We start from the raw sequence: 215,893 nt of genomic DNA on the forward strand, positions 1-215,893 counted from the left end.
GGGGCTTGATGAGCGCGCCGCGGGTTTTCTGCTCTCGCCCTCTCGCATGCACCAACCTCATTAGCAGGGAGCGTGGCACGCTCAGGAGCCCCATTTGGGCGCCGTCCCCACGCGTTTCGTCGTCCTTCCCGACTCACTGCCCTGCCACCTCCAGTGCCACCAGCACAGCACGCAGAGCCCTGCTGTGATTGTGGGGATTTGGGACCCAGCATCCCCCCCCAAGCACTGCAGAGGGGTCTCGGGGACCCCAAGACGTTTGGCCCCAAGGCAACACGACAGTGTTTGCATCACGTCTCTCCCACTGGCCTGCACTGGTGGTACTGGTTGAGAGCCAGCTCCGTGCACAGGGAGATGTCTCCGTGAAGCCCCCCCAGCCTGGCGTTCCCGGGGCCCTCTCCTGCTTCTCGCCCGCCTCACGGGTGTGGGTTTGTTGCCTCCCCACCTCCCCCAGCCCTGCTTCACAGTCAGCATTCCCTATTTACATGGTGACCCCGCTGGTCTCCCATTCATTTTGATGCATTCAGGATCGTAAGAGGCTGTTATTTTATGATGGATTAACGATGCTGTATTTGCTTTTAGCCTGTTTTACGGTGCCCCAAGTGCCTCGGCTATAACTCTTCTGTTTACTTGTTTTATTATCCTAACAGGCTGCTCCTGGAGGTTTCTGCGAAGACACCCGCTGTCCCCACCATGAGCCCCTCCGGAGAGGCTGGGGCAGGGATCCCACCCCAGGAGAGGTGCAGGCTGTGGTGTGTGGGGTCCAGCTGGGTGCCCTGATGCTCTGCAGGCAGGGGGGAGGCAGCTGGGGATGTGTGTGTGGGGGGAAATTGTGACTGCTTTTGTCTGGCATCCCTCTCGATGCGTCCTCCTGCCCGTGTGCAAGGAGCCAAGCGCTTAGGAGAGGAGGTGTGGAGCCGGCACCGCTGCAGGAGGTCACATCCATCCCCTCTGTCCTCGCTGCTGGGGCTCTCCTCCAGCCTCCCCTGGGCACGTGTGCTGCTGGACACCCCTTTGCTGCCCAGACAAGGCGTAGGTGAGGTTTGGCTGGAAGGCAAGCCCAGCTTCGTGGCTCTCCCACCTTCAAGGTGACCTTGGTGGCAGCCCTGGACCGGCTCCTCCACCACCTCCCCTCCATGGGCTGCTCCGCTCCATCCTCGCGTGGTCCCCAGGGGCTGGTATAGTTGTGGTGAAGAACCTGAGCACTAATAACTCCCATTAGCACCTTTGGCTGATGGACGTCAGCGCCGAGGGCTGGATTCAATTTCGGCTGCAAGCCCGACTGCTCATTTCCAGTTGCAAAGATCAACCGGGAGCTTCGGGGATTAGAGCGGTGGGTGGAGGGGGAAACGAGAAATGAAAGAGGAAGATAAACATAAAAGTCACACAAAACAAATAGCTGGCAGTAACTCCATTAAATCAGGCATTTTAAAAGGAAATATTAAAATATTAACTATGTAATTAAGTATTTATTAATTAAAAAGGAAGCCAGCCGAATTAAGCTGAGCACAGCCCTAATCATGAGCAAATTCTTGTTTAGCTCAGCTGCCCGTTCAGCAGAGCTGGGACCCAGACCTCGACCTGGCTCCCTGAGACCTTGGGACTGGGAAGCAGATTCCCAGTGAACGTAGAAGGGGAAAAATCCCCTTAACGGCCCCATTTTTTGCCATTTGGGGTGTCCAGCAGCACACCATCCCTGCTCAGCGGTGGGGCAGCAAGAAGGGACAGGGCTGTCAGCTCCGGTGCTTGGCCTCACAGGCTCTGCTGGGGACGGTTCCTACTTATTTTGTGCCATCTCCTGAAGGTCTTTCCCAACCTGGATGATTCAATCATTGTATATTGCACCGGGGGATGAACAGATTAAATATTTGGAAGAAATTTTGTGGAGAGGGTGGTCAGACGTTGGAACGGGCTGCCCAGGGTGGTTGGTGGAGCCCATTCCTGAAGGTATTTAAGAACGGTGTGGACGTGGCACTAAGGGACGTGGCTTAGTGATGGCACTTGGTGATCCTGAAGGTCTTTTCCAGCCTGGGTGGTTTTGTGATCCAAGACCGCTGGGGCCAGCGCCCTGCAGGCTTTGGCACCCTGAACCCCAGGAGGTGAATCTTTACATCAGGGACTGCGACGTCTTAGAAAATGGCCCAGGGGAGAGCTCAGCACCCAAGCAAACGTCCAAAGGGAGACCTCAGCACCCAGCCAGCCACCGCTCAGGTGGGCTGCACCTTTTGGGTGGTGGGATCCCATCCCAGCACCGTTCCTGGCTGACGTTTGGCAGGAACCCCTCTCCCTGCTGGACATTCCCGGGTGTCCCGTGGCCACCCCGTCCCCACGTGAGGACCTGGTGCCACCAGCCCCGGAGCTGTCACTCGTGCCGGGGTCACATTGAGCCCTCCCAGCCCCGCAGCGGGCAGCGGGAGCTGTCTGCTGCCTCTGACAACTCATCCGTCACGGAGCAGGGCCAGCGGCTGCGAGATGCCGCGGAAGGGAGAGAATTAAAAGAGGGAGAGAGAAAGAGCAATCAATACATTATTTAACAGCGGGAATGCAAATGACAAAAAATTAATGAGGCCTCTCCCCCCCTCCCGCCCCTTCCCCCAGCCCTCCTTTGCAGTGAGATTGCTGACAAATTCTCTGGAAAATATCAAAACAGCCGGAGGGTGTAACCTGCCAGAGTGATGCACCATTATCTATTATTGATGGAAACCTTGACAAGTTCCCTTTAAAAAAAGGAGAGAGAAAGGGAGGGAGAGAGGGAAAAAAAATGCATCTAATCTTTGTTTTAAAGCTACAGTTGCTCGTTTTCTCTACCCCGAGGGTGGACGAGCTGCAGAAGTCCTCCCGGCACGGCTCTGCCCAGCGATGCTCCCAGCCTGCAGGCTGGGATTGATGGGGATGTGAGGCAGGGTGGTTGTTGCTCCCTCCTTCCTCAGCCCCACAAAGAGCCTTTTAAGCCTCATTTAAAGATGCAAGGGGGCTGAGCTGGTGGAGATGGCACTCGGGATTGTGTTTGGGGAGAATTTGGGGTGCCTGGAGCGGGGGGAGCAGAGGATCAAAGGAAGCCCACAGGGGAGGCTGGTCATGGGATAGGGGCTGAATTCCTTCTAGGAAAAGAGAGTAGGGGAAAAAATAGCCAGCAAGTCCCCAAAGTGAGTCAGAACCACTGCTGAGTGCCAGAGAGGCAAGAGACCCCAGGAGCCAGCAAGCAGCAGCTATCGAGCATGCTGGCGAGCGACACACTGCAGGGATTAATACTTTATAAATGTCACTGGCCTCCTGACAGGCTCCTCTATAATCCTTTTCTTCAGCCTCTTACAGCAAAACCCTCCAAACAACCCGCGTCCCTCCTCCCACCTGTTCCACCGTCCCCATGCCAGCATCCCTGCGTCGCCTCGCCCTGAGTTGGTGGCCTGGCTCCCTTTTCACTCGGGCTCCTCTTTCCAGAGCTCGCCACCAGGAAAGCAGCGCCCTTCACCGTGCCTCAGTTTCTCAGGGCACACATGGAGACAGCCACGGGCACTCTCGGTGAGGGCCAGAGCTGAAGGGCACGATGCTGGTGCCAACTATTTTTATTCACTGCTGCTTTTTTTACGGCTTCTCGGGTGCCTTTCTCTCATCTCACAGCCGAGTCCCTCAAGGACGCCGAGGGATCTGTTCCAGGCAGATGCTGAAATCCAGCCCCGACATCCTAACCCGCTGGCTGGGAGCTGCAGGAATTTCCCCCGGAGGTTTGTTTCCCTGCCTTGATGTCCCATTTCCAGCAGAGCCCACCTCAGAAACCCCAACAAAGGTACACGCTCCTGGGCAGGACAGCCTGTACCCCCTCAGCGGATGCCAGTGTTGCTCTGATTTAAGTCCCAGCAGTGCAGGCCCTCCTAAAGCTATATGGCCTCGTGGCCACAAGTCCTGTGGCTCTGCCCGTTGGGGTTCCCTGTTCCCGGTTTGGGAGGTGTTGTCCCCTCACCACGTTGACATCTCTCGTCTCGGTGCCACAAGGGCACAGCTGCTCCCCTCTCCACACCAGCCGTTGCTTTGTATGCCTCTGCCGTGCCCTCCTTATCGTCACCTCCATCCCATCCCCTCTTAAACTAAATAGTCCTAAATCTTTTTAATCTCTTCTCATGGATTATTGATACTATTTGTTGCACTCCTTTGGATCTTTTCCATTCCTGCTGTAGCTGTGCTGAGGCAGGGTGATGAGAGCTGACTCCTGCTGAAGGTGAAGTTGACAGAGTCACAGAGTCACGGCGGCATTTTCAGCTTTGCTGCCTCTTCCTCACTGCCAAATCCCGCTGGCTTTGGGGAAGGGGCAGTTTCTGCTTGTTGTGTTGTGTCCCTGAACCCATCGGCAGCGATCCCAAACTCTTCCCTGCGAGCTTGCTGCGAGCTTAGACCCCATCCATGAGCAGCAGGAGCTCGGTTTTATTCCCTGGGTGCTTGTATTGGAGTTAGGTGATATCCGCGGTCACGGTGGGGCTGGGTTTGGGCTGGCTTGGGTGCTGAGGCAGCGTCCCCTGGGCAGGGGGTGGCAGGCAGCACACAGGCACCAGCTCGGCCAGGAGGTGGCCAAATTCACACCCAGCTCATCTGGGGCCCTTGCAGATGGTGCCACCTGCCTGTTCGTCATGCTTGTGGGGTGTCCCTGCTCTTCGTGCTCACCTGGGTGCTTCGTTAGTTAAATCAGTTAATTTTCTTGGTACAGGGAGGTCTGTGATGCCCTGATTTACCCCCTGGGTCTCCGTTAGGGTGGGGTTTGGCTTGTGCCACCTTTCCAGCCTGCTGGAAGAGCTGCTGAGAAGTTTTGTTTTCCTCCTGTGCCAGCTGCAAGGAGCTGAGCCTCGATGTCCACCCAAAGTGCTGCGTCTGGTCCCATCTCCCCATGCAGGCTGAAGCACTGAGGACCAGAAGAAGAAAAATATGAGAACAAAGACAGTAACACAACTGGAGAGGTGGGTGCTGAGATGCTCCAGATCCTGCAGGGGGGCTCTTTGACACACCTTGGGCAAGGAAAGCAGCTCTTGGTGGAGCTGAGGGTCACCCCCGGCCAGGGGACAGAAAGCAGCCAGCATGGTCACTGGGGGGCTGCAAGCGCTGCATCCAGCCAGAGCATTGTTTTTGCTTGTCCGCTGTCTGTCTGCTAAATAAAGCTTTGTCTTTAAGTGGACTTAACAGAAAGTTTCTTTCTCTGCTTCTAACTTCATGCAAAAAAAAAAAAAATAATAATAAGAAGAAGAATATTCCAACATAAAGTCTCAGACAGAATCAGAGGTCAAGTTTAAAAAAAAATGAAAAGGAGGAGGGGAAGTGACACTAAACAAACCCTTGGTGCTGGCTTGACGACAAAGAGAAGCGCTCTGGGCTGAGAAATAATGGTTTGAAGTTCGCATCATTATCAGGGCTACGTGCCCCACATTTGCAATGCTGTCTGAAATGTATGCAAGCTGGGATTTGTGGTGTCACTGCACCAGCGTGGGGGCTGGCCAGTCCCTGCTTTGGGGACAGGACAACCAAAATCGAGACTGGCTCGAGCCATTTCAGCTCACTATCCCGTGCATTGCTGTGAGGACCTCAGAGGGGCTGGGGGAGGCTCGTTGGATAAGCGTGGTGTTGGCTGCCCAGCGGCTGCTTTCTCATAACTGAGGTCCAAGGGAGTCTGTGCCTTTCTCTTCTAGCTGTGGAGGTGACAGAGCCCTTTTACAAACGGGGAAACTGAGGCACGGCGAGGCTGCTTGCACTTCCAGTGTTGCTCCTCCAGAAACAAGCGCGGTTCCTGGCTCCTCTGCTCGCCCCAGTGCCTCTCACCCCAGAGAGCTGCATTTCCTGAGCTCTGAACCTTCTTCCCCTGGCTGCCTGCAGGGCTCAGCACATCTCCCCGTCACCTGCCACAGCCCCTTCTGTTCGGTCCCAGGCAGGTTTGCTGATCTCGCTTGCTCCTGCCCTGCGAGACCTCCGTTACCTCACACCATGACCCTCCGCATCTCCCCCAGTCCCTCTCCCCCATCCCCGTGTGTCTGCTGTCGGTGCAGGAACCTCGTGGTGCTGCTGCCACCAGGCAGGGGACACCAGGGCTTGGGAGCAAGGTCTGCCCACCCGGGGCTGGCAGAGAGAGGGAGGCAGAAGCTGGGCTGTCACCTCCGATTACGTTTCTCTCTGGGTGACCTCTGCTTCCATAACGCGATTTTTATTATTTGACTTTGGAATATTGATTTTGATTTCCTTTTTTTTGATTCGTTTTGGTTTCACTCTTTCCTGCAGGGAGGGATTTGGGTCACCTTCAGCTTCTGTAGCCAGAGGCAGGTGGGGTCATTTGTCCAAGGGAAACAGCCTGGCAGAAAAGCCAGGGTTTTGAGAGCGCTTGCGTATGGAGCAGTCATGGGACCTAGGGCTGTGTTTGTGTCTGAGGCCCTGCATCAGGCCCCTCCACGCACTCCCCGGAGAGCTGCTGAGCCCCCTGAATCTCCCTGAGTCCCCCAGGCCACCCAGCCACTCGTCTCCCCCTCCAGGAGCTCCTTCATGAGGCGATCATGAATCTTAGAACAACGGAGTAGAGCTGGACGTGGAGTGCCCCATCTCCATGCACAGCAGCACCAGCGTTGTCATTCGGACCCATCGCTTCTCCAAACCAGCTCCTGGCTGAAAGGGTTTGCCATGGAGTCGTGTCCAGCTTCCTTGTGTCCCTCCCATCTCCAGCAGCGCCCCATAACGATGCTTCAGAAGGAAAAACTCAGTCCTGCCAGGCAGGGACTAAGGTAGCACCCAGCAGCACCCCATAGGGTCGGGCAGCGTGTTGGCCTTTCCCTTTGCTCTTACCCAATTTACCTGTGGTTCGTGGTGATTCACATGCTTCCTTCCACCAGGAAGTATAAACCCCAGCAGAGGGCTAAGGTTAATCCAAAGAACCTTTATAGCCTCTCCCTTTCCCCCCTCACCTTCCTAATTACTTTAAATATACAAGAGAGCTGACAAAAATTTGTAATCTCCTTCTTTTTTGGTTTTTCTTTTTAAGAATCCTGGGGCATAGAGTTTTTCTCAGCCTTCCCCTGCGGTTCTGGTGGCTCATTCCTTTGGGAGATTTTTTTTTTTTTTGGGTGGGGGACAGGCAGGGACGAGCCCAATGCCCCGGCCCCCGGCTCTGTGCTCCCAGGGGCTGCGCTGCCCATCCGCCGGCATCTGCCGCCCTCTAGAGCCCGCACCCTAATGGCATTTTTTTAAAATTTATTTTTTTATTTTTCTAAAAAAAAAGCCGGCAGGAAAAGCAAGTCCTGTCAGTGATGGGGCAGGATGGGGCACATCTGCCTGGGCCAGAGAGAAGTCCCAGCGGGTGCAGGATGAGATCCACAAGCTCCCAGCTGGGGAACCTACTCCTCGCCCAGCCCTGGCCACCAGCTTTCCACCAGCAGCTCGTGTCTTGCTCCAGTGCATCAGGCTCTGGGGTCACAGTGGTGTGTCTGTCACTTGGGGTTCATCACGTATATTGAATAAGGCCTTTACAGGGAGCTGCTCATGTCCCACCCAAATTATTTAGCAAGGCCAGCGCTGGTCCAGAAGCACCGTGCAAGACAGCTGTTGGCTGAACTGCTTTTCCCTGCGCATTCCCAGTTATTCCTGCTACTGAGGCCCATTTAGCAGGGTTTGGGGGTGACCAGCTGCTATCTCCTGGCATTTCTGAGGGAAAGACCCTGCATCAGCCCAACCCTAACCCTGCAAGTGGAGAGGAGCAGACCCAGGTGAGGGATTGGGGTGGGAGGAAGCAGCTCGGGAGAAGGGAATGGCACTAGAGGGCAGGAGTGCTCTTCTCTAATTGCAGCAATGGTGTTGGCACTTCTTGCTCAACTTCCCCTGCTCAGTGGGTCAGCTGCAAAGTTCAGGGCCTCCAGTGACCCTGTGGGGTGCAGTCTGCCTGCGGGCCAGGGCAGAAGCAGAATGCCTCGGAGAGGTTTGGGCTCCGAGGCCAACTGCCCGCCCAAGTGCTGCTGGCACTTCTGCTGCCGGGTAATTTCCCTCAGCAAAGAAAAGTCACGGAAAGGAGACTGAGGTTGGTAGCTCCCCTTGCATGCCTCGTGCTGCTGGGTGAGCATCAGTACCAGTACCAAGGCCTGATACCTTCTGCCTGACGTGGCAGTGGCACCTGAAAAATTGGTTCTTTGCAGGACACCTCAGTGTTGCTTTCTCTTAAAGGCGACCAGAAGCCATCATCCCCTTTCCTCTCTCCTGAGCCTTCATCAAGAAACATCCTCACAGGAGCTTGCACCACTCTGTACCGCTGTGAAAAGCCTCGCCTTGCCTCCCAGCCCTCCTCCCGCTGCCCCAGCCCAGCTCTGCCCACACCAGCACATTCACACCCACACAATCAAATCCAGGGTGTTTTTCCCCAGCCTGCTCACTGGGATATTTAGAAGCATGGGGTTCTCCCAGCATTGCAAGTTGCATCTTAATGCAGAAGGCAAGGGAAGCTTCAGCTTCCCCCACCGGCAATACAACACAGGAGGAGCAGGGCTTTTTATATCAGCGGCTATGAAAAGCCCTTCCAATTCAGTAGCTGTTCTGTTTGTATCACACGTTATCGCACACGCTCGCCTTCTTCCTTGCACAAGTCTGACAACAGAGCGTGTAAGAATAGCAGCTTCTTACTTCATCTGGCTGTTTCCTGTGTGTGCTCGCGCTCGGCTCTGCTCACATTAGCATCACCTGCCACGGCTCCTACTTTCTCTCACTGGCACAAGCGAGTCAAAACAGCTCAGCACAGCCACGCCAGCTGCCTCTTACACCCGTGTAAGTGAGAGAAGAATCTGTCCTTAATCTATTTTTCTTCAAGTCTGTTTAAAAAAAAAAAAAAAGGCGCAGTCAGGAACTCTGCTCAGGAATGGAGTTGTGTTGGAGCAGGCACAAGTCTCAAAAAAATTAATGGGTGAAGAATGTGCGCTCTCCTTCCCAGAGGTGTTCTCCTATAGCCTGTGCCAGCCCCACGTGTGTGAGATGTTTAAAAAAAGCTGATGAAGTCACTTCAAACATCATGTGTAAAGCTTATGAAAATACCAGCCTCGTGAATGATTATTTTGATAGAGGGGGAAGTAAACAGCCTCTGCTGCCTCAACAAGCACCGGAGATTTATTGGCCTGTAGCACAGCACACCACCTGCAAGTCAAGGTACTGCTGTGATGTTTATCCCTAATTAAGTCATAGAAACGAGTTCATTTTCAAATAGGCCCATAATCCTTTTATTGTGGCCTAGGGCCATCGCCACCAACTGCTGTCGTTTTCCACTAGGCAGAACCCACTTCTCTCCTGCACATCGCCACGCTCGTGTCCTGCCACCAAGAGCTCTCAGTGCTTCCTGAGCACAATTTGCAGCCAGCGCAGATGTGAGGACAGCAAACACGGAGCTATGGGGTTTATGGAAGCCGAGAGCTGGAGCATGTTGCTGTCTACAGCCTCTGTGGGGCTGCTGGTGGTGGTGATGAGTGCCCCTGGGTTTGTTTGCAGTGAGCTGCGTGTGTAGAAGTCGAGGTGCCTGTGTGATGCCACGAGGATGCTGAGCACTGGTGTCCAACTGGCTAAAAACTAGGGTGAGGTTTGTGCAAATCTCACCCTCGCTCCCTGTTCATTAACTTCGCTGCCAACACCTCTAAAAGCAAGATTCTGCCCCAATTTGTGAAAAAGGCAGAGCGCTTGGTAGGCCCACTGAGCTTTTGAAGGACTTCAGGATTCGTGGTTGGACGTGGTGCTTGGGGACATGGTGCTTAGGGACATGGCTTAGTGGCTGACATTGCTGGGTGATGGTTGGATTAGGTATTGTGGTGGCTTCTTCCAATCCTAATGCCTTTATGATTCTGCGATTGTGTTACGATTCTAAGACTGTGTTCAAGACGAAGCTCCCGGAGAGCCCCAGGACCCTGAGGCACATCTCCACACTCCACCATCCCCCGGTGCCCCCACAGCCCTCCTCAGATCCCCACACCTCCCCGGCCCCACTGACACCCCAAGAAGACCCCTCGGGGCCCCCCCACACCCAAGAAGACCCCCTCGGGGCCCCCCCACACCCACCTCCCCCAACCCCCAGCCCCCCGAGGCTCCCCCCCCCCATTGCAGCCCAGCCCCTGAGGGGCCCTCCCTGAGGCGCCTCCCGCCAGGCCGGGCCCGGCCCCGCCCGGTGCCGGCGCTTCCCCGGCGGTGCCGGCAGGCGGAGCTGCGGCCCGGCCCGGCCCGGCTCGGCCCCGGCGCGTGTGTGTGCGTGTGCGGCGGGAGCCCCCGGGCCGCCTCTTCCCCTCAGCGGCCCGGCGGAGCTGGGCTTAACGGGGAAGAGGGTGGGTAGGTGGGGGGTGGGGGGGGGGTAAGGCAGGCTGGGCGGTGCGGGCGGGCGGGCAGCGCTGCCCTGCTCCGCCGCCGCAGCAGCAGCGCCTCTCTCCCGGATCGCAGCCGGCAGCAAGCAGCAGCAGGAGGAGGAGAAGGAGGAGAAGGAGGAGGAGGAGGTGGCTCCTCCTGCACGGCCGGGCCTGAGCGCCGGAGCCCGGCTGCGACATGTCCGGCAAGCTGGAGAAAGCAGGTGAGGCGGCCGGGGAGGCTCCCGGGGGGGAGCCCGGCGGGGAGGCGGCGCTCGCCGGCCTCTCCTCACGGTGCGGCCCGGAGGAGCCGCTCGCCAAGGGCCTGGCGAGGCCCGGCTCGGCCCGGAGGGGGGGGAAAGCGGGCAGGGCCCGGCACCCTGCGGCTCCCCGGGCCGCCCCGAGGCTCCTGTCACGGCGGCCGGGGCCGGGGGAGCGGCGGGGATGCGCTGCCCCCGCTGCCGCCCTCAGCCCCCCGCCGCGCTGCCCGGCTCGCACGCTGGTTTTTGTCAGGCTTTGTGTCTTCTTCTGGTCCGTTTTTGTCCTTTTTGTTTCCCTTTTCCCTTTGTATTTCTGTCCTCTTTTTTTTTTTTTTTTTAAATTTTTATTTTTTCTCTCCTCCTTCTTCTTTCTTCCCCTACCGTCCTTTCAATGTAGCAAAGCATCAGCAAAGCCGGGGCGCTGCAACGCTTTGGGGCCTACCCGCAGCGATTCATCGCAACTTCTCCAACTTTTCCTCTTCTGGGGGTTTGTGCGAGATCAGAAAAGGACGAGTCCGTGGGCAGAGGGCAGAGGCAACTTGCTCATTTTTTCCTCTTTTCTTGCAAGGCTCTCCCTCAGCCTGGGGCGCTTGCCTTCCAGCGGGGGCCGGGGGGAGGCTGCTGAGCTCTCTCCTGCTGGCCCAGGGAGCGCTGAGCCTGGCCGTGTTGTCCCGCTGTGCTTCTGGAGTCGTGTCTGGTTCTCAGCTGGCACTTGGGGTGGCTGAAAGCCCCTGTTTCTTCCGTGTAGCGGGAGCAGGACGCTTAAAGATTCAATTAGCGTTTCGCAAACCAAGCGCTGAGGTTATTTAGTCTAATTACATTGCATTTAATTAGTGGAGAAGAAAAAAAACAATGCTGTTTTGTATTTATTTTTTTTTATTGTAAGGAACAGCTAGACACTTTCCTACTGGGGACCGCGCGGTAGCAGCGTGAGTCAGGATGTGTGAAGTACAGCGTTCAGGCTTCCCAGGACAGCAGCCGCTGATTTAGGAAGATTCCTATTTCAAAGGAGTAGAGTTGGGAGCAGCCCTTCTCTGGTTTTGATCATTCGATCCCGGTTTGTTCTGGCTTCCGTGCTGCGCTCTACGAGAATACGTTCTCTTGTGCTACGGTTCTGGAGCAGCCTCAAGGGCTGAGCAGACTGGCTGCCTGGCAGCCGGCTTTGAAGCGCAGCACATAGGCACGTTTCCAGCCCTCAGCACTAAGTCTCTGTCTCACAAGTGTGCATCGCATCACGGGACAAATGTTACTCCAGAAATATCACAGGTTAATCCGATGCACCAGCCTTGACGCAGTATCGCAATGTCATGCTTTGCTTTGGGGTTCTGGCTCTCTCTTTCCGATGCTTACTGGTATATCGCTGCCGCTTTTTCTCCTGGAAGCAGGTAACTGCTTAAGGAAGGGGCTAGCGGCCTTTAGAGACCCGGGGCCAGCTCTAAAACAATTGCCACCTGTTAACGTTAGAGGCGAATTTGGCTTGGGGTTTTAGTAAATGCTGATAGCGCTATAGACAGTAATTGCAGATGTATAAATAAGTGATCACGTTTTGTTTATTCGCGTGCAGTAAATAACCCTGTGAGAATAGTAAATATAACTCCACACCAGCGAAGCAGCGTGAAGAGTTCAAACACGGGAAGATGACTCTGTAGACACACACAAATGCAGCGCGGTTCCATAAACAATAGAACAGAAAGGCCAAAAATACCATACAAAAATCATACGCTGCGCAACCTAGAGACCCGACCTTGCAACACACTGAACTCCCATTGAAGAACTCAAGACATCATGCAGGATCCGTCCCCAGGTCAGTGCTGTAAATGTACAGTTTGAAGATGCAATGGGTGAAGGCTTGATGCGGAGGCGTTCTTTCTAGTGGGTGTGTATCGTGGTGATGATTTGCTGAATGAGAGAAACTGTAAATTTGGGAAACTGTCCTCTTCGAGCTGCTTTAATTTCTTTAAGATGGGTGTTATTTAAAAAAAAAAAAAATCCAGTCCAAACATAAACTGGAGGAGAAGAGACGGGGAAGGGGAGGGAAGGAGGGCTGGAAGCCAGCTGTTTCTGTACAGGATGCTCTTGATCACTGTTCCTGAGTGTTTGAACTTGTGATTGACACAAACAGTTCAGATAATAACGTCACCGAATAAACAGAGTCTGTAATACTGCAGCAATACTGGAATAATATTTGTTGAAATGTATACAGTAGCAGAACAAAGGATACAGAGTCATGAAACCAATGCTGCGAGGTCTAAGGTCTGCCTATTTGTGTACATTTGTATTTGTTTTTTCCTTATGGGAACGGAAATGCATGCAAGGCTCATTATGTTGTAAATAGAATAGAAAGTTGCCTGATAATGAGTTATCGTGAATAGCTTCAAAATTGTTTTGGGCTTTGGTTTGACTCTGCATGAAGGAGAAAATGTTCATCGGGGCAGGCTGTGGGATTAGAAAGCATGTTTTAGGGGTGAGATCCCTAGAGATCTTACATGTATCTCTACTCCCTGGTTCTTTAAAACAAAACACATTGTCAACACTTAATAATAGAAAAAAATAAATAAATGCTAGTAGATAATAGCTACCATCTTGTCCACCAAGGAAGGGAGGACGAGGCTCCCTCTGGAGCCTCTCGGTACTGCTATTTAATCACCAGAAGGGCTACTGTAGAGTGATTCACAGCGCTGCTTTGGAGCGAAGGGGAGCCATCTGGTAATGTCAAGCAGGACGGGACATTTCGTTTTTACTTCTTGTAGAATCCCCGTTTCTTTAGGCTCCAGCCAGGAAGAGCTCCGAGTGTTTTCTGAAAGCAGATCCCCCTTTGACTTGAGGAGCAAGAACAGCACCCAGCCTTGGTTTTTCTTTACTCTAGAAGTGATGTGTTTGTACTTCTTGTCTCTACTCACAGAAGATACTCGCTCTCACCCTGCTTAGTTATGTAGTTTTGATATAAAATCCAAAGCAGGGATGCCAGGAAAGCAGAGAAGGCCGCAGATTCTGCTTGGTTTTCCTGTTACCTTGGCAATACATGAATTCCTGTATTTATTTACCTGATGGATTACACGCTCCAGGGAGTTGAACTATTCTGCATCATTCAGGGAGAATAAGGGAGCAGTAAGACACCATCAGGTCTAAAAATACAAGCTTTTCGGTGAGGAAGGTCCATTCAATAATGCCCTTTATTAAAGCCAAGGAACGTATGGATGGTGTACTTTGAAGGTTTATTCCACTTGAAGTTTTCAGTCTTAATCTTGTACTTTCCTGCAGGGTTTTCATATCCCTTGTAAGCTTGCCTTTTCAATAGCTGTCTGCTGAAGGTTGTTGGAGAGCACTGTTTCGAGAGTTTAGCTGCATGGAGCGCAGTCAGTTATCTCTGTTCAGCTCAGGACTCAACTGGAGGTGTTTATTCCCCGCAGACTGAAAATGCTGTTGTCTTCACCTTTTTCTGATAAGCATTTGCCTGATAAGCAAATTCATCTCTGAAGTTTCCTCCTTTAGTATTGGTGATATCAGCGTGGAGTGGTAATCCTAGGAGAGAGACCTCTGTTCTTAAAGCACATGGCAAAACAGAACAGTTCCGGGCGCCAGATCGTTCCTGTGTTGAGAGGAACTTTATTGTGTGTCCAGAGTCCTCCGTGCTGATTTACATCACTCTGAACTGTGCATCGGTCTGTGTTTTTGTTCTGAGATGAAGTTTGCTGGGTTCTTCTTTCTGGAAAACGTATATATTTGAACTGTAGTCTTCTCTTTTTTTTTTTTTTTTTAATTTTTATTTTTTTTACACCTGTGCAGTTTCTCTTTTTCCAACTTAAGTACAGGTGAGTTAGCAGGCACGGCTCTCTTGGTTCAGCTGTGGCCATACCTCTACACCATGTGCTTAAGTGAAGGCGTTCACGTCAGTCACTTAGAAGTGTTGCAGCTGACCGGTATAAGTGGTTTTTCTACCGAGGTTTTTTAAACCAAGTAATAGTTTTCTGTGAAATGCTTTACACGCTTTTATCATCTACTGCATTTCCTATTACAGGCCCCTCAGACAGTGGCATCACAGCTGAATTTTCCTGTAACTTGTTTCAAAAGCATCAATAATGCTGTGTAGTTTTGTGTAGAGGCCAGTGCAAGATGATCGTTACTTACTGCTTCCAAGAAAATGGCACAAAGAGTGTAATTTTACGTTTTGATAAGTCATCACGGCTTGACAGGTGTTGTGTTGTGTTGCACAGCTTCAGCGCTGGCGTGTTCAGAAATGTCGCCTGCAGGACGGCTGGTGCAAGGCCGAGAGGGTCGTAGCAGTTCTAAGAGGGAAGTGGACGACCAGTGTGGAAAAAAAGACAGCTGAAGGCTCCTGGAATGCAAAGCAGCTGGGTTGTGCCTTAGTCAATGAAAAAGCAGAAACTGGAAACAATTGCTAAATTTATTTTCAGCGCAAGCAGTCGTTTTCCTTGAACCGCAATGACTAAATATATCTGTTTGTGTGATTTTCTGCGGTGGTAACTCTTACTGGCTCTTGCTGACCTCCTGGCAAGAGCAGAGAGATGAGTGGAAGGTTGCTTCAGCCAGAACGTCACACAAATGTCCCTCGCCTGGGTCCTCGTTTCGCTTGCAGAGAATATTTTGTTTTAGTCAGGGACCTGTGATCTGTCAGCATGGCTTCAGTTGTTGCTCTGCACAGCATGAGTGGAAGAAACAGGGTATTTCTTTGGGAGATTGTACTTTGGTGTGACGCCTGTCTTCTTTTCTTTATTACCATTAGCAGATTGGAGCATTCAGCCATTGTGATAGCAGCGTGGAAGCGGTGTGAAATTCACCCAGCTATTGCAGGAATATTAGCTTTGTTTGTTGCTTCTGTCTAAGTAACTGAAGCTTGGATTTCATGTTGTACAGTTGAGAAATACTGGAGAAGATACTAGATTGGCAGGATGGTAAGAGAGAACAGAGTGTCATTCGCAGAGCTTTAATAGGGATTAGATGGAAAGGGAGAGCTGGTTGGAGGAAACCGAGGTTTATTCACCTTTGCAAGTTGTAATCTGCAGCCCTAGGACTCTGTGCTGCGATAAAAGGAGACTAGAGAAGGAAAAAAGGGCATCACAAGTGGAGCTGCTGATGGAAGGGTAGGAAAGACCCCAAAAAAAGAAATGAGAGGAAACCCAGTCCCCAAATGTTGGAAGAGGGAGGGGATGGTGGGCTAAGCAGAGCAGAAAGGGAAAGTCAGAGGGATGACAGGAAGGGAGAGCTGGCAAGGAGGAGGCAACTGGCGGCTTTCATGGCACCTTGTTCCAAGGCAGAGACAGGAGATGAATTGCAGCCATCCGGAAAAGCTGCAGGAATCCTGCAGGTTGGGACGTGCTGCTGCAGGAACGTGCTGCATTTCTGCTATTCCCGTTCCTGCAGCATGACAAAGTTCCTGCTATAGTACCTGACCCATAGCATCCATTCTTAAAAACACATTGCTGAGCTCTTCTGGTGGCACCGGTGCTCCTAGAGGAAACAATTTCATCTATGTGAGAAAGAGACCAGGTCCCCACATACTTGGGGATGCTTATGTGGCTTGAGGCATCCCAAGGAAGTTGCTGGGTAAGGTTCTTGGTCCACTTCTGTTTGTGTTGCATATTTCACTGAAAGATCTTCAGCTTTGAAACACGCTCTTGATGTCAAATCTGTTTGCTGTTACGGCTGGTGCTATAGTTCATCTTCTCTGGAGTTTGTGAGGTAATGTTCTTGTGCTGAGGGCAAGGCAGGGGTGGATGCACACAGCAGCATAAGATGGCCTGTGTCACAGCATCCACTTACTGCATGGGGGGGTGCCACACTGACCGGTTCCCCCTCGTACCACAAAGGATTGATTGAGCACAGGTGGCACCTGAAGAGGTTTCTTAAAGACAGGGCTGAGGCTCTGTGGGTCAAGCAGATGGATGTTTTCCATGATCCTACTTTATCTGGTCTCTGCTGCTTTGCATAGAGCTTTTTGGGTGTCATGAAAATACTGTGCAATTGGTGAGTCAAGTTAACATCGCGGTGTTGCTGTCAGTGTCTCTTAAGTATTTAATAATTTTTCTGTGGATGGTGAAAGGTTAAAGCTTGCTTCTACTCTGATGCTCTCGCTCTCTGAAAGCTTCATGTGGGGGTGCTCTTTGTTGCGTACCTAACATACGCACTTAGAATAAGTAAGAGCTTTAATTTCATCCCTTTTACGTACAAAAATATTGGGTAATTCTGTATTGAAAGAGAACAGATGAGATTTTCCTTCTTAGGCTTCTGGAAAGAAAGGAATTAAAAAAAAAAACAGTAGAGGTTTAAAGTCAAGGAATAGTTGCCGACAGCTGGTAAATGTTGGTGGAAAAAGGTTCTGCAACTTGGTTGGATGATTAAACCTTGACAGAATTTTCCCAATAGACCAAGTACACAGTTCTAGAGCTGTTAAATCGGAGTTTGCAGGTAGGCTGTAATTGGTGGCACAGGAATGTGTTCGCAGTGTACAGCGTGCGTTGTTCCATCCCCTACCTTTTGATATTATTTTTTTTAATTGTGTTTCTCAGTCTACCAGCTTGTCCTGTCCTTACAGCCCAAGAGGAGGTAAAATAGCCGCAGGAATTAATTCCATATTTAGAAAGTTTCCTTTACGAACCAAATGGCATGTAATAAAGGGCACCCAGGGAAATCAATATTTTAATTCTGGTTGCGTAGTGCGTTCCAACATAGCTGTGTTCAGTGAGTCCTTCTGATGGCAGAAAGCAGGCAATACTGCTTAAAACACAGCTTTCACTGGGTGATATATTATGTTTTTATTTGTGTTCTAACTTTATTAACATAAGTTGGTCAATTTGAGTACGGGGAAGGGCAGGTGGTTCCCAGCCACTCTTTGCTTAACTTCCAATGCAACTTCAGCAGTAATGAGTGCTGCAACTCTATAAATAAGGAAATTAAATATTCCTTTTTGGATATGTTTTTATCACTTAAATGACTTTTTTCGTGTGTGGATTCTGTTTTTCTAATTCGAAGATGCTTTAAACTAAATTATGAACACACAAGAGTAGTTGATTTGAGGAATTAGGAAGGCCTACCACCAGGTTTGGTTAAAGCTCAGCTGTGAATTTACAGGGACCTACAGAAAATCTGGAGCATTGGAGCAGGAGGTGGCTTGTCCATATAAATGTTCTTGGAAAGAGCACATATGTTATATGTTAGGTTTGATGCCAGCTTTTTGCTGGAGCATACCTGCTGTGGTGATGGTTTGAGTTGACTCTTACAGCTTGGGATTGCTCCTCCAAGGCTCCTACAGGGGAGAAGCTTGCTGCACCCAAAAAGCACTGTGTGTCTGAAAGTCCTCTGACACTGAAACCTCTTCTTCAAGCTTTGTGAGCGATACCTAAGAGAACATAACTGGCAGAATTGGGGTTTCTCTGTTTTTGGCTTGATTTTGTGTGTGCTCTGTGGATAGCTGTTTGCTCTTCACCCCTCAGACCAGCGGCACTTCAGTCTCCTGCTCTGTCAGCCTGGTCTGTTGCAGTTTCCAGGAGAGACACTTAGGAAAGTTGGGGAAGCTCCCTGTTCAGATGTCTTCAATTAATTTACGAAATGCTGTTTAGAGTATGTTGTTTACAACGAGGTGGCTCTCTTGAACATGGCCAATGTTGTGAGACTCAGCTGGACTGTGTCCTTTTAAAGAACCACCGAGTTTTGACTCAGAACTTGCTGAGTCTGCTCAAAGGTGAGCTTCCTTCTTACCTGTGTACCCTTCTTAAATGATAGCCTCTTTTCCTATGGAAATGTGGTTGCTCATCCATCATTGTGCCTTTATTACAGCAAAAGGGGAAACGCAGCTGTCCTATGGCCAGTTTGGCCATCCAGCATCAGTCGGCAAGCGTCTCATTTCGGAATTGCTACCATGTGGTGCTTGTTCAGAGGAATGCTAAGGGAGATGCAAGGAAGTTGGGTTTCTTGTCTTGGAAGAAGAATAGACAGTTTGCTAGCTTTGCTGCTCATATTTAAAAAAAAAAAAAGTCTTTTTTAAGGCCTAGATGGTGCAGTTTGCTGTTTGATGATTTAACTAAGGTTGTGATTTTATGCTCGGTTGCCCAGGCATTCTGTCAATCTAAACACGTCTCAGTTGATCTTGCATTTAAAATTCACAAGCACAAGACAGATCTGACTGTCCTCAGAAAATGAGGGAATTGTGCAGTTACTCTGTTTAACCTCTGAGTTAGTTGATGCAGCCTTTGTTTATAAGCAGGGTCTGAGCACGGTAGGGTATAGGTTCTCTACAGCGTAGGAACTTCTCCTTTTTTCCTGACTTCTGGTACCAGCACACCTGTGTTAGTGAGTAAGCTTTTGCTTCTAAATGTATGAAAGTCTGATAAAATCATAAAAGAGAGATTTATGGTGATTCAGGAATTCAGAATTGCAGTTTTTGCGAAGCTGGCTTAAAGTCACACCTATGCTGAAATGCTGAAATACTGTTTGGCTTAGATCAAGTGTAAAACATTAAAAAAATAATTTATTAAATAATTTATTTATTTAATTTATTTATTTATTTATTATTTAATTTATTAAAATAATTTATTTTGAATATAACTTTTGTTCCCATAGCTTCTAGTCCCTCAAGGATTCCTGCAATTGTCAAAACGTTTTAATGCTGATTACATTGTTTTGCCACAAGCTATAGGAAGAGCCCATGAGACTGTGAGTACTGCAGACCATAACGCTGAACATTCCCAGCTCATTTTGGGGGGGGATGAGTGCCATCCTCAGGCAGGCTTCTGTCCCATTGGGAAGTTGTTCTGCACCTTCCTTGGTCCTACAGTTACACAAAGCAAGGCGAACTGTGTGCTGCGTGTGTGGCCAGGCTGCCAAACCTTGCCCCCAAAGACAAGAAGACCCCTTGCCCCTAGAAAATCCTGTCCTGTGCAAACTGAGAGAGCTAAGAGCAAACCCGTGCACCACAAGGGGAGGCCTGCAGGAGCTCCCTTAGTCTTCCCCCTGCTGCTGGTGGCAGATCTGTGAGCTAGCGAAGTTTTTATCTAATTTGCTGCAGCTTCCTGAAGGTGAAACAGATGCTAGACCCTTAAATTTCTTTGGATTCCCTTGTGCTGCTCAGCCTAGGGAGGTGCGGAGTATCACGTTCCTTCAGCTGAGATGATTTGGCATCAGGCTGAAAGGTAAAAACACTGATAAACATGGTTTCTGTTGCTGCTAGAACAAAGACTGCTCGAATTGTGAACTGGTTGGCCTGGAGTGGGGAATGCCAAGGAAAAGCAAAATCCTTTGGAACAAAGGAAACGTGTGTCTGTGTGCCTCTTCTGGGGATGGGTCGGAGGAGGCGATCAAGGACACTGGGTTGCTGTTCAAAGCTGAATATCACAGTAAAAATGGCAGGGCAAGAACAGAGAGACTTAAGGTCTTGTGACTGCCTGTGTATTTCCATGTAGACTTCAAACAAAGATGGTTTTGCTCCTGTCTGTCTCAGGTGAAAGCGTTTACACAAATTCTTTCAATATGCATTGGCAGCTCTTACTCCTAGGTTCTCTCCTGAATTGCAGCCTTGTTCGGGAGACCTCAAATCTTTGGTGTACATTTCACTGCAATACGTCCAGGGCTCCTTGGAGACATCAGGGAGACCGCAAGTGATAGACGTGAAACTTTCCCTGAGCTTTCTCTTGGCCGGCAGCCTGGGAAGTGCCAAGGTGGAAGGGATCAAAACCATCCCCCTGACCAGGCGCTGGCGCAACGTGCGTCATTGCCCGGGGCCGTCTGGGTTGTGGGTTTTTCCCATGTGCAGCCACGTAAAGAATAAAAACACAGACCTGGCAGTCACTCCTTGTTGGCTGTGTCCAGACTTCCCACCTGAAAGGGTGTTTTACACCTCGTGTTCGGGCTGAAGGTGACGTGATGCGGGAGGAGAAGCCGAGGGAGCATCCGAGGGATTATTCCTGGCAGCGGGGCAGGTGGGTTTGCCTGCACGGCGCTGGCAGCAAGGTGTGGGATCGTGTTAGCAGCAACCACAGCCACGTCTGAAGGGTGTTGATCGCTGATGTCATTGTTTTGATACCTCTCGAGTTCTCTGCGTACTCACGGCTGCTGTAAATAATAACGTGTAAGCTTGCTGCCGTGGGTCACTCGGTCTACTGGCAATAGCCAAAGAATTCCCACATCAAGCGAAAGCGTAACCGATCCCCAAATCGCTCTCAGCGCGATTGTTGTGTGAACACGGCTGTTGATTGAGGCCCGGATCTGAATCTGGTATCCAAAGTTGATGACTTATGCAAAACAGCATTCGCTGCGAGGTTACCGGCGTTGTGGCTTGCCCTGTGGGGAGAGCTAACAGGCTGTGGGTTTTTTATTATTATTTTCGTTTGTTTTTATCTTTTAACTCTTCTCAGATGAGGTGCTTCACATCTACAAGCTTTGGCAACCCGGTGTAATGTTTCACGTGTTATCACAACGGGGAAACAAAATCACAGGTGAAATATCACGGCTCAGCAGCGCCCGTTTGGGGAAGTTGTTGCTGGGTGGTGTGCCCAGAGCTGTAACTCTCCTGTGGTGCTGCTGCACACTGAGATCTTGGGTCTGGGGATGATAACAAAGCACAGACACTGGCTCCTCCTTCTGTCCTCCTGTGCCCTTGAAGGAGTCATTTGGTTAAATTCCTTAATATTTTTGCAGCTGTGGTTGTGGTTTATTAACTGATGCTGCCTTGAAGAAAAGCCTGTGTCTGCAGCAGGGTTTTCATTACTCATCTGTCAATACTTGCGGAGTGAAACAAATGGGTCTAGGTAGAGAGGCTTCTGCTTTTCTGGGTAAATGCTCCAGTTTATTTTTCTCCCTCCATCTCTGTTACTGAGGGAGACCATACAGACAGTTCTTGGTGCAGCGCATGGTAGTGCTGTGCTGGATAGGAAGGTCTGGCCTGCTTAGTCTGTCGGGATTATTTTAAGCAATGATGTTTAGATTTTAGTAAATGAACCAGAAGGAATTGAAAACATCTCTCTTTCCCAAAATATTCTAACTCGTACAGCTGTAAATGCCCTTTATCCTGATTCAGACCAGCTGAAGAACTGCCAGTTTCTCTTTTGCAATGGGCAAAATGGGATTTCTGGCCAGTGGTTTGACATTGTGCTTGTCAGGAGAAGTCCAGTTGAGATTATTATTTTTTCTTACATATTCCATAAAACTGAAAATGGAATAAACCACAATGATTGCTTTGTCTACTGAAGCAAGCTGCAGGTTTTGCAATAATTGTCTCGGCTTCTGGGCGAAACGTAGGAGGCAATTTATCTGCCTGGATCTCTTTTTTTTTGCATGCTGATTGGAAACGAAGGACGTCTTACTTCGAAACCCCTCCAGAAGAGGGATACCTGCTCCGAGATACAGAAATGCAGCTGGTTTTCGTGTTGGTATGTAGTGTGGGAGAGCACAGGGCACTGACATTTTCTGCAGCAGGCACGTGGTCGCTGCGCTGCACCTTGCCGGCACGGGGCAAAGCTGCAGCAGGAGGATGAGGGAGTGGACTCGAGGATCTGAGGGCACTGACTCACTTTCCACATGCTGCTCTCGAGTCTCACACTTGACTGTGACAAATGTTTAACAGAGGAGCAGCCGGGCTAGCGAACACGCGGACTTGGGAGCCCAAATTTAGTGCTGATCACCTTCTGTGTGTGTGTGCATTTTGGGGGAAGTACTGGAGTCCTTGCCCCCTTTCCCTGGTGTGCCACCTGGTTTTGCTTTGTTTTCATCCAACTTTGCAAAACACGGGGGGGAAAAAAGCGTGCACAGCAGTTCCCTGTGCAAGAAGACCCAGACAGAGCTGAGGCGCAGCCTGGTGAAGGAAGCTGATAAGTGGAAACCTTGCTGTGTGCCTTTGTACCTTGACCACATGAGGTGTTTGCAGGTAAATGGGTGCCAATTTCCGTAGTGCAGAGCTGTCTTCTGCGCTGGAGTTGCCGAAGTGTTTGAAAGCCTCTCCTGTGCGAGGCTGTGCTGTGTTACCCCAGCCTGCAGCGGGAGCGGAGGGAACCAAAATCGCTGCCAGGCTGAGCTCTTGATCAGCTGCAAGCGTGTGAGGACCTAGTTTGGAGATAAAAACTGGCCAGCGGGTATTTCCGTGGGCTTCCCCCAGAATGAGCAATCTCAGCGTTAAGTGGATACATTGCAGATTGATTCGAATGAGAGAGATAAGGACTTGGACTTGATGATCCTTGTGAGTCCTTTCCAACTTGGGATATTCTGTGAGTCTATGAATTTCGAAATCCCACTCTTTCAGTAGCCTTAATCTGCTGACCTGATGTGAAACAGTGGAAAATAGTTCAATTGAGGGAGAAAGGAAGAAAAGATCTGCACAGCACAGTGGTAAGCGTGTTGGTCTGATCCCCACCCGATACTGTGTTCTCCTGATTTGAAAGGTTTTTTGCTCTGCAAGGACAAAGATAGCTTCCAAAATGGGAAGCAGAGCCATTGTAAACTCCCCAAGTGAGAAGAGTTGGTATCTAACACGACTTTTTAAACTATTTTCAGCTTGCTTATGCATCTTCACACATCTTTAAGCTGTGCACAGGTGTCAGTGTGTGTGTTTAGCCAGCTTTGACTGTGAAGTTTGAAAAAAAAAAAGAAATGGTTAAAAAAGGCAAGCTATGGAGTGTATGAGCAAGCATCGTCTATAAATTCCATTGTTTTGTGTAGCTGTGCAGCCTATCAAATTCCAGCAGTGAGACTCTCTTTACAAACGCTTTTGTATTTTTTCTGTTGACTCATCCATCCAGCACTTGTAGTAGCACTTCAGTACTGCATTATAAAGCCGAAGGTTGAAACAAGGCTGTTCTTGAGCCGGTTTAATCAACAGATGCAATTAATACAATAATGTTTGTGCTGCCACCCAGTCTCGCTGGGACTGCATTGTGGGCAGCGTTGCCAGACAAGGAGATCTCTGTGACCGGGGCCTGACTGTACGAGCAGAGCACGAAACGTTTGTGTTGAGCAGAAGATGAACAGTGAAAGAGTTTCAGACCGATCCATAGCTGGCAAGGGGCCTCCCTGGTGCTACAGGCAGCGTTAATGAGAGGTTGAAACGCAATCTGCAGCGCTTCTGATTTGGTGGATGGTTTTCTGAAACGCTGGGATTTCTGCGTTACAGAGCAGCAGAAGCGTAAAAGGAAGGCTCAGATTGGTTTTGTTCGGTGTGAATAGATGCGGGGTGGTGGCGAAGGAAATACAGTTTGGACTCCGAGCTTTATTCTCACATGAGAACAATGCCAGTCCCAAACCAGTGCTTCTCAGATGCATTTTACCCTGGGAACTTGCATAAAACGTCTTCCCTTTCAGCCGTTTCATTTTTAGCTGCATACAGGGTGTAACCATTGTTTAAGGGAGTGTCGGTGGCACGGAGCCAGTTGATACGCAAACCCTATCATGAATTGTTTTAAAGAGAGCGCGATTTTCTGTGCTGAGATGTATCGATGGCTTTTCTCAGGGCAGTAAGTACACACTGACTCCAGCAGTTGCTGCAGCAGCTGTTCATTATGGGTAAGCCATATGAAAAATCTTGTGAAAGCCTCAATATCAGTAGGAAGCAGCGCGAGCTTAAATGATCGCCACTCGAGTGTGGAGGAGCCGTGGCAGTAGCTGCTTTCGTATTTTCTCTTGCTTGGAATTTTACATTGGAAAAAGTTTCTGGTTCTTACGGTGGCAAAGTCTGTAGGGTAGTTTACAGGGAGGTTTCTAACTTCAGGCTCGTTAATGGTTGTAAAGGCTTGCCTGGACACTCCCCGTATCTTGCTCCAGGGTATGAATTTATTTGATTTAACCCACGGTGAGTTGATGGAGCAGCTTCTGTCTCCGTAAGGGTATCTCTCCTGGCTCTGTGGCTTCTAGGATTTCCTAACATCGTAGCACTGGTGTTACTTACACTGGGTTTCTGCCAAGTTCTGTATTAGGACTTGTGTTAGGACAGGGCACGTGCTTGTAATGCAGTTTCCTCTGTGTCCTGAGCTTCCTAATCAATAAGCTAGGGTTTTTTTGGTATGGCCTGTCACTGTTCTTAATCACGGAGCTGACTTTGGTTGATGCTGACAGCTTTCCACCAGCAAGTCCGTTTTGAATTAATGAACATTTTGGATAATTTCTGTAACTACCATTTTCAGGAAAACAATTGTGATTTTGGTCTGAAATCTTTGCCCCGTGCCAGCCGTGAGCAGTGGGCCCCCTCTGGGTACGGGTGGCTGCAGCATCGCCCCTGACCTTCAGCTTGTGAAAAAAAAAAACATGCAAGAAATGCTGTGCTGCAGGGATGAACCCTCCAGAGGCCGAGCATGCAGCGCTGGTGGGAAACCCTTCCGCCTGCAGCCACCCTAGTGCACAAACAGACCCAACGTAACGCCTTCCTAGCTCAGCTTCTGCGGGATTTCCAGCCCGTGGTTGGGTTACTTCCTTCATCCTACACTTGAACTCTGCATTTGATTGCTTTTTATTTCGTATTGTTCCTCGTTGTCTGTGACACCAGGATGTGATTTCTTCTTTGTCACCTCTTCCCGCCTGTAGTTTCTCCCCGTGTGTAATTTTTTGACGCGTGTATTGTTTTTTGTACTGCATCCTGGCAGAGAGCTTGGGTCATGAAGTTTTGGTTCAGCAGGGTTGTCCTGGAGATGCAGAGGGATGTGCCCCAAATAGCGGGACGTGTCACAGCCACAGACACTACACACACATCTTGCACAAGCAATAGGGCCGCTCTTGGTGCTGAGTGTGATGTGTCAGGGGATGGTTCACGGGGGTGGTAACAGGGGGTGTTCTGGTTCATTTGGAAAACAAGCTTCAGTTTCCTTTGATGTAATAATTTCATGAATCAAAAAGGGAAATGAGTAATGAACATTAAGGATTATTTAGAGCTTTATATTTTCAGAGCATCGTGCAATCGTTTATTCTGTCCCTTTGACCCCGTGCTGTCTGTAGCGAGGTGAGAACAGTAAGTACAGCTTCTGCCCCTGCCTCATTTACTGCTAGGGTTTAAGCTGTTGCTCTGGTCAGACGATGTCTACTTCTCCGTAAGCTTCTGCTGGCTGTTCAGTTCATCGCTAGAGCTGTGTGCCCTCCCAGCGGGTTGGTAAGTCGTGTTTTAACGCATTTCAGATCTCACCAGGCAGGGAGAGCAGCAGAAGGTGCTGTGTAGGGGTGGCACGGCTTCTTTGTAGGAAGTGCAGGTGTGCACAGAGCATGCCACCTAGAGGAATGGAGCTGGCAAGGCTGGAGAGAGCCACGCTTTGCTGGCAAAACGTAGGTGGCTGTGAGAGTGGCTGTGTCGAGACCTTCGAGACCACAGCCAGCTTTCCATCAGCTCCTCAAAAAAAAGCTTCACAACTTTTTACCTGAGGCTCCTGTTGATGATTTAGCATTCTACTTACGTTGATCCTCATCTTTCACTGAGCCTCGAGAATCTGAAATTAAGTGGAGGATCTCACCTCAGATATTTTCTGGGAATTAGGGTGAGGAATCTAGCACAAGGTGTGAGCTGATGGGATAATGCTCTCTAAGCTCTGTGCTTTTTTTGGCTTGTATGTTGCAATTTCTTTTGCAGGAGACTAATAAATTTCCCAGAAGATTATCCTAATTTCCAAAGTCTCAAAGTCTGAGTTGTAATTAAGCACTTAATTTGATGAGGTTTTTTAAATGTGTTGCTGGTCTGCTGGCAGCTTGGGGAAATGGTTCCATCTGCAGCCCAGCTTCCCTCGTGTGGGTTCAAGCTCACAAAGCCGATGTATATTTAGAAGTGCCAGAACTTCAGCCTACCAGACAGGCCTCAGAAAATTGCTCCAAATTCATGCTTTCTGGATGGGTTAAAGCCAGATTTGAAAGAAGTCCACCTTCTTTGAAGAAGCTCAAGTGATCGTTAGGGAGATGGCAGATTTCCATTAACGCCTGGGCAGTGAGCAATTTTAATAATGCATCTGATTGCTTACAAATTACACTGAGCTCCCCCATTTCCACAAATTGCAGCAATCATTCCATCCAAGAGGGAAGCTATTATTTTATTTCTTTGAAATGAAAACGCGTTTCTTTTTTAGTTCGTGTTTACCGTCCTCTGTTCTTTGTGAGCTGAGCCTGCATCTTGCCTCTACTAGCGAGGTAGTTTCCCCGAGAGCCAGAAGCACAGAGCCAGCTGCTCTAACTGGGCTGTCGTCGTCGGAGGAAAGGTTTCATGGTGTTGTGCTGGTAAGCTCTGCTCTTTGTGGGACTCCCATGCAGTGGTTTCTGTGGTCAGTGAACTGCTGAAAGCCAGAAAGGGACAGTAGCTTGTGCTGATCCTGCAGCATGAGGGGCGGTGGTGGAGGTTTGGGAGGAGTGGTCCAGGTCCAGCTTTGATGTACCTCATGTGCAGCATGAGCAGTGCTTCGGCAGCCCAGAAAGGCACCCTTCAAACTCTGCTCACGTGCCCTGCTGAACTTCAGGTGCTGGAATACGGTGGGGAGGTTTTCCTGCGTGGGCTGAGCTAATTTTCCTTGCAGTTGGGGATGAGGAGCTTGTATATAGTCAGGAACAGTAACTCTACAGTGCAGTAACTTGATGATTTCCACCGTGTGTTCCTTCGTGTGGTCTCCTAGCCCAAGCCAGGCCACCATCCAACGTTGTGATCATCCAGCGAGACAGGGAATTGTCAGGTAACCACATGGCAGGCTTGACCAGACAGTATTTCCTCTTTAGGACAGAAGTCTGGTTTTGATCCACGTTGGAGTAACATGTGTCACAAGAAGGTCGTAACCAGTGACTTAGGCTCATGGGAATCTGATACAGAAATGATAACGACCAGGCAGAGGTTTTCTGTTTCATGCTATTTGAGGTCATAGCTTCCAGTTGACTCTGATAAAATTTGTGTCTTCTGCTAAGATTTCTCTCTGTTAATTTAGAAATCCTGCCCTTTTCAACCCTCCCCAGAGTTAAAACTTTTGTGCTCAAAACCTCAGAAGCAGGCTTGAAGACTTCATTATGCTGTGCCTCTGCGGTGACCCCCACATATTTCCATCGAGACATTAGGATGGCCTTCCCATTTCCTCCTATTCTCAGTTTAACTTTTCCTGTTATGGGAATACCAAAAAAAAAGAAAAAAGAAGAAAAATGCAATTAGTCATATGTTAAAACAACCAGACTAAAGCCAGTAAACCAGACTAAAGCCAGTAGGAAGAGAATCCTCTCGGTGATGCTTTATGGGGCTGCGACCAGAGTTGTTTGGTATGTTGTCCACTCACACGTTTAACAGGCCTGCTCCGTGGCTCCCTCCTTACCACACATCCCTTTTTGCTGATAACTTTCTGTCCTCCAGGCTACTGACAGCTGTTGTCCACTCGCTGCTAATTAAGAAAGCAGCATGAGCGATGGCAATGTGGTCTGGAGAGATTGAGCCCCCCTGGCTGCAGCAAAGCGTTTCAGCCTGATTAAAAAGTCTGAGTGACAGCTGAGCGGCCTTTTTTTCCTCCCCTGTCTGTTGAGCTTCTCTGTAGATAGCCTGTTTGCTATCGAAACTCTCATGTCGGGCACCCTCTGTATCTCAGTGGTTTTTAGATCCTGTAACAATAAGCAATGTCAGAACAGATTTACTATTGAAAAAGGGGGCACGTGTGAAATTTAAGCGGCTATAAAGCCATGTATTTAACATGCAAAGTGTCGTGTACATCTGTGCTGTTACATAGAAATTCAAATGTAGGTCATTTTTTAAACGAAATGATGCTTACTTTGTTGAAAATGTAAAACTAGATAGAAAATCGAGATTATCATGAATGAACAGCACTTAAGTAGACGGATTGAGTGGATTTCAAAGATGCTCCCTGTTTGCTTAAGGATTTTCCTCGTCTGTTTTGTTTCCTTCTTTGGTTTCCTTGTTTTGTTTTCCCTTGTTTTTCATCGGGTCTCAATGGGTGATCTTTTGCATACTGGTTGTGCTGTGATTTTCAAGATGCAGCAGGAGCATGGGCTTGAACTCTGGAATTCCCTTTCTGGGTTTTGCTTCTATGGAGATAAAATGGGAAGACTGATAATAAAAGATTGTTGTTTTAATAGACATTGAATTAAGGTGATGGTGATTTGGTGGAAGCCGCTTCCTCCTGAACCAGTGATGCTCTCTGGAGCTGCTTACCCCCAGGAATATTGTGACTCTCTGTATTTCTGACTAGACCTGCAAAATTCAATCTGAAATCTTGTTTGCAGGAAGGGGGGTCTGTGTACCCCCTAGCATGCTCTGCAGGCACTGCCCTTTCCTCTCATATCTGGACCATAATTCCTTCCTGTTGTGATTTTTCTCATGCTTGGCTGTTACCTTTTATCTTGGAGGTGATTGTTTCATGATACAGAACCGCAGCACAAGCAGATCTTCTCTTTAAAAGCACTGTGTGTATAGGAGTAAAATGGTTATGTTACAAATCACTGCCAGACTCAGCTCCTTAGGTGTGTGCAAATCCTTTAACTAATGATGTCTGCCACAGTATGATTGAATAGAAGAAGCAAGTCTAGCGGGAGGAAGGTGTGCCTTTGACTCTACTTGCTCCTCTTCACCTTGCGTGCCCATCACTTTGCCTCGTGATCACCTTCTGAAGGAAATCCTGGAGCATTTGACTTCAGCTTTTCCAATAAAGAAGGGTTTTACGTGTGTTGAACAAGAGCTGCTCCGCCAGTCAGCGCTGAAGATATTCAGCTGAATATTTTCAATACTAAAACGATAGGAAGTGCTGCAAAATGTGTTGTATTTATAACTAACCAAACCAGGCAGATTTTGGGGGATATGGGTGGTGCAGTGAAAGTGCTGTGATGTCCTTGGGAAGCTTTTTGTTTTCACTTGAAGAGAGCAGATGCTGATATGATGCAAATAGAAGAGAAATCCTATCACCAGACCGGCCCCGAGTCCCCAAGCTGTAATCTGTAAATAAAGTGATTTATGGGTATTATAATGAAAATGGTGTTTTTTTTCTCCAGACAAAATACTGTTTCCAGATAGCTCTCTCATTATTACACTCTGGTTTGGCTACTAATTTTATGAAATAAGCCTGGTAAATGTAAGGTTGGAAAACTAATGTTTCTTTATCCTCTGCCAGTAAGAATTTATGGAGACACCAAATCCCAATCCGTCTTGCTGTGGGAGCTAATTAAGACTATAAGGGAATGGTTTCTTGGTTCAAAATGTTGAAAACGACTGTAAGCATTCATTCTGTTACATCTGGAGAGCTTGTTACGGATGGCGAGATTGATTGTGCAGGCTCATTTGCTGTGAGCATCGGTTGTTTCTTTCCAGTAACCTGATTATTGCTTGGCCAGCTTTGCCAAACTGTTTACTACCTGCTGCTGGTGACTGGCAGTGCACGCTTCCAGCAGATTATAGGAATATTACGCTGCTTCGGGATCGTGGTTAGTCCTTTTGTCCTTTGTTGTCAGTCAGGGTGACATCAGGAATGGAGCTGCCATCCTCCAGGTAGGTCTCCCACCAACAGCGACATGTTTTTACATCTGTTCTGCATTAGCTCTTCGTGTGACTGATGGCAAGCGTCAGTTGCTCTGGCTACCCACAGCTTATCCTTTTATGCCATGAATTTATGGCCGCCTAAAATGAAAAACCATCACGCGGTCATTTCAGAGGCACAGAGGTGGCGGATTTGACATTAAAGGGGTGACAGAAACATTCTGCAAATTCCTGTGTAAATTCCTAGGTGCCTGTTTGGTGGCAGGTTAGGCTTAGTTCAGCCTGAAGTCCTAATGAAAGCCTAGAGCTCTGCTGCTAGCTCTGCAGTTGGTTTGCCTTCCACTGGGTGTGTGAATGGGCAAAGTATTTCAGGAGAGCTGGCGCTTCTTGGTTGGATGGTTTTGCAAATTTAGACATGGTTCTTAAGGGAGAGCAAATTTTCAGTGCAAAAATTTTGTGAACGGGCCACTGGGTGTTAGGGAGAGTGCCTGCAAGAAAATCTCCTTGGAGGTTTCTCAGCTACTTTTGTTCGGCAGAGCTGGACTTTATCTTTTAATCTTTAAGAAACAGCTTCCCATCAATGTGAGAATTATCCCAAATATTTCCTTTTATTGCCAATTTGGATCCTAATTAGCTTAATCCACTTTGCAAGTGTACAGTGTTTACAGGAAGTTGATTGGGAATATGATGGTTGTGTTCCCAACCTTCACCTCGATTTGAATCGACTTACCTGGGTGGAAAAGCCCTTTTATTTGGAAGTCTAAATTGTGAGGTTCTTGTGGCTTTGAGCATTATTACATTTTATCATGATAAATTACTGGTGTATTATGGTTTCAAGTGATCTCCCTTAAAGTATAGATTCTTACAGCTGCCAGAAAAACAGCTCAGCTCTTCTCCTGCTTCATTCTCTGCCAGCGAATAGCAAATTATCCTCACTGTGCTTGAAGTATTGAAGTCAAGGAAGCATTTTCTATAGATTTTTAATTCTCTTTTATAAGTGATTGAAGCCCTGTTGAAAACATCTTCTTTGAGGGGCTTCTTTCAAGGTTTCCGTGTGAATGGGTTCAGCTTCACAATTTAATGTTGTGACTGCTATGTACAGTGTTTTGTTTAGGTTTTTAAATAAAATAGCAATCAGGCAGTTTTGTTGAGAGCTTTTTGGATCTATGGCTTGTGTATAATACAATGCTCAGGATGGATGGGGAAATGCTCTGTGTTGTTCAGACTCACAGAGGCTGGAGGAGTCTTCTCTGGAGGAACTCGGGGCTCCTGATGTATTTTTATGAAGCAGGTCTTCCCAAGTCAATGTGCTTCTTTCAGATTTTTTTTGAGGCATTTTCGTGTTTTGCAATGCTGCGTAAGATACATCGCTGGTTTTCAGGTTAATGAAGAATGATGGCACATTGAGTGCTTTCAAAGACTTTCCTGAGTGCAGAGTTGCCAGAAATGGAGTGGGAAAGATACCTTCCATCTGTCATTCTTCTACAGGAATCGGCAGTTCAGAAGTGGATGCAGCTGAGCGTTACTTGCTGAGCATCAGAGCAAGGTTAATGAGTACACGGAGAGCGACAGGGGGACACTTATCTCCTAAATGGGGAGGGAGACAAGTTGATTTTGTAGGGTAAGTCCTTAAACAGGGCAGAGAGGAAAGGGGAGCTTCCCCAAAATGTATACTAAAATAAATGAGGTCTGAGCTCAGATCTGAAATCTTGCTGTGTGTCCGTGCAGGGCGTAGCAGGAGAGTGCTCCTTGCGGGGTGCAGGTGTTTGCTGAGGCCCCATAGTCGCTGGTTGCAGTGTTTGGCTGCTTACACCCCTCTCCCACGGTACAGGACTACTGCTGAGCAGCACCCCATCTCCTCCTCTTCCTCCTCCTTTATTCCTCTTCATGTACACACCGTGAATCGTCAGATAAGAACAGAGAAAATGTCAAGGTCTGTGGGCTAGCACTGCCCGCCCCCCTTTTCCCTTATTGCAGTGTCCTAGAGAGATACTATCCCAGGCATAAGTACTTTTTAATTCATCTGATATTAGGTAGCCATTATAAAGCTATAATATTTAGCGAGGCTGCCACAAAGCTTAGTTCTAGATGCTTCATACACTGCAAAATGGAATTATTTAACGTGGATCCTACCAAGTCAGTTCTTGCAGCGTTACAGGTGGTGGTTGGCGTGTGGTTTACAGGGTTTCTTGTTGCCACGCTGCAGCATGATTTTTGATACTTATTTTTTTTTTGGCTTGTTGGCTGGACCCAGTCGAAGGCTGCTGGTTTCTGACAGGGGAAGTACAGCTTCCCTTGGGACAGAGCTGCAGCTTGAGCGGGGTGGTCGTGCGTTATCAGATGGTGAGGTTAAACGCAGAAGCTCTGGGAGGTATTTACCCCAGTAAGAACGGCACCAGGGATGTTTTTATAAACACGCCTTTGTGTCTTTTGGAGCCCAGCTGCCACGAAACGCTAAATCCGCTGCAGAAGTCAGTATGTCACTGAATGGGTTTGACACCGAAAGAGCATGAAGTTAATCAGGCTAAAGCTCTGACAAAGCACCAGGCTTACCCCGACGGAAAGGCAAACGCTCTCTGGACGCGCTGGAGCGTAGCCTGGCCTGACCCGGGGCTGCCAGACCCTGCGCACGTCCTGAGGCCTCGTGGGCTGAAGTTTCTCCTGGCAGACTGCTCCTCGCTTGCCAAATGGACCGAGTGAGCTCCCAAAATATTGCTTATTGTGCCACCAGCTGCAATCAGTATCGATTCACGTTTCGGCTCTGGTCAGCAGGATCGCCAGACGATCGCCCGTTTGTTTTGCAGAGACGTAAATAGCTTTGGCAGTTGTGGTTTTGCTGCTTTGTCAAAACCAACATTAAATCTAAGTACCGTAGAAAGTTATTTCTTATTTATAGATTCCTAAAGTCTCCCTGCCCCATAATGTGGGCAGGGGGCTTTGAAACGTGCTTTTTCACTGGATCGTGGCCTTTGAACGTGTTTGCCCTGTGTCCCCACAACAGGTACGTCCCGCGGGCAGGAGCTCGCTTCTGAAACGTGATGCCCTGCTCTGCATGGGATGTGATAGCCGAGCTGGGAATTCAAGATTTATTCAGTGATAAATGAATTGTTTCAGCATGGAGTGTGAAGAGATGCTGAGATAAGGTTCAACTTTGTCTCTGATAAAATACGGGTCTTGTTTTAGCTCCCTTTACCTATCACCCTCTTTGCTGTATGTTAGCATTAAAGGCGTTTCTTCTCGAAATGCAAGCTGACTTCCTGTATCGGTAAATTGGAAGCTCATTAAAAATTAGAAACTGGTTCTTAGTAGGGCCCACTTTTGGTAATTTCCAGGAACTGCTTAAATACAGCCAGGGTGATTACAAGAAATAAGGTTGCACTGGAGCAAAGAGTTAAGCTCAGCTGTCCCCTTCTTAAGTGGGTTTTCAGACTCATCACCGCATTAGGCAACGTAATACTCGGAAATAGCTGGGAAATAGCTGCTTTTTCTTCAGCACTGAATTAACAAGTAAAATTCTAGCGAGTGTTTCCATGCTAGTGAGGCCTCAAGGCTTCAAAAGGCTTGATTGCGTGGTAGTCAGCATGTATTTCTTCAGATTCCTGCAGTGCTGCTGCTGGCACTTGTACGGATCTGTAAGGGTTTGCCTCTGCACAAGCTCGTTGTTCTCTTATCTTTTAAAAAAAATATATTTTTCTTGTTTTAAAGTCTGGATTTGCTGAGAAGACTGAGGAGAGCTGCAGGTATTTGTAGCCTTCGCTTTGAAACCTGTTATCTGTGGGAGTGATGTGAGCAGGCAGTTTAATTCAGGCAGGGGAGGTAGGACGAAATGGAATTGCCACCAAGAATTGTTTACTGCTGAAGAGCCTTTTAATGTTTATGTGCAGTGGTGTGAAAGATGGACACCTTGCTTAGGCTGCTTAAGCTCCCTGATGTTTCCTGCCACCACGGCCTAGGTATGTGCTAATCCTGCAGCTGACAAAGACGAGGGTTTAGTATTTCCTCTTCCTCCTGGGCTGCTCAGTTCAATTAACATCTCGGTTTCCCTTTGCTGGAGGCGCTGATGTTTCAAATTGTGCTTATAGAAGACTAAAATTTCCTACTGCCTGTAGGCAGGCAATAAAAGCCGTGTTTGTTTGCAGATCCTATCAGGTGCAGAACCGAGGCTGTGGCCTGCAGCTCCTTAACCCTTTGTGGCAGCAGCACTGCAACAGTGCGAGAGACAACGATGACCACATTATGAACAACAGAGCAGAAATGTTGTGGTTATCATGGCTCTCTATCAGCTAGAACAAAACAGCAAAAGTATCATGAAAAGGATCTGCTTTACTCTGGATTCTTCACCTGTAGGCTATTTTTTCCATCACTGAAAATAAGACAGGTAAATGTTTTGCAGAATGGCTTTGCAACTGTTGTTGATTCTCAGGAGCGTTTCAGCCTCACTTGCCAAAAAGGCAGCCTGCGTATGCAAAGCTGTGCTCATTCAGACATTGCAGTCCTAACTTTTGACAACAACCCCTGATGTATTTCTGCTGTACTCGGTTATAAAAGTAATTTGTCTATTTCAGCATCTGAGCCCCGGGGACACGGCGCCAGTCAGGACAGGGAGAAATGAGGAGTTAGCTCATCTCCTAGCGTTCATGGAAAAGAGCTTACATCACATTCTCACCTGGACTGCTGCCCTTAATCTATGGCACTCGCTAAAGAAGGAAATAAAATCGAGCGTGTTTAAGCACATATTTTCCATGTTTTGATCTTACTTCTTGAGCGCAGCCCAGAGGAGCGTGGGGAGTGCCTTTTGGGCAGTGGATAAGGTTACTCCCAAACCTACTAGAAAACAAGGGTTAGCTTTGCAGTTCAGACTGAATGTGTAAAGAGTGTGTAATCAGAGGTCAAAAATAAAATGTCTATAATTAGCAGTGTCCAAAGCAACTGGAAATTGTGTCAGGCAGATCCGAGCCAGCTTTTCTTTTCCATCGCCTAATGAATGGGAGCTGAGGTTTCTCTCCAAGGATGAAAGAAGGCTGAGTAGTTTCCCATTCAAAACTGGTGCTGTGGGACCGATGCGAACTCAGGACTCATTTACTACCTTGTTTTTCAGCTTTTGAACCTGCGGGCAGGTTGTGAGCAATTAGGCTTTTCCCTAAAGCATCTAAAATACCACGGTGGTGCTCGCTGTCCTGGAGAGCGCGGGTGACGACATTTTGTCACCTTGGAGATGGATAAACAGCTCCAGCAACACGGCCTTACAGCTTTTCAGGTCTGAGTTTCAAAGCTAGCAGCCGCCCGGCTGTAACACAAGTCTAGCGAAGATTTTTTCAATGTGGGGAAGAGTCTTAAATATAAAACAAGAAGAGGGGAGGCAGAGTTGAAGCTGGGATGGGCTGCAGGGCTTTTTGCTGGGCCGTGGCAGCAGCTGAATGGAAGGATGTAGCTGTGGCTCACACGCTCCCTGCAGCATGGAGTGACTCAGGTACTGCACACATACTTGAGCCTGCAGGGCTTTATTTTTAGCTGGCTGAATCACTGTCATGACTACAGCCTCATAAAGCCGTGAGACGAGTGGGGATGCCCACGGCCCCCATATTAAGGCATGTTTGGTGAACACAGACTCCCTTGCAACCGTTGTGATTTCTGCGTTCAGAGCTGCTTGCTGAAGTAATGCAGAATCTATGCCCTGTAGCTGGATTCTTTTTTTTTTTTTTTTCCAATTTAAATGTTTAGTTAGCAGCCTCAGTGGTTTTTCTGCACAGACCAGGGTGAGCGTGGACCCCAGCGGTCCTGTTGATGTTGGAGGCCGCTTGACTCTGGTGTTGTTTCAGTGTTGCTGGCACAGGGGAGCCACGAGTCGTGTTACCAGTGCTGTAATCCCATTAGCTCTCTCGGGCTCGCAGGGCTGTGCAAAATCAGTACTTAAATGGGAAATTACCAGCGACTCGCCAGATGCTGCACAAAGGTTTGCTAGTGATTCGGTAACCGGCAGCGTTTCTGCTTGTGAGCTGATAGGGAACCCGTCTGCTGCAGCGACTCTTTCAGATAAAGCAGAGCAGAAGCCCCGACTGCCGCTTATCAATGCATTACAGCATCTTTCAGAAAGAAGTCTTGAAGCTTTGGCGTGCTGGAGGAAACTGAACTAGAGCAGCAAAGTTCCGTTCCCATAAATTCCTTCCTTGTTCAATTCATCGTCGCTTTGTCCTTTTTTTTCCTTTTCTTTTTTTCCTGCAAACCAGTTGGGTAGCTGCAACATTTTCAGCAGCTGACGGATTCCTAGTTTGTGCATCCGCATGCAAGGTGATTCCTCTGCTCTGAAATATTTCAGACTAACAGAGCTAAAAGAGGACGAGGAGGTAACCCCACGAGCTGCTCCAAACTCCCTGCTCAGTGTCTTGCACCCTCTCTTCCTCACTGAAGATTTGCCTCCAAACATGCAGCTGGAAGGAAGAAGAGCCGTACCACTAGCACACCATAAAATTCCTGTCGTTGACTGATCCAATCCTTTCTGCTGCAGTCGGGAAACGTGGCTGAATTGATAAGCTGCCCTGCGAGCCTCCCAATTCCCTTGCAAACACTGCGAGCTCTTTCCACATGAGGTTGCTGCAGCTGGAGATGTCTCATTCATGGTTGCTTAGAAAGAAAAAAAAAAAATCAAAATAAAAATGTGCTCTCTGACAAATAAAAATGTTTTGCTTCCTCTGGAGGCCCCAGAGGGCGGCATAAAAAATAATGAAGGCTGTGAGTCACTGAGCAGAGCCTGGCCAGCTGAGAGGGAACTGAGCCTCCCTTTTCCATAGAAGTTTGTGTGCTGTCATTGCACATCATTAATGCTCGTTGGTTTATGCTCATTCACTGTAATATTGCCAAAAAAGAAAAAAGGGCAGTCGGTCTTTCCGCTTCCAAACGCTGGCTGCTTCAAAGGTGACGTGATGTTAAAGGAAAAGTTTCTCCAGCACTCGAGGGCCATTGTTTGATTCTCAGGCTGCCCCTCCTCTGCCGTTTTCCTCCAAAACCTGGCTGCTCTCCTAGCAAACAAATTCCCTGGAGGGGGCCTTGGAGCAGCTCACGGCCAGCTCCACCTAGGGTACAAAGGTTAGGGTGGGCACGCTTCCTGATTGACACAGGACCCTCCCTTTTTTTTTTCTTTTTTTTCTTTTTGAATCCATTACCACGTCTTTTTTTTGTCTCTGGATAAATTCTCTAACAGAATATTGAAATTCTCTTCTGTCTTCTCTGTGTTCAGGATCTCAGCTCATCCTTTTGAGAGCACGCAGCATTACGCAAGTGCTGCGTATCAGCATCTTTAGGCTTCTAACCCATCCCTAGGACTTCTGAGAAAGGGGGCGTGAAATGAGGCAGAAAGCTGCTGATGGAGAACTGAGCTGTGCGGGGCAGGTGCGAAAGCCAAGAGCGTGCTTGGGGTTCCCCTCCTTTTCTGCTCCTTTCACCCTTGGAGGCCTCGTGCTTCCTCTCCGTCATTGTACACACACGGTGACAGGCTGGGACTTCTTGCCTCAAGAAAGACAGAGATGCCTCCACCACAAAAGGACTGGAAAAGGGCCCCTGCCGTAGCCCTGCCTTGTCCCCACAGCACGCCGATGAGCTTCGGGTCCATCCTTCTGCCAGTTCCTCTGCAGAGGGGCTCAGCTGCTGGAGGATGCTCGAGGAGTTTCTGGTTAGAGCAACATTTCTGCACAGCTCAGAGGCTTTGGGTTTCCTTTATTTGTTCTTATTTTAGTGTTTGCGTTACTGGAGAGCCTTCAGTTAGGGCAAAGGCCCCACAGCTCTGTGTACTTACAAGTGCCCATTAGATAAGCCCTTTGCTTAGAGGGAAGGTGGAAGGAAGGTGGCTGGGAAATCCAGTGATACTCATCTAAGATCTTTACAGATCCATGCTTTGCAGTATATTTTGCATTTACAGTCAGTAACTCGTATCTGTCTGTTGTGAACTGGTTGTCCTCTCGTTTTCCTGGCAGCAAAATTGGGTCCGGAGGGGCAGGAACCCGTTCCCATCGCTGCTGCCTCGTTCGGAGCGCCGCAGCACCAAGTGGGCAGGCTCAGCAGTAAGGTCGTTTTCAACTCGCTCTCATTATTTTTCCCTTTTGCTTCTGAACCCTTAAAGTCCCTGTCAGCGAAGGTTTAGTTGAAGCCTTGCAACTTGCCTTTTGTCTTCCACAAATGATCGAGCTGTGCCCAGGGGAACAAATGCCATTTTAATGGGCATTGTTGTGTAATTCATTACGTAAGTCACCTCTGTGTTCAAAGGACTCGTGGCACAAATGGCAGGAGCGCTTGATTAAAAATGTGCACAATAGCTTCGTTACGACACTGGGAGAGATGTTCTCTGTTATTTTTAATCTGATAGCTTTTAAATATGTGCATCCAGCAGAGACCCAAATGGCCTTTTAGAAGGGAACCATTTGTGGGATAAGATTTTAGACTACTTCGTTCTTTCCAACGAGCCTGGAGAATCAGTGCAAGCTGGGAAATGAACTTTAACCCTTTTTTAAGGTTTTATGTCCTCTAAAGCCTCACGATTTCTGTATGTGAGCAAATAGAGAGAGAAGGTGGAGGGTTTTGTTTTTCAGGTGAGGGATAGCAATGATCCTGTATTCTGTAGTTTAAGAAAAACACTGCATTTTCTGTATATTCAATGCAATGCCAACACCACCCAAGTTGAGCTGTTAAATGGCACATCCATGCAGCTGCAGCCTGCCTGTCATCGAGCAGTGCCGTAGTAACACAAACCTTACCAAGAAGCCCAGAAGCAGACGAGGGGCTTCGCTCGTCCACCTCTGCAAGCTCCCATCAGATGGGGCAGCGCTCGCAGCTCGGGCAGGAGGTGGCCGGGAAAGTCTGCAGTGCCTGAGCTCTGCACGGCGCTGAACTTTCACTTTGACTTCAAAGTAAGTAATACCCTGCCAGGCCAGGCTGGTGGAATTCACCATGAGTGTTTTTGTCTTCATTTTGGTGTTCTTTCAAACCCAAGTGGGAAACAACCACTTTGCCATGGCCACGGTGGTGTAGCCGTTGGGCTTTGACCTGCCAGCCTTCCCCTAAGCACTCCGGTTTCTTCACACGTAAGCTGGTTCATCCCCCTTCCCTCGTGCCCCTTAACCCCATACTGCTTGAAATCTCTGGTTATTCATCCTCAGGCCAAGCTCTCAGCAAACCAACAGGCAGCAGGGCTGCATTGTGGCGGATGGAGCTGCACATCCCTGCCTTCACTTGGTGGGAAGGCCACGTCGAGTTGAGGCATGGAGCAAGGCTTCTCGTGTCTGGTGTGTGTGCCCACCTCGGGGACACGAGCTTTGAGCCCAGCGAGGCCGTGACTCAACAGCTGGAGTGCGTTCAAACCCAGCGGAGCAGGAGCCTCATTAACAGGGAGATGGAATTAGCCGTGAAATGGCTGACGTATGAAAACTCCCGGTCAGAAATAAGACACTCAAATCCGTAGTAAAGTGATTTTGAAGGGATTTTTATTCTCTGGTGTGTGGCAGCAAAGCGTCCAGACATGACATACGAGGGGATGAGAAGTCAGCGGTTCCTTTGAGACAGAAAGGCTTTGATACAGCGTTTTCTTCTTTTTCCCCTATTCCAGTTGAAATCACCACATCCAGCTTATTACCCTGTCTCTTCCCATTCATCTTACCAGTGTTTGGACTTTTCGTAGAAGTACAGGTACCCTACTTCTGCAGCCCAGAAAGGAGAAGGAGGAGCTCAGAAGGTGGTGCTGGAATTCAGTGAAACGCTGCTGGGTATCCATCAACAGGAGAAGGGAGTAGTACAACAGTGATTTTTGATGGGCAGGCTGCCGAGCTCAGGAGCAACCTCAAGGCTGCATTGACAGCCTGCTTCTTGCAGGCTGGCATCAATGTGCAGAGGGACAGGACAAGCATTTTGAGCACTGCTATAGCTCTGACTTCTTCTTCTCTGTGTACGTTATCACGTTATTGGATCAGTGAAGGCAGGCTGTGCTGCTTGGACTTTTCACTGGGCAGACGTAGGACATGTTACATACTTAAATGGGACGTGGTGCACATAAAGTGAGCTTCTCAGAGCAAACCAGTGCAATGGTAACCAGTCTAAGAAGTCTTGCACAGCTGTGTTTTTTGCTTTTTTTCATCTGTAAAAGCTTCGGTCACTTTCACCTTTAATCTAGAATTCATTCTTATTTCAGTGCGACTTCTCTTTTATACCGCTTCATCCAATTTCATTAAAATGCAAATTCTGTTCATAGTGCTTGAATGATGTATCTGCTTGAAAGCCTTAAAGCCCATCACGCTGAATGTCTGTTGGCATTCGGTGAATATCATCACAGGAGCTCCGCAGCTTGGCTCATGAATATCGGAAGAGGGACCAGGGACTGCGGCGTGATTTTGATGTTTGGAAATGGAGAGATTCTGCGCCAGAGTCACTGACTCACTCTGTGCTCTGTTTAGACAAGTTGCTTCACCTTTGCGCCTGCTTCCCATCTGCAGAATAAGGTTAAGACCCAACTGTTTGAGGGTGAAATAGATACGCTTGCAATGTGCTTGGAACACGGAGAGCGCTATTTTAAGTGCTATGTGCAATTGAGTGTAAGAGCATATTGGTTGTGACTCATTTGTTTAACTACAAGTGCATCAGAAACTTATGAGCAGATGAGATCTGGAAAATGCCTATTGTAGATGGAAAGACGGTAGTAAAAAGCTGTGTGAACGTGTGATCGTCGAAGCAGGTCTTCATAGGGCTGTTCACACAATAACCTTTATTATTTCACAAACGTCAGCTGTTTTACTTCATTAGGACTATTTTAGGAAGTTCCCATTCTGCCCCAGCCACTTGTTCCTGTCCTTGCTCTGTTTAGATCTGTGTCCCCTCGGAGCACAGCCATGCAAATGATTCAGCACTGGATGTGGCAGAAAAGTAAAGAGGGCTAAGGGCAGTGGTCAGGCTGCTGTCAGCAGAAGAGAAACTTTCTTCACTGACAGGACGTTGCCTTTTTGAGGTGCCTCACCACGCACTCTTACTGCTTCAACTGCTCGTGTGCTGCCAAAGTTGGGGAGAGGTGTCTGGTGGGAAAGAGAAATGGAAATTGCAGCCTTCTGAAATCTTCCTCCCTTCCTAATTTCTTGTCTCCCCAAGGCTAAATCATCACCGTAAGCAACCGAGGGTTTTGTAGGTACTGAGCATTGTCTTACTCAGACAGTTTGGAGCTCACTGCTGTCCGTGGAGGAGCCAGACACAATTTGTTGTCTTTTCCCTGTAGATTAATTATTGTAATTGCCAGTCCTTTTAAAAATAAAGTCTGAGCCATGACTTCTTTTGGCAAGCACGCATACCTGCACGTGTATAGCAATTCTCACACGACGTACCAAATAAATCCTTTTGTGTTTTTTTTGTGGAGCACGAGAGCATTATCGCAGCAGCCAGGGGCTGTTTTCAGTGGTGACCTTCAACACTGTGGAGCCAGAGAGGTTTTAAAGGTTTGGAGATCCCCTTGAGGATGTAAAGCAATGACGTAAATTGTTGCTAAGTTAGGGTGCCAGCTGCTGCCCGTGATTCTTCAGAGGCCAATTGATACGTCTGGGTTTATCTGCAGTGACCAAGGTTTTTAGTGCCTCCCTCCCCGGTGCATTAAACGGGACTTTATGGTACAAAGAAAACTTGGAGAACCCTGTAAATGGAGAGCAGGTCTGCAGCCAGGCTGGGTTATAAATGGTGCTGATGCAGCTTTCCATTAATAGCACGGCTGAAAAAGTTTGATGCAGAGGAGCCGACTAGCTGGAGTTTTGGCTGCAGTGAAGGTGTTAATAGTAGGGTCTTAACACCCTATCGGGAAAACACGTTTAAAGGGAGACAAGCGCAGGTTCCTTCCCTCAAGCTGTGGTTAGGTAAATTCTGAGTATTAGGAGTGGTGCTCGCGCTGGTGTGGTATTTAGCTGCTGGGTGCTAGGTTTGACTCAGCAGCCTTCTCTGCTTGCAGGCTGCATGCTAACGAGGTGGTGCAGTGCTGCGTCCAGCGGCTCTGCTGCTTTGACTCAGTACGGGCAGCACAGTCAATTCCCAAATAATGCAAAAGAAAAATGAAACGTGCAGCAAAACTGCTTACTTTTCTCGATAATGTAGTTAAAGATAAGTTCAGTTCTGTTGAATTATCTGGGTCACTAGAGAGCAATTTAAACCTTCATTTATTAAAGTGCTGTTTGCTTAAAATACATTTGCAATTGCTCTGTACAAGGCAGCATGGTTTTATTTAGCTTGCTGGCTGAACAGATAAAAATACATTGCAACAGTAAGCCTGCATGTGGCATGACTGCGAACCTTTGAGACTTCTGCTTTCAGATGATCAGAAACCCTTGAAAATTCGATTTACAGAAGCTTTGAGCAGTTCTGTAATTAAGCTTCTTCGGGGATGCACCAGCGCCAAAGTGCTTCCTTCTGTTCTTGTGGTTTGTGCTGGTACTTCTGGTGCGAAATCCACCATGAGTGACAGGGGCTGGTGTTTTTGCTCAGATATTTCATCGAGCCCCAACCAAACAGTGCTACCAAGCGGGTGGAGCTAGGGACCAGCAGCCTGGGAAGGGTGTGAGGTCGGACGGTGCTTTCCTTTCCTGAAGCTGCCTGTGTGGCCGGGGTGGTTCCTGACCCCGCGAGCAGGAGCTCAGGCAGCCCAGGTTCTTCCCCTGCTGTGTCAACAAGCCACTTCATCCCCTTGACTTAGCATCCTCATCTGCGAAAGGACAGTGATTACCTCCTTTGTGAAGTACTCTGGGACCTGCTGGAGATAAGTGCTTTTCAGAGAGGAGTTTTTCCTTCTCTCTCCAAGGCGCAGAGCAATAGCAAGCCTGCTGTTCCTGCCTTGGCACTTCAGCCTTGCTGCCTCCGAGGGGAAGCAGGAAATGGTGGTGATATTGTGGTTGGAAACATAATAAAGAGCCACAATTATTTTTTTTATCCTGTTCCACTCAATAAATTTACATGGTTGCAATGTTTTTCGTAGGCTGGTTTCCCAGATAATGCTGTAGCACAATTTCCCTGTTTTCAGCAACTTCACCCTAATCCAGTAACGCATTTCTGTGTCTTTCTAGATTCTGAGCGTTCCCATCTCTCCTCGTTCACTATGAAGTTGAAGGGCAAGTTTCATTCACCAAAGATAAAGAGGACCCCTTCAAAGAAAGGAAAGCAAGCTGACCTGACAGTGAAAACACCAGAGAAGTCAGCGAACAAAGTAAGCAGATGAAGGACATGTTCTGTTAGCCTTGCTGGTTTCTTGCTTGCTGGTACTCAGTTTATCAAAATCTGCAGCCCTGCTTTCAGCGTGTGACTGTCCCACGCAGAATTCCGCATATGTGTCAGGGAACTTCAGGGTTACTTTACAGTTAGTTACAAACTATGCAATAAGAGATGTATTTTCCTTTTTTGAGATGCTGACGAGACCTCCTTCCATCATTATTGAAACATCTCCTTATGGAATGCAGCTTAATGCCTGACATCCTCCCAGCATGCACACCCTATGATTATTCTTACAGCTTCCAAATGACTGCCTGGTTTTGGGGCGTGATCCTTTAAAAAACCCCAAACCTAGGTGAGCAAATCCTTGAAGCTCGTCCAGAGACGTGCGCAATCTCTGATGACGTTAGCAGGGAGAGTCAACCAGGCGCATTGAAGGAGCAGCTGATTCCAGCACGCTGGTCCTCACGTCCAACATACTTCACGCCCTGTAGGAGCTGAGGGCTGAGCACTCCTTCCCAGCACAAACCTATCAGCGTTATCTCCTCTGCCATTGTGACCTGATTGCGTAGACTGGAGGCTCTCTCCGTAACAGTACTGTTGCAGTCAGTCTTCAAGCATAAATCTAAGCCAAAAGTTAAGAACAGCTGAGGTTATTTATGATAATTCAGGATCTTTCCCAGTTGTTGTTGAAAGCCTCATCCAATGTGCAGCGCCAGACGTGCAAACTTTTCTAGTTTATCTCTGCTGAGGATTGTTGTAGTGCTGTTGCGAGCAGTCAGCGAGATACAGTTATCTTACACTGTGCGATGTGCTTAACACCCAGCGGAATGGCTGCAGGGCTTCCCAGCCCTATTCTGCGCCATCCTAGGGGAGATGATGAGGCTTTGATTTTCCACGCTGTAGTTTGTCCCCCAGGAGGCAACAGATATGCTTTCCAGGGAGCCGAGCACCTTGCTTTGCCCCACTGAACTCCTGCCAAGAAACATAAAAAAAATCTGAGTTCTGTTCGAAGGCTTTTAAGTCCAACAATATTTCAGGACAGTATGTTGAGATCAGTTCAGAGGCATACCATGTAGAACATATTTCTGTTCTGCCAACGTGTTGTATGGTTTTACTGGGAAGTTTTCTCCCAGTGTTCTTTTTATTGATTGATTCACTGAAATGCATGTAGAGGATGCATTGTGTTTTTCCTCTAAATTGATGTTTGATCAAAAATGAAATAAATTTGAATTAAATGCTGTTTTCAAAATGCGATTCTATAGCAAATATGTAGTGGCATGTTAATTAAAAGCAAAGCTTTTGCTTTTCTTTCTTTCCTATAATAAACAGTGTAAGATGGATGACTAATAAAGCATGCTGAATATGTAAAACCTTTTTTTAATGTACAGAATGGGATTTTTTAATTGGAAAATAAAACACTTGAAATAATGTTTATTATTGCAGACAATTATTTAAGCTATATACACTTTGCACTGTGAAATATTGTTGATTCCTGGCTTATTACATATCTATTTTAATAGCCACTGTCCAGCTAATCAGTTAGCTGGAAATAGTCAGCTCATTAGCTTTGTATGGAGGGAGTAGGGAAGAGGATATGCCTGGATTGTCACCAGGGTCTCTCACTTGTGTACAAAGATTGGTTGATAAATAGGAGATTTTGTGTCAGAAGACACTCTTGGTACGCTAAATAATCATCCTTTCCTCCCTCTTGAGTGCTAGGTGCTATTTTTATACTCCTGAAGTAGCTAATCACTCTAGAAATAGCAATACTAAAAATTAATGTAAAATCACTACGTGTAACCTGAAGATTATGCTCAGTGCGCACACACCTCTTCTCCTCTTCCCCTTTGTACCTCTACGTGGGGAAAATAAAGGGATTTTTTTCCAGACCCTCCTTTTTTGGGCCATGTCTTTGATTCTTATCTGAGGGCATACTGGAGGAACAGTAGTGTCCTTCAACACTACATACAAAGTTATAATAGGATTTTCACTGCCAAACTGCAGGGAAAAAAATGGACTTTTCCTGCTTTTATAAGCAGTTGCATTCCATACGGCTCACTGTAACCCTTCTGTATGTCATCCCCGATGCATTTGTAATGTTTTTTTTAAGGGAAACCTTTCAAAATCAGGCAGAAATACCTAACCGTGTCAAACAGGCAGGGAAGTGGGGAGGAGATGCTGCTTTGCCTGAACATTACATTTATCTCATTTAATTCCCCAAAGGCTCATTGCTGAATCCCACATGGCTCCCACAGTTACTGCTCTGTCGTGGCGATAAGTTAGCTACTGAGGCAAGTTCATCTCTGCTGGGGAATTAAACAAGAGATCATCCCGGGTTTTCTCACCGACCCAGAAGGATTCCCTCCCACGTTTACTTTGGCTTTAGGGGCACACTGCAATGTTTGGTGGAAGATCTTGGTATCATTACCCTTGTGAGATACTCCCATCCCGCTGGATTACTGTTCCCGTTTCTAGGGTTATTGCTGTTATTCTCAGGCCTTGGTGAGCCTGAACAGCGCTGAACACCAGAAACTTCAGCCTCAAACATAAATACACGTTGATTTTGCTGAGCTCTGGAACAGAAGCTGCAGTTCTGAGTGGGGTATGCCGGCTTTTTGTATGATTACATGTGTGTGTGTATTCACGCATACCTATGAGGCCTTTGGACCTCAGAAGGGGATTCATAAAAAGCACTCCTCTAGGCTTGCTAACAAAAAAGCTAGCAGGAAAGTCATGAAAAATGGGCTGTCCCCCGAGCAGCGTCCGGTGGCTGGAGTTGCACTCCTTGATGCGCTCAGCAGAAAGCTTTGTGTTTCCACTTGTCGTTCGCAGCCATGAGCTATCAAGAGCCAGGCCCATCCCTGCTATGCTCTAGGAGAGTGTTTAAGCTATTAAGTCGCAAGCCTTTCTGCAGGAAACAGTTGTTGAATGAATGCATAAACATTAATCAGAGCAGGAACTGCAATCCCCATTTTTTCACTTCTGGTTGAGAGCTCTGACCACTGGCCCACAGTCAGGCAGCTCATGGACCATACAGGCTCTCCCATCCCTCAAGTCTGCAGTCATTTCACACGGAGTGCCTCGCCATATCCTGGAATGGGCTGTGCAGTGGTGAGGGCACACACCTGAAGAATGGGAGATGGGCTTTTTGACATCAGCAGCTTGCCAGGATGCTCCTCAGCAGTGGAGTTCAGGCGACTTGGAGCAGGGATTGAGGTGCCTGGTGAGCATCATCATCAGAAGCTGAGGCATCAGCAGAGTTTGGGCACTTCCCAGAAGAGATGGAACATGACAGAGTGGCTTGCAGGTCTTGGATTTGGACTTGGGCTTCTAAAATCAGAGCTAGATGGGACTTAACGATTAATGCTTTTATGGAACTGGCCCCAAATTACTGACCAATGCTGCCTATAAATTGTTCTTCCTTAAACCTTTCAGGCTGCTGGCCTGATTTTGGAGAAAAGCAGCATTTTAACAGCTGACAAGAGTATGGGGAGCACACAATGCCCATAAGTCATTAATTCTTGAGGCTGAATTTACTGAAGAGATAATGGATGAAACCTGACTCTGCTAAGCTCTCGGCTCCTTTCCTAGCAGTGTTCAGTAGTTAATTTAAATCTCACTTAGGAACTACTTGTGGCACTAGAAGTCCTCCAGGCACACTCTGTTAAACTTTTAAAATATATATCCCTGTCCAGATTGCCATTAGGATATCATATATCATTTATGAATTTCTTTTTTTAGTGTTGGCAATGGCACGGAGGTTGGTGACCACAGCTCAGCTTTATTCCAATGAATTTTTGTCTTCTTTAGCATTCCCTCACCGATGCCAAAACTTGGCTTTCACAGTCTGTCCTGTGGAAAGTGTGCGAGTTCCCTTGTTACAGCAGCAGCACAAAATGAATTAGACTGGAGATTGGAAAGGAGGTTTTTATTTGGAAATGGAGAGACAAGACTGTAGCCTTGTTTCAAACGAGTAGGCAGATAGCAATCAGCTGAACTACTCAGGATGATAAAGGTGAACACCATACGTGTCACTGTCAGGGTTGGAGGCATCTTGTCGGGATTGTTTTGGAGTTTGAGATTTGTACAGGTTCTTTTCAGGAGGACAGCTTTATTAAAACAGGTAGTCGCTGCCTCTTGTCTTTCATTATCATTACTTATCGGCACTTAGTATAGTTTTTTCTTTCACTCTCCCAGTTCGGTGCGTTGGTTTCAAAGTAATGCCCTAGAAGTCATCAGTAGTGTGAATCTTAGCCAAAAACTGATCTCGATTAGCCTTCAATTTGGAACGTGCATCTTGTAATTCAGAAAGTCAAAATGTTGGTTCAATTTTGCACTTACTATTTTCTTGAAAGAGTAAGAATTAAATTGGAAGTGTTTGTGGTGGAAGGGGTTTTCTCCAGTCTTCTGAAGCAGAGTATTTCTCTTGAGTTTTCTCTGGTAAGTTAAAGTAACTTTGCCCTTCAAAATGCTGAGGTTTTATTATTTCTCTGCCTTTCTTCTCTAGAACGTATCATGGCTAGAGGAAAAGGAGAAGGAGGTTGTCAGTGCATTGCGCTACTTTAAGACTATTGTGGACAAAATGGCAATTGATAAGAAAGTTCTAGAGATGCTGCCAGGTTCAGCAAGCAAAGTGCTGGAAGCCATCCTACCCTTGGTGCAGACTGATCCACGCATCCAACAAAGGTAAGTTCCCTTCTTTGGTTTTGGAAATATGACAAATCTGCAAGCTTCTTTGTTTCTTAAGTCTGAAGAATTATATCACACAGGAGACAGAAAAAATGCTGTAGTAGCTAATAAATTGACTACAATTTTTATTAATTATGCAGTAGTTTTCAAACACAATTTAAAAGCAAACTCCCTGCTGTGAAGAAGCCCATGCTATGGAAAGGTAAAACGAGTTAGAATGGATTCAGAGAGGAGAAAAGACTGATTCTTACTAGCTATCTTATTCTCCTCTAAATTCTGTACGGTTTCTGAAGTCCATGTAGTATGCTAAAAGCTAGCAAAGTCCAATAGCTTCTACCTGAAAAACAGCTTATCTTCAGGGTAATCCCTTTCTGAGTTCACTTTATCCGTCCCAATATTAGAGAAGTCAGCCTGTACTGTTTGCTGCTTTGGTTTTGAATTTACTGGACCAGATACAGAACAGAAGTAAACAGATGTACTTCAGCAGATTAGCCAGTTCAAGTTCATTCCTGTGTGCTCTCAACAGATTATTTATAGGTTTGCTCTGATGCCTACTGTATTATGTTTTAACCAGTTAGGCAATGAGTTTGAAGCCAGAAAAGATGTAGAAATTTGCCAAAACAAAGCTCAGCGTGCATTATAAGAATCTGTGGAGTCATCAAGCCACGGAGATACAGCTGCTGTTCATAGATGCTGGAGCAATTGATTTAAACAAAGCAAGCAAACATCGCTGAATAATAAAGAATGAGCAGAACTAGCACACGCACACAAAAGCACAAAATTAAGCAAGAAATGCACAGATTTTTGGTTTCTGAATCCTGCCAGTTTTTGCGCTGTTCCCGTTTGTTTTCCCAGTAAGCATCTCCAAATTTCTTGTTCGAGATGTTTATTTCAGTTCTGATGCGGGAAGGGTTTATGGTATGGCTAAGACAGCTAGCTGGAGGGTGCTGATATTTCATAAACAGATGCTTAGTGCTTTTTGGTCCTAATGTAGAGGGCCTGGTTTTCTGTGACAGTACAAATGGAAGGACACAATGGGTGGCTAAGAGCTGTGGCTGGGACAGGAGATGTGCAATTTAGGTTAGGTTTGTAGAAGTACAAAGAGCAATAGCTGTTAGAATTGGAGCATTCACCAGGCTTCTGGGTTCAGGCACAGAAGTTTCTTCCCTTGCTATCAGGTTTCCCGCAGTCATTAAATTTCTGACAAGCACCTGCTTTCACTTAATAAAAAAAAGAACAAACTTTCCCCTTACATCAGGAGAACATGTAAAATGTCAGCAAATATTTTTAGGATAGATAGAAAATGTCATCTTTGTAGTCACTCGCTTTGATTTGTGTATCTTCTGGGTGTTTGCTGGGCGATCTTTTCTTCCAATAATATATTTGGAAATAAATACCAACTACATGGTCTTTAGCAGCAGCAGCAGCAATATTGCAGATGGTTCTGTTCTTCAAATCCCTTACAACCTCTCTCTTAGTAGTGTAGCCTCGACAGTTGGATATCCTCAGTTAGCCCATGAGCAAAACTTTTGTAGCTAGTTGTCAGTGGAGCAGTCTGTACTCTCTGGAAATGACATGCATTACAGCACGGATCCTGTGTGTACGTTCTGCCTTGTTTGACTTCACAGATTAAAAGAGGATTTGACATTCTCAAAAAGCCATGTCCTTTCATGCCTACCTGTACACTTTATTTTGAGTCGTGGCAGGACATAAAGGGGTGGTTTCGATGGTAAATCCCCCTCAAGAAAAGCGAGCAAGGCTTGTGTCAGTGTGGAAGAAAGCCCTACAATTACTGTTGGACTTCTTTTTGCTTGAGGGGAAGCATTTGCATCAAGGAAAAAAGTAATTAAATCTAGCACAGAATGGGCTTTCAATTACTGCCTCTTTAGGAGGAAGCAGGCTGAAGATTAATGGCAAAGAAATCAAAGCCATAGAAAGAGATGGGGGAGGGCCCTATTTGGGAAATATCTCCTACGAAGATAATTCCGTTTAAAATTAGAACAACTGGCAAGCACCATGCTTTTAAAACAAACAAACAGAAAAGCACTTGCCATTGTTTGTATCCCTCTGGTTGTAACTTGACAATAGTTTTATCCCTGGTTCTGCAAACCTGGTTCACCTCAATAATCTCATTGAAGTTTGTGGGCTTGATTCTCTTCTCACAGATAATGAAATTACTGGAGTTAAGCCAGTGTAAAATGGATACCAGACAGAAACGGGAAGGTTCAGAACACTCTTATCAGTAATGATGGCAAGATTGCACCTTCTCTTATCTCTTTATGGTTTTGATGCAGTTTGAAATTGATTTAACTTTACAAAGAATTGTTGAAGCATTGCCATCAGCAGTCCTGTTAGCACACCTTGTTTAGCAATGAAGTAAGTGTTTTCAGAATGGCCAGGAAAATGCCTGCAAGCACTGTTGTTACAGTTAACTTTTATTTGGAGTTGTCATCCTTCCAAAATTCTTTTTTTTTTTTTCCTTCAGAACAATAGCTTCAGTTCTGTTTCTCATTAAAAGCAAAACAAAGCAACACCCTTCCTCTTCCAGACCTGAAATTCATTCAGTTCAATTTCTGTTAAGAAGCAAGTTTTAATTACATGTTTTCAGGCGTTATAAACAGTGAGAAAATGATTTGTAAAAGAATGAATAGTCATCTCTCAATTATCTAAGACATTTTTGGGAGAGTTAATAAGGAGGAAGAAAAGCATAGTTAATGCTGAAATAATATCAATTAGGCTTAACTACAGGATACAGTAGTTACCTTTGAAGTTAAGGCATAGGATGGAGGTGTAAATTAAAAGGGGAAGAGCATTTTTCTGAGCATTGCTGTGTTGACTTGCAGCCCAGATAATGGGTTGGTTGTACTTTCATGCTGTTGTTCCATTTGGTACTGGTGAACAGGAGAGCAACAGCAACGGAGTCGAAACCCTGGCTTTGTCACCTGCTAAACACAAATGATGAATGTCAGAGTTAAAAAGAGAACAACAGAGGACACAATCAAAATTGTAACAGTATGAAATACACTTTAAATCAAGCACTTTGTAGAAACTTCTGGTATTATCTCCACAATTTCATTTTATTTATTTTTCTTGTCTATTTCCTTCCATGCTGTCCAGTTCTGCCATCTCGTCCTGCTACAGCCGTGTGTACCAGAGTCTGGCCAATCTCATTCGCTGGTCTGATCAAGTGATGCTGGAGGGTGTGAATTCGGAAGACAAGGAGATGGTGACAACAGTTAAGGATGTCATAAAAGCTGTTCTGGATGGAGTTAAGGTACGTGAGACAAGTACTGTACATTATAGAAAGTATACAGTATCTGTGTTTTAGAAAAGATCTAGGTGAAAATCTGAAGTTTTTAAGTGCAGGTAAGATCTACTCTTGGCTTCAGTAAACTTACTTCAGATCAACAGCTCAGTAAGTGAAATGATCCTGCTTGGTGTGCTGTTTAAAGACTAGCATAAATGGTTTCACCATTAGTGTGCACTTCTAAAATGTTTACCCTGGCATTTGGATGGCTTGCAAGAAGCCCTAATTCTTTATTGAGCATTGTATTAATTTTTCAGCAAGCCATTCTCCCCATCTCCCATGCAGATTACAGGTCAGAGTTTGTATATTTTATGTCTAGACAAAATTTAACGGAAATGCTTCCTGTCAGTGCCTACAGAGAATCAAAGATTCCAACTTCATCTTTTAACGTAAGGTTCAAGGTATTTGTCAGTGATACGTCACCGCTTTCAGCAGTTGGATTAGGGTGTGGGACCGGTGATGAGCTAAGCTCAGTTTTCTGGAGATTAATTTTGCATAACTAATGGAAACGTTTAACGGAAACCTTTGTATCCTTTGTGAGACCTGCTTACAGTATTCCCTCCCTGCCCTACCCAGGAAAATCTGTTGGCTTCCCTTCTACCTCCCAGTAAGTTTTTGGTACCCATTATTTCTTACTGTTCCTTACTGTTTTCCCTCTGCTGATCGCCACAGAAGTTGTGCGTTCAGCTGTCCTGGCACTGCAGTTAAAAGTTTGCTTGACACGGGCTCAGGACACTGTGGAGAGACCATCATATCTCCTAGAAATCTTATTCTGAAAACTGTAGAGAAGGTTAAGCAGGGCTGAATTGAAAGAGGAATGTTTAAAGGAAGCACAGTAGGACATTTGGGGTAGATTTTTAAGAACTGCAGCAGGTTTTTCATTTGGATTGGTATATCAGGAGCAATTATCTTTCACTGGACTCAAACTCAGGTTAGTTTTTATTACCCAGAGTTAAATGTAAAAATCAAATGGATCTCCCAGGCTTTGCCTGTCGTGTTTTCAGGAGTCTTGGTGTGTTGTTTGCGTGCTCTGAGTATCTCTGTAACGTTACTTAAGCACAGCTACTAAACCCTAGTATGACTTGCTGAGCCATTAAAACAAACATCTTTCAAACAAAACATTTCCATCACCAAAAGATGACAGATTTTCCAGGATTATTTTGCACAATATGCCCTTCAACTTTAAGCTCCAGATTTGGAAGGTAAAGCCAGTATTAAATTTGCACAGCAGGGTGGAGAAGGAGAGTTGAGCGTCACGTCCCAGCTTCTGTTAGCGTTGGAATTCAGCAGCAATTTGTAGTACGTCAAAATCTGCACCGTGGTAGCTGAACTGCAGGACCCCAGTACATAGTGAGACAATTCACCCTGCTATCACTTCATGAACCTGTACGGTCCCGTGTTAGCACAGGATCCAGGCTACAGTGGTGAGGTCTCGTTGCATCAGACTCGGACACCGGCTGTCCTTTCACTTCAAGCAAGATTTAAGCACCTGGTTCCTGTGGCTTCCCAGCCAAAGCACCGTGCCTGTCGGAGGGGGAAGCTCTGGGGCGTCTGCTGGAGGTGATGCAGGGAGGTCCGTGCACCGCTACGCCTGAGCTGTTAAGCCCTGCTGAGCAGCGTGGCTGTAGCAGTCTCCTCTTGCCATTGGACTGAAAGTTATTTTGGCCGTCCACTTGGAGCTGGCTCGTGTCTGGTCAGCTTGGAGCGTGATTAGAGCAGATGTGAGGCCGTCTGGGCAGATGTGGATGTGTCTGCCCATCCTCAGGTCAGCGTTTGGAAGTGGCTCGAGCTCATCTCCTGCTGCCTAGCAAGGAGCGAGGCTTATTTTAGAAGGGCCAGGGCAGCCTTCGTATCTGGAAGCAGAACTGAGAAGTTGGACACTTCTCTGCTGTGGGGAGCTTTTCTTGTTTTTCTGGCAGCTCACACCAGCTCCACTTCCACATTTCAGTGCTTACTTCCCCCTTTACTTTCAGAACTGAGCATGAACGAGGCTCTGCTTCACTTGTGTTATTTGCTGTTTTCATCTCAGGTCTTAGCGCCTTGCTAGCTGTGTATAACAGGAAAAAAAAAAAATCCTTGTTTTGATTACATAACTTCTTTAAAAAGCGCCTCATTTGGAAGTTCCAGTTTGCTGAAGTAGCGTAAGTTTGTGGAGAGGCTTTAATTAGCTCTAATTACTGCTGCAGGTATCTCTGCTTGCTGATAACCAACAGCGCAACGTGCATCTGGTTCAGGCACATGCTGATTACCTCGGTGTGCACGCTGAAGGTCCTGGCTTGGTTTCCAAACACCAGTTCTTCTTCTGGGGCTAGGGGAGAGGAGAAAAAGCCGGGGTCTGGGCAATCTGGTGGTATTTGTCTGAGTTTAGAGGAAGAAGTGGTCCCCTCAGGTGTTGTCAGTCATTTGTTGTCTCAGTGTCTCTGGTGTGTGGTTTTATTATTTGTTCGTCTCCACAGCAGCCATGTGCTGATAATTCTACAGACACTTTAGAGCCAAACGTGCCTGTTTCACGTTGTAACACACGCTCCCATGTGGCAGGCAGGCGTGCAGCCACAGCAGCCGGTGTAACCGGGAAGCTTCCCGAGCCCTTCGGCCCTGGGTGTCAGTAACGATGACAAATGATGGTGGCATTTTTCCTTCCATAGCCCTTTCTGTGGCCAGGAACATCTACAGAGCGTTTTGGCTTTAGGTCTGAACGCCCATGTGTTTTATTTCCCTTATCACGCACTGTGTGGCTGCTCTTGCTCGGGAGCACCTGGTGGTCCTGCAGGGTCGGTTTGAGCCCAGGAAAGTCTCCAGAAACCTCTTCAGCAGTGGGGGTTTGTCCCAAAGGCAGGAGGTGGCAATCCCCTGGGTCACCGCTCACTCCTGACACTGACTCAGAGCCGGAGGCATCGAGCGGTGTCACTCGGGTTTCCAAATTGCACAATTCACAGAAAAGCCTTGTTTGGGGATCGTAGGCTCCCATTCCTGTGATGCTCCGTAAGCTTTATAGGGGAATTTGGAAGTCTAAAAGGAACAGCAAGTTTTTGATTAAAGATCATTCTGAAAGAAAGAATGAAACAGTGGAAAGTCCATCTTCAAAAATCAGTTTCTCCTATGAGAGCTGGAGACCTGGGGACATTCATCAGAGGAATCTGAGGTCCATTCAGTGTCCGCTTTGCTTGTGTGGTTCTTCTGTGATAAAAGAGCCTTAATGACTTTTCTTTTCTATATAGTGTGTGAGGTACCTTACCACAGGGACATTTATAGGTTATCAGAAGCCCTGATGGTGTTGCGACCCTCTTGCATGGTATTTACCTGTTGGCAGATGTGGCCCAGTTCGGAGGTGGTGTTGGCGAGGTGCTCGGCTGTGGTCAGCTTGGTGCTGGGCTTTTTCTTATCGAGGCTTCTCAGAAAATGCTGTTCCTGGCCAGGGCTCTTCTCTGTCTGCCCCAGACGGGAACAGCTTCATAGCCTTAGCCCAAACGGACATTTGGGTGCTCTCTTCCTCCCCAGTGTGTGGGGGATTTTCCAAGACAGCTTCTTTACAGCTGAGCGTTTTGTTGTGTGCTGGGGGGACACGGTGTAAATTATTTCTGTGCCCCAAGCTCCCACCAAGATTGTGAGTGTGATGTCTAAACCCAAATCAGTTGGGGTGTACACTTGATATGGCCTCTGTTTTCCATCCCTCGCACATCCAGGGCAGTGCTTTGTTCCTGTTGTTGTACATCTGCTGTCTTGTTCAGCTTTAAATAGAGCCTTAAACAGAAATACGTGGGCTAGAATATTCTCATTCCTCAGAAGGAAGAGGCAGTGACAGTTTCTGATCTCAACAGGCGTGGATGTGACGATGATAACGGAATGATGACACTGTACTTCAGGCTGCTTTAAAAAATATATAGAATAAAAAATCACCCCATATAATTTCCTTTGCATAATATGCTGGGAAGCCAGTACTGTCAGGAGGCGCTGCCAGTTACCCAGCCTAGCTGTAAGAGGGCATGTGTTTGTATCTGTGAGCAGCAGATCTCTTTGTTGGCCTCAGACACCTGTAAAATGCTCTCTCCATCCTTCTGCTGTGAGTGATTGTGGTTTTGACTGCTGACAGACCGGTAGCTCAGGATTATCAGCCCTTATCTCTTTATCCGCAGCCTTATCTGTCTATAGCAGATACACTGTGATAGTTCCCTGAATTACTGAGACTTCCACTGCTAGCATGTTAAAAGTTGGCTTTGGGGGAAGCTGGCCTTTTAGTAAAGGTGTTCACTATTTAATTTGTTGTTGGGCATCTTACAGAAAACCTTTTTTTTTTTTTTTTTAATGAATGCATGAAAGACTTGTTTATAAAATATAAAGCAATTAGTTAACTCTTTAACTGGGTAAATGAAATATTTAACTGCAGAAGGTATTTCTGTGCTTTATGTAAAGTCAGCTTGCCATTGTCTAGAGTATTGTGGGAAACACGCTTGTGATGACAGAGGAAAGAGGAAGCACAGCAAAAAGACACGTATGTGGCTTTGTGCAGAATCCCCAAAAGGCCACAATTTGTGGCTAAAATGCTTAAATATGGCTAAACTGCTGCTGGGTGCAGGCTGTTCCCTGCACCACCTCATTTGTGGTATCAGATTTACACCCAGCTCACAGCTCTCTTGGTGTCCATGCCAATGTTAATCCATACCTGGGTAACCAAGAGTGCATTGCAGTGGCACCTTTTTGTCCTAGAAGGTTTGAGTGCAGCGTTACATGTGTAGTAATTCTTGCCTTTTTCTTCTCTCCCCTCCACCCACCAGGAGCTGGTCAGACTCACGATTGAAAAGCAGGAGCATCCCTCTCCCACCAGCCCAGTTAAACCCAGTTTACCAGCATGTAAATCTGACAGGTGGGTCACTGACAAACGTGTTTCATGCATGCAATCTAATGCAGTAGCTGGGATTATTTCTGGCTACTGATAATTGGATTAAAGCACTCAAATATTTTTCACAATGGATAGCATAGTGCTTTTTACATAGTCTTATGCATTACAGTGGGACAACTTGAAAGAACAATATGCCATAATAGGGAAGTTACCAAAACCTGGCAATGAACTTGGCCATGGTGTGCACATTGTATTCTGTACATACATCTAATTCTACTTGCAGATGCGAATTCTGCCTTCTGCTGTAGGTTTCTCTCATTGCATATGATTTAAAGTACGTATTAATCTGTCAGCATGCTGCATTCCAGCGGTGTTTTATGATCTACAATCTGTATTTTGCTTGTTACAGCCCATCAGAACTTCCCCTTACAGACCGAGAAATGGAGATCCTAAACAAAACAACCAATATGACTCAGTCAAATGAGCTACTGACTGACTCCATGGATGAAGAGGTTGCACCTCCTAAACCCCCTCTGCCTTGCATTCGTGTGGCAGAAAACAGGTAATGCTGGCCAACTAGCAGTACCTCTTACCAGCCTCTTGTTTTTTTTTTAAGGTTCTTGTCAAAATGTGTATGAGAGGTCATTGTGAGTGTTAGTAATGCCTCTGCATTTCCAGTCCTCCATGGTAATTCTTCCCAGCTCCTGCAGTCTGTTCATGACTTTATGTTCTTTGTCTTGTTTTGAGCAGTACCCTTCATTGTGTTTTCCTTGCTTTCTTTCCTTTTTTTTTTTTTATGTGAGGATAGTAATGCTTGAGCCTCTCAGATGAGAGGCATTGCCTAAATGCATCAAATCTTTTATTTAAAGCCATGTAAATACACACCGTGTTCTGCACAGCACTGCGCAGCAGTTTCCTGTGCAGTTTTAGTTGTGGTGTGTGCTTTTATATCCAGTGGGAAATGTTCTCTTAACCTCGGCTGGAAATTACCAGCCTGTCCTGCACATCCAGGGGGTTCTGCGTTGGTTATCAGCCTAAGAGTGAAAGGAGTCACTACTGTGTGAAAAAAATCTTTTACTCTGCTGTTCTTACCCTGTTCTGCGAGTAACCACATGAAAGTTTCTACGTTCTATTTTGGGACGGAAAAGAAAACCCCCAATTTACAGCTTTTTGGTGTGTGTGTGTATGATGTTTTTCTTCTCTAGTACTGGTGCTAATGGATGGTGTGAAAATGCATGTTGTGTGCTAATTTGAAAATGCAGCATTGAGGGCTGTGGTTAGCAGAAAAAAAAAAATCCCATTTCAATGCGTTATGAATTCTCATGGGTTATATTATAAAAATTTCCCGTTATGATCCAGGAACAGAATATGTGTGCTCTTGGGAACCTCATAGGTTTGCTAACTGCCAGAATTATTTGTCATTAGAAGCAAAACCTAAATGTACAGTGGTTGAAATCTCACTGGTTACTACTAGTGGGTGTTTAATAATGTGTGTATCCACACCGATTAATGCCAAAACGTGGGCACATGCCGCATATATGCATGGCAGTACTGACTGACCTGTTGCCTCAAGTTCACCAGGAGTGGAAAAAGGCAGACAGGGAATTTTCCTGACCTGTAAATTTTTGCAACTTTGAACCCCTTTCAAACCTGGAAGGTTTGAGGAGGAGGAAGAAGAGACTTGTGTGAAATGAAAGCTTGTTCAGGTCAACCAAAACATTTCATTTGGACTTCCACCGCTTTCATTTAAAAATAATTGCTGTGCTAATTAGCTTCATTAAAAATAATTTTTCAAACGGCAATTATTTTTGTTTTTGAAATGCTAACTCTTTTCCAAGCTTAAAAAAATAAATCACTGCACAGGACCTTCCCTGTGAGAGTGTTCTTAAATCGGTGTTTGTCACCACTTCGTTGAATAGCTTCTGGCCAGCTTTGGACAAGAAACTGTGAGGTTTGAGCCTAGCAAGGCAAAGGCTTTCTGCAAAGCCAGCTCCTGAAGCCTCTGAAAGTCTTTCTGATGGTTGAGTAATGGAAGCATCAATGCCTCTTGTGTCTTGCAGCCCTCCTCCAGCCTTGCCCCCTAAAAAGCGGCAATCAGCACCTTCCCCAACCAGAGTGGCAGTTGTGGCCCCCATGAGTCGAGCCACCAGTGGGTCCAGTTTACCCGTTGGAATCAACAGACAGGTAAAGGCATCACCCCTTTGTGAAAGCCAAGGGGGACGTGCTGCGGAGCGGAGCAGAAGCTCAGAGAAATGCTGGGTCCTGCAGCCGTGCGGTTCCCAACACGCCCCTGCTCGTCCCAGGCAGCCCCATACTGAGGAGTGCTGCAACGGGAGCTTTAGTGGCAGGAACGTCGATGTAGGAAATCATGGGAAGGAGCTGAGTTTTTTTTTTACATTGCTGATGTACTTGAATAATGAATTTCTACAAACTTCGTTGCCTTGAGGTGTAGCAGAATGTGAAAATCAGAAAGGTAGAGTGGTGCTCTGTCAAATAGACCAGAGTGTAGGGCGGTTGGCTGAACCAACCTGATATCTTTACAATATCTTGTAAAGATATTACCAAGGCTTACTTACAGGCTAGGGATCCTGTAGCAGATTGACATCAGAGGTCTGTATCCATCCAGTCTCAATTTAAGACATCTTTTAACCTAAGCAGTAGTGTAAGCATCTGCTCTGACGGCTACAGGTGCTTTGGGGAGATTTGCAAATTTTCTGGTAGAAGCATGGAAAACTTGGGGCTGTGTGTGTTAGTCATAGCCTGTCGCTTATGCTAATGTGGGGTTTACAGGATTGTAAATGAATCATTTTGCTTCACACCTTCAGAAACTGATTGACTCAGCAGTGAGGGCTTGAATCATGTTAAAAGTGCAGCAAAATCAAATCTTGTCCTCCTCAGCTCTGGCTTAGGGAGGGAGCCTCTGCTGCCAGCTGGCTGACCCAGCTAAAGCCGTGGCAGTGCCTCAGTTACTGGTACGATCACACTTACACTGGTTTGCAGGGGTGGGAATACCTGAGAGGCTGGCCTGAGGTAATTTCTGAAATAGAAATGTAGTCACAGGCACAGAGAGCTGACATTAGCTGCATCCCACTATCTCTTATTTACCCTTTGCATACACAAAAACTAACCAAATATTTGATGAATCTCGTTATTTAATGAGAATTCTTGCCATCCAGTTACCTCGTATCGGTGCCTTGATGAACAGCCGTCAGCTGTGTGTGGTGGTGAGGAACTCACTCACCTCAGCAGCTGGTGATGTCCTCTGTGGATCACAGCACACCCTACAAATGCACACAGAGCTCCCTACACAGGCTTGCTCTGCCACGTGCCCTTCAATCAGAGTTTTTCTGGGGTTCTGGTGTCTAACGAGGGAGGGCGAGCAGCACTGATCCTCTCCCACCCTGGTTTTCTGTCAGGTGTTTGTTCCTTGGGTTGGTCCTTAACCTAGCAAGCCGCCAGGAATGCTGATGATTTGTTGTTTTGGTTTTTTTTTGCTCTGCCTCAGGATTTTGATGTTGACTGCTATGCCCAGAGAAGGTTGTCAGGTGGCAGCCACTCCTACGGGGGGGAATCTCCTCGCCTCTCACCGTGCAGCAGCATCGGCAAACTCAGCAAGTCAGACGAGCAGCTCTCCTCTCTGGACCGTGACAGCGGTCAGTGCTCTCGCAACACAAGCTGTGAAACGTTAGGTAAGCAGGGACATGGCCAGGGCTGCCGAAGGAGCCCCCATCACTCCCGTTTGGGAGCTGTCATAGCCATGACGCAGTAAATAGATTGTGCTTGTAACTGTCAGCCTGCAGTTACTGCAGGCGGTTCTATGCAGAATTACATCCCGTTGGATAGGAAAAAGCCCAGGGGAATGTGTTCCCTAGCTATAGATGATTGTGTTCAAACTCAATTCAGCTCTCAAGGGGAATGTTTGGTTGATTTCAACCTTGCCTGCAGACATCAGGAGGAAGTAGCAGCCCTGCTAGACTTCTAGGAAATAAAACAAAAATGTAAATATGAAATATAGTAATGTCTGCAGTGACCTACCTATTGAATTCATGTTGTTTGTTTGCTAGCATGAAGAAATAAGGTAAGAATTTTATTTAGTCTGGACTTTACTGAAGCTGTCCCCGTTGCAAGGAGATGAAGTGAATAGTGCGCTCTGATTAAGTGAACAGCTTAATTAACTGATGGAATGGGATGGGCTGAACGGTAACAGAGAGAAACTAATGGATGATTCTCCTTTCCTCCCTGTTTAACCAGATCAATCCGATCACTATGACCCGGACTATGAATTCCTGCAGCAGGACCTCTCGAATGCTGATCAGATACCTCAGCAGGTGCCAGGTATCCTCAGCCCCTTGCCAGAGTCCCTGGGCGAGTCTGGCTCCCCTTTCCATGGACATACTTTCCAGCTCCCACAGGGCAGCTCTCCTCCGCTGGAATTTTACAGCCTCTCGGGAGCTGCGCAGCCAACAGAGACTCCTCCAGCTTTACCAGAAAAGAAGAGGAGGAGCGCAGCCTCTCAGACTTCAGATAACTCAGGCTGCAGGATCTCGTATGAAAGACACCCTTCACAATATGATAACATCTCAGAGGACGACATGCAGAACGCAGGGTCTGTCGCATCAATACCCTTCACACCACTTGCTGCTGTTTTGCCCTTCCAGCAAGGAAACTCTTCAGCACCGGTCGAATTAATGGCTGACTTTTCTAACAGTGACCCAGAGAAGCCACCACCTCTGCCGGAGAAGAAAAACAAACACAGTAAGCAAGTCCTTGTGTTTGGGTATTACTTTTATTTTTACCTTTCCCTTTTCTTGCAGTTGCCATATTTCTGATGACCACTAAGTAATGGTGACCCCAAGCCCTTGCTTACATGAGGATAAGTGTCAAAATCGCTCGTGGTCAGTGTCACAGGCATGGCAGGGAAGTGCCAGTCTTTGGTGGACAGGGAATGACTGAGCCTGGAATGGTCCAGGCCCAGAGGAGATGGCAACACACAGCATCTTCATTACTTCTGCTTTGAAGTAATGAAGATTGTCTTCATTACTTATGTGTGAAGCTCTGAGACACTCTGTCTTCCAAATCTTCCTGGTTTGTCTTCCCTTTTTATGTCCATTCCTTCCCCCATTTTATAAATGTTTTCCCAGTGCAGAAAAGAATTGGGTACCCTCCAAGAGCTCAGAGAAAGGGCTGCTTTTCTGTCCAAAACTGAGCACTGCCAGTGCAGTTATTTGGCAATAAGAACATAGTCACCCACATAGCTGTGCAAGACAACCCTGTTAACCTCGTGTCCAACACTGCTGTTCTGCTACAGGATTTCATTTCCTTTGGACGCCTAAGAGTTTCCCACATCATTAAAATGAGCAGCCTCTAAACGCAAAGACTTGCCATCCCCAGCCAGGCTCCTGGCACACCAGTGCCGACTGCAGCTCAAGCTCGTGACCTTATTCTAATTTTGTTAGTTCATGGCTGCAAAAATGTGAAACCTCTTGCCAGAAAAGCAGCCATACTGATCTGACAAGGAAGCGGTGGACTATACAGGGAGATCCAGTGGATGTTATTTTACTGGTCAGTGGCTAGCTGTGCAGTTGTACACTGCATCAGAAGGTTGGGTGTGCAACTTCTGGATCAGCAGTGTTAAGCTGTATGGTTTGCAGCCCAAGTGAAGAGCTGATGGAAAAGCGCTGAACTCGCCTTCTGGCTCATTTCTGCAGTTAATAGCGTTTTCACTGGGAATAAGGTGGAAGCGAGATTGCTGTGCTGTGCTACAGCATCCGTGGTTTGTCCATTCCTTTGTAGTTTACTGTGAGAGGCACTTTTTTAAAAGAAAAAATAAAAAAGAAATGAAAAAGTGCATTGTCTTAAAGCATCTACAGGATGTTTAAGTGACTGCTCCATGTACAAACCTGGGATCTTAATCAGATCACAAGGCCCGATCCACCTGAAAGCGATGGTCAGGTTGTAGTAGTCTGGTTGTAGTTGAGTGTCCCCATATACAGAGAAGCTCTTCTGTCTCTCTCTGGTAAGCAAACAGTTAAAAGATACACAAAGCAAGTAAAAAGGAGCAGAGATGCTGGTTTGCAAACGACAGAAAGGAAATAAATGCTGGCACGGTGCACAGCCAGGGCTGCTTGTTACGGTTCCTGCTGCTCTAAATACTTGCATGCGGCATCAGCTGCAAGGGGATGGGTACAGAACCTCCTCGCCGTAGGGTCAGGCTGTGCGGGCTCTGCATATGAATAACAAGACCAGGATGGTTTGACATCAGGCAGGCAGGGATGGACGCAGGGCCACGCGCCTCTGTACACGTAGACAGCTTTAGTGGGGAGAGGCGCCGGGATGGGCCGTGGCTAAAAGGCAGTTTGACAGTTGAAAGAGAGACCTGGGCTGTTTGCTTTTCTCTCTAAGCCCCATGTCTTTGTTTTCTCTTATCATATAAGATGTCAAGGGGTTACTTTAAAACCGATTTTAAAAGCTCTCTTCTCCTTTATTGCCCGCGCACACTTTTAACCTCAATAGCAAGGCCTCGTACGTGAATTTTCTTTGATGTTAGAACAGAGCTAACTGTCATCTGGCACTATCAGGAGCTCGGGGGATTGATCAGATTGCATTGTTAGGAAAAGCAGAAGCTGTTATCTAATGTGTTGACAGCTCTGCTGGCCTGATAAAGCCTCCTTGGTGCAGAGCTTGTAGTGGTGCCTGGGTGATACCTGCCTGCTGCAGGTTTTTAGCTGCATTCATGTGACACTAAACTTGTTTTACATTGCCTTTCCTTCGCCGATTATCACACCACAGATCTGTGGTTGTTAGTTTTACTTTTATTTTCAACATAAAAAGGGCGAGGAAACATTACTCAGGCCGTATAGTAGCACCCAGGGTTGGGGGCCCAGAGGCTGATTTCTGTAGATTTGTGTAATCACACAGATGAGGCGGTGCTGCTTCCACAGCCCCAACAAACTCCTGGAATCCTGAAGAGATGCATGAATTTATTAAAGATCTAGAGCTGTCACAAATGCGACTTGGTTTTAGTCCCTTTGTTGTGGGTCATCCTTTGGTGGTTGGCAGGAAATGTTGCAGCAGAGACTTTGATGGTCTATTAATAATGAACAGCAAATCCAGCTCGAGTCCACCATGTGTACTGCTGGGAGCTATGCTCAGAGGGACCTCCAAGAGTTGACTTCTCTATAATTTAAACAGGGGAGTGGTAAGCCTTTTAGACTGGCATGAATTGTGCTTTTACTGTGCTGTACATGCTACTGTGCTAAGGGCAAATGACTCCAGCCTTCTGCTTGAGCACTTCTCGCGCTCCTGCTGTACAAGGCACAGACAGGGAACAGCTTCTGCCTCGAAGAGCCTGGAGTCAGAAATAGCAAGATCCTCCCCCCAGCCAGCTTGCAGACTGGTGGCGAGGCACTTATTCATGTTTCCTTCCCTGTCACTGGGAACAAAATGCAGCCTGGTGCCCCGCAAGCAGCTGGTACTTAACTGCAGGAGCCGTGCTGGGGGCATTCTGGGCTGAGCCAGCGTGTAATGGGAGCTCTGAAAAACAGCTCTCCTCCCAGAGGTGACAAAGACTGGCTTCTTTGACCTTGACTTCTGCACTGACGTGTGATGTAACTTTAAAATTTCCATTATTTTGGCTCTTGCCTATGCACGTGGCTCTGTCGCTGCTGCGCGGGGCTGGTTGTAGCGCAGCCTGCTGACAGCACCACAACCCTGGGGGGTTCTTTTCATCAGACACTGCTGTGCCTTATCTCTATTGCAGATGCACCTTATTGCTCACAATCTTCTAGGAATTCCTTGCAGACCCCAGGAACCACAGGTCCACGGGTGTTCTCGTGACACCAAATGGTTTGCTGCCTATTTTCTCCCTGCTTCCTGGACCAGCAGCTGCTCCTGCCGGCTGCGGAGCTCCCCCAGCACCGTTAGCAGCCACCTGGCACAGCATGAGCAGTACCCGTGAGTTTTAACCATGTGGGCAGAGCTGGTGTACACCACCGATCCCCGAGCAGCTTTAGCTCCTCCAGAAACAACAGCCGAGGCACTGCAGGGAAGGTGTTCCTAGCCGCAGTAGCCACAGTCAGTCGTTGGTTGTTTTTATTATTTTTTTTCTTTCTCCCCTTTCGAATAGTTTCTGCCTTGGTTCAGAACTGACATAAGCTGGGCATGGTGCTGTGGTGGGAGAGGTTCTCTGTGTCTCACTCCTCCCTTCTCTCCCGGGTGCTGCTTTCAGACCGTGTCACTCCACCCGGCTGCTGAGGGGTGAGGTTGCAGCCCCCATCCCCTCCCTCTTCACAGAGCCGCTGCAGGGCGTGCGGCCGATCTGAGCCGGTGATGTAATTTCCCATCTGCTTTTTAAATTTCTGCCTTGTTAAAAACCACACCAGGGAGGGGAGGGGAGAGAGAAGACCCTTGGCAAACAGCAGCCTCAGGAGTGGTCCTGCTGCCGTAGTACCCTGCTGAAGATGGGCAGCGGTTTAATGATGCCTATTTTCATTTATGCTCTGCAGTCCCTACTTCTGAGCCAGGTTTGTATTTCACCATCCCAACTGTTTTTTGCTTCACCTAAAAACGGAGATGAAGACAAAGCAGAGGCAGAGACATGCTCGCCTGCCTCAGACGAGTAGTAACAAGCAGGGCACGGGAGCTGCCCTGGCAATGGGATGCATTAGCCTAATAAAGAGCCGAGATAAAAGAGCTCTTCATTATTCCCTTACAGATTGAGTTAAGGCTCTCAGCAGCATTCAGGCTTCCTACCTTGAATTACAGTAATTCAATTTTACGCAAGTATCTAATGTGTTACCCTTTTCACCAACACTTCCCAAGTCCCTACTGCCAAACAGGCTGCTGAGCCCAGGAACTCAGCTCTTGATCCCGGTCTTCGGATCTGAGCACCAAGTGTAGCGCTGGTTTTGTAGGTAACTGCATGAAGGCTTGGTCTCAATTGAGCAATTTCAGCTGCATTGTACCAGGACTGCCAAGCCCAAGTTCTTGGCTTTTGTCCTAATCAGTTGATGAGCTCTCAGAATGTGGCCTTTTCCCTGAAGCTCTTGTCCTCCACCCTTCTCCAAGGAGTCTGGATCCTTAGTTCACTTTTGCTGCTATAGAAATATCTCGGAACTTACCCTCTGAAGTTGTTGAAATATCTAAATGCATTTTTGGGGTGCAGGTATTAATGGGAATACCCGAGTCAACAGAATTGCAGGTACTCCAAAACACTTATTATTTCAGCAATTCTGTATTTTCTGTACCAAGACCCCATTCCAAGAGGAATGGTTTAAACCAGCAAGGATGGTGACTGTCATCTTGGTGCAGTGCTGGGAAGCCAGGAAGGTGGCCGGGGGAGGAAGAGGAGCAAGGAGCACACAGCAGGGGTGCCGAAGGTCAGGATTGCAGCAGCCTTGGCAGAGCTCTGCGGGAGCTGGCGGAGCTGTGGGACACGGACAGGTTGTCTGCTGGCAGCCCCGTGTGGGGTCACAGGACAGGGACAGCAGGTGTTGCCGGTTGGGATTGAAATGTACCAGCTGAGCTTTCCTGCACTCTGTTGGTTTGTTTTTTTTTTTCTTCTTTATTCTATTTTCTGGAGGAGGGATGTCATTCTGTGGGAAGGGGCAGCTGCGTCAGCTCCATTTCTAAGCAAAATTTAAAATACTGGAGGAAATCTGAAAAAAGGAGCAAAAGACAGGTGCAAAGCGACTCCTTCCTGCCGACACATTCGCACGGCTGCATCCTGTTTGAAGCAGGCTGGTCTGTGTCTCTGCATTTACAGGTGAACAGGGGGTTTGCCTTGGAGCTAGCATGGGAACCAGCTTCGTGATGTGCAAATACTGCGCTGGGATCACTGCATTTATAGCTCCCACTGAAGCCATCCGTGCAGTTCAGCTGTACAAGGAAAATGCTAGCAGAAGCTGAATGATTGCCTCCTAATGACCAAACTTACAGAAAATGACAAGTGCACAGTTATCGGGGTGGGGATGAATGATCAGAGGGTGTTGTGCTTGACAGCATATTTGCAAGAAGGCCCTAGTTAGTTCTTCCTGTGACACTTAACTACAACTGTTGCTCCAGTTTGCAGGTACGTAGATTAAAGTTACTTGATTTCCATTTATTATGTACATGATAATTCTGGGGTTTTGCAGTAGTCTTCCTGTGCTCCTGGGTGTCTTTCTCCCTCTTCCACACTAAAATATTGCAGCAGGAGCTAATCTTTTGTCAGAGCTATGCAGGCAGACCTGTGTGCTTTTTCACAGATTTTTGAAGGATATTTTACAGATGCAAATGTGCCCCGAATGAGATCTGATCCTATTTAAAACTTCCATCAAACAGCATCTCAGAAATGCTTTAGAATCAGCCGGATTCAGTTGCAAATTTAGAGATGCGAGGATGCTTCAGAGAGGGATGGGAGCGAAGGATGTTGGATTTGAGCTCCTGGAGGAGGAAGGCGAGGTCAGTGGCACTTCTAAAAGGCTAAGCTCTTGTGCCAGCAGTGGCACATGAACAGCTGAGGGACAGGTCTTGCAGGCAGGTGTTTTCCAGTAAGTTCGATCAGCTGCTAGGTTGGGGAAGCACTGCGAGCCCTCTCATTCTAGAAGTCATGCTAACTACAGATAGGAAAATTATTACAGGCACAGGAATTATTACAGCTTTACTGGCAAGGTTGCATCTGTGCGAGGTGATTTGTGTCTCCTACAAAGCAGCCTGAAGTCGTTCTCTTTCTTTTGGTGACCTGGGGCATCAGTTGTTGAGGAATATTCCCCAGGTTACACGAGGAAGGGGTTCAGTCTGAGACTTGGTGAGTTGAACTCCTCAGGTAGCTATTTGGAGACATCACTGGTTTAAGCAAAACCGGTGCCAAATTTGTTTGTGGCCTGCGACAATTTTCATTGTGTGCTGGCTTGCAGGATGGGAAGCTCACAGATTCTTTCCTCCAAGGTGATCGGCGACCTGCTGTGCGAGGCACCGCAGATGCCTTGCTGCTGCCGCCCTGAAGCAATGCCCAGCTGCAAGAGCAGCGTGGCATCACTCCTGTTTATTCCCAGGGTGGGCACCGTGCCTGCTTGGGGCAGGACAGGCTGCAGCACGCAGACCAGAAGCAGTGAGCGTGACCTTTTTGTGTTGCAGTGCTGGCCTACATGCAGTTCGTGGAAGACTACTCGGAGCCGCAGCCATCCATGTTCTACCAGACCCCGCAGAACGAGCACATCTACCAGCAGAAGAACAAGCACCTCAGGGAAGTCTATGGCATCAACGACTCCTTCATCAGCTTAGAACCCTCTCAAGACCTGGCACCTCCACCCGCTCTCCCCCCGAAGCAGCGGCAGCTGGTGAGTGACACCCACGGTGCCCTCCCCAGCAGGGCGCAGCAGCCTGGTGGGAGCAGCTCTGGGTTTGCTGCTCCTCCTCCTGACAGGCTGTGGTCGTGGGAGGATGGATGTCTCATTGGTGTTACCCACCCCGTGTTCCTTGCCATCTTGTTAACACGTTTTCAGGCGTTTTGCATCATCTGCTTTGAGCTCCTGTGCTCCTTTCTTAACCCCGCGTTCAGACTATTCCCCGTCAGCTCTCAAAGTCCTGAAATGCCCTGAAAATGAGATGTTAGCCTTCCACATGGCACGGCTGAATCTGTGCCAGACTGGAGGCTTTTTTAATGATGAGTGCTTTGAAGATTTTGACACGCTGGGCAACACAATTTTCGAGAGATTGCTGCACTGTTGTTCCCAATGTTGTTTTGAATTTGTTGTCAAGGATGCCACTAATAATAACCATTTAAACATAATCACTGCTTTTATGGCTCAAACTTTGCCAGAGCCACAGAACATTGGTCCAGCCATTATTTAACTCGTGCTTGTTTTCCCCACATCAGCCCCCTTCTGAGATTCAGGATTTTACCTGTTTTCTGCAGTTCTGTGGCCGTAGGAGCCAGTGGCACCCCTGCCTTTGTGTGCCCCAGGGCTTTGGTGGTGCTTTTTTAGCTTGGTTTGGTTTGGCTTGTTTGGTGAAATTGTTTCATTTATTGGCATTTAACGAGAATGTTAATTGCCTTCTGAAAAATGGAATTTCACAGTGATCTTTTGGCCATTTCAGCCTACTGGCACATAAAGGCACGTCCACAAGTGTATGTGCATGGAGTTGAACACTGCGTGAGCCCCACTTTCCACATGGGGGATGAAGTCCTGGCCTCAGCGATGGCAGCAGCAGCAGCTTTATTTCCAGCCTCAGTGGCTGAAATAAAACAGATTTTGTCCTATTTCTTTTTAAGGACCTTTTTTTCCTTTCTCATTTTTGACTCCAACCTCAGAGGGCTTGTTTATATTTTTCTTTATATTACCTTTTTTAAAGAACAGCTAAAATGTTTTTAAAATGCATCGTTTTTGTCGATGCTATCTGACTGACATTGGCCATGGCTTTAATAAAACAGGAGGAGATGCTGGAACAGAGCCATGCTCTTACCATCATCAGGGCAACTGTTGCAATATGTGCTGCCCTTATCTGTGCTAAAGTTGGACTGTCCCAGAGAGCTACTTTTTAACGAATTGGGAAAAGCTACACAGAGTCCTAGTGCGGGAATTCACATAACTACATTCCTCTGACACAGATAGGAGTCCTAAAAAATGAACATTCCTGGCCAAATGTTAAGTAAACTGAGTATTACGCATTATTATTTTGTGGGGGTGAGACCTTAAACGTCCCGACCCATCCAATTTTTAGGAATACAGAAGGCTCTTCAGGACTCCTCTCTGAAGGATCAGGCACTTCCCCAGGGGCTCTGGTCCCCTTGTCAGAGAGATCCTTGCACAGTCCCTGGTAGTCCCTCGCCCTACCTCCTCTTAGAGGTGACCATGCCCTAGTGACAGTTCCTAATGATGGCATGGTCTCTGCATGGTCCTGTAGGGTAAGTAGCAACGCACAGATTTCAAGCTGGGTCCTAATAATTGTTTATTACTGTGCTCATTATTGTGCAGAAGGGAAATCCAGCTCCTTTTTAGAGTGTGTCAGCTGAAGCAAAGCATTTCTGTGCTGCCCTTTAATCATTACCTGGGCAGCCAAAATGTCACTGTTTTGCCTTGCAGGCATTCTTGTAGTCTTGCAGGCTTGATATGATCAAGGTGATGCTCTGCCTGAAGCAGAAGTTTCTTAAAATGCAACCTTGTGCCCCTGCCTTCATATCTCAGCTGGGAAAGTGGTGTGAGCAGACAATGGCTCATTCAGCAATCCCTGTAAAAGCCATCAGATTCCATTGTTCCTCTGGTCCTGCTGCCCAGGGAGATCCTGAAACAGCAGATCATGTGGACATCAGCTGCTCCAACAGCAGGGAAGGTTTGCTGGACGGACTTCTCCCTAAAATAATAATTAGGAAGTCCTTTCTTGCAAGTTTCATATCTTGTATATGAAATATTTGCATGTTATATTTGACAAGGCAGGGCTGAGAAAGCCTAGGTCCAGCTGAGCCTCCCCCAGCCCCTTACAGCAGTGAATTCAGGTGAAATTCCTGATAGTATTTATTATTTACTGCGTAATATCTCCCTCTTGTGCAAACAATGTATAATATGGGCTGGACTGAAAACTCAGTGGGCATTATTTTTATCCAGTATCCCTGCAGCATCCGTGAAGGCCCGTAGACCACCGGAGAGTGCTGAGTTTCCAGCCCACAGATTGCCAAAAAAACTAGTAGTCTGCAAGGGATGGCTGCTTAACAGCCAGGAGGAAGAGCCAGGTCCCTGCTGGGCAGCAGCTCGTGCCCATAAATGCTCCTTTGGGCATCTGTCCCCAGCGTTATGGGGAGAAAAGGGCGCGTGGAGCAGCCTGACTGCCAGCAGCTGCCCACAGGTGAACTGGGAGGGGGAGGTGGTGTGTCTGGTGCTGATGAGCTGTACGAATAGCTGTTTGCTCAGCAGGCCGTTGTATGCATTGTTTTACAGTTAGCAATTTCTTAGCCTTTATTCATCGCTTTTTCTGTGCTTTCTTTCTTTGTTTCTTCTGTCTCTCGCTTTCTTCCCCCTCTTCAGCAGGCCTCCTATGCTGCCTCTTCTTTCCCTTCTGTCTCCTACTGTGTCCAGCAAACTAAAGTGCCCTTCACCCCCGAGGACACCGGTGCCACTCAGGGCCTCACTATGTCAGTCTCTAACTCCTTTCTCAACCGGCACAGCTCCTTTCCTGTGCACTCGGTGAGTTGCTTTCTGCACTTCTCTAATGCGTGTGTATTTGTGCCTGTGGTTAAATGCTCGTGTGCCAACCTGTGCTGATGTTCTGGGTAAAGAGAAAAGCTCTTGGGGGGCTACGGGACTCAGTAGCAAGCAGCCAGGTGATAAAACTGGTGTGTAAATCTCGTTAAATTAAATGTGGGGCAGATGCAGCTTTCATTGCTGTCCATCCACATCTGGAGTGACATCTGTGGAGAGGGCCTGGCAGAGGAGATCAGGCCTGTGTGCAAAGGCACACTCCCATGACCTACATGTTCCCCAGGCTGCACGCTGAAACTGCCAAGTCTTTTTGTTCTGCTGCAGAACGGCAGCGATGTGGATGAGTCGATTAAATGCTGCTGTGTGAATCTGGCCCTTGGAGAAATAATGAGCTGCCATCCCTGAAGTACACGGATTTAGGCAAATGCATGGAACAGTGGCTGCAGCTCCTTAATTTTTTTTTTCTCTAGATGGCCTCTCCCACATCTTTCATCTCGTATTTGCTTGTCCGCTTCCCTTCACATCCCCTGGTCCCAAACAATCCCAGTAAGCTTGGATGGTTTGCTGGCGAACGAGCAGGGTTTCTTCTCCTACAGCTCTGGTCTGAAAAGAGAACCACAGGAGGAGCTGAAAATGACTGAAATTGAAATAATAATCTGAAAGTACCGCTTAAATCTGTGATCAGCTGCTTAAATTAAATGGTAGCAATAACAAAGTGTTAATGTAATGAAATTAAATCGAACCATGGGATTCCAGCAGCTCAACAGCGTGAGGAGCGCTTGCACGTAGGGCTGTGTGGTTATGTGCTGATTGTCTGCCTCATGACAACTGAGAATGGATTATTTTTTAACAGTAACTTGGATGTTTAGTAAATTAGATTTATTCTGGAGAAATTATCAGGCAAGAGTTAAGAAAATCCAAGAGTGTCTCAATTAGTTTAATGCTAACTGTTTGAAAGCCGTGTCCTCACACTGTCACTGCCGTCTCTGCATTTCAACGCTTGCTCGTTCTCTAAAAATGAATGGCAATGATGTTATTAGCTGGGTCTGAAGAAGAAAGTATTCAAGTAGAGTTAACTTCACAAGCCATAAACTAAAACTTTCAGCTTCCACTTGTAGGAGAGAGAGCAGTATCATCATTTGGCTGCATAGCTAAAGGCTGAGGTCTGGTAAGGTTACTGCTTGCATGAGTCCGTGGAAAACAGTTCTAAAATTTGAAATAATGCAAAAGTTCTGAATTGCACAGCTTTCTGTTTGATAGCAGTCCTTGAAAATATAACAGAACTGTAAGACCAGGTAAAAGCACTTCACTATTTTTGATGTAATTGAGAGCCTATAAATATGATGCTATAGCATTCTAAAAATGTGTGGGCACGGTCACTTTAAAAAGTGTCCTGGTTAGATGTAAATGGCTACTGCATACTTAATTATTTTGACCTGTTCTAATCTTGCTTTGGACTACGTTATTCTGAATAGATTATTTTATGAAATGTTAAAACTTCATTAAAAAATCCTCACTCGTTTTTGCAAGGATTTGGTAAAGGGAAAATGAATGAAGCATGAGGAACAATGAGAACAGTTGGGCAATGCACTGTCAAATGCGCAAAGGAAATAACTGAATTAAAAGTGGTGACTTTTCCATTAATGCCTTTAATTTATGGTAATCTCGTGGTCGCTCATGACTCTAGCTGGTTTATTTCTTCACAGGCAAAAATGAGATTTTCACCTCTGACAGTGACTCTTTGTCTCTGAGCTGCAAAATACCAATGTCCTTACATGCTTCGGAGCTGACCCATATAATATCACAGCCACGGTTTATCCCATTTTCCCTCTCCCTAATGAGACAGAGAAGTGAAACAGCTGTCAAGGTTTGGATGGCTCCCAGGGTGACACCCTGCATTCCAGCACTCAGAAGGACCTCGGAGCCCTTCTTGCAGTCTGCTCCTGAGCATTGCCTGGCAAAACTGCCTTTCACGTGGGGGATGCTCCAAGCTGCACCAGGAGCACTTCGTGTGCATTGCTCTGCTCTCCTGTCATTCTCATGTCCTCATTTTCTCCACTCTTTCACTCAGATGAGCACTGTGGTGAGCAATAAACCTGTTAAGAGCTAAGCATTAGCAATCCACCGGGCCCAGCAGGGGAGTTAATGCGAGGAAGAGCACACCTTTCGTGCACCAGCCAGCTGAGGGGTTGGCCTCCTACGTACCCAAAGAATCAGTGGAGATCATCAAAACGATACGTCTCCTGCGTTAATCTTTATCCCTTCTGTACAAGAAGCAAAACCCTCCTTAGGTCAATACCAGGAAGTCGGAGCTAATAAACCAAATGGCTGTGCATTACCACAACGTGAGCAGTGCTCTGCAGATTTCCAAGCATAGCCAAGTGCCAGAAAGTGCCCCGTGCTTTTTTTTTTTCCCATGAGACTGGCCTGGGATGGACAAGAGTCAGTCCCAGGAGAACACCTAGCCCCGTACCAATCTGTTCATGTGAAGGCAGCAGGAAAGCCAAGCCTATACCATGTTTTGCATGGAGCTTCCTATGCCTGTGCACAAAGGAGTAAGGACTACATCCTTACTACTAATTTATAGGGCTTCAAAAAGTTCTTTTCAGATGGTGCTTTGAAGAAAGGAGAAAAAAAAAAAAAGTGAAGTAGTTCAGACCATCTTTACTCTCTTAATTTGTGATTCGTGAATTTCTTTTCCAGAATCCTGACTCTTTTTTTCTTTCCCCTCAGAGCTGCAGACGCTGCTGCAGTCCAGAAGCCACCAGCGCTCTGCGAACCCACTAATCGCACTTTTCCCTTCTTTGCAGGAAATTGTGTCAGAAGTAATAGCTTTTACTGGATAGAGGCAGATCTTAAGCAACTGGATCAAACCTCATAGGTTTGGCAAGTTGGGTCTGTTTTTCACCGAGTCTGATTCGTGTCTAGCCTCTGTGCCAGCAAGGGTCATGTTTGTAGCGTGGGCCGATGCTGCAAGGAAACACAGCATCACCGTCCCCGCTGTTACGCCGTGAAATCTCACATTGCCGGGACAACTGGATCATAATGTCAAGAGTCATTTTAGGGATTCCCCTCTCTTTTGAAAGCAACTCTCTGTTGCTAGACAGTGGGGAAGGAGGTATGCAGTAAGAATGCATCCTCCTTCCTATCCTAGACTTGGTTTGCAGAAGTTTTTCCCCAGCAGGTCTCCTCCCTCCCTTCCCATCGTGAGACAGAGATGCTGCCTTTTCCATCTCGTTGTGCTGTTGACTGGAAATGGGTGAGCAGGTTTCCAAATGGCAGGAATCAAATCTCACGGCTTCCTGGCAGTGGGGGGAACTCTGCACTGATAGAAGAAATCATTGAGGAGACAAGATACACTGCTCTCTGTCTACAGATTTTCCACCAAAGACCGCAGAGAGACTTGCATTCACTCACAGCTAGGAAGTTTTCTTTGTTGAAACAAGGGATGCAGTTGTTTTCTCTGAGTCCTGCAAATAGCACTAGTGGAAATTTGGCTGTGTTCTCCACTATGGAGAAATGTCTTACCTTTCTCTAAATGCTGTTTTGCCTTGTGTTCTCTTTTTAATTAAAAACCATTTCCAGTAACTGCCAAGGAACCAAATTGGCCGCCTGCTTCCACCAGAAAGCATAAGTGATTTCCTTATGAAAACTCTCGTTCAGCGCTTCTGTTTTCACTTGTTCCCGCAGTTCTTTTGCAAATTGAGAAAATGCTCAGAAAATTCACAGCAACTGTTTCTCTTTCTTGTGTGCGTGTTAATGTATGTTCAGGAAAAGGAGGGTCAGATAAGCGTTTAAAGGCGCACGCAATGCCGACATGTGCTTTGCATGTTTTCCCCACCTTGCTCCTATTTGTGTAGCTCAGTTCCAGTCTGCAACCCAGACTTCAGCTCCGATCCTTGGCAGAGACTGAGTTTTTTGGATGCATATGGTGCTCTGATGGTGGGAGCCACTACGAAACCAGGACCGTGAGATCCCTGTGTTAGTTCCTTTCTGTCCTAAGCAGGATTTGGCTCCTTAGTTTGGAGCAGAGGGAAAGGGGAAACAAGGTTTGCGTCCATTTAAGCAGCTGTTGAGTGCTAAGTATTGTTTTGCCTTTCCTGTTTCATGTTCCTTTTGCATTTCTGTTCATTTCCACTGCCCGCAGCAAGCCTGCATGGCAGTATTAAGAGTGCTGTTGTGTGCCAGCATCGCTGAATCCTGCTTCAGAAAGGCACTTCCTCCGGTTGCTTACATTCATCTTGCACTCTCTGTCTCTGCATAGGTCTCTGAACAGTCAGCCTGCTGCTTTCACAGGCCACATGCCACGTTTTTATGTGGCTGGCTTTGGGAGTCTCCATCTCCACGCTCTGCCTTTGCAAGATCTGTCTGCCAGATGTGGTGGTATTGTTCACAGGACAGCCAGGAGCTGATGCTGTATTTGTGATCAGATTGAGTTCTCCTGATAGTTTCAAGAGAGATACACGATAGCGTGGTTACTGAGCCTTGCAAACCTTCTCATCCCCCCAGCCATTCTCACTGCAAGGTTGTACAAGAAACCTTCCCTTAAGAAATTCTCCCTTAAGGAGGGTTCGGATGTTGTGCTTTTGATGCAGAAGCCAGGAGACCCTTTCCCAAGGGAACCGAAACCCCGTCCATCCATCTGCTGTGCTGACCACTACTTAAAAATAGCGAGGTCAGCCGTGCAGCCGGGTCAGAGGCTTCGCCACGAAACATTCAGGCACGAGGGGTTCCTGCCTTTCCTGCGGCAGTGCTTGAAGCCGGTCTGTTGGCAGCCTGTGTTTCCAGCCATTCATTGTAGGAGCATTTCCTTCCTCATTAGCAAAAGTACCTGGAAGTCCAGCATTGTGTCATGAGATAGGAAGTGTTTTCCAATAGTTGTCTGTGTAATTATATTTTTCGGCTTTGTGCAACGCCCAGGGTTTTGCGAACACAGCTCTCTGCTGTTAGAATCTGGGCATCCAGTTCTGGCGCGGTGCCCACGTTTCTCTCTTAATAGCCTTAGCAGAGGAGATCTAAAAGATTGATCCTTTCCTCTGATAGCGGCGTGTTTTGGAATTCCGATGCTCTATCTGATCTGGGAGTGTCTGGCAAGATTGCAGATTAATTTGGCAGAAGTCGGTAGGGCGACTGAGAAGGCTTTGCTTAAAAGGTAAAGACGGGGGCTGCTGATGCTGCAGATGCTCTGACAGCCATTTAATTGAATTCAGCTCCGAATTTAGGATGGAGATTGCTGTTGCTGGCAGTCAGTGACTGCCATAAACACCCTTCCTCCCTGTTACTTGGTCAGCCGTGCCTAGGGGGTGTTGAGAAGCATCACTCTTGAAATAAGAAGTTTTCTGTTAGTGTTTATCTCCTGCCAGCTAATCCAAATAAACGTCTCTAATGTCACTGACCTTTGGGACATCCTGTGACGCCCCTGTTAACGATGGAAAGCTGTTCTAAAACTACAAATCAAAGGCAGCAACTTGGGGATGTTGAAAGGTGCCATCCCTGGCAGCCCCGTGTGCCGCGCTGGTGTCAGTGTGTGTAAACTGTCAGGTCTGGGCAAGTCGGCTCCCGGTGCTCGCAGGAGATTGCTTCGTGGGAATGCTTCCCAAGTGACAGAGAGCTTTTTATAAATATACTTTACTGGTAAGGGGAGAAGGATCTCTCTTTCTTTTCTCCATTTGCTGTCACAGGTCAGAATCCCCCGCAGCGGGAGACCGTCCTCTGGTCCCTTGCTGGGAGCCCGGCAGCATGCTCTGCGTTTGGAAAGAGGAAAATATAGGTTCTCAAAGGATCTGGTTGCTTTCTAGCTTCCCCAAAAATATTTCAAATTATTTCACCTAAAGCAAAGCCTCACCAAGAAGCAGAATGAAAAAAAAAAAACAGCACTGATAAGTTTCCAAGATAAACCGCTGCCTGTGATTTTGTGGGGCCAGGGGAGGACGAATTTGCTTATGACAGTTGTCTTGAATGGCCTCACCCCTCCCAAAATAAGCGTGGATTTTACAGGGTGACGGCTTCCCAGAGCCGAACACCGCCCAAACCCTGCGGAAACCATCGCAGCAATTCCTGCTGCAGCTGCCGGCTGGGCTGGGCCGGGCTGGCCAAGGGGCGCAGCAGGAATGGGTGCCATATGGACATCATCTCCACCGCAGGGTGTTTTTCCACTTTCAAAGTATGCTGCATTCTTGGCTCTTGTCCCAGCATGGCTGCATAGCTGGAATTCCCGAGCTGCTTGCCGGGGAGGAAGGAGGGGAGGAAGGAGGGGAGGAAAGAGAGCTCTTCCTGGCTGCCTGCTCCGAGCTGCAGCCGTACAGGACCAGGAGCTGAGAGCAGCCTGGTTAATGAATGCCAGCTCACCAAAGGCTTCCCTGGGCTGTTCCCTTTGTTAACAGCATGCTGAGAGCGTGTCTGCGCCGTGAAGTGATGGATCACGGGTCCCATCATGAAGATGAATGCGTTTTCCCGGCTACCTGGGCCTTAAGCTGGTACTTTCTACGCACCTCGTGCCAAGAAATTGTTTTGAAAGGCGCACTGGCGAGGCCAAGGGGAGATGAATGTGTACAGATTGCCACTAGTAACGTATCCACGTTCAGAGTTTTAAAATTGATGCAAAGCCGTGCTATATTTAGGCCTAAATTGCCTTCGAATTGGCATTAATGTCTCCGAAATTCTGCAAGTCAGAAGCTGTGCAGATTTTCCTTCCCTAGCAGCAGTAATTCATCTCCCTGAGCTGCGAGCTGAGCCTGCAGGCTGCACACCACGCAGCCCACCAGCTGCTGAGCCTCCGGCCCCTGTTTGGCCTGAACTAACCCTGCTGCTGCCCTGGCACGGCGTGAGCCCTTCAAGGGCGCCTGCCTGTCCCCAGGCGATGCAGTTGAGGCCAGGAGTTCCCCTTGCTCATGGCCTGAAGGAGCTCCGCTGCTTCCCTGCAAAACCTTGACTTTTTCTTCAGGTTCAGCAAGTTGGAGACGGTAACTTTTGGGGGAACCTCGGTGGAAGATGCCCGTCAGCTGCAAAGTAAAGGACAGCAGGGTGCCTGCTAGGGTGCAGCAAGCCCAGCAGCGGAGGCACTGGGACGCAACCCGTGTTGGAGAAGATCATTTCCCTTATGGCAGTGTTGCATCTCACCGCTGGGGCAGCAGTTTGCCTTCTCGAGCCATCACAGGAGTGGTGGGAGGTCCATGTTCTTTGTGCTCTGCTCCAATTCTCTCTGTGGGGACTGGCCCGGGACTCGGGGCATTAGTTGGCGCGTTAGCAGCGGTGAGATCATGGAATAGCGGGGGGACGGGGCAGGCACAATGAATCTGCTGAGCCAAGGTGATGTCATGAGCCTGGAGTCTTACGAGGGATTTAGCGTTTTGTGCCATGCAAGTGAAAATGAATAAATGTAGAGCATTTATCCGGGCAGAAAGCAAACAGAGAGATTAGACTTGGCATTGTTACGAGGCAGCACCACGAGCGGACGGTGGCCCTGGAGCCGGGGCTGCTCACCCGTAAAGAGACGAGCAGGAAGGGAGAGGAGCCTGTCCTAGAGCTGGGCTCCTTTCAGCCACGGGCATGTGGTAGGGATTTGCATTTTGATTATTCTTTGGTAGTCTTTTAAGCTCTCTTTCCAAAGCATCTCCCTCTGCTCCTCTGTATTATGGCCCGCAATTCGTTTGGGGCCCCTAGACAGCACCCAGAGCACAGCCGGACTCGAAGTACGGTGGAGGGCAGCCGCTGGAGGATTGGGGTGGTGGAAGGTAAATTCTAGCCGTGGACCTTTGTTTCCTTTCCAGCTTGTAGTGGAAAAACTTCTTTGCCCGGGCTTCGAGCCTGAGGCAGTTCTCCGTTCAGATTTTTAAGCTATTACCTATTTCAGGGGTAGGAAAAGGAAACCAACAAACACCACTGAGGTGTACTCAGGTGATGGATGGGGCTTTGATTTCATCACTTGCTTAATTCCCCTGAAAAAACGTAGCCTGAATTTTCCAACTCATGCCTTTGTTTCCTTTTTTTTTCCTTTTACCATCACAGCAGTGTGTGCGAGTGCTTCCTGAGAGCTCTGCAGCGCGCTGTCCTGCAGCAGGTTGCTTGAGCAGGCAACCACCTCAGCTTTGTTTCAGCATGGTGTTTTTGGGTGACGTGATGCTTCCTAAAGCTCCTCTCCAGCAGGTTTAGCATTGGTGCCTTTTTTTTCTTTCCTTTTTTTTTTCTCTCTCTCTCTCTGGTGGGTGTCGGCTTTGCTCTCTTCTTGTTTTGGAGATGCCCTGGTGGTGAATCTTACTAGCACCAGATGTTAAAAGACAGAGGATTGCTCGTGTTTTTCTTGGCACAACGTACTCCCACTGCACCCTGCTTAATATTATCTGAACAGTAATCTGATGATTAGGAGAGATAGTGGAATAAAGCTTTCTGTAGATGATCTCTTTTCATCTCTTCAACTGACTTTTAGAGCCACTGCATTAAAGGATTGGTTTGATGAGGAATTCATTGCTCCGGAGGGCAATTATCGGTTTTGCTCCCAATGTTTCTCAGATGGGAAGGAGTAAAAGCATCTCCTGTTGTAATCTCCTTTATCCTTCAGCGTAGCTTAGAAGACGGGATCCAGTCACCTCTCCCTGGGAGCTGTGTGTTCTGGAACAGACTTGACACAGGAGCTGTTAAATTACAGGGCTGGAGCAAGCGGCATCTTAATTTTGGATCCTGTGGAAAATCCCAGAAAAGCAACCATCCCCTGCGTACTTCTCTCTGTTGAGACGCTTCCAGTGTGCTCGCAGTCCTGGTTTCTGTATGGCTTCACATCCTTTCAGCCACCCAAGCGCCTTCCAGGTGCACGGTGTCACTAAGTGCTAAACCCAGGCTTTCCCCGCTGCCCAGCAGAAGCTGGGTTCCTGCAGACAAACACCACTGCCCACCTCCCCTGCCCGGCTGCTGCTGGTGTCAGGACTCTCCTCGCTGTGAAAAAGCCGCCTGCCAGCCCAGGCAGCAGGTTCTGCAGGAATGGGGGGATGATAAATTAACGCTCCCTCTTCTGGGGTTCGCCTCTCGCCCGTTGTTGGAATTGCCTTGTGCTGTCACTGCTGAGCTGCTGCTGATCTAATTTCTTTTTCTTTTGTCTGTCTCCTTCCTTTTCCCATCCTCCTTGTTTGTGTGTCGTCCATCTCCGCGTCCTGTAGTACAAGTCCGTGTTTAGGTCCTACTCCCAGGACTTTGTGCCTCACAACCAAGTCTCCATCCCTCCTTTCCTGTCTTCTACCTCCTCGTCCTGCTCCACCCCGCCTTTCCCCCCCGTCCACCCGTCTCAGAGCTCTGACCTAGCGGTGCCAGCCACGGCCAGCCAGTCTCCCAGCGCTGGGGATGTGCCAAACTCCTCTTCGCAGGAGAGCAGCTTTAACGGGAATGCTCCTGTCTGCCTTCCTTCTGAAACCTCTTTCACTGATTCTCTCCAGACGGCTTCGGTGAGACTATCCAAAGGGATTGTAATGCACCTTAATGCAAGGCTGGGGGTTGTTTTTGTTTGAAAGAAATGTCGCTTGTATTAATACGTGCTTAAGCTCAATGTGATCTGGCCTGGCTTCCAAACTCGTGTGGGAATGCAGAGAGGTAATTTCATACAGAGATTGCTACAAAAAAAAAACCTGAACAACCTCATGGGTTTGAGAAAATGTTAATGCCTGTGTTGGAAACATAAAATGTCAAATGCTGGTGAAGGGGAGAGGAAGAGAAGTTGCTCTAGCTTCCTGCAATTGTGATACAAGCCAGAGGAAGGTAAAGGGGTGGTGTGAGGTTGGTAGTTTCTGAACACAGGCTCCCAGCCGTGGTTCTGTCCTGCAGCTGCAGGAATTGGTGAGTGCTGTCCTGCTCCCTTCCCCCTGGGGAGCCCCTGGGGCTGTGGGTTTGGTTCAGCTCCTGCTCTCCTGCAGCTTGCTCCAGGCTCCTGCTCTTCCAGCAGCACCGGCTGTGCACGTGGTGGGTGCAAAGCATCGCTGTCGGTCGAGTGGGACTAAAGCAGTTCCCTGGCTGCCGGGCGCTGCCGTGAGCTCCAAGTCCCAGGCTGTTTTTGCAGGCAGCGGGCAGGTTGCTTCGTTGAGCACCTCGTGTACAGGGCAGCATCTCTCCTCTTCGCTGCAAAACCCAGAGGTGACGGGATTAGAGCCTGAGCATGGTGTGCATGGTGATGGTGCCTCTTCACAAGGCTTGGAAGAGGGACACAGACAGCAGAGACACTGAGCATTTTTCACCCTTTGGACCTGACCTCGCTGTTGCATCTTCCTTGCTTTGGGTCCTTGCTGCAGCCCAGTCGCCCTTGAGCTTGGCTCAGCCTGGCGTGATGGCTGTAGGCTGTGCTGTGAAGCAGTTTTAGGACACTTTTGGCTCTTTGGGGCTGCTCCGCACCTAGCAGCAGGGTGTCAGCAGGGCGGGTGCGTGTGCTCCAAGCTCTGACCGCTCAGCAGCTGCAGCCTTCAGCCCTCGTGCGCGCTTGGCACCTGCGCAGTCCCCTCTTGCCACGCAGTGCCTGCTGCAGCTCGGGGCCCTCTGGATACTCCTGGAGACCCAGAAAACACCAGCTGAGCCAGAGGCAGGGCTTCTGGCTAGGTGGCAGCGGCCTCAAGGCACCGCTTCTCCCAGGCATGGGCACGGGCGCTCGCTACCTGCTGGCGAGGGGCACCGTCACCTATCTCCTTTCGTCCTGTCTCCCCTAGAGCGAAAACGCCAGCGAGGAGGCTGGTGAGGGTGAATACGTCAATCTGTATTCCTCTGGCCAGAGCAACGGGGAGGTCCCTCACCCTGCAGGAGTAAGTAACCTGGAGAGGGCCACGCACCGGGAAGGGGCTGCCTGGTGCATGCTGAGCTCGCGCTTGGTACCGGCCCCGCGCACCCCGGGGTGCCCTGTCCCCTCGCCGGCTGTCCCTTTGCTTGCCCTCTCCTGGCTTGCTGGCTTTGGTGGCCTCCTGGTTCGGGTGGAGAGCAGGCTGGCAGGATGGAAGTGTGGCTTCTCCTTCCTCCCTCTCTCACCTGCGCTTCGCTGCTTGTTTGGAGCTGCTTGCGTGAGGTTCCCCTTCAGAAAGCTGCACTCTCACCAGCACGGTCCTGTGTCCGGGCTCACTCCTGTAACCGCTTTGGCTTTCCTGTGTCAATAAATAAAGCCTTCTACTCTTCTTTTTTTTTTTGTTAATCTTTTACTTCCCCATCTGGGTACGAAGTGCTGGACTGATTTAGGGCTGTTTCTTCCTTTCTTCACGCCTCCTATCTTAGGAATTTCCTAGAGGGGGCAGGGTGTGCTCCACGCCAGGGAGGTGCCATCTTCCTGTTGTGTCAGAGCGAACGACAGCAGAGGTCTGTGCTGGTCCCGTGCCCACCCTCGCCTAGGAAGGCACTGCTCCTGCAGGATGTCTCCGAGACCTTTATCTGTGCTGGCGTTACATGGCCAAAGAGATAGGGCTCCCATCACTTCCCTTAGGAGACACAACGAGGCAGGCCCGGCGCTTCGGGCAGTCGCTGTTTGGTCCTGAACTGTGAAACAGTCCAGGACAAATCTGCAGCCACTGACACACCTTACCTCGCTGCTGCGTTTTGCAGGCTGGATCTGCGTGCAGGTGGCATCAGTCCCGTGTGTTCAGCAGGTTGAGTCTTCAGGTTCCACTCTGCGTGGTGTTAAATGACTCTGACCTCCAGCACCATGAGATCAATGTTCCCATTTGCCATTCATGGCTCTTTTCCTCTTTAAGTGGCTAATTTGAAATGCCACGTTATTTGCTCTCCCAGGCTGGGTTTGGATGGCTCTGCTTCTTGCGTTAGCCTTGTTTCCCAGCTGGGAGTTGTGAAGTGGGAACGTTTTGTTGCTGTGGCAGCTCTTCTGATGGGCACGAGGGGAGCAGGAAGGGCAGTCTGCACTCACCCCCTTATGGTCTGGTCTTTTGGGGGTTGGATCTGAGAGGGGAACTGAAACAGGAGCCTGGAGCTGGCTGTGCCCCTTCTGATTGAAGGCAAGGACGAGTGTATCCAACAATAAGGGCTGAAAAAAAAGTGGCGAGAGGGTTAAAATCCAAGACAACAGCTGACTTGTGTTGTAACTTTCAGCATCATTTCACAATGTTAAAAGCAAACAATACTAATTACACTAGTCTCCAGAGATGGTCCCAAATTTCCTGTCTAATTAACTTCTGTGTTTTCCTGGCATTTGGCATTAACTTGCATCAATCTTTAACCGCTCCGTAGGAATTTACAGTAAAGGGCCGTTTAGAGGCAGTAAGACTGTAAATGCAAGCCTAGCAGTGGTGTAGGACCCCAGGCAATAATGAGAAACTCGTTCTCTTCGCAGGAATCTCCCTCCGTCAAAGAAGGCCACTCCAAAGACTCCGGTTCAAACAGCAGTGCCATGGGGAAGGAAGGCAAAGATGGTGCTGAAAGGTAAGCCCAAATCCCACAGAGCACACGCTTCCCAACCTCGGGGTGTACAGAGCATCATCCTTTCTGTCCACCCCCTGGCATTCAGTCCTTGTGGCTGCCTCTCCTGCCCTCAACCATCCCAAAGCCCTCCAGATTTTAAGCCTTTTTTTTTTTTTTTTTTTTCCTACAATGGCTGAGCGGTAGGATGCTACTGCAGGAGGAGGCAGGATATCAGGATCCAGGCGAGGTATCAGTACTTAACTCAGCGAGCCTGCAGGGGTTAATGCAGCCTGTGGTCATCATCGCAAGTCCATCTAATTGGCAGTCCTGTCATAGAGGCTGGCTGCTCCCTCCTGCTTCCAGGGAAACGTGCAAAAAAAGTCTGTATTGCTGCTGGGAAATCGTCTTCCAGAAGGGAATTTCTTCCTAACGCTGCTAGTTAGAGGCTGGCTGAGGCCCCAGAGCAGGAGGCTTTATATCCCTTCTAATGCTCTTAGCTATCATTTGTCTATGTAAATGAAGAGGTGCAGGCTGTAACAGATGGGCTTCAGGAGGAGTGGAGCGAGTGCTTCCCTGCTGCTTGAGATTGCTCTTCAATTGCATTTCTAAAGCAAAAATAGAGAACAGCATTGTTTTGTGCGTGATAGTCAACTTCCCTCCCCCATTTTCCTGCAGTTGGTCTCAGGGTTTTAATCCCTGCAGTGAAGGAGACAATGCAGCAGTGCTCTGCAAAGCCCCGTGTCAGGGGAGAGCACAGACGGGTGCGCTGGATTCTGACCTGTGCCTGGGGAAAACTGTTCAGGACAGGCACTTTTTTTAATTTTTTTTAGGAATCCAAGCACAAAGAGCACATGTCCAGGTGTAAGAGTACCTGCCTTTGGGGTAAGAGTACTAGGATTGTGAATGTACACCAAAAAAGGGGTCAGAGTGCTAAAGCTTCCTGCAGAGAGAGCCTGCCAATTCCCCTTGCAGCAGCACAATGGACTGTGAGCTGCCTGAAAGGTGTACACAGGCAGAGGATGTTCAGGCTCTCTGCATTTGAGGAAGGGCTTAGGTTTGTGTGCACGAAAAATGTGGTGAATTAAGGAGACGTGGAAGTGTGCACTCATGCAAGGCACAGTAAAATCCTTTCTGCCAGAAATCCAGGCACGCGAGTGTTCAGGTCCTAAAGGTTCGTCTTCTGCTTTTCAAGAGGTGAGCAAAGCAACAGAATTAAAGCTAGACGTTTGGGCTTGTTTGCAAAAGATTTACCTCCAGGCTTTCTGTGTACTTACTGCTGTTAACCAGGGTCTGTGTACTGAGAGCTGCCCAGCATCTCTTCTCTTGGTTGGCGATGGCACTGATGGTTGTTGCCTGTGGTTTTTACAGGCAGCAGCAGTCACCGGATGCTTTGGAATCGTCACAGTTGGAGGAAGAAGTAGATGAGCTCTCCCTTATTGACCACAGTGAAATTATGGCTAGGTTAACGCTGAAGCAAGAGGTAGGTTCCTGCAGGGTGTGCTTCCATACCCCTTGGTTTATATTCCGCTGAGATCTGGTTCTCTGTGTGCACAAGCAAGGTATCGGCTTTTATTTGATAGCAAAACTAGGTTGCAGCACAAGTGGTGTGCAGCTTTGTGCAGAGTGTTGTGAAAGCGTGAGATGCTCTCTAAGAACCAGTTTGCCCTGTGCCCTTTCCCCAGCCTGCTCCTTCCCACGTCGTCAGCCTGTTCCAGTCCGAAATGAAGCACAAGTAATCCAGGTGCAGGTTTGTGGCACTGCCCTTTCGGTCCGGAGGCACGTTCAGCAGATTTCCTGAGCAGGACATTATATTACGGACATGCAGGAGCAGCCAAAGCAGTGCTATGTGCTGGAGAAACAGCTTTGTTTCGAGCCTTGGGTGTGCTCCCAGACAGCTTTGCTCACTGTGCTTTTGAACCAAGCTGCCTTTGACGTGCGGCTTGAGGGAATATGCAAGTTTTTGAACCTTTCAGCCTGTCAGGGGGCTAGCTTGAAAAACAGAAAGAATTTATCATTTACTGGCACTTTAGGAGTGGTCTTTGGTGAGCGAAGATGCAGGGGAGAAAGCGAGAAGCCATTAGTCAGTCTGTAAGTAGTAGTTCCTGAATCTTGCCAGAGGGTCACCTGAAAAATTCACATTTTAGAAATAGCTGCTCCATGACTGTAAATCCGTGTTTTTTTTCAGTGTTTTGCATATTGAAATGACAGACCTTTATAAAGAAAGCCTGGCATGACTCCAGTTTTCCCTGCAGGAATATCTCCATTAACTTAGCCCGTAACTTTTTGCTTTATGGTCTACGCATTGAAAACAACACAGAGCCGCTCCTGTGCACCATCCCCTGCAGTGTGGGAACCCCTGGCCGAGTGACAGATCAGTTTTGCATATTTTCAGTTGTGAACAGCAGTAGCGAAAAGAAAGATGTTGTCAGAAAGTGGTAAGGCAGGGGTCAAGTATTAGCAGAGCTGTTTTCTGCTCCTGCTCGTCGGATTGCTTCAGGTGACCTCCAGCCAAGCAGTTCCAGATCAGGGAGTGAACTCGCTAGGTTATGATGTTCCAGGAACATGCGAGTTGAACGCACAACCTCTCACCCCACAGCAGCTGTGGTCCGTGATCCTGCACTTTGAGACAGTTCACACAGAGCTACTGCTCCATTAATGGTCTTCTGGGAGCGTTTGGGAGTCTGGGACATTTGGGTTCATTCTTCTGTGGGCAGAAGGTTCAGCATTCGCTGCGCTTCCCAGCCTGGTTTCACAAAGTCAGAGACCCTGAGCGCAGATCAGCCCAGATCCTCATCTGGGACACCAAATGTTTTCCTAAAATTCCCGGATTAGCCCAGCGCTTTTAAGACCGTGTCCCGGCTTGCGCTGCGAGCGGTGCCAGGAACATTGCGTGCTCTGCCAGTCAGCACAAAGTTTGAACCCCCGAGGTGGTGAACCAGGCCGAAGGGAGCTTGGACCACGCGTAACGCCTCTCCGCTCTCATTGCAGGGAGATGACGGCCCAGACGTCCGTGGTGGATCTGGAGATATTTTGTTAGTGCACGCGACAGAGACCGACAGGAAAGGTACAGTGGATGCACCAGAGCAAAGCTGAGGAGTTCAGCCTGGTGTGGGCTCCTGCTGCTGTCGTTCTTCCAAGTCCCTGCAGTGTGAGCAGTGCTGATGTGACTGCCACGGCTGGGCCAGGCTGGGGCGGACTGCAGTGATGATCCCCCAAGTTTTGGGGGGGTCGTGCTTAGCTGTGGTGGAACGGAGGTAAGCTGGATGAGCGCCTGCTCCTTCCATTTCACAGCAGGCTGGTGTTAAATCCTCACAGCCTTGCCCAGATCTGGGAGGCGAGGCGCAGCGGTGGAGTTGGTGACAGTGCTGCATCAAAGTGCGAGATGGTTTGGGTCTGAAGCAGTGCCCGTGGGATCGGGCAGGCTATCCAGGTGCTACTGACACCCCTCATTTCCCTGCTGCCTCACTGCCTGGTGCAGCTCTGCACTGCTTGCCTGCTGGTGGCCACCCAGACCCATTCAGGGAGGGAATCCACAGTACTTGAAGTGAGACGTGGGGGAGGGAAGCAGAGGGTGGCAACCCCTAGCTATATATTTGTTAAAACCCCGCTATCTCTCCAAACCCAGACACCGCCCACACGAAGCAGCTCCTTCCCGAGCGCGGTGACAAAGACAGCCCTTGCAGCATTTCCAGAGAGTGATTCTGAACCTGCCAAATGCATTTGTGCTGATGGCCTTAACCAGAATTGATCTCCTCGTCTCCTGGGATGCAAGGCAGAATGCACTAACCCACTGAGCCACTCAGCTCTCATATTTTAGAGGTTTGATAGTCAAAGGGGAAATATCTTTCATGTGCATTTTTAAATGGCTGCCTTTTTACTGTAGCATAAGGTGTTTTCAATTACTTACCAGCACCATTCAGCTGGCGAGAAAATCCTTCCCCTGGCAGATATATGTCCGTGTTTACGTCAGGCAGCAAATCCAGGCACAAAGGACCAAAGATAGGAGCATATTAGAGAAAAGCAGGCAGCCCATTGCACTGTGGTTAGGTGTGTATATATAAAAAAATATATGTTGAAATGAGATGGTGGAAATATCCCTTCTGGAAAAGCTGAAACTGAAATAGAGAATCTCTGATTTACTCTTGCTATTCTCCAAAACAAGCATCATACTGGAAGAATTTCCCTCTTAAAGACAGCCACTGGATAAAGGGGTGTGTGTTAGAGCACCGGCTCACGAACGGGGAGCTCACAGCAGGCTGCAAGCAGTGAGGCGAAAGCTCTGGAGAACCTCTCAAGACTGGGGAAAACCAGAGCAGGATTTTAAATACACAGCAGCACGGCCAGGGAGAGCGGATGGGCGGAGGGGGATCTGCGCGCTGCGTGTCTCAGAATAGTCACAGAGCTTAGCCTGACACCCTCTGCCAAGCCGCTGCTCTGAATGGAGCACGGAGGAATTTGTGCTATGCTAACCCAGTGTTTGGGTGACTGCGAGGGTTAATGAATTAAGCTTACAATGAGAAGAATTCAGGGCTTGTAAATCAATCAGCCAAACGGCACAGAGGGGTATAGTTAAGAGGCTTTCCTTTAAAGATGAATTTCTTGGCAGCTTCGAGTGCCAGAGCAGACCAGCTGTATTACCTCACATCGCCTTTTGGGCAGATGGGAACCCAGAATAAACGTAACTCCACGCCCTGCTGCATGATGCTTCTTGTCCTTCTGACTTCTCTAAAGGAGCTAAATGGAATAAGGAATAAAAGGAGAACTTGGGATCTTTACGAGCAAAACCCACGGTCAGTTAAGTGCTCGCAGCCGCGTGCACTTACTGCCAGCGCAGGATTACAGCCGGACACAGCCTGGGGCTCACCCCGACGTGACCACCCAGCCTTTAGAGCTGTCCTTAGCCAGGAGCCAGCAGTGCTCTGTGATTTAGGAGCAGGAGGAAGAAGCGTCTCCACGAGGCTGCTGCCAAGAGAAACACCGCAGGTAGAGGAGAGGCACGGCTCTCACACCGATCCCTGCTGCTTCCCACCCTCCCCGCACAAAGGGCTGGTGTTACGGCACAGGGTGTGGGGCTCTCCTCGTCCTGCCCGCAGCCAGCTCTGCGTGTAGGGCCAGGCCCGAGCAGGCACAGCAGGAGCTTTTTCTCCCCTCGGTGCTAACGAGCCTCTGCCAGCAGTTGCAGCGGGCCAGGCAAGGGCAGCGTGCCATCCTGCTGCAGATGCTGACTGCAGCACCGAGAGGTTTAATATTGGGGCTATAAAACTCCCAGTTTGACCACTGCTGCCCACGGTGGCCAAGCCTTGCCTAGGCTGCGAGCGTGCTGCAGTCCTGGCCTGAAATCTTTCCCGTTTGGAGTTCCTGCTTTTTCAGATGCCGTCCTCTGTACCGGCAGCCAAAGCTTTGTGGTTCTGGGGCCTGTAGCACTGCTGCAGATCAATAAACAGAAGTCGGCAGCGTGCACTGTGTCAGTGTTTGTGCCATGGCAGGTCATGGTCAGTTTTTGCAGTGCAATTTATTCTTTTGGCTGAAAATAATTTATATTTACACTCTCCTGGGGCAGGTTTCCTGGAACACAGAGGATCTGCAGCACCATATCATCATATCAAAACATGTAACATATCAAAACATAAAAAAATCTGATCACGAGGGAAACGACCACATTCATTTGCAGGGCTCTCTGCTGCCTGAGCAATAAGGGCACCCGCCTCTCATCTTTAAATTATCCCCAGCATTGTCAGCACATTTTAATTTGCCCTGTTATTAAAAGCTCCTGTCCCACGAGCAGGTGTTTTCCACCAGCCCCTTTGATGGTCACACAAGCTAGGAAGCAAATGGGAGCGCTGCAGATGGGAGCCAGGCCAGGGGGAACGGGGCAGTGTCACTTCTGCTCTTGTGCCGTAGGGTCCATCTGCTGGTAGGAAACAACAGCACAGCTTCTATGTGAAGTGAATTCTGCTCAAAATGTGCCCGTGTCTGTGTCCTCTTTCTGCAAGGCTGGATTCAACCTCATATGAAGCTTACTTTTCTGAAAGCACGTTTGACTGAGGCTTCCTTGTCTCTCTCCGCAGATCTGGTGCTGTACTGTGAAGCCTTTCTGACTACGTACAGGACATTCATTACCCCTGAGGAGCTCATCAAGAAGCTGCAGTACAGATATCCTTTTGCATGAAGGGCAGCTTGCCCCAGGGACCGTGGCTGAGCAGCATGAGCATCATGGAGGGAGCTGGTGACAGGCAGTGGGGCAGCTGTAGGTTAACAATTTTTCCCTCTTCCTACAAGAAATGCAGCATAGGAGATACTGTCCTCTTAGCACCCCAGCTCAGAGCTGAGCTTGTAAGTGCTGACGAGGCCGGGGCTCGTACGTGGCAGCGTGAACATTTCATGTTTCTGGCAGGGCATGGGGAAGGCTTCTTGCTGAGCCCCCTGCCTGTGGTTCCTTCCCCTCGGCTCTGTCCTCGTGGCTCCCTTTGCCGTCAGCTGCGTGGCTCAGTGGCTCGGTACAGGCAGTGCAAAGACCTCGTGGGCTTTGCTCCTGTACGCCCAGGTCAAAGGGAGCCTGACGTCAGCCTGTCCTAAGGCACGGCTCATCACTGCCATCTGCAGCAGAGCCAATGCTCCCCTGGCTCCTGCTGGGATCGGTGGATCCTGCCAAGGACGCAGCAAAATCTGACTGGAGAGCAGGTGTCAGTGAAAATATTGGCTGGGTCATTCCTGCAGGCCCTTCTTGGTATTTGACTTACTGGCACCCTGTTTCTCTCTGCCTTTGTGCACCTGGTGGAAGCTCTTCCAACCTCTGCCGTCTCCCTCGCGGCTCTTCCCCTCGCAGAAAACTGGGCGATGAGAGAGGCAGAGGAGACATCTGAGAGCTGTTATCAGACCAGATGTCTCATCCCAGTGGGAGATGACAGCGTAGCAGTGCTGCTCATTAAATTCCACCTTAGAGATTAGAGCCTGAGTGTACACCTGCTCTGCCAGCATCAATCCTGCAAGGCCTCAGTACCTCCTCACATCCCTGCTACCTGCAGCTGGGGGCAGATTAATACCGTGCTAATTAGAGCCAGATTGGTGGCCCTTATCTCCTAGAAACTGAACACCAATTTCGGTCAAAACCGAACAATTTCTGTTCTGATGTTCCTCAAGGCTGTTCATTGTGCTCTGACTGCCGTAAGTTGATTCTTTAATTTGCAACCCACATATGAGAAGTTCTGCCACTTCCCAGACACGTTCAAGAAGCGAGTCAGTAAGAACACCTTCTTCGTGCTGGTGAGAGTGGTGGATGAGCTGTGGTGAGTTGCCTTCTTTGTTTTGGGGTGGGAAATGGATGGTCAGTAGCCAGATAGAAGCCTACCAGTTAAAAAAATATCTCTGTGTGTATGTGTGTGTTTTAAACCCTATAGATGATGACAGCTGAAATCCCCTACCCTGACCAACAAGATACCCATAGCATACCCAGGGAACCCTCTTGTTGGATGTGTCCTGTCTGGGTCAAGGATTTTAAAATAACCCTTGAAAGGGGAATCTCCAAGAAAGGAAGAGCTGGGAAGGGGAGGAATTTCGGTCACTCAGTTCTGCTTGTGGGAAGAAACAAGGAGACTCTGCACAGACACAAATTCTCTAGCTCGGAGCTGTAGCACTGATGCCTTCCATTGGTTTTCCATCTTTCAGCTTGGTGGAGCTGACAGAGGAAATTCTCAAGCTGCTGATGGACCTGGTGTTCCGGCTGGTCTGCAACGGGGAGCTGAGCCTTGCCAGAGTGTTACGCAAAAATATCCTCGATAAAGTAGATCAGAAGAAAATGCTAAGGTTTGCCAATTCCACCAAACCTCTTGCAGCCCGTGGGGTAGCAGCCAGGTGAGGAAGCGTGCACATAACCATATTTTGGTTCTGTCTGAGAGACGAGGTGTCCCTTCGTTGTGGACACAACGTTTATTCTCAGTCCAAAACATAAGAAAGGGAAGAAATCAGGTCACATTTTCTTATCTTTTATTTTTCATCCTTCTCTCCTACAGGCCGGGGACCCTGCATGATTTCCACAGTCACGAGATAGCTGAGCAGCTGACCCTGCTCGACGCTGAACTCTTCTATAAAATCGAGGTACGGAGATAAGGATGGGGTGAGGGCAGAGGGAGGGATTTGAACACAATCTCTGCAATCTCTGGTATTCCCAGCACACCTGCTGCATTGTAGGAGACAGCTGAACTCGTGTCAGGAAAAGACTGCGAGCGGAGGCTGTGACTGGGAATCTTAAGGCAGAAATCCCGTGCTAATGCGTGGTATTCTCCCACCCCTCTCTTCTTCTTCCTTGGCAGATACCAGAAGTTTTGCTTTGGGCGAAAGAGCAAAATGAAGAGAAGAGCCCAAACCTGACACAGTTCACAGAGCACTTTAATAACATGTCCTACTGGTAAGGAGTTCAGGGCAACCAAGGCATGAACTGTGCTTAGCGTCTGGTGTCCTAGAGTTCAAGACAATGCTTGCAGAGTTGGGTTCCCTTGAGTATACATGTACATGTTTTTGGCCAGGAACTAGATGCCAGGCTCTCGGAGACCCCAGAGCACAAGAGAAACAAGATCATGAGGGTTTTGGAAGGCCCTGTAACTTGAAGGAATTACTGATAGTATTGAGCTCTTCAAACAAACTTTCCCCTTGCAAATGAATGCAGTCTGTGAAGGGTTATTGTTCTCATCCTTGGAATTATTCTGTCTTTGTTGTGAATTAGAGTGCTCCATTTAAGTTGGAGATACCATGACCTTTTTAATATTGTTGGTCCTTCCTCATTAGCTACTGGTTTTGTAAATGAAACAGCAAGAAATCTGAGATCTGCTGAAATAGGTTTATCTTTCTGTTTGTTTTTTTTTTTTTCTGTCTGATTTTCCAGGGTCCGTTCAATAATAATGTTACAAGAGAAAGCCCAAGACCGAGAGAGGCTGCTCCTTAAATTTATAAAGATTATGAAGGTACCAGCTTGTTTCTTGCTATGCATCACACACGCTGTTCATTAAAGGAACTGGAGAGTGGGACATGACAGTTGGTAGAGCTGTTTGATGCTCCAAGCCTTTCCAGATTTCTGGAGTAACTGGTATGTTCTCCTTCTTCACAGCACTTACGAAAGCTGAATAATTTTAATTCCTATCTGGCAATTCTGTCTGCACTGGATTCTGCACCCATCCGAAGGCTGGAGTGGCAGAAACAAACCTCAGAGGTGAGGAGCAGCACGGGCTCTCTTCTTTGGGGGAAAACAGCTTAACTGTGGTCGCAGTATGAAACAGCTGGGTGGGTTTTATGAGCTCAGGGACATCCCAGGATGGAGAGACAGTGGATGAATGCTCTCCAGTGGGAAGAGACTAGGAAATTGTCACATAACCCAAATATTCTGTGCTGGCAGCCTGTAGTGCTGCTGGGCTTCCTGACAGCTGCCAAAGTGCCAGCTCTGTCACAGGCTGCGAGAACACAAATTCGAGTGCTTCCTCCCTGCAAATGGAAGGAAGGCTTGGTGAAGCTGCAGGCAACGCAGTTGTGTGTGTGCACTGCAAGGGGCAGGCTGAGCAGATCCACCCGAGGTGTTAACGCCCTGGGGGAGAGGTTACAAGGATGGGTTTGCGGCAGTGACCGGGGCTTTGTGTTCTGCTAGGGCCTGGCTGAGTACTGCACGCTGATCGACAGCTCCTCGTCCTTCCGAGCCTACCGAGCAGCTCTGGCTGATGTGGAGCCTCCCTGCATACCTTACCTGTGAGTTGGTCGTTCCTTTCCTCTGCTCTTCTGCACACTCAAGTGGTTCCTTCAACAATTTCTCAGCAGCTTCTGCTCAGCTCAGCACTCCTCTGTTGCCCTACACGTAAAACAACCCATCAGTGTGCACATCAGACCCCCTGAGCAATGTGTCCCCTAGCAGGGACATCCCTTGGCACGGCTCCTCCTCCTCCTCCACCCCCTGACACTGCGTTCCTGGTACAGGATGGCTGGATTTCTCCAGCCAGTCACCACCAAACGTCTCATTCCCTTTTGTAACCATCAGTCAAAGCTCAGACCACCTGCTGCTGTTTCAGATGCTTCACTCCGTGTCTCAGCTTTCTTTTTGTAAAGGTGATTTGGCTGTGGCAAAGGGAAGACCGAGTGGTCGGATCTTTAGGTGATGCCTTTCAACTATAGTTCTTGGGGCTTGTGCACTGTGAAATAAATATTCCAGTGAGGAGAAATGGATCCCACAGCTTCAAGCTGCTTCGTGTTCCTCTGCAACAGCTCTGATTCTGATGGCTTAAGAGCTGATAAAATAGGAAGCTTCCTTGTCAAACACAGACTGCTTCGTCGTGTTTCTAGATGAAGGCTTGAAGCCCTTGCCCTTCTCCGTAAGGGCCCTGTGATCTAGAGCTCAGATTTGCTCCGTGTTTATGCCAGTAAAATTTCTAGTCTTGCTTTCTTCCATCATAAAAGTCCTGTAGGAAGATGCTGTGCACATACACAGCTTCTCTCTGTCTGGGGACCACAGGAGGGATGCAGAGGGAGGAGGGAGCACAAACCCTCTCGCTCTCAGCTCTGCATGTGATGAAAGGTTCTTAGCACCTGAACATCTTCATGTCTGCTGCTGGGAAGACTTTTCCCTCTAGTTTAGAATTGCAGCGCTGCCGGCTGCAGCAGGAGGAGGTAGTCAGATGTGGCGCTGCCTTTGGCCAGCTCTCCTGCCCGTGTGTGACAAACACCTCGACTTGTTTGCCTAATCCCTGGCCCGCTGCCCCTTTCTCTCTTTCAGAGGCCTGATTCTGCAGGACCTGACCTTTGTTCATCTGGGAAACCCAGATTACATTGACAGCAAAGTCAACTTCTCTAAGCGCTGGCAGCAGTTTAACATCCTGGACAGCATGAGGTGCTTCCAGCAAGTGTAAGTGCAGCGGGGGGGAGCTGGGGGCACTGCTGGGGGTGGAGGCATCGTGATAGAGAAGGGAGACCAGCAGTGACACAGCTCTGGTCGTGGTCTCCTTCCATCTCCGGGTTAGATAAGGCTACAAAGGTGTGGTGGCATTTTTCTTGGCGTAGCAGCATAGTTCCTGCTCTCCCTTTTCACACGACAATTCCTGCTCCAGGCTGTGCCGTGGCTGGTTCTTCTCCGGGTTGTGAAGGGTTTTCCTACAGGGCATCTCACAGCAGATCCAACTGCCAGCTTCAGTGCTAGGGGTCTTTATCCCCACTTCAGCAGCGAGCGTGATGGTTTTTCCCTTCTCAGTGGGCTCAGGCCATGCAGAGCGCGGTGCTGGGTCTGTGCTGGAGCCGGGTGGGGGTGGCTCTGGGCTGGGGAGGTCCCCGGCAGCCCCGTGGTTGACTGCAGCCTCTCTCCGTGTCCCACAGACATTACGACATCAAAAGGAACGACGACATCGTGTCCTTCTTCAACGACTTCAGCGACCACCTGGCGGAAGAGGCCCTGTGGGAACTGTCCCTCAAAATCAAACCTCGGAACATCACGAGGCGGAAAACGGACCGGGAGGAGAAAACCTAGGAGGAGGGGGAGCTGTGCGAGCGAGGAGAATTGCTCGGCAGATGCGCAGAGGGCAGCTATGAGACTGGAGTTCAGTATTTGTACCTGTTACTGGGTGACGCACCCTCCCTCCCGGCTGGCAGCGATCGCTGGGCGTGCGAGCGTCGGGCCGCTGAGGGCAGAGATCAGCCAGCGCTCGCTGCACTCGCCTTCCTCCTCCTCCCGTCCCTCTGTGCCATCAAGCAGCTTTAACCCCGAGGAGAGAGCTCCGTGGAAGGAGGGTCCCAGGCAAAGCGTGTTACAGGTGGTGTTGGGAGAGAGCCGGGCTTTTGGTTTCGTCCGTGGAGGAATCGGCGAGAGCTCGGCGCCCACGGGCCGGTCGCAGCAGCGCAAGCAGCCGTGGCAGGAGAGGTTTTTGAGTCTCGCCCACGCCGCCACCTCACAACGTGTTTGTCCCTAGGAGCCGAGGATGGAAGAGCCTCCGCTGTCTGCCAGGGGAGCTCTGCTTTCGGAGAGCTTGCTTTTGTTTACAGGGGTCTTTGGTTTACCCCAGATCTCTCTCGCCTCCTTTCTGGGAGGAAGGCACCGGTTGTAGATACAGAAGAGGCACTGAAAACGTGGGCAGGGACCCGCCGTCTCCAGTCATCGTACCCCCCCCCTCCTCCTCTTAGATCTCGTTATTTAAACGGTCATCCCTCCAAACCCTGAACCAGAGACTTCCCGAGGTACTGCGGTCCCCCCGTCCGTGGACCCGTATCAGTTAGTGACGGTACTAGCTTTTGCACAGTAAGTTCTGTAGTATACGACTGTAAATATTAGTGTGTAGAATCCAGTGAGGAATTTTTTTTTTTTTGATGCATGTCCGAAAAACCCGTGGGTTTATAGGAAAAGGCAAGAAAAAGTGCAAAACATTATGTATAAAACTCTCACCCCCATGACATCGGCGTTCAAGTACTGGAAGGAAGGAGGCTCGGGGCCGGCTGTGGGGCTGGAGGAGTTGGGGTCCCCTCTGGGGTGATGACAGCCAGCAGGGACGGAGCCCGGCCCGCTGGCCCCACCGCCTCGCTCCTCTCCTCTCCTCTCCTGTCGTTGCCAATTTTTTTTCTTGGGGGTTTCCCCTCCCGGATAGCCCCGGTGCTGAGCTCCCTGCCCCATGCTCTGGAAGCAGCCCCAGCCAGGCCCTGTCCCCAGCCCTGCCCGGCACAGGAGAGGGGTGAGCACTGCCCGCCCAGCGTGACCCGTCTGTCTGTCCGTCTGTCCGGTGTGCCTTATTGAGCCCTTCCCTGTCCCCTCCTGTCCCCTCCGTCCCCTCTCCCAGGGTGTCCTTGCCAGTGCAGCCCCAGCTGGGCCCTTTCCCCTCCCTCCTTTCTGTCCTCATTCAGTTGTTTACAGGGTGGGTCGTGGTTTTGAGCATATGCTGTAGATTTTATCAGCCTTGCAAGGCCTTTTTCAGACCTATGGCACGTGGTCACAGGTTTTTAAGCCTTCGTCCCACAAAATCCTGCAGTTTTAGAGCAGTGGCTCGTACAGGATGTTTTGCAGAGCATCCTTGATTTGTTTCTCAATAGCAGGTCAATGTTTGCTAAGCCTCTGTTTATTCTGGGTGAATCAGAGGTGCGAGCACTTCCTTCTACAGATTGCAAAGCCTTTGCGGCTCCCTGGACGTGCTGGCTCCAGCTGCCAGCCTGCAGCAGGGCGCGCCGGCGGCGTTACCCCATCCTCAGGCCTGTGTCCAGCTCGATCACGCCCCTGAAGCTGCAGGCAGCGGGCTCCCAGCACCTTGCCCCACGCTGCCCAAGCTGCTGCAGTGGCCTCCAAGACGCCCATGGTGGGATCCAAAGTGAGACACCTGCATCGACAGCGGCAGCCCCGTGAGAGCAAGACACGGCGCGGTGAAGCACCACGTCCAGTTCGTGCGTCCGCATCGGCTTTGCAGCCTGGTTTTGAGAGCAAAGCAAAATTCTCGAGCGTTTCCCCCGCCCTCCCCTTCGTGCCCTCGCAGTCCCCAGAGCAGGAGGAGCAGGGCTCTCGCTGTGCCAAACACGACACCTGAGTCAGAACACTTCAAAAGCTTTTTTATTTTGTTTTATGGCACTACCAGCCCTGGAGCTGCACGCCACGTCTGGTCAAGGCTTTGCAACCCCTGAAGGCTTCGCAGCCTTGGAAGCAGGAAGTAGTACTTTGGTTTTGCTTTGTAAATAAGATTTTAAAAAAAAACAACCTGACGAGACTGTGAAAAGGCAAAATCCGATCTCTGGCTGGCACAGGGCTCTGCTGGCTCTGAACACGTCACTACCACCGCTGTGTGCTGTAGCATAGGCTGTTCCTAGGAGTATCGTGTGTGGTGATAGCACTAAAACACACCCCATCGGTTCAGTTCCCCGCGTGCTGGGCTGCGTGGGGAGGCGCAGCGTGGCGTGGGCTCGATGCCCCTGCTGCTGAGGGGGCTGCTCCCCTTCCCCTGGCCGTGTGTGAGCTGCTTTCAGTTCTCCCCCTGCGTGCGGAGCCCAGAGCCCCCCGCTCCCAGCCAGCCCCCGGCAGCAGGGGCTCGGCTCACGGCGTGGGGCCGGGAGGCACGAGACGGGCACGGCCGCAGCTGCTTGGCCAGCGAAAAGTGCCGAGCGAGGCCACGGCTGGTGCAGCTGCGAGCCCCTCGCCTCCCTCGGGGGGCAACGGGGGTCTCGGGCTCCTCGCTGGGCAGGGAGAGGGAGAAGCGGTGCCCAGCGCCCCGCGCTGCCCCCAGCCTCTCCCCCCACCCCCAGCTGTTGGGCTGTATTATAGATTTCCCACTAACCCGGTCCTGATGGTGGCATCTTCCCGCAGACATTTCAAACCTGTAACTTTTATATTAAAGACAAATAAACACCAGTAACGAACCCGCCTAACGATCCTGTTTACAGTGCATGCAGCAGTCTGTGGATTAAAGTGACAATCAAATCCGCTTCTCGAGCTGGTGTGGCCTCATGTTTTCTCATGTCCCCCCCAGGTTTTCCCCTGCTGTTGGCCCTTTTTGCTTTTAAGTTTCCCCTGTCGATCACTTCCTTACCTCCCAGCAAGCTGCTGTCACCCCAGCAAAAGCCCCTGACAGAAACCAGGGACCTCAGGGGGGACGTCTGGCTCCCTCTGGGCACCGGTGTGCCCACCGTCGGGGCCAGGGGGCTCCTTTCCCCACAAAGCATGGCACAGCCCCACCAGCACAGCGGCCTCGCGCTGACTGCCCATGGCTATAAATAATCCCTGCGGCTGCCTGGGCGGCCCCCACACACGCTCCCGCACTATTTCAGACCTGGACGGGGTTCAAAATTCCTCTGGAAATAATCGGCATCCGCTGGCTTGGGAGGAGGATGCCCAGACACCGAGCGAGCCCGCAACGCCGGCTCCTCACAGCGGTCTCAGCTGCACCTGTGGGGGCTGCAGGCTGCGTGCCCCCGGCCAGGTTTTGGGGTCCCCATTCCCAGCAGCATCACGCCGTGACCCCAAATTCTCCAGTTTTGTGATTAGCAGCAGCTTGGGAGCTGCTGGCGCTCGCTCCCAGCCCAGGTGGTCCCCCAGGAACGGTGGTGGTGGTCCGGGGGCTCCTGCTCTGAGCAGCTCCCGACAGCCTCCCCCCTGCCTGGTCCAGGGAGTGGCTGCTTCTGGGGGAAATCCCAGTTTTGGCGCTCACAGGAGGGTTTGTGCTAAATTTTGTGGACAAAAGCCACGGTCAAGGGTCCATGGTGTGCGCAGAAAACAGAAGCTCTGGCTGTGCCTGTATTTTATTTAAAACTGGAAGCAGCAAAAAGGAAACAGCATAGTTACGTGTGCAGAATGATCATTAAAGCTAAAATACCCATTTTTATATTTTCTCACATTATTAATTACTGGGCGGGGGAGGGTGCACTTGGACGCCCAGAGCAGCAGCTGCCTGTGCGGAGCAGTCGCACGCTTTGGCCTTTCGTTAACTTCTTGACCATTTACTCCATTTCCAGCCCCAAACCTGCGAGGTGCTCCCCCTGCCAAGCAGCCAGCGTGCCTCCTGCTGCGTCCCTGAGCTCCGCTGCCGGGTATTTTGCTCCTCCAAGGGACATTCCCAGCAGCTGGACTAAATACCTGCTGCAGAGCCCGATTCTGCGGTGCAGCGGGGCCAGAGCAGCTCCTTGCCAGCTCAGGCAGGGCTCGGCGCCAGCATCGCTTTGCTCCGCGTCCGTCCTGCCTGGGCTGTGGCTCCTGGGCAGCCAGCGAGCACCTGCACTACCTCGGCAGGGCGATTCCTGATGGTGCCAGGTTCTCACCTTCCTCCCGGTGCTCACCCTTCTCCCGCAGCAGCCCCGGCAATGCCACACGGGCACCGCGGCCGCTCTGCCCACCCGGAGCCCCCCAGGCTGCAAGGAGCCCCCCGCACGCTCTGTGCCGCTGGGGCTCGGGGCCTTGTCATAGGTAGAGGGCCACCAGGACGTAGATGACCCAGCTGAAGGAGGCGAAGAGGCCGAAGAGCAGGCTGAAGAGCACCAGCGACTGCGCCTTCTTGGACGCCGCCTTGGCCTGGGCCAGGTCCCCGCGGCTCAGCGCGGCGCGGGTCTGGCACAGGGGGGAGAAGGAAGCGAGAGGTCAGCGGAGCCCTGGTGGGGATGAAGGACGGGTTTGGGGTGAGCCACCCCACGCCACCCTTACCTCGTGGGAGTAGACGAGCGCCACGACGCCGGTCAGGAGGCAGCAGAAGACGGTCACCAGCACCGACTCCACCAGGTAGTCCTTGGGCGGCCGCTGGCTGGAAGCAGGAGGCACGGGGCCGGGGCACAGCTCGAACTGGAAGGCAAAACGGGGGGCGTCAAGGGAGGGTGGGGGGGCACCCACCGGGCTCAGACCCCCCTCGGTGAGGGGGGTGGGTGCCGGGACCCACGTACGGGGCTGAAGGGCGGGGGAGCGCCGGGCTGCGGGCAGGGCTGGAAGGCGCTGGAGGGCGGCGGGGCGAAGGGCGGGCAGAGCAGGTGGGCGCTGCGGGGGTCGGGCGGCGAGTAGGGCGGCGGCTCCCCCTCCAGGGGACCACCACCAGCACCGAGCACCGCCACAGCCACCACCCGCGGGCCCCGCTCCGCTCCCTCAGGGACCCCGGCCCCGGCCGCCTCCATGCGGGGGGCGCTGAGGGGGCACCGCGGGCGGCCCCGGGCCCGCACCTGGAGGCAGCCGGGGCCCGCCCCGCGATGGGGCCCCGCCGGCGTTAATCATTGACCGGGCTGGGAGCGAGCACGGGGCTGGCAGCGGGGCCGCCCCCCCCCCGCGGGCTGCCCCGCGCCCCCCTCTTGCTGCTCCCTTTGGGGCCGTGCCCGCGCCCCCAATGCCGTGCACGCGCCTCCCCCCCCCCCAGTTCCCCCCCCCCACACCCTCCGCGGACTACATCTCCCGGCGTGCCCCACGCCCCGTGTCCCCCCCCCTTCCCTCCTTGTCCCCCCCCCCTCCCCGTGATGGCGTCCGCCGGTGGCGGCCCCGGCTCTGGGCCCTGTGGTGGCAGCGCGGAGCCGGAGCGGCCGCAGCCGAGGCCGTTCCTCATCGGCGTCAGCGGCGGCACCGCCAGCGGCAAGGTGAGAGCCGGGGGGAGGTTGGGGGGGGGGGGTTATGGAGGCTCCCCTCAGTGTCCCCCCCCCAGCCTCAAGCCGCCCGTCTCAGTCCACAGTGTGCGAGAAGATCATGGAGCTGCTGGGGCAGAACGAGGTGGAGCAGCGGCAGCGCCAGGTGGTGATCCTCAGCCAGGACCGCTTCTACAAGGCGCTGAGCGCCGAGCAGAAGGCCAAGGCGCTGAAGGGGCAGTACAACTTCGACCACCCCGGTGAGCTCTGTTGTGGGGTCCGGGTGGGGGTTTGGGGTGGGTCAGGGGGGTTTTGGGGTCGGGGTTGTGTTGTAAGCGCAGCCCCGCCGCCTCCTCCCTGCCCCTGAGCATCGGTTCCCAAAGGGAGTGGGGTGGTTGGGGGTCAGTGAGGAGCGCTGGAGGGGTGGGAGGGCACAGAAAGGGCTTTTCTCTCCCCAAAACATGGGGTTGTTTTTCCAGTGTCCCTGCCAGTCTCATGAAACCTTGGAGGTTGCTGCAGGCAGTGCCTGCCCCATGCCCGGAGCGATGTCAGGGAGGTGGAGAGCACCCAGGCCTGCTCGGTGCTCTCATCGCCTCGTCTGTGGCTGTGGAAAGGCTCTGTAATAAACCACAGCGACTCCCAAATTCTTTCCTGGTATTTCTCGTCCACATAAAGAACTGCTCTCCTTGCTCTGGGGCACACTGCTAATTGCAAGTGAAACGATGATCTGCCCTTGGCTGAAGTTTAGTGCCTGCTAGAAAGAGGGTGGATAACGCTGGAAAAGAGTTACAAATGTCTGAGGTTTTGTAAACAATTTTCAGCTAACAGGGGTGCACAAAATCATGCAATTACCGAGTAAAATTGCACAATTAGCAACTTTACATTTGGATTTTTAAACTAATTGTATTGTTGTTCCTTAAGAACAGAAAATTCTCTCTTCCTCTTTTCTGAAACCAAATATAACGATTGTAATTTGGGTGGGGGTGTCAGCCTGCTGCTGGTAGGGCAGAATAAGCCGTGAGTTCCTTTTTTCCTAGTGTGACTGCACAGCGTGCTTTTCCTACAGGACTAGGGAATCTGAGCAGAGCACTTGATATAGCCACATCTGAACTTCTTCCTCTTTCAAATCTTCCTCTTGCAGACGCTTTTGATAATGATTTGATGCACACAACCCTGAAAAATATTGTGGAGGGGAAGACAGTCGAGGTACCCACCTACGACTTCGTGACCCATTCTAGGTAGGTGCCAGTTCTGTGTACTCTGGCTGGTGTTGGTATCCCCAGGCACAGCGGGGACAGACTGCTCCGTGTGGTGCAGGCCCCACGTAACAGCGTGCTCTGGGTATTTCTTTCACGGCAGGCTGGCGGAGACGACTGTGGTTTATCCTGCTGACGTCGTTCTCTTTGAGGGGATCCTGGTTTTCTACAACCAAGACATTCGGGACATGTTCCATCTCCGGCTCTTTGTGGACACCGATTCCGACGTCAGGCTGTCCCGCAGAGGTACTGCACTGCTGTCAGTGTTCTGCTGGTGTTCCTCATCCCTCCGTGTGCATGTGGCAAAACTCGTGTGTTTTTTTTTTGTTTTTTTTTTAATTTTCCTGCTGTAGTTCTGCGAGATATGAAACGGGGGAGGGACCTTGAGCAGATCCTCACCCAGTACACCACGTTCGTCAAACCTGCCTTCGAGGAGTTCTGTTTACCGGTACTGAATGTCTCACTAACCTGTCTGTGATTTCTGTGATTTGTGATTTCTGGGTCGCCTGTGGATTGGCTGCACTGTAGATGCAGCAGCTGTTGCAACAGCTTTTGATATTTGCATTTCATGAATGATTTCTATGCTTTGCCCTTTGCCTCATCTATGTCCCTTCTTGTAAGCACCACAGAAATCTCCGGCACCTATGCGTGTTTTATTACTGCTTGTCGCAACAGCTAGTGTAGCATAGGGCCCTTCGACTGGGAAAACTCCCTCTCTGCGTTTATTCTTAAGTCTTGCAGAAAGAAAGAAGAGGTGGGTCTTGCATTGTGTGGTGTAACAGGCAGACTTTATAACTCTATAATGGTCCGCCTCTGATTTTCTCCACTGTTCCCTGTTGAGAGTCTGCTGGAAACCGATTTAGGTGCTCACAGAACCAAATTGATTTGTAAAAACCCTTTGAGGACAAAATCCTGTATGTGGATAAAGTAAGATGGGAAAGAGTAGCTCAGGGGTTTGTAGAAGTACTCATTAGGAATGCAGCCTTTTTGTAAGTAGGAAAAAAATTGCAAAGCAGGGGCCACGTGGATGGTAAAAATCAATGAAATGCCATCAGAGGCAGGAAGGAATTTCACACGTGCACTGGGTACCTTTGGCTCGCAGCAGAGATTTAGCAATGGCTTGTGAAATGCTGATTAGATCCAACTCTTTACAGACTTCAGCCTTTATGTGACAGCACACTCTTCTGAAGTGTAAAAGCAAGTACCCTCCACGCTTGGCCTACTGCTTCTTCATGGTTAATAACTACAAAGATCAAGCCCCTGCCTTAAATCTGCTGTATGGTACCCAGCATAACTTCTAAATTACTGACAGAGAACTTTAACTTACAACACCAGAGCATAAAACCTCCATCTCTGCACTCAATTTCTGGTTTTAGCAATTTCTTCTTAGAATAAAACTGCCTTTCCCCAGTAACGTCTCCATCACCCTTGCTGTTTTGCAGACAAAGAAGTATGCAGATGTGATCATCCCCCGAGGAGTTGACAACATGGGTAAGGAGTCCAGTTCTCTGCCTGATTTCTCTGGGGAGACCACGTATGGGGCTGGGGAGAGCACAGGGCACACCCCTGCCTTGTTTTCATGCTTTTAAGCATGCAGTGTTTTGCTGGTGGGGAGAGAGCTGCTCAGAGCCTGACCTGGATTACCAGCTGCTCAGGCTATGGAGGGCTAGAACCAAGTGATAAGGAATTGGGGATGCAAAACAGGACACCAGTTCTAAAGCTGATGCTGGAATTGCTGGTCCCTGCTGAGCTCTGACCTCACTGCAGAGGGTTGGCATGCCTTCAGTTAAGGGCTGGTTGTTAAAACTTGAGTTGGACGGGGCTGGATGCTCCACATTTTCTAGATAGTTCAGCCAAAAAAGCCTACGCCTGTCCTGTATTTCCCATTCCTCTCTGCAGTTGCCATAAACCTCATCGTGCAGCACATTCAAGACATCCTAAATGGAGACATCTGCAAGTGGCAGCGCGGGGCAATGAACGGCCACGGTCGGACCTACAAGCGCCCGTTCCCTGAGCAAGCAGAGAGCAGCAGCGTGCTGGCAGCTGGCAAGCGGTCCCACCTGGAGTCCAGCAGCCGCCCGCACTAACCAGTCAGCCCGAAGGATTTGCCTCTGGTCCACACCAGCACTGAAGACAACTTTGGGAAAGACTTCAACAAAGCGGTTGGTAAAGTGCCCTTTAAATTGTCACAGCAGCAGGGGGGCTGCTGGTGCAAAACTTCTTGCGGAGAGAAGAGGAAGGAGTTGGACTACTGCCCCTCTCCCCTCACAAGTCCCTCCCCTGTCTCCCCGAGATGTCTGATCTGTTCTGTTACTCAGTGAACTGGCTGAAGGCGGTTCTGCCTGCCTTGTTACTTTTTAATTTTCAAAATGGAATCTGTTGCTGAAGCCTCACGTGAAAGGTGAATGCTACCAGGTATTTAGCAAGATACCCCATTCCCTGATGCTGCTGGTTCTTAGCAGGGAGATCAGCTGCCTAAACAGTCTCTTTTTCCCAGACTAGATCACACCCTCTTAATCCAAACAAGCAGGTGCAGTCCTTACTCTTCTCCACCTTGCTTGGGACCTTGAGTTCTGGCACTGCTCTCCTGCTGGCCAACCTCCTTTGTAACATGTGGGGGCAGGAAGTCACCTGTAGGGTAATCTCTCTCCCAGGATAAAACCGAGCCAGTCTGGGACAAAGGGAGACTTACAGCTCACTGAGAGGACAGGCCCGAGAAGTGGTGTGATTCTCATTCCTAAGTGATACCTTCAGGAAAAGCTCCTGAGCCTTGCTGCGCTGTATGCAGAGGTTTCAATTTTTGTACCCTTGAATGTCAGTGAATGTATGAGCTCCAACTGGATTGAGTTGCTCATGGAAACAGAAACGGCCTTGTCAGTATTAGTGTCGTTTGGGGCATTTCTGTAGTGCTGGTTGCAGATTCTGCTGGGCGGAATCCGTCCGCTTCCAGAGCTGGGTGGTAAAATTGGCAAGGGGGAAAGCTGTGAATTGCAAGACCCTCCTTCTGATGGCACAAACAGCTGGCTGGACACGTTTCTACCATCACGGTGACTAAACTCACAAATGTTCTGGTTTTCTAACAAAACAACAAAAAAAAAAACCACCACCACCACCACCAACATAAACCAGACAAGAAGCTGGTAGTGTAAACACTGACAGCCAAGTTTCTGAAGTTTACCCCAAGTAAGTGATACTGCAGCAATATAAAGTTTCTGGAAAAAAAAAATCTGAAATGAAGGCGGGCCATTGAAAATGTCCTTGTTGTATCCTTCTCAAATCTGTACGTAGAGTAATTTTAAGAATGGGTTGAGGGGAAAATGTTAGGAAAACTAATTTTTTCATATTTGATTATAGTTTTTTCTAAACCAGAGTCTGGCTGTCTTGTTTGTGGATGTGTTACTTTGGCTAATAAAGAAATGAATCAACAGTGAACAGAAGTGACCATTCTATATAAAAGTGTTATTGTGCTACATCTACTACACCAGCAGACAGGTATAAAAAGGAATACCTCTGGAACACCTCTTAGACTCAACAGTTCTTTCTCACATTGACTCAGGATTGTTGTAGTTCAGTATTGGCTGAAGCTTTAGAGAAAAAAAAAAAAAAAACTGCTGTCAGCATGTCCTGGTGTCAATGCTGGATGTCAGTAAAGGCTGGTTAGCTAGTGAGCACCACACTTCAGCATTATAAAAATGTAATGCTCAAGAGAAGGCTATTTCCTAATGGCTACTGGGTGCTGTTTAGGTCAAAGTGACAGTTAGAGCATGAGATACTGCACTGAAGCACTAGTGATTAGTACAGCTTTAAGTAGTCACTAAATCTTACTTCCAATGACAGGTGTTTGCTCATAACTTCTTCACAGGGATAAGATCAAGGCAGCCTTGAACAGCAGTTGTTACGGCAGTAACTCTACAGTAAAAAGCACCCTGGTCTGTCTAGGGCTGATGTTCTTGGTCAGCTTTGATCTCGAGTGCAAGAGCCTGCTGCTGCAGCCAAAAAAAAAAAAAACAACAACTGTGGCAACAGTACTGTCTATCAGTGAATGCATGTCCAGTGCTATTACATATCCCCCATAAAAAGCCTCCCCAGTCCTTAATTTGCACCTTCTGCTCCGTTATGAATTCCCCTGCTGCTGCAAGTTAGGGCGTGGGCTGAGTTACCTGCACCGTTTCACCCTGAACATGTGTACACGTTAGAGCAGGTTTCCTGCATGATTAGTAGTTTACCTTGCTCAGAGTTCTCCCTGTGAGATCTGAGGTGTAACCCTGTAGCTCAGAACTAATACCCTGCTGCTAATTAATAGCAGGCCATAGGCATTAATAAAAGGGCTGCAAGGCCTCTGGATGTATTTGGCTTTGTCTGACTTTGTGGCTTGCCCTGGAACCTTGTTTTAGCTTGTTTAGCTTTCACAGCAATTTTCTAATGCCCAATTTATCTTACTTTTGCTTAACAGTATAAAAATTATGGTTATGCCACATGATTATACATAGAGAAAATTAACACGTTCTCTGCAAAATGACCTGCAAAATAATCTTACCTTAGTTCTTAGAGTAGAGAAATGTATCATCATGCAGCTGAGAGCAAAGGCACTGAAAGTGGGGGCACAGAATACGCTGTAGAGGAATACAGGCACGGTATGGTGCTGAAGAATGTAGCACCTATTACTGATGATTAAAAATGTGAACTTTGGAGCTGGCAAAAACCCGGGAGTAACAAAGAGAATAGGAAAGTACCCAGTATGATGAGGAGTGGCTGTTTGTAGGGACTTCTGTTGCAACAACGAATTGCAGACCAAAGTGTATAGGTGGTGGGAAACACACAAAATGGCCCCAAGTGCAACACAGAGCACGAAACCATCACCATACTCCCAGAAAAGAGGAAAACCCCTTACAATGTACTTTGCCCAGCAAAGGATCTGGGATACTGATAACTTGCTGTTGACTGAAATCCACACCCTTCAGACCCAGAGGGATGGGGGAAAGAGGGAGCTACTCTTACTATCTGTAAGAGTATTCTTTAATAAAAGATTTTTTTCCTAATTAGATGCAGATTACTAGCAATTATTTGATCAGCCTTTAAAAAAGACTGCAATACTAACAGCAAATTCTTGGCTTTGCATAAAAGGTGTGTTTCCTTGTGCCTGTAACAAGACTGGGAGTGTTACTGTTTTCGGATAAGGATGTTCCAGCTGTCCTTCCAGCGCAAGTCCTTAAGTTCAGCAACAGACAGCGAGGGCTCCCCGTAGGTCACAGGGCTGAATGTGCTGTAGACGAGGTACACTGACGAGAACCAGGCTACGATCAGTGCTCTGAACATGGTCTTGGGAAGCAGCGATCTGGGACGAGAGAAGGAAAGAGCAGTGAAGTTACACCAATGCTAGCTGAATGCTCCGTCCAAAAGGAAAGCGTAAATATGGCTTATCTTTTCTAAAGGAAGATTAAAGGGGAAAAAAACACACACAAAAACACAAAAACTCACTGCTTTCCTGCAGCAGCTTGCCAAGGTGCCAACCCTGGAGAAAAGACATGTCACTTGTCTATCTGTACAAATAAAATACCTGCAGAGATAATCGCTGAGATGCTGTAATACAATGGGAATCAGGAGAATCTGGAACGTGAGGGCAGGCAAGTAGTGGTACAGGAAAAGTGTCTTCTCCATCAGAAAGAAGGGCAGGTAATTCACAGCCCAGCCTCCAACACAGATTTCCCCAGCCGATACCCACAGCTGCCATGCATCTGTGGGAGACAGGAGAACATCTCTGACTTGGATCATCTCAAAGCACAGGCCCTGGAAATTAAAGTTTCTAAAAGGCCATCCATTTACAGTGTGTTTTCTTTTGCCTTGTTTTTTTTTTTACTAGTTTGTGGTAGTATGACTTTTAACTTTACCACACTTAAACTGAAGGGAATGGTTACAATTCTTTTTCCGTCCCTTTATGACATACCCATCAAGACAGAGTACGCCAACATGAAGCAGAATCACAGCATGTCAACAGAATATACTGCCAGAAAGGTCAGCATAAAACTGCCTGGCCACATGGAGGAGATGGAACCTCTGTTGGAAATACCGTATCTAAAATAAATCCCTCCCCATACAGCAAATATTTATTTCTATTATTTTTTATATCTGGCACAAAAGATCTCAGTAGAAAGTAAATCTGGTGCCTGGAGCTCTTTTACATCCAGGGAATGACTCAAATGCTATGCTGGCTGTAGGGGGAAAAAGGGGATGCTTTATACTTTTGTGTGTCCCAAATAAAAATGTCAGAGTTAAAGGGCAGGAAAAGGTAATTGCCAAGCACATAGTTGAAAAAAAAAAAAAGTGGTTTTGGGTCTGTTAAAGTTTAATAGATCAAAAGCCACCCCCAGTGGAGTCAGACCTTCAGGAATGTCATAAATTTTTCTCCTTCGTCGTACCAAGTACCACAGGGACAGACACACATAGATCACAGCAGCAACGTTAGCTGAAGCCCAGGTGAGAACGTTCCCAAGGAGATGGATCTGGGCCTGTTGGATAGAAGATGGTCTAAGCCAGAAGAAGGAATATGCTGCAGTTCTTTTAGGTAAGTTCAGATATTACCTACACATAGTTGCTAAATTAAACTTCAGCTTGTGCCTGGCTAGTAGTCTGATCTTTCCTGGAATGAAGCAAGCAGATAAACTTTGCTGCTTTAAGACTCTTTTGTGAAGTACAGCAGTTAAAATATACTATTGGAGATGAAATCGTCTTCTAAATGGAATTAGTAATGAAAACTATTAAAGTGCAGTTTTCCTTTTTTAAAAAAGTGCAAAATGGCATGATTTACTTAAAATAAATCACGGTCATAGTTGTATCACAAGACAAACAAACAAAAAGCACGTTCCCACCCCTCAGAAAAAGAATGTTTGCTTTGAAACGTTAAAAATTCTTGGCACAGTACCACCTCCTTGGCTGGAACTGCAACCCTGCTCGCACTCACACATGAACTGAGGTCTGCTTCCTTCACCAGGTTCACATTTTCTCCCACCTCTTGTACTTACACCAGAGGTCGGGTGTAGCCAGTAGGCAATATTTGTATCCATCGTGATCCAGTCAAGAGCAGAGGAGCTGTACTTATGCTCCGTGTCTTCATTTTTCAGTGTGAGTATCTTCCACTAGCAAAAAGTAAACAGAAGGCTTTCGGAATTAGAACGATGACCTAGACAGCAGGCATAGATGAACAACTTCAGATTTAAGATGGTAAGTTCCTAACCTGAGATTGGAGAATTATTTTTCATATTTCTAACTGGATATTTATTCATAAAGCTGTTTTATTTGTTCTTATATAATGAACTTTTCTTAGTGAATTTCTGAAATGTTAGTAAGGGGCATTGAGACTACTGACCTTACACAACACAATGCTGCAGTTCAGCTGCAGAGAACTTAGCATGCCCAACTGCTCCTCCTCCCCTTTCTTTTTTTTCTTTTTTTTTTTACACAGTTCTAACAGTAATGACAGTTGTGCTGTCATCTAATGCCCAAGTGCATTCATAATTTATTTTTTTTTTCGGTGAGGAAGCCAAACTACTCTATCAGCAAGGCAGAACCAAGGAATTCTCAGGTTCAGAGTCTGCAAAAATGCTCTGATTACTGCAGCAGAAGAAAGGATGAAGGGAATAGGAAGTTCACCTGTAATTCTGTGAACTTTGCCATGAAGCTGAGGTTTTTACTTATGTCCATCTGCGTGGGAGAGTGGAGTTCCACTTCCCTCTCTTTTTGCTCTTGGCCTGGAAGAAAACACTATGTCTCAGAAATAACATAACAGCTAGAAACCGAGAAAGGGGAACACCCATGTGTTATACCCTTAGCTCCTCACACTCCAGGATTTCAGCACTGCATCTGGGGGAGCTCTCTGAAGAGACTTGTAAGGATTCTGACATCGGGGTATAATCAAAGCCCACTGAAGGGCTGTCTAGACCCACTACTGTGTCTGAGTGTGGACATCCCCATGTCAGTGATCCTGGGAACATCCCCGCTCTGTCTCCAAGGTAATCCCACCAGACTGAGCCCTTCCACCAACGCCCCACTGCAGGAAGCCCTAGCCTTAGTCACAGAAATTAGCTTAGAGAACACAGCTGAGACGTACTTTTCCCATATCTGTGCTCTTCCACATTCCACACCATGCTCTGGTGGTAGCCTTTGGACAGCTTCTCTCCAACCACCTCTAGCTGCCGGTATCCCCACTCAGGTAAAGATGCTCCACTGAGCTGAAAGTGAAAGATGATTTTAAACTTACAGTCCTGCCAATCTGAACCTCAGGCTGGAAGTTCCTAGGCCCTGACTGAGCAGCTGATCACAGCTAGGAAATATGTGAAGAGTCACCATGCAATACCGTTTGAACAAATGCTACAGCCATAAAGTCAGTGATTCTGGCAAGCTTTGAGAAGAGATTCTTCACTGTTCCATCTGCTGTCACGTACTACACGGACTCAGCCCCAATTTCTGAGGCAATATTTAAGGCTCAGTTGTATACAATGGTCACAGCCTTCTCAGAAGCAGGACAGCTCTGCATGCTGTGAAAGAATGAAGCCATGAGTACACTCACCTGAAACACATGCTGCCCTTTTACCATACTGAGCAAGTTTATTGTTTTCTTTATTTGTTTTATGTGGTTTAGGCATTTTGGAGGAGTGAGATCAGTAGTTTATGAGATTAGGAATTGCATGGAGGAAAAGCTGTAGGCAAATAAATATAAATCCACTTACCTTTAGCACTGCAGAGGTGTTCACATGAACAAACCTCACTTCTGACAGAATTGTCTTCCACACATCTGTGTCAGACTCCCGATTTACAATTTCCTACAACAATGAGATGACTTCTGATTAGTATTTTGTCTCAGCTGTTTCTGCTGGAGAACGATGAGCTCCTCCCTTCCCTTTGACTACTCACCACTCTCCAGAGGTTCTGTGCTGGCATGGAGACGTTATAATCAATATAGCAGGAAACTTCTTGGGCGTGGGGGCTAAGAGGGGCAGCAACATCATGCCTGTAAGACAAGAAAAATCAGCATTCACAGATCCTCCAGCACTATTTTCCAAACCTGTTAAAAATAAATTGACCCATAAAGGTAGTGGATTGGCTTAGAGCAGATTCAGTAGTAAAGCAAATAACCCAAGTGAGCCATTCACACAGACTGCACTATTTACGCGGAAGGAGAACACTCCCTGCTGCTGAGAGCTGCCAGCAGCAGGCACAGAGGAAGCCAATGCAGACAACTGCCATCCTGGGCTGAAGAACAAGCACCGATTGTGACAAACAGAGATGCTGTTCACTTGGGTTTCCAAAAATGAACAGACTAGGTTTGGAAGGGGCATAGCAAAAGCCCAAGCTCAGGATGCCCCCCTTCCTGGTGTGCATGATATTCAAGTACAGGCTGACTCCCTCTGGGCAGCAGTCAGGGCACCATTTCATGCTGCAGCCTCTGCAAAACAGCCAAGAATCTGTGCCAATGAGCCACAGCACAATGAATTCCTGCACATACACATCCTCCTGACTTTCAGAGTGCACCCTATGTGCAGGTGGATGCCACCAAAGTCAGTGGAGCCATTACATGACTTTGTGTTAACAGTCACCCAAAACACTGCCTGAGTATTTTGGAGAGGAGGCAGTGAAGGAGGAGGGATGATGGCTCCCCAAGGGCACTCTGTATTTAGAAACCTGAGAATTATCACAAATTGTCAATGAGGCTGAATCCACCATTAGCCCTTCTAAAGGCCACCAGTACAGAAGACCAGAAACAGCAAGCAGGCGCTGAACAGGGTGTGTTCAGTGACACACACAATTGACTTGACAATCCAATTGTCAAATTAACTGCAGAAAAATAAATAAATAAAGCACAGGGCATCGTTTCCCTGGGGCCCAGGGACTGCCTGTCTAACTAACCATGTGAGGACCTTCCTAGCCCCACCATTTTCAGAATCCACAAATAACAAGGGTGTGTGCAGGGTATCTAAATGCAAGGGTCACTGCACTTCACCCCTGAGCAGTTATTCTGAGACAAAACAAAGCAGAACAAGCCACAGGTTTTGGAAGAGCAAGGGATAAGGGAAGGACTCACGTGTTGAGGTACCGAGTCGTGATGCCGTGGACCAGCTGCACGATGTGTCCGTGCCGGACAGGACGGGGTGGGTTACTCACCACCAGCTGCTGCCTGGTGGAGTGACACACAAGAAGAAGTGGTCACGTTCTTCTAAATAATGCAACCTTGTCATGAACAAACCATTAGGTCAAGGTGCTGCAGATAGGGACTGACATTCAGGCAGCAAGATGGGAAATCCAGACAATTTGTAGATTGTACCAGAATGGAAAGAAAAGCTCATCGTGGCAAAGGCAAGTTAAGGGCAGAATGACTCAAGGGATCAGTGCTGGGATACCGACACCCCAGCCATTCTGTCAGTGGTCTGAATCTAGGTCAGTCAGGAGCAACTTCAGATTATTCCCACCCAACAGCTGTTTGGTGGCCTCAGTGAGGTCTGACAGGTGTTCTTACTACAGCTGACGGCACTTTTGGCAGGATCACAAGACAGATCAATGACTGCCATTTCCACCACGGAGACTAAGCTCTCATCTTGCTTCTGGACAGGGCTAGTGCATGTTTTGTCCAGGGGGAACACTGCAGTTCACCTAACTGCTGCCTACACTTTGTTGTTCTATAGAAGAACTTCGCATCCTCCAAGGTTCATGGGAGTCCAGAGTTTGAAGCTAAGAAGATACTGGGTTTCTGTGGATCTCACAAGGAGTCTGGTAGAGTCCTCACATGAAAGGTTTGCACTATGGACAAACTTCCCCAGTGTGGGTATGATTTATAATGGCACACAGGCCTTTTGGTGGGACTGTTTATACAGTTTCCCATAAGAAACCTACAGAAGCAACTTTTTCATCAGTATAAAATGATATCACACAAAGGCTTTTACTGGCAGAACCGCAAGAACAAAGAGTCCTGCTCCTCGCTGACAGTGACAATGCCAAAACACTTTAGCACAAACCAAGCCCTCTCAGGCACAGACACCCACTTGGAATCTGTCCTGATGTGGCAGACTCTACAGCTTACCTCACACTTTCACTACAAAGAAATACTGAATCTGCAAAAGTGATTTCTCTTGTCTTCTGAGACCCATTCAAGTTTGATGAAATTCATCAAAACACTCTACTGCCATGGCTCCCACACTTCAAAAAGCCGAACTTCACTTTCATGCAAAGCACCTAAAGAGTTCCATCATCCTCATGACTCTTTAAAGTTCCCCTTGTGCACAGCACAGCCCATGTTCTGGCAGATGCAGTTCAGACAGAATTTCTGAGTCCTCAATAATGCTTCTAATGTATTGAGAACTGTGCAAATAGGCACCCTTACCAACTCTGCAGCTGAAATTACTTGTTCATGATCACAAATGGCCTGTAAATTCATACGCAGAGAATACTAATGTCCAGTCCAACCTGTGCCCTATTTAGGTTTTGGAAGTGCATTGAAGCTATGCTTACAGCAGCTTGGCATTTAAATATTTTGCATACTCACATTCCAGGATCTTTGACAATCCACCAGTTGTTCACATCCTTGAAGGGATAGCAGGTCACCTGCTGTTGATGGGAACTGCCTCGGCCATTCTCATACCTTTACAGAAGATTTAAAAAAAAAACACATGTGTGTAGCAGTACGTTTCTGTGCTCAACAGTCACTGCAACACAAACCACCACCAGATCACTGGTTCCATTCCTACACAGCACAGAGAATCTGTGCATTTCCAGTGTTCTCTGAAGGTTTAAGGAAGCCATTTGCAGGACCCAAACTGAGATACCTGCACTGTCAGATGAAGAACCATACTTTCACCCTAACAGTACAGAATCAACCACATTTCTCACCTGATGGGGTAAGTATTCGTGTGAGAATGGAGCCAACACTGCATGGGCTTGCCCAACACATTCCGGAGAGTGATCTGAGAGCCATAGGCCACCTCTAAGGGCTGACCCTGAGTGATTCGAGCCAGCCCACCCTGAGAAGCATAATGAAAGGGTAAGTGGAAAGAAGCAGCAACAACCCAGAGGCTGCATAAATTCTATTAAGAGTCACTTTTTACTTTAACATAGTTGTATCTTAGTATAATGCCTTCTCATCTGGTGTTATCTAGGAAAATCAATTCTTGAAGCACCCTACTCACCAGAAAGCAAACACATCAAAGCAAGTAACCCCTACAGGGTCTTTGGAAATATCCCTAAAGCCATACTATTTTAAGAGACAGACTAAACACTATTCTACTCAAAATCATACAATCCTCCTTTAGTTTATAAAGTCATCACTTAAGAGTTCAGCACTGTATCTACTTCTGTGGAGTTTCCTGTAGGAAAGGACAAACCTACAGCAGAAGACTGGACATATTGCTCTTGGTTCACTGGGAAAAGCTTTCATCTGCTATTAGGATTTCAGTCCTCATTGCTTCAACTTAAAGCAAGTACTAGAGCAGCAGGAAAATGACATAAAAGGAATAAATGTGCAGGATTACAGGAACGAGAATGCAGACCTTTCTTCTAAATGTGAACACAAGACAGACCATCCTCTCATCTCCCCTAAAAATTAATTTCACAACCACGGTTCATTTACCTCTAAGCTGGCTTGGAAAGCACTTGTCATAATCTGGTCATGAGGCCCAGAGCGATACAGCAAAGTCAAGTGAACATAGAAGAAGGACAGGTACATTGCCATGGGGATGATGATGAGGGCCAGTCCCCTAGCTAGAAAATGGCACAGTAAGGAAACCTAAAAAGAACACAGAGAACTCACTAGTTTCATGCTCCACATATTAAAAATCCTAAAAATGCCAGTGCATTTGGTTTGTTTTGTTTGCCTTTTTTTAAGTTTCCCTAACCACCCTCCTTCAGCTGTAACTCTGAGGACAGCTGGATAACTTCAGCTGAGGATTTGAACTGGAGCCAGCAGGAGGTCTGTGAAACACTACAGGTTTTGAGCGAAAAATCACCAAGAGGTGGATAAAAGCAGAAAAGCCAGCCATATATACACGTTTTTCTTAAACTTAACTCCATCTTCCCCAGCAACTGAGCTGGAGAACTGTTTTATGGCATGAGGGTTTGCAGGCCACGACAAAGAACGTTAGCGCAAAAAACAGCTACAGAGAGCATCGTTATCTGAGGGCTTGCAGGGCATCCAGCTGGCTCCTGTTCTGAAAAGTTACACACAATATATTTTGCATGTTGCACCACCTACGTTTGACAAGTTCTGGTTTCCTAACATGTGCCAGAAGTGGAGTCCTGCGATGGCCAAGAGCAGCATATAGGTAAACAGGCCCATATATTTCACTCTGAAACGAGAGCGCATAAAAACTGAACAGGGTTAAAAACTACACAGATTTACTACTATTACTTAACGCATGATGTAAACATTCAAACTTTCTCTTGGAACGGATGCATTTAAGTCCAAAGGCTTAGATTCAAGATAAGTGTGGTACAACAACATAAATAAGCTTCAAGACTTTAACACCAGATGATGTCATTTATTTGCTCATTGCATTAAATAACTGCAGTGACAGAGAAACCTCTTGATAACAAGGTGGCAGATCACAAAGCACAAGGTCTATAAATTCTGACTTACTGAAGCTTCAGGTAACGATGAGGGAGAGGTGAAATGCTGATGGTAACTTGAAACATAAAGCTATCTCCAAGAAACATGTTTTGCTCTTTCCTGAACCTTCTTATGCCCGGTATTTCTCACTGTGAATTGACATCCTCTCTATAGAAACAGTCTAACTCGTAAAAAGTCATAAAGAGGTCCACTCAGAAAAGCACCAAGAAAGAATCTGGAAAATCTGAAGCCCCACCAATACCTCAGATAGGAGGCAGGAAAGCAGGCAGGACAGACAGACATGCCGTCACTTACCCAACTGCACAAGAACAAGCCACTCCAGTCAACAGAAGCCAAACCCACCAACTTGCAGAGAAGGAACTTAAATAAAAGAACAAAGAAAACAATTGTTAAGGCAGTATCTGGGCACATTCTTAAGATCCTGAATTTAGGTAATTTGACTTGAAAAAAGCTCCTCTATTCCTTACTCTGAGGTATCTCATTCTGAACCTCCCAAGCCACAAACTCTCAGCACTGCCCTACAGGATGTTTTCAAATGTACCTCTCTGTATTTTGAAAAGCAACACTGAACACTACCTGCCTTCTGATACTAAAAATAGAAGAAATGCATTAAGTCACTTGCTGGCCTCTGCTTACAGAAGGTTTTATTTCACTAAAGATTACTTTAGTTTAACCTCTGCAAGGATCAGAGAATGTGTGAAATCACAAAAAGAGACAAGGATCTCTAGATTCAGTGCCTGTAATTGGTAACAAAAGGAGCATAAATAACCTATTATCCTCAATGTTTCTGTGGGTAGAAGGAAACTTTACAATATAAGATCTGGGTAGGCAAAGGAGTGCTCCCAGGGGATTTTATTTTTTATAACAAAATGACAACCTTGCTACCAGTTAAAACTGTCACAGTCTGTAACAAAGAGTCATCACAGGGTTACCCAGAATGATGGGAGGCAATCCAGCTTTACCTGTGCCTTTGCAAATTGTAGAACTTCAGGTAGGACAAAACCGCAAGTAGGATAAAAAAAATCAGTATGGATTCCAGGAGCATGAACCTTGACTGAGTGATCAAAGAGTTCTCTGTTGGAAAAGAAACAGACAAAATTAGAGAAACTTATCTGTAGGCAAGCGCCAGGTCAGACAATAACATCATTATGCTTGGACCTGCCCCTTCAAGGACAGCCAATTTATATGCAATTCTACTGGCTATAACAGGGAGGTGTTGGGTTAAAAGAATAAAAACCTTCCAGCAGGAGCAAAGTACGTGGCCAATAACTGTCTCCAAAGACAAAGTAATGGACAAGTAGCAGAGTCCGTCAAGAGGCAGATAAAGCTGCTGTGCTTGCCTACAAAGGCAAAGAAAATCAATGCTGGGAGATCCAGACATGTGCTTCTCATGGCAGCAAGAGTAGAGGCAGCGACCCAAGCAGGCATGATGACAAATCTTTAAGAAAAGGAGCTGCAAGGAACTGCTTTGTGCAGGATTCCCCAAACCAGAACCAGAGCAGCAGTTAGCTAGAAGTCTCTCCTAGTTCCTCCAGAGCACTAAAGGGCTGATGAAAGGCTCCTTCCCTTTCAGGCATCTTCCAGCAAAATCTCAGAAAAAAAACAACAACAACCAAGATGCACACACACCAGAACAGTGTCAAATGACGGTGCAAAGGCCACAAGCAGTTTGGAGATGAAGAAATTTGATGAGCTCCAACTGTAAGTGAGGTCATCCTGCTGTTATAAACCAGTAAACCTCTAAGGATCAGAGTACAGGACTCCTTGGATGCAAGAAATGTGGGTTCTGCGAGGCTGTTAAGGCTGCACACTTTGCTCAAATATGAAGGGAACTAACAGTATCTTGTAGAAAGTCTCAGCCCAGAACGGCAGCCACAGAGCTCTAAGGATGAGAGAGGCACAGCAGGGACTGACACAGGTCAGGACCATTCTCCCCCTGTATGAAGAGCAGGGTTCCAGGGAATAAACTTACCCAAGAGAATCAGCAGAGCACCTCCAAGCGCGGCACAGTGGGAGAACTGCAGTTCTACCAAGATCTGGTATGCTAAAGGGATACAGAGAGCACCAGCCAGCGCCGGCAGGAGTCGCAAGGACCAAACGGGAACGTTCATGCTATATTCTGAAATCAGAGATAGCAGTTACACACACAGATTTGGAAGATATTAATTGCAGAAAAGCCTGATCAGTACAGAACTCCTTACGACTATAACTACACTAAACAAGTTGAATTTAATTTCTACTTTTAGTACGTTATTGACAGGCTTGTACTGCTTAAACTATTTAAACTGATTTTAAAAGTGTGTGCTATAGAATCATAATGGCTTAAACTTCTGTTAGAGACCAGCATAACACTACTTTAAGAGGAACTGAAGGAATCACATAAATTATTATTTCCACTAGTAAGGCAAAAGTAGTCTGCCAGCCGCTGAAATACTGCTTTCTTCCCCAAAAGAATGAGACGGTGAAGATCAGTTCTTACCAGCTCCAATCCTGTTCCATAAGAAGTTTCCATCAAATCCTCCTAGGTAACCTGCAACATAAGCAACAATTCAGAATTTCCAGTGTCAAAACAAGTATAAAAATGAGTGCTAAACTAGTTCTGGAACCATTTCTTAAACACCAGTCATGAAAGCCCCAAAAGAAGATCGAAAAGGATCCTCTTTTCTACTGTTTTGCCTGCAGCAGAGCTTGATGAAGAATAGCATGAAGAACATAAACTGGGAACAACAAATTCTCAATGACACAGTGATATATTTATATTTAATCCCTCCTTCCCATGCAGACACTCTTATGTTGTGCACATCTCAGCTACAGAAAGGAACTCAGGCCCTGAAACTCTGCTTGTTTTCTACTCTTTCTGGTCACTAGCAATTCTCATCTTACTTTCCTCTTTATCCGAAGGACTGGATAGCAGTGAGGTAATGGATACATGGCTCCATCACTTCCCTAGTCCTCATGCAATAGCCCTGTGACAATACTAAATAAGGGAAATCCTAATTCTCTCTGCTTCAAGATCTCTCAGCTGCCCTGTGCTTTTTTCCCCAGTGAGAGGATCTGATAACTCATTTCTAACCAGCACTTCTCCCTTCCAGAGCAGCAGGCACTAGAGAGTTCTCAGTTTCAGGAGGCGCCCTACCTCCCAAAGCCAGCAGCATATGGCCAAAAGGTGGGCCGCTGTCATCGACAAAGAAGATTCTCTTCATGTAGAGGGAAACAAATTGGCCATAATAAACTTCATCAAAACTGAAACACAAGAGACAGAAACACATTAAGTCCAACTAGAAGTATCCTGCTGGCTACAGAGGGATTAGGGAAGGAAACACTGATCCACTGGCAGAAGGCTAAGAATATAAGGAAGCACCATAGCTTTGGCCCCCTTACCTTCCCCCCAGGGGTTTCTATTAGGGAGACATTATCACTTTACACACAGAGACTGACAGATCAGCTCTGCTCTGCCACTGCAGCATTCTTACTCACAAATACTTAAAAAAGTTGCGTTGGTCAAGTAGGAAGCAGACTGTTTTACTCACACCACAGCACGGGGATAGGAAAGCCCCCAGAGACGGCTTATTAACCCCATCACAGTCAGCACCACAAGGTTCACATTTATCTCCGCAGTAACCACAACTGGGTTCTTCAGAAATCCCAACATCCTGGCAAAGGTCTGTCCAAACCTTCAAGCACGAGCAGAGAAGCACAGCAGTCACCATTTCACTCAAAACCTGGTTGACAACCAGCATGCACGACTCTGCTCCTAGCAGCTCATGGCAACTGATCTTCTGAAGTTCTTTTTTTCACAATTATGTGTTTTCTGTTATATCTACAGTAGTAACTCTGAAAACAAAGTTACTAAACTACTGTCTGCCCACACACACCTAACTTTTCACTTGCCCTACTTCTCCATTCGTATAGTTTTCTGTCATCAACAGCAAGCTGGAAATTTTGCATATTCCTACATTGCTTCTGCAGAAACACAAGAGATTAACTCAAACCTATACTCTGCTGTTTGTGCTAGGCAAAACTTCATGCCCACTGATGTTACTGAGAGGCAAGCCACGTGCTCAGACACCAGACTGCTCAGGTAGCTTTAAAAAGAAAATAAATGGTTACTTCTTTACAAATTGAGTGTATTTGTTTGGTGGGTGGTGAGATGAGCCCACAAACATCCTCTAGCTAAAAAAGCAGGCTACCTGAGGGTGCTGCAGGAGTGTAGCACAGCCTAGTGGGGGAGCCCTGCAGGGCGCAGGAGGGAACTGTTGTATGGGCAGAACTGCTGGAAGTGAGGTGTGCTGTCAGGAACTGTAAGGAATCAGTGCTGCACCTCCTCACCTCACCGTCACCGCACGTTACTGGAACGAATCCTGCATGGCTTTGGTGGGGGGGCCAACAAAGCAGGACGTGAGCACATCACCACCACCAGATGCGGTGCCACTGTCCTGGTTCCTCGCTGCCTACAAAACACAAGCGCTGGTCAGCTCTGCTTCGCCCTGGGGAGCGGCGAGAAGCCCCCTGCCCACCCCTGGACAAGGGCAGGCCCTGGCACCCCAAAGACCCCCTGATGGGGACGCCCCCGCTCTGGGCCAGTTCCCTGCTCCCCGCAGGAGCACAGCACCGTCCCCAGCAGGCCCCTGCACCTCCCGCTGCCCTGTGACTGAGTGGGCAGCGGGCCCCAGGCCTCGCCCCCCTCCCCCCTTGAGTGAACGGGACCCCTGACCCCACACGCAGCCCTTGAGCTCTATGGGGCCAACGGGACCCAGCCTCGAGCCGTGGGGAGCGGGGCCACTGTCCCCACCAGGCCTCGCCCCCAGCCCCCCCGAGCCTTACGGAGCTGTGGGGGCGGCGGGAGCCCGGCCCCCGGCCCCAAGGGGAAGGCGGCGGCGGCACCGGGAGCCGGGCCCGAGGAGACGGAACCCCCCTCTCCCGGCCCCTCCTCCACACCTAAGGGGCGGTGCCGCGCCGCCGGATGTGACGTCAGACGCAGCAGGAAGGCGGCCGGGCGCGTTGCCATGGCAACGCCTGCCCACGGGGAAGGGACCACACTGTCATGGCGGCTCTTCGCTGGGTCCTGGCAGGGTACAAGCACGCCGGGACACGGCGCTGGGTCCTGGCAGGGCTATGTAGTTTTCTTTAAAAAATCTTAAAAATAACCCCGTTTGCCTTAAAACCTTTAACTAAAAGAACGAGAGGAAGGCCTTAAGAATTTGAGAAAAGCATAACCTGCTTTATTTTTTTTTAATTTTTTTATTTAAATAAGGAGAATTCTTTCATATGGAAAGAGCTAATACAATCACATATTTGAAAGGAGAAACAATAGGTACTGAAACGAGGAAAAAGGGCAATAAAGAGTGTGCCGCAACTGGCCTGGTGATGCCGTGATTCGAGTTCCGGTCCAAGTAAAAGTTTCCAAAAAATATAAACAGGTTGCACGTTACACAATTATCCATCGTCTGCCCTTTCAAATATCTGGTCTACATGAAAAGACAAAGAGAGGAAAGGCCAAAAAAGATTTACTATACAGGTCATGAGGTTAAAAGCTGTAAGGAGTACAATATCCCCTTGAGAAACAACAAATGCAATTTATACAGAACCAGAGGAAGGATTCCAGCTAAGGACGACGCCTTGAGACATGCTAAGGGGGGAGCGCCTCGCTGCTGCTGCTGTGATTCCAGGGTCACGGGGGCGGCCGCAGCCCTCCTGAGCTGGCGGGGACACAGCAAACACAAGTGGGTGCCTGCAGCCGCTAGGAAAATGTGGTGGTCTTTGGATCAAAACAACAATAAAACAAATAAACGCAGGTGGATCGCTGCTGTCACATCACAGGCAGCAGTCTGCTTCAGCAAAATTCTCGTTTCCTACTGCCGGGCCACAACCAAGTATCCCGATGCCTGTTGTAAGGTAATTCTTACAAGTGCATCTCTCTTGTAAGGAAACCAGGCTGCTGTACATCGAAAATAACCCACGCTACAAGGAATTAACCTGTGCTTAACTAGCCAGAAGCAAAACAGAAGGTTAACAAAACGCAACAGAACAAGACCTTCGCATGCAGTGGTGCTCGCTTCAAAGTGAATATAGTAGCCTGCCAGAAGGTGAGACATAGCAAAAATGCTAAGCTCGTTTTTTCATATATATCTATAAATACACAGGAACCACAGGGCAGCTTGTAGCTTTGCAGCATTCTTGCAAGGAAACTGTTAAATGGAGTGCCTCTCTGCATGAGCACGAACACATGTGGAGTTCAATGGGCTGCAAACACATTCAGAGGGACTGACTACTGACTGTAGAGCTGTCACCTGGCAGAGCCAGGAGTGAATTATGAGAGATCAACAATACCTGTTTCACTGGTGACTGTGCTGCTTCCACCTGTCACTTGCTTTTTTCCCCTAACCTTTTTTTTTTTTCCCTCTCTCAAGAGCCAAAAGCAGGCTGAGCTGAGAGGAAAGCAGCACTGAGCGCAGCTGCTAAGCCGTGAATCACTGCATACAGAGCTGGTTACGCACGTGCTTCAGGCCTTCATCTGCACAAAAAGCAGTAAAGTCAGTCTCTGAATATTTCTGCCTCACCCATTTTTGCTGAAAATATGGATCCTACCTCTCCCTCCCACTGCACACTGCACCCTTCCAGCAGGAGCCTGCAATTTAGTACCAGATTTCCAGTAAAAGCAAAAGCAACTCGCAAAGGAATAAATCATCAGGACCCTACCCTTCAGCAATATAGACGGCAAGCAGAAGTATCCCCCTATAAACCATCTCAACATTCAGTACATCTCCATTCTCCTCTTCCCCAAGCTGACCTTTTAATCAGTGCACCAGCACCCCTGGCATTTCTGCACGCTGAGGATCAGAGACCTTCCTTGCGACTTGAGAGCACTGCAAAATGCAGTAACCTCAAGCTAGCTTTAAACAAAAACACATGCCAGAGAAGGATATTGCACCTTAGAAATTTGGGCTCTAAAACTGCTTTCCAACACACAAAACTCCATTAAGTGAAAGAGCGTCTTGCCAACTGCAGCTGACAGTCACGCAAAGGAGAGGAATGGAATGAAGCTCACATGCATTTCTTGGCCTTTCCTGCACAGAATAATTCAGACATAATATATAAATAGAGCAGTGAAACAATTACTTTTTCACCTAGACCTACAACATCAAATACGTATAAATAAATTCTAGTGTTTTATTCTGTTGGGGGAAGGATGGGGGGAGTTAGAAAGAAGGGTGACCTTTTTCAACAGGAAGTATCGTAGTTCTGATGGCATTTACACCAGAGGGACTGCAATATCTTGCATCTATCAATAACCCAGTTTCTCCAACACATTTGACCATTTTAAAGTCATATAGGTGGGAGGAAAGAGGTTAGTGTCTTTGTAAAGCTTAAGTAGTGTGTTTAGGGTAGGAAAGAGATGAGAAGAAGGGAGCCTGGATAAGTCTCTTTAGCCATTACAGTTAGATTCTGAGCTGATATTAGCTAGGGCCAGCTGGGCAGGAGGATAATAAAAAAAAGAATTAAAGACAATTCTGTTGTTCATGATATTCCAAGGAAGAAAATAAAAAAGGGGGGTGGGATGACTTACTAGTGGAGCAATCTTTGGAAAATGTCGGGAGCAGGACTAGCAGATGAGGAAGCAGGTCTGGGAGATGTTTGAAAGCTAAGGAAATATTTGTCGCTTAATCTCAAACCCTGTACTCTAGGGAGGTACTCTGGCACACACTGCTCTGAAGTTAAAAATCCATAAAACATGAGGAACAAAAAAAGAGCTCTTACTTTTCCTTAAAAGTACCATCCTATCCCTTTCCCTTCAGGTTCTCTGCCACAGTCAACGGGGACACCTGTGGAGAGGGAACATACTATTTCTAAGTTAGTTTAGGTTTCTAAGCTCTTTTTAAAGCTACTGTATAAAATTCTTATTTATACCTAGCTTAAAACTTCAAATGCATCCCTAGAAAGTTATGAAGGATCTTTCCAAGAAAGGGGGAAAAAAGCAACAAGAAAAGAAACAAGAACACCTTTCAGGTCCCTTCCCAAATACATTCTTTGTTCAAAATATCTTCTTTGGAACCACCAACAAATGACTTGCTGCCATCTAGCAGATGCTGACGGCACAACCAGTTAGCAAGCTATCACCTACTGTGGAAATGAAGTTTTCTTTCCATCATTTCAGAGTGACCAGCCTACTTCACATTTTGAAAGAGCTAAACAACACAAACCAGGTTAGCTGAAAGTAGCTGATACTTAAGACTACGATCAGCTGAAGGACTCCAAGCACCTTCAGGAACTTGCAAGTCCATCCTAAAATCTACATACACACGCGCACACACACGCAGCACACAAACCGAAAACCAAATAACCGAAGAAATAAAAACCCAACCCACTCCCACCGGGACCCTCCTTTCATATACCATCAAATACTGGTGAGGAAGTGTAAGGTTGTGACACCGTGTATGTGCTATATGCAATTACATCAAAACTAAAGAACCCTTTGCTGTTCACCTGGGGAAGGAGATCAAAAGGATGATTCCAAACTGGCTCTGTAACCATGCGCTTCCAACCGAAAAAAGGAGGTTCCAAGTGTGCTAAAAAGGCTGGCTTGCAGAGGGGCTCCCTTACTAATGCGTTTCTATGCAAATTTTACAAGAGGCCATGACAGGAACAGAAAGACCGACTAAGGGAAGAGGGAGAAGAACAAAGCTTAGGAGAGCAGCCCCAAGGGATGAGCTCAATATAGAACAAGTCTCAGGAGACACTAAGAATTAGAGCGGCCAAGGTAGGGAGCATAAGAGAGCATCACAACTACAAAAAGTAGTCCAAACAAACCCGTTGGTGCTAGCCAACTCTTCTGACCCATGTGCGATGAGGAGATTTCGCTTAGAAGATTTTACATTTTGTAAATCCATGATTTACATTTCACTGCGTGTTTGGCAGTCACTAAAATAAAATCTGAAACAAAAAAACAGATCCAGAGGAGCTTGCAACAGAAATTTTGGTGCTTTTCCTTAAAACGAAAATGCCACATTTTGTTGTGCACAAGGCACCCCAAAGCTACAGTTGAAGTGGTGCAAGTTTCAAGATGAATGTACTGACTTACTATATACCTTCAGTACAGATTTCTAATGCAAGCACTGCTTCTAGCTTAAAACAAAAATACTGAAAAATTAATGAATGCCATAACTGTCCTGTGTTGTTTTCTTTTTTTTTTCTTTTGTTTTTCCACTTAATCTGAAAGGCTAGATCATCTGGGAAAAAAACACTTAAGCCAACTCAGTTTAGGAGTCTTGATTCTAAGCATAGCACAGAACCATGTATAAAAACTAGGGAGGGTTCTGTCAGAACATAATTTTAGTTAAACGGACTTATTTTCTGGAAGGAATGGGGAAAGCAGAAAGAAGGGGGGGAAAAAGTGATAGAACATATAAAAGTTCTGCTATAAACAAGGATATAGCTTCTTTTTTTCTCTGTAAAAACCTCAGCTGCCTTTAAAATGAAAAACCTCAAACTAACCCCTCTCCCCCAGTTGCCACTCTGCTTAGACAGAAGTAGGGAAGGAGAAGGATGGGCTTTGCCAAGTGAGCTATCACAGCTACCTGTGCATGGGGAAAAAAAAAAAAAAAAAAAGAAAAGGCTTGAGCCACTTAAAAGTCACACGGTTGGTTTGTTTTAAAGCAAGCAGGTCAATGTCATATCCACTGTTTCAAACTGCTTTGTTGGAAGAGGGACTCGGATGATGTCGCTGTAGTCAGTCAGTGTGGGGTGGGGAGTAGGTCTGGTGAAGTTTTCAGGAGATCCAGTGGGGTCCAGTCTTAGCTGCAGTGCCTCTCAGGACCAGCTGGGTGTCAGAGGTGCTCCTAGGCCTTGCTTTCCTCCACTTTTACTGCCTGAGGTTTGATCGCTCCTGTGCGCACTGGCTTCATCTGGTTTGTGGATGCTGTTTCTTGCAGCTTTACTGCTCCCAGATTGGCTTTATTTTCATCCACCCGCTGCTTTGCCTTTTAATACACAGAAAGGAGGCATTAGAGAGCACAGATACTTGTACGCAGATACAAAAACCAACCGTGACCATCAATCGTGCAAGTCATCAAATTTGCTCCAAAATTCAGGTATTATCTCTGTTCTGTTACTCTGTTTTCCCTAAAACACCTTATACATAAGGATCTTGAAGAGCCCATAAAAACTCAACAGCAAAAAACGTAAGCACCATAAGACAGGTGATCCCCTACTCCTGATCTCTGAACACACAGCGTTACTCACGGGCTCGGTACAGTCCCCACCCACCCATCATCCACTCTCTTGCCCTCCCTGCAGGAAAAACAACTTCCACGTAGAGCTTTACTACACTGCCACCCCTCTGGAGAACAAGGCCCCAGCGTAACACTAGAAGCACAGACGCTGTGGGGTCACAGTGCTGACATACGCTACCTGTTGTACATAGTGTCCTTGCACCGAGCCCATACTAACTGCTGGTCCAGACGGCTTCCCATTTGGGCTGGCAGAGCTAGGCCTGGAAATCGAAGAGTCGACAATATTCATGGAGTAAATTCTACAATGGAACGAGAACCTTATTCATGTGTGAAAGAAAACAGGACTGTAGAAAGCAGCAGTAGACAGGGCATGAGTCTGTACTGTGCAGATCAACGAGCTCCCCAGCCCAAAAGACAACACATGGATTGGTTAGAGGTTAAAAAAATAAATAAAGTAACTGCAAGTCCCCAAATTCTCAGTGACCTGAAGGTTTGGAATGTCTATGCATTAGCATCTCACATCTTGAGAAGATGAGACCATGCTGGAACTAAAACATTTAGGCAGTGTTCCCCAATTTTCTGTCTTAACAACAGACAAAAAAAAAAACACAATTCCAATTTGCCTTTAAGACATGGAAAACAGCTTTATGCACTTCCCACAAGCACAAATGACCAAGTCAGAGACATCTTGGGCTCTACTCAAAACTGAAAGCCATGACCATACAACTTAATACAAATGTTTGGACTACAATAAGCACATTCTACACATGAAAATCCAAGTAGATCTTAAAGAGCACTGATGTATGCACCACGTCTCTGCAAATGGGGAACACTACTACTTCCCCATTCTGACTACAGAGGCTAAATTCTGTCAGCATTTACCTGTATGCATGTGGTGATGGTACAGACCCTCCGGAGGACATGTTCTGTTTACCGTCGGAAAAATGAAACCCTTTCATTTCCATTTGGGAGGACTACAGAGGAAAATGAGTGAGAGCACATCATCTTTGCATTCACAGTAATGGATATGACTTCATATGAACATATAAACCAAGTTTTTGCCCTTCTACCCATCATGCCCATTAAAAGAAACATTTTTCAGGTGAAGTAAATGAGGCTTGTAAGTGAAATGATCCGCTTGTATTAAATCAACAAGCCAGGAGCACAAGCAAACACTGAACCTGGAAGTTAACTGCTGTGCTTTCTTTCCCCTGGAGTAGAAAAACTTATGATACAAATCCATCAAACCAGACATGACATTAATATACCTACTCAAATGGACAAGCTTCACAACAGTGTGAAATATCTGGGCAGTATTCCAACTGTGTCTGGAGCTCACCACCCCTCAAGCACTCTGGGGAAACCTGTGTAAACATGTAATAAAACTGGAGACTCCAAACTGGATCAAGGCAGGATGGGGCTCCCTGGAAACAGAACGATGGCCAGCAGCAAAACCTGGGAGGCTGCTGACCTGTGCTTTTGAGATGAGAAGGAAATGGCTCCGTTTTTACATCAAGCCTTGGCTTTAATATTTAAAGATCCCCTTTAACAAGCAAGATCAAAGAGCAAAACTTCAGTGCAAAAGGGGTTAATGAACGCCAAGATGAGCATGCAGGAGTTAATCCTTACCTCCCTGCTGGTAGCAAGAACTGAAGGCTGCGATCCAGGAGGGAGAATTCTTCGGGGAGCTCCTACAGGCAGGTTTTGCCCCTGAGGAAGCTGGATGGACTGCGGTAGAATCAGGGGCTGCTGGCCAGAGCCATAGCGGGGCAGAGGAAGCTGGGAGCCAGGCACAGGCATTGTTAACTGTGTGATAAGGACATGTAGTTACTTAGCAGCAGCAGCGGTGTTGGGTTTGACACACCCTCTCCCAATACCCTGAAAGCACAGTACTGCTAAAAGCAATCTCACTAACGGTGCAGTCTGGCACAGAGTAAATGCAAATTAATGTAACAGAGCAAATTTCACGCTGAAATGCATGTGCGGGTAGTGTTGCCAACACCCTACCAGCTGGGTTTTTAACATAGCATTGATTTAACATAACTGTGCTCAGCCACAGGGCTCTTCTCCTTGCCTAGAACCTACATCCCGTTCTTCCGGCTTACTCATGGTCTCTGCATGGGTGATTTTTCTCTTGATCCCACAGCAGCGTCAGACAGCTCAGTCAGTGTCAGACACCGTTTGCAGCTTTAGTACCTAAATCAGGAATTGTGTTCTACTTTCATGCCAAAATGTTTTGGGGAGTGGAACTCTAGAGCAAGTAACGGTTACCTCTCTATGTTCTGCAATGAATTTCAAACCGATTATGGCAACAATTAATCCTAATTTACAAGAAGCAGCTCATGATTCAACAGCCTCCTTCCTCTCTATTTTTTTCCTTTATTCCTCACAACTGTTGGATTTGGGAGGTTCTATGACACCACTTTGTGACAAAAATAATAAAATTTAAGGCTAGATTTACCCAGTGATCCAAGCATAAGAGATCAGGTTATTAGGTTATTATGGATAAAGCATTTACTCAAATATTTAATTTGGCAGTGTTCTCTGTATTTTCCTCAGCTAAATTACTTTCAGAATTAACTGTTTTTAAGTCAGTCACAACATAGAAAACCCTGTTTAAGTAAAAAATCAATGGTCCCCATAAACCTTAACATGTTGCACAAAACACACGCAAGCTGAATTTAATGAAAGTACCAAACCTCTACAGAGAATCAGAACACATTTATCCACGAACACAGCTATGCTCACAAAAGGGATTCAATGTCTTTTTCTGAATGGTGCTTTACAAAAGCTTTGTACCCTACACCAAGGCACACAGTAAAATTCTTGTTAAGATGCTGCCAAACAGATCAACAGAAATTAAGACCACCTGGATTCCAAATGAACTGAGAAAATACATGAGCTTTAATTAAAACATTAATTACTCTGGAAGCTATGTTAAATCTGAAAGAGATGGGAATTTGGCTCTTGAAAGTGGTACTTTTAGGACAACTATCACATCATGACCTCCTACCCGGGAAGTACTGTAAGGTTTGATTCTGCATGAAATGTTCATCTTGCGGCCAAAGACATCCAAGTCAGAAAAAACAAATGGGCATCTCAGCAGGGACAGACTGAGTAATCAGCAAGAATCACATTAAATAAAGGTGCTACATGTTTGAAACAATGGCTCAATGACTCACAGAAGAGTCTCTTGGGGAAGCCTTTTGTCCCTACAGAGAGCTTAGCCCACAGAAACACATGGCTAAGCACAAATATCCAATCCAGTCCCAGAAACACATGGAACCCTGCACAACCGAGTGGCTTGAAAAGTCCTGCTCCTAACCTGTGTAAGCTGAGAGTCCATCATCTGGGAGGCTCCCATCCCAGCTGCCTGGTTTATCTGGCCTTCATAAACCAGTGCCTGGCTTCCGTTCATGGGCTGATAGGGGGACCCGGACTGGGTTTTCACCACCTCCAAGGGCTGCATGCCTGGGAAGGCGGAATACGGAGCCTTCAGAGCAGTGCCTCCTGTCAGGACCATCGTGCTGGGCTGAGACAGACTGGGGTGCATGTACACCTGAGACCTGGGGAAGAAAAACATGCTTAAGTCACTAGGCAGAAAACCTTTGGAGACTGTACAAACATATCACTACCCAGATAGATGTGGCTTGCAAGTAGATCTCAGAGTATCTACCGAACTGATAGCTTAGAACTAAGATGCAGTCTCTTTTACATACAGGATTTTTCTTTTACTTCCACTTTTAAGCCCTTACAACCACGTCCTTGTGTTGCAGGAACATTCAACAGAATGACAGCATGTCCCATCCAAAATTTATATACTAATGTTCTGCACAATATGCTCTGGATTAGCAGTAAGGAGAGGATCCAAGTTAGCAGAAGTCTGTAGCAGTTTTGCAAAGTAGAAATCAGAAATTAAAGATTCAGCCAGCTCTAGCAATTTATTTTTTTAAATCTCCACGTCTAGTTTTGAGGCCTCAAAGTACCACTCTGACCACTTGCTCTCATCTTAGGCAGAATGATTCTCACAGCCAGCCCAACTCTGAAGAGGACGTCTCATTCCTTCACTTCTAGTAAGCAGTTCTTTTGGCCAAGTACTCTCGATGTTTCTTACATTAGTTTGATTTCTAATTTGAATCTTACTATTTTTTCCCCAAAGAGCAAACATTCATTCTGTTCTCGTCTTGCAGTTTTTATCTAATAAAAAATGTTATGTAATGCCCTTATGCAGGTACTCAGCTCTGATCAAGCCATCTCTTAGCACAGTCATAAACCAAATCCAGTAAGCAGCAGGCTCTGAATTTCTCATTAAAAAAATTGTATTCCAACCCACAAACCTCCTCTTTCTGCATCTTTCTCAGGATTTGCCTCCCCCTTTGAGGCATTACAACTAAATACAATTTTTCTTTGCCACTGTCTTACAAAGAAACATGCTACAAAGAGCCCTTATGTACCCTGATATCCTTGTTCTCCACCCCAATGCTTCCCAGCACTGTTACTATGAAATAGAAACAAGATGTCAAAGGAGGAAGAGGAGAGGAGTACAGAGTATCTGACCAATCTACTTCCCCATAAGCAACAGAAGAGTTAAGGTCACAAGGAAATGAAAAACTGGAAGCAGTTACCTGAAGGGCTGTATGGAGCTGTACATCTCCTGGGACTGGGAAACAGGCAGACCACCCCTCAGGCCAAGCTGAGCTTGGGCCTGTAAGGATGTGTGGAGGGAAATGGGAATCTGTTGAGCAGCAGCGGCCTGCAGGAGAAATTAAGATGACTGAGAGGTATGAGAGCAGCCAGAAGCTCTCCCAGGCTCTTAAAAAGCCATCATTTTCCTCAGTGAGTCAATGTGCCGTGACAATTACCTACACTGCAGCTTTACCCAGCCCCTCCTTCTTCCACGGAACAGGAGTATTGATACAAAGGCACTGGTACAAAGAAAAAAGCAATTCCCTCCCTTTCATTTCACTAACCTGTAACACCTACTGGGAAGCAGCATTCAAGGAAGCTAAAGGGAGCCACACCTGAGCCCCTTTGGGCTGCCACAGAAATAAATGACTTCTTGTTTCTGACCCTGAAAGACTTCCTGAGAAACCATTAGCTAGTTTGATTTCTCCCTTACCTGTTGGTAGCTTTGCTGCTGAGGTATTGTCTGAGGAACCAGGCGGGGCTGACTTGCAAACACATGGCCATCCAGATACAGGGGTGGAATATGGTTACCTGAACATCAGAGAAGACAGGCTGTAACTGTACAGGCAGGGTACGCTGCAGAGACCTGCGGGTCCATCAAGACTAACAGTTCAGGAATTGGCCACCTGCGCTCCAAACTTTTCCTATCTGCCAGAAACCGACTCCACAGTCATTTTACCTTTGCAACTACGAGGGATGGAAAGGGCAAACATGGCGTGTGAGACCTTCACACAAGCAATCTAAAGTCATTTTTTACCAAAGGGTGGCACCAAAAAGAAAGTGGTGTGCCACTCCTTTGTTTACATATTCGAACCAAGGGATTTTCAAGCAAAAAGGGGGAAGAATTTGGCGGGGTGGAGGAGAGAAGAAATCACCATGCTTGGAACTGATCTGTTTTCCAAATATATTCCCTACAGTGGCCCCATTATCACTTCTGCCCAGCACATTCCACTCCCTTCCTGAATTGAGAAGTAAGAAAGGCATTCATGAGAGGTCTTCTGGGACCCAAGAATCAGAGTCCAGGTACATTTCTTCTTTCTTTTCCTAACACTCTCCCTAATTATAAACACAGTCAAGTTAAATGGTGTTTAACTTTTCCCTCTGTAATTCAAGGACAGCAACACCTTCTCACCTCCCAGAGTTATGCAAACTGTAAGGTATTTTGTTATGTACACGGAGCAAAATGTACTCTGAACTTGTGACACACAGAAAGTTTTACATAGTAAAGTGAGTACCAGAATGCTTGATAACGGGATTGTTAAGTGTCTCAGCCATAGGTTTCTTCTCTTTCTTTCCACTCTATTGAGTACACAGTGATGGGTAGGTAATACTCAAGTAACCTTCTCTAATGTGGGAAAACAGTCCCTTTTTCCATCTTGCCTGATTCTCCTTATGGATCCATTAAATACCAACCGGTCTGTTAATTTACATGGAAGCTCTTCTCACCGTGCTCTCTCTACTAGAATCCAACCAAACAGTGCAAGTACTACTGCTGCAGTTTGCAAATACCTGGAATAGATGCAGAAGGTGCTACGGACGCCACAGGCATAGGAGGCATAGAAACTCCACCAAAAGAGCTGTAGCTGACACCATTGGAAGCTCCAACACTGGAAGGAGGCTGGATGCCCGAGCCTGCACCTCCTGGAGAGTTCTGTTCTGGTAAACTAGGAGAGTTCTCCCAAGCTTTACGGGCAGACTCCATCTACGGAAATGAAGGGCAGTAACTGCAGACAATTCACGTGTGGAGGGGAACACTGAGGCCTAGAGCTGCTCATCTGTAAACTCTTACTTCAAATTCAATCCAGTCTAAGCTTAATGGAAAGCTAGCACGGCTTAGGTCAAGGGGCTTCAGAACCATTCCCAATGGGCAAGCATCCATCAAAAACATTCATCGCTTGTGGTATTTGCAGAACTGTTTTGGGGGGGGAGAGGGTGCAGGGTAAAGTGGTTTTTCATGTTGCGTTTTTTCTTTTTTAAACCAGTAGGTGTCTAGGATTACTGGTTAGTTATCTTATCCAGCTACTGAGACAGTCACTAACAGGAAAGCTTTGCTGGACATTTTTTTTTTTTTTACTTTACAATAAGGACTTCAGCATCCAGGACTGTTGGAACCCACCCCTGTCCTCCCATGCTGAATAGAACATACGCATAACTTTTACAGGAGCTAATTAAAGATTCAGCAGTGCCTGACAAAACACTCTGGGAGAGATCTCTCCACCCTCACTACCCTGGTCAAGAAGACAAGGCAGCCGGGCCTAGGACGAGCACACCTGCCAGCTTACCTACCTTAAGAGTAAGGTCTGCAGTGGGGAAGGACATTGGGTTCAGGCCAATGCACCGTTGGAGGTGATGATCTCTTCGCAGAATGGGAATGGACTGCGTTAACCCTGCCTGAGGGGAGATTGGTAAATGGTGAATACTCTGTAACTCCATTGAGAATTTCAAGAGGCACCAGAGCCTCAGCTGGCAGCTATAGTAACTACACCTCAAAGGACTGAATCCTCAGTGGTACTGCAGGAGTTAAGTGCTGCATTCAACTGTTATCCACTCTGCTGATGGAATAAATTAAGCTTTGGCAGTGTGCAAGGACTCCCTTTATGTAGAATTACACCAGCTTCCATTTAAACATCAATTTGACCCAGTAACTTCATTCTGCAGAAGTGCTCCCCCCACCGTACTTGGAATGTACCTGAATTTCTGACAGAATCTGTTTCTGAAAGAGCACTTCTGAAAAGAAAGACCCTTTAAGACAAACCTCCTAAATCTAACAGCCTACAAACTTGAAGGCATCTCAAAAGCAGCTTTGTGAGTTTTTCACATTGCTGTCCACAGCTGAGTCACAAGCTGAGCTTTCGCTGTGCTCACTCTTTCATACAAAATAATGAAATACACAGATGGCTAGAACAAGCTAGAAAATCTCTCAGAGGGCCTGGCTAACAAGATACAGCTCTGTGCCTTGCTGTGGCAGATGAGGTGTTCTGAAGAAGCTAGCAGCCCAGGCCTAAGAATGCCACTATCCACATCACGTCCATTATCAGCTCTCTTCTGTGTCTCAGGGCAGGAAACTGGAGACCTCAGAGATCTGCTAAACCTCTTGCTTTACACAGGTCACTGAATGACAATGGAGTTGCTCTCTGTATCACTCCTGAGCTAGCCATGCTCATTTCATCAAGGTACCTCGGGGGCACAGATATCCATTATGGATTTTAGTCATATGTGATGCCCAAGCATCAAGTGTTAAGTCAACTGCAAATAAATACGCTTGCTCTGTTTGGAAGTGTCTGAGATTTAACCAAGGAGAGGCTCAGATGAATCAAGGCCAAAAGAAAAAAAGAAATACTTACATTACTGGCCAAGGCATCCTGCAATTTGGTGACAGGGTTAGCTGCAGTGCCAGAAGCAGAACCAGGTGGCAAGCTGAAGTCAGAGTCCTGAAAAAGCAGAACACACAAAATTCAAATCGAGGCCTGAGGGCCACCCACCTGCTTCTCATGGTTAATGAATTTAGCCTGAATCATGACACTAGAAACTAAAGACTGTCCTCCAGTAAGCCTTGCTGAAAGAGAACATGGAGACACTTCTCAGCACTCAGTAGCAGACAACCCCCAGAGGCACATAAAGCTTTAGAAGGCCATGATCTTGTCCATCACCTCTGTCACCACCCCAACTGGTCCTTGGGACACTATTTCTAAAAGGACATTATGCATTTGCCAAGACATCTTGAGCACCTGGTTTGTGTCAATAATGAAATCTAAGGCAAAGCTACAGCATACATGCTGGAAGCTTCCTCTAAATAATCCTGCTGCCTCAAACCACCGTCCACATCTCGACAAGCTCAAACCACCAAGAAGATAAAATTAAATTCAATCCTCACTTTAGGATTTACTCCAAATTCAATGGGTGGCACAGGAAGTACAGAATCCACGTGAATTTCCACCCCGTTAACAGGGGGAATATTCCCTTCCAGCCGTTCCGTTCCCTCCGAACCCTTTCTGTTTTTCAGGGAGCGTTCGTTGCCGATTGGTCCAGGCTTGTGTTCCTTGTTCTGTCCTGAGCCTTGATCTGAATCCTTAACAGGAAAGCAGAGAGGCTGAGACACAAAGACCAAATAACCCAATCTCAAGCCTTAAAAATGCTATCAAGAACAACAGAACCACTTCACAAGGTCTCTCACTACGTGCTCTGGCTTGGCTGCAAATCCAGATTACCTTTTTATCAGATTGCTTCTGCACTTGCTCCTTCTGGCAGTCAGGCTTTGGATCCACCAGGCCAGCCCCATTCATCTCCTCTGGTTTGAGGGTGCCATATGGAGAACTGCGCTGAGAGGAGGTCGCGGAGGATTCCCGAGACTCCGCGCTCAAGTCAATGCCACTATCCCCCTGGCTGCCTTTAAAACCCTGCTATGCAAAGCACGAAATGTGTTAAAGCCCCGGACTCCGACCCAGCTCCACAAAAGAGGAAAAAAATCCCAGAAAACAGCAAGACCACGTCCCCTTTTCAAATCACATTCTTGGTTAACTGCAAGGAGTTGGTCTTGACCTGCAGCATCCCTTGGCTACTGCTTCACCTCCACACAACTCTGAGCTGGGCTAACCAAAGCATTAACCCGACTCTGGCTTTAGAATAAAGGCAAAGGTGTCGCACGTGGCAACAAGGCAGAGACTGCCAAACTCATGACACTTGTAACCCAAACCAGATTTGGGCTCTGGTCTCCAGAGGTGAAGCATTCTGGAACTTCCTCTGCCGTCCCTGCGTTTAGGCTATAGCTACACACTGCTCATGGAATGAAACAAAAATTAGCTATGGGCTTCCACCATCCTGGACAACGCACTGCCTCCAGTTAGGAGCATAACCCTGGAATACCCCTACCAGAGAGTTACTACAGATTTACACCCATGTGTAGCGCTACGCATCACTTGGCCCTCTAGGTTAGAGCAGCATGAAGCTCAAATCAGAGCTGCAGAGAGACAGTTTAAAATTGCACAAGCAGAGCTGACAGTCACTAAGCACAGATGGAGCATGGAGAAGCATAAGCCACCTACTTCAGTACATTGTACACGAGATACCTGAATGGCACATTAGGTGCCACTTACCTCAGCGGAGCTAGATTCAGTACCATTAAAGGTATTTACAGGCTTGCTCCAGGAATCACTTCCAGGAGACTGAACGGAAAGAGCTGGAAGAAAAGGGAGGGCAGAGTTCAGCTGCTTAACACGAAACTGTGGGCACATCTTGTACACCACGCATGCTGCACGATTAACATCCCGTTTCTGGACATGAGAAAGGATATTTTCACCACCACAAAAAGCCATTGCTCCCCAGTTAGCTGAGACATGACAGCACAGAGTAGACAGGCTGCAGAGAGGGAGGTAGAGAACAGGGACAAGAGATTTCTTTGGGAACACGAGAACGATAGGAGAAAGAAGAAGCAGAGACAGAACCAAGGAAGGCTCTAGATATTCAGTGATGGAGGATGAGAAAAGAGGAAGGCACAATAAGAAAGCAGCTGAAGTAGATCCAACCCAACAAGCCTAGAAAAACATTGCGCAGGACCTTGATCTTACAAGAAGGCCCAGGAACCAGATTAGGAGACTGACATGGTCAACAAGAGAAGGATGGTTAAACAGTACAGTTTTGAACAGATGTCTGCTAGCTCCCTTCCCACCTCCAGCATCAGAAAATAGGAAGTTGTCTCCTCATAAGCACGGACACCCTGTCCTTCCTACACACACCTGAGGATTCCCCACTTTCATGAAATACTCTAAACCAAACATACAAACTTACCTGGGCTGTTGCTCTCCCAGATCTCCGTGCCCAGGCTGTTTCCAGACACTGTTACATCACTTTGCTCCAAGCACAAGCTGTTCTGCTTCTTAGCAAATCGAGGAGGAATGCGAGACTGAAGGACGCGGGCCTTAGCTGGTGCCTGACAGAGAAAAAGACACAGGCTGTAGGACCTGTCTCTGAACTGGGGCTAACAAAGCCTGTTCCAGGCAAGTCTGATCCCTGGGTTTCTAAACACTGCAATGTCAAGAGCCTCTAACCCATGCAACAGAACTGTGTTTCACAAGATCGTGAAAAAATGCTGTCTTCAGCAGCATGTTGTTTTTTTTTTTTTCAGGGGGCTAGGGAGTGTTCGCAGCACAAAGCAAAGTGGTATCACTCGTACATCAGACTTGTTCTGCTTAATTCCTCTTCTTCGCTCCAGACAAAGCAAGATCAAGTCATAATTTCACCATACAGAGATGGCTCTTTCACAGTACCAAGCTTAGAACAGAGGGAGAAACACATCCCTTTAAAACTTCAAGACCATTCCTGTTGCCCATTCACACGTTGTCCTCAGCTAATTTTAAAAACCAAGCAACCAGGCTTTTATAGCTTTGCTTGGAAGATTTACTCCACCCACCACGAGCCTCCTCTGCCAGAAAGCATTTCCCAGTGATGCTTTTTACTTGCATTTCATCCTCCACATTTTATTAAATCTCCTTTCACGTTAAAATATTCTTTTCTCCTAGTACATGCAGACAAATTCCTCCCTCCTAGATGTTACTTAACTAAGCTCTCCACATTACAGTCTTAAATCTTTTATTGTAAATCAACTCCATTACCCTATTCTGAACATAAAACTGTGAGAGTTCCAGTTTGTTTTTCTTTCTGGTAAGGTGGCCAGACACAAAGCTGGTAAGCCTGGCAAAGACGCTACCACATCCTGTTCTAACAGTAACACGTTGATGTGGCCAGAGGGTGCAGAGGTCCTCCACTGCTCACTGCTGCCCAGTATCCCACCAACACGCTCAGTAAGCCAAGTTGCTTTGAGTAAGTCTCACTTTAAAAAACCCTCCTTGACTCACAATTAATGATTCTGCTAGATGAGAACAATCAGAAATCTTCAAACTATCCTTTTCAGACCAACAGCCCCTGCCATCAGAGCCAAAATACATTTCCCAGGCCTGATACAAGGTCAATCCTACTTTCGCCAACTGCATTTTTCTGCTTATCCAAACACTTTTGGCAGCCTTGTACCTCTGACTACTGTCAAAACAGCGTAAGAGTTCAAGTTTCTTCTGCCTTCTACTCCTTACCTGAGCAGCCTGTTCCTTCTTTCTCCGTTCCTCTTCCAGCAAACGGCGCTGCTTTTTGGTAAGAACTTCAATGAAGCCTTCACCTGCCATTGAACCTACTTCATTCTCTTCTGCTGTGCTCGACACCCGATTATCAATGATGGTACCTAAACAAAGTGCACATGGGAAAAAAAAAAAAATAAAAGTTGTGCATGTGTGTATCCATATAAAGCTTTATAACTGCACTCATTTAAAGAGTGTGTTCCAAATAGAATCCATACACAAGCAAACAAGTTTAGGCAGCAGCACTGCAGCTAAGCTTTGAAAACTAAGGCACAGAACAGACATCTAGTGTCACATTGTCCACCACTGCTTTGCTGTCCTCTGCCTCAAGGTGAGCATGCTCCAGCTGGGAGAGCTTGGGAACATGTGTTAGCTCAAGTAACTTCAGATGTGTTATCAGCAGGAAGGAACCTGAGGCCCACTTTAGATGTTCTTTCAATTTCCTTCTCACTATGTAATGTATTTTGGGCTTGAAATTTAACAGCTTACTAAAACCAAACTTTCCATGGAAGATAGATTTTATTTCTGTCAGATCTGGCTGAAAGTTTGGGTTTTAAATTTAAAACCCAATTGCCTTCCATGTCGTCCCTATTTAGACGCACTGGAATCTTCCTGTGTAAGTAAACAGAAAATAATCTAGACACGTATTTATTAAGTTACACTGGTTTGAATTTGCCTTGCTTGAAGTCGGTCACAGCACGTTATCCCGTAGAAAAGAAGTAAGACACTCACTTCCATAATTCAGTTCGAACTGTGACAACACCTCTCCCTTCTCGCTTGCTCTCTGTGCAGTGGATTTGGGCTCCTTCTCTGGCTTTTTACCCGGCCCTTCAGCACTCTCTGAGTTAGCATGGGAGGCCCTATCCAGGCTGTAAATGGAGTGGTTGCTTCCACCACTGGTGTTCCCAAGGCCTCCTCCTTCTTCTGGAGATCTACAAGGAAAGAAGAGAAAGGAATTAGATTTGTTACAAGATGAAAAGTAGCAGCAAGAAAACAAACAAAACCCCATGGGATGCATTTTCCTTGCCAGGTTTCTAATCACATCTCATTCTTCTTCAGCCTTTGCGCAACTGAAGGTAGATATTAATTCTGAGCACATAACTCATTAGAAGAGGAAATGGGATGGAAATAGAACCTGTGCTCATGAGTCAACCAACACGTTGCTCCCCAACAGAGCTGATAACCTAGCCTGTCCCCATGGGAGGGCTCTGTGCTTCTGAACCAGTGTCTCCTGACCTCCTGTGACACTGGCCCAATCGTTCCCCTGCTTATCTTTGCAATTGGCACACACTTCCCGGCAGGCATAAGCTGAAGGGAAGGAAGATGGAGAGAAACTGGCAACACTGAACCAAAAAAGTCATTTTCCCCTTTTTGTTTCTCCCAGAATTTTTTGCCCCTTTGACCATCATCCACACATCCTTTCCCCAAGGGTTCAACTCAAAAAAGAGGCATGATTAAAGGCAGCAGGGGCAGGGAGCACTTTCCCCTTCCCTTACTTTCTCTATCTACCAGCATGCATCTTTCCTGACATCAGCTTTCCTCTCCCTCACTTCCATGTAAGCTACGATTAGCTACTGCCCTCCTGGGGTTGGGGGAGCTGGGTGCCAAGCAAGGAACAAGTTGCTTATTTGTCAGCGCTTTAAACCCAATACGATGAAGCTGCACAAGGACCTTTATCTCCTGTTCCTAGGAGTGGAAAGTAATAAGGTAGCTACCAAATTGGCCAGGACCAAGGCACAGCTAACCCAGCATCCTGTCTCTGATGTTGGTGGCATCAGATTCTTCACTAGACGCTTGCAATGAAATACTTAATCCTTAGTACTCACGGGAGGAGCTCCTCCCAGCAGGTTAGGAACACACAGCACCACTTACCATTCATCACCAGCCTCCACTAAGGACTGAGAGAATCCTTGCTCAGACATGGCTAGGAGTGGCAATGACACGTGGCTCTCAGGCCACAACCACACTCCTGGGAAGCCAGGTTAGAGATGCTCAACCTGCACAAGCCACAGCAACCCATGCCGGGTAAACCCAACCCTTGCTTTATTCTCTGGCACACTCCCTGAGGGACCCACAGCAGGAGAGGTTTGGAGTTACAGATCAGGATTTCCTCCATTATCTTCCAAGCCTCTAGTGAGAGGCAGACCAGAGGGTGCAGAGCTGTCTTGGCAGGAAACTAGGACAAAGAAGGGCAGGAACTCAGAGGTCTGTCATGCCTACACTGTTGTGAACTTCCACACGACTGGATTTCCAGTGTGGTAGTAAAGGAATCAACTGGTTCTGACAAAATCCTTTATCTTGAGGTTGGATAAGAGGTGCTGGGAATCACCTGCACTAGACTGAGAGAAACAGGCAACGGCTCCCCCCTCACAACCCATCCCTTCCCCACTGCCCTGACATCTGCACACCCAATGACAGGCATCTATCGGCACGTCAGGACGCAACCCTACCTTTTGCTTTTGATCAGCGTCCCGTTCTGCTGGCTCTCGTATCGAGAGGCTGCTCCTACACCACTCCTGACTGACTGCTCCACGTAGCCTGCCGGCTCAGCCTTGCGGCTCTGTCTGTCCACGAGCGGCCGCTGGCTGGAGAAGCTCCTCTTCGCCAGCTCTCTCTTCTCTCCCAAGCTACCGCTCCCGAGGCCGCCCTCAAGCTGCCCTTCACCCTCCGAAACTCCGTCTCGCCTCTCCCGCCGCTCGCTGAAGTCACTGCTCTCAGAAGCTGTCTCCCACTCCTCGTTGGCGTGGTCTGAGGAGTTCTGGTAGGACAGCTCAGGAGACCGCCTGCCCGAGATGCTGCTCTTCTCCGCCGTGGGCAGCTTGGGTCTTCCTGGCCACTGGCTGGGCAGCAGGTTGGGGGTTCCCTCCTCGGGGTTCCACTGCCCGACCGATTCCCGCTCCTGCCTCAGGCGCCTGAATCGCGGAGGTTTGTCCTGGCGGGGGGGACGCCGCCTGCGGAAGGGCCTGTTCTCTATGTTCTCCTGATCCGCCGAGTAATCCTCCTGGAAAAAGTGCCTCTTGTCATCCAGATGACTCTCCTCAAAAACCCGGCTGGAGAAGGAATCCACGTGCTTGTAAGAATCCTGGATGTAGTCCCTGTCCGACTGCTGCCTGCTCCCAAAAGCGTCCGATGGAGAGGTGTGGCTGTACTCCTGCCACCCCGCTCCCCCGCTCCTGCCTTGCCACTGGGTGGGCTCCTTACCCATGAAACCCCTTCGCCCGTAGCCGGAATTGCTCAGTCTTGGTGGCAGTGACCTCCCGAAAGCTCTCGGGGCCCTCATCTTAGGGTCCAGACTAGTGTGATCATCTGAATAGATTTTGTTGGACCTCCACGACTCTTTGAAGTCTCCCTTCTTCAAATCGCTGTCTTCCCTGTCCAGCACGGAGCCTTCGTTGCTGTTTTCTGAGCCCCTCTGTCGGCGCCGTTTCGGGAGCTCCTCGTACTCCGACCCTTCGCTATGGGTCTCGCTTGCAATGCGGCGCCTTGGCTTGCCTCTGGGGAAATCTTCGGGCTGGTTGAACTCCCGAAGCCCTCGCCCTCGGCTGCTCCGCTGGTTGTTGTAGACCCCCCGAGTGCTCACAACAGTGCCGCGGCCTCTGAAACTGAACTCCCTGAAGCCTCTCCCTCGCCCCCGCCCTTGACCTCTCCCACCGAAGGCTTGCTCCTCATCAATGAAGATCCAGTTGTTTCTTTTCGTGGGAGGGAGATCATTGGACTCTCTAGACAGCTTGTTCTCCCAGGATCTTTCTGGTTTCTCTTCCTCCTCTTCCTCCTCCTCTTCCTCTTGTGACTTCTCAGCCTCTCGAGCAAGGCTGGCTTGGGAAGAACCTTTGTCATCCAGCAGGTAACGCGTGGAGCTCAGCAAGGTTGCAGCATCGTCTGATTCATTTTCCACCTTCTGAACAGCTGCCTTCTCCTTCAGTGAGCGTGAGGTGTCCTCTCCCTCCAGTTTAACCTTCTCCATCTCCTTCTCCTTCTCCTCCACCTTGAGGGCTTTCAGGACTGGCTTTTTAATCGGGCCTGATCGTCGTGTCCTCCCAGTTTGCTCCTGCTGTTGACCACTTGTGTTTCGGATTTCAGGGGTCCACTCCGTCGTCTCCTCAGCAGGCTGTTTGGTATTAGCTCCTTCTTTCTTCCACGGGTCAGCACTGAACGACTGCTCCTCCCTGGGAGCTTCTTCAGCAACTTCCGCTGTAGTTTCTGAGGGTTTCTGATGGTGGCTGATATCCCAGCCGTTATACTCAGGCTTCTTCTCTGCTTGGATAAAATCAGGCTCGAGAGGTGAACACCTCAGGTTTGCATGCCGGCTGCCAGGGCAGGTTTCCTGCACGTTCTCCTGGTGCTGAAACAAGAGATCTTGGCCTAGCCTCTGCGAAGACAGGCAGCTGTCAAAGTCTGCTTGGGCCTTCTTGTCAAAAGCATTCAAGTACTCCTCCCCTCTCTCCTCAAAGAGATCTCGCTGCGTGCTCAGACTCTCTGGCCTTCCAGGAGAGGCAGAGTAAGAGCTGTCGTTCCTGAGGAGGAGATAAACAACAAACAGAAAACAGTCAGCTAATGCAAAGCACAGCATGCGGCCAGGGGCCCAAGCTGACTGCAAGAGGTGGAAAAAAAATAAAGCAGGCTTTGTTCTACATCAGGAGACAACAGGCCTATAAATACACGAATGCTGTGGCTCCAAGCCGTATCGCCTGGCTTGTCAAATCAATGGATGCTAAAGCAGTTCCTATGATGGGCAGCAAACTTCAGAAATAAAGGAAGATTCAGTCTCCACCATACATAGAGATCTGAGAACAAGTAGTTGGATTCAGGAAATATCAAAGAACAAGGAGACAAACTAGAACCTGTGAGAATTTCTGACTCATAGCTCCTACTGAACAGCCCTGCAAAGCTCCAGGCTGGTGAGCACGGACTGGCCTCAGACAGAAAAACTCAGTTAACTCAGTCCATAAGCACCTTCACAACAGAGGAACTCAACAGTGTAAGGCTGCTACCAGATCAGTATCTTGGCCTGCTCAGAGACATTTTTGGGGTCAACTCTAAGCCCGCTTTTCAGTAGGAGATGACCTGTAATGGCAGCACGGCCTCCTGCCACAGCCTGCCTCCCATCACAGCACGTGTGAGGACAGGAATTGTGCACTCACCTGGCATGCAGCCCCTCCATGGTGATGTTGTCAGCCTGTTTCTGATGTGACAGGGAGTACCCTTTGCTCTGCAGAGATGTGTAGCTCTCCTGGCCCCACACCGGCACAGGGTCCATGGGAGCAGCTTTCCTTTCTGCCTGCCCTGCCTGACAGTTCTGATCTTCAGACCGACAGCTGCTCCCACCGATGGAGTCCTGCTGGATCATGGGCTTCATAATTCCTGGTCAAGACAGAGTTCACACCATTAACGCTAGGATCTCACTGCCAAAAGGAATTAACAGTCTACTACTGCTAGCCTGACTCCCCTTCCATCCAGGGCTGCGGGTGACTGCAGCCATGGAAACCTTTCTGTAAGAAAGGAGCCTGTGTTTGGGAAACACACAGCTGGGAAATGTACTGGGAATGATACAGAAGGTGACACGGCTTTCAGAGACCAGCTTACACACCACACACCATCACTAACTTGAAAATGAACAGGTATATAAAACAAGCTGCAAACTCAAGGGAACGATTTATACATCCCAATGTTTATATTCACATCTGCGAAGATCAGTTAGAAGGTAAAAAGGTGCTAAAAGCACACAGCTCGGGAACTACAAAATTTTTCTGTCACATTTCTTGAAGGCCTATCAAGATTTCAAACAATTACAGTCACTCCCAAACATTCTCCTGGAACAGGCAAGGTCTGCCTTTACAACTGCTCTGGCTCCACAGCTGCTAAGATCTCCCAGTGCAGTGCAGGGGATGGGCAGGCAGGTGTCCTCCCTCCCAACCTCCTCTGCTTTCTCTTTAGCCCTCACTGTGCCTAAATTTCCCATCCCTAGAGAAGGCCAAACACAGCCAATCAGGCTAAGAAATCTGGGCAGAGGGCAGGTGGATGAAGCACAGCAAGTTAGAACAGCTGTAACTATCTCAACAGCTCAAATGCTCCCCCCAACACACACAGACCAGAAAGCCCAGTCCTGAGGACATCAGGCACCTGGGCTCTCACGGAAGCTCTAGGACTGTAACGCATTCCTTGCGTTCTACAATCCAGAAAACCAACTTCCAGTCTTAGGTCTGAGAAACATCTGCAGTAACTTGTCTGGTATCTGGAAAGTTAACTGCCACGATAAAGGGAAATACTGGAAATACCTTACCTGAAGGGTGAAGGGCTGAAGGGTAGAAATCCACAGGGGTGCGACTCTGGGCCATACGAGGGTCCATGTAGGAGGGCATCATCATCCAGCGAGGATCAAAGCCAAGCATCTGGGGGTGTGGTGGGTAGAATGTCCGCTGGGGGTGGGAATGGGACGGGGGAGGATAGACTTGTGGCTGCTGCCAGTGATGCATCTTATACAGCTGCTCCTGCAGGGACGAAGGATGGGCTGTTTGACACCAACTGTTACAGTGCCAGGAATCACACTTGCAACCCAGCCAGCCCAAGGAAAACACATTCAACGCATTTGAGGCTCAAAAACAAATCAGAGCAGAGGGTAGAGCAGTTCAGGGAAATTCGTTACAAACTGGGAATGCAGCAATTGCTATTCTTTAAATCCCCAAGACACAGTAAATGCAGACGTGAGATTAAGCCACCACTATGGGCCACGGCATACTGCCAAATGCAAAGGATCACTTTCAAGACATGAGTTCAGATTTTTCCCAGCACTTCTATGAAATATAGGACAGCTTCCTGTCAAACATCATTTCCTAATTGGAATTAAATACTTCAGAAGATGTTGCTCTTTGAAGAAAATGCAATTATAAGTTTAGTGTGTATGCATAATACTTCTGTTCTTGTTAAGCAAACAGATTAGATAAGAACATCCTAAATTCAATTAAGAGAGCTATTAATATTGTATAGTGTTTCCTGTACGTCCTACAGAGACGGACTGACACTGCTGGGTTGTTTCCCATCTCCCCCAAGGCCAGCACACCTTCCTTTAACATCCTAACAGTCCTCAGCTAATTTGACTTAACATTTAACTTTTGCCTAGAGTCCAAGAAGAACCTGTATTTGAAGGGAGCTTTGTGTACTGCAGAAAGCTTTCAAAATGTAAACAACTCCAATTAACATGAAATACCCCTATTTACCTGTCAAGCTTGCCACCACGTTCTTCTTACTAAGCTTACAGCAGTGTCAGATGCTGCAACTGTTTACAAAAAAGGCAATCCCCTACTGCAGAGCAAGAGGGGAACCCTTAAATCTGGTGTGTCATTATGTCAAGAGAGAAAAAACAGATTAACGCACAGATTCTGATTACTTAGCACTCCAGGATCTTGGAGAAAATGCTTCCTTAATGCCACCAGCCTATTTTTTATTTTCTTCTTTTCATGTAGCCACTGCTACAAAAGCAGCAACACAAAGCACCCAAAATACAAACTGCTTTATACTTACTAACAATACAAATGGTAAGAGCAATAAAATGAAAATTTAATGTTCTTCCAGTAACAATGTTGTCATGCTAATACCACCTCAGGTTAAAGACATCCAATTATTTTGAGTCTCAGATTATTTTTAGTTTCAGATCATCTCTCTCAAAGAGTAACATTAGCAACATTTGCTGCTGTACGTTTGATTCATGAAAATGCCAACTGCCCAATAACAAGCACAGGAGAACAGCCACGAAAGAGTAATTACTAAGCCTCCAAGCAAAAGCCAAACGTTGGCTCTTCACTAAAGTTTGCAGCAGGGTTGATTATATCACATTTCAAGTGGTCATTCTATGAAGAATGACAATTAACTCTGCATTATCACAAGCCTGAATATTCTGCCCCTTGGCTCGATTCTGCTGCTCTAGGAGACTCACTGCAGCTGAGAGAGCTGGAAAGCACGTATGAAATATGAAGTACCATAAAGCTGGGAAAGATGCAAGATGTATGAGAGAGGTAGCTCAGGCTGGTCTCTGAGAGCCCCAAGAGAGTTTTCAGTGAACCAAAAATGAAACAAATAGAAACAAACGCATATTTACGGGGCAAAGAAAATGATGATCTACAAGCAACTCATAGGAAAAAAAGGTTAGGTAGAAAAGGAGAGCAGATAAAAGAATAACCTCCCTCTGCAAAGGCAGGAAGTGGAGCTCAAAGCGTGCTGCTTTATACCGCTCACATCCAGCCTCGAAGCAGAGTCCAACCACCTGCCACCCTGACCACAGTTTGCAAATAGCTGCCATACCCAACGGGGTAAGGACACAGTGAGGCTAAAATCAAACAGAAGCAGCTGATCCCCAAAGGGATTCAGCTCAGCAGCCTCCTTTCCCTTGGCCTGTATATTCAGCACCCTGTCCCTGCAGCTGTGCTGAAGAACAGAAGCTTCCATCCCGTGCCAGGGAACAAGCCCAGATGCTCACCAGGTTCGCTGCCAGCCAAAGGTGCTCAGACACTTTGCTGGATCAGGCCAACAGTAAGCACCAGAGTACCCAGTGCTGCTTTTTTTGACTTTGGACATGGGAAGGTGAAAAGTCCCTGGCTTCTTTTATGTGCACACATTTGCTCTGCTACACACCCCAGCCCCAAGATGTCACATTATCAGGAGATACTGAGGCAGCAGCGCCAGACAAGGCAACATTTCTGACAACGGTGTCTACTTTTCTCTCAGACAAGTGACAAATCTGGCCTCCCCACACCTCTCCCCAGCTACTGAAAGCACAACAGCTCCAGCATAGGAAAGCACACAATTCACATAATCTACAGAGCCCTTTTAGCCACATTACACAGTAGAGATCTGTGATCAAGACAGTAAAAAAGGCTGGGGGAGAACTCTCTTTTGTCATCTCCCATAACAAGGAGAGTCGGTTATTTGGTGCTTACAGTGGTAAGAAGTAGACAGAAAAATGCTAATGTGGGAGTCCAAAGAAGAGGGGAGGGAGCGTCCCACCTATTTATTACCTGCTGCTGTTGCTGCTGTTGTCTTTGGAATCGTGGGGGAAGAGACTTCTGGTATTTGTTGAATTCCTGTGCTGGGGAGGGAGCTTCTCTGAGCTCCTCCTCACTGCTGCTTTGGGCGGCTGCTGCTGGGGCAGCAGTCTCCTCTTCCAGATATCCAACAGAGACATCCTGTGCGTGAAACTCAGGGGTTGCTGGAGAGAAGAAAATAAGCCTTGGTGAGTCCTGCTGTGACATGGCTTGTGCACACCACCACAGCACAACATGCACAAGCGTGGGCACATCCTGGCTGTTAATGTGGTTGAACTTTATTACAGTCATACATAGCACCTCATACACAACCTGATTTGCCCTGACAGTTCTAAGGGGCTTTGTCACTCCTGTTTTAGCAAGAGATTTCAAGATCCCCCTCTGCTGTCAGCCTTCTGCTGCAGCACTGTGGGAGAAAGCCCGTTTCCCCTGTTATTCCTCCTATCTGCCAGCACTTACTAATAAACTGATTTTGTAACCCATGGCCCATGAGCACTTTCTTAATAGGATCATCCAACCACAAGAAGAACAAGAGGCCCGTTCCAACAAGGTCTCTAACTAGTACAGCTGATTGAGCATGCATAAGACAACCACAGAAGTCTGTGCTTGTTTCAATAGGATGCTTTTTTTTTTTTTTTTAATAAAATGAACCTTCATCACCAATCCATAATACTCTGTAGGATACATGAAGCAGACGAGCTCTTAAGCTCTTAAGAGCAACTCAAATACTCCCCAAGTTCCCACTCCACACACAATTCAGGTAAAAGACAGCACCATATAAAAAAAAAAAAACAAAACACACTTGTTTTTACAAGGCAAGTAAATGCTTCTGTACCTCTACGGAAAGTGTGTCCATTCTCTTGCACGGCACTTTTTTCTGTGCTTGGGGGTCGTAGGTCTTCATTCTCTGTGTGTTTCTGGGTCTCCCCGTTCTTCTGAGCCAGTTTGCACTTCTGATCAAGTTGTTTCAGCTTTGCAGCACAGGCTGCCAGACGTTCCTCCCTGGCTCGCCGCTCTTCCTCCTCCCGTCGCCTCCTGGCTCGCTCAACTGCCTCTGAGATCTCAGAGTGCACAAACTTCTGTCTCAGTGGCACTTTTTCTTCTTTATCCTCGAGGGACTGCTGCCTGAGAACGCTTCCCATGGAGGGTTTCTGCCAAAGGAAAAACATTCCTCAGTGAGCATGACCCGAACGTATCCTCTGCCTTGAACTTTGCAGCCCGTGCTCAGAAAATCTCCTCCCATCTGCCTCCATCCTCATGCACACACATCCCCACTTCTCATGAGGAGTTATTGCTGTCTGATTCAGTTACTCCTTTTTCTAACTGTCTGACAAACCTACTGCTCTAGACCAAATTCCACTTCCTCTCTTTAGTGGCAGTGCTGTGCAGATGGGTTTCTCTCTAGCCAGATATAAGCAAAGAACTGAGAAATTTATCAGCATCCTGTTTTCAATAAAGCGTCACGCAGGTCTCTTAATGACAGCAATGTGTTTCATCCACCAGCCCAGCACAACGAGCCCATTCACAAGAGTTCAACCTACCTGGTATTCAGATGAAGAGCTCCAACCATTCATCTTCCTTGGAGGTGGCTGTGAATCCTGCACTTTCCTGACTGTCCGGGACAAGCCAACTGACTCGCCCCAGTTCTTTCCTTCCTCGGAGGTGTGTTTGACATCTGCACCATCTGCAGAGCTCAGGGACAACTGTCGCTGCCTTCTGGGATCCCAGCTGTTCCTGTCATAAAAACAGATTTGCTATTACAATTGCAATGTGCCTTAAAAAGCACTCACAGCCTTACTCATCAAGTGGCAAAAGCAGTTGATTGTAACAGAAACAAAGGATCCAAAACAAACAAACACAAGCCCAAGCAATGGGCTTTTCCTATGGCACTTAAGAATTAACACCATTATTGTGCAGGTGAGACACAAAAGGGACTCAGTTCCATGACCCACACACACCCTTGAGGCCCACTAAGAAGCCAACAGATGGAATCAAAAAAGCCAGGGGGGTGGGGCTAAAAAAAATATCAAGCCTCTATGTATGAAACAAGTTTTAACATGATCCCAGTACTGTTTAACCGTATTGAAACAACTATAGGTGGGAACACAGCCAGTTCTTACCACTTCTGTCGTCCATCTTTAACAACTTCTTCCTCTTCCTCATCTTCACTAAACTTGAGTTTCTCAGAGTAATCCACTTCATCATGAATACCTGAGACAGCAGAATTGGAGAAGGGACGTGTGAGAGAAAACAAACAGGGCCTGCCTGCCTTGTCCTGATAAAGCTTATGCCTTCACTGGCACTAAATCAGATGCTACTGGGAAAACAGCGTCCAGCAGAGGTCCTGGAAGTGATATGACTAGGACAGACCCACACTACTGACCAAGCTGGGTTGGTCCCAAAAGCTGTGCAGCAAGCAGTCTGGGAAGGGAAGCTGCAAATGAAGACGCAGCTACCAAACTAGACTGTGTGCAACTGCATGCTGAATGCTATGACTGAAAAGATGGGGCTAACTCTTCTTCCCAGCAGTCATACTGCTATCCTGCTGCTGTGTGGTGTTTTCAGTTTTTAGACGTCTTCAGATCCAGTTCCATGAGTACTGTGTGATGGAAGGATCAGAAGGATCCATTGTGTCATCATTTACACCAACAGCAATTTCACAGCTGCACAAACCACCCCTTCCTTCCTCCCTCATCCAGCTCATGGCAGTGAAATAGCCAGAATATTCTAATGGCTCTATTTCATGTTGCACGGAGGAAAAATGCTATGCTTTCCTTCTAAATCACTGACTGAAGCTAGAGGATGGAGGTACTTTACCTGCCCACCCATCATCTGCATCATTGTCTAGTTCATCCAGCCCCTTCAGGTTCTCTGCGTTGATAATGGTGGGCCGAGGTGCTCGCTCTCCCTGCCGCATTGGACGTGTTGGGCGGGACAGGCCAAGCCTGTTCTCTTTTCTATGGGGAAATGCAAAAAAAAAAAAAAAAAAAGTTAGAAATAGTAAAGAAAGGAACATGCAATTGAGTTTGTAACAGCCAATCAGTCCTTTACTACCATATGCTTATATAAAAAGACTCCAAGTACCTCTCTGTCCAACAAAGCTTCTCTTCCCTACCAACCTGGTACCAAGTTCCTGGGGCTTATAGATCAGAACTGCACGCCTGCCAGTCCGCAACCACACACCCCAGCTTTACACATCCACCTGCTCCTGACACACAGTACTCAAAACCTTGCAATGTTTCTGCTGCTGCTGCTGGAGCAAAGCACTGATCCTTTGAGTAAACATCAGGCCTCCTCTGCAGCCGTCTATAACCTCACAACTGCATCCTCGGTCCAAATTCTTGCACAGCCCAAGTCCCATTCACAACCCAAACCAGGCTCTCAAGTGGAACAGTCACAGGAGCCTTACCCATCCTGGTCATTCATCTGGTATTGTCTGAAAGGGACACGAGGCTCAAGCCGAACTTGAGGAAGGGGGAAAGACCCTCGGTCCAGCGATGCAGGGGTCTCAGGTGGCTGTTGTGGACACATCTGGAACAAAGCAAACAACAGCCTGCTTATTCACACTGCCACAAGGCTTACCCAGATTAGGTTACAACACATGCAGCATGGTAGCTGCGACTACACAAAAGGAAAACAAACATTTCATGTCTTGCTGGCTAACAGACATGTTACTTCTCCAGCTCCAGAGGAAAAGCAGCAACTTTTCCTTGGGCTAAGCAAGGCTGCATCTGTTTCATTTCTCCTCAGAGCACATTATTGCTACACTATTCCAGCATCAAAGGGTAAAGGCACAACAGGGAAAACTAAAAATAGATAAATGGAAGGAACTCTGAGCAACTCCTAGGAGCCGACTCAGAGGAGAGTCTAGAAAAATGCTATCTTAGCTGAGTTCCTCAACCCTCACACCATGTTATGAGAAGCAAGGACATTACAAAGCTGTATGAAAAGGGCAACTTACAAAAGCAGGTAGCATGTCATGGTACGTAGGTGGTTGGTAGACATTTCCCATGAACTGCGAAGCCCCTTTACGGAGAGGCTGAGCTGGGCGGAGAGACGGCTCCTTCGGATCGCTGGCACTCACTGAGGAGGGGGCTCCGTCTCCGGTGGTCGAGGTCTTGCTGCCCAGCTCAGCAGGGGAGGCGGTCAGAGATGTGGCAGAGGTGATGTTCCTCCCACCGCCCTCCCTCCAACTGGTGACATCTGGACAAGAGGTAATAATTATGTTAACATCTGTAACTGCAGACAGTCACTTCGCCAGAAAGTCTCAAAACTAAAATGCTCTGGTCAAGTCCTAATTACGCAGAGAATGTAGGAAAACATCAGGGACTGAGGAAAACTTCCAGATGCATTTATTTTCCCAAGAGACCAGCAGCATCAGCTGTTACTAGGTAATTACTGCACCAGTGGTGTCCTCGTTTGTCAATAACTTTAAGTTTCAACAAAAATTCTGACACACATCACCACAGCGCTCATCCCACAGAATTAAAGGTCATGAAGAAACACTCAAAGAGAAGCTGCACTACACTACACACTCGCTTCACTTAAAACTCTCCCCTAGCCCACGGGAATGTCCCTGTTTTGCAGCATCACTATGTTACAAGACACTGAACAACATAAACCCTCTCTGCTCCTGCACACAGCAGTTTTTAATGAAACGATGCAGTAGATTACAATCCATATTGGCTGTCTTGAAGACAGAACTCAAGCAAAGGATCTGTGGTTATTTACTAGGCAACGTGACATACGTGAGCTCATAACTGTTTAAAAACCAACGTAGGGATGGAATATCTAACAATGCTGTGAAAGGGCAGCCCCTGCCCGAAGCACAAGCTAAGGGATTCTGAGCTGGGGCAAGGCAGAAAGCCACATTCGCTTACTCTGGGGGCGGAGGCTTGGTCCTGGCCCATACGACGGATCTAAGGCGCCCTTTTCTTTGCCAACCTTGTCCTGCTCGCCAGCTGCTTTCAGCGTCGGAAATTCCTCGGGAGAGAAGGATAACAGTCGGCTTGAGGCCCTTGAACCTGTCAGACAAATAGTTACAGGACTTAGAGAATGCCTTGCCAATCTTTCAATTTCCTCATCAGATCAGCCCGGAAGCATGTTTCCTGAGAATCTGGGCCTCCAGTATATTTAAACACAAGTTACTACTGTACCTGCACCTCAGCTCACATCCAAAACACCCTCAGACATCACCACCAACTTGACAACAGATGTCCTTACCAAATACTGCCACGCTCGCTCTTAACTTGGGATTGTCATTTAAATTCTTACATTCAACAAAGTCAGGGCGAACCTTCTTAGCTTCCAATTATTTTTGTGTAGCACAAGACTCAGATTGAGGCAGGGATACAAATTGTGAAAGATTACTCATAAATGATAGCCTGTTATCAAGTATTTGACATTTCTTTTCAGACTACTACTGCTCAGATCTCCACTCACTCCACTAGGGAATTCTATTGTGAAGATTTCTGGCAATACGCATGGTGGAAGACCAGAGATAAGAACCAAGTGCTATATGCTATACCCCACTCTCCTCCCTGCTGCAGCACATTTAAGATGCAGATTGCTGGCCAGATCAGGCCAGCTTTATTTCCTGTCATTGACAGATTGTCTTGCTGAGTCACCAGCTACCCTAGAATACCCTCACTTTCTCGCTGTTACAAAGATCTGATGGTGACTGGAAAACAAAACAACAATTCTCCTCAAATTGTTGGCAAGATAACACTGAATAAAAAGAAATTGTCGGCATTTTTGCACTACTTTTTTTCCAGAATCAGTTCTTTGTGTTACTTGGCTAATCCTCCTTCAGAATTATCATGTTAGAAGTATCAGCAGTGATTACTGAAGACCTGACAAAAGAGTCTCATCCATCTTTTTACCTCCTTGCCCTAAAGAGTCAAGAAGGACTGCCTTCATTAACATATCTTCACTTTCTGGAACTTGGACAGAAAGTGAATCTTCAGGACCTTCCTGAAGATTTCCAGAGAAAACACTGCAACTACTGCATGTAGCATCCTCAAATATTTTGGACAAATGAGAATACACAAGAAAAATGTTTCTCAAATGGACCACAAAATAGCTGAGATGTGTTAAGAGTTCAGATTTCTACTGCATTATTCCCCTGAACTAGAATCTTGAGAACATTAATAACATTGAGGTGTCTTCCAGGAGACACGCCCCCACCCCAATCCCTTGTAAATATTATGTTTTCCCTGTAGGTAAGGCTGCACAATACAACGACTGTTAATGCGTAGTCATTAACAATTTACACTCTAACCCTAGGCAGTATTATACGGAGAAAAGTTTGGGTCTTTTGGGGTTTTTCTGTTCCCCCTGCCCTCCCCTCTTTTCCCTCAAACTGCCCCTTATATGGAAGAAACAGGCATGGTACAGCTCATCTTTAATTCACGAGGCCACATTAAATCTTTCTGGGAGGGCCTATCCTGAAATAACAGCAACAACACCTAAGAGAGCCAAAAGCAAAAGACTTCCCTCTTTGTCAATATTACTAGAAACTGTTGTGTTAGCTTGGAAGGAAACGCAATTGCTCAATGCCACCGGAGAACTGATGCAGGGATGGGGTGGGCTGATAAATCCTTTCAGCCAGAATTCTGATGCTCCCGTGGTTCAATTACCTTCCAGTTAAGCTGCTCTTTAGCCACATATGTAACTCTTTTCTTGGCCTGAGAACTCTACACTGATAAGAGTGTGACCTAGAATGAGTTTTCAGAAAATCTTTAAGAACATTGTTAGAGGATCAGATTTCAAAATGTCTGCATAAGAGGCCCATAAAGCAACAGCCTCAAAAATGTACTAATTAACAAAACAATAGACAGCCTTTGCACTGGCTACCAACCTCCGACAAGCACAAGCTTCTGCTTTACCATTTAGCCTCTGAGAAACACCCTCTCACTAAGGGACTCATTCCATTTAGGATAAGCTTGTCCCCTTTGTTTCTGCAATCCGCAGCTGTCCGTATTCTTTCAAATCTCTGCAATTTCACTTGATGACCCAGGGGTTCCCAGTCTGTTCGCATTAAACTGTGGCACTAAGCTGTTATTCTCACCACAGTTTTAATCCCAGTACTGGAAATCACCTCCTGTGTGGAAATGGACGCATCTGAAGACAACTCAACTCCCAATTTATGTTAACACTGCTGCAGAATCCCCAGTCAAGCAGAAGCAATTAGCAGCACAGCTACTCGGGGAGACTTAATAGAGGGGCATCAGCCAAGGTGCAAGCAAGTGCATCCTGTAGCAGCTTCAATGCCATTTCCACCCACTGACACTGTAATACCCTTCGCCCGAGGACAATGTGTACAGACTTCCTGAACATTATCATCACAGCCTCACTTCTGACCACCTCATTAAGCCAGGCTCCCCATGCTCCCAGCCATGGAAATGCCTTCCAGGCTCTGACGTGCTCTCTTCTCCTAAGCCAACCCCCTCTTCCATTCTGTTTTCTGCATCTTTCCACACACTACAATGGGCCGAGAAAGATAAGCATGAGAGGGCAAATGTTTCCCTTCTCCTTCCAAATCCTCACCTCCCAGAACTCCTGCTGCTTCCCAAGGCAAGTGCACGAGCCACTGCAGTTCAGCGTGGTGCTGGGACACGCTGTCCGAGCTGGCTCTTGCACTGACGGACCCAAACAGATGCAGTTGCATCATTCCAGCCAACACATTACACAGATTCAAAACAAGATTCGTATGGCCTCAGTGCACTGTACCCAACACAGCTGTGTCCCATTAGGCACCAGTCTAGACAGGGAGGACAGGAAGAAATGGAGTCTGCCCCAGCTCCTGCCTGAGGAGCAGGCAGGCACCCAGCCCCCTTTGTTTACCATACTCACCACCTTCTTGTCCTGCTGGCTTTCCATTCAGCTGTGCCCATGACTTTGGTCCACCTGGCACTGAATTTGTACTCTGAAAACAAAACCAAAACAAAAAACGAACAAAGAAAAACGCCCACGGGTCAGTGAACTGCTCCTCATTTCCTGGGTGGCATTTGCCAGAGGTCAGACCTCCAAATCACCCGGATGTCACTGGCTACCACAGGTCTCCCCAGTTTCTTGTTGGGTCTGAAGTCAGCTGCTCCCCACTGCAAAGCACTATGATGCTACAGCGAAAATATTCTTCTGCGTCCTGCCCTTTGTCTCCTCTCAACTTCACCAACTATTTCCTCAAACCATTCTTCTTCCTTTCATCCCTCTAATAAAGCTTTCCATTTGTTCTGTTATATTTTCCCAAACTGGTCTTCTTAATCTTCCAGATTTGTTCCATGCTATCCCTCAGCTTGAAGGCTATCCTGCTTTCTCAAGCATTATCCAGTCTCCTCCTCAAAACACAACTCCTGTCCTGATTTTCCTGAACCTCAAGGGCTGGTATTTTTCATTTTTATTTTTAAACTAGAAGCATAAAACCTGCAGCACAGAGGGGCCAGGTCCTTGCACTGTCTGGGGAAGCTTTCTTACTTGCCAGTAGTTTTTTCAGGTCCTGACACTGGCTACTTCTCCCACATGACCAGATCTCTTCTTATCAAGTCTCATCAGGCTGGGAGCAAGAGCTGGATCTGCTGTCACCAAGCGACACTTGAATTAGACCCAAAGTAATGGAGTTTACAAGTGCTAACCAGCCATCCCGCATTCCAGCCATTCTTTCTAGATTGAAGCTTGACTTTCCCCACACACTTGAAAGGTACAGAGGTAACATGCACAAAATTACACTGTAACCGCAGCACAGCATTCCTGGGGCACAGCGACTTGGAGTCAAGAGTCAATTGTACAGGAATTGATTACACAGCAGCTGTTCCTTAAATTACAGTCCACCAATTCTTACTTGTGCAAGGTAACAGAGACAATTAAAGGAAACTCTCTAGCTGACTGGGAAGAGGGGAAGCAGGGTGGCATGGAGACCGCTTGCGCCTACCTCCTGAGTGATTGACTGTGTCTGCTTCTGTAAATTGGAGACAGATTTCTGCAAACCCTGCTGCGGCAGCGACTCCTGCAGCTGTGCAGCCGTCGCACTGGAACTGGGGAAAGAGACAGCAGAGGTGAGATCAAAGGGGAAGGCAAGATGACACACTCTGGCAACTCTGCAACTGCTAAAATATCATGCTAATTTTGAGTCCATGCTGGCTTGGACAACAGAGAAGTGATCTCTGCAAGGTCCAACGCACAGCACAGCAGTGCAGAACTGCTGCTGCTGCTTGCCTGACAAAACTGAGCAATGAGCAGTTCGACCTACCTCTTTTGGTCTGGCTGATCCTGCTTGTTTGCCCATCCTGTACCGTCTTTGGGTACTATAATGATGTTGGGGTCGTTTCCTCTGTTCTCAGACTTCAAGCTAGGCAAGTTTGCAGGAGGTGGCATGCGCCGGGCAGCAGCAACTTTCCCAAGACTCTGTAAGCCATGTCTAGGAATAACTAGTGAGAAAGGAACACAAGCAGGTTATAAGGTGGCTAGGCCCTGCCAGCTCAGTAACCTCAATTAGCATCCCAACAGAACTGTAGGATGAGCAGCACCACTGCTGCTATTTGTGACACTGACAGCCAACCTAAGATCATTTCCTGCAGGACCATCACAAAGCAACTGTCTGTTGTAGCAGACAGATAATAGGCAGCGTCCTACAACAGAGGGGAGGGAGAGATAATTGTCCCTAATAGCAAATGCCCAGTCTTTTAGCTTCCAGCACAGACACTCCTCTTTCATTTCACAGCAGAGAAACAGCATCTCCCTTTCACAGCTTGGGGAAACAGCCATCGCCCTTCCTGGCTGCTAGGGCCCACGGCTGGCTCATGGCCACCTTGTTGTCCACCAGGACTCCCACGTCCTTCTCTGCAGAGCTGCTTTCCAACAGGCCAATCCCCAACCTGTGCTGGTGCATGGGGTTATTTCTCCCTAGGGGCAGGAGCCTGCACTTGCCTTTGTTGAACACCATGAGGGTCCTCTCTGCCAAATGAAAAGCTAAACTGAAAGGCCAACGGTCTCCCAGCTGCTTTGCCAGAATTCCTCCATGGCTCTACGATAACAGCAGCTCAGCAGCACAAAGAATCACCACCATTTCTCTCAAAGCCTACACACATGCATAGATACCAGTACTAATAGCTCTGCAACCCAGCCCCTTCCCGTTAGGCATCCCAGTTACAGGGCCAATAACTTGAATTTGCTCTGCAACAGGATTTAGAAGACCCCAAAGGGAGCTTGCTGAAGGTATTCCTTACCTGTAGTTCTGATAGCTTCTATTGACTTTCCTTTATACTTATCAAACAGGCTGAGAGTTGAGTACTTGCTTTTCCCATCCTTTCCCTTGGTTATTTGCCCCAAACGATCGGACATTGCGATGAAATGTCATCTAGTAAGGAAATTTCTCTGCGCCGCTCCCGATCTGCCTTTTAATGAGAGAACCAGGGAAATGCCATCAGATTGTTTAGCCAGAGATCAGTAAACAGTAAACCAGGCACAACTGCTGACAGATTCACTGAGCAGACACTGTAGGTTACAAGGTTTTACTCCCCTCCCCTTTAGTTGCTTTGGGGACTCCTGATTCATAACCTACATTAAAATAAGTGCAGGAACACACTGCAACATATTTTTCCTGCCACTCTGGTGCCAAGAGGTGAACTTCTTTAAGTATGAGGAACAAAAGAGCGTGGTCTGCTTAGTCCTTACTTTAAAATAAATCTAACGTAAGCAGCTAACACAAGGATTCCTAAATACAAATGAAGGAAAAGTACTACGGCTCGTCCAACACTGGAATTTATCATCTGATTTCCCACTGAAGTGCACTGCTAGCTGAGCTCGTTACATTTACGATAATGGTTTCACGCTGGTGACAGTTAATGACTTGGACCAGCAATTAATGCTTTGAAGGCATCACCTGAACATAACAGTAATTTTTCCAAATTCCTTTTCCCTATCTGCTGGCCATAAGAGAGTGAAGGATTCCAAAAACCAGCGCAAATGAAACAGGTTCAGACCCTTGAAACCATGGGTGCAGCAGTTCAACTACAAATCCCAAAAACATTTTATAAAAAAGACTATTTTCTCTGTCGCCTCAAACACTGTTTTTAGCTATAAATCCACTTTCCACAGTAGATGTGGTTTGCTAATTTTTCACTCTGATCTCGGCTGGCACAACATACTGCACTTAATGCCCTCTACTCAGGCAGTCCCTCTGCTTTCTCTGCCTGGCTCCGAGAGCCTAGGACAAAGCTGAAACACAGGGAACGCCAACACTGATGACAAGTATTTATCTCAGAAAAGAAACCTTGCTTACTCTCAGTGGATGTTTCTTTTGCGTTTTTAAGGAATAATTCATTGTTCTCACTTTTCCACAGATCTCGGAGCTTAATCTAACCTTTTCACGCGTAATTTAGATTTCCAGATTTCTTGTTGCAAAATCTCCACTTCAAGCCCATAACTGCTGACAGCTTTATTATACCATCTGCTAGGTCCTATCTCATGGTTGCAGCTCTGCGTTGGGAGTAACAAAAAGCTATATATATATATAAATACGTATCAGACCTTTCCACCTTTCAGCCTTTCTGAAACTCCTCCAGCTGACAGCATGCTTCCAACGCAGCCAGAACCACTCAGCACTCTGAAAGAGAGAGTCGCTGACCAGAGGTACAGCTTCCCCTAGCAATGCCTTATCAGACCCGATTCCTGGGTAAGAGGATTAGTCCATTACATTATACACAGAGCAAGCACGGAGCACAACCAGATTGGACACAGCCAGTTTGAGAGCGTACTGCAAACCTGCAGAGAGCCAAGCCAAGGCTGCTGCCAGGGAGCAAGTTTCTGACCACCAAACCTGGCACCCCGCAGCAAACACCCCACGGTGCAGGATTTCCATCAGGCCTGGCACGAGCAAGAGGCTGTGGGCTCGGCGTGCAAGGCAGCAAGGGGCAGGACAGGGGACAAAAGATGAAAAGTGGTTTCTGTCACTCAGTCCCAGCCCTCGGGGTGCTCAGGAACACCATCAAAAGTTCCACGCAGCTGCAGCAGAGGCCTGCAGAGGCAGCAGGGCTGGCCAGCATCCTTCAGACACCTTTTCCTGCAGAGCAGCAAACAGATCTCTGGCTCCAGGCTGGTTCCATCCTCAGATGGTCACCACGTGCCAAAGAAAACAGCTCCTCCCTCCCTTCCCCATTTCCACCATACTTTCTTAGTAGGACAGACATAAAAGAGAAAGGGAGGACGCTGTGATTAGCACAGGCCTGGCAGGAGGGCAGACGCTGGGCTGAACCATGTCCTGTTGGAACCAGCAGGGCTGTGGGGAGCCTTGGACCAGCACGAGTGGCAGAGGGAGCAGCACAGCAGCCCTCAGCTGCCCTGGCAGGAGCACGGCCACCCCTCTTACAGGGGCACGGAGCCCTGGGGATGGAGCCTGCCCAGACCTCTTTGATCCCGTATCAGCCTCACACAATCCTGAGCAGCAAAGTCCATTCTGAGGTTTAGAAAACCTCGAAGCAGACCAAATTATTAGGCATTCGAGTAAAACCAACCATCACATCGGGCTCAGGAATTAGCCAGTTAACAGCAAAGCCCCAAGTTTCTCAAAGTCAGCATGCAAACAGCACGCGGGTAACGCTGCCAAAGAGAAACCCTGACAACCAGTTATGTAAGCGGGTCTCAGCTGCCTCCTGATTACATCTTCTATCATTAAAAGGATGCGGGAGGAATAAACAACCACTTCAGAGCAGAGGAGCCGGGGACACGCTGGGAATGAGCTCCTCGTCCAACTTTCTGGGGCAGCCACAACTGCCGTCTGGCTGAGGGAAATTCAGACGTGCTTTGTGTTCCCTCAGAGCTCTGAAGCTGAGAAGACAAACTGCAGTTTTGTTTGTGCACTACGTACTGGCATGAGCTCCAAGGGGGAGCACAAATCCACGGGGAGCTAAGGTGACTCCAAGCAGGCCTGCATACAAGGAGGCTGCAGCGATGTGGAGCTCCGTGGAGCCTCCACAGGCTGTGTGACACCGGCCCTGGTGTTCCCCTCACGCAGCAAATCCAGGCAGGCATTGCCAAAGCTTTCTCGTCTTGCAGAGAGAAGCCATTTCTGCTACAAATCAACTTAACTGAGAGTTAAACTGCCAGCCTGCACGCTTTTTGTTACGAGAATCAGAACCAGGAGGCACCTGCCGATGCTGCCACGTGGAAACCGACAGCCTCTGACCTGTGCTCCTGGTCCCCTGACCGATCGCTGACCCTGAGGAAAGCATAATTCCCTGTTACAGAGGAACGAGCAACCAACAAAATCAATCGCCTGCATTTCTGCAAGCTTCCTCTCCGGGTTTAGACAGGTCTTTGGGGGAAGGTTCCCTATCAGCTTTAGCACACAGCTCAGCTCTTTCTGTTCTTAGGACTAGCAAGGTCTCCTGCAATGTCCACAGACAGCAGAGTGCAAAATGCTGAGCATCTCGGAGGACTCAGAAAACACTGCAGTGTGACCAGTTACGTTAGAGGCCCCAGGGTACAAATAACTGCACCAAAATTATGTCCTGGGCAGAGCTCTGCTGCCAGGAGTCTTCGTGCCCTCACTGTGCTGCCCTGCGCTTGATGTGTGGGCACTACCCCACCTAACCCCCTATTAAAGGGGAATTTCTCCTCCTTGGAGCTGCAGCAGGGATCTACCAAGCGCTGGGAGCCCTTCCTGCAAAAGGAGCCACGTGAAGAGCTCGAGCTGCTGGCAGTGGTCAACAGCTGGAAACCCCTGAGCTGGAAACAGCCAAAGGGAGGAGAGTCCTGACGAACGGGATCGTCTACAAAGCTCTCTGCGAAGCTGTGTAGGAAGGAGGCAGGGCTGCTGGTGTTTTATTCACAAGACTTCAATGGAGCTTGAATGCCTGGAAGTTAGCCAGCCTTAATTGAGCAGGGCAAACAGATTGATCAAAGGTAGCACGCACACCAGAAGGAATCGCTTCAGATACTCACACACCGCCGCGCACGATCGCCTGGGCAAAACCTGGGCCACTGCAGGCTCTTTGCTGCAGACCTTCACTCCTTGATCTTTTAATGGCAGCAGTCACAAACACAAAACAAAGCAACAGGATGGAGATTAACACGGAAAAGGCTTTTCTCCAGAGCAGGAAGATTCTTGACCTGAAATTTTACATGAATTGCTAAGAAACGCCCAGGTTGCAAAAGCTGAACTGTACTTCCAGGGAAGAGAAAGCGTTTAGAGCTGGTGCTAAGCTGAAATCTATTGTTGTTCCTAATGTTACTGGTAACGTGAAGCCTTATAAAAGAACAAGGCACAGTTTTACAGATCAGTGGTGTTTGCTCTTCCTTAAATACACCCGGCTGCTTTTCAGTAGCAGCCCTCAGAGCTCCGTGTTTATCTGTCAACAGGAACTCACCACTGCTTCTCCTGGAACACCTCCCACCACAAAGCACCTATTTGGGAAACGGTCACCACCTGCCTCAGCAGTGAGAGGTGCCACTGGCTGCCCTTGGGAGAGCTCTGGTGAAGCATCTGGACTAGCTGCCCTCGGGGCCTGGTGCCACATTCACTCATATCCCCTACAAGTTCTGTGGGGCCAGGCAGGGATCACCAGCCTGGAGAGGAAGGGACAAGGTGAGCATGCAGGTCCCAGGAGGGAGTGCTTAATAAACAGGGGAGCACCAGGAGAGTGCCAGCACCCAACTATGAAGTCAACAGGATGAACGCAGAAGAGCTGCAAGAGCCTAGCCCACAAGAAGCCAGGCTCTCAGCCTGTCGCACAGCCCAGGGGAAGCTGCTTGGATTTGTTCATGCACCTGTCAGGGCCTGATGAGATGCCGAACATGGGACCAAATCCTGCCAGAGCAGAGAAGCAAGTCAGCATCAGCAGCACAAAGAGATGGATGCCCCTCAGCAAAGGTGGCTCGTGGCTCACCAGGGGACCCTCCTTGCATAGCTGAGCAGGCACCCGGGGCAGCAGGGATTCCTGTATTCGCCATTCCAGCTGCTCCCTGCATCTCCTGTCAATCTGCTCTCTTTGTAGCGACAGGGGACGGGAGACCGGGATCACATCTCCTGTGATTTATCACAGAAGTATGCTGCCAGCCGAGTGACACGGCTGGAGGCAGCAGGCGTCAGGAAGCCAAGGCACCGTGACCCAGACGTGCACAGCACCACCAGGGAGAGGTCGAGGCGTCTGGGCAGCACAGCCCTCACCCTGCAGCGTGGAGCTGTGCACGCCAAGATAAGGCCTGACGGGGGAACCAAGAGGGCATGCCCTAGAAGATGACCTGCTCTCGTTTTCTGAGCTGTCTTCACCACGCTTACCTGCTGCCTCACTTGGGAACGTAACAAACGCACCCACGGGCTGGGAATTGCTGCTGCTGGGCCACTGGGCAGCTCGAGAGAAAAGAGACCTCCGTGCCTCAGGTTTGGCCTGTGAATTTCAGACGCCTCACCTCTCTGCTAAACAGCTTTCCCAGCGCTGGGAAGGCCAGGAGCAGAGGAAGGAAGCCAGAAAGGATGGATTCGTAACACTGTGAAACAGATAATGCAGCCTGGAGGCTGGAGAAGAGCTCAACTGTATTTACACAAAAACATTAACGAGCTCTGGACAGACAATGCCCCACCCCGAAGAGGGCCCCTGACCTCCAGTAATTGAGCAAACAGACAAAGATAAGACACATTTCATCCTGAGCATGCAGGACTACAGCACAGAGAACAGGGGGGGAAAAAATCCAGCCAGAATGCTGGCCTGCAGCCCGCAGAGTGCTTACGAGCTCCTCTGCTCCTGAAACTCCCCCTCCTTCTCAAGCAGCAGAAAACCCAAGTTTTTTTCACTCATCATGCTGTAATAAAGGAACTGACCCCTTGGTGCCAGCTTGTCAGGAAAAAATAACTGCATGTTCAACCCAAGCAGCAGCACTGCAGGGCTTTCATACCTCCCGGAATCAGGAATTGATTACTGCAGGGATGCAGCAAGTTCCCTGACACGGAGCAGCCTGGAAGCACGGCCTGCCAGCACCACGCTCTTCACCCTCTCAGCCAGGCCAGAACGCTGTTAGATGAGATCAACCCTAGCACAAACCGACCCCAATGACCCTATCAACATATGTCCCCAGGTTCTGAAGCCGTGACTTTCTGGAGGCCTTTCTTCTGCAGCAAGAAACAAGGAGAACAGAGGAGCACATTGCGTTGTTTCACATTTCAGAGGCAAAACCCACAGAGGACGGAGCAGCTCCGCTGAGCCAGAGCCACCTGTGGCTTTGACAAATCCAACCCACCGAGCACCAGAGGAAAGGGAAGTGACCTAATGCTTCCCAGAGCCACCCGAAGGAGGGCTCAGACACAGATGCAAATCTCTACCCTTAGAGCTGTACTTACGCTCTGGCTCCTCCACAACTCCATCCAGAGCTGAAGCACAGCAACTACAGCACCTGAAGGGTTTCTGCCTTCCCCTTCGCCCTGCTCTGCATCCCCTGAGAGCTGAACGTCCACGGAGAATACACAGACACCAGGTCCTGTTCCCTCAACACCAAAACAAAGAGGCTGATCGCAAACAAGCAATGTAAATCCAAACAGAGCATTATGCCAGAATTTTCTGTTGGCAAAACCTCCTGGCAGGATTCAGCTGAGCTGTAAGGTAAGCTGGGCATTTAGGTATCTGAGCAACAACAACAGACCCTGAGGAGCTGGTACAGATCTCCTGAAGGGTTCCAGGGCCAACGCTCTCTTACAGGCTGGGTAACCAAGGCAGAGCCCGCTGGTTGCTCCAGTAACACTGCAGGCAGCGACACAGGTCCCAGAGCTCAGGTATCTGCGCCTACCTCCCTGGGCTCCTGCTCCGTAACAGCCACCCAAACCCGTACTGCCAAGACCCTCAAAGAAAACAGGTCTCCAGTTCAATCACAAAGGAGGAAAAGTGTCAAAAGAAGTCAGAACGGGAGGGAGCGCAGTGCAGCAGCAGCTAGCAGGTCTAGAATGGCATCTCCTCCAGTGGAAGAGACTGCCTGCTGGTTCACAAAGCGACCCCAATCCTGCCTGCTGCTGCAAGGGAGCCCACGAGCAGAGCAGGCACCCACACAAGTTCTCAGCTCATGAATGGCACCAGGTCTCTGGACCAACAGCTCAAGTCACCACATCTGGCTCCAAACTGGCGAAGACACTTCCATCACTAACTACTAAACCAAACCACCACATTTTAAGGCTGTGAAATTCTCTTATGTCTTCTCTGTGGAGTCCTCACATTCCTGCCACATGGGCTTTTAAAAGTTATTGTAGGAAGAGTACCCATGTAGCCAAGGTGAGACACGGCAAGAGCGATGTAGGTGAAAAACTTACGCTGCCAGCCCCCAAATCCAACCGTAAGCCTTTAGCCATTACCCAAAGCTCACCTGGGAAAAGCCCAACACAACCGGGGCAAGGGACAAGCCAAAGCACTGCAATCCAGGCTGCTGCAAGGGAACAGATGTGTTCCAAAGAGCAGCCGCACCAATTCTTCCAGTGAAGTCACAACCAGCCTTTCACAAGCCCTTCATCTGGTCCCACGCTCAGGAACTTACTTCACCTACCCGTGAGCACAGGTTTTATAGTAAACAAGCAAGCAGGAGATCAGAGATGTCACCGAGCCAGGAGAGGAAACCGGAGCAGAGCTGGCAGTCTTGAGGGTTACGATGTTCCTTCAGCAACAGATAAAGCTCTTTCCACACAAATGCCATCAGTCGTTGAGGAAGCAGCTCTGTTTCCTCTGCAGCCTCGGGAAGGAAGGATCAGGCTGCCACGGGGAGGTGGGAGCTCACCTTGTGCCAACGAGCCTCTCTCCAGCAGACCTGGCTCTGGGAACCTCTCCACACTCCCAGCCAGCTGCTGACTTGGTGGCCTCAGCTCCCACTCAGGTTACGCACAGACGAAGCCTGGTGCCGTTAACCTGCAGGCAGCAAATGCCAACCCCTCGGCACACACACACACAGGAAAGGCTCCTGCACGCCCCAGCTGAGCTGATCTCTGCAGGCCCGACCCTTCCCCAGGCACTGGGAGCTCCCCAGGCAGGTCCCCCACCCCTGCAGCCACACTGGCCGGTACCAACCCCAGAGTGCAGCGTGCCCAGCTGCCCTGGCAAGGCTGAACAGATCTGATAGCAGCTCCCTATCAGATCTCACCCCTTTCCCACAGCCATCAGGACTGACAGTGGGTTCAAACCATCAGTAAGACTCCAAGCAGTTCAGACAAGCCTGTGGTTCACACACGCTGAGGATACCCGAGCTTCCAAGGAAGCATTACTCGAGTTTTCCCAATTTTCACAACACCAGGGCAGTGCAGCATTTCCCAGCAACCTTCCTTACAGGAGCCCCAGTCGCAGGAGCCATTTGCACTACAAACAAAAGCTGAGGATGCTAAAAGGGATCCGATGGGGAAAAGGACACAGGTACAAAGCTGTAAAAAGCTGCAAGGTGAGGTGCAGCGTGGCTCAGTGCTCTGAAGACAGGAGAGGTCTTAACTGCTTTTCGAGGGAGCTGAGCAACTCAGACCACGCACGAGGCATCTGCACTATGCTGAGCTGGACAGGAAGCGAAAGCATTTCACAGATGCTTTAATTTACAGAGATATTCTTGGTGCATAACTGACAAGGTGTGTGAGCGTCACCACTCACATTTTCCAGACAGAAAAATGACACCAGGGAGCTACACAGCTCTGCTGAGCGGCAGGGCAAGAAACAAACCCTTCTCCTCCAGCTTTGTGGGGCTGGAGGAACCACCCTCTCCATCACCTCACCTTCCTAACGCTGCGTGGCCCAGAGCAGCGCCAAGTCCTGGTCCAGGGGAGGTGTGCAGGAGCAGGTCTGCGATGCTGGGGCAGGGAAAGCTGCTGCCACCTCCTAGATGAGCGACCCCACGCACTGCTTGTCCTACAGCAGGATCTCAGCTGTCAGTAAAGCAACGTTTTGCTCAGATGCGGAATGCTAATGCTGTAGGAATGCTCAAATCCTGTGAAACCACTCCTAAATGACGGGCCGTGAAGTTTCAGTTGCTAGGTGGGAGCTTGATGCTTCGGTTATTTAAGAAAAAAGATAAAACCATACTTTGCACTATTCCAGCCGTGAAGAAACATTCTCAAGCATGTCCCTACTCCCCTGCCTGCTTCACAACCCACTCTAAACTCTGAACAAGAGCACTCAAGGCTTTTGTACGGGCTCCCAGCCCACATACAGGTAGGAACAGCTGAAGAACCTACCCCACTGCAGAACACTTCCAAAAAAAAATCACTACATTCCCACACAAGAAGTGCCTGTGGGAGGCAAAGTCCCAATGCAAGCTCTTCAAACCTGCCTCTACGCGCTCCTTGCAGCACCAATCACAGCCAAACGTGGTGCCCAAAATGTCTCAAGGGCTACCCGGGAAGGATTCCTCTGTCAAACCTCTTCCAGCAGGGCACTAACTCTGGAAATACTGCATAGTTTACTCCTCTTAAGTGCCACTCATCTAGAATTCAAAGGCTATTGAGGATGCTCCCAGCTGCTAATTCAAGCCCCTTGTATATTCCAAGCACAGCACTGCAACAGAGGAGTCCTCTTGGCCAGATGCTACCTGCCACCAGCAAGTCCTCACTTTCTTGGTCTTTTTTTTTTTTTTTTTTGTCTTTGTACTTAAGCCTGGCTCACCTTCCCTCCTCTTCCACTTTTACGTGTTTCAGATCAGACCATTACCTCTTCCCCTGCACCCAAAGCACGGCTGTTTTCACCAGTCCTCCACAGTTTCATGCTTGCAGTCTCTTAAGATGTTTGGACTTGATGATCTTGAAGGTGTTTTCCGACCTAGACAATTCTGTGACTCTATCCAGAGGTAACAGTGAGCTCCTGCCCCTTCTAGCTTACCAGCACTTTCCTGAACATTCAGATGTTCAGAACCGGACACTGAAAAAGCAGACTGGTGCCCTGCAGAATGACACACACACCTTTTCCCACCTCAAAACATCCGTCTGTCCTTGCAGACCCCACAGCACCGCAAGTCAAGCAGCTTCAGAACAAACCAATGCCACAGGTAAACACGGAACAACCCAGTGCCACCAGACCAGCTTCTAGACCGCTTGTGTTATTGTACCAGGGATTCCAGAGGGGAAAAAAAATAAAAATAAAAGAATTTGTGGCTATACACTTCCGAACAAGTTTGCTCATGGGCTCCTACTTCTCAGTTGCCTCTGCACAGGAAGCACATGCTCCCAGAACATCCTGAATACAAGCACAAGTTGCTAACTGAAGAGAAGCCCAAGGTACATTTCAGCAAGGCTTAACGTTGTATTACAATCTTCTGCTTCAGCCCCAGTTTTCCTCCTGGGGGAAAGACCATTTCAATCAAATCAGATGGTTTCCGCATAGATCTGCGAAACCACCTTCAGCAGGGGCTTTCCAGGAGCACACCATACCCAAATCACTTCGTTTCAGCAGTTAGAAATAGCTGTTCAGGGGACGGAAAAAGCTGCACGTCCCCGGCCTTTACCTGCTCACAGTGCCTTCACCTCACTGCCTGGTGACACCGTCTGACTTCTGCATTTCTTCTGTTCCAAATGACAAACTAGCGATAAGGAGCTGTGAAATTATCGACCTATTAGGAGAATGAGTCAGTGCCACACAAAAAACAAAGCCCACTTATAAGGCATGATGAGCTGAAGAGCGAGGCCGGATACTGAGCCACCACGCTCATCGCCAAGTCGCAGAAAAAAAGAAGGAATCTAATAAAGAGAAGGACGACCACAGACATCCAGTCCTTGCAATAAAGCCTCTCCCTCCTCACCCTGAAGTTACCGTCCTGCATTCAGCAAGTTTCTGCTGCCCTTGCTGCTTCTGTATCTACAACAAGAAAATATGCAATTACAAGTGGAAAAAGCCCTGCCACAGCCAGGTCTCTTTGTACACGGCAAGTATCATCATAAAACAAAAACTGAAAATGCGTGCTATTATTTTCAGTGCAGCAGCACTTAAAGTTAGCCCAGCTCGCCTTTAAACACCTCCCATTACTCAGGTGAGCACAATGAGGGCCTTGAGCAACTCACACTGCTGGACCTTAAGCAGGTAGCTCTGTAAGGGATAATCTAACAGGCGCTGCATTGTGCAGCTCAGGCACACTGCAGGCGCTACGAGACGCGCCAAAAACATGGTCCTGGGATTTGCCAGCTGCACCTCGTATGGGAAAGCCTGCAGGACACGGTACAGGCGTCGGGAGCTATGCAAAAGCATCGGCACCAGACACCCGAAGAGCGAGGATTTGTCTTTACACCATCCCTCAGCCAGGGACCAGGGCGCGTTGCGTCAGGCACGAGAAAAATAGAGCCTCTAATGCCACCCCGACTCTTAGGAGGAGGTTGTTCACACAAATTAGCCTTTGAAGTTAGGTTTTACAGAAAGCTTTAATAAAAGGCTTTATTAAAATGTCACTATAAAAGTTAAATCGTTTTAATAATAATTCTTTGGGAACATTACTCATATTTATTAAAACTAAAATACTTTTAAATCCTGCCTCTCCTTTCCAACACTTACTTACTTTCCCTTCTTCATCCAGGTTGGCTGAGTTTCATTTTTTAGCTCTCGTGCACACACAAAAATAGAAAAAAGCCCACAGTTTATCAAAACACATACTGTAGGACCAAAGAAAAATGTCTCTGAATTTGAAAAAAAAAGTTGGCTCCTCCCGTAAAAAAATAGCTCTTATAGACTAAAAATAAATAAAAATTCCATGCAAAGTGACAGGCACCATATAATAACAACTTCGGAAACCTGTATAAATGCCTACGTGTTTTACTAATTTTTAGGAGAAAAGATGTCTATCCAAGTCACATAGACGTGTTTTCTTATCAGTGAACACAGCTGAAGATGTCCTAAGACGTGTGACATCTACTCAAGACGTGCAGAACACCAGACCAGTGAAAGCAACTAGGAATAAAAGAGGCATCACCTTATGCTCAACGTGGCTATCGAATTAAGCACCAAACCAAAATACAGCTACCAGCACGCACACTAGGACTGGGTGGAGGAAACATGTAATTAAGAAAAAGAACACTAATCTCAAGCAGCATTTGTGATTTTGCCTGAGTATGATTTTTAATCTGAACTTTTTAACTATAAAAAGAAAGTACTAGAGAATTTCAAAGAGGTCACGTGGAAGAGGTCTTCTTGATCGTTCCCCCCAAAATACGTTTTGCTAACTGGAAGAACCTCTTGGACTACGGTTCTGAAAGAAGTAGCATCACCCATGTACCCATACAAATCTGCAGGAGCCTGATGGAACTGAGGCCCACTTACAGTATTTCGTTTAAACTGAGACATGCAGATAGGTATTCCAACCAGGAAAAACAAGGTCCAAAGCAAAAAATAAATAAAATATAATCCCTTCCCTATAAAGTTTGATTCAGTCCTGAAATGGGAGGGATGCCTTCCCTCCCAGCCAGGTACAGCAGATGATGAAGCCACTGCTACCTGCTTACATTTAATACCTATTCCTAGAAACAGAACGACTTAAGGACCGAACACACATGTTTATCATACGTTATCGCCCCAAACACCAGTAACGCTAATACACAAATATTTGATGAGCTGATACTCAAGAGTATCCCACCTTCCTGATGTTCGGAAGACAAAAAAACAACAGCGAAAAAGCCCCCAGAACAAACCAAAACAACTTTCCTAACAAAACCCCGAACTCCCAGCTCATTCAAACCTGGTCAGCTCTGATTTCCCAGCCGAGGGGGGTTGTCTGTAGTCACCTTAACAAGAAAAAAACAACAAAACCCTGCTACAGCTGCTAACCAGCACCCTGAGCAAACCCTGAGCCCAGCACCTGAACCCCAGGACCCCTGTTGGGGGGTGCAGCAGACACCCTCCCACCCCCCTGAGCTGTGAAACTCCTTCTCGAAGCACCAACACCTTTCCAAACCTATCTATCGAGCTCGCTGAGCCCCAAAACACCCCAACCACATCCTCCTTTCCCCCAGCTGCAGGGTGAGCCCCCCAATTTTCCCCCCTCATGGTGGTGGTGGTTTGGGGGGGGGGGGAGCGGACACCCGGCCTCGCAGCCTGTATTTTTCATCTCTCGGCCTCAGGAAGCCTTTCGTGGGGCTCCCCTCACGCCAACAAACCCGGGCAGCCTTCGCCGTGCCATCCATCCCCCTTGTTTTTGCTGCACGGCGCGACAAAAATATCTTTGTGTCACCCTCCAGGCGAGGAGGAAAAAACAAGCTGCCTGCGCGGCGGGCTGCGAGGCCGCCCCCAGCCCCCTAGGGGGGTGTGTGTGAGGGTGAAAGGGGGGGGGCCCGGCCGAGGGGGGAGTCCCAAAAACCCCTAAATCCACCCCAAATCTCTCCCCAGGCCTCACAGCGCGGCCCTCGCTTGGGGAATGGGGGAACGGGGGGGGGGGGGGGGGCGGCGGCCAGGCCCCGCATCGGCCCCAGACGCCCCCAACACCCCGGGGGGGCCGCACACAATAAACAGTGGGGCCAAAGCAGCCCCAAATAACGAGGGGGAGCCCCCAGCGCCCCTATTTGTGTGTGTGTGGGGGGGACACCCTCGGCGGGGAGGCCGCGGGGTGCCGCAGCCGCTGGCTCCGGCTCCATTTTAGGGCTGCCTCGTCCCACCTTCCCTCTCCCTCCCCCTTCTTCTTCTTCCTCCTCCTCCCTCCTCCTCCTCCCTCTCCCTCCCCCGGCCCCACTCACCGCCCCAAATACCCGCGGCCGCCGGCCCCCCGATACCCACCTGTGGGGGTGGCGGGGAGCCGGGAGCGCCTGAGGAGCCGGGTGCCGAGGGGCGATGGGCGCGGGGCGAGGCGGATGGCGGCGGATTGCGCGGCGGCGGCGGGGCGATACGGGTTCTCGCTGCCGCTGCCTCCTCCTCCTCCTTCTTCTCCACCTCCTCCTCCTCCTCCCTCGGCCCGGCCTGTCAATCCCGCCCGGGAGGGCACAGCGCCGCCTGCAGAGCCCCGCCGGCCAGGCGACTGAGGGGCGGCCCAAAATGGAGGAGGAGGAGGAGGAGGAGGAAGAAAGGGGCAGAGCTGAGCCCTGACGGTTTCCTCCAGCCCCAGCCTCGCTCTCCACCCCCTGTCCACACAGAGCGGGCTCCGGCTCAGCACTGAGAGGAGGTTGTTTCCCCGAGGGGGGATTTTTCCCCCCTCAGAGCCAGCAGGGCTGGCTGCCTCGCCACACACCGAGCCCCTCACGGGGGTATTTAAGAGGGGTTGGGGGCGGCGAAGTCACCCAACGCACCCTATCCTACACAGTCTGCCCACAAAGTGCCACATGCAAGCCCCAAGTTCGCCCCCACATTGCCCTACAGCAGTCCTGAGCTCAAACCACCCGCCCTAGGGGTACCTTCAAGGGGGTTACAAGAGACTTTCCCTGAACTTTTTGTCTCCTTGTCGAGGAGGACCCGGACAGGGCAGCAGGGCAATGGCTGTTGGGGGGATTTTGGTACAGCCAGAGCCTTTCCCTTCCCACAGACAGCAGTGAAGTCAGCCTGGCATGCCTCCCTGGTTCTGTGGGCAACCTGGAGGAACTGCCCCCTGGAAGGATTTCACTCCAGAAACAGTTAAATTTCTTTCATTCATGATGATGGAAATGAATGCAGCAGAGCAAAGTAAGCACTTCTATCCTGAAAACAAAACAAAACCTAACCTTACGCAGCCATAAAACACAAGTAGCCTCATGAGGCAAGCCTCAAGCCCCACGGGCTTGAACAGAGACGCAGGTCAACACAACGTGAGCAGCATTCCTGGCAAGAAGTTTGCACTAAAAATGTTGTAGAAGTTGCCGTAAAGTGCGGTTCCTCACCCAGGGCATCTTGTATAGCTTGGGAGTTGTCTCCTCACATGCAAGGCCAAAATATTTTCCCCTTTGTTTTTCCCTTTCCTGTCCTGTAACACACGTGGGTGTTCGGCAGTGTGACAGCTTACATTTTGCAGTGAAAGGCCGGGCTGTAGGTATAGATGCATTTGTTGGTTTTGTTTTTTGTTTGTTTGTTTTTAGAAATTGTCCAGCGGTTTTTGAAAATGACAAGCAGGCCATTTTTAGGGTGGTTTTGATTAGAGAAAAGTCACTAAAATCCTTAAAATCTGGGCTTACTTAACATTTTCGAGATCTTTGCATAGATTACACGATACATTCCCCTGCTTTGCCTCGAGGGTGGCCCTGAAGTTTCTAAATTCTGCCTGTTTTGAACCATCTTGGCAGGGGCCACCACAGTGACAAAAAGCCTCCAAAAATCATGAAGGAATACTAGATCACTCCCATAAATACACATTATACACACGTGCACACACACACATATATCAAGCACCTGGGCAATCTTATTTAAAGAACTGGCCTCTTGCAAATGCCCTCTTCAGCTTATTCATGGGCCACCAGTCCTGTGCTGTCATGCTATGTGTCCTTCCCTATGAAGGGAAGGTGCCTTTAGAGGGTTTTTGCAGCACACAGCCCTGGTGCTGCAGGGGAATGGCCCCTACCTCTCCCCAGGCTTACGGGAGCAGGGTGAGGGCTGGCACCTGGCTTGGTGCTCAGGAGAGATGTGTCTGATCTCAGTCATCAGGAGTAGTGCAGAGGGAGGCAATGCAGGAACAGCTTTCTGGACCATATGGGATGTTCCTACAGTTGATCTGCACGGCTATTGAAGTTGCCAGGCACTGAGCTACCAAGAGACGCACAAGCACTGCTAAAAACCATCATCTGGCTGTCAGATCCCTTCCTTCTCTGGATAACGAAGTATCACACTGCTCCTGCCCATCTCATCTTCCATGCAGCACTTTTTTCCTCTCTGGAGACAGCAGGCGAATGCCCTCTGCTTCTGCTCTTACAAGCACTTGCATGGAGAGGCCCACCCTCCTTGATACCACCAAACTCCCACTCACCCCAAATCTCTGGGGAACCAGGGTATTAGTCTGGCCTGTTTGATTTTCTTTCTCCATCAGTCTTCTTGTCTGGCCAGACAAGTGCACACATGCACGCACACACACAAATAAGAATAGCTCTTCTAACTTGCTACCTGCCCATCCAGACCTCACTGTCCTCCATCAGCGAAGCTGCAGGTCAGCCAAATTTCCAGAGAGGGCCTCTGATTTGGGCTGCTGCTTTTCACATTCAGGTGCCCTACCCTGCAGCACCATGCTGTTTCACAGCCCTTGTCAGCAAATGAGGAAGAAGAAGAGGAGTAAGCCATCTTCTGCTATTTGTTGTTGATGCACAATAACAGCAAACACTCAAAGGCATTAATGCTGCCCTTCAGGAGTCGGGCACTGTGGGATCCCCTTGCTTTCAATGACTCACGCAGCCACCTACAACCCAAACCATCGGCAGGTGACTCACACAGGCTTGTCCAGGTCAGCGCTATGCACACCTGCTGCTGTAATAAGCACTTCTCTGAAGGTCCCTTGTGCATCTCCAAGGCAACAATCCAAGGCCAAGGGAATAGATGTGCCAATTAAAGAAAAAACTAATGCAACCTGTTGTGGAGATCAAAGGACAAAGTAAACAAATGAAAGACAATTCTATATTCATTATCAGGTGTGTACGCTGCAGCTCCCACAAACTGACAGCTTCTTTACCTGTGTCTCACAGTGCACTGAGGGCACCTCCACGAAGCTTTGTAAAGTCTCATGGCTCAGGACTGTACCGGGGCTGAGCTCTTCTTTGTTCAGAGATGGTCACCATCTGAAAAGTGTAAAGATGTTCCTATCACCGAAGCAAAAAGCATGGCTCCTCTGCAACCTGGTCCACGAGGATGACACCAGACCTTGTCATAAAGTGATGAATTCCTGTGCCTCTCTGAAAATCCTGCAGCAGCACCTTTCACCTGCCTGTGTATAAATGAGGATGGGTTTAACAGGAGACCTGGTGTGATTAGACCCACAACAGACTTCAGTGAGCAGGGTAGGGATAGTGAGAGGAGATTTGGACAGAGACTGATGAATGGGTTTCACCTGGATGAAGTTTAATACACAGCTCTATGTAGGATCCATTCTGGAAGGACTGCCCTCCCACTCCGATTTTTGACCTCTGCCAGACTGCTGAGCCAATTTTCCCCTGGACGTGAGAGTCAGAGCCTCCTGCTTCCCCTTCCCAGGATTAATTACAAGTGAACACAGGAACCCTGCTGTGTGCTTCATCCTTCCACTAATTAAGAATCCTGTCAAATAGAAAATAACCACTGCAGAGGGCTTACAGCCCTACCATAGAATTTGTATCTACAGAAATGTCTTGTGCTCTAAGGCTTCCTAGAAATAATTGAATTACTATTATATTCTGCAGCTTCCTCAAACATTTGCTCTACATCTATAAATCCTCAGCCATGGCCTGCATCTTTCAGGGTTGTTTACAGCAGAGCAAACTGAAGGCTAAATGCTCTTACGCTATTTTGCTATCACTTTGCTCAGCTGTAAATGGCAGCCTGCAGCATAAGACAGCCCCTTACTGTCCTTATGGTCATTCACAAAATGCCACAATCCATTTGCAAAAAAAGCAAAGTGATCCCACTCCATACTCCATCCAGAGGCCGTTCAGCACACACAAGGCATGCATTTACCTTATGGGGTCAGATTGTGGTCCTTCTACTTTTTCCATCCATCTCAGACAGCAGCCAACATCAGCTGCTGCAGAAGAAACATTGTGGACAGTTGTGGAGTAACCTGTCCAGGGCAGAATGTGCTTTCTAATCCCACAAGGGAGGAGCTGGTTTATGCCCTGAAGTGTGAAAATCTGTTGTGTCTAAATCAAGAAGTGCCTCGTGCTTGCACTGACTTCATTATCTTGTCTGAGGCAGCTACAGGGAAAGTCAGGCCCACAACTAAGTGGATGGGGCCTTAAGACCCAAACCCAGTCAGGAAGAAGATGAATAGAGCCGAGCTGTCAAATATGTGAGGTGGGAAAGAAGACATGAGCAGCTCTGGCAGGTCTCTGGAATCCCATGTATGATGCTGTGTTATCCAAATATAAGGACATGCTTTGGAAGATAGATCTCACACAGAACAAAGGGACCCTAGGCCTCAAGTATAAAAGGCTTCCTTTTTCCCCCTCTTAGTTTAGACCTAATGTCAGTAGAGATGGTTCCGTACAATTGTTTTTAAGAGAAAATAGGTTGTGATGAGAGGAAGCTGAAGCCTCTCACCTCTCCAAGCTCAGATACAGTATGAAATGTGGGGAATGTGAAAAGAGCATGAAAACCGAGGAATCTTGGCTTTTCCTCCAAACTGGGTTAAATCTGATCAGGGAGAGCAAAGACTGCAACACTGTGCTCATTTACTCTAAGCTGTGGCATGGTCCCCTCTGTGCATCTAATTAAGTGCCTAGGGTCTTGCCATGCAGTTACAGCAGCCCTGCTCTCAGGCCTACTTGTTAGAGTTTCTTGGTAGTGTTTCTTCATTTTTTTTTCCCCTCCCACAACATTCATTGAATACCTGACTGGTTCCCAGGGTACTGAATTCATCTCAGGCCCTGAGATTGTTGAACCATTATATGCACACAGATTTATTTTACAGATGGGTGTGGGAAGAAAAAAAAAACATGCCCTGTGGAGGGGAAAATATAAAAGAAAAAAGTAAACCACAGACTTTAATCAAGGTCTTCAATATTCTACCTGAGTTGCTTCAACCATTGGGAAAATGTGTTCTTGCTGGTGTTTCTGGAAATAAAAGTTAAAACACTACATGTCAAGTTTTCATTGTGTATCAAAGGAGGGATGTCAGAACTTCACTGTTTTCACTGAAAAGAACCTTTCTTTCCCAGCTTGCTCTATCCCATCAATAACTGCAATAGAGAAATCCTCTGGTCAAACACGACTTGTCTTTTCCAGACCCATAGAAAAACAATCCTCACAGCTACCCAAAGTCCTCCTTCCCTCAGAGTGTCATCTGGTTCTGGCATCCTTGGCTGCACGCTCTCCCTCCTTTCCCTGGCCAGCTGTGTGTGGAAGGGCAGCAGTCTGGGTGGGTTGCACTCACTTCCCATCTCCTGTGCATTACACAGCCAGGCTGGACACTTCTTTCCTGCTCTCACAAAGGCAGACGGCCACCCTCTTGGGGTGCCAGCACCCAGATCCCCTCCCTAGAGGCATCCAGAGAAGGTCTGGCCACTCCCGGGTCTAGGGGTCCCTTGTGTCTGCCCCCAGCTCTCCACCAAATCTCACCACCAAGGCAGGACAGACCCACTGACTCCAGTTCCTTCCTACTGCAGGAAGAACTGGGGGCCCGAACTGGTCTGATTTGCCTTTTTTTTTTCCCCCCCCTAACTCTCACAGGTGAGCAGCTCTTGCTCCTGTAGCTGCTGAAGAAGTTCCTCTTCTTTATTCCTTTGTGGCCTATGGGAACCACAGGCTCTTCATGAGAGCAAGATGCCATCGAAGCATTTCCGTTTGCCAGACTATTGTTTGTCCTTTTAAAGTCTGCAGACCTATGCTGTTCTTAGTGAGTGAATGCTGGCTGCCTGAAGGATGAAATAAAATGACTATTTAAGGCTCTAAAAAAGGAAATCATTTAAAACAGGGCTGATTAAAAGGAAGAAACTATTCTTCCAATGAGAAGTGGATTGCTTTCAGCTGGCTTTAGTGCTGAGCTTTGTCTGCAATGAGGATCAAATACCAGTTGCCTGATACTGCAAGTATTTTGGAGGCACTTCATCAGCCATCACTTCAGTTTTTCCCTGGGTGTAACTGCAAAACAAGGCTACAGCTTCTGCTCATCCTGGCTTCATGATTTTTCATTTGGCTGCGCTGTTCAGAAGCTAACAAGGCTGTTCTTAGCCCAGATTTAAAACCCCAGTCTCCTTTTTACTACAGCCGCTGGGAAGCCTTCCCACAGCCTTGATTGCATAAGTAGGAAGAGGTTCCAGGAAAAAAAAAAATCAAGAAAATTCAAGAAGCCCCATGCACCTTCCTCACAACAAAACTGTTTATATATTCTTGAAAAGACTCCAAAGACTGTTGGTGACACGCTGGCATTTCAGCACACTCAGAGAAGAGAAGAAACCAGGGAGATGTAGCTGCAAATACTAAAGAAGTTTCATCAGGCAAGGACCTTTTTGATCAATGCAGCACTTGCCACCAGAGCATGCTGAAAACCAGTTAGGAGTGTCTGCTTTTGAACTTAGCACCTTTGGTTAGCCTCTGTCAAAATCTCTTTTTTCAAAGAGTTTGGAGGAGGAAATCAAGAGAAATATGGGAATTCAGTTATTTGACATAGGATCCTAGAAAGCACATCTCAAAGCACAAGAAATATTTCCGAGAAAGGCAACACATGACTGCCTTAGCTCAACCTGTCTGACTTTTACAGCCATTCACAAGCAGGTCGCTGCATTAGGCAATTTTATCAGCTTTATTTGGCTCTGACTTGGAGATCAGCAATCGTCCCAAACAATGCTAGAGCCAAACCTCTGGAGAACTGATGGGGATGTTTTAGCAACAAAAGCCACTGTCTCTTGAAAATGCTATTTCACTTTGGTCTGTCCACTCATAAAAACCACAGTCTTCTTTGGGGACAAACTTAGCCAAACATTTCAGGCTGGGGTTGGCCACAAGACCTGCGCTGACAAAGAGGTGCAGACCTCCCAGAAAATGAACACACAGACAGGCAAACCCATAGTCACCCCAAATTTATTAAGGGTATTTTGAGGCACCTTAAAGTAACTGATTTTTGCAGTGCCTGATGTTCAGTCGAGATTTAAACCAACACGGTTTTGCTGCCTGCCTTGAAGCCCTCACAATGACCACAGATGTGGCAGGAATGCAGGCTCGGGGACGTGTTTGGGTTCACGGTTCCAGCCTTCAATCCCAACCATCTGATTCCCCCGCTCCATGTGCTGCGAGACAGCTGTTGTTTCGCAGTTCAAAAATATCTCGCTTCGCCCCGCCGAAGGGAACGATCAGCTGCCTCTGAACGTGATGAAGCTGATGAGAACGAGTGATTTGGGGAGAACTGCAACCCCTGCTGCAAGCGAGCAGACTCTCGCTGTCCCTGACAAGCCTGCCTCTGATCTGCAACGGGATGATCACAGCCCGGCCAGCGTGTGAATCCTGCACACACGCAGACAGAGCTGACAATTTGTGGTTATCGGGGGCTGTGGGATTCGCTTCCAGAGCCCCCAGGCAAAGGTCACCGTCTGGAGCCTCTCCAGAGCTGCAGCATCCCCCTTTTTCCACAGAGGATTTATAAAATAGTGCTTTAGCGAGCCCTTTTTCTCCTGACTCCTTTTGTCCCTTCTGCCTCATCAGGTCTCACCAAGTCCCTTATGAGCTCAGTCTCTTTAATTATTACCGCGCTTCCGAAATATTCCAGCGGGAGCCGAGCACCTGCTTAGAAAGACGCACTCCCGACCCGAGAAGCTTCAGCCCCAAAAAGCCGGGATCTCCCTGTGCCCTGATAGGGAATCCTTTGGGATCAGCTCGACCACACCGGCCGGGATTTCTCCCCCCAGGACCCCCCCCCGGCAGCCCAGCGCCATCCTGCCTCGTCCCCGCTAGAGGGAGCGACAAACCCAGCCTGGGAGCCGCCGCCGGCCGCAATCCGGCCCCGGCATCTCCCCGGAGAGCACCGGGCTGGGGTGGGATGGGATGGGGTCGGGTGGGATGTAGGGGACAGCTCGGTGCCCCCCCGGGGGTCCCGCACCTACCGGCTGTCCCCAGAGAGGAGATCAAGGAGATGAGCGGTGGTCCTGCTGCCAGAGACCGAAATCCTTCGCCCGCTGCTGGGTTGGGATGTGGGGTGGGTGTACGGGGAGGGGGGGGGGGGAAATTGGGGGGAGAAAGGTGGAGGGGATGGGAAAGGATGGAAACAGTCCTGGGAGGGAAATGAGGGAGGTGGGGGGGGTGGAAGAGCAGCAGGGAGGGAAGGGAAGGGGTCGCACTGCTGAATTAAATCTGTGTTGCAGAGCAGTCCCTTGTTTTTGGCCATCTGGTCCTGCCAAGGGGCACAGAAGGATGGAAATGGCCACAGTGGTGATGGGGAGCCCAAATACCCTTGCTCAGGACACAAAGTGGAGCTGAGGTGCTGATTCAGGGGAAATTCGTGCTGCCTCCTTCCCTAGCTCTGGTCCCCATCAAGGGCAGGGGCAAGTCTGCCTGCTGGGCTCACAGGAGACCAAGGGAGGAGGACCAGGGATGGAGGAGAGGGACAAAGCCAGGAGGAAAATAAGCCATGGATGGACCTGTTCCTCCCAGCAGGGCTCAGGGAGCTCCTCCAGGGCCCAGCAAAGAGCCCAGCTCTGCCACGAGCCGCTGGGCTGGGAAGGACACAGCCTCTACAGGGAAAGGCTGAAGGGTTGGGGATGCTGTTCCAAGTGCCAGGGGATTTATAGGGGCAAGAGCAACACCTCAGCCTCTCAGTCAGGGCTTTGCAGAGCAGGTTCCCAGCAGCTGTAGCACATGGGGCCTGTGAGTAGAGCAGGGAGAACCAGAGCAGGAGGGAAGGAAGCGAGCAGGGGAAGGAACCAGGGCTCCAGCTGCACCCGAGGCTGCCCTAGGCCTGAAGGTGGCTCCCACTTGCCAATTTAAAACCTGCCCAGGGAGTGCTAATGAACCTGGCTAATGAGCACCAGCTGCGGTAAACAACACCTGGCTCACCCTCACCCCAAATCACCCCGCAGCTCTGCTGAGGCCCCTGGGGTCAGTTTGCACGGTGTATGGGGGATGTGGGGGGGCACTGCTGCCCACCGGGGCACGAGGAGGCTCGAGCATCTCTGCTCCGTGCACCCCAGGGCTGGCAGCGACCCCGTGTTTGGGGACCCCTTGGTGCACGGGGAGCCAGGAAGGTCCCGGTGTGCTCCAGGTGGAGCAGCCCAAACCCACACTGTGTCATCACCATGGTTTTGCTGAATGTGCCGTTCCTTCCCCTACATCCCACACCTACCTGCAGGGTCCCCTGCAGCTCCTCTCCTTTGCCCTCACAGCCCTGGCAAGAAGCGTGGGTAAAAAAAAAAAAGGCTGCGACCAAGGAACAGACCCCAGCCCCTCCGTATGGGCACAGGGACTGGGCACCACTGGGGGCTGCAGCAGTGGGGCCACCCCACATGTCCCAGTCCAGGGAGGGGGCAGGCAGGTGGCAGTCCTGATGCTGTGGTCCAGAAAACCCAGCTCAGCTCCTCTGCAACTGGGCCCGGGCTGATTTTAGGTACAAGGGAACAGGGGACCCGGGACAGGGATGCGACGAGGCTAATTTCAGCAGCACCGGGAGCCTCTCCTGTGCTGCCAAGAGGCACGGGGGCCTCGGGGGCTGGCTGGGAGCCTCGCACCACCTCTGCCTTGCCCTGTGGGTGGGGATGGGACGTGGGGGCCAGCGGGAAGGAGCCCCTGACCTTGCCCGGGGTGCGCGTCTCGCCTGGCTGCGGAGGAGACAGGTGATGCCAGGGCTGGCAGGCGCTGCGGCAGGAGCACAGCCAGGGGGTTATTAATAACCTGCTGAGTCAGGGGGGGCTCTTGGGTTTCAGGATCACAAGACACAGATGCCAAGCGGCTCAGATGGATCCCCCCTCCCCTCCCCATTCCTGATTTTTTTTTTTTTTTTTACATTGACGGGGACAACTGTGAAGCTGGGTGGGGGCTGCAGGCGGAGCTGGGTGCCCTCGAGCATCACGCTGCCTGCAGGGCTGCCCAGCCCCGTCCTGACGGTCCAAGTCACCGCAAGAGAGGGACATTCAGCTGCTGGGACATGGTCGGTCACTGGCTCCTTGCTGAGCCCCAGGAGCTACGCCAGGATATAGCAGCTCTAGGAGCCCAGTTCCCCGTCAGCATAATCAGATCGCATCGTCGGGAAATAAATGAGCACGTGGGCTTCACTGGCAGTCCTGCCTCCCTGCAGGATCATTGCTGCAGCCCCAAATCAGGCTGTGCCAGGGGCTGGTATCCCGGTGCCACCCAAAGGGATGGAGCCAAGGACCTTGTGAGATGCCAGGAGAATTCGGAGGATCTTGCAGACGTGCACTTCGCGGTGCCTAATTGCAGGAGTTTTCCAAGGGATAAAAAGCTGCAGGTTATGGGGCAGCTCTCGCTGCTCAGACGTCCCAGAAAGCATCTTGTCCCATCCTGGCTGCCACAGGGTCACCTGCACTTCTGTTGAAGCAACACGGACAGGCTGAGGTCTGCTCAGGGATGGCGATTCCTTATGCGTGGCTATGGAAAAGTAGTCAGTGAGGTGGAACAGGTTAACTTTGGGTGCAGCAGCCATGGTAGCAGCGTGCACCTCGCACACCGAGGGACCCCATCGCTCCCTCTCTGTGCCCTGGCACCCGGCACCGCCGTCTATTTTTTCCCCCGGGACAGGACAAAAATAAGCCTGTCGCACCCCTCTGCAGCAGCTGCTGGGGACATCACGCAGGCCACGCTGCTTTTCCCTGGCCCCTCTGCTGTCACAGCGCTCACACCCCGGCGCCTGCAATTGCTCTCGCTGTTGTTGCCACTTGCAGTGGCTGAAATAAGTGAAGTGCTGACGCTCTGCCGGCCTGCTGCGTCCCCGGAGAGGTCTCGTTTCGTGGTATCAGGCTGGCTGAGCAGCCAAGCCCCGTTCATTTCAATTAGCCCGATCGCTCTCAAATCCTATTTACCTTTATGGATGTGTTAGCATCTCGCTGCTGCCTGCACTGAGCCCAGATGAAAGGGCGAGCAGGAATATGTGCGGGGCCGTGCAGATACCACGTGTGAGCCCTCGCTGCGAGGCCAGGCCGAGTACCGAGCACAGACACTGATAAAACCCTATCAGAGGGACACAGCGAACCTCACGTAGCCTGGAGCAGCCTGCAGCATTAACCACGGCCTGGCGAGGAGCTCCGGCTTTGGGCTTTAAGCATTTCACACTGTAGGAGAGATACAAGACAAAAAAAGGCCTGGGGTCCTGTAGCCCCGTGGGTCTCCTTTCTGACGAGGTGCTCGCTCCCAGCAGGACCTGTCCTTAGGTTCATGTACCTCATTAGGCTCTTAACAATCGTTTACCATCGCGACACATTCCAGCACTTAAATAAGCTCCTTGAGAGGCAGAGATAAGGTATCAGCCTTCCTGTTCATCTTGCCAGTCTGTCTGCAGCAGATAAACACGTTGGGCAGCAGGAAAAAGGTTATCTAGAAAGGAAGCCGAGCAACGGCTGCTGTTATTGCAGGAGGCTTTGAGAAAAGGAACGCCACCAGGAACCCCGCAAGGCCTACAAGTCCTTCCCGGCGGGACTTGATTGATGATGGATTGAACCCAGCTCAGCCTTCCTCCCAGGGCAGGGGCATCCTCCTGCCCGGCCAAGGGCTCCCGAGGAGGTTGTGCTCTCCCAGGGGGAGGCGATGAGCGAGGCAGGTGCCCCCGAGCCTGCTGCTTGCCTGCAGAGCAGGGGGATGCTGTAGGGTCCCTCCGTGCCCTGGGCACACCTCTCCCATCTCAGCGAGCAGGGAGAGCGGGAAGGAGTTTGGGACAATCCCCGGACTTCCTTAACCTAAATATCGCCTTGCGTTTTGGGGATGGGGCAGGAGAACCGACCTGTGCTGGGGGGTTCGTTTACAGCCTGGTAGGAAACTTGCTTTTCCTTCGGATGGCAGCGTTTTGCTTTATCCTCTGGTCTTGGGTTTGTTTGCTCGTTTGCAGGTGCAGGAAAAAAACGTATAGAATTTATAAAAAGCAAAACCAAAAAGCTGCCATTTCCAGTCAAATTTGCAGAGCCCCTTCTTGTGATCAGCCAGGGACAAAAGACCCCAGAAAGCAGCTCCGTGGCTCAGGAAATGTCCCAGGCTGGGGGCTGCGGGGCAATGACGGGAGCAAATCCTGCCAGGAAGCACCGTGGGTCTGCTCGGCCTCTTTGCCCCTCCGGATCCATCATCTCCCTCCTGCCTCCCTCCAGACATCCTCCCCACATCCCTCCACGTGCTCCTCTACCTCACTGATTCCCAGGAAGCTGCGTTTTATATAACCCCTGGCTCACACTGGACACCGAGGCTGTGCGTTACCGCGCCGTTAATACACCGCTGTAGGTTCGGGATTTAAAGCAAATAACCCCCTCGCAGCGGGGGGGAAGCAAACCATGACCACGCAGGGCTGGCAGCTCCAAGGTGCAAATCCCAGTGGGGACAGGGCACCTGCACCATGATGCCAGGGGTGGATTCGTTGTCACCGTGCGTGTGAGCGCTGTGTGGCACTTTGGTCTCTGGGCAAGTGTTTCGCTAGCATCCATCATCCCGTTGCTCTTTAATTAATCTCTGCAGGTCTGGCTTTCCAGCGCTGATGGTCTCGCACAAGCCTGCTGGTCCTCGGGGAAGGGAAAAAGTCAGACAGGATCCCATAAGCTAGGGGGTGTCAGGGGAAGGGGACTCGGCAAGGACAGGGCACGTTCTGGGGAGAGGAAGCCAGCTCCGCCTGGTAGGAATTTGGTTAGAAATACTTAAATCGGGTGAGATTCCAGGGCAATGCCCAGGTCCCCAGCTCCATCCTCATCCTCTGAGAGGCTCGGAGTGACCACACCACAAAGGGAAGAGCATCAGTGTTCCCAAGAGCCCTGAGCTGTGGTGTGGGGCCAGCAGGGTTTGCCGCAGGGCTGCCTGGTGCTGCGGTACGACCCCGCTCACCAGACCCACTGAGCCAATTTGCTCCAAGGCTTTAATTACCCATTCATCACGGCCAAGCCTTGAATGAGATTCCTCCGAGCTGGAGAGGCTTCCCCTGCTCGGGAAGCAGGGGTTTGCCAGGGAAAACCCTCGGAGGGAGGCTGGGGAAGTGCTGCCCCCCGATCCCTCAGCACCTCCCCACGGCAGCCGGGGCTGCTCGGGCTGCACGAGGTTAACGGTTTTATGCAACCCCTGCGATTAACTTCTCCTAAATCTGCAATTCTTCCCCGCCTTCTATTTTTATAAAAAGAAAAGGAGAGGGGGGGGGGGAGGGTGGTATTTACGAGGGATTTCGCTCACATAATGAAATAAATGTGATCAGCTGAGGGACCCGTAATCCGCTTTGACTCTTGCATCCCAGGGAATGGCCACGGAGATCTTCGCTGCTCCGAGTCCCAACGAGGTGGGGAGCAAAGAGCCCCCCCTGTGCCTGCCCAGCCTTAGCTGGGTTTGGAAATGTTAAGCGGGCAGGGAGGTGTCAGCCAGGGTCCCTGGAATGGATGCTGGAGGGGAACACCTCGGTCATCTGCACCCCTCTGCAGCCCGGAGCTGGCCCCGTCGCTGTTTGGGGCTCTCTGGCTCTGCAGCACACACCTGTACAAAAGGGAGGCACCATCCTGTTTCTTTAAGCTTTGCCCGATATATTAAATTTTTAGCCTGGAAATGGCATGGTCAGTCATCGCTTCAATACCAAAACTGAGCTGAAAATCACACAGATGATCATCCTGACCGGGGAGAAGTGTCTGAAGCCCAGAGTGGGTTAAACCCATGGGTCCCTTGTCCCCATCAGAAGCACCCCAGAGTGAGGAAGAGGGGGTCATTTGCCCAAGAACACCCAGCACGGGGTGAGCTAGAGCCACCACCCTGCTACTGCAGGGAGATCTTGTATTAGAGCCCTCCCTGTTCCCCCCGAGCCCTCAAACCCCCCAGCCAGCTCCCCACCACCGGCCTCGTCCTGGGGGGGACACGGGGCTTGGTCACCCCTTCCTCAAGGGACCACAGAGAGGACCCCAGCAGCCCTGGGCAGGGAGGGCAGCGCAGCCCTGATGCGGTGAGGATTTGTCCCACCACATTTGGCATTACCGAGGCCACCAAAGCCCAAATCAGCGAGGTTCAAATAAAACACCGGCTTAGGCTGGGGAGGGGGAGCTCAACACCCCAGCCGTGATTCCCACATATGCCCACGGACATAATCCAGCTTTGCTACTCTCCCTGGCACCCTCTGTAGGTTTTTTTGTTTTTGTTGTTGTTTTTAATAAATTAAAATCCCTTTTTGCTGCCGAGCACAATCAGCGTTGGGGCGCGGGGAGGAGCAGCCCTGGCTGCACGCAGCAGAATCAGAAACGAAATCACCACCACCGCTGCCTGCACGGACACATGCGGCACGGATGGCAGCAGCCCCCCGAGCCCATGCACTGAGCTTTCCTCCTCTGGGGCTTCTTCCTAACTCACCTCTTAGCTGAACCGAAAGTCAGAAGGTGCTCGGAGCCGCCTGGCTGCGGTGCCCCAGGAAGGAGGCTCCTCCCCGAGCCTTGCGTGGATGAATTTGGGGGTCTGGGGGTGCAGGGAGAGCACCCACGACCCTGGGAAGTCCTGAAGGAGCTCAGCCCATTTGAATTTTTGCCTCCCAGCACCCTGCTCCAGCTTCCCCAGGGCAGCCAGGGCTCAACCTCTGCGTGAGCATCAGCACGGGCTGCAGGGGAGTGGAGGATGAGGCCCCAAATTATTGTCCCCAGCTGCTGACTTCTGTGTAACAAACCTGCAAGACCCACAGTGTTTCTGACAGCCCCTGCTAAATCTGAAGCGAGCAGAGAGCGCAGCCAGACGATGCCCCAGCACTTTGGCCCATGGGCAGGAGCCCACGGCTGATGGTGCTGATCCCCATCCCCATCCTATCCCATCCCATCCCATCCCATCCCATCCCATCCCTATCCACCTCCGGGGAGGGAGAAGCCCCCCGGGGCTGGATCCCAGCTGTAGGGACAGCCCCGCTCTCCTCGCTGCACACAGGACCTGGAAGGCAGGCAGCATCTGCACGGATCGAAAGCCCAAAGCCCGGGGACATTTTCCTTCCCCTGCTGCTGCGCCCTCCTTGCCGCTGAGCCAAAACACTCAGCATCCATCCCTGTGGGTGCAGGGGGGGGGTGCTGAATCCCTTCCAGCTCCCCGCACAGCCTGCAGCAGGACGGCTGGCTGTGTTACCCAGCCTGGAAGCTGAGAACAGCCCCCCCCAGATTGCACCTTACCTGCAGAGGAGCCAGGTCACCCTGACACCGCTCCCCCCACATCCCCCAGCCCACACGGCTGCATCCCCAAGACCAGGGGCCTCCTGCCTGCCCCGGGAGGTAACGGGTAACCCAGCACATGCGGGGACACTTAAGGACACGGGAGGGCTCCCCCATCCCTGGCTGTTGCCATAGAGACAGAAGCTGGATTTGGCTGCAGCGATGCTGGCACCCTCGGCACAGCAGGGAGGAGCGCTCCAGGCAGGCTCCGCATCAGGCACGCCGTGGGTGCTGTGCCACTCGCCTCGGGGGCTCTGCCACAACCTCCCCGCAGCGAGGACGCCAGCACCGGGGCCGCAGCTCTCCCAGCATCCACGCACCAGGGGCTGGGGGCTCTGGGGATGGTGGTGCTGAGGGGCTCCGGGGGTGCTGGTGCTGGGGGAGGCTGCCAGGAGCACCCCACATGGGAGCCAGCCCCGTCCTGCGAACCCCAGCGCAGCCTGATGGCCACAGCAGCCTGGTGGAAGGAGAGCAGCAGCAGAGGAACCACAGCAAGGAGCTGCTCTGGGCTAATTCTGCAGGTTTTCAACCCAAATGAGTGCCGTGCCCTCACCATCTGGTATCTGCCTCACCGAGGTGGGATTTTTTTAAAACCTCTTGGTGCTAAGAGCGAAGGGGAGACTCGGCAACTTCAGGTGGTGCTGGCGGCCCCCCCAAACGTCCAGGGCTGCTGGAAACAGGCTGGGGCTCCACAAAAACGTGCACGTCCCCAGGCAGAGCCGGACCCTTCCTGCCCCTGCCCTCCCTCCGCAGGGCTGCAGCAGCGCAGCCGATGGCACCGCCACGGCCAGGTGGAGCTCCTCCAAAACCATCAAGCACATACCAGGAGAAGACAACACAGGTGCGAGGAGACCCAGCAACACGGCTGTAGATGAATCTAAAAAGACTGAATAAAACCTAGAGGTTGGGGTAAAACACCTCCAAAGGGAGAGCTTCCCGCAGAGCAATCAAGGCAAAGCCTTCCCCTGCTCCTTCGGGTACCCACCGCCTCCAGCTACGTTCGTGCTGTCAGAGCTGCAGTAACACAGCCCTGTCCTTCCTGGGGTGAGGAGAAATTCTGCCAGGCGTAATAATGCCTGGAAGAAAGAGCAAGAACCACGGATCACTTCTCCATGTGGGTCTCCGCAGGAGGAGGAGAAGGTTGGTGAATGCAAACCCTGCAAATCTCTGCTCCCCGCCGCAGCATCGCCCCCGTCCAACAAGCACGGGGGGGAGCCAGCACCAAGTCCCCCCCTGCTGCGAGGCCAGCTGCTGCAGCAACCCAACAGCCCTGGGGGAACGGTGGCACTGAGAGCTCCCTGTCCCCGAGGACACCACGGCACAGCCTCCCCAGGGACCCTCGCAGCAGGGGGACTCTGCGGGACGCTCGCCGAAAGGACGCGGTGGCCTCCGCGGTGCCCACGCTCCCGCTCGGCACAGAAAGTCACCGGCTCCCAGGGCTCCCAGCTGGAGACGCCTGCCAGGGATGGATTTTCTGTTCGTCTCCTTTTCATGTTAATTATCAAAGAGCAGCAAATGTTAGCAGCCTGCTACCGGCGTTATCTGCACGTCGCCTCCTTCTCACCGGCCTGCCCTGCAAGAAGAGGGCTCCCCAGCCCTGGGGAGGGGTGGGAGCACGGGACCCATCTCGTTGCTGCCTGGCATTGCAAACCAGGTGTGTTTTGCTCAGCTGGGATGGCCAGGAGGACAGGCACATCTGCTGAAGCATCCAGCCAGGGAAGGTGCAGGGTCTGGTAGTGTCTCCTGCCACCTAGCAAACACCAAACTCTCCTCTAAAGAGAGGAAAACCACAGAGAACGGGATGGTTCTGTGCACAACATGGATTTTCTGAGCCAGTCGTGAGAGGTGAGCCGTTTCGGCTACAACACGCTGAGCGTGGCTGTTACCTGGGCACGGGACAGCTGGGGAGGAACAACAACAAGAGGGAAACAGCAACAAGGGAAAGCAACAGCACCGTGTCTGTGTCACACAGGTGGCCTCCGTCCCTTCCCTCACAAGAACCAAGCCGGGCAGGATTTTTAGGATTATTTATTAACTGCGAAACGCCAGCGGTGCCCTGACTGCACAGGACACAGTCGCAGCACTGCGGCCCAAATCATTTAGCCTCAAAAACGTTACCAAACGTGTCCTCAGGAGGCTCTCAGGTGCTGCCCATGCTGAGGACGTGCCGTGGTGCTGCTGTGAGCCACCCCAAGGCAGACACTTAGCTCGCTTCTCTCACCCGTAAAGCTTAATTTGGTTGCTGTCCAAATATAGTTTGAGAATACGGCCGAAATCACAGGTCCGGCCCTTGGGTGCTACAACCAGACCCATTGCAAGAATATATTTTTTTTTTTCCGGGGGGAGAAGCAACATTAAAAAACGCCACTACTCATGGAAGGGACAAGTGTTTCCGACAAACAACACGTAGAAAATACTGGGAGGGAGACTCTGAACGTATCTGCAAGTTCCCAGTGCAAAGGCACCAAGCCCTCCACGTTCACCAGATGGATATCAACATCTGGCACGTGTTGGAAGACATCCATATCAACTCCACCAGCCGGAACTGCAAGTAGCCGAAAACAAAGCCGGAGAGGACGTCGGTGATGTGGTGCCGTCCGATCATGACGCGGGAGAAGCCCACGCAGAGGGCCCAAATGACCAGCAGGATGCGGAGGGGGATGGCCAGCACCAGGTGGTTGAGGAAGAATTTGGAGAGCATGGCTGCCCGGCTGGCGTGCCCGGCCGGGAACGCGTAGGTGTCCATGGTCAGGTAGTCCAACACGCCGGGGCTCACGTCGTACGGGCCCTTGCGCTTGGCCAGCTTCTGCAGGCCCGCCACGATCACAATGTCCAGCAGGAGGGCTGCGAAACGAGAGGCGAGGAGAGGTCAGAGGCAGGAGAAAAAGGCAGGGGTGGTTTTCATGGCAGAGCGCATGAGGGTTGTGGTAGTTCTGGCCCGGTGAGTGCTGCAGGCAGCCCCCAGCACCCACAAATCAGCACCCGGGTGTTTGCTGCCCCCACCCCGGCTCACCCGTGAGCAGGGGAGCGCCGTTATCACCACCACACAGAGCAGGAACCCCGACCACAGAGGCCAGCGACCTGCCTGGGGAAGAAAAAAAGGATCGGCGAAGCTAAAATGGAAACTGCCGGCCCTCCTCCTGAAGCACCAGGCTGCGTGTCCCTGCTCCGTGCCACCAGGACGCATCCGTGCCCACCGTGCGGTCACCCCACGCCACCACAAAGTCACCCGCAAGCAGCACGCCTCCCCCTGCCCAGAGCCAGGTGGCACCGAGCTGCTGGATTTCACTAAGAAAAGAGCATCAGGAGATGGAGAGCCAAGGGAAAAGTCAGGCAATTAAGAAAAAGGGCTCCTGAGCTAGAAACAGCACCTGGGGGTGCGGATGTGGAGCCAGGAGGGATCCCCCCTGCCTGCCCTTTTGCATGCCAGAAGGGCAGGCAGGGGAACAAACCCCCCAGCCCAGCAAGCACAGGCTGGTGGCAGCAGGGACGAGGTCCCCACAGCTCCAGGACTCAGCACCACGTCGCCTTTTGTCCTTAACTGCTCCGGAGCGAAACCCGTCAGCACTTTATCCTCCTCCTCTTCATCCCAGCCCCCTTTCTCCCGGCCAACAGCCCTGTCAATTTATTTCCTCGCATTGATTTTTCGTTTCTCCTAAATCCCCTCCTCTGCTTTTCCCCGGCCCTCCTCATTAGGCAGAGTGCTGATTTCAGCTCCTGACGGCGATGCCAAGGAGACTCACACCGCCACGGGCACCTCCTGCTCCGCCTGGGGGAAAGCAGGGGAGCAGCACCCGCTCCCCTCGGAGCACCCCATAGGGTCCCAGACACTGGGTGCACCCCCTACAGACCTTCCCTCACCAAATCTGCCCGAAGCTCAGGGCACAAACACTTCAAATACACAAACTGGCCATTGCCCGTCCTTATTTTGCACTTCCAAAATATTTTTTTTCTGGTCAGAGGTGGTGTCAGGGCAGCTCGAGGGAGGCAGGTGTGTGTGCACGGGGGTGGTGAGAGCACGGATAACAAACCGAAGGGCTGCTTTTGTGCCCCTTTAATTCAGAGGATGAATCAAATGGACCTTCAGTGCTGCTAGGTTAGATTTTCATCAAACGGTGCCCAGAAAGCAGGAAGCCTCATGTGCTCCTGTTTCATGATCTGAAGGCACGGCGGCATTAAAACCGGGGGTTAATTTGCCGTTAAAAGAAAAAACAGAACCAAAACCAAGATTGCTCCACCGGGTGCTTTTTCTGTCGCTTCCCCCTGCACTTTCTGTTCCCTGCAGGCTGCACACCCCGGGGGGAAGCAGCCTCAGCAGCACCCCCTGCCCCGGCCCCAGGCATGGGGGGGTCCCATCGCCCTGCCTGGGGGGCACAACCAACGCCCAGCAGGCACCAACGCTGCCATCGCTCAGCCCCCCCAGCCCAGCTCCTGTCCCCTTGCAGTTCCTTGACCTACATACCTGCTTGGACTCGGGCTCCGCTGACTTTTTCCCTGCTGCTGTTTCAGCTCAGCGCAAACAAAATCCTCCTCCAGGCAAGGGGGGGTTTTATCAGCAGCACCCGTGGGCAGTGCAGCTGTAAGGGGGGGCTCTGCGCTCCCCGAGGTGCCCGCTGGCCACCCAAAGCCAACCACAGCCCTAGCTGTTTTCAGACCAGCAGCCTCACCCGTGGTCCACCCTCCCCCTGTCCCTAAAATAGGGATGTGCACGTTGTCCAGGCTGGGAGCACCAAAGGTTGGAGGAAAAAGAGCCTCAGGAGGGACCCTGGAAGGAGCCTGGTGCTGATTTAGTGGCCTGCCCTTGCTGGAGATGGCCGGGGCTGTCGGGCAGCGAAGAGGGCTGAGATGAGAGGAGCAGGGAGCTGTAGTGATAAGCTTTTCACACCGTGCTCTTCCCACACACGTGGGTAGAATTGGATGGAAAGCACAGCAGAGCCACCAAAGGAAGGATTTGCTCTCGCCCATTGCTCCTTTCACGTTTGTCTCAAAAGCTCCAGAGTTTCCCCTCTGCCCTGGCTATGAAGGGAAGCACAGCAGAACCATCCGATCACCCCGAGCTCTATTAGCATCCCAAACTTCCTTAAAGCACAAACCCAGAGAGCGAGCCTTGCCTGACTGCGACAATTTTAGCATCAGAGATCACCTTGGTATCGTAAACAGCCAACATCTGGCATCAGACGCACAGTAAATGAGCTGAGAGCGAGCCCCCTGGGCAGACATTTTATATCTATTAATAAGAGAAGGAAAACAATTATCTGCCTTGCTCCTACCACCAGACGTTAGGAGCCCATTAGGAGCGGAGAGCAGAAGAGGCAAACCCTGTGCAGGCAGGGCACAAGGACAAACTCCAAGTTTGGCCTTAGCGAAGCCAAGGCAGCCCCCAGCCCTCTCCTTGAAGTGGAGACGAAGCAGCTGGATGTCCCTGTCCCTGACATGTCCCCTGTGATCGTGGCGGGGGCGAGGGGCAGCACTCACTGCCCATTGGCATCGCCTGCCCGGGCTGGAGCCAGGCAGCATCTCCCGGGGCCAGGCAGACTCCAGCCGAGCAGTTAATACAAACACATTACCAAAACCCCAGCCTGGGTGCAGTGCTGGGGGAGAGAAAAACAGGAGAAAGCCAAAAAAAAAAGCCTTTGGCCTCATCTGTTCCTGCAGCACAGACCCACAGGACTCTGTGCACATGGGACCGCTGGAGGAGCCAGGCCAGCTTGCAGCCCAGCCACGAGGAGCTGGGCACACGGGAGAGGAAAAGGGGAATTTTGGTGACATGAGAGAGGCAGAGAGCGAGCACATCCCGAGCTCGGCAGCCCCCAGGTGCAGCAGCAGACGGACTTGTCCCCTGCCCATATTAAAGCAGGGACGAGGCAGGCAGCAGCTCCGTGCCTGGATGCAGCAGAAGCCTGTCCCCTGTTTTGTCCCCGGTCCCACTGTGCCAGAGGCCACACGGCCCCGTGGAGCACACACGTGCTCGCAGCCACGCTGGCTTTGAAGGTGCTTTGCTTCCCAGATTAGCCAACTTCAGACAAATGTCACCCTTCCTACGAAACAGTTCCTTTTGCTCCACCAGTAGGATTAGTTTTATTTCCCCAAATTTAGTTCTGAACTTTAACTGTTCAGTTTTTACTTACACGCCTCATCCTACTGCTTCTGAAACGATCTTCCCAAATTTCCTGCAGGCTCCCTGACCTGGAAAATGAACTGTTTGCAGCCTTGACTGGTTGACGCTAACGAAAGGTGCAGGTTTCAGAGCACCCACACCCGCTCTCCAGTGGAGCTGCTGGCAGCTGGACGAGCCTCACTCCTCTGGAAGTGAACTCCTCTCCTTCATTTACTTCCCCAAACGCGGTACCATTAGGTGCAAGAACTGACAGAAAGTCACAGATGGCACGACACGGTTACGAAGCAGTGAATCAGGCACTGCAGCGTTTTGGGGGAGGTTATTTTTTGGCTGAACAAGCAGCAGAGAGTTCTGGGCGCTGGGTGCGGGGCGCGCTGGGTTAAGTGGCCACGGGGAGGTGAAAGAATGGCAGAAATCAGCATTGTGCAGTTAATTAAAAAACCCCCAATGACTGAGACCAGACTTGCTATGCCCTAGAAGATCAGAAACAGCCCCGAGTGTATGCAGAGGCTGCCTGGAGCTCTGCCCTTTTGGAAATCCCCCATGGGTGCTGGGCAGTTTGCATCTCAGCACCCATCACCGAGCATGCCTGCCCTACCGGGGCTCTATATGGCCTGGGGACAAGGGGGTGGCTGAAGTGACAAGGGCTCACGCTGATGAAGGAAATGAGCTGAGCAGCTCACGACGAGGTGCCACGAGCACCCAGCTGCCTCCCAGAAGGGCTGCAGGAGCCAGCGATGTCCCCGCGCTCGGTGCCAGCGGTGCAGGAGGTGCCTCCCTGCAGCAGCATCGCGGGGATGAGCACGCACGGAGCTCAGCCTCAGCGCTGCTTAGGCCTGTGCTTACACCCCGCTGCCTTCAATAAAGCAAAATGGCAAATTAATTAATTAATTAATTAATTAATTAAAATCAGGGGTTGATTCTAGGGTGCTCACAGGGCCTCCAACCCACATCTCACAGCGCTTTAAGGACACGGCGCAGCGAGGTCGTCCAGCAGCCCTGCGTGCACAGGGATGGAGGCTGCGACCAGAACTGCAGTTTAGGCGAAATCATGGAGCTTTCTGCCAACGGGAGGAAAAAGAGAAAGGTGAAGCAATTCCCCCCTTGCCATCGCTGTCCTCCACCGAGCCTGGCCTGGACCCAGGTACCCGACCAGTCTCCCTGCCCCTGCTGCTCATCCCGCTGCTTTCTGCACCTCCACCCGGCCTCTGCTCCTGCCGAGGTGTCGGGGCCGAGCCCCCCTCACCCTTTTCTAGGGATGCCCCTCGGGGCAGAGCCCTGCTCAGCTGCCCCGGCAGGGCTGGCAGTGCAGCAGGCAGGCAGCTCTGGTCCCTTCGCAGCGCTGCGGCGGGGGCACGGGGAAGCTGCTGGGGAGTGACAGACACGAGCATGACTCATTTCCCTTGTTTATTCCCCCTCTTCCCATTCAGCAACCCTCGCACTTCTTTTCTCTTGCAATCTGCATTCAGACCGGGGAACGCTTTGCCTGCTGGCTCCGCACAGAAGCTGGGCTTTGAGCTCCCTACAGTGCCCCAAAGGCTGCAGGTGGGGACGTGGGGCTCACACCGTGCCCAGCACCAAACAGGCAGCACCAAGCGGCTGGCAGAGACCCTGTGCTGGTCCCTGGAAATATCCCCCGTGCCCTCTCCAGCCTCTGTGAAACGGGCCCCGGGCTGTCACTGACTGTCCTCTGTGCGAAGGGACACTGCAGGCACTGCCTGCCCTGCAGAGGAATGCACTTGCTGTAAAGCAGGCAGGCGAGGAAGGAAAAAGTCACGCTGCCCGAGCTCAGCAGGGATACGGGAGGATGGCACCAAATAACCAGGGACTTTCACTACAGCCTGACGCGATGAAGAGGAATATTTAATGTCAGGCTGGGCCCTCCAGCACCCACCACGGGTCGGTCACGCCGGGTTACTCCCTGCCTGCACCCTCCTGCCCTCTGGGCAGATGTGCTGCAACCCCGCTGAGATGCCAGCGGGCACTGGCAGGGCAGCAGGGCTGGGGCTGAGCCTCCTGCACGTGTCCAGCTTCACGGGAGGGGATGAGCAGAAGGCTGGGAGCGGTCCCAAAAGCAGGGGACACGCTCCCAGGCTGCTTGCTCCTTCCCCGCTGAAATGCTTTCTGCCCCGTCTAGCTCAGAAAATCCCCAGCCTCACAGTGGGAAAACGAAAGGGAAAAAACAGACACATCTGGCCCCAAACCATCTCTGGGGCTCTCAGCTTAGCAAGCTCCGCTGCGCACAGACTGATCCATCTGCCAGCGCAGCTCCCCGTCCTCTCTGCTGGGGCTGGGCTGCCGAGCCCCGAGGCTCATTGGGATGAGCTCGTCCGTGCTGCCTGGGCATTTAATCTGCTCAGTGACCTTTAACAGCCCCGGGCTGTACAGCGATCTGAATTTTCACCGCACAGACTCCAAAGGAAAGCATCCCCATACACGAAGTACCTGTGTGCTGCTAGAGGAGGGACAGGGGGTCTCAGGGGACCTGGTGAGGACATTTCGTCTCTCTCTTTCCTCCCTGACCTACCATTCCTGCCAGCCTGCTCCTGCTTGCAGGCTGCATGGGCGGATTGCGGAGCCCCGTCCCTATATATATTTATAAATACAAATACATTTATAAATACATACATTCTGCTCACGACAAAGTCCCAGTGCTGCAGGGGACTGTGCCTCGGCGTATTATGGCTTGGTTCCCAACCAGCCTAGCGCTAGGTCTGCATCCAGGGAGAAGGCTGGAGAGAGCAAGGACCGACTCCTGGCCGAGCTCCAGGCCTGGAGAGGTGACCCTGGCCTCCCTTCCTTTCCTCCCCATGTAGCAAGTGACCCATCCTGCAGCTGCTCCCCACGACGTGCCCGTGGCACTGTTTCCCCGGGTGGAGATAAATGCTCGGTGGCAGCAGCAGCGAGCTGCCCAGCTGTCAGAACAGGGTGCAGAGCCAGCAGGTGATGGGTGAGGACCACTGCCCATGTCACAGCTGGACACGGGGACACAGCCACCACCAGGTTTCAGAACCTATTTCACAAAGCCATGACCAAAGCTGAACCAGGTATCTCACACCGTATACAAACACATCCACGTGCCAGCGTTAACCAACCAGATATCCTCCTACAAAGGCACACAGCCGGACCACAGCTGAAAATGCAAAGGATCACGGTGATGGGTGGCAGTTTGGCTCTGAACACAACAGGGGGACTTCACCGAAAGCACCGCTTTGGGTAGATCACCATATTCCATCCCCATCACTCTAAGAAGGTGCCTGGATCTGGAAAGCCCATCAGCCTAACGAGATCAGTCTGTTCAGCTTAATGAATAGGAGGTGAAGAGGTGACTTGAGCACCATCCAAAACATTGAAAGGCAGAAGGGATGCTGGATAAAAGAGCCTCTCGGCTGAAGAGACAAAGGTATGCAGAGGCAGCGGAGGGAAGGGAACAGTCAAAGTAAGAGCGAGGCGCCGGGGAGAACACCTACCACTGCAGTAATACAGAAATGGTTCTGACAAGTTCACCGCCACTTGAAATTTTACATCTGATTGAGTGTTTGGGTTTTTTCCCTTAGCAAATTGAACGGGAATAAATTAAGGGATGTGCTACCGCCTGTATTTAGCCGTGGGTTAGATCGATGATCCAAATGTTCTTTGCTGGCTTTGCAGTCAATGAATCACTAAATTTGGATCCACATCCTCACCAGATGGATCAGAACCAGAAACCAAGGTACTGCTTTCCCTCAGGGCTTAACGCTTTTTCTGTCTGGTTCTAGAGCAGCTCTGATAGTTTTAGTGGGAGCTTTATGCCTATTTTCCCTCTGAAAGCTCAATTGTAAAGTTCAAATGATTTTCTAAGCACATCAGTTCTCACAAAATCCTTGCAGAGGAAAGTTTGGATGGTCCTAAAAGTCCCAACACTGGCAAACAACTAAAACGAACTTAAACTGGGGGGTTTCCTGAGTCACGATTTTCTCGATGTGGCAGAGGGGGAGCAGACTTTCTTCCTGACTCTTTCACAGCCAGGGCTGGCAACACTGAGCCAGTCTTCCTGAAAGCACATTCTGGCAGAGGGATTTTGACAGTGGGCACAGATATCTGATTTCTTCCATCTTTTCAGTAACAGGCTGTGACCGTGCCTCTCTGGCTGTTTGGCATTTGCTGGAAAAAGATTACGATGAGAAGGAGAATCAATAAATTCCATCACAGATGACAACTGTGGAGGGAAAACATTGCTGGGGGTTGCTAATCAACATCAGCAGCTGGGAGGGATGGAGCGCCCCAGGGAGGGAGGTCAGAACCCCTCACCCTAAATGCTCCCACGCGTCTTGGCAAAGATCCTACCAAGAGCTCCTCCGGTGCGAGTGCCCCCCCTCCATCTGCAGTGGTGCTCCTGCCAGGTTCCCGGTCCCATTTCAGCAGTCTCCTGTCTCCTCGCCTTGAAAGCCTGATTGCAAATCCTAAACAAGTGCTCTATGATGGGCTGGCTCCCTGCCCAGAGACTGCATCAGAAATTCTGCTTGATGTATCAAACCCTGAGCAAGCCGCGGGGAGGGAGGAGAGCCAGGGGAGGTAAAGAAGGGGTGCCGTAGACAACCCCAACTTCCCTGCTCCCCTCCTTCCAGGGCACCAGGGAAGCACCGGGGATGCTCCCTTCCCTTTGACCTGTCCCCAGCCAGAAGGGCTTCACACCACAGCCTGCTGGGTCTCAACCCAGGGAAAAAAAAAAAAAAAACAGTGAGAGGGACCCGGGATGCCAGATGCAGCATCACACCCTTCCTATCAGCTCAAGGGACCGCATCTCATGGTTGGTCTGGGTCTGCCAACCCCACGCTCCCCTGCTGGACTCCTCCGTCCATCAGCAATGCAGGCGTTACGGCAGTAGCTGCTCTGCTACTAGGAGCTCCTGACTGCAATCTTAAATATCAAGCCAAGGCCACGCTCACAGCAGAGATCCTGCTCTGCAGGGTGACACGAGTCCTGCCGAGGATGCTGACGAAGAGAGGCTCCGGGCACCTTGGTCGGTGCCAGGCAGCGTGGTCTGCAGGGGGGACAAAGAATCAGAGAATATCCCGAGTTGGAAAGGATTCACAAGGATTATCGAGTCCAACTCCTGGCACCACACAGTTCAACCCAAAAATTCAAAGGAAACTCTTTGGAGGGCTGCAAGACCTACAGAGCTGTCAGGTCAGGCCGTGAGCTAGCCCTTCACACAATTTAACCCATTTCTCTTTTGGCAGGCAGCAACAAGGGAAGGGAGCAAGGAACCAAGACTGTGGAGTCCCCAAGCTGCCCTGGGCAGCACTTTTGAACCAAGGAGACCCGAAAATGCAGGACTGAGCTCTCCCAGCCATCACCCGACACTCAAAGTTTCGATGCAACCTGGAGCTGGCTTTGTGTTTGGCCTCCTCAATGGCAGTGGAAGAGCGAGAAAACCTTTACTGGTTTTAAGCCAAAAGAGGCATTAGCTCGTCATAAAGACCTCAAATATTTTGGAGTCAAAGAGGTCGGTTTTCAGGCTCCAGAACTGTCAAAGGCTCTCAGGTCAAGAGACCTCTGGAAACTGTGCCGGCTGATGCAGGCCGCCTCCTATTTCATGCTCATGCCCTTTTAAACAGGGCTTCTTTTTCCCAGTGAGGGTTTGACCCAGAGCACCAGGCAGCCCCTGGGAGAACTGCTGACACCGGCGGGCTCTGCATCACGCCGATGCTATTCCGGCCCGTCCCCGCCACGGCCTCCCCTCGTTAGATGTCACAGGACGGGGACAGGCTCCTTCAAAGGCAGAGGGGAGAAAAGGAGGCCGCAACTGTGCTTTTCAAGCCAGTTCAGTGCAATCGTTGCCCTCTCTGAAGGAAGAACTTCTGAAAAAAAAAAGCTGGGACTGTGCTGCAGAACGTATCGTATCGCAGGCAGCCCCTGAGAACAGGACGTCCCTTTCCTGAGGTGCCTACTGCAGGCTCCCTAAAAAGCAAAGGCCTAAATCTAACGTCAATTCCTCGTGCTGACCAAAAGTGGGAGCTCCGCCGGCTGGTTTTTGGGGGAGGGTGAAACGCCGGGGTGACCTCAGCCAGATGAACTAGCAATTAGTCATAAAAAAAAGTGATAACCAGGCCACAGGCCAAAGGCAGAAGAGAGGGAAGAGCAAGTGCCTCAGGTGGACACGGGCAGGGTGGGTTGCGGCCTGGATGTGGGGAAAGTCGCACCCAGAGCTCAGCATGGTCGTGGTGGGATGTGGGGCCATGGGGCTGGGTCAGGCCCTCTGCACAGCTCCCCCCAGTCCGCAGGGGCAAGGAGACCGACCACCCCACAAAAAAAAAAAGGGGGCTGGCAGGAGAGATCTGATCCCTTCTAACAGCCTCTGGGTCAAGCTAGCGTGTGGAAATGGGGCCAGCAGCGAGAAAGGTCCTCCTGGGACGAGGGATGCGAGACGAAGCGGCAGCAGGGAAGGAGATGGGACTACTCTGAGCGGCTGCGGAGATGTGGGGTCAGGGTCTGCACAAGGAGGTGCAGAGGGGATAGAAATGTTTTTCTCTTGAGGATACCTTCTGCCTCTGATCCACGTGTTAAGATTAAAATCTTTATGTTTTCCCCAACCTGACCAACTAGCAAGGCAGAAGACCATAAATCAAGGGCACTGCTGCTGGTATCCACCTGCACATCACAGACACTTTCTTGGCCCGACTCGGACCAACCCTGCCTCATCGGGGCCGCGGATCTGCCCCTGCCCTGCAGGGATGGCCGGCTACCGGGATCCATTCCACCCCCTTAGAAAACTTTTTGCAGCATCCATCTCTGACCATCCCAAAGCTGCCAAGGTGGCTGATAAGTGCCGCATTCACCCAAAAGGTCACTGCCTGCTGCCTGACCCCGCCGGCGGTGGGAGCAGTCAGAGGAGGAGTCCCGATGCCGCTGTCCCTTGTGACTAGGGCTGGGCTTTCCCGGCGGGGAAGGAAGGAGCTTTGCCACTCACCTAGCAGTAGGTTCATGAGGACCTCCTGGCCCGCCAGCGTGCTGCTCTTCACCAGGCAGATGAGCGTGCCCGCGATCCAGGGGATCCCGTGCCCCGTTATCCCCAGGAGGTTGATCATGGAGCGGGCGCCTCCCCAGGACGAGGCTCTGTTGGCGCACACTCCCAGCCGCTTGGACATGCAGATGTCGATGGCCAGCAGGGAGTTGAAGGCGATTCCCTTGAAGGAGGGGTTGAGCTGCATGCAGTCCTCTTCGGGCAGCTGCTGCGACTGCCTCCGCTCCTTGGGGCTGCTGTTCTGGGCGCCGGCTGCTCCCGCCTGGCCGCTCTGCTTCCTCCCCTGGCTCCTGCTCTCCTGGGTCCCTTTCAGGGGCTGGTTCAGGGAGAGGAACTCAGCCCTGTTCAGGACATTGTTCCTGTCTCGCGCCCTGGACCGCGGCTGGGATGCTGGCATTGCAGTCTCTCGCAAACGGAACCTGCTTTGCAAACACCGGGACAGAGAGAAATCCCTCTTCTCCCTGAGGAAAGCTTCCCCCACTCCCACCCTCACGAGCTGGGGATTTGGGAAGCTACAAAGGTTCCCCTCTGTTGCAGTTGCCCCCAGCACAGACTGCAGCTGTTAAATATAGAGTAAGGAATGCACATGGCTGTTTACTTCATGGGCCTAGCAAGCTTGGAAGGAAAGTTAATGCCAGGCTTGGCAGCCACTCCAGTGCCAGGGAAAAAGGTTAAACAGCCAATAGATTGGAAGAAGAGGAGGGAAATGCTTTGTGCCAAAGGTTGGTTGCTTCTGGTCTGGTCTATTTAAATCTTCCAATTGCTTATTCCCCTGGGCTGCAAGGGAAACTGGGAAATGTAGTTTTTTTTGGCACAGTAATTCATATTTTAGTATCAGCGCATCAGTGCTGGAAGAGATCACAGTGCTGTGGTGGCTGCCAGGGCGGGCAATGCAGCCTGGCTCCCAGCCTCTGTGCTGGGCATCACTTGGGGGCTTCCCTGCAAGGGGCCCGACCCGGCTATCTCCTGGTTTTGTCCGTCCTGCTATGTTTCACCCCTGCTAGGGCACCCTAAGTAATATTCCTTTCTCCCTGGCACGAACACCTCGCGAGCATCACCAGCCCCATCCTCTCCCCCGCTCAGCACGCATCCCCGCAGCTCCTCCACCGCCACCCCTGCCCGCAGCCCGAGGAGAAGCAGCACCTGCCTCTTGATTAAAAGAGACGTGGCGCCGCTAATGAATTCCCATCCCCCTGCCCCCGGCGCTGAGCGTGCCCTAAATACCGCACACGTTTCTGCCGTGTCATCCAGCATCGCGGCTCCGGCGCTGAAAGCAGGTGACAGGCGCTGCCGCGTCCCCGAGCTGTGGCTGCGACCAGCAGCGGCCCCGTCGGAGCTGGCACCGGGGCTCGGCGAGGAGGAAGGGTCCCCACGGCACGGGCTGGGTGCTGTGGGATTGTGCCAGGCCCTGGGGAGTCCTGCAGGGGGGAGAGGAAGGGATGAATATCACACCAAGCAGCGGCACAGGCACGGCTCTTGGTTCCAGTGGTATTTACCTCTGTAAAATTATAAAGGTCAATATTAGAAGAGGTAACACTGGGAAACATCCAAGTATCTTTGAAAGCCTTATCTGAAACCTACAGGAGAGCCTAAGTGCTAAATGGAGGGTGGTCCTGGCTTTCTAAGATAATAAAAACTTTGCACTTCCTTTGCACTTATTATCCTTGGTTCCCAAAATACTTTAGCTGAGCTAGTCCTCAGCCCATGCCCGTCTGACAGACACAGGCCCAAAGAGGCTGCTGCAATATTTGGCCAAGAAAATCAGTGCTGGAAGTGCTGAGGAGCCTTTGCTCACCCTTGTGTTTTGCTTATGAACCAAAGGAAAATAATACACAGCAACTGATTTCTGAACCACATCCTCCGGGAACTTACCCCGAGCCTGTGATGATGACCGTAGCCGTGGGAAGAGCTCTTCCCCTTCTTACCCAGCCCAGCACCACCAGCTCCTTTCAGCTCAGGCAGCAAATTATTGCTTGGGGCCGAGCCAGCCCAGCAGCACACGTTGGTGCTACCCCAGCACCTACCAGCTCTTGCTTGCTCACCGCCTGCACAGCTGCATTCCTCTGCTATCAGGCAGGTCAGCGCCCCGTCCCTGTGTCCCTGTCCCCTGCTGCAGGGCTCTGAGGCACGTGGAAGATCTCAGCCCACTTGACAACAGCCAGTGTGATATTGGGATTATCGGGACTTGTGGCTGTACTATGCCATAGATGTCACCTCCCAGCTGCTCGGCCTCGCCACTTCTGCAGCTCACAGCAGCACGGGGCGCCTTGCAAGCAAGTGGCTGCGAGCAGAGGGTTAACGTGGTGGTGGCCAGGAGCCTGCAGAAATAGAAAGGCTCCTCGCCTCTCATCCCCACACCATGCCGGGGATGCTGAGCTATTACTGAGCACGTTCCCTGGGAGCTGTCACAGGGAAAAAATACCTTGAAAGCACCAGGAGCTCATTTTGTCCGGTGCCTGTCTGTTCCTCTGACCCCTGAAGCAGGCACAGGGCACTGCCCTGCCTTGCACACACCAGGGGCCAGCCCTGGCCACCAGCAGGGAAGGAGACGAGGAGGAAGCACAGCCCGGGGTGAATGCACTGGTAAATGCCCCTGTTGAAAGGAACAGGAGAGGAAACAACTCGGTGTCCCATTTGTGGTGGTTATTTTCCCTTGCCATGGCTGAGATGAGGAAGGGGAGAACCTGCCTTTGGGCAAACCTGTGGGGTTTATATAGTACCAGGTGGGCCACGCTGCCGGGGGAGCAGCAGCAGGAGTGGGCCCAGCAGGAGATGCAACTCCCAGCATCGCCAGATGCTCCTAATTGTTACTTATCACAGCTTGGCCTCAAAAGCCAATCTCCAGCAATTTCATCAGCGAGCACCAGGCTCACAGGCACAGGAGCTGCTCTGCGCACAGCTTAGTGCAGCCGCTCTTGGGCGAAGTGCACTAATTCCTTAATCACACGACGGTGTGATGGAGATGGGCATGGCCAAAAAAACAAGGAAAGCTCCAGCCGAAGATGAAAAGCTGATTTAATTAGGCTGAGATAATGCAATTTCCTAGTTGACCAGAACACCAGAGATTGCCAAAGTTGCAGCAAGACCTGGCTGCAGCGGCGGTGAAGCTGGAGTCTCAGAACATGCAGCTTCACCCAACGCATCATGCTCTGGGAAACTGTGACGAGCTTGTTTGAAAAGTGTGAAAGAGTCTTGGAGATGTCAAAGTATTTCAGCACCTTCTGGAGGTTGCTGAAGAAACCGGATTTTTTTCATTTGGAGATGCTCATTTCAGTCTTTTCCTGTACTTTGAGTTGTTTGTTTGCAACTTGAGCGCATTTTTAGTTTCTTTTTCTGTTGTGGGGCTAGGAACAAGGACGGTGCCCTTCTCAGAGATCCCACGAATCTTAACGCAGATAAATATTTAGCCAATGCTTTGAGAAACACACAGAAGGAAACCATAATGTTACCCTATGGTTTGTCCACCCTCTGCATCTCAATTTGCTCAGGTGCCTCAGCCTGGAAAAGGCAGGAGCCAGCAGGGCAGGAGATGAGGACCCTGCAGCCCATGCCCTTCGTGGACAAGGCTGAGAACTGGGGGCAGGACCCCCCTGGGTCCTCAGAGCCAACAGGAGCAGCCTCCCCTCATCCTGGGGCATTCTCCTGTCAGGATTACCCAGTAGCTCCAGTCCTTCCTACCTGCTGCAGGGCAGACAACAAGTGCACGGATGCTGGAAAACGCCATGCACTGTGTGAGCTCATCCTGCTTGCTGTGAGCGTGGGGCAGGAGGAAATAAAGGACACTTTGCTCTGTGCAAAGCCATCCTTCCTCCTCGTTCCCCCAGGTTTCCCACTCAGAAAAGAGTCAAGGGGCATGCACGTGGAGCTGTGAGGATGCTCAGCACCCTGCAGCTATCGCTGAGCGCCCCAGCACCCACACCTCACCCGGTGCTGAGCTCTCTGCAAGCCAAGACCTCAGCTGGGTGATGGTCAGCAGGCAAGGCCAGCCGCAGGGCTCCTCAAAACATCCGTGCCAGGGGTTTACAACTTCCCCACAGGCCACTGCCGCCTCGGACACCTCTCAGCACCCGCTCCTCAGTCCCTTTGCTGCTGCCAAGAGCATTTCTTTGCATTTCTGGTTGCTGGAATCGCAGCTCAGCCAGCCCAGGGCTGCAGGTTGTGCATGTAGAGAGGCTGTGCCTGCACTGTATCTGTCAGCCAAGCTCCAGCGGGGGGAGAAAAACCTTCATCTGCAGAATGAAGAGAAAATACATTGCGTTTAAGCGAGAGGGAAGGAGAGGAAAAAAGAGAGAAGGAGGGAAAGAGATGAAAGAAGAAGAGAGAAAGGAGGCAAGCAGGAGAGAAAGAAGGGGAGAGAGAAAGGGAGAAGGGGAGCAGGGGGGAGCCCTTATCTCCAAAAAAAAACTACATTACCCACAAGCCGCGGCCGCGTGGGAGGAAATGCTGCTCTGCAAAGGAGGGCTAGCTCCAACAGCTGCAGTTTAAAAGAGAAACCCAGGGGGAGGGATGGGAGGGAGGGAGCGGCGGAGGGCGGCCGGCAGGGGCAGGGGGGGCCCGGCCGCTGTCCTGCTGCTCGCCGGGGCGGCGGCGGCGCTGCGGGGCGCGGATGCCCAGGGGGGGGGGTGGGGGGACAACGGCGGGGACCAGGGGGCGACTTGCGGCAAAGTTTGACCCGGCCGCGATGCCTCCGGTGCTGCCGGTGCAGGGGGAGCATCCCCCGCCCCGCTCCCCCCTGCTCCGCCGCAACCCGGCGCCGTCCCCGGCTGCATGAGGAGCGCGGGGCGAGAGAGGAGGAAGCTTGCGGCAGCCAAGAGGCGGAGGCACCGATCCTGCTCCTCTCACCCCCCCCACCCCCCCCGGGTACACAGCGGAGAAGGCGAAGAGAAAAAAAAAAAAAAAATCCATCGCTGAAGAGCCTCCCCCCCCACCCCTTTTCCTCCCTCCTTCCCTCCCTCCCTCCCTCCCTCCCCAGCCACCCGCCCCTCTCCCGGCTCTGCTCGCCCCCGCAGCGGTGAGCCCGGCAGCTCGCCGGGGGCTCGGCGGGATGCTGGGGGGGAGCCCCCGGCCCGCAGCACCCCCCCGTGTGCGGGGCAGCCCCGGAGGCAGCCCCTGAGCCCCGCAGGCTGAGCCCGCAGCAGCAGCAGCAGCAGGAGGAGGAGGAGGAGGAGGAGGAGGAGGAGGAAGGTCGGACACCCCTGCGGACGCCGCTCGCCCAGGAGGAGAAGGAGGAGGAGGAGGAGGAGGAAGGCCGGACCCCCCCCCCCACCCCCCGGGATGTCACGGGAGGCGATTGTGCAGCGCTGAGCGGCCCCAGGGCGGGGGCAGCGGGGGGGGCTCGCCGCCGCCTCCTGCCCCGCCGCACAGCCCCGCCGAGCGCCGCCGGGATTTATGGTGCCGGCTATTTCTAAGGGGGAAGGAATTAACCAAAAAAAAAAAAAAAGAAAAAAAAAAAAAAAGGAAGGAGAGGGAAAAGAACCGACCCGAAGCCCTGACAGCGCTGGCGGAGGAGCTTCCAAAATCGAAGATCGGGCTACTTTTTTTTTTTTTTTTGCATTTTCCACCCGTCGCTTTTTTTTTTTTTTTTTCTGTTATTATTGTAATTTTGTGCGAAAGGAAGTTGTGAACAACTGCAAGTCAGGAAGTGGAAATCCACACCGGTTGTGACAAGCTGGGGCTAAAAACTATTTCATTATTTATATAGATGTGTCTATCAACATTCTGCTTTTCATCCAAAGAATAAAGGGAAATACCGGCCAGTCCGATGTCTGACGGGGAATGACAGACCGCATCTGAGAAAAGGAAGGACTAAATATACCATCTAAGAACAACACCGTTATTTATTGAACTCGAGAGACTTTTCTTTTTTTCTTTTTTAACCCAAAGACTGTTTGAGTGAACGATTTAAAGGGTCATTAAAAGGGAAAAAAAAAAATAATTAAAGGCCCTTTTGCTTCTGAAGTGCAGCTAACCTCAAAATAGGAGCAGTGCTTGTAAGACAGATACTCAAATTAAGGCTTTACATGATGAATTTTCTATCCTATGGATATCGGTTCTGAGATTACAACCCAAGAAGATCTGTAATTGATCTAGCACCAGATAATTTCAATGCCTAATATTCCCCAGGATTGCTGGAGTACCCTAGGAGCTGCGTTGGACTGTATTCAGGGTATGCCATGGGCTGTATTCAGAGTATTAGCTGCAAATCCAAAGTTTTCCGGGAAAGTATTTCAGTGATTGAAGTCAAAGCGTCCATCGATCCCATTCCCACCAGCATCGACGAGTCCTCCAGCGTGGTCCTGCGCTACCGGACCCCTCACTTCCGAGCCTCTGCGCAAGTGTTGGTGCCCCCCATCCCCAAGAAGGAGACCTGGATCGTGGGCTGGATCCAGGCGTGCAGCCACATGGAATTTTACAATCACTACGGGGAGCAGGGCATGTAAGTATTTCCAGAGCGCGTGCGGGGGCATTTGCCTAAGGGGAAGGAAGAGCAGGAGAGCCACGGCCTGGCTGGGGAGCGCTGGGTTAAGCCAAAGTCAATAACCCAGTTGGTTTGATATTAAAAGCCAGCTCTTCTGAAACTTAACAGGACTTTCTCCTACGCTTAAAAAAAAAATAATAAGGAGAGCTTGTGCCTGCACCTTTTAAAGCAGTGGGTATCCTTCTCTTCTAAGGGGAATGTACTCAAGCGCTAACCCCAAAATGTGCTCCGTTGGCGACCCAGAGCAGCACCATATCTCCCAAAAGCTTTTGAGCAGCACTGCTGGGGGGCTGAAATCCCAGGTCTGCGATCCCAGGTCTCCCTCAACCCTGCGAAGGGCACCCCCGCTCTGAAACACCCTTGGCACGAGGGGGGGGGACCCTGAGCGCCGGCTCCTCTCCTCTGCATCCCTCCCCGGCTCAAACTGCGCATTGACGAGCCCCGGGGAAGCCCGGAGGCTGACACTTGTGGCACGCCGTGCTGCTGCTGCAGTGTGCCATCAGCGGCCAGCGCCACAGCCCCCAGCTCTGGCAGCGCACGTTGACAGCGCAGGAGGAATCCTGCTCGCTTTGGGGAGCCCGCATGGAGAGAGCAAAGGGGATTTAACCCCCCTGATGATTTAACCCTTTGCATCACCTTGGAGGAGGGTCAAAATTTTACGTGAGCCTCATTTTGGATAATGTAAGAGGGAGAATGTGCACGTCTAGGTAAGGTAGGAGGAAAGTAGGGGCTGTTTGCACTCCAACCCCCCCGTGTTGCTGGTCAGACAGTCATAGCGAGGCAAGAATGAGTCAAATTAAAATGTCACCTCCCTGCTGCGAGGAGTCCTCCCCCCCCCGGTACTGCTCCCCCGCCGGTTTGCTCACCAACCGTCCTTGCAGGCTTTGGCCCACGGTTACACCGGCAGCAGCCGCTCGCCAAATGCCTGCACAGAGCAGCGATTCTGCAGCTCACGGTGCCAGGCAGCCTGCGGGTGCAGCAGGGACCTGCCCGGCCCCACAACCCCGTGCCTGCAGTGGGGTCACTGGCTGGGGGCCCCGATGCTGCCCAGCCTCGGGGAGCACGGAGGAAGGATGCAGAGGCCGGGTTTAAGCAGCCCTCCTGGCTGCTAATCCCCAGGGCGCTGCGGGAGGGGGATGCTGGCTCGGCCGCTCACGAGTCATTCACATAAAAAATAGAGGAATAGGGAGGGCTGAGAGAGGGTGGGAATGCGGAGGGCTAGAGAGCAGGGCAAACTCGGACGTGGTGCAGTGCCTTCCTGGAGGCCTGAGCATCTGCTCTGCGTGCGCATCCCAGCCCTTGCCTGCCTTCTGCCTGCAAGCCCAGATGCAAGCAGAGGTTCAGCAGCTCAGGCACGGAGCAGATGCGTGTTGGAAGATGCAGGCCATGGGGAAGGGCACGCCAAGGAGCAGCTATAAGCCACAGACTGTTCCCACCCCATCCCCATGTCCTCTCCCTGCTCAAGCAGAAAGTGCCTCGAGATGCAAACTCCAGCACCTGGTAAAAGCAGGAGCAGTAAGGGAGCAGAGGAGCTTACCTTGATGCTAGAAGTACTTACAATAGGCCTGAGATCTGTAGGCTTTTTGGCTCCAAAACCATCTTCAGCAAGGACAATTTGTTGCTCAGATGTTCCCAGTTCCAGGCCTTCGGGATTTGCATGTGTAATTCTCGGGCTCATTTAGAAGTCCTGCCTTCAGCAAGCAGCTGCAAGGAAAACAGAAAAGTCCGGTGTGTATAAATACAGCTCGCATCCACTGGAATAAGGAGGGCAGGGCAGAGAGCTATTTAGACAGCGCTGCTGTGGATTGCAACCCCAGGCATGTTGCTTTACTTCTCTGCACCCAAGTTTCCCTATTTTTAAGGGAGGATTCGGTACAGTCTTCCCTTGCTGGAATGCTTTGAGAGCCATAGACAAAAGTTTCAGCCAAAAGCTGTAAACAGGTAGTCAGAATTAAACACTGCAGATGTGTAGGAGATCCATTATCCAGAAAGTCGTGGAAGCAGAAAGATTTCTCCCTGGGAGGTTCAGGCACATTTCGCTGATACCGAAGAGCTGCCCAGCCCCAATTCAGGATTGGCCTGCTCCTCCACCCGGCTTCTTTACATGTGTCACCATCGGAAAGCTGTAAATAAAGGTGATTGGGAAGAAAGGCCTCTTTCAATGCCATCGAAACGTACTCTTGGGAGACCTCGATAGAGCCAGGGACAGGACACAAACCTGTCTGAAAGGGTGGGCCTTCAGCTGATGCAAGTCAAGATAATTCCACTGGCCTCCATGGAGCTGCATTGATTTATGCCAACGGACTGCTTGTCCCAGCTTTCCATGATGAAGAGACACCACTGGAACAATATTTTTATTATTATTATTATTATTTAAATCACTGTGGTAACAGGTAAACAGAAAACTCCAAACAAATGCCATCAGTTGGTCTACCTGGGCTTCAGTGCTTAGAGCAGGCTTCGGATTCATTTTTCACTCCTGCCCGCTGCAGTTGGTGGCTGTGCACAAGCTGCCCTTACGCTGAGGACAGAAACAGCTGAGAAATACTGGAGCAGATGGAGCTGTGCATAAGACTCATATACGGATGTTAGATACAGAGGGGATAATTTCGACACGCGTTTAAAGCTGCACTGACAATTTTTTGGCTAAATGCAGCGTTTTTAAATGGAAGGAGAGGAAAATAACTAAAGCTCAGCTCACGCATAAATGCTGGGGTTATTTTGCCTGTAAGTCTGTGCTGGCAGGAACACGAGCACCCTTGGCAGGAGGAAGTGGAAGCACTCTCTGACCTCTCTCAATGCAGAACTGGGGAAAACCCCCAAGTCCCAGTGCTGCCGTTACTGCTCACCCCTAGCAGGGTTTTACCCTCAGCAGCAGCTTCCTCCCCCAGGGAGGCATGACATGGGGCATCAGGATCAGGCCACAGAGGTCCAGCCCACACGGGACCAGCAGGACCCAGCTCTGGGCAGCATCTCCTGGGCACCCTGTGGGACCCACGTCAGCGTTGGGGACGGCATCACCCAGTCGTGCTTCTTCATCTCCATGGAGACGTGCGAGGAGCAGCGCAGATGGTGATATGCAAAACAGAGCGAGAAATAAATCAGAGTTTGAATGCAATCAGCTGAGAATCTTGGGAAGTTTCAGGTAGATTTGCTCCCCCGGCAGGCTCACCAGGATGGCTGGGCAGCACTGCATCGTCGCTGCAGCTTAACGGGCATCTCTCTCCTGCGAGATTAAATCTTCCGTGCCCTGCAGCAGAGAGACAATGAACTCGAGAAAGCAACTTGTCAAAAGAATAGAGCCCCAGTCCTTGGAAGGGAAAACAGCCAAAAAAGGATTCACCAAAACAATGATTTAAAAATTGGTTGCATGGCCCAGCTGAGGACAAATCACTGTAGCTGCCCCTCCAGAAGGGCTGAGGGAAAGGCTTTGCTGCCCTTACGTGGCCTGTGGCTCTAACCACATCTAAAGAGGTTGTCCAGCCCTGACATGAGCCCACTCAGCTAAACCAGCAGCAATCCCTCCTGGTCGCTTAGTGTCAGGTCTCTGGAGTTTGACTACCTGCACCCTGGTTTGGGAGGCACACGGCTGGAGGACAGGCTGGCGAGACCGCGACCACATCTAAAATTTCTTTCCTGTTCTCCACTGTAACCCTGGCTGGGATTGCTTGACGTGCCAGAGTAGGTGAGAGAGACACTGTAAAGGACAAGTTCAAATTAAGCAGCTCTGAATATCAGGTTTTCCTCCTTTCAGCCAGTCACCAACCCCGACACAGAGAGGCAGGGGGTCAGGGGAGCGATGGCTCTGCCTGCACCAAGCAAGGGCTGCATCCAAGGAGGGCTTTGTAAGTCAAGGAGCTGGTGGAAAGGAAGGGCACAGGAAAGCACAAGGTTCTGCAAGCTCATCTGCCCTGTGACTGATTAGGAGCTGGCTTTGAGGTGCAGGGGCTGAGGCTGCATGGGTGCCTGATGCCTGCCTGGATGGGTTAGCTTGCTGCACCCACGTGGATGCACGGAGCCAGAGGCTGCCGTGCCTGGGGCTGCTGCCACTGCACAAGACACTGACTCCCCCCAGCACGTGCTGGGGGCTTGGTTTCTCGTAGCAGAATAGGAAGAAATGTAATTGAATAGGAAGCAGGGGGGTAAAGCTGCCTAAAGCAGCACGGCTATCAGCGGCAGGGCTGCTGTTGGGCCATGAGAAATAGCTCAAAGGTCCTCCTCCTGGCAGCAAGGGGACATTTGTCAGGGGAGATGCTCTAGTCTCTGGTGATGCTCGTGCTGACTGAAGGTTTCAGAGCGGCAGGAACAAGCTCGTCGCTATCACAAGCTGGAATCTACCGCTTTTGGAGCTGCTCAGCCCTAGTGAGCCGATGAAACCAGATAGGTGGGTGCCTTCTCCTGCCTGCTCCCTGCTATTGTCAGCAAAGTGTTTACTGGGCACTTTCTGGCCTTTCCTTGGCTCGACACCATCACAGAAAGATGCTGATGCAGCCAGAGATCCTTCCATAGCATTCTTCCCAAAGCCAGCCAGAGGCCGGCTGCCGGCACATTACTTAACACAGACGAGCCCTGCAAGGCAAGGCTACTGCCACAGCAGGCAAGGGGCAGCCGTCGTTCAGCCTCTCCTTTTGGTCCAGTCATGGGATCCTCACAAGGCCCCACTTCTTTCTTTCCTTGTTACTAGGCGCTGCACATAAGTGCGATGGCTTTGAAACCTCAGGGTTAACCGCAGTCGCTCAAATTAGGCCCAGAGCGCTGCTCAAAGCAAGGCAGGCCGGCTTCCTCCTCCCGCTCCCTGCCCACGCCGTGTCTGAGGCAGAGCGGGCGCTGAGGCCACGCTGAGCACAGCCTCTGGGGCTGACAGGAAGGTTTCGTTTGAGGCTGGACCATGACGGTTCTTCAAGTGGCCTCCTACCCCTGCCTGCCGAGCCCAGCCCGGCCCTGCTCCCCCTCCTTGCTCCCGTGTGGGCCCTGAGCAGGGCCTGCAGCCTGGGTGTGCTCGCAGGGAGTGGAGATGGAGGCAGGAAGCTCCAGGAGGATCCCCAGCTTTTAAAGCAGCCTCTAGTGGCTGTCCTGCCCTTCCTTTGCCTGCCCAGGAAGCAGCCCAGGCTGGGGGGATCAGCCCCTCGCAGCCCGCTTTGGCACCGCCACATCCACGCAGCCTCCATCTCCGCACCTTCACGCCACATCTGTCACTTAAATGAGCCTCCAGGAAATTGTCACATCTCATCCCCGGGCAGCAGTCAAGCTGAGAATCAGGCCTGTGGAAAAGGACCCTAAAAGGTCTGCTGTAAACAGAGAAAGAGCCCCTGAAACGTTTCAGGGGTGAGGCTGCATGGCAGGGACCATCTCGGTGGCCGATGCCCTCTGGTTCATCTTCCCTGGGATGGCCGAGTCCATCCAGAGCCCCACCAGCTCTTCCCTCCCCGGGTCTCTTTGCAGAGGGGTGCAGCGAGCCTGGAGAGCTCTGATTTGGAGGGGAGCCTGTGAGCATCCCCCGGCTGGAGCAGGGCTCCTGGCAGGGCAGCTCGGGGATCTCCTTCTGGCTGCTTTGGGTACGCATTTTCTTCCAGGGAAAGGACTCCCTCTGCCTGCTGGCTGCAGGCTCGGGCGCAGAAGGCTGCAGCAGCCCAGTGCCGTAGTGGGCAGCTCTGATCCCGCAGCCTCACACCCCAGCCCGGTGTCCACTGCAGCCTCAGCCCAACATCCGCCCTGGCACCCACAGGAGACTTTTTCAGGAGCCCACGCTCCCATGAAAAAATCCATGAGATAAATCCTGCGAGGTGTCTTCCAGCTACAGCCAGATGCTTAGAGCTGACGAGCGAATGAGCCAGTGATTACAAACACACAGGCACTTCACGGTCATTAACTAATTAACAACCAGCCTTGCGAGATGGCCACATTAGTGCCAGGTGGTGGAGAGGAGCAGCTCATCCCACGCCACCCTGCACAGACCAGGGGAGCAATACACTTTCCCTGTCCCTCACCCGGCTCCAACCAAGGGCTGTTTTAAACTGCAACACCGTGCTCTGGGTGAAGGCCATGACAAGCACTGTGGTGAGCTCCAATGCAGCCCCCCCATCTCCCTCCCAAAACCCAGCATCTCAGCACAAAGCCTGGAGCCTGAGCACCGCAACAGGGGCAAGGGAAGATGCCAGCAAGGAAGCTGTTGTGCCGTGTCCCCTTTCCCAGCCCCGGCAGCAGGACGCTCCCCGTGCCACCCATCTGCAGGGCCTGGCAGGAGTAGGAGGTGGCCGGGGTGAATTTGAGCCACAGGGCCAGCCTTGGTCATTAAAAAAGGTCTTCAAATTATCAGCACGTGGGCCATGGTTGCGTTGTTTTGGTGCCCTTAGAATTACAGAATCAGAGAATATCCCAAGTTGGAAGGGACCCATAAGGATCTTCGAGTCCAGCTCCTGGCACCACACAGGTTTACCCCCAAATTCAGACCATTAGGCTGCAAATATCTACCCCCTTTTTCTAGCTCAGACATTTACTTCTCCTTGGCCATTTAAACATTAGATTGGAAGTCAGTAAAAAAACGAAACAGTTCTGTACCAGCTCTGTAAGGTGACAGAGGACTGTTCTCACTTTACTTTCTTGCTAGAAAGTCTGACCTTTCTGCCAGCCTCGCAAGCACAGAGCAGGGCGACCAGCGAGGGGCTGGGGCAGCCTTACAGCCAGCTGCCCTCTGTTTCTCTGATTACCGTAACTTCATCCCAGCCCCGCGCACAGCCTTTGAACCGGGCTCCTGCCAGGGCTGCAGAGGGATGGGTTACACTGCCAGCGCCACACGGACAGCAGGAAGGGCCAGCGGCTCACCCAGAAAGATAAGAAGTGTTTTACCAGCCGGGGCTCAAGGAAAGTCAGAGCTGAAAGGGGAAACGGGAGCCCTTGGGGCGGGAGGTAGCAAGGAGCAGGGAAGCTTTATGGTCACGCTGAGTCCTCAAGAATAATCTTAGTTCAGAGCTCAGCCCAGCTCCCCTGTCCCTTAACCCAGAGCCCACCAGCTCTGCCCCCAGACAAGGACCTGAGGGGGATCCCTGCAGTGCTGGGCTTTCTAGGGGCTGGGGCTCCCCAAAATCCTCCCCCTGCAGCCTCCCTCAGACACCAGCATGTCCCCAGCTGTTGCCAGTCCCTGAAAGGAGCTCATGGTCCTGTAGGGTCAGACTTTCACCATCAGCCCTGGAAATCTGCAAACACCCTTTTAATGGCAGGGAAGAGCTCTGCCTGCAGGGAGGGCAGAAATTCCAGTAAAAGCTGAAAGGGGAACACATTCACAACCACTTCCTCTCCTTCCTTGAACCCTCGCGTGTTTCTAAAGCAATTAATTAATGCATTATCCATAACTCGTTGTTGATGATTGATGGCAGGTCAAGTTGGGAGCTTCCAGACCTACTGGACGGTAAAATCCAGGCCATCAGCGACTCAGACGGAGTGAACTACCCCTGGTATGGGAACACGACGGAAACCTGCACCATCGTGGGGCCCACAAAGAAGGAGTCCAAGTTCAACATCAGCATGAACGACAACTTCTACCCGAGCGTGACGTGGGCCGTGCCCGTCAGCGAGAGCAACGTGGCCAAGCTCACGAGCATTCACCGGGATCAGAGCTTCACCACCTGGCTGGTTGCCACCAACACAGCCACCAACGAGATGGTGACCTTGCAGACTATCAAATGGCGCATGAGGCTGGGCATAGAGGTAAACCCCAGCAGACCCTTGGGGCAGCGTGCCAAGCTGCAGGAGCCCTCTGCTCAAGAGCAGCCCCAGGTCCTTAGCAAGAATGAGCCAATACCACCCAGTGCCCTTGTCAAACCCAATGCCAATGATGCTCAGGTACTCATGTGGAGGCCAAAGGATGGACCACCGCTTGTGGTGATACCTCCGAAACACCGATAATAAAAACCTGGCGTCCCGGCAGCAGAAGGGAGAACAAACAAACAATCAAACACAGAAACAAAGCAAAACAATCACTTAGGTATTAGAATAATAACACGTGTAATCTGAGCAAAATCAAAATGCACTTTTTAGTCATTCAACAAATGCAACCATTCTACCTTCTCCCATTGGGACGGATTTCACTGTGCTAAAGCTAAAGAGGAGACCTTGGACTGGGGTCTGTCTCATCACTGGATTCCTAAGGGAAGAAACTAACACTGATGTCTATCCGTAGAGCTTTCTTTTTTTCTTCCCTACTTTAGTTACTGTTTGAACTTCAGTCTCATTAGCTTGTCCAGACTGCCCAGAACAATAAGAACATTTTATTTGGGATTTTAAGAGTCTTTTTTTTTTTTCTTTTTCATTTTGGTTGAGAACGAAACAAGTTCCTGGAGCAAAAAGTTGACTATTTAAGATAGGGATTTATTTTTTTTAAGCTGTAAGGTTCTGAGTTGCAAATCCAAGTCATGCGGCCTTATGTAGACTTTGCTTTGCATTGCCAAACTTTTGCCTTAAAGCTATGTTTGAAAAAAACAAACAAAAAAATATCACCAGGCAGAATGTCCTTTCTACAGAATTTTTGGGGAAAAAGTTTTGGAGCAAGGAATAGATTGTGAGCATGTCACAGGCTGATGAAAAGGGCACAAAGCGTGATCAAAAGAGAAATAAATCTTCCTGGTTTTAAAACATGGAACAAGGAAGCATGGAAGTAATCCCAGTTTCAAAGCAATGCAAATAAACCTGCTGTAGAATGGCTTTTGAGTGGGAGCTGCTAGGCCACCTCCTGCTTCGCGGAAGGGATAGGGAGCAAGCTCGCACCGCTTGCGCTTTCTGTTCCCAGTCTCCCATCGGCATTACAACGTGGGATAATCTCACAGGCAAGGCCCACAGCTGGAATCATGGCCACAAGGGGAGAGGGGGATGCTCGGCCCGGCTAGCCCACGGGCCTGCTGCCGCCCAGCTCAGCACAGGTGCTGGTCGGGTGAGGTGCTGCAGCCCTATATTCCCATGAAATCCAAACAATAGTGCTGTAAGAAGAGCAGGATGTAAAAGGGATCCTTCTGGAGCCACTGGGGAGATGCATGGGTGTAAGCGAGGGCAGATTTTATCGACCAGATCTACCCAGCAACAGCCAGAATTCAGGAACGGCCACGTCTAAAACCAACAGGCACCTATTCCTAGCAAACACTATAAGCAAACCTACGAAAAACTCTTCTTCCTACCAGTACAAACCATGCTGGGGTTGGTAGATCATTCTCTTCCAAATGACCTCATGATCTACACGACTTTCAGGAATGGGGCACAGGCAGGACCGCCGGTGGGACCGTCCCCACTGGTGGGGGCACAGGGCTCTGTAGTGAAGGAGAAGGCCCGAGGTGGTGCAAGCAGGGAAAGCATGGGGTGTAGATCCTCCAGGAAATAAGGTGCACTTGGAGCAGGAGGCAGGACCAGTAGGTTTTAACAAGGACCGTGTCCAGGTGGCTCCAGAGATAAGCAGAGGCACTGCTCCTGAGGAAGGAGGCGAGGGGAGGCAGCTGGCAGGGGACGGGCACAGCGCACGGGCAGAGGAATTCCACTTCCCCTTCCCTCTGCAGCTCTTTCCACTAAGATAACATTTCTTCCTCCTAGTCACAAAAGGCCTCAGGAGCTAGGACTGAGGAGAGCTCAGCGCCCCAGATCGGAGCCTGGCCCGGCCTAGCTGGTCCGGACAGGGCTCCTGAGAGGCCTCCCCTCGGAGAGGCACCCATTTGCTGCTATTGCTCCCTTCATCTTCCACACGGGACATTACCAACAAGAAATTCTCCCTCCTTGTTTCTCCAAAGCCATATCATCTACTTGGGCAACAGGTTCAATATCTCCCCTGCCTGGGGAAAGCTTGCCCAGAAGATCTGTCCCCCCCACGGCAGTCTCAAACCAGCAGACAAGGATACGGGGTCCCCGCGACTTACCCCATGCCCAGGGCAGGCCGTCCTCCTCCTCCTCGCACCACTTCCAGAGATGCTCAGCTGCCGAGCTGCCCTCTCCCCCCTCAACGGGGGAGATCTTCACGGTAGGAAGTCCAGCATCACAAGCAGCTTGCAGACAAACGGACTGGATCAAACCCAAATCCACGAGCCAAAGGTTGCCTAAATCTAGGCTTCGGGACTATAAAGGATGAGGCTAGGGAGGCTTTGACTTGCACAGTCGTTCTCTCTATTAAACTCCATTTTCTTACACGGATTCAAACCCTAACTACAGCTCCACTGGCACAGCCCTTCGGGACTTGTCTGTATTTTCTCCTAGGCAATACACGCAGAAGAGGACAAAACGGGAGCTGTGGGGGAATAGCTGATAACACTTGCACACATCTTGGCTACTGCTTAGATGCACTCTGGGCAGTCTCGTGGGTGGGAGTAGAAGGGGTATTTATGTCTGGTATTCACTTTGTCTCCAGGTGCTGAGTACTTACAGTTCTCACTGATGTCAGCATGGGTCGAAAAAAGCAGACCCGGTTGTCTTAATTAGCTGCACAAAGGAATTCCAAGGAAAGATTTCTTCTCAGTCACCAAAAATCACATTCAGGGAACACCTACGTCCTTTTCCACTTAGCTTTGTGTTGGACTCAGTCTCTCCCAGTGCGTTAAGTAAATCTGGTTCCTCCTCCTCCTCCCTCTACCTGGTGGACTGGATGCATCCATGCAATTCAATGCTAACCTCCTGGCTAGTTCGTCCTGTTGCACTGAACAGACCCAGCTGAGTAGTAAATATAAAACTCGAATTTCACGTCGGGGTCAGCTTTGCATGGACTTCTCCCCTCCCAAAGAACGCCTTTATCCTGTGCCTAGTTTGAAACGTGCCCCCCACCTCCATTCACACCACCAGACGCAGCACAGATAAAGGGATGCTGCCTCTCCCGAGATTTCATGCTTTGTGATTAAAAGTGATGTCTTTCCAATGCTGCTTCATTGCAAAACTGACGAGGACAGATCGTTTGAATACAAGAGGAACGGTGGCTGGAAGCGACGGGCGCTGTAGACACCGCTGCTCGTGGGGCTGGTTAGGACCCAGGGCATCCTGCACCAAGCAGAGGCAAAGCGAGCTCCTGCTCGGGCAGCTTTGTGCAGCCAAGCCAGGGTGCAGGGGGATGCCCTGGGGGGGGGTGATGGAGCACCACCACGGGGCACCCTGCACCTGAGACTGCCCCGGCCCAGCGGGGCCGGCAGCCTCACCGCCCCCACCTGCGGCACCCAGCGCCGCTCCTGCTCTCCCCACCTTCCAGCTCCCAACACCCAGGAGCCCAGCAGAGTGAACCAAGGTACCGAGCAGTGGTGGGGAGGGTTAGATCTGTTCAGCCAGCGCAGCAGAGAGCGAGGCCGGCCCCGGCAGCACCCCAGGGCTGCCCGAGCACCGCGTCCTCCCGGCCATCCTTGCCCTGGTTCGCGGCGCAGCAATAAGAATCGTCCTTGGTCTTGCAGAGATACTGTGAAAACAAAACCACGATGTACCAAGTCTGGACACTTACGGCGATGTAAAAACAAAACCCTGCTTTTATAACAGACAGAAAATAAAAATAAAGTGAAATTTTCAAACGCGTCTGCCTGGTGTCGTTAGGGCGGTGGCTGTTTTTACCCAAAAAGTTCCACCACCTCTGCACTCACGTTTTCAAGACTGATAAACACCCTGTTTACCAGGAGTGCATTTTCTCTCTGTTTCAGCTCTTACGCTGCATCAGATAGAGCGAGGAGGTTTCTGGTTAAAAATACCAGCCAGCATCCTGCATTTTTCATTACCAGGCTGCCGCGTGCCTTGTGATGGAAGGACGGCGCTGCTGTGGTTGGAGCAGCTCCGGGGGCAGACAGCAGCTGAACTTCCACAGCTCAGCTCCCTGCTGCTGCTTGCTGCTTTAGCAGGAGACGAGCGGTAGCTGTAAATGCTGCATCTGCAGAGAGGTGACCTGCCTGGAGTAAGGAGAGCCTGCTACACCCTTCTGAGGTCGTAGCCAGCCTTTGTAGCCCAAAAGCCTTTTTTTGCACGCTTCAG

At 49.6% G+C, this 215,893-nt stretch overlaps 7 protein-coding genes and 1 long non-coding RNA gene across 36 annotated transcripts; 3 read left to right on the top strand and 5 right to left on the bottom strand.

Moving 5' to 3' along the window:
• The first annotated feature begins 10,303 nt into the window (after positions 1–10,303).
• Positions 10,304–96,982, top strand: RAPGEF1 (Rap guanine nucleotide exchange factor 1). Of its 12 annotated transcripts, XM_068656685.1 has the most exons (27): positions 10,307–10,537; positions 12,138–12,377; positions 43,049–43,188; positions 47,701–47,879; positions 51,000–51,156; positions 55,962–56,050; positions 56,436–56,588; positions 58,087–58,210; positions 59,532–59,715; positions 60,278–60,781; positions 67,142–67,344; positions 70,027–70,185; positions 79,350–79,631; positions 80,877–80,969; positions 82,496–82,584; positions 83,932–84,043; positions 85,552–85,627; positions 88,632–88,716; positions 89,757–89,849; positions 90,229–90,414; positions 90,573–90,657; positions 90,873–90,967; positions 91,442–91,520; positions 91,664–91,765; positions 92,195–92,292; positions 93,311–93,439; positions 93,904–96,982. In XM_068656685.1, exons 2-27 carry the CDS (start codon positions 12,359–12,361, stop codon positions 94,052–94,054), a joined length of 3,666 nt encoding a protein of 1,221 aa, XP_068512786.1. In that variant the 5' UTR covers positions 10,307–10,537; positions 12,138–12,358; the 3' UTR covers positions 94,055–96,982. The 12 variants fall into 12 exon arrangements, with proteins under 12 accessions (XP_068512788.1, XP_068512785.1, XP_068512786.1 ...); XM_068656687.1 differs by lacking the exon at positions 12,138–12,377 and having other exon boundaries at positions 10,304–10,537; positions 59,532–59,679; XM_068656684.1 differs by lacking the exon at positions 12,138–12,377 and having other exon boundaries at positions 10,306–10,537; positions 70,030–70,185.
• A 790-nt stretch (positions 96,983–97,772) lies between these two features.
• PRRT1B (proline rich transmembrane protein 1B) lies at positions 97,773–99,141 on the bottom strand. The gene is made up of 3 exons (XM_068656707.1): positions 98,917–99,141; positions 98,684–98,818; positions 97,773–98,590 (listed from the first exon to the last, which is right to left on the bottom strand). The coding sequence occupies exons 1-3, from the start codon at positions 99,139–99,141 to the stop codon at positions 98,444–98,446; spliced, it is 507 nt and encodes a 168-aa protein (XP_068512808.1). The 3' UTR covers positions 97,773–98,443.
• Positions 99,142–99,339: 198 nt separating this feature from the next.
• Positions 99,340–104,269, top strand: UCK1 (uridine-cytidine kinase 1). 2 transcript variants are annotated; one of them, XM_068656704.1, is made up of 7 exons: positions 99,340–99,591; positions 99,684–99,836; positions 100,718–100,814; positions 100,936–101,078; positions 101,186–101,280; positions 102,275–102,323; positions 102,732–104,269. In XM_068656704.1, the coding sequence occupies exons 1-7, from the start codon at positions 99,348–99,350 to the stop codon at positions 102,917–102,919; spliced, it is 969 nt and encodes a 322-aa protein (XP_068512805.1). In that variant the 5' UTR covers positions 99,340–99,347; the 3' UTR covers positions 102,920–104,269. The 2 variants fall into 2 exon arrangements, with proteins under 2 accessions (XP_068512805.1, XP_068512806.1); XM_068656705.1 differs by having other exon boundaries at positions 99,432–99,591; positions 99,677–99,836.
• Positions 104,270–105,830: 1,561 nt separating this feature from the next.
• On the bottom strand, positions 105,831–119,414 carry POMT1 (protein O-mannosyltransferase 1). Of its 3 annotated transcripts, none has more exons than XM_068656696.1 (21): positions 119,263–119,414; positions 118,768–118,889; positions 117,969–118,112; positions 117,575–117,681; positions 116,918–116,968; positions 116,411–116,557; positions 115,401–115,512; positions 114,733–114,798; positions 114,064–114,157; positions 113,443–113,598; positions 112,707–112,837; positions 112,363–112,458; positions 110,908–111,000; positions 109,740–109,836; positions 109,556–109,648; positions 108,937–109,057; positions 108,480–108,577; positions 107,852–107,965; positions 107,212–107,338; positions 106,390–106,567; positions 105,831–106,167 (listed from the first exon to the last, which is right to left on the bottom strand). In XM_068656696.1, exons 3-21 carry the CDS (start codon positions 118,088–118,090, stop codon positions 105,993–105,995), a joined length of 2,178 nt encoding a protein of 725 aa, XP_068512797.1. In that variant the 5' UTR covers positions 118,091–118,112; positions 118,768–118,889; positions 119,263–119,414; the 3' UTR covers positions 105,831–105,992. The 3 variants fall into 3 exon arrangements, with proteins under 3 accessions (XP_068512797.1, XP_068512798.1, XP_068512799.1); XM_068656697.1 differs by having other exon boundaries at positions 118,768–118,885; positions 119,263–119,400; XM_068656698.1 differs by lacking the exons at positions 118,768–118,889; positions 119,263–119,414 and adding an exon at positions 118,629–118,741.
• A 224-nt stretch (positions 119,415–119,638) lies between these two features.
• Positions 119,639–169,452, bottom strand: PRRC2B (proline rich coiled-coil 2B). Of its 12 annotated transcripts, none has more exons than XM_068657373.1 (32): positions 169,197–169,451; positions 155,736–155,899; positions 154,760–154,937; positions 154,442–154,544; positions 153,367–153,439; positions 150,393–150,536; positions 149,474–149,715; positions 148,922–149,043; positions 148,330–148,469; positions 147,633–147,723; positions 147,054–147,246; positions 146,348–146,663; positions 145,486–145,676; positions 142,758–142,965; positions 141,619–141,838; positions 138,928–140,991; positions 137,210–137,409; positions 136,436–136,581; positions 135,138–135,279; positions 134,447–134,529; positions 133,562–133,753; positions 133,228–133,422; positions 132,698–132,784; positions 131,640–131,744; positions 130,863–131,055; positions 129,787–129,884; positions 129,293–129,420; positions 127,993–128,233; positions 126,297–126,473; positions 125,550–125,641; positions 124,846–124,966; positions 119,639–124,415 (listed from the first exon to the last, which is right to left on the bottom strand). In XM_068657373.1, the coding sequence occupies exons 2-32, from the start codon at positions 155,848–155,850 to the stop codon at positions 124,275–124,277; spliced, it is 6,741 nt and encodes a 2,246-aa protein (XP_068513474.1). In that variant the 5' UTR covers positions 155,851–155,899; positions 169,197–169,451; the 3' UTR covers positions 119,639–124,274. The 12 variants fall into 12 exon arrangements, 9 of the variants coding, with proteins under 9 accessions (XP_068513474.1, XP_068513478.1, XP_068513476.1 ...); XM_068657377.1 differs by having other exon boundaries at positions 124,846–124,927; positions 133,562–133,750; positions 155,736–155,903; XM_068657375.1 differs by having other exon boundaries at positions 133,562–133,750; positions 155,736–155,903.
• Positions 169,453–169,724: 272 nt separating this feature from the next.
• LOC137842830 (uncharacterized) lies at positions 169,725–178,960 on the bottom strand. Its single transcript, XR_011089241.1, has 4 exons — positions 177,089–178,960; positions 174,063–174,107; positions 172,036–172,141; positions 169,725–171,933 (listed from the first exon to the last, which is right to left on the bottom strand). It is a non-coding gene; the product is annotated as an uncharacterized lncRNA (long non-coding RNA).
• Positions 178,961–186,342: 7,382 nt separating this feature from the next.
• On the bottom strand, positions 186,343–201,840 carry PLPP7 (phospholipid phosphatase 7 (inactive)). 4 transcript variants are annotated; one of them, XM_068656703.1, is made up of 5 exons: positions 201,379–201,840; positions 199,877–200,047; positions 198,684–198,950; positions 197,401–197,873; positions 186,343–187,174 (listed from the first exon to the last, which is right to left on the bottom strand). In XM_068656703.1, the coding sequence occupies exons 4-5, from the start codon at positions 197,849–197,851 to the stop codon at positions 186,810–186,812; spliced, it is 816 nt and encodes a 271-aa protein (XP_068512804.1). In that variant the 5' UTR covers positions 197,852–197,873; positions 198,684–198,950; positions 199,877–200,047; positions 201,379–201,840; the 3' UTR covers positions 186,343–186,809. The 4 variants fall into 4 exon arrangements, with proteins under 4 accessions (XP_068512804.1, XP_068512802.1, XP_068512803.1 ...); XM_068656701.1 differs by having other exon boundaries at positions 198,679–198,950; XM_068656702.1 differs by lacking the exon at positions 199,877–200,047 and having other exon boundaries at positions 198,679–198,872.
• A 118-nt stretch (positions 201,841–201,958) lies between these two features.
• On the top strand, positions 201,959–215,448 carry FAM78A (family with sequence similarity 78 member A). The gene is made up of 2 exons (XM_068656706.1): positions 201,959–203,890; positions 211,306–215,448. The coding sequence occupies exons 1-2, from the start codon at positions 203,628–203,630 to the stop codon at positions 211,832–211,834; spliced, it is 792 nt and encodes a 263-aa protein (XP_068512807.1). The 5' UTR covers positions 201,959–203,627; the 3' UTR covers positions 211,835–215,448.
• The last annotated feature ends 445 nt before the right edge of the window (positions 215,449–215,893 follow it).

Source organism: Anas acuta, chromosome 20 (genome assembly GCF_963932015.1).
Source record: "Anas acuta chromosome 20, bAnaAcu1.1, whole genome shotgun sequence".
Taxonomy (NCBI): Eukaryota; Metazoa; Chordata; class Aves; order Anseriformes; family Anatidae; genus Anas; species Anas acuta.

What these genes read in the sequence shown, in the direction of transcription:
- RAPGEF1 (XM_068656683.1), top strand. Translation starts at nt 10,513, where the DNA reads ATGTCCGGCAAGCTGGAGAAAGCAG. An exon ending in GGAGAAGAAAAACAAACACA is followed by an intron (nt 60,782 to 67,141) that starts GTAAGCAAGTCC and finishes TTTGTGTTGCAG; the next exon opens with TGCTGGCCTACATGCAGTTC. An exon ending in AATTTATAAAGATTATGAAG is followed by an intron (nt 91,521 to 91,663) that starts GTACCAGCTTGT and finishes CCTTCTTCACAG; the next exon opens with CACTTACGAAAGCTGAATAA.
- PRRT1B (XM_068656707.1), bottom strand. Translation starts at nt 99,141, where the DNA reads ATGGAGGCGGCCGGGGCCGGGGTCCCTGAGGGAGCGGAGCGGGGCCCG. An exon ending in CTCCCCCGCCCTTCAGCCCC is followed by an intron (nt 98,819 to 98,916) that starts GTACGTGGGTCC and finishes TTTGCCTTCCAG; the next exon opens with TTCGAGCTGTGCCCCGGCCC. An exon ending in CGCTCGTCTACTCCCACGAG is followed by an intron (nt 98,591 to 98,683) that starts GTAAGGGTGGCG and finishes CCCCTGTGCCAG; the next exon opens with ACCCGCGCCGCGCTGAGCCG.
- UCK1 (XM_068656704.1), top strand. Translation starts at nt 99,348, where the DNA reads ATGCCGTGCACGCGCCTCCCCCCCCCCCAGTTCCCCCCCCCCACACCC. An exon ending in GTACAACTTCGACCACCCCG is followed by an intron (nt 99,837 to 100,717) that starts GTGAGCTCTGTT and finishes TTCCTCTTGCAG; the next exon opens with ACGCTTTTGATAATGATTTG. An exon ending in GACTTCGTGACCCATTCTAG is followed by an intron (nt 100,815 to 100,935) that starts GTAGGTGCCAGT and finishes CTTTCACGGCAG; the next exon opens with GCTGGCGGAGACGACTGTGG.
- POMT1 (XM_068656696.1), bottom strand. Translation starts at nt 118,090, where the DNA reads ATGTTGGGATTTCTGAAGAACCCAGTTGTGGTTACTGCGGAGATAAAT. An exon ending in TACAATTTGCAAAGGCACAG is followed by an intron (nt 114,799 to 115,400) that starts GTAAAGCTGGAT and finishes CTTTTATTTAAG; the next exon opens with TTCCTTCTCTGCAAGTTGGT. An exon ending in ATTGTCAAAGATCCTGGAAT is followed by an intron (nt 111,001 to 112,362) that starts GTGAGTATGCAA and finishes TCACTCCACCAG; the next exon opens with GCAGCAGCTGGTGGTGAGTA.
- PRRC2B (XM_068657373.1), bottom strand. Translation starts at nt 155,850, where the DNA reads ATGTCCGATCGTTTGGGGCAAATAACCAAGGGAAAGGATGGGAAAAGC. An exon ending in ACGCTGATCAAAAGCAAAAG is followed by an intron (nt 137,410 to 138,927) that starts GTAGGGTTGCGT and finishes CTTTCCTTGTAG; the next exon opens with ATCTCCAGAAGAAGGAGGAG. An exon ending in AAGGACACTATGTACAACAG is followed by an intron (nt 124,416 to 124,845) that starts GTAGCGTATGTC and finishes GTGTATTAAAAG; the next exon opens with GCAAAGCAGCGGGTGGATGA.
- PLPP7 (XM_068656699.1), bottom strand. Translation starts at nt 199,001, where the DNA reads ATGTTTCCCAGTGTTACCTCTTCTAATATTGACCTTTATAATTTTACA. An exon ending in ACACGGCAGAAACGTGTGCG is followed by an intron (nt 197,874 to 198,678) that starts GTATTTAGGGCA and finishes TTTGCAAAGCAG; the next exon opens with GTTCCGTTTGCGAGAGACTG. An exon ending in CCTCATGAACCTACTGCTAG is followed by an intron (nt 187,175 to 197,400) that starts GTGAGTGGCAAA and finishes CTCGTTTCGCAG; the next exon opens with CCCTCCTGCTGGACATTGTG.
- FAM78A (XM_068656706.1), top strand. Translation starts at nt 203,628, where the DNA reads ATGGGCTGTATTCAGAGTATTAGCTGCAAATCCAAAGTTTTCCGGGAA. An exon ending in CACTACGGGGAGCAGGGCAT is followed by an intron (nt 203,891 to 211,305) that starts GTAAGTATTTCC and finishes GATTGATGGCAG; the next exon opens with GTCAAGTTGGGAGCTTCCAG.